General features: G+C 44.7%; 5 protein-coding genes and 1 pseudogene across 6 annotated transcripts in view; 4 read left to right on the forward strand and 2 right to left on the reverse strand.

The window, feature by feature from the left end:
- The first annotated feature begins 10,191 nt into the window (after positions 1-10,191).
- Positions 10,192-132,981, forward strand: DNAH17 (dynein axonemal heavy chain 17). Its single transcript, XM_066612860.1, has 80 exons — positions 10,192-10,536; positions 12,333-12,526; positions 13,548-13,740; positions 13,845-13,944; positions 14,053-14,138; positions 14,789-14,914; positions 15,763-15,918; positions 18,017-18,103; positions 19,338-19,505; positions 19,731-19,847; positions 24,701-24,969; positions 25,122-25,317; positions 26,683-26,829; positions 28,294-28,402; positions 29,612-29,715; positions 29,842-29,982; positions 33,075-33,218; positions 34,222-34,404; positions 35,336-35,590; positions 36,573-36,742; positions 40,952-41,174; positions 41,800-41,916; positions 42,366-42,452; positions 49,098-49,250; positions 50,553-50,801; positions 52,650-52,772; positions 55,170-55,520; positions 55,604-55,692; positions 56,203-56,329; positions 57,496-57,648; positions 59,246-59,371; positions 60,504-60,611; positions 60,961-61,092; positions 61,347-61,507; positions 61,610-61,766; positions 63,866-63,970; positions 64,331-64,488; positions 64,905-65,043; positions 65,514-65,741; positions 66,097-66,234; positions 67,322-67,454; positions 68,684-68,811; positions 68,911-69,059; positions 70,908-71,190; positions 72,712-72,885; positions 75,889-76,096; positions 79,638-79,803; positions 80,507-80,609; positions 80,861-81,008; positions 81,892-81,983; positions 84,525-84,686; positions 85,489-85,653; positions 87,615-87,806; positions 88,664-88,930; positions 90,873-91,034; positions 95,831-96,064; positions 98,359-98,523; positions 99,625-99,720; positions 101,059-101,276; positions 101,936-102,143; positions 102,845-102,960; positions 104,911-105,103; positions 106,222-106,457; positions 107,179-107,301; positions 107,738-107,942; positions 109,045-109,209; positions 109,389-109,529; positions 109,910-110,080; positions 111,739-111,861; positions 113,877-114,070; positions 116,125-116,273; positions 116,939-117,066; positions 118,053-118,280; positions 119,033-119,224; positions 121,286-121,465; positions 126,354-126,536; positions 127,259-127,441; positions 128,948-129,091; positions 131,227-131,452; positions 132,650-132,981. The coding sequence occupies exons 1-80, from the start codon at positions 10,192-10,194 to the stop codon at positions 132,895-132,897; spliced, it is 13,395 nt and encodes a 4,464-aa protein (XP_066468957.1). The 3' UTR covers positions 132,898-132,981.
- PGS1 (phosphatidylglycerophosphate synthase 1) lies at positions 132,741-179,481 on the reverse strand. Its single transcript, XM_066615979.1, has 10 exons — positions 179,193-179,481; positions 163,898-164,087; positions 160,006-160,083; positions 156,677-156,776; positions 153,374-153,563; positions 152,818-152,996; positions 147,945-148,478; positions 141,306-141,454; positions 135,876-136,018; positions 132,741-132,831 (listed from the first exon to the last, which is right to left on the reverse strand). The coding sequence occupies exons 1-9, from the start codon at positions 179,327-179,329 to the stop codon at positions 135,899-135,901; spliced, it is 1,677 nt and encodes a 558-aa protein (XP_066472076.1). The 5' UTR covers positions 179,330-179,481; the 3' UTR covers positions 132,741-132,831; positions 135,876-135,898.
- A 14,124-nt stretch (positions 179,482-193,605) lies between these two features.
- Positions 193,606-196,985, forward strand: SOCS3 (suppressor of cytokine signaling 3). 2 transcript variants are annotated; one of them, XM_066617245.1, is made up of 2 exons: positions 193,606-193,814; positions 195,034-196,985. In XM_066617245.1, exon 2 carries the CDS (start codon positions 195,101-195,103, stop codon positions 195,716-195,718), a length of 618 nt encoding a protein of 205 aa, XP_066473342.1. In that variant the 5' UTR covers positions 193,606-193,814; positions 195,034-195,100; the 3' UTR covers positions 195,719-196,985. The 2 variants fall into 2 exon arrangements, with proteins under 2 accessions (XP_066473342.1, XP_066473341.1); XM_066617244.1 differs by lacking the exon at positions 193,606-193,814 and adding an exon at positions 194,555-194,665.
- A 54,345-nt stretch (positions 196,986-251,330) lies between these two features.
- LOC136643175 (5S ribosomal RNA) lies at positions 251,331-251,450 on the forward strand (annotated as a pseudogene).
- Positions 251,451-274,662: 23,212 nt separating this feature from the next.
- LOC136642031 (uncharacterized) lies at positions 274,663-286,635 on the forward strand. The gene is made up of 7 exons (XM_066618200.1): positions 274,663-275,462; positions 276,119-276,202; positions 277,317-277,405; positions 281,860-282,045; positions 282,451-282,588; positions 282,844-283,036; positions 283,279-286,635. The coding sequence occupies exons 1-7, from the start codon at positions 274,709-274,711 to the stop codon at positions 283,584-283,586; spliced, it is 1,752 nt and encodes a 583-aa protein (XP_066474297.1). The 5' UTR covers positions 274,663-274,708; the 3' UTR covers positions 283,587-286,635.
- TMEM235 (transmembrane protein 235) overlaps positions 285,634-288,358 on the reverse strand; it is a 7,092-nt gene continuing 4,367 nt past the window's right edge. Inside the window, exons 3-4 of the mRNA XM_066612861.1 lie at positions 287,602-287,739; positions 285,634-285,866 (exon numbers count right to left, since the gene is read on the reverse strand). Of these exons, the coding sequence (XP_066468958.1) occupies positions 285,634-285,866; positions 287,602-287,739 (371 nt within the window). The remainder of the gene's footprint in view (positions 285,867-287,601; positions 287,740-288,358) is intronic.

The following is a 288,358-nucleotide window of genomic DNA, read 5'->3' on the forward strand; positions in this document are numbered from 1 at the left end:
AGGGCTTGGGCCAGCCTTGCATGGCAGCTCAATATTTTTCTCATCTGAAGGATATTAAACTTGGAACCTCTCACCGCTCAGAAATGGGAAGCCTGCAATAGTATTATTGTCAAACCTGGAACTACATTGGGTGACGTGCCAACCATGCTAGACTGATGACACTATAACACCCTCATTTCTATGTTGCTTGCTCACTTGGGAAGAGGTGAAATCCTTGCAGGGCAGCAGAACTCCTGCCTCTGCTTGCTTCAGACAATAAGGAAGAAGGATGGACAAGAAGCAGCATAAACCTGAGGCTGGCAATTGTTACTAAAGTTAATCTGTGTTCCGAGAATCATCTCATCACTCACCAGGTTGCTTCACAATGGAAAGCTCTTGATTGGTGAAAAAAAATCAAAAGCTTGGCTGCACATTTTGGTTGCTGCCACCATGAACATCATGTCTCTCATCATGTGAAATGTTCATTTGAACCAACAGTATGTTGAAAATTACACTCTAGTGTTTTGGATTGTGCCTCTTTTCAAGTGCTATCTGAAATAGGGTGGGTTTGCTTCTAGGTATATTGAGCAGAACATTATTTCTGGAGTCTTTTGCTGGATTCTGATGCCCCATTCAGAAGACACATTGGTCTTCAGTGAGCACAGGGAGGTGGGGTGTGGAATCACTACCACCTGCCGGCTGCCTTCCTGGCATCAGCTCATTCAACTGATCCAGATTCCAAATCCATAGATAATGTCCATGCTTATGCTTGGTGCACTTGTTCATCTGACTCTATACTGTAAACAAGAAACGCGTATGAGCCTGTTCCTCTCCCATGCATTCTTTGAGTGCAAATGTGCCTACACTGACATTGTTCTCTGTGGTGCTTGGAACAGGGTGTTTGCCTAGCAATTGTTCAGTGTTTTTTGTTGAAAAGCAGTATATAAATATTCTTAATAAAATTCTTGCACAAGCTCAGGAAATCACCTCTGTGTTCTCGGAAGCCTGTTATTTCTCACTCTTCCCATCAACACTCTCTAATTTCACTACCCCAAACCAAGTGCCAGCACATACTGTAGACGCCATGCCTGTGCTTGGGCTGGCAGTTCTTGAAAGTGTAAATCTTTTCCATTTGCAAATCTGAAACTCATTTGGCTGAAATGTCATCATCCCAAGCCTTTGGTGTGCATCCTCCATTGGGTTATAGCTGCCAGGCTATGCAATGAGCAGCAGGCACTGTGTGGAACCTGAAGCCTTTTGCTGCTTACGAGCATGCCTAGCGTGAGAGAAAATGGAGCTGCCAGACAGCAAGAGTCACCTTCAGACAGGACCTCCTCTTCAGCAAGAGTAGTGTGGCACCAAGACTGTCTGCAGCTAGCAGCAGGCCAAAGCACAGGGTGAGACAACAGACAAGGAAAGAGGAATGCTAGATTGAGGAGGCAGGAGAGCAGGGTGTTTGGGGAAGGTCTGTTTGCTTTCCCCCTTTGGCATTGCTTGCTACTTTAGCGGTGGGTGTCGGGGTTAATTGCGGGGATCACATGACATCTCCTCAGGTCCTCCTGTAATGTGCCACACTTAAAGTTCAACAGAACTTTCCTTGTTTCATGGGCCCTTTTCTCACTGCATATTACTTAGGAAAGTGGAACAGGTGTTACATCTCATTTTATGAGAGGGTAGCCTCTTGGGGCACATATAGGTTGTCTTCCACCTTGACTCTTACTATTCATTGTTATATGTATATGGTATTTCTTGCTTGCCAATCACAACATTGTTATCAAAGGTTGGCCTAGGTCAGTGGTTCTCAAACTTTCAGCACAAGACTCACTTTTGAGAATGAGAATCTATCAGGGCCCACTGAAAGTGATGTCATGACCAGAAGTGACATCATCAAGCAGGGAAATTTTTTAACAAACTTAGGCTGCAATCCTACCCACACTTACCCAGGATTAAGTTCCATTCACTGTCATTGTTAAAAGCATATACATAGTAGCCTGTTAAAAATACAGATGTGTAACATTTCCCCTCACAATAATTCAAGTCTATGCTCCAACCACTGATGCTGAAGTGGATGAAGTTAACCAATTTTATGAAGACTTACAACACCTTCTAGACCTAACACCAAAAAAAGATGTCGTCCTTATTATAGGGGATTGGAATGCTGAAGTAGAAAGTCAGGAGGTAACAGGAATAACAGGCAAATTTGGCCTTGGAGCACAAAATGAAGAGTTTTGTCAAGAAAACATGATGGTCATAGCAAACACCCTTTTCCTACAACCCAAGCGACGACGCTACACATGGACATAACCAGATGGTCTACACTGAAATCAGATTATGTTCTTTGTAGCCAAAGATGGAGAAGCTCTATTCAGTCAGTAAAAACAAGACCTGGAGCTAACTATGGATCAGATCATGAGCTTCTTATTGCAAAAATCAGGCTTAAACTGAAGAAAGTAGGGAACAACATTAGGCCAATATGATCTAAATCATATTCCATATGAATACACAGTGGAGGTGACAAATAGATTTAAAGGTTTAGATTACTCAAAGCTAGGTTTTCCCAGTAGTAATGTACGGCTGTGAGAGCTGGACCATAAGGAGGGCTGAGTGGCAAAGAATGGATGCTTTTGAATTATGGTGTTGGAGAAGACTTTTGAGAGTCCCCTGGACTGCAAGGAGATTGAATCCGTTGATCTTACAGGAACTCAACCCTGACTGTTCATTGGAAGGACAGATGCTGAAGCTGAAGCTGAAATACTTTGGTCATCTCATGAGAAGGGAGGACTCCTTTTGCCTTCAATTTTTCCCAGCATCAGGGTCTTTTCTTTAAAAAAAAGGGTCTTTTCCTTTTCTGGGAAAAATTGAAGGCAAAAGGAGAAGGGGACGGCAGAGGATGAGATGGTTAGATAGTGTCACCAAGGCAATGAACATGAATTTGGACAAACTCCGGAAGTTAGTGGTAGACAGGAGGGCCTGGCGTGCTGTGCTCCAAGGGGTCACGAAGAGTCGGACACAACTTAACGACTGAACAACAATAACAACATTTCCCCAAATGCAGTCACATACCATGGTAGCATCATCTAATATATTAAAAATAACATATTGAAATGAATGGGGACCCACCTGAAAATGGCTTGCGACCCACCTAGTGGGTCCCGACCCACAGTTTGAGAAACACTGGTCTAGGTAGTTGTTTTGTTAAATCTTAGAAAAGGTCACCAGATTGATGATGGTTTGATCCAGGCACATGCATGTTTATAGTTTGCTGTAATGGTTTTACACTGCTTTGATGCTATTCCATTCTTGTACGGTATTTGTAGCCTACTTTCTGCATTTTGAATATAAAAGTTTTTTTAAACACAAATTGAGGCCCTGACATTTATGGGGCTCTGGAAGGGGTTCCCTGAATATAATGCAGAACCCACACACCTTTCCTCTCTTAGCACCCTTTTCTTTGCACTTCTGGGGTATGCAAACTAGGATGTACTCTAACCAAATTGACACACAGTCTGGCAACACTTAAATTGTGAGTGTTGTTCTACTGGTTTGTGGGAAAATTGTCTTTAGGACACTTGGCTTTTTTTCTTTTAAAGCTACCATGAGCACGTGAGAGACAGTTGATAATTCACTGCTTCTTTGCCACAAAATAAATGTGACATCCCAAAACTGTTTGCTTCCTTCCCAGAACTGATACTCAGTGAGTCATAATCAATTCTCAGCAAGGTAGTGGTCATAACCTATGACGACAGCTACTTTAGCTATACAAGAAGCAACATCACTTTCTCCGTCACAGATTTTTCAGGGTGTAAATGGAAGGTTCTAGCAGGATGTGACAGTTGATAACTGATGCCACAAGAACCTGGCTGAAGGCGATGTTCCTTGGCAGTTGAGGAAGCCTGACGCTGTCTGTCTGTCTGACAGTTTTGTCAAGGTGCAATTGTGGTATCCTTAATTGTGTTTAGTTCAGAGGTCTATGTACTGTATTCTTGTTATGCTAGAAAGGTAAACCACTGAATGCTTTTAGTGGTTTCTGAATATCATTCATGCTTTTGAGGGCCAAAGTAGTTGTGACGAAGGAAACAGGGTGACGTGTCCCAGTGTGGAGTGGCTCTTCAGTGTATCCACTGAGGACTCCAGTGTTTTATCCTTTCCTTGTTATTTTCCCAGGCAAAATAACCACTCAAGCTGCTTTTCTATGGTGGTGATGGGAGATAACAGGGTCATCTGTTTCTTCCCTGTGGGGAGAAAAGCAAGAACATGGCCTATATGGAAATAGTCAGGCAGCCTGCCCTCAGTAACCCACACACATGCATGCACACACTACAGTTACCAGGCGTCCTCTAAGACACAAGTAGCATGTGCAAATGGGGGGAATCAATTGTGTCTGCAGGACTAAGTGCAGTTGCTTGTGGCATAGCTCAATGGCAGATCATGAAATGAGGAGGAAGGTAAGATTATAGATATAACAGATAGTTTTTAGGATGGGGAGAAGAATACAGTAATTGGGACGCACACAACTAGACCCTAAAAACCAGCAGTTTATAGGAAAGAAGTGAAAGTCCTTACAAGGAGACGGAGGCACATAATGGCTCAAATAGAGGCGGGTGAGCAGGATGTGTCTCACAGAGAACCGGGGTTGAAGAAATGGAGGTAATGCAGTAGAGAAAGTGAAAGGGCAGGGGGGAAAAGATCAGGGGAAAGAAAAAGGAATGGGAAAGCACCAAGTTTTCAGTGGTGGCGTGGGACTGGGGCTGAGGACTTTGCCATCTGCGGTTTGAACCAGGGCTAGAGGCAAAGAGTGATCTCTTTAGGTGTGAACACTGCTTCATAGTGGAGAAGCTTGCAGTTCCTTTTCAGTACGAATGATAGACCAAGGAGTCCTACATCCCCACACACTCACACAAAAGGGATAGAATCTTAAGAAGGCTGTCCACTTGACTGCACTAGAGAAATAGAAGATAGGGAGGTGTAAGACCAATGGAGTGCCAAAGGCCGCAGTGACTTAGCTGTATCTGCTGGAATGAAGCTGGAATAGACCACAGGGCTGGGTTGCTAAGACACAGCAATTTCCTGGTTCAAAGGTGAAGAAAAAGGCAGAAAAGGGTTTGAAATGCAAACCCAGGTGGGCTAGGCAGTACAACTACGTAATTCTAAGGAGGGAAGCAAAGCAAGATGCTGAGACTGCTTTCCAGGGGTAAGGCTCCTTGAGAGGAGGCCAAGTGGGTACTTCAGCTGCAGCTGGCAGTAGCACTGGAGGGAAGGGTGCAGGGAAGAAGGGAGAAAGATGGCACTCTTCTCTTTCCAGCCTGATATCTGTCCTGGGTGCTGGCACGCAGGACAGTTCTTGGATGATGGACTCATGAGCAGCTGCAGGAGTAGCAACAGGCTTACGGCAACAGGAAGAGTTCCATGACCCAACTTCTTATACCAAAAATTCCCATAAGAAAACATAAAGGCTATTGTGCTCTTCAAGGATTGTTCTTTTGTTTCTTGGAGGCCCATCCCTGGTTGGAGATGGTGGCCTCCATTGCTCTTATGCACAACAGTGCAGCAGAGGACTCCATGATTGCTTAGGAGGCCTGTGCCTCAGTTATGCCTCTTGGTTTACAATGAAGTTGATGATGTTGATACCCCTGCTTTCATGTTCACTAACAACTTTGTTTACATCCAAGTCAGGAAGATCCCAGGGCTTGGCCTTGTTTGCAAAGTTTGGACTTTCCCCTAAAGGCCTGCAGGGCTGATGCTTTCATGCCATTAGGCCAAGTAAATGATGATGAAATTGGCCTGGGTCATACTCCTGGTATGCAGCCCAGCCCCGTGTATCCATTTAAAATAAACACATTGGGCACCATCTCTCTCCCCCCCCCTCCAATTCAGAGTCCTCTGCAACTGCAAAATAAATGTCACACTTACTTTGGCCCTCAAGTAATCATCCCACAAGGAAATGAGACTCAAGGAAAATTATGGGAGAATAAACTGTTGAAATTTAGGTACAACACCACCTCCAGGACTCTGGAGGACAGTGTACTGTCTAGACACCTTAGATCCTTTACCTTGCCTCTATAATACCTGTAGGAGATGTGCCAGATAGTACAACTTCCTTCCTGCCCTTTCTCCCATGTGTGTGTCTCTCTCTCTGACTACCAAAGGAGAAGGATGCAGATTCATAAGCTCTGTCTTAAGGCAGACAGCCATTATGAGCATCCCCTCACCAGGCCCGTAGCCAGGATTCTAGAGATGGGGGGCGACTATTTTTTCAGGGGGGGCAATTATGTTGGGTATCTATACTGGTGTGCAAAATGAAGGGATAAGTGCGGAGAAACATCAAAGACCTGTAACTCCCCCAAATTTCATGAAGAGAAAATATTTGGGGGGGGGGGTGATTGAAACACGCATTCATTATCTGTAAAGCAATGTAACAATAATTTGCATAGAATCAATGCATCTCTGTATGCAATGTAAAATGTATTTGTCTACATAGAAATAACATGCAACATATCCTTTCATTTTACACACCAGCACAATACACAGGTTTGCATTCCTGCAAAAGTAAAACATATCACTGTGATACAGGTAGTATTTGCTTGTATTGAAAGGCTTTCATTAGCTGATGACACATTGCTGATACATTGAAACATACTAAAATAAAATTTATTTACATAAAAGCAAGAGGAAAGATATGCAATACAGTAATGCCATTGGAACATTAGTTTTTTTTACAATATTCATTACTTTTAAAAAGCAAAGTACAGGATATTTGAATTATTGATTCTATCTAGTAGAGCTGAATTCTCCTATCTTTCTGAGAGTTGAATCTCCTTAGAATCAGGAGTGGATCCAGTGTCTGTATGGGGGGGGGGGGGCTTGAGCACTACCTTCAGAGTCCAGGTCAACCAGGTGGATAGATCTGGGCTCCAGGTCTACCAACCGGGTAGACCTGGATTCCTAATTGAACTTATAGGCTCTGTGGCTATTTGGTGGGTGGATAGACCTGGGCTCCCCCCTGGACTTCTACCTGCTGTGTAGACCTGGGCTCTCATCTGGACTTGGAACCCAGGTCTACCTGCTGGGTATACCTGGGTGTTACCAAAAGGGCTGTTTTGTTTAGGGGAATTATTACACTGCCCTTATGGGAACATTAGGATCGTAGGCTGGATAATAAGATGGCGTAATGCAGAGAAATTCCCTTTTACTTAAAGAGGAGACTGAGAGAAAGATAGCTTTCAACAAGATTATGGTTTATTACAAAAGAACAAAGGTAAAAATAATGCACATGGAGAAATGATATTTCTTGGTCCTAATGCTTGAATCCAATGTACCTAGCTTTCACGGTGGTTGCATGTGAAGAGTATTTGGTGCATCTGAGGAAATCAGAAAAAGGAAGGGTTGTAGGGAAGGATTTTAGGGGTCCCTGCTCTGCCAACCCCAGCTGCTAACCAAAGATGGGGAGAGAAGGGGAGAAAAAAGGGGGGAGAAGAAGGGAAAGAGTTCCAGGCACAAGATAGTTACTTGTCCTGTAGAGCAGTTGGAGTGGGGGGGGGGGAGTCCTGTGGAGAGGACCCTCTAACACAACACAGATGTGTTGGGCCTTGGAGAGAGAGAGCATGTGAGAGGAAGCCCTCTCTTATAAGGGGTTGGGAGACAGACTGAGCTGGATGGTAGCTTGGTTGCTAACACAAGGCTGGGTGCTTGGAATATGTATACATTTGAATGGGGATCAGGATGTCAGTTATCCAGTGGGGTCAATGGCTGGCTTCCTAGAAGGGGGAACTTACAAAGACTGAGTGGAAACAATACCAACACAAGGCAGTTCAAGTTTGCATACAGTAATGTAGGAGATGCTTAAACAGTGATTGGATTAAAACACAAGACTTCCTCCCATAATGTGTGACTATGTGTGTGTGTGTGGGGGGGGGTTGTGTAACCATGGGCTTCTGTGTAGGTACAATACAATGAATCCATAACACCAAAATCATTTGCATAAACAGTGATTGGATTAGGCATAATGTGATTTCCTTGCATAATGTGTGACTATGGAGGGTGGTGGTTGCGTAACCAGGAGCTTGTGGCTTGACTAGAGTCCTGGAAATGTGGCCTGTATGCTGGGAGAACAGTTTAGCTTGCATGATATTATAACCAGATATATAGAAAATCACAGCTAAAAGGCAAAAGGGGATTTTCACGTAACATGGGTTATACACGTAACATGTATAAACATTGAGTATATAGCCTCTGTGGCTATTTGCTGGACAGGTAGAGCTGGGCTTCCACTTGGACTTGGAGTCCAGGTCTACCACTTGGACTTGGAGTCCAGGTCCAGGACTACCACTGGACCTGGAGTCCAGGTCTACCTCCCAGTTGAGCTTATAGCCTACATAAGAACATAGGAAGAGTCCTGCTGGATCAGGCCAAAGACCCATCTAGTCCAGCTTCCTGTATCTCACAGTAGCCCATCAAATGCTTCAGGGAGCACAAAAGACAGCAAGACAAAACCTGTGTCCTTGTGCCCTCCCCTGCATCTGGCATTCTGAGGTAGTCTACTTCTAAAATCAGGAGCTTGCACATACCTATCATGACGTGTAACCCATGATGGACTTTTCCTCCAGAAATTTGTCCAATCCCCTCTTAAAGTCATTTAGGTAAAATGCCATCACCACTTCCTATGGCACAAAGTTCCACAGACTAATTAACAGGCTGGGTAAAGAAATATTTTCTTTTATCTGTCCTAACTCTCTCAACACTCAATTTTAGTAGATGTCCCCTGGTTCTGGTGTTATGTGACAGGGAAAAGGGTAACTCTCTCTATCCACTCTATCCACCCCCTGCATAATTTTGTATGTCTCAGTCATGTCCTCCTTTAGGCCTCTGTGGCTATTTGCTGGACTTGGAGCCCAGGTCTACCTGCTTGGGTAGACCTGGGCTCCAAATTGAGTTTATAGCCTCTGTGGCTATTTGTTGGGTGGGTAGACCTGGGCTCCCATTCCAACCAATCTCCTTAGCACCCACCCAGTGGGTGTTTCCCTGACACCCGATTTTGCTCTCCATCCCGGTGGGTGCCCTTCCCTGCTGGCAGGATAGTTGGGGTGGGGGTATGCACCCATGGCTTCCCCTGGATTCGCCCCTACTTAGAATCTTTTCCACACTTAAGATGCACTTAAATGGTGCATCCAAAATCTCAGAGGCCAGACCCATGGTTTCCTCTCCCCCCCCCCACAAGAAAGGCCCTTCCTGGCCGAAACAGCTGAAATGGTGCATCCAAAATCTCCTGCCTGCTCACCCCCAAATGACACCAGACTCAGCAGCAGCCTTTGGGGTCCTGCAAAGTGCTTGCACAGCCGCTCAGCTCACAGGAGGGAAATGGAAGGCACTGAACACATTTCCTCCATGCCTGCCTCTCTGGTGTCCTGTGACTACCAGCAGATTGCTATGGTTGTCCCCTAAGGTGAGTTACTGAGCAACAGCAGCCTGAGCCAATTGGAGGAGGCTGCCTGCAGGGAGGGGCTGAGCTCTCAAGGAACAGGAGCTAAATTGGAGGACATTCAACCACATTTACATGACAAGTGTGGAAAAAATGCCCGGGGGGGGGGCAAACTGCTGGCTCAGGGGGGCAAAGCCCCCCCTGACCTCCCCTAGCTGTGGCCCTGCCCCTCACACACAAAGAGAATAGCTATAGAGGTCTCTGTTCCTTAAGTAGTCAGAGCTCTGGTACTTCAGATGATGTGTATTCTTGAGAAGCTGTGAATAAAGTATTTCTTTTGAAACTTTAACAGCCCCTGATCCTGGTTGTGTTTATTGATAACAGCAAACTCACAGGATGATGGCATTTCTCATAGAAAAAAACATTCTTCTGTGAATTTCTCTGCTAGAAACCCTAGAACCCCCTTTTCCAACATAAATATGCTAAGCAGAGATAACATCACCTCTATGAAAGACAGGACAGTAGAAATATGGACAGAAATCTTTACTTAAAATTTAACCCAAATATTTCACCCCATTCCATAGCATAACTTGAATATATAGTTATAGAATGTGTAAGGAAAGAAGAAGGAAGTATAGCTTGGTTCCCAGACCGGTTGGGCTGGCATTTCTGAAACATTCTGACAAGGCTGTTTTCTTTCCCTTGGCAGGAAAAAGTAAATTATCAGGAGAAATTTTCCAGTTTGTTATCAGCAGTTTTGCCCTTGGAGGAATTAACTACTGTACTAGGGAGTCCAGATGGCAACCTTGGGCGACAAACGCCTGGACTTTATAGAAAATTATTGCACTCTCTCTCTCCGTATCAAGCCTGACAAATGGTCCAAATTCGCAACAAGTGAGGATGTTCTTGCCATGCTCAATGAGTTCTATGAGAAAGCTGATGTGCTGGCCCTGGTGATCACCCTCAATCCCACGGGACAACTAGTTCCTTGCCTTGGATTCCCATCAGCACTGAAGAATAAAGCAGTTTATTTTGTGAAGAAGAAGAATGAAAACATTACCAAAGACAACTTCCTTAATGCACTCCTTGTGGGAGATCTCAGCCCTGCCCCTGTAGAGCAAATGATGGCTGTTGTGGAAGAGGTGGGCTTCCTGTTTTCATTTGCTATTCACTATCACTGGCACTATGATCCTTCCCTTTTCAGAGGCTGGTGTTAATCATGTTTGGCTTGACAAACAACAATATGGAGCAGAGACATATACCTTATATGCTCGTGTATAAGTCAAAAATTATACCCAAAAATTGATCCAGAAAATCTGTGTCAACTTATACACGGGCCAGTACAGTGGGTGAGTGAGGCTTCTCAGAGCAGCTACCTGGTGACGTGGGCATGGGACTGGACTGAGAAGCAGGACACAAGGGGGGTGGGTGGGAAAATAGGAGTAATTTTAATTACCAGTAATTATCCAGAGGCAGCAGCAAAAAAAAAAAGCGCTAGTCATTTTAGCTTCTCAATAGGAAGAGAAGTGAAGGTGCTTATGGGATTTGTAGTTCTGTGTGAGGGTAGCTGCTATGGAAGTGCAGCACTGTACTCCTCACAAAGCCTATGAAGGTCCCACAAGCATCTTCATCTCCCTTCTAGCTTGGAAAAGAAGGTAAAATGGCTCCTTTAAAATTTTTTTCTTTTTGGCTTTTTGTTGATGCCTCAGAACAATTCCTGGTAAGTCATTTTAAAAGAATTTCACACACCCCTCACTTTTACCCCTGACTTATCCAGGAGTCATTGAAAATTCCATGATTTTTGGTTCAAAGGCTGCCCTCGACTTATCGACTTATAGGCAAGTTGATCCGGAGCCAGTTTGCCTGCTGCACGGTTCTTAATTTATCATAAAAGGGCATAAGGAACTGTGATGGTGGGGTGGATCCTTTGTGGAACTGCTGTCCAAAGCCAGTGCAGCACAGGGTTACAGTGCTGCTTTTGGAAGTGAAAATCCCTGCTTAGCTGCAAAATTGACTCGGCAGTGGCCTTGTTCAAGCCGCTACCCCCAAACCTGACCTCTCTGATAGGACAGATGTGAGGTCTGATGTGAGAACTGATGTAAACTTACTTTGATGAAAGAAGAGTAGAATTGAGATGTAATGAAAAATATCAAGGGTAAAACTCTGCCAGCAGGTTCTTGCACATCTTCTTATGACTCAATAGTTATGAAACCATTAACATCAGAAAGATGTCTATGTGACTCTGGAATCTGTTGCCCATTCATTACATTTATCCGTCAAGCTGCATTCATTGGAAACATTAGCTTAGAATTCATTTGTAGGCCTTGTTTTTTTTTCCACGCCAGATCAATGTTACTAGTGCTTCAGAAGTGAGATGCAGTTATTGCTAGGCTTTGCTAACTTTCACAGTGGAAGATTCTTTGTGTGTTTTTTTTAACTGTGACTCAAGCACGGAAGCTTGGTGTGTGCTACATTTGCAAACAAGAACCAGGTTGTATAACAAAGCAGGTTGCTTGACAAAACTAGAATTAGTTTCAACTGTAGGAAAAAAACATTTTGTTGAAATATTATACATATTTTCTGACTATAAAGGCAAAAGCTAGCAATACAGTTCTAACCTCAACTTATGCCTTCTGGATGGGGATAGAATCCCTAAAGTTCATGAATCCAATTAGAATGGATTTACATCTGCAAAGCATTACTATTATGCTAGTAGTATGGAGTATTGGTGTAATGTTGTTATGGTCGCTGCCAGCATAGCAGAACCATAGAAACAAATGGAGTTTGCTGAAAATGGAGTTTCAGTTGTTTCAGAAGTTCCAAAAATAGGCTGAAACTTTCGGGAACAGTTGAGGTTTTAGTCATCCTGTCCTGCTAGAGATACCATGATCTGTCAAAAAGCATCTGTGCCAACATTAAGGCAGTCCTTTCCTCCCAGGTGATCTATTCCTTATTTATGAAGAGTGAAAACCTGGCTGGGTGGCCTCGAGTGGTCGCTGAAGATGTTATACGGCAAGCCCACAAGTTAAAGAATGAGATGTTTGTGATGGGAGGAAAGATCAAAGGGAAAACACTGCTCCCTTTGCCAGAGCACTTGGACACCCCAGAAAGTTCAGCTGATATGTTTGGAAGGTGGGTGCCTCTAATGCCTGCCAATGTCTATGCCCCTTGTGTCTTGTACAAAGCCTGGTGGGATATGCAAGACCCATTCCTGTACCTTTATTTAAAAGATCAGATTACCCTGTGATTAGAGGGCAATTGTTAAAAAGGTTCACACAGTGCATATCTATTTGGTGTGCCTTTATGTATTTTCTCTGAAGGCTTCCACCCTCTTCATCTGCTCATATTACCACAACTCCAATCACCATTTCCTTTCCATCAAACCCTAATCCGAGGGGCTGTACACCTCCTAAAATGCTCTAAGAGTCAGTTGTAAGATTGGCAGTTAAGGAAATGGCAAAAATGTTTATACGATGTAAAAGAGTCAACCTTCTGTTCCTTATGAGACAAATGTAACAGCATTGGCTCTTGGATTATTGTCAACTGCATATTTCCAGATTCTGCACTCTGCTTTCTTCCTGTATACATGGATTTACATATGTACACCCCAATTTACAACATGAACAGCACAATCCTGTGTTTGTTTAGTCACTATGTTTCCCACTTATTTCAGATGGACTTAGGGCCCAATTCTATCCAACTTTCCAGGGCCAATGCAGCCATGCCAACTAGGTGTATGCTGCATCCTACAGGGGGCAAGCAGTCATGGAGGTCTCCTCAAGGAAAGGGAGCATTTGTTCTCTTACCTTGGGGCTGCATTGTGTCTGCATCATCACTGAAAGGTTGGAGAGGACTGGGCCCTTACTCCCTCGCAAGGGGGCATAGGATTGCACTGTTACGACTGAACACATAATCTGTGATAGTGATTTCTGACTGCAGCATTTGTGGGATTCAGTGCAGAAAATTTAAACTTCCTAAACTAAAAGGTTCTTCAATACATCACTGCATACCATAGAGAGGGTCATACTGAAAAGGTTGTACTGAGGAATCCTAGATACCATTTTGTGATCTGCTTCAGGTTCCCTTTATTGTTCTTTTAGCTACTGGATCAGAAACTATGCATTTTATCATGCTTTCCTTTGTGATATTTCAGTCTCTCTGGTGCTGTGGACAGTACATTGTTACATTCCATTGAAACAATCATCATTGACTGGTCTCATCAGATCCGAGATATCTTGAGCAAAGATTCAGCACAGCCTCTCCTGGATGGTTTGCACCCATTACCTAAAGTGGAATTTGAATTCTGGCATAGTCGGCAGGTTAACCTACAGTGTATAAATGAACAGGTAGGGTTAGGCATATTCTAGCGTTTAAGATTCAGCAGTGAATCACTGCATGGCAATGAAAATACATTGCTATGTTTGTGTTTTTGGTGTTCATTGTTTTCTAGCTGTATGCCCCTCAAGTGAAAAAGATTGCTGATATCTTAGAGAGGGCAAAGAGCTGCTACTGGCCAGCACTCAAGAATGTTTTCAAAGATGTGTCTGCAGGTATAGTCAGCAGCTAATTCTTTTGTGTAATAAACATAAATGGCCTTTAGGGATTATTCACATCCCTTCTTAATTCACCTGTCCTGTAACTTTCTTTTTCTGCAACAGGACTGAAAGAAGCCGATGATATTAACCTGTACTTGCAGCCATTGAAAGTTCTTATAGAGGAAATAGAACAAACTGAATACCAGCAGGTATATTACGAAGGAGGAAATAACTAGAACCATGGAAAGCCTTGCCTGTGTACAACAGACTGACAGCCCAATTCTGAACTGCCCGGAGTGCAGGGTTGCTGTGGCGCCAAAAATGGCTGCTGTGGCATCCTGAGTGCAACCGGGCAGCCGCCGCCGGCTCCTCAGGGGAAGGGGACCTTTGTTCCCATTCCCCAGGTATGGAAAGTGGCCCCACAATAGGGCAACTCATTTCTGTGTTAGCTCTAGAGCTGCTGCAGAATCAAAGAGTTTCGTGTTGGGCCGCGTGGAATGTCCCGTTCAAGGAATGTTCCTTTTCCTTGAGGAGACCTCCATGACTGCTTGCCCCCTGTAGGATGCAGCACACACCCCATTGGCATGGCTGCATCAGCCCTGGAAAGTTGGATAGGATTGGGCCCTAAGTTCAGCTCCTCCAGTCCCACCCTCCTCCCGCCCCACTCCCTCCCCGGGCAATGTTCACATGACTTTACTTCTTGTGGGGTTAAACCTTATAGATGCATACATGAATTACTTCCATACATAATTATTCTTAATAATATTAATATAAATATTATAATAATAATACTTTTGTGAAAAGTTTTACTCTTCACCTTTTGTGAAACCTTTACTCTGTATGTTTTATGCCTATGCAGCTGCCTCCAGTAATCAGCAGTGTTATGTACACCGTATGCTTGATCTGGGCCAATTCTGAATACTACAATGTTCCGTCTCGGATAATTGTAATTATACAGGAGATATGTAACCTCTTCATCGAAATGGTACTCTTCTACAAAATTAGGAACCTCATTAGGGAGGGTGGGCTTTGGTATTTGGGTCTTTTTTTCCATTTTATTTTCATCCTGGTGTTCAGAGCCATCAAATATAGTTTCAGCTCCATGCATCTTACAAATGCTGGAAGAGTTAATGGTGAGAAGGAAAAAGAAACAACAGGGCTTAATTCATATAGCAAGTACATCTAGCAGTAGGGTGGGGCTAATGGGTAGTGTCAGCTGTGGGCTGCAGAATTAGATGGACCACCACAGAGACCTTAAGAAGAGGCACACTCACCCAACATCTGTTGAGCAGTCTCCAAGACAACAAGAGAATTGAAAGTGACAGCTGACAAACATGCCCCCAGTCTAGGCATGTTATCAAATTAATATGACTGCTCAAAATTTGCAGTAGGAGTATCCCTGAGACTACATATCCTTCTTCCTTTCTCACAGTGTAGTCCAGACCTACTTGAAGTCACTTGAAAATGTGTCAGTTACCATAATAGACTCAGGATTATTGTCAGCTAGCACCTTTGTTTTAGTGATTGAGGGAGGATAAATGGGCAGCATGTCTGGGTTTACTTCCTGGATATTGTGAAAGATATTGATATAGAGTAAGTGTGTGTGTGTGTGCAGTGTAATAAAATATATAGTGCTACAGTTGTTCTAGATGTAACAAACATGCTGAGACATCTCTTGGCATCTGAGTTTATCATCATGACATAACCACCAGCAAAGATTCATCCATCTGTAAGGCATCTTACACTGCCAAATAGTTTTGATTCCATAGTTTGATTCAGTGTATGCTGTGCATGCGAGAATTGCCTTTTGATCGCATCCTTTTTTCGGTTTAGACCCGTAACTTTCTGAGCCCTGAGGAGGTGCTGAAAGGCTTACAAGGCGAGATTGAAGAAGTGTTGGGAAGTATCAAGCTAGGGATCACTGTTATAGAGAGACTCTACAAGACCTATGATGCTTGCTGCACAGATCTGATGCCTACCTTTTTTAAGGTTGGTCACTGACATTGTCAGATTTTGATTCTAAGAAATATGCTTCTGAGCTTCATACTGCAGCACTTCCTGTGTAATCAGGGACAGCATTAAGACAGCCCCCCTTGAGGAGGGGGCTCAATTCTAGTCTTGTCAAACACAAACAACATATTAAAATGGACACCTAATACCGCACTGCAGGTTTTATAGAGAACAGAAACTATTTTAATTTTCTTCTGAATTCTTTAAAAGTCAGTATGGTTGTATGTTCATACTGTTTATATTTTGAAATTTTTTACTGAACTTGAATTATATATTTATTTATTTTTCACATTTTTATACCACCCTTCCTCCAAAGAGCTCAGGGCGGTCTACACAGCTGCTCCCCTTCCTTTGTCCTCACAACAACCCTGTGAGGTAGGTGAGGCTCAGAAAAAGTGACTGGCCCAAGGTCACTCAGGAAGCTTCATGGCTGAGTGGGGGTTTGAACCTGGATCTTCCAGGTCTGAGTCCACCTCCCAAACCACTACACCACCCTGGCTGTCCACATGATATAATTAATTACATGATATGTTAATTACTTACAAGACAGTGTAAAAATTATTTCTCTGAAAAAAGACAAATACGTACAGTCACTATTTTTCAAAGTTAATCTACACATTTTGTTTGTTTACTTGTAGACATTACATGTATGCAATTTTATATTAAAATGTGGTTGGACTCATATGGTCCATTAACTCACATGCACTTTCTAAGTGCAGATTTTGATTACTTTCCACTCTACCATAGAGATATAAAGTCTGTAAATAAATTTTATTTATGTCTCTAAAATTCTACAGCCAGTGCTTGGCTATGAACCTGGGACCCTGCAAAAGTGTTTCCAGTTGGGTCCTGCAGCTCCTAAGACCAGCCCCATGTGCAATTCATTCCATTTAATGTGGAAGGCTGTTTTAAATGAAGGCATCCAGCATATGGCAATTCAAGATGAAATAGTCCAATTTTCAGAAATGTGTGTGTGTGTGTGTGTGTGTATATATATATACACGTGTGTGTGTATGTGTGTGTATATATATATATATACACGTGTGTGTGTGTGTGTGTGTATATATATATACACACGTGTGTGTGTGTGTGTGTGTGTGCGCGCACACACACACAGAGAAATGTGTATATATATATATATATACAGCCCTTTATGGACCATCCTCCACAGGTTCTCAAAGGCACCACCACATCACATGCAAGTAGAGTTGCCAACCTTTTGTTTGAAAAATAGTGAATGAACCAGTTGAAGAATATACAGCTGGCAAACCTTTGTAACATAGCTCATGCGCAGCTCAATCCTAAATTGCCCGGTGCGCAGGGCTGCCGCGGCACTGAAAATGGCTGGTGGGGTGTCCTAAGTGCACCGGGCAGCCACTGGTGGCTCCTCAGGAGAAGGGGACTTTTGTCCCCTTCCCCCAGGTGACAAAAGTAGCCCTTCAATTAGGCTAGTTGAGAGCTCAGGATCCACTGGTCCCGGTGAAGAGCACAGAGAACACAGCTCCACCAGTCCCACCTTCCTCCCACCCCACTCCCTCCCGTGGTACACCTCCTCCCTACCCTCTCCTCAGCCTCTCCCCACCTCCCCCTGCTTCCACCCACGCCCCCACCTACCTCTCTGCCACCTGGTGGTTCAGGTGACCGCTGAGCAGCAGAGCACTGGGCTAGCTCTGGCGCTGGGCCGGTGCTAAAGGCTTGCAAACATTCTTTATCGCAAGTTTGCAACAGTGCGCACCAGCTGTGAGCCGGCACACACTGTTTAGGGTTGGGCTCTTAATCTGTGTGAATTTGTCATAATAACATTGCTCCTTGTTATTGTTAACAAGGACCTATCCTTGTAGGGTCCTGGCACACTGCTCTCTTCTTTGCTGCTTATGCTGTAATCTGAGTGATCATAGAACTGTTCTAAACCCACTTAAGAATATTTTGGTCAGGGACTGTTCTGCTTTACTGCAAGGGTCTAGGATTTTTCACTGCTCTTCTAGACCTACAATTAAGATGTTTATAAGAAGTTATTCTCTTTAAGCCTGGTATTGCTTACATAGAATTGATCACAACTCTTTCATTTTGTTTGTAGGACAAAGAACCCCAGTACTGGGAATTTCCTTCCACTCTTGTCTTTACTAGAATGAATTCATTTTTTCACAGGATAAAGACAATAGAGGTGAGAATTAAATAGTTAATCTTAAAAAAATTAACTCAAAAAAGCTATAGTGATAAGAGCCTAATCCTATCCCCCACCATCTTCTACCATGCAGGAGTGTTGATGGAGCATGTACTGCATGCAACAGTCGGGCTGGAGCGGGGATTCAGATGGCCAGCCAGTAAAAATATATTTTACTTACTCCCTGATAGGCCACCTAGGACCAAATCCTATCCAACATTCTAGCGCTGATGCAGCCATGCCAATGGGGCACATACTTCATCTTGTGGTGGTAGGGGTAGTCACAGAAGTTACTCTGTGTAAGGGAATGTTTGTTCCCTTACCTCAGGGTTGCATTGTGGCTGCATTGGTGCTCGAAAGTTGGATAGGATTGAGCTCCTAGTCACCCGTGGGTCTTCTTGGACTTATGCCAACTCTTTTGCTGCTGTAAGTCCAAGGAGTGAAAATGGCAGGTTGGGCTGGAAAAATGAGGATAGGATTATGGCGCTTGCTGTTGCCACTGAGATCCAACTTCTCCAGCACCCAAACCACCCCTGTCCTCCCCAGTCCCCGTCCACAATCTGCCCACATCACTTGCTGTGATGTGGGCTGGGTCCATCAGTGGTGGGTACATGGAGCTCCTGGCCATTTGCACCAGCAGCTCTGACATGTACGTCAGCAGTGCACCATTTTCAGCACCACTGTGCCCTTTAGAATGGCAGAACACAAGATCCACTGTCATAAAGGCCCCATATGATTGGACTGCTAGTTGCTTTGACACCAGTGCCATAATTTTTTCTAAGAGCACCCACCAAATATTGACCTTTAGTGACATTTTAGATATAACCAATAGTGAAGTCTGATGTTTAAGTGTGTAGTTCATTGTTCAGAAAGCTAAACACTTGAAAGTGTTGGTAGTAGACAAAATCAATTTTTAGGAACAATGCCATTTTTTAAAATATGTTGAAAGTTCTAAGGGCCCAATCCTATCCAAATTTCCAGCACTGGTGCAGATGCAATGCAGCCCCAAGGCAAGGGAACAAATGTTCCCTTACCTTGTGAAGGCCTCTGTAACAACCCTCCCACCACAGGATGCAGAGCACACCCCTTTGGCATGGCTACACCAGGGCTGGAAGGTGGGTAGGATTGGGCCCTGAGTGTGCTATGATCTTTCTGTTGTTCAGTTTTCCCTATGTTTCTCTCTTATATCAAAATAAGAAGCTCTAAATAGCAGCTATATGTTGTTATTTTAAAGGAACTGTATGTAACTTCAATTGAATTTCTCAAACTGGAGAAGATTGAGTTGGGAGGTGTGAGAGGCAACATCCTTGGAAGGCTGGTGATTCAAATCTATGAGGAGGTTCTTGAACTCGTTAAGGTCTTTGCTGAATGCAAATATGATCCTTTAGATCCAGCAGATGAGGTTAGTTTACTTCATTATGGAACTTTCATTAACATGCAGATGGCTAAATGGTTTGTTTAATATAAACTAGGGAATCCTGGTGTATACTAATCACTAGCAGAACAAATTATTCCCTTCAGGATAAAGTGGCCTAGCTTGTTTTCAGTCTGAGTGTGGTGATTTAATTAACATTTAAATCAACCAGTATTGTTGCACTAATCCATTTTGTATTATTGTTATTAAAAGCAATTTGATGAAGATTTTGCAGAGTTCCAGATCAAAATTCAAGATTTGGATAGGCGCCTGGCCACCATTTTCTATCAAGGATTTGTGGACAGCTCCGGTATGGAATCTGCTATCAAGGTACACATGCCCAAGTGCTTCTATGCTTCTCATTTTATACCCAAGTATATTTAGCTACAGTGGAGTAAGGAATTGTGCTTGTGCTCCAACATGTAATGGCACTTCTTAGCAAGTGTGGAAGACCTGTCCATCCCTTGCCAAGCAATATCTTTTCCCTTACCCCCCCCCCCCCAAAACATATGAGATAAGTGATTGTAGAATAGCATTGGGCCACATTTATTGGTAAGCCAAGCATGAATTAAAACAATCAACATTGAGTCCTGGCTCACATTCCTCCTCCCTTGGTGTGGGAATCTGCAGACTATCAGTTCATAGCCTGAGCTTATCAATGCCAACCACAAGGGGTTAAGGAAGCTGAATTGTACCACCCTCCTCTCCAGTCAGAAAGCATTTGAGGTTGGCATTGCAATCAAAATCCAAGGGATTACCAGCCAGTCTCGCTGAGCCAGGCAGCATCTAGGGATTGGTATTCGTGTGTGTGTCTCCCCCGACCCTGCTTACCTTGCAGTTCACACCCAAAATCCCTATGCTGACTCTCTAACCCACACCATACCTGCCAAATATGATTACCCTGGCTAAAATGAAAGCCAATTAAATACAACAGCCTGGGACAGGCGGAAAAGGCCATTCAGGTGAGTGGCAAAAAATTCTAGTCTCAGACTGCACATTGGCAAGGCAAATGGGGGAAACGACATGAAGCACACTGAAACCTGAAGTGTGCTTTCAACAGCTGCTAAGCCCTGCACCCTTGCACAAATCGCCCGATGGGGTGCAGAGATTGGCTCCCTTGCCTTTCATTATGCCAGAAGCAGGGCACAAACACTCCTGCAGACAAGAAAGGGGTGGGAGCAGCATTCTGAATTGAGGCCAGAAAAGGACTGAACTAATATTCCATGCATTATCAGAGTCAAAATGCATGGCAAATGGGAAGGTTGGATGGTCCTTTTGCCAGTGCCTGTAAGAGCTCCTGTGTGGGGTTGGGTTCATGCTGGTATACTACCATCTGCAGCAGGGTGTGCAGCAGTTGCACACAGTCAGATACAGCTAACATTGTACTATCTCTAGCTGTGCATTTACACTAGTGGAGGGATGTTTAGGCTTGATTCTGCAAACTCAAGGAGAAAGGCATCACAGAAATACAGTAAGGCTGCAATCCTATACATACTTTCTTGTGAGTAAGCCCCATTGAACAAAATGGGACTTACTTTTGAGTAGACATGCATAGGATTGTGCTGTAAATAAATAAATTCCAGCAGCTAGTTCATCCCAAAAGGCTCTGACACATGGTGTTCCATTGTGTGATTCTTTCCCCTGGTGGCAAGGCAGCTGTAAGAAATTGGATAGGGGATAGAGGCTGCATAACACTTTTCCTTTCTGTTGTATGTTTATTCCAAATTGCTTTGCTGTCTAACTGCATTCACACCTCCCCAGCTGCAGGGTAGAAAAGCATGGGGGGGGGGGAAGCACTGGGGATAGAGGAATTAGAAAAGTGAAGTGGCAGATACTGAGCATGTGAAAGGAAAGTGTTAGCATCCTCTCCCCTGCTGCTTTTCCTACTTTTCATTGCAATCTCAGTGCTGCTTTAAAAAATAAAAATAAAAAACACTCCACAAACCACCAACCCATTGGGAGAAAATATTATGCACATGATAATCACATGTACTTTCAGCCTCTGAGTAAGTAAATTTGCTCATGAGGAAATACATTTGCCTTGCCTTTCTGATGACAAATGTGATTCAGATAGTTACTTAATTATACAATAGTCCTTAATTTGAGTGACTAGTCAAGGAACATCTTCCCAGAAACGATCAGCTGAATTTCCAGTTTCAGAGAATGAACAAGCAGAGTGGAACACTTCTGAACATCACAGAGGGGCCTGAAATTTTGCCAGATCGAGCACTCATTCATTGCAGAAGGCACCACAGCACACCACAGATCTTATTAACAACTCAGATCAAAGTCCCTGAGGCCAAGATGCTGGAAGTTGAAGTCTCACCACTTCCTGATAACCATAATTGGGTTTTTAAAAGATTTACCAGAATTTAATGCATATGCCTCATGTTTATGTAAAACTGCTTTCCTGCCAGTCTATTCCCATTCTGCTTTATCAACAGTAATATGAAACAACTAGAGCATGCTTGCTTTTCAGTATCTTTGAATTTTTCCTTTTTCTGATACTGATTTATTATAGACGTTTTAGAGAAAGCTAAATAATAGAGATCCAGAAATTGAGGACACGGTTCCAAGGCATTAAGCCTGTGTGCACAGTCTGAAATAATGAAAATCTGACATGACTGTATTATCTGTCCAAGAGCCCAATCCTATCCAACTTTTCAGCTCTGATGCAGCTGTGCCAACAGGGCATGTGCTGCCTGCTGCAATGGAGGAACAGTTCTCAAGATAAGGGAGCATTTTAGAACAAGATAAGGGGCTACATTGCAACTGCATTGGCACTGGGAAGTTAGATAGGATTGGGCCCCACATGTGTTTATGAAGAGAATAATTGTCTTATCTCCGTAATTTTTGCCATCAGTGGAAGAAAGAATGAACTTGTTGTGGGACATCTAATTAAACATTTGTAGACTGGGCTTTTTTTTTTTTTTAACTGGCAAAAGTAGTTTAAGTGGTTGGGGTGAGTTCCAAGCACTCATCACCAAGCTCTTGAGAAGTAAATGGGAGAAACCTCATCTTAGGTTTAAAATATAATGTAATGGTTATTGTAGGGGATACCTGTTTTGCTTAGGGCTCCAAAACAACTGTTACCCTGCACATGCCCAATCTCATCTGATCTTGGAAGCTAAGCAAGGTCAGGCCTGGTTAGTACTTGGATGGGAGACCGCCTGGGAATACTGGGTGCTGTAGGCTTATACCATAGTCTTTCGAGACTGAAGGTTGCCAACCACCACCTAAAGAGAAAAATTTGCTGAGAGTCACCACAGACTAGAGGGGACAATCAGTGCTGGCACCAGGTTTTTAGAGGCTCTAGGGCAAAGCCCTGCATGGTGCCCCCAAACCCTTACTAGTGGTGGTGGGCAGCAGCTTCTCCTCCCACCAATCAATGGGAACATCCCCACGAGGATCCACAGTTATGCAGGGCCAACCATGCTACCACTACTGCCAATACTGGGAGCCTTGGAAGATTAGTCCCTGGCCAGTGCCTGACCTGGAAGACACCTGATGTCAGCCCCGCAGACAATAACTTTTCAGAGTATTGGAGATGGTGTGGTAAAGTCATTGTTCCCTGTGGTGTGTGCATTCGTCCCACTTGCATCTTTGTTTGTAGCATATACCGGCTTTTGTACTGCTTCAAAAACCAACAAAACCTGGTTGATCAGAGAAGTCAGGGGAATAAAAGAGAGAACTGTGTCCACTCATGATGATTTGGCCACTTTTAATTCTCTTTAAAACTTTGGCTATCTCCAGAGCTATTATTCATTAAGACATATCATTACCGGATAAGGCTCAGATTTGCCAGAACCCTGGGGTGGAGGTGGGGACTATCTAAATGGTCCCTTCCTGGAGTGATCAATTGAAATCCTGAGTACTCTGAAGAAATTTCCAGGTGCTATGGCTGGCAGGCTTGTTGAGGTGGCAGAGCTGAATTGTCTGTGGCAATCAGCGACTTGCTGATAAAGTCACTTGCATCCTTTCTGACTTTGATTTCACATTGAGAGTAAGCCTTGACAACTTCCCTGCGGCACCTGCTGCTCCCATTGCTTTTGGATTGCTTTCACCCTTTTTACCTGAGGATGCGAACAGGTTGTTGGGAGGGTTGTGACAGACCATTTGACCTTCTTGATGCATGCTTGCCCTTCCTGCATAAAGACATCAGGATAGGATTGGCCAGGTTGGTGACTGAGATAATGAATGTTTCATTAAAGGAGGACATAGTATGGACTTTATTGAACCAAGCAGTGATAAGAAGCCCTTGCTGGATCCAGCTGAATTGGAAAATTACCAACCAGTAACTGTTTTGGGCAAGATACTTGAGGAGGTAGTAGTAAGCCAAGTCTAGGCTTTCCTGAATGACTCTGATTATTGTGATCCTGATCAGTCTGGATTCAGATGGGGGTTTAATACTGAAACTGCCTTGCTCACCCTGATGACAGGGTGATGACATAGGCTAGTGGATGACATACACTGGGAACTGGATGGGGGAGCACAGTCTATTGGTTCTGCTAGGACCTCTCAGTGATTTACAATACCATCAGTGGTGTGGTTGTTTCTGATCGGTTTATGTTTTCCTGCTGCACTCTGTCCTGTTTTAAGTAATATTAAGAGATTTTAATAATTTTAGTTGATTATTTTTTATATGATGAAATGTTTTATATGATGAAATGCTTTTTTTTGGTGGTTTTTATGCTGCCTCGGGGCCCTCTCTGGGAGCCAAAAAGTGAAATAAAAATCCCTTAACTAAATACTGTAACCATCTGATGCTAAAGTACAGAAGAAACCTAACCTGTGACTATAAAGTAAAAATAGGTCTACTGTATCAAAGCCACAAGTTGATCAAGTGCTGGCTCCAGGCTGCAGAGCAGCCGATGCACTGACAGCCATCACATACCCCAGCATAGGTCAGCATTAAGGTTTTGGGGTATGAAATGAAATTAACAGCGCTGCTGAAAAAGTTTGTCATACAAAACATTGGGAGAAGAGAAGGGAGTATTGGCTTTGAATATGAATAGGATTCTGCATTTGTTTTTTGGTGCAACAGAGCATTTCCTGGAACTGGTATTCAAATCTAACTGCATTTAGCATAATTCAAACAGTTTTTTAAAACGTGTCTTGAATGTTTTAGTGAGGCATTCTCCACAGGTTTCAATTTTTAAAAACTCTGACTTTTTCTTCTCTAGCAAATACACATGTTTTCATCTCTGCTGGAACGACCGTTGATAAAGGCAGATGCGGCTCCCCACTATGCAGCACTATTAGAGATGTTTAACGTTGAATTGGACAATGCCAAGATTTTGTATGATGCCCAAATAGCTGCCACTAAAACAGGAGGTGGTGTGCCTCCCATTAGCAAAAACATGCCACCTGTTGCCGGGCAGCTGAAGTGGGCTTTGGAACTCCAGGAAAGATTGCAGACTCCAAAGAAAGATGTGCACGCTATTGATCATCCGTAAGTAACCATTTTTCTTGCTCTGTGGAAAATCCATTCCCTGGGGCGATCTTAAAGGGTGGGCAAAGGATGAAACTGTAAAGTGTGGTTGGCAATATGAACTTAAATTCCACCTTCCATCCTACACAGAGATGTTTCTTTCCTCTTTGCAGTATTATGGTCAGTTCAGAAGCCAAGCTGATATTTGCAAAGTATGAGGAGATGATACGTTTACTGAAAGGTTACCGTGAGCAAATCTACGTCGAGTGGATCAGCCACGTTGACAGAGACTGTCAGTTCAACCTGGAACAGCCACTCATCCACAGAGATCCGCAAACTAAACTCATTAGTGTGAACTTTAGCAAAGAGGTTTGTGAATGACAGTTGCGTGGACAACTCCGTTGCAACAGCTGAGCTGGGCACATAAAGTTTATAGCAGGGGTGGCCAACCCTTGACACACATGCCACTAGTGGCACGTGGGCAGTTCCTAATTGGCACACACTAAGTCACCTGTCACTGCCATGCCGGCCAACAGAGCGCTCCACAGCCACTACTGCATGGTGGTTCTTCTGGTGTGAATCTCAGAAAGGGAGCAACAAGGCCTGGGTGGGGCAAAGTTAGCTGAGCAAAGGCTCAGCAGATAATGTGGGCCAGTGAAACCACCTGAGTATGTCTGGAGAGGGCTGAAATAAGGTGGAGTGGCACGTTCAAGATTCTATATATAAAAGGTGGCACATGGTGTGCTGTGCATTGACCACCTCTGGTTTATAGCAAGAATGTTATGATTGAAAAAGTGGAGAAGAGCATTTAGGAGAGCATCTCTGATGACATGACATCCGGAAGCTATAAGTAGTCTGAGAAGGTAGCATTTTCTCACTCCCAATTTTAGCTGCTATTTATGCTAACACAATGCATTTGTTTTGCTCTATATAAAACAAAGAAAGCCGTTTGAAGCTACATGTGCATTGCTACCCACACTCCTTTAAACTCCTAAGCCATTAATAAGCATATCTGCATCAGCTCTTTCCCTCATTTCTGGGAATGGTGGATGCAGTCTGCTCTATGTTCTGGGTGGTGAGCCACATTATGGCTCCATTTCTAGGTTTTGTAATGGAGAAATTAATCCCTCATTAGATACCAACTTTCCTGCAGTGTTCCTCATGGTATTTGGTTATACATCATAAAGATCTTTGCCCCTGCCCTCTAACCGCTTCCAATACCAAGGTAGGGCATTTATGTCCCCTAAGGGAGAACTTGTTGAAAGGTGTCCACCCTGCCAATTCAAATTGCTGATCATGGATAGGCTTACCAGCTTGGGAAGAGTAGTTGCGCTGAGGTAAGCCATAGGTGTGAGGAGATTTCATTTCTTGTGGGTGTACTCCTTTTGTATCTAAGGACTCCAGCCCCTCTTTCTACGGGACTGGGGCAGTTCCATGTTTTCACACCCAGAATTACTGCCATCACATCTACCTTGGCTCTGATATTTCTGTACAGGCTCAGTGAGGAGCTCATGGTTTCCCTCTGAACTGAGCAATTCCAGAGACAGAATACTAGGTAAGTCAAGTCTGATCTAGTATATCCTATGACCCCAACAGTACTCTGGTTGACTCATCACCATGACCAGTGGCATGGACTCCCAAGACTCACACACTTCCTGGATCCAGATGCCACACCCCTCTTTCAAAACTTTTTTCATTTATAAAGAGGCCTTTCTTTCTCACTGATGTATGCAGCTTGTGGCTGTTCTCCGTGAAGTCAAGTACCTGAACTTTCAGCAGCAGAAGGAAATCCCAGAAAGTGCTGGAGGCCTCTTCTCCCAGCATGAAACGTTTCGGAAGTTTGTGGACAACTTAGATCTCATTGTTGGCTGGTACAACAAAGTAAGTGTTAGGTAATAATAATAATAATAATAATAATAATAATAATAATAATAATAATAATAATAATAATAATAATAATAATAATAATAATTAATTGAATAAATTGAAAGAAAACTAATGATGGCTGAGCATGAAACATAGTAGATATAAACATTCTACTGAAGTTCAAAACAATAAACTAGAGTCAAAGCAGTATCTACAATGAACATTTTGCATTAAGCTTGTTCACTTGCTGGGTGGTTGAATGATACTGTGAATTTCTTTTCTAATAGTGGATATTGTATAGATTATGTTAGAATTTCATAAATATTCAAACATTAGGTTGCAATATGTAGATAGCTCTGTGTATGCCAGATCTGTATGTACATCAGGGTTTGTAAAAACCTTAAGCAATTGGGTTTAGCATGAGGAGCTACTGAGGAGAGGCCATAAAAACCCAGTCCTTGATGGACATTCACCCCCTGTAAGCATGTGGATTGTTCACTTCATTGAATTGTAACTGTTGTATTACAAAGTTCGATTTGATTGCAGCCCCAGAAGCTGCCTTTGTGGTTTTCAGGGAATTTCTTCTTAGCCAGCAGCCCTCCGTGTACTATATAGGTCCAGCCTATTTATACACGGATTTGACTCAACACGAATGGCCCCTGCAAATGAGAAGGAATGTGCTGATCCCTGGAGAAGGGGGAAAATGCATCCCTTTAAAATCAGTTTTAAAAACTGAACAGTTCTTTAACAACAGCCTCCTTAATGAGAGAGAGAGAGAGGGCAGCAGGCTAACAGTCCATCAATCCTCTCTCCTACAGACCCCTCCCTTCCCCCAGCAGGTGAAAGAAAGGGATCATTTTGCATTGGTGAAGGGAGGGGCTGAGTGAAGTGCTGATGGATTGTCTTCTTAATGACTCTTATCTTAGAGTCAAAAGGTCAGCAAGGCTGTTTTTCTGTTAATGTGTTTTAATGTTTTTATTTGCGGTTAAATTATGTTTTTAATCTGTTTTTAATATGTTGTAAGCCGCCCTGGGTCCCTTCGGGGAGAAGGGCGGGATATAAATAAAGTTTATTATTATTATTATTATTCTATCAGAGATATACCATTTCTCTATTAACGTCACTATTTGTTGTTCATTCCTTAAGACATGTCCAACTCTTCATGACCTCATGGACCACAGCACACCAGGCCCCCCTATCAACCACTAACTTCCAGAGTTTGTCCAAAAACATCACTGTGCCAGTTTTAAAACTACCTAAAGTCATTCACACATAGCCCTTTAAAGAGATTTGGATTAGCCTTAGATCTGCTGAGTCTAACCCTAGTCCACAGCTATTGAGCCTGGCAGAAATCCCCTTGTGGGGGAGAGGTTGGAAGAGGTTGAGATGAAAAATGGTAATGGTAATCAAGTGTCATCTGTCTGCAACTCCACATATTTAGCAATGCTTGCTAAGATAAGTGTGCAACTTATTTTTTAGATCAAACGGACAATTTTGCAAGTGGAACTTCCACTGGTCAAGGATGAGCTGCAAGAAATTGATGTTGGCTTGCAAAAAGCTGAGACCAACCTGTACTGGAGTAATGAAGGTAAACAATTCTGTATTTGTCAGTCATCAGTTGTGGTCCTCTGTGTGTAGCTCTGTAGTCAAATGCAAAAAGTGCTCAACCCCAGGGTTTGCAGGTTTGAGTTCTCCTAGCCTTTACACTGAATAGCCCTCAACCTGCAGCTCTTAAAGTACGTGTGATGCATTAGGTTGAGTATATAACAACCAGAGGAATTACTAGGTGCATCTTTCCCTGTCTATAACCCAAACTAGATATTATGGGGAAAAGGTTTACACAACCAGTCTCTGCTTGTTGTGATTAGCATGAAACCATCCCTTGCTCTGCTTTGTTAGTCCATGCTGGTAAGGGTTGGGATGTCACAACATATTTCAGCTTCTCCCCAACAACATGCAGTTGATGTGTGGACACTGTCAAACCCACATCTCTCCATAATGCTAGAAGGGAAGGGCACCTCTTTTCTATACAGGCACTCCTACATTCAATTCCAGGCATTTCCAGGTAGGGCAGGGGAAGACCCCTGTCTAAAATCCTGCAGAGCCACTGCCACTCAGTGTGGACAATACTGAGTCTGATGGACCCACGGTCTGGGTCTGTATGAGATGCTGTCCTATATTCCTAATATGTTGGTTTGAACCTCCAGTTCAAAGGAGTGCAGTCCAGAATTTTCAAGCTCAGTCTACTATTCCCCCCCCCCCCCATTCTGTATAGTGACAGAATGTTGATGCCAGCTAGAACACAAACTACATATTTTATTATGTTGCTATCTGACAGCATTGTTAAAGGCTTACCTTTCCTCACATGTGACAGCCATCTGAGGCTGCAGTTTTTCGGAACTGTGGTGCAGGGGTAATTAGCTCTTTGCACCATTTCCATGTCCAATAGTGAACCCCTGGTACAGCTATTTGAAGCTTCAAGTATTGTTGTAGCAAACAGCATTTTAAGTTCTATAGTTGCTTTGGGGTATGCTTTTCAACAGGAAAGTGCTGCAGAGATAAAGGGTTGAATATGCTCTATCCCTGTGCTGTGGCCCCAATCCAAACCATGGCTCCACGTGGCAGTTACACATGAGTACAAGTAAGCCTTTAACAACATAAGTCACATAATAAATATATAGTAATGTGTACGTTTTGGAGAACCTTGAAGGTATATCTCCTTATGAGATGCTGAAGGGAAAGGGAAACCTGTAAAATTTTCTGCTTAATATATATTTTCTCATCACTGCCTGACCAGGTGTTATGGAATATATTCAAGAGATGCGAAATATCGTATATGATTTAGAAACAAGAATTCAGAAAACAAAATTAAACGTGGAGGGCATTGTGCAGCTTATGCAGGTGCGTAAAACTGGACACTGTAAAAACAAATCTTTTCCCAATTTTGCGCCTTTGTAGGTAAAACTCAGGTGAGTTATTTGTTCAGGTTGTTGTAAAAGGGTACCTTAAATCTCATACTTCTTACAGGAATGGTCAGCCAGTCCTATGTTTGAAAGGAAAGACAATAAGGAGACAGCACTCCTTGATCTGGATGGAAAGCAAACAACCACACACAAGCGTTATGCAGCAATCAAAGACGCTGGCCAGAAGATACAAGCAATGGTTGAGGTGAGCAGGGAGGAGAGATGTTGGTAATAGTTTGAACCACTGGCAGTTCTGGGCTGTGTAGTGTTTTGGGCACTACAGTACACTGCACAGCCAACATACAAAGTTTTGTATGTTTCTTTTTCAATACAAATTTTGCATCCTGTTCCTTCTTGTTAAGAGGGATGCTGTAGGCAAGATTTGACCACCAACAAGTTGTGTCTTTATACACAGACTCTACTACGGTTTTCCCTCCATTCTCCCATGCTGCTTCTATTCCTTCTACTCTTCTTTTCTTCTCCCTTATCTCTCAGAGCCCTCTAGGAGCAATCTTATGAGAAACAAATTGAAAAGAGACTCTACAGATATAAGGATACAGCACAAAGTTTTTTCCTCATACTTTTACTCTCCACTGGGTGCCAGTGGCGTCACTAAGGGGGTGCAGGGGGTGCGGGCTGCACCAGGTGACGCTCACTGGAGGGGTGACACACTAAAATCGTGATGGTTAGGAGTAACCCCAACATATTATATACCATTGGATGTGGAATTTTGAGCAGAATGCAATGCAAAGACCCAGAGGGAAATATCCCCTTTCTATCAAAAGTTATGGCCAAAAAACCAGAGAACAAAGAATGCATGGATCCCCATAGAAAGTGAAAGTGAGCCATATTGCACATTTACTCGTGAGTAAGCGAGCTTGCCTTAGTCCAGGGGTGCTCAATAGGTGGATCGCGATCTACCGGTAGATTGCGAGGCAAAATGAGTAGATCGCGGAGTGCCGACCCCCCCTTTCAGGTGCCTCTGGGAGGAAACGCCGGGAGTAAGGCCCATTGTACTCAATGGGGCTTACTCCCAGGTAAGTGTGGCTAGGATTGCAGCCTCACATGCCTAATCCTAGGCATGTCTACTCAGGAGTAAGTCCTGTTATACTCAGTGGGGTTCAAGGTACACCAACATACATTGTACACATAAATGTTATATGTTATGATGGCGCGAACATTGTAAAAAAAACTCTGGTAGATCTCCGGGCCTTGCTGGGTTTCAAAGTAGCTCTCAAGCCAAAAAAGTGTGAGCACCCCTGCCTTAGTCCATCGGAAAGGGCAGGCTGAGAGGAATCCATCGACACCAGAATGGTCCCGATCCAATGATTGCAGCCCCAAAAAACACCTGAGAAGGAAGTCCCTCCCTCCAAGCAGATGAATGTATTGAGCCCTATGGAAAGTGAAACTAGGCCTCATGGTCGCCTTTACTCACGAGTAAGCGAACATGCCTTGGCTGATGTGGAAGATCAGGTGAAGGAGAGTTCAAGGCTACCAGAATGGTCCTGATCCTATGCACCTGGAGCTAAACAAGTGCTCCAGAAGGCAGCCTCCCCCCCCCCCACAAAAAGGATCAAAATGGAGTCTTCAGCTGATAAGGTGAACTTTTTTGAGACTTGCAAAGCCAAGTGGATTCTGACAGTGATCTGGTTTAAACAGAAGTTCTTAAATTGAATTGGGCACTGGGTAGGGCTGAAAACCTTACTGGTTTTGGAGAAGGGGGGTGTTATTGCAGGCAGGCTACAGAGGAAATTCACTTGGTGGAACAGGGCTGGCTTCTGCTTATTTAATTATTTGTTTTACTTTAATTTTTATACTTATTTATTTTAATTTGCCTGATGATATCACTTCCACCATGACATCACTTCTGTTGGGTCTTGGACAGATTGTCATTCTAAAAAGTGGGTCCCAGGGCTAAAAGGTTGAGAACTGCTGCAATAAGGTGTTAGTAAGTTGACACCCGAGGGGGTGTGTGTGATACCACTAGTGACCAAAATCACTAAAATCACAGTTTGGAGGAATAATACCATCATGTTATATATCAATCAATGCGTAATTTCATGCAGAATGTGTTCTGTCTTCGTTCTATCAAAAGATACAGCCGAAAAACCAGTGGGGGCAAAGTGATGGTACATCACCACGCCCACCACCTGGGTGTTGCCCCGTCCACTGCATGGGGGTGACGCGCTGGCATCCTGCACCAGCTGACATGAACCCTAGTGATGCCACTGGGTGACTCTCAGGGTTTCTCTGCATGTTGCATTAGAAGATGTGTCCTTGCCTTGGCTACAGCTTTATGGGGGCCTTAGGGCAAAAACCCTGCAATGTTTTCCAAAAGAGTCCTCCCCCATGCCTTGGAAGGTTCGTGTGCATAATAGTTATCCTGCCATGTTGCTCAGGAACCAGACAGTGGGCAGGCAACAGTCCTCCTTCATCACTGCCTCTGTAGTTAGGAGTGGCAGTGGGGAGTAGGACTTGTATCTGCTTCTCACTGCCTTCTGGCAGCTCCACTAGGCTCTAGGCCCCTGGCTTACTTACCAGGTGATCATGAGGCACAGTGATAGCAGGATTTAAAAAATGATATTGGCAGGAAGAAGAGAATAGGGGCCAAATCCTATCTAATTTTCCAGTGCCAGTGCAGCTGTGCCAACAGGGCATGTGCAGCATCCTGTGTTGGGGGGAGCAATCATGGAGGCCTCCTCCTGGCAAAGGAACTTTTGTTCCCTTTCCTCAAGGCTGCACTGAGGCTGCACCAGCACTGGAAAGTCGGATAGGATTGGGTTCAAGGTCACTGCTGCTACTGCTCCCCACTGCCATAGAGTTTAAAGTAGCACAGGACTCCTGTGAGACGATCACTCAAGAAAAAGTGGAAAATGTTTCACTTTCTTTCTTTAGTAAATATCATGTCTACTGTAATAAAGTGAACAACAAAAACCTGCAACATTTCCTGAGAATCTAGGAATAAATTCAAATTTTAAAACTATTTTTATATAAAACCAATTCAAAACTGTGGGTAGTCCTGATAGAAAACAAAGAACAAAAAAAATTATCTTAGCTTAAAAGTATCTGATCATATCTTTTCACTTCTTGACAATGCTAAGGATAGTTCCTCTTCAGTGAATTCCAGTCAGAAATTCCCATCTCCTTGGTTTTGACATTAATGGTATATTTGGGAGTTGCCCAAACATTTTCTAATTTGACATTCAGCTTTTTATAACCATTAAAGCATTTATCATTGATAGAAGGAAACTGCCTAACCCTGCTGCTCATCATCAGTAATGATTTTTCTGTTTGCAGGAAAATGCAGAGTTGTTCAAGGCTGACAAGACATCGAGACTGTGGTTAAATTATGTAGAATATATAGATGACATGATTTTAGATGGATACTTTAAGTTTATCCGCAAATCACTACAGTTCCTGCTCAACAATATGTCAGCTGATGTACGTTGATGAGGTTTCTGGGTTGTTGTTTTTTCTTTTCTGAAACACAAATACATCAGACAGCATAGTGTGCATGCCAGTGTTCTGTCACTATCTCCCAATTACTTCATTTCAAAAATAAACCAACTCAAAGTTTGTATCCAGAAAACAGACTTTGAAATCCAGAAGAAATTAGGCCAGACACATACGTGTAGACATTTTTTTCTTACTGAGACCAGTTTATTATGTTTCTATAAAGATTATAATTTTTTAACTGAGAATTTGGAGATGCAAGGTAAGGAGGCTTGCAAAGAACACAGTAAAAGACAAGGCGGTAAAATATGCACCCACATACACATACATAGCTGCCTAGCAGCCCAATCCTGGTGGCAGCAGCTCTGCTGGGTGCAACAGTGCAAAAACAGCTACTGCTGTATCCAGCAGCACTACCAAGACTACCAGAGGTCTCCTCGGGGGGAAGGGGACTTTTGTTCCCTTCCCCTGGGGAAAGCCCCATGCCCTGCAGTGCAGCCATTTTGCTGGCATAGATTTGAGAGACTCTGTGCCGGGCCTTCCAGCGTTCAGGATCCAGCAGGGCTGCGTTGCCAGTCCCACACCCCTCCCTCCCCAGTTCCTACCCCTGCCCCACCCTCCCCTCCCCCCTCAGGGCCCTCATTGCCTCCTGGAGCTCTTACATAGCTCTGGGTGGCATCTGGCCGGCACTAGGCCGGCTCTGGTGCTGACTCTGTGCAGGGTGTTGCAGACATGTCTTACGGCCTGTTTGCGACACTCAGCACTGACACTGGCCCTGCTTAGAATTGGGCCGAACTCCCAGAAACATTCTGGTTTCTGAGCATGTTTGATGTGCTTCCACTCAATGCTTGCTTTGTTTTATGTGCTAAAGGCGAAGGCTGTGGTTATATGGAGGAGGGCTGAGGAGAACAAAAATTACTGGAGTGGGAGGAAGAAATACTTTCACAATGAAGCTGAAGACCTACTAATAAAGACTGCTTATGTGTTGCAGCCCAGTGTGGCCCCTCTGTTCGAAGTGCGCATGGAGTTGTATAAAGATGATTTAAGGTACAATCCATCCCTAGAAGTGGGAGGAGACCAAGGATTTTTGGAGGTGGTAGAAAACCTGATGAATGATATCTATGATGCCGCTAAGTTTATACCGCGACTGGCAAAGGGGAAACTTAGCTATAAGGTTAGTTCTACTTTGACCAATGCTGCTTTCTTTTAATGATGGCCATAGAGCATTTCCTATAATGTCTTGGCTTGGTTTACCTTGCTGTACATTTCTCTCAACAGTGAATGTTTCTGAGAGACATTCAGAGAGACATGAGTGCAGAGAAAGAGTCATCCGTGTGAATTTTATAAGGAATTTAAGCATTGCCCATAGGCCTCTGTATCACTATAGGGTCTCTGCTGATCTTACAATTTTTGTTCATAGGAGAGTCCCTGCAAGTATCCCCTGTGATGAAAATAATGTGGAAAAATTTGTGCCTCCAAATTTTATACCCAGACATGCACTCATCCAGATTCTTGCCATCCCTGTGTCTGACTTCCAAGGAAGCCTGGGTAGAAATTCCTTTTATTTTTGTTACAAAAGGGGCTCATAGGGGCACTATTGTGAACTAAATAAAAAAGGATGCAGTTCCCACTACTGCCTAGGAAGCTACTGCCATCCTTACGGCATGCACAAACATCTCCCACACTTGTTACGTTTGAGATCAGGCAAACCTTTTTCCTCTATAGCTCTGGATAGAAATACTAAAATGCCACTTGATCATATAACCTGTGGGTTCTTAGCAGATGACATCCACATATTTCATGTTGTGTTCTAGGCTTGCTTACTGAAAATGTAATAAATTTAAAAGCAAGTATTCAGAGTGCTGCTGTTCTAAGCAAGCCACCTGATTTTCTATAAAAAGCATAATTAAATGTTGCTGGGTGTGATTTTGGCTATGTAGACTTCTAATCTCTTGTCAATGGGCAGAGAAACAAGGACCATTTAATTCAGCATCCTGTTTCCTCTCGTGATCAATCAAATGGCTCTGGGAAGCCCATAAACTGGGTTTACATTGCTTGTAGTGTTTTTTGTTCCCTCCAATACTGATGAGATCTATTGCTTTCAGTCTGACCTAGAAGATATGGGAGACTTGATAGAGATGCGTGAGGAGGTAGCAAACATTGTGATCAATGCCATGAAGCAAGGAGAGGAATATCAAGATTCCTTTGAGAAGTATTCATACCTTTGGATAGATGATCCACATGAATTCATGCAGCGCTTCCTCACCTTTGGACGTGCGCTAACAACTGAAGAGCTGGAGTCTCATGCGGAAGAATACTTGCCTCATGTGGCACCCACACTGGAGCAATTTCAATTACAGGTGGAAGTTGGAATGTGCATACATGTTTGATCCAAATGTTGATGTGTTTCATGCAAGTTTTTGCATGGCTGTACTTTGCAATACAACGTTCTGAATCCATTCTAGCCCCAGAACAACCATATCATCTTTCTTGCAAGTGCATGACATTCCCATTTCCTTCCTGCTTTCACCACCTCTTCTCTTTCCAAATCCATCTTATTTCTTTCTTCACTGATGTGCCAAACTCCATTCAAAAGTCATTTGTACACAGGAGAGTTAAGATGGCTTTTCCTTACATTGATCTATAAATCTGTCATTGACAAGTATGTCCATGTGATGTCTCTTTCGTCTTCTATCACACTTTAACAGCCACACATAGCACAGACAGCATGAGAGTAAGACTCAAAGGAATTTTTTGGTGTCTCACATGAACATGGCTTTAGCTCCTTCACACCTCCATATTCTCCCTCCTCCCCCTGCTTTCCTCCTCTATGTACAGTCTTAACTCTTGGGTTGTGAATTCCTACCCACAGACAAAGCAGATGGTTCCAACTGGAGACCTCAGATGAAGGAAGGGCACAACCATCTGCTGGCAAGAGCTTAATGTTTGTCTTTAACAAGACAAGCAGAATTTCAACTAAGGCAACACAGCATGCATTCAGTTTGACATGCCTCTGGAAAAGGCAGGCATTGTTTTTCCCCTAGTTATTTAAATGGCAAAAGTGATAAGTTAACCATACAAATGGAATTGATTTGTGTTAGTTACTCTTTCCTGCCTTCTTCCTCAAGAGGTCAGTCATCACCGATGGGTCTGTGTGCCTGGTCCAGGGATGTAGGAGACAAATCAGATTGGAGGTTACTATTATGGGAGAAACAGTATCCTTCCTAATCTCCAGTTTCTTAGAAAGTTTCTTGGCTCTTCCTGATGAGATGTTGGTGATGATGTGCATGTTGGAATCCCACATTGCTGGCAGTAACACCTCAATGCCCTATGGACTTTCAGATTGACACTTATGAGAAGCTCTATGAAGAAGTGTCCAAATTTGATAACACCAAAGTGTTCAATGGTTGGCTGCAAAGCGACTGTCGTCCCTTTAAGCAAGCACTCCTGAACACCATCAAGCGCTGGAGTCTGATGTTCAAACAGCACCTCATTGATCATGTCACCACCAGGTAAGAGGGGAAATTGGAAGTTGTCAGGATATTCCAGCACAACATGCAACATTGTCGTCCCCCAGCAAACAACTTATTTTGTGTTGAAAGCATCAAGCATAATTGAAAGAACCATATATCCAGGGCCTTTCTCAGCCATGGGTAGATGACATCTTGTGAGGTGGATAACTCCTCCTCCCACAAGAGTTGAGGAAACAGAGTGTCACTGTAGAGCAGCCATTTTCAACCACTGTGCCGTGGCACACTGGTGTGCCATGAGTGGTCCACAGGTGTGCCACAAGAATTTGGGGGAAGATCATTTATTAGTAGGTGCAATGGGGATGTGAGCCCCCCACTGGCAGCATGGTGTGCCTTGTCAATTGTCAAAAACCTGATGGTGTGCTTTGACAATTTTGATGCCTTGTCAGTGTACCACGAGATGAAAAAGGTTGAAAATCACTGCTATAGAGGGAGGGGCTCTCAGCATCTGCAGACTGATCCAGGGAAGTAGACCTTAGTGATGAGCATACTCACTCCCTTCTTGCTTTCTGCTCTCCCATATTTGGACACACAGCTGAATGGGGAATAGCCCTGATAGATAGAATCCGCTGCCACCAACCGAAGAGATCAGGCTAGCCAGAGGGGGGGCCATCTGGGCAAAACCCCTCTCCCAAGAAAATACTGAATCTCATGTTCCTATCAAAATCACTCTTAGAGTAGTGTCTGCAAAGCAAGGAGATGTGACAATCCACTCTACTTCCTGTACTAGGGACCATGGAGACCCAGGGTTAAGATATAAACAGTTAATTAAAAGTCTAATCAAAAAGGTCAGGCTCCAAATTGCCTCTTCCTGCTCATTTGGTACTTTGTAAGGGTATTACAGCCCAAGTGGGCAGGAAGTGGTGACATGTCTACTCAGAAGTAAGTCCCATTGTGTTCAGTGAGATTTACTCCCAGGGAAGGTTGGATAAGATTGCACCCTTAGCAGGTATGCTCTTTGGCGTCTTGAAGACCCTGCTCTATAGCATCCACCACATTGGATAATAAGCAAAATTCCAAGTGTTTGGGACTCTTCTCCATCTCATATTGTAAATAATGAGGTTTGCTTTGGACCGCCAACTATAGCACCAATACAAACTTTGTTCATTGGGTCATTCCATGTCAAGTGGTCTAGTTTTTGAAAAGTGCCCCACGCGACCATCACGGATTTTAATGAAATTTTGTGTGTAGAGTCCCACATGTCTCAAACGAACTTTTTTAAATTTTTAGGTTCGCCGGTGGAATATTTGTGGAGATATAGCCATTTGTTTGACCCCATACTGCGACTGTGTTCAGTACAATTGTGAGATTTTGACAACTTTGAGCCATATCTCCCTTGCTATTTATTCAAAACAAATGAAACTTAGCTACTTTATACAACTTTTTGCGCTCTATTTAATGAAACTAATAACAATCTTTGTTGAGCGTGTCCAAAGTGGTTAAAATTGCAGCATAGTTGGCCAAAAAAATCAGTGCTCCAAAAAAATCCAAAGTTTAATGTTGAATAGCTCCAGCAATAATTAAGTAATAATTGTGAAATTTAGTGCATAATATCCAAATATAACCTTGTTTTCAAATATGTAATTTCAGCCTCCTAGCTCTTTCCATTAGTTTACAAATTAAGTGTAAAGTTGATGATTTTTGTAAAAAGGCCAAAAATAGGGTATTTTCAACCTGCGCTTACAAAAAAGTACCTTCTAGAAATGCTTTTAAACTAATCTCATTAGAAAGAGCATGTTTCAAACTCCCCAGAAAAATGGGTTTGATTTTCTAATGCAGGCTAACAGTGCCTGAAAAATAGGGACAAATTTGGGAGACATTGCCATAGCAATAGCCTATACTTCAACATGCAATTCTGTTATTTTTCAGGTCGTGCTGAATTTTTTAAACAATTTTTTATCCATATCATTGTAACTATTCCATGGTGGCATCATCACTACCAGTTCAAGCACTTGAACTGGCAACCCCATTGCCATAGGGATCATGCCCAATAGCCGTGCAATACCAGCCATGGGTGGGATTCTTCATCCAGGTTCCCAAGCCTGTAATTTGGTTTCTTTGTCAAGGTTCCAAAGCCTTGTGTGGGTATCCATCTGGCTCCCAAGCCAATGATTGGGCTGCTTATCCTGGATTCCCAAGCCTAAACTGGGTATCTTATATGGTTCCCAAGCCGAAGCCTGCAGTTCAATTTTAACCGCTAACAATCTTTTTTTACATTCTGTTGTGTTTACGAGCCACTTTCTTCAGCACAATTTCTGGAAATTGATATTGCCGGCCAGACAATGTAACTGAAGGAGCAGGGAGCATGCAAATGAGGTATTGCTCTGGAACCCAACAAACGTCTTGCCTTTCTGGCCAATAAAACGAATGAGCAGGACCTTGAGGATGCATACATTTTATCATTGCATCATCTTGTTCAGCTGAGACTTCAACAACATTGCCGATCCACCATTTGTCATCATAAATACAGGTAACATAACAACCAGGAAACAGTTCAGATAATCTCAAACACAGAATGAAATTATCAGAAATTCTGGCGACAAAATTTATTTTGTCATTTGAAACTTTGCTGACACAAACCGAGTTTGAGTCAACTGGTACAAATTGGTAATGCTCTCTCGTACTGGCTGCTGCTTTCTTGCCATCTTTCTTCTTGAAACTTTTTGAAAGTTTGTACCAATTTATGCCTCCATTCTGCGTTTGAGGTTATTTGAACTGTTTCCCGGTTGCTATGTTGCCTGTATATATCAATTTCCAGAACCTGTGTTGAAGAAAGTGGCTCGTAAACGAACCTAAAACTTTACCAAAATTTGTTTGAGACATGTGGGACTCTACACACAAAATTTCATTAAAATCCGTGATGGTCATGCGGGGAGCCCTAGACCACTTGACATGGAATGACCCCATTGTTGTATGGGGATGCAGTATACCCTGGTATAGGGAGAACAGAGTTGCACCATGTTACATCATTTGCCTGCAGAAACAGACAGGCTTCTCAGGGAGAGTGTCTCCCTCTGTTCTGGGACATAAGAACATAAGAACAGCCCCACTGGATCAGGCCATAGGCCCATCTAGTCCAGCTTCCTGTATCTCACAGCGGCCCACCAAATGCCCCAGGGAGCACACCAGATAACAAGAGACCTGCCTCCTGGTGGCCTCCCTTGCATATGGCATTCTGGCATAACCCATTTCTAAAATCAGGGACGCTGGGTGATGATGATAATTAATACGGTACTGTCTGTGTGCATGGTGACAGATTCAACATTCATTTCTAAAGTCAGTTCAATCTTTTGTTAATCTCAGAAATTCATTCACTTATTTCCCTCCCCCACCTTCTCACTCAAAAGAAAAGAATATGTGTGGAGTACTATAGGTGTATCTTTACGTAACAAAAGATTAGAAGGCATTCTGATTTCCTGTTTATAATATTCAGTAAAACTTTGTTGCTAAGGTTTCCCAGGACTCTGGCTTCCCAGTGAACCTTAAGTAGGTGGATCAGATTGTACAGTGCAGGTCTCTCACCCACCTGTGGAAGTTTTAGGACACTTGATGAGGGATGTGTGCAAAAACCACCTCAGCAGCATTTTGTAGCAATGGTCTCTAGCTAATAGTATTTATAAAGCAGCTTTATGATGCACTACATTAACTTGTATCAAGCACTACAATTGAGCTGAAGAATCTTTGGAGCAAAGCATCTTGCTGCAAGGAGTGTAGTATAGAAAGTGAAGTTGTTTCCCTCCAAAAATGATGGGCACTGCTGATATACATTCCAGCTCCTAAAATGCCATTGTCTCATGACTGAGAAAGAAACATTGGACTGACCAACTTACCTCACCCCAGTTGAGACCTGTGCTTCTTGCATAACAGATTTTCCTCCTCAGAATAGTTAGAATCTGGGAGTGACTGCCTCTCTTGTTCTCTCATTTCCTTCCATGCAAGAGTGTTTTATGTTTCATTGTTTAAGTTGTTGTTTTTGCTCAATTTATTCCTCAGCTGTGGGTTTCCCTGAATCTGAGAGGGTGCTTCACTTTCCCCCTCTCCTGTCCAGGAGACTCTAGAAACCCTGTCTCCTGAAGGTGGGCGGGAAGGGCAATTGATCCTACTACATGTCATCTTCTCCCTGACCAAAAACAATCCTCACAGGTAAGTCTCTTTCTGCTCCCCTACTGGAACACATTCTTTCCTTTGCAGCCTTAAGGATCTTAGCACTTTCATGAAAGAAGTCAATGCAGGCTTGACTAAACCAGTGAAAGAAGGTGACTACGATGGCCTTGTGGAAGTAATGGGACACTTGATGAGGGTCAAAGAGAGACAAGTAGCTACTGACCATATGTTTGAGCCACTAAAGCAAACTATTGAATTACTAAAACTGTATGGAGAAGAAATGCCTGAGGAGATCCATATGCAGCTGCATGTAAGTTGTTGAATGCTTTTCATAGAAGATGCTTGGATTCAGTGGCTTTCAGTTTTGCCTTTTTTCAAATTTGCCTTTTTTAAAAACAATGGAACTCAATGACTTCATCTTCCGTAGAATAAATAAAAAATCCAAGCTTTTGTGGTTTTGATAATACCTTCACATTAGTGTAAGAACAGGGGAAATGGAGCAAGGGAAAATAGGGGGAAATTGCTGGTGCAGGTCTGAGAAGATCCTCTGTGGAGCAGGAGGTTTACAAAGGAGAAAGGAAATTTAATTCCCCTTTCCTCTCTGAAGCATACTGTCCACTGGATACAGTGTGTGCTTTTTCAGTGCAGCAGTTCCATTGGGGGGAGGATAGGATTGGGCCATGAGGGAAGTTCAGAAATATACAGATGGAAACACAATCTAACCAAAAACAAATGTGTGCCATTTTGTTATGTTGTTAGTCAACCTTTTAGGGTCAAAGTTGTGAAATGTAAATCAGCTTGTAAAGAAAACAAGAGTCCTTGCCTCCTTAATTGTCTTTCTTTTTTATTGGTGTTCTGTAGCTACCTGTATTCATTTTATCAAACAACCATCTCTCACGTCTTCAGGAACAAAATGCTCCTGTATTTGTTTCTAGGAACTGCCAGAGCAATGGAACAACACCAAAAAGTTATCATTCCAGGTGAAACAGAACGTGGCTCCTCTGCAGGCAAATGAAGTTACAATCATCCGAAGGAAATGCCAACAGTTTGAGGTACCTTTTGGGGTTAAGAATATTCTTCACTCAACCAATGTGCTAAGCTACCCAAAATGAAGCTGAGATACGACACAGGCCAAGTACTGAGGGTGACCCCTTTGCTGGAGTCATTCAAAAATGGACTTCTGATCATCCCCAGTCTGAATATAGCAGCAGCACACTATGGCATATATGGCCAGTTCATGCCAGTGAAAAAGCAAAAAGAGAAAGGGTGGCAGGCAGCTCATGTCGAGAAAAGTATTTACGTGTGTGCCTTTCCATCTGTTCTATATGGTGAACGTTCTAAAGAGTGGGAACCCACAAAGACACTCAGCTACCATTTGCGTGTTGTGGCATCCTGAAAATGGATCTCCATTCTTAGCATATTGAAGTTATGGCCAGCTTGGCCTCCATATGTTGCACATTCTGTTTAACCATGCTACTCTCCTTTCTCTTCTCTCTTTCAGCTCAAGCAGTATGAGTTCAGGGAGAAGTTCCGAGAAAATGCACCTTTCACTTTTGTGGATCCAGACCCATACAAATCCCTGAATAAGGTAATCTGCAAAGAAACAGAAAAATCTATATGAGTAATATCTATGCCTGTCTGAAAGACCATCTGTTGTAGAACAACAAGCATAGCTGAGTGCCATAAATGGGCCAAAGTTCAGCGATAGTGTGCACTCCTTTAATCCCTGCCTTCTCCAGATAGGGCTGGAAAAGACCCTGGTCTGAAATGTTTAGAGAACCACTGCTAGTTAGTATAGACAGTACTGAATGAGATAGGGCCATCCCAGCCATGAGGCCAACTGAAGCAGTTACCCACACACCCGCAATAAAGACACCAGACTTCAGCTTGGATGAAAATGGGCCACTTTATTGAACTTTAACTGCAGCAGGGCAATAACACTGAACATCAATCGTGCGGGGCCATATGGGGGAAATGGTCCTAGCCATCTGCCTCCCCCTGCGTACTCATTGGGCGTACTACCTGGCTCGAGGCCCCAGCCATCAGATGCCAGCTTAGGTCTGTCACCGCCACCCCCCAAAGGGGGGCAAGGCAGCTGGACTTCAGGCTAGTCAGCCGAGCCACACCATCCTGTCAGTCCAGGCAAGGGGTTCGCCTGCCTGCCTCCTGGAGCCGGTCAGGCATCATAGGAGCGGTTCAGACTTACCCCTCACCCTGCTGCCTTGGATAAACACCGAGCCAAGTACCTGCCTACCCAGCCCCGCACGTACCCTGCCACAGGGGAGAGACAGCCTAGTGCTTGTCCTCACCGCTCCCCACAAGGAGAAAATCCCCCAAGCCCTGCTGCAGATCGGCCAAAAGCAAATCATTGCCCGTCGATTAAAGGTACCCCCGTCACTATGAAAGACAGGGCGGGCTGATGGAACCCAACAGCAGGGCGCTGAATCACAGCCCCGCCCTGCCCGACTACGACCCTCCCCAGGTAAGCGTCCACCCGTTTTCTGGTGACATCGATCCTACGGACACACCGTGCCCCGTGCCAAACGGAACGGGGAAGGAAATTGGACCGGAGGATGGCGATCTCCGGAAACCAACTTCTAATCAACGAGAACTCCCTACGGACCTGGAGCCTCAACGACAGTGAAGTCCTCTGGCCCAAGTCGTTCTCCCGAAATGCATTACGATTACCTGGGGCGGGGGGTGTGGAACAATATGGGCATCTGCTCCTAGCGCATGCCCCTTCTGGCAGTCACAGGTGACACTGGCCAGGCCACGCCAGTCCCAACTGGGATCCGAAGCTGCCCGCCAGCACTCTTTTCCTGGCCCCAAAAGACAATTCCATGACCGCAGATTAGGACCCTCACCAGAGTCAACCGGGGCAGACTTGCAACAGATAAGGTAACATAAGCTACTGATTCCACTGTAACGAGATGCCGCTAGGCAACAAAACCAGGGACTCCAACGTGGACCATCCCTCCGGAATTAACACCAAGGCTGGCAATGCCAGTCAACACGCCCCCCCAACCACTGGGGGAGCCCGATAACCTGCGTTCCGGCCCCCACCCAGCAGGCCTCAACGCACATAGTACTTGAACGCCACAGAGCGCCACTGCCCAATCCTCTGAACAGCTTCCGCTCGGAAGCCCAGCCCCACTGCTGCCGATGCGGCTCCAAATCTGAATGAATGCAAGTCGAACTATCTGGCTGCTACACCCAGCCATCACAGGGTGGCGTTGAGCACTGCCCAAAACTGGTACACAGTCAGCGGGGGAGCATCCTGGTGACAGAAGAAAGGCCCCTCTCCGCAGGGCGCCACTCGGCAGTATTCCACCACTGCCCGGTCAAGACAGATGACCTCACAGGCCACTCTTTTCAGATGAACCCACTGGCCCTTACCTCTCTGGTCAGTTGTAGAGTACCTTAACAAGAAAGAAAAGATGGTTAACACCCAACTGACAATCATCCCATCGCAGGGCCCTGCCCCCAGGAGAAGCCTCGGAAACAGACAAGACTTCACTGGGGCGAAAGCCCCGAAAAAACAGCACCAGGCAACAAGCCTTGAAAGCATGGCTTCATATCGCAATGCACAGTGCAGACTGAAATCCACACATAAGCTGCTCGATAGGTCTGGGGTGAATGGTCTCCGGGCATCCCGAACCACCGGGGCATGCCGCCTGACTCCTTCCAGCATCCCCCAGACCCTAAAGGCAGAGGTGCTAACAGCCCACCCCAGGGCCTTGAATTGAAAAGAGAGCACCGCCGAATAGACTGAGATTGAGCGCGCTGAGAGCCCCCTTGTCCTAAGGGCAAGAACAAAGCGCATCAAGTGGTGCATGGCACCGGCCACGCGTCCGCCAGACGCTGCTGCCCGCGAAAGGCCAGGAAATCTTGAACCTTCCTCCTATAACTGACCCTGGTAATGGACGCTAGGGATGCCCAGATCAAATCTTGGGCAGAGCTGAGCCAAGGTTCCACAGCCATAGGGGCATGGGTTCTGGGTCCACATGAGCCACTGGAGCCAGCAGCCAGAAACGCTCCTCCTGAAAATGAGAGAGAACGTCGGCAATGCCGTTCTGCACCCCGGGCCGTGCCTCGCATAAAGAGAGCATTAATCGACAAGCACTGGAGAACAAAAGTTCTCACCCCACGCATAACACTAGGGGACTTGGATGTCTGCTGGTTGATAACCACCACTACTGCCTAGTTATCACACCAGAAACGAAAAACCAAGTTGACCAACTCATGAGCCCATATATGCACGTCCACAAGGATGGGGAAAAGTCCACAAACGTAAGGTCCCTGGCGAACCCTGCACGCACTCAGTCACTTGGCCAGCGCGCAGTGTACCAGCGGTCCCTAACATAAACTCTAAACCCATGACCACCGTCCGCGCCAGACTGCACCTGCAGCTCAGCCTCGACCAGCTTCTGAGTCCTCCAGAAGGAGACGCCATTAAACCGGATGAGGAAGCCACATTGCCACGCCGCCCTGCAGGGCAACCATGACTCAGGTGTGGTGAAAAGGCCCATGCAATCCAGCCAGAGCCTCACCCAGCGCCTTAGAAAGGCGCGGCCCGGTGCCACTACTTGACAGGCAGAGTTCAGGTTACCTACGAACACCTGCAACTCCCTTAGTTTCTTAGCCACCAGAGCCAGTCTGAGCAACTCCTCCAGCTTGTGCAGCTTAGCCTCAGGGAGCCTGCTACACTAATTGACCGTGTCCAACTCAATACCCAGATATGTAAGCTGAGTGGCAGAGCCCTCGTTTATATCCCGTGCTAGGGGAACTCCCAACTGCTCACACTAAGACATAAACTCAAGGGCAGCATCTCGTACGTTCCAATGCCTTCCGGACCCATAAACAAAATTCATCAAGATAATGAGTCGTGGAAAAATATTCCAGTCCTAAACTGGACCGCCTGCTCCAGAAAGGCACTAAACACACAAAATGGGCACACGAGATAGCGCACCCCATGGGCAGCACCCTATCACATAATGGCACCCTTGAAACAAAATTCCCAGTGACAAAAGTCCTCGGGATGGACCGGAAGTAGGCGAAAGGCTGACTCAATGTCTGCCTTGGCCATCAATGCGCCCCTACCACAGGATCACCGCCACCCTATAGTGTGATCTAATGAAGTATACTTAACCGAGCACATAGTGCGCGGAATGCCGTCGTTCACGGAGCTACCCTCCGGGGACAAGGTGATGAATCATCCTAAACTCCCCTGGGGCCTTCTTAAAAACTACCCCCAACGGGGAGACTCTCAGCTTTCGAATAGGAGGGGTCAATAAGGGGCCGATCACCCTACCAGCCTCAACCTCCTTTACTATCTCATTCCTAAAATATGCTCAAAGCCTTTAACAGAACGTAAATTCTCAGACAGCACAGGCCCAACTGGCTTTACTGCCGGAATTCGAAAACCACAGGAAAAAACCTCCACCAAACGAACAGCTGCAACTTTATCAGGGCAACTAGCCCACTATAAACGTGAACTGGGGCAATTTAATCGGTGTTGGCCCCCTTGCTATTGGGGGGGAGAAGGGGGGAAAAGCCCCCCCTTTGGCCCCACCTGGGCTGCTGCCCTGTGTTTGGCCTGGACCTCCCCAGCTTCGGGCAGGAAAACACCGGATGCATTGCCCCACACAGACCACACGCGTGCAGGAAAGTGCAGTTGTTCCTACCACACTTTCCCGAGGCATGGAATGTGAAGCAAGACCACGGGTTATGAACCCATGCGGCACTGTTAGGTGCCTTGCTGGGTTCCGATTTGCTCCTGGCTATAAGGTGCCCACTATCGGAGTGAGCACCCCACGCCAGCCTGGAGGAATGACCAGCTGTGTCCACAATTCCCATTGCAGGATGTGCCAATCCAGTGCCGGATCATACACGGCTCGCAACCTAAAATGGTGGCCATAAGCCAACTAGGTCGAGCCCTCGTAGTCCCCGAACGCCCGGTGTACAAGGTCCAAGTACTTAAGAGGGCAGGAGCCAACCCCATTTGAAACCCTCAGGTGCTCTGCCTGCTCTACCTATCCACCTAAGGAACACCAGAAGCCGTCAGAGATGCCATGATGCCCCCCCTCGATGGAAAAGCAGCCACACCCAACGTCCCTGGCGCCAAGCCGGGGGCGTGGAAGTGGCCCACCACCCGTGGCACCCGGAACCTGGGAGAAACCGCCCCCTGCTCCCTGCTGATAAACCCCTCCAGGCAGATGTTGGGTAGGGGGCCCCCCACGGAGACCAAGGCCACCCTTGCGCCCCTGAGGTGGCAGAAGGCACCACAATGCCTTCCCATTCATGCCATACAGAGCCAATGCTACTGCTAGCATCCATCATCGCCTCATCTGCAGTGCCAGGCGCGGGCTGAGCACCCTTCTGTGCTGCCAGCGTGGAGCCTGTGATCTCCACATCAGGAGCAATGTCCCCCTGCACGGGAGAATCTGAAACGTCCTCACTCCCTTGTCCCCTCGCACGCTTCCCGGAAGACAAGAGTTCCCTGAGATGACTCCTTCGCCCCTCTCAGGTAGACCTGCGAAGCGGCGTAGCTGCACCAGGAACTCCGCCTCCATCGCCTTTACCGGCCCCTCGGAGAGCTTTCTCTTTCTCTCTAGCCTCAGAGCGTGCAAGAAGCGCCCTCAACTCGCCCTAAACCTCCTCATCCTCCAGAGAAGGCATGCAGGGGGAGGGAGGGGGTGCCGGATGCTTGGGGGGGGCATTACCACCCTTATTCTGGCTTTCTCACCCATAGGGAACCTGTAAACAAAGTGTCCCCCCTGCCCAAGTGCTAAATTTCACAGTAGGATACAGGTGCACAAAGCACAAAACAGCAGAGGAGGCCGAAGAAGCCCCCTCCCCGGCGCTCCCACGACACTCTCTCCGCTCCTCTCAGGCACAGGTGGACGCTGTCCGGGCATCCTCCGCGCAGTCCTCCGTGTCCTCCGCGTGGTCCTCTGTGTCCTCCAAGTGGACCTCCGCGCTGTCCTACCCATCCTCCAAACTGTCCTCCGCGCGGTCCTGCCGCCAACCGCCACCGGAGCTGGAGGCTCAGCCGCCTCACTGCCCCCTCAGGCTCGCCCCAAAGCGCCCAGGCACTGCTGGTGCGGGGCTAGAGGCTCCATAGCTGCTAGCTGCCCACAGGGCACTATAGCCTCAATGAAAAGCCTCCACTGCTGCTCCAGCGCCCTAGCCGCTTCTGTCCTGCTCCTTCCCGCCAGAAGCCAGTCACAGGAACCACCACGCCAGCGGGGCAGGGCACTACAGCCTCAACGAAGAGCCCCCGTTGCTGCTCCAGCGCCCTAGCCGCTTCTGCCCTGCTCCTCCCCGCCTTTGAGGCCACTCACGCTCCCTAAGGGAAATGGGGAGAGGCCATGCGCTCGCCCAGCTGCTCCTTCTGTCCTCGTTGCCAGCCGGGAGCAAACTGAGCTCCAGCCATAGCGCGCGCTCCTTGCTGGAGCTCAAGTCCCGCCTCCCCAGCCGCTTCGCCCAATCGCGGCTCAAGCCTCAGCCCTGGAGCACGAGGCGGGGAGGGGGCAATCGGCTGATTGGCGCTAACAGCTGTTACTCAGGGAGAGGGAGCATCCACTACTGTCCACCTGTTTGCCTCTACTGATCCTTCTCCTCCCACTCCCTAGATTGAAAAATGAAGAGGGGGACAAAGCAGATGTGTGGACTGGTGGGCTAGAGTGTTAGGGGAACAGAGACTGGCACACCACCAGGTAAGGTGGCAGCATTTGGCTTGCCAACTCAGTTGCCAGCATATTTTTGGCCAGCTCTAGAGCAAGATGAACCAATGGTCTGATTTGGAATAAGGCAACAAGCATCATGTATCCAAAGCATAATTATATTTTTAAAACCCATTGGGATGTTGTGGCCCAGTGGTTTCCATAAGGAACTGCATATGCACATGGTCACGAATGGAAAGGAGTGCATATACTTCTACCCATGCATGAAGAAGGCTTCAGAGGAGCAGGAGGTTAGTCTGAACTAGAGGAGCTACTGAGTAGTTGGATGCCTGAAAGCACATTACAGCACTCCTTATTTCAGCACTATCCCTCTTATCTGTGTTTTGTATGTTGTGTTATCTGTACAAGTTTTTAAATTCTAGGGACATGCAGAGAATGTAGAAAGGCAGCTGGTCTTCTGTCTGCATCCCCCCTCACTGTAACATCTGTATTCAGATACCCCCCCCCCCAAAATGATTGACTAACATATTTCTGTTTCCTGCTTTCAGCAACAAAAAATGATCACCACTATGGAAAAAGAAATGGAAGCCCTGTCTAAATCTGCAGGCTTGTTTGAGGTATCTGTCCCAGATTACAAACAGCTAAAGGCATGTCATAAGGAAGTGCGCTTGCTCAAAGAGCTCTGGGATATGAATGTCTTGGTAAGTCTTGGCAGGAGGTCTGGTCTAGAGGGTAGAGCCTCCATTTGCCTGAAGATAACATCCACAAGGTCCCCAGTTCGAGGCCACCGGCACCGTGCGACCTTGAAGCAGCTGACAAGCTGAGCCGAGTTATTCCATCTGCTCTGAGCGTGGGTTTCACCAGAATGTGAAACCAGATCAGAAAGAAACATCTGAATGTTGTGGTTCTTGAAAGATAGAACCTTCTTTCAATTGTAAAAATCCCTATGGGGATTTAAATAGCCTGCCTATGTAAACTGCCTTGAATAAAGTCTTGAATAAAGACCAAGAAAGGCAGTATATAAATACCTGTATTATTAGTATTATTATTATTTTTGAACTTCTAATTTTTAGGACAAGTTGAGTGACTATAAGGCATTATTAGGATTCAAGAACTTTGCACCAAAATCATGATTTCTACCACACGAAAACAAGAATGATGGGGTCAGACCCCCAAGTAGGATGTGCTGTGCAAATGAATATCATTCTAGCTACAAAAGCTGCTAGTCTTATATACCGGTTTGTGTCTATTTTAAGGCTGATGCCTCATTACAGTGAATGGATCGCTATGGTTTTGCTTGGAAGTATCACCTGATTAGAGGTTAAATCCAAGATTTGAAACAGAATTAATGTGCGAAGCTCTTATAAAGACATCACTGGACATCTCTGGATGATCCCCTGAATAGGCAAATCACCTGCAATAGCAATGTTTAGTTGCTTCTCTGGAATTGTCATTCTATGTTCACTTTTTATGGACTAGCTGGTCACTGTAATTTGTAGTCAATAGGTTAAAGTCCAGGTTTTTTAGCCTTGTCCTCCTGTGGGATTTTTAACAGCTGTTTGGTGGTGGTTGTGTGTGTATTGTAGTAAAATGCAGTTGCACCCCTGTCTGTCCAGTGCGGACATGCAAAGCACTGCTGAGTTGCAACAATCTGAGTTGGACAAAAACATTTCTGTTTTGTCCACGTCTGTCACCTTTATATCCAAGAGCGCCCTCAAAATGCTGTGGTTATTCCGATCTGTGTGCTCCCCATATTCACCTAATTTTTAAATTATGGTTGTTAGCTGCCTTGAGGATTCCATCTTAGGTAAGTAGGTAGGATATAAATGTATTAAGAAACAAATAAAAACTGCAGCACAGGAGCATGCATTCCATTTAATTGTTTTTTCAAAGCAGTAAAGAGGCTGTTCCCCTTTGCGCTACAAATCCATTTTGAATACTTCAAGATAGTTTCACTATAGACCTACTTCTGACAGAAAAAAACATATGTCTTTCTCATTCAGGTAGAAGAAAGTATTAATGATTGGAAGACCACCAAGTGGAAGGAGATTAATGTTGAGCAGATGGATCTTGATTGCAAGAAGTTTGCTAAGGATGTGAGAGGTCTTGACAAGGAAATGAGACCGTGGGATACTTTTATAGGACTGGATAACACTGTTAAAAATATGATCACTTCCCTCCGAGCTGTGAGTGACCTCCAGAACCCAGCTATCCGAGACAGGCATTGGAAGGAACTCATGCAGGCCACACAGGTATACTATACAGGCTGAGAGTCTACAATTTCCATTATTGAATTTTATTGTAACATCAGATGACCCAAATGTTTTTTGCAGCAGCTTCTGAATAAATAAAATTTTAAAAAAACAACACTTTTAAAATGTAAAACAGCAAAACATTAAAGCTGCAGTTACAAAACACTAGAAAATACATATCAAGCCATTCTATACAAATATTGTTTTCCAGATTTCTTATTCAGCTGGCTCTTTGGATGTTTTTACTACCCCAGAAATATGTACCATAGAAAATGTGCAAAATTAGCAAACACCCTTTGCACTTTTAAGACATTGTCACCAACACAATCCAGCCTGGTTTCACAACATCTATACAGTAGGTTAGCCAGATACCAGTACTGTTTGTTTCCTGGGAATAAAATAAACCTGGGGTAGAACTTTCACTCTGATTGAATGTCAATTTCTCATAGGGTGAAAATTCTGCCTGGGCCTTGTTTTCAATGGAGCTTTTAAAAAGAAAAAACTGCACTCATTGTGACCCTTGGAGGTGCTAAGCATTTTGCCAGTAAATGATTAACCCCAAGAGCTCCTTCAAAATACATAATCAGTGCTTTTAGCACTTCTGATGCTTCAAGTCCACAATTTTTTAAATGTCAGGAAACTAGCAACCAGCCTTTCAAAAATGTAACATCTAAATTTTGAATTAAACACGGAGGCAGTTTGTCTGGGGGGGGGGGGAAGAAAACAAAGCACTGAGCAGCTCTAGCTATTGCATTCCTTTGCAGTGTACTCCTTTCAGATGAAGCTCTGGTCAGTTTCACACCAGTGAAAGTTTTCGCTAGAAGATGGCTGGAAAGGAGATTTGTTGTCTGTCTCAGTATTAACAAGCTATTTCTGCATAAACTGTATGCACCCTTTTTTAGTAAGTGCAAGTACCGTTTGGTAGCTTAAAAATGTTATGTTATCTCCTTTGTGTGTGGGTGGTTGCCAAATTTGTGACAGACAGGGTACATTTTATACTATAATTGTTTTCCATATAAAGGACTTCTCAGAGATAAGCCCTTAAGCCAAACCCTCAATACCTGATCAACACACTGATTAGGTATCTTCACAAAGCTCTTGAGGTTTAAAAATGCACTTTCTCTCTTGAAGTTAATCATTTGCTGGCAGAATAGTTAACACTCACTGAAGGTAACATTGAGAGATTTTTTTTTAAAGTTTCACTGAAAATATAGTCTGGATAGAATCTAGGGTGCCCTCATTCTCTATGGAAAATCATACTGGGGTAGTAAAAACATTGCAAGGACTAGTCAGGTCTATTATTTCAAGATTGCAGTTTGCATTCCCTTTGTGCCACCCCACCCCACTAGGCTGTCCTATGTAGTTTCCTGTAAAAACCATTTTCATTTTTCGAAACTACTTAATATCCAGACTTTTAGATATCCTGCATACGATATCCTGCATTTCTCATATTTGAGAAATAACAGCATGAATGGGCATCTCTAGTTTGTTGAATTCCCATTGACTATTTAGAAATATTTCACTGAACATTTAGGACCCAATCCTACCACCCACAGAAGCAGTAGCTCCAAATGCTTACCACCAGATCCTGTGCTGGATCCAAGCAGGCTGGAGGACTTCTCAGGAGGGCAACTTTACCCCAAGTAAAGCCCCAGCCTGCTCAGTGGGGCTTCTCAAGTCTGCGCCAGCTATTTTGCCCTGTGCTAGAGAGAGAATAGTAGAAATCCTATTGATTTCATTTCTTGAAAATACTTTCCGAGACATTGTTAAAAACAGCCTTCATCATATGCTGGCTTAAGTGGAAAAGAATTCCAATCTAACTCTCTTCAACATTTACTTCTGTACCAGGTGAAATTTTCCATGTCAGAGGAAACAACGCTTGCAGATCTACTACAGCTAAATCTTCACAAATTTGAGGATGAGGTTCGCAGTATTGTAGACAAAGCTGTAAAAGAGTCAGGGATGGAGAAGGTACAATTTGTGTTATGTCATGTCCATCAATTATCTTGCTATTGGGTATAGAGCACTATGAAATGACAACTTCCAGTTTTTGGTGATTCTTACTTACCCGTGCACCCACCAATTGGGTTGAAGGCCACTGTATTAATTATTTATAACAAACACCTGCAATGGAGAAAAATTTAACTAAAAACAACCCTTGCAGGCCATGGTAGTAATTGTCTGCCTCCCCCGATAACCTCCTGATTCAAAGCCTTCATTGGTCATAGACCCAATGGGCTTATTAGTACCAACCCAAGTGGGGTGAGACAGCTGGACAGTGCCAATCTCCCCGGGCCAAGCCTGAGTTGATTTTTTCCTGAACCAGCCAGGAGTGTTGCCAGCCATCCTCATCAGCCCAGACCAGTATCATCTGAGCAGTCCTGGCTTAGGGCCAAGTCCTATCCAATTTTCCAGAGCAGGTGCAGCTTTGCCATACACTGCCTCCTTTGGTGGAAAGGCAGGCACAGATGTCTCCTCAAGGTATGGTAACATTTGTTCCCTTACTTTAGGTCTGCATCATGGTTGCACCAGTGCTGGAAAGCTGGGTAGGATTGGGCCCTTACCCCTTGACCTTGCAGGCCTCAGACTGCACACTATGCCCTGTCTACCCAGACCCACATGCCACCTGCCTAAAGTGATCAGGGTGTGTATGGGGAATAACACAAGCTTAAGAAAGGAAAAGAGTCCCACCACAAAATGCCAGTCTGGGGGAGGCAAAAAAACTCAGCCAAGCGCTAATTAAGCTGGCAGCAAAAAATTCCAACCCAGTTCATAAGGATGCAACCAGCTAGTCTCACTGTACAAAAGAGAGGGACAGGGAAGGGGCTTGAAAAACAGGGATGGACTGAGGGAGCCTTAGAAGACTGTCCAAAAGGCTCCCAGCTGTCCTGCCTCCCTCCAGAGCTGCAGCCAGTTGGCCTCAGCCTGGCGCATCCTGGCAGAGGAGGGTAAGTCCCAGCAATGTGCAATGCGCATCACCACAGTTCTCTAAAAATGGGGAAATGTAGCACAGTTGACCCTCTTATGTGAGGATTACATTCCAAAGTCAGCATGTAAAGCCAACATTGTGAATAATCAAAATTACCTTGAAAATCCCTTACAGCTGAAAAATACCCACTGTCTCTTTAAGAGGCAGACAGGAACTGGGAGTGACTAAGGGAATAACAGCTTCATTATCCAATCTCAGGCGCACTTGAGGGCATGTATTTAGTAAAAAGAATGGTGGGCTGATGCACCTGCACTATTTAACTTGTTTTTTTTCTCTGATTTTTTGATTGTTAGTTTGCCGAGCACATTTAGCTGAATTTGTGCAAGGAGAGTGCATGTAAAATGTGGGTCGTCTATACTGTACTATTCCTGTCTTTGGAAACAGTAACTTTTAGCTGATACCTTTGTTGCCAATAACTTTTCAAATCAAGGATTTTGCCCTCTTCCTGAAATATTGCATGTAGAGACAATTCTGACCATGATGAAAATTTTCTTGCTCCTCCTTTTAGTGAAATAAATTCCCTCCCCTGGAATGAAGGCAGGCCTGGTTCAAGCAGTATCCAAATTCCACCCTTTTTTCTTTTTTGGCTGTCCTCCTCTCATTGCTACTGCCTCTACCTCCTTCTCCACTGTCCCAGTCTCCAAAAGTGGCCAGGTGGGAAAGATCCTCCTCCTCCCCTCCCCCAACTAGTGAAGACTTGGAGAAGAGGAGGTGGAGAGAGGTAGTGATTTTTCTGCACAATTGGAACCAGGATCATAGCAGCTGCCCTGCTGCCTCCTCCTCCAGCTCCACTGCCACGATTTTTGGCAGTGGTTCTGGAGAAGGAGATAGTTTGCCTCTCCCTTCCCTTTCTATATGAAGAAAAAACAAAAAGAGGATGGAAGACCTGCTGGGTGGTGCAGCAGGACAGGCAGTTCGTCAAGAGAGGTGGTGAGAAGGTATGGACATTCCCTTCCATTTTGTTCCCCAATCCACTGCTCTGAGCAGCTGCTTTTACCCTCTTCTTGGGTGTGCCTGCTCTGGAGACAGGCAAACATTGATTAGAGCTTTCTATGCAAAGAAAAGGAATGCAAACCTTGGGCTAGTGTTCATCTGCAGCCTTGTCACATACATAAGTGCCTGCAATAGAACTGCAGCAACACTTACTCTGCATGAACCAACATTACTATCCTCACACAATGACCCATTAGTGATTAGGAGTCTACTCCCTCCATATGTACTAGTCCTGATGGGGCACCCAAATGGCTTCAGAAGAAGATGGTGAACAAAGCAGCAGCCTCAACACTTATAACGTTGCCCAACCTTGGAGATTCACCTGCATTTGCTTGATATGAGTTGTTAAAGTGTTAGCACTGAAAGCGTTTCTATTTTATTTGAAGGTGTTGAAAGCTCTGGATAGCACCTGGTCAACTATGCAGTTTGAACATGAACCCCACCACAGAACTGGAACCATGATGCTTAAGTCTGATGAAGCACTAGTAGAGACCTTGGAGGAAAACCAAGTGCAGCTCCAGACTCTGATGACTTCGAAGTATTTATCACACTTTCTTCAGGAAGTTACTAGCTGGCAGCGGAAATTATCTACTGCTGACTCTGTGATAAGCATCTGGTTTGAAGTCCAGAGAACCTGGAGCCACCTGGAGAGCATTTTCATTGGTTCAGAAGACATCCGCAATCAGCTTCCTGAGGATTCTAAGCGCTTTGATTCCATTGATAAAGATTTTAAGGTAGTCAGGCCTTTCCTTTCTGTATGTTATGCCTGCAGAAATGGTTATAATTAAGTGGCTGATAAATCTGTCTTCTCTTGCAGGAGTTAATGGCGGATGCGGTGAAAACCCCTAATGTGGTTGAGGCAACAAATAAACCAGGTCTCTATGAAAAGCTAGAGGCCTTGCAGAAAAGGTCAGGAAGCTGTCATTTGTAGCCTAATTTTACCAAATACCAGTATAAGATATAGCTGGGCAGACATTTTAGTGGCAGAAGAAGTGAATCAGAGGGTCCAGAATTTCAGTGAAATAGGAAAATATTCTGGTTTTAGTTTATTGAAGTCAGAGGTCTTTCAACTCCAAATTTAGACCTCAAAAAACCATAGGAAAAATCTTCCGTCTTGAGTGACACTGTTCTTCTTACATAGCAGTTATGATACATTCTGAATTCTTTTCTTTTATTTTCATCATTTTTTGCCATTCTCTTTCTCTTCTAATGATTGTAATGTACTATAAGCTCTTTGGGACAGGAGGCTGTCTTGCTGTATAACTTCTTAAAGCATCATGTACATGTACATTGCTGGTACTGAATAAATAATTGCTGACGAATTGATTTATAGGTTTACTAATTTGCACACAATAAATACTGTCCTTAAAGAACAAACGCAGCATTATTCCACTTTCTGTTCTTGCTCTTGCCTATTAGCCTGGCACTCTGTGAAAAGGCTCTGGCTGAATATCTGGAAACAAAGAGACTGGCTTTCCCCAGATTTTACTTTGTATCCTCTGCTGACCTGCTGGATATTTTGTCCAATGGCAATGATCCTGTTGAGGTAGGAAAAGGAACAAATGGATGTTCGTTGACTTTGTTTTTTTATTACCATAATTTTTAAACTTAAAGTTTTATATTTTTCAAAAAAAACCCAACTTGTATATACTGGAGAACTGAGTTGACCTGGTCACTTAATAAGACTGTACACAATCCTTGTGGCCTGATTCTCAGCTATGTGAGGAGGACTGTCGCTCTATGACACTGCAGGTGGGTTGTATGTGGCAGGCCTCAGGCTTAACCTCTGGAACTGATAGTTTAAGAAAAATAGTTCAGGAAGCAAAATTGGGGGGGGGGGAGAACTGGCTTAGACTAGAACCAGAAGAGACAATACTGGGATGGGTCATGGACCACTGGTCTAACTCTGTATAAGCAGCTTCAAATGTCTGCAGAACGGTAAGACTATTTAGAATTGTAGTTCATCTATAATCTGAACACGCTTTAGTTTATTCCCTCTTACTACTGTAGTATGCTGTATGTGGGGCTGCCTTTGAAAGTGGTTTGAAAGCTTCCCTTGGTGCAGAATATCACTGCTAGATTATTAGTGGGGGCCAGTAGATGGAAGCATGTAACATTTATTTCATGCCAACTATATTGACCATTGGTTTGCTTCTGGGCTCATTTCAAAGTACTACTGGATATTTTCTGCTGGATATCAAAGTGCTGGCTTTGGCCTTTAAAACCCTTTACAATCTGGGGCCAAGTTAGCTTAAGGACCACCTACTTCCATACCAACCTTCTTGGCCTTTGATGTCAGCTGTTGAGACCCTGCTTAGGCCACATTTGACAGTGATACATTTGAAAGGTGGAAGAGACACAGGGCCTACTGAGTGACCCTGAGGTTGTAGAACTCACTCCCCCACCTCATGAGATTCCAGGGGCTCCCTTGCTTCTAGTTTTTAAAAATTTGTTAATTTATTTGTTTTCCTTCTGTAAGGCTTTCCCTTTTTAAAATCTGCTTTAGATAAGTAGGTTTTACTGCTAGTTGTTAGTTTTGTGTGTTACTTTTAGTGTTCTTGTGGTATATATTTTTCCCCCAAGATATGCATTTGTATTTTTCTTAATTTTTTTTGTTGTAAGTTGCAACATTTGATTTAGTATTAAAAGCCCATTAGAAGCTCATTAAATAAATATACAGTATACATAGTTTCATGTTTTCACTTCTTAAAGGTGTCCCGTCACTTATCCAAGCTGTTTGATAGCATGGCCAAGCTGAAATTCAAATTAGATGCAAATCAGAAGCCTGTGAAGATTGGCTTGGGCATGTACAGCAAAGAAGATGAGTATGTTGATTTTGACCAGGAGTGTGACTTGTCTGGACAGGTTGGTAGATCTAATTTTAAATTAAGCAGAAGGCATGTCAACTTATTTGCCTGAATTCCGGGAAAAGGTGGCTTGTATTCCCATGCATGTAGTATGCAAAGTGATCTTTAGTTTAAGGACGGGGTGGTTGAGGCATATCACATTAGCATCTGAACAGTTAAGGGTATGTCAGAGTCAGAGATAAGAGTTACCTAAATTTTTTCACGACAAACTGATACTACAAAGAGTATAGTAAGGGATTGCCATTTGTAAGACTTGCGGTAAGAGTGGTCACCAGTAGTTGTGGCTTCTTTAAAAAATGTTGGCTTTCAGGAAGCAATCATCTTTGTTCTCCCTCCCTAAGGTCCTTAGTCAGGGAATGCCCTTTATCAAGTTAAGAGGGCAGGAAGTGAATTTTGATGGCAGAGTGACCTGGAGTCACCCCCATTGCATTGGATCGTACTTCTATGTCCATGCCACAGCCCCAGAAAGAGAAGTCAAACCAGTGAGATTGTATGTACAATTTAAATGGCACAGAGCTGCTGGTAATATTACCTGCTCTGTTTGTCCTCCTCAAGAAGGGCAGGCAAGGCTATCCCCACACAGAATCTCTACGTGTAGGTGTTTGAATTAGGCAGCACAAAGATATGCTGGCAAGCAACATAAAACTTGGCAGGAGGGAGAGTTCCTGGGTCAGGGAGGCACTTCTCACTACCCCCACCAACTCCAGACAGCAGGATCCAGTGCAACTCTCCTGTCGAGCTAGGAATCAAGGGCTGTCGTGGGAAAGGAATTTCTGCTTCCTTCCCTTTAGTTTTTGTTTCAGCCTGGGTAGATATGAGCTCCAGCTGCTGTAAGGGGGTAACCCACTGATAAATCAGGTGGGACAGTGTCAAGCGTATCTCCCTAACAGGGCCTAGGAGAGGGAGATAAAGGGGGTAAATTTTACCCGGGCCCAGGATCAAAAGGGTGGTCCGGGAGCCAAAGGAGGGGGCCCAGAAATTTCCTGGGATCTTATGTTTTCCTTTCTACTCAAACGTTGCCCACATGGGATGCTAGGGACACTACCACAACTGGGGGTGCTTGGGACACTACTGATGCCACATGGGTGGGTAGACCTGGGCTCCAAAGACTTTTCTAGCTGTCTCTACCCTCCCCCATCCTTTTTTGCCCCTCCCTGCCCCATTCTGCTCACCTGTCATCACCTTCCCCCCCCCCGCTCTGTTTCAACCCCCCCCCCTTCTGCAAAGGGGCCCAAAAGAACCTTTGTACTCCCTGATAAATTCCCCTCAGAGGTCCTGCTCCCTAACCTCACAGATCACACCTCCCACCGGGTGCATCAAGTGTGCTTTGCCAGTCCACACATCAGAAACTCCCATTGTGTTGCAGATCAGGGCAATAACCACCAATCACATCTTTAAGAAGCACAGGAGACTGCCCATATTAAATAGGCTAGCTAGTAGCAAGGAGTTTGGATGTTGCATAAAAATTTGGCAAATTCAGGGTAGCAATTCCAAAGGAAAGGGCAGATGTGGAAGCAACCTAGGTATGGGGAGGAAGGCATTGAACAAAAAAATGCCACAACCTGTAACATTAACTTGGAAAGTTTTGTGCCTAGGTGGAGGTTTGGTTAAATCGTGTGTTGGAGAGAATGCAGAGTACCTTGCGCAAAGAAATTTCAGAAGCTGTTGTAACTTATGAGGAAAAGCCAAGAGAACAGTGGCTATTTGATTACCCAGCACAGGTAAGCAAAAGTCTAGAGACAAAAATCATCTTATTGATTCATTTGTAAATATGTTCTTATCTCACCTTTCCCCCCCACTGGTGTGGGTAACCAAAACAATTAACAAAAGTCATATCATAAAATGTCATTAAAACAATTTTAAAAATCAATACATATAACAAAGTTATCAGTCCACATAAAACCATAATGGGAGAGCAAAAAAAAAGCAGCAAATTTAAGCAGCAATGAAAATCATAATCAAAACTGAAGTGGACACAAATGGAGAGCAGCAATGCATAATAAAACCAAATAATAAACAATCAGTGATAATAAAATGCAATGAAGGCAACAGTAAAAACAACAAACAGTAAAACATCAAAACACTCAATCAGTAAGCAGCAGCAAGGCCAGTGCCCCAGACTCCACCCAAATCATAATGAAAACGCCAAACAAAACAAAAGTGTTTTCATTCCCCACTGGAATACTTCAAGGGTGGGAGCGCTTCTTAGGTTGTACAGGCGGGCGTTCCATAACTGTGGTGCCGCTGCTGAGAAGGCCCTGATTCTTGCTGCTTCCCCCCTGATCTCTGTTGGGAGTGGCACATGCAAAAGGGTTCCCTCAGAAGATCTCAGGGATGGGCTGGACTATAAGGGAGAAAGCAGTCCTTCTTTGATCCTGAGCAGTACAGGGCTATAAAGAACAGTGGAATCTAGGGAGGGCTTCTTCAGGAGGGTGTGCACCATAACAGGCAACCCTCCCTCCTTGAATGATGTATTAACCACCCTCCCACCACTCCAGACAGATCTTAGTAGGCAAGCAAACTGTCTCGCACCCCAAAGGATCCTGTCCCAATTCTCAGGTTGTACAAGCTGAAGAGAATCCAAAACGGGACCAGCAGATTCCTGGAAAGCATCATTATGTGCTGACAGGGCAGTGGTATTATTTATCTAGCACATGAGGCACAAAGGAAAGAGGAAAGAACAGGCACAAGTGTCAGATCCAATAAGGGGGAGAAACAGGGCCACTCGATGTAGAATTGAGCCTGTCAAGGCTTGTTGTACCACTATGTGACTACCCATTTGAGGTGAAGTTGAAAAGCAGTTTTGGCATCTCAAAAAGGCTTCAGCATTTCCTAATCTGACTGTTGTTGCAGATGGCTTTGACATGTACCCAGATCTGGTGGACGACAGAGGTTGGCATTGCCTTTTCACGACTGGAGGAAGGCTATGAAAATGCAATTAAAGATTACAATAAAAAACAGGTGCACAATAAACCCATCTAGTTTTTCCTATCCATCGGCAAAGCGTTCTTTATTAAGTTGACCTCTGTTCTGCACAGTGGCAAAGTCTTCATCTGAGCAGTGCAGAATCTCTGTTGGTGGAGGAGGGCATCCCAAGAGGTACATATGCAACTGAGAAGACTTGAGAAGTCCATTGGGAAGAGACCCCCTCCCAGTTCCTGTCTTATCTGCTCTTGAGAGCAGGTCATGGCTAAGCCTACCTTGGCTCTATACTGTGACTTCATCTGTCTTCATTTCCGTTAAAAGCAAGTCTGTGGCTTTCATGGTTGGAGAAGTCAGAAAACATTTCTCTGTCTCTTTCTTTTGCTAGATTAACCAACTGAACACATTAATTACACTACTCATTGGAAGCTTAACCCCAGGCGACAGAATGAAAATCATGACAATCTGTACCATTGATGTGCATGCCAGAGATGTTGTCGCCAAAATGATTGTAGCAAAGGTATACGGTCTTTCTGATTGTTTTTGCTGGTTGACCCTGTTAAGCAAACGCTGTCTTAGTCTCAAGGTGATTTCAAACTACAACACACCATTCATTCAGTGCAACTGAGGTAGTGTCAAACACAAGGGGTAACATTCTCCCATGCCAATAGGAGCCCCCTACATCCACCTATGTCTAAGAGAAGGATGGGCAGGAATAACTACAGTGAATTTATTCTGCAGTGTGGTATAAACTGTTTTGCATTTGGATGGCAGGTGGAAAGCTCCCAGGCCTTTACGTGGCAGTCTCAGCTTAGACATCGCTGGGATGATGAAAAGAGACATTGCTATGCCAATATCTGTGATGCTCAGCTCCAGTATTCCTATGAGTATCTTGGCAACACACCACGGCTGGTGATCACACCACTCACTGACCGGTAAGAGCTACACAGCCTTGATGACCTTCAGCCTGCTCTGTAAAGGGAAAGGGCAGTTCTTAGGGAAGATAATGACAATGTGCCAAACTCTGTGTTTTGCAGATGCTATATCACCCTGACCCAGTCTCTCCACCTGATCATGGGAGGAGCCCCTGCAGGCCCTGCTGGCACAGGGAAGACAGAAACTACCAAAGACCTGGGCAGGGCAGTAGGCATCATGGTATATGTCTTCAACTGCTCTGAGCAAATGGACTATAAGGTAGCCCACCAGCAAAAGTGATGACAGATCAGACCTGAGCCTGTGGTACTGCCAACAGGGCACTTTCTTTCAGTCACACTTTCCCAGGAGCATGCTGGGAAAGCAGTTGGAGAATGAAAACTCAACTGGCTCTAAAAATGTGTGAAGATGCTGTTACTCACCCTCAGCAGAAGTAGTCCATTTTGCCTGGCTACTCTTGACCTTGCCTGGTTTTGTCTAAGGCAGGTGCAGGCTTCAAATGTATGAAGAAAGGACTGACTGGGTACATTGCCTAGCAGTTGCTAAAATACATACTACTCCTTCTCTCTACTGCCCTGGAGTTTACTGAGAGTAGGGGAAGTTGGGAGTTCACTCTATGCCACTGTCCAAGGCTAGAGAGCCCAGACAGAAAGGGGTCGCCTTGGAAAATTTCCTCTCTCAGGTAACTGGCTTGCCTGACAAGAGCAGCTTAGAACAGATAGATGCCATCCCAGTGTTTTTTCCTGAGGGATTTTAGCAGAAAACAAGAGTCACGTGAGACATTTCAGAGGAGGAGCTTTCATCACAGAACCTATACAAATATAGCGAAGGAGGCACGTCTAGGCTAGCATTCCAGCATATTTTCAGTAGCCGGTATCAACAGAATGAGCAATTACACGACAAATCCCAGTGAAGGGCACCCCAGTCTCACAGTTTAGTGCATTTTCCATTCTAATGGAATCCTGTTGTAGTGCAGCATTTTTGCCTTTCCCAGCTACCCAGACAATGTGCTGTGACTATTTCTGCTGAGGCTGCAAATACAGAATCTAGTCATCCAGTCACCATTCTAATTTGCACTTCTCTTGAATGTTTTTTCTGTTTATCTTTTGTTCTCTCTGTTAGAAAAGCAGCTCCATTTAACAAGAATGCTTGTCATATCTTATACATTATCGTATTGATATTCCCCTGGCCTCTCTTGTTGCCTTTGAGGTCTGGGCATGTTTTGCATCTTCCCTGGGAATTTTTGCCCATATAAAAACATGCCTCATTTCAGCCCACTTCATATAATGGATCTACCTTGAGACAGTGTGTTAGGAATTCAGGGTTCACAAATCAATTGTTACAGTGGTAATGTGAATGCAGAATGAGGGGAGTATTTACAAGAGACATCTGATCAATAGGAAGGGGGATTTAATTCTTCTGACTGCTGAATCTCCCATGCAAACCCTCCAACCAGTATGTTTTTCAAATGCACACACAAAGAAAGTTTAGCCTTAGCTAGGGGAAAATAATGGTCAAAAATAACCTAGAGGAGGCATGGGTTGTGCCAGGGTTAAGCCAAATCAGGCATGGGTCAGGGGCCCACACTTATTGGAGAATTCATCTAGCCAAGGCAACCCCTGAACCTTCAGCAGAAGTGCCATCAAGGGCAGTTGGGGCTGCCTGTGCCCCCTTTGTCCCAGAGCCTGTGACAGACTGGCACCAGTACTAGGAAGAGAGATAGGCAGGGGGACTGCAGGGGGACAAAGATAGGCAGGGAAAGTATCACCTCTTGCTTGCCAGTTCTCCCCTGAAAAATGCCCTTTACCCCCTTCATTAATATTAGAAGGTAAACAAAAGTTTGGGAACCCTGGACAGATGTTATAACATGTAGTTCTATCCTTGAGAACAGGCCACTCTACTTCTCTGCTTTTCGTGATTCATGTGAAAAGTGTTGGGAAGGGAAAACGTGAGCATGAGGTAATTAGCCTTACATTTATTATACAGGTACTCTGGTGTTCCGGTGGTTGAAGTACTGAAATGGATATCTGTAATGGTCAAACAGGGAATCTTATTCTAATCTAGGACTTTATAGTCCCATCCTAGGTACTATACCCTTAAACGCCCAGCCCACAGCTCTTTTTTCTTTTTCTTTTTTTAAATTTGGCTGCCCTAGGTATTATAACACAAACAAAATTCTAGAAAATAAGTGGCTCATTGTTTTCTTTTTCCAATCAGCTCTTATGAGATGTCTTTTTGTGACTTAAGTGACAAAAAAATCCATCACTTAATTATTATTAATTGATAGCATTAATTGATAAAATATTAACTGAAGAAATAAGATGCTTTTACGCGTTAACTTCTGCTTTTTCTCTCTCTAGTCCTGTGGAAATATCTACAAAGGGCTGGCCCAGACAGGTGCCTGGGGGTGTTTTGATGAGTTCAATCGAATTTCAGTGGAAGTCTTGTCAGTAATTGCTGTACAGGTAACAATTCTTCATACATGCTCAGATATTTCATGTAAATAGAGGTTTCATAATGCTTCCCACTCTATTATTTCAATGCCAGTCACTTGTCTCTGGGATTAATACAGTCCTTTGATAATAATAGTTCCAGCTCCAGAGCAGGAGTCCAACTGTGGTGCCAGGATCTCTCCTGATCCCAGCTCTGATATTTACTTCTGCCTCTGCTTCAAAATAAAGGTACTGTGGTCATGCAGAGAGAGGGCCAGATTCATTCTGCCTTCTTCTCTAATATCCTATGTTAACGTCCTTTTAAGTGCTATACTTCATATCTTACTGCAGATCTCCTGAATAAGTCTTAGGACTTTTCTGCTCATTGTTTAGGTTAAATGTGTTCAAGATGCAATTCGAGCCAAAAAGAAGACATTCAACTTCCTCGGAGAGGTGATATCTCTTATACCAACTGTTGGAATGTTTATTACTATGAATCCTGGGTACGCAGGTCGTACTGAGCTGCCTGAAAATTTGAAAGCTTTATTCAGGTACTAATATACAGGCACTATTCAGGGAAAACAGATTATCAGGATAATCTCTGAGCTTCTGTATGGGGAAAGAATCAATATATAGGTTTGATTCAGAAGGAAGATGGCTGTAAGAGGAAAGGGGCAAGTATAGAAATCATAATATATATGAGTACAGGCTATATTCATAGTTTGCAAAACTGGATTTAGCTTGGCAGCTCTCAGGACAGATCATGCATCATGTAAAACAGTGAAAACAAGACATGACCAATTATCCATGGAAAGTGAATTCATTTTGAGTTTGTGAATGTGAACATTTGAAACAACCTGTAATTGCATGCAAATTTGCAATGGATATTTACTGCATCCTAACACAAAAGTTTACTGTTTTTGCTGCAGTGCAATCATTCCAGATATTAATTGCTGTTCTCTTTTAGGCCTTGTGCAATGGTGGTTCCTGACTTTGAGCTTATCTGTGAAATCATGCTTGTTGCAGAAGGTTTCATTGAGGCCAGGCTTCTAGCTAGGAAGTTTATTACACTCTATACACTGTGTAAAGAGCTGCTGTCAAAGCAGGTAATTAAACATTGTTCCCCAGATCAGTTTGTCACAGAATATTTTAGACTAGACCAATGACGAGTTTGTCAGAATATATTGGCAGAGGTTTTTGAAAGCCATTTAATGTAGTTGTCTGAAATCTATCCCAAGGTGCCATGCTGTGTTCTCATGCCAACCTTCTTGCTAGTATGGGAACTCTTGAAATGTACAGATATGGGTGGTTGGAATGAAAAGCCCCTAATGACTTCAGCTTCCTTGTACCATTCAATTCAGTTCCTCAGTGCAAAGGCAGTACTAAGCCTTATAGCTTATGGAAGGCTACTAGGATGTCATTAATGCCATTGACAACAGAGTAGATCTGTGCTAATGTTTCCACGTCTCAGGAATATAAACATTCTTGGTTTGGAGATTTCTTGGCGTGCCTCTTATTTCTTGCTTTAAATCATGTATTCACTTGCAATGCTAAAGTAATGTCACCTGTCTGACAGGATCACTATGATTGGGGGTTGAGGGCTATCAAGTCTGTTCTGGTGGTGGCTGGTTCCCTGAAAAGAGGAGACCCTGGCCGGGCTGAAGATCAGGTCCTGATGAGGGCGCTGCGAGACTTTAACATCCCCAAGATTGTGACAGATGACTTACCTGTGTTCATGGGACTGATTGGAGACCTCTTCCCAGCATTGGATGTACCTAGGAAACGTGATCTGAACTTTGAAAAGGTGAAACTACTGCTGTTGGTTGAAGCAATTAACTATACTAGAGGGCAAAATATTGTTCCTTAGCAGAATGATTTGAACTTTGAATGCCTTTGAAAAAATGCCTCCATTTTTTTCTTACTTCAGTGGGGAAATCGTGGTATGGGGTACTCTGGATAAAGAGCTCTGATGAAAAAACTTCTGACCTCTTTGATGGATAGTTCGTGGCAGTAGTCTCTTCACCTATTGCAGAACATGGCTCCAGTACCTTGATGGCTATGAGACTCACAGACATGCTTATTTCCTAACTAGAACTGTACCCCCTTTCACATAATAGCAGATGTACTTGTTGAGTTTAACATATTTCATGTCTTCCCAGATTATCAAACAGTCCATTCTTGATCTCAAACTGCAGCCTGAAGAGAGTTTTGTGTTGAAGGTGGTACAGCTGGAAGAGTTGCTCCAAGTCCGGCACTCTGTGTTTGTGATTGGAAATGCAGGCAGTGGCAAGTCCCAGGTGGGAACTTTGCACCCAGCAGTTCCAGCTCCATAGCTAGAGACTACATTCCAAATGCTAACATTTTCATCATGAAATTTGTTTTGCTTAGAGATGTTTCCCCCAAATTTGCAGCCCATACTGATTGTCTCCGGAAGTATATTTGGCTGCAAAATGTATGCATTATCAGTAGAGTAGTTGAATAAGGGTTTGAACAGGTGGTTGACTCTAATCGGACAGTCTTTTTAGCAAAACAGATTGGAAGCAGCGCTTCTTCTAAAGTGGTTCCACTGTTCTTTCCATGAATTAATCAACACTTTCCTTACCCTCAAATTACCTATCAGGAGTTACTTTTCCACATACCAGTCCCATTGACCACATTTCTTAGATTATAGCTTTTGATGGCTTAGCATAGATGGGTAAGCTGACAGAATGGCTGATGTACAGGGATGGAGACTTGAGTGCTGCGACTCGCTCCCAAATCAGACTTAAATCCCGTCAATCAATGACTTGGACTTGACTTGGGACTGAGAGGCAGTGACTCAGGACTTGACTTGGGACTTGAAGCCATTTTCACGTCCGAGTCCCTATATGTGTGTGTATTCTTGTTTACTTTTTTTTCTGTTGTTTCTGTGTTCCATGTATGACCTCCTGGGAAATCTGGAAGCAAAGTGCCTGACCACCTTGCCTGGGTAATTGTGCTGCAGCCAGTGGCTCCCAACTACCTGTGGCGCTTTGATCACAGCCAATCAGCCATGGGGTGGGGGTGTTTACAACTCTCCACCTGACTGCCTTTTTTCTTTAAATTTGGCTCAGAGACTTGGGACTCAAGAGACTCGGATTTGATTTGAATTTGGACAAGAGACTTGATTATTGGCCATGGTTTCCTATTAGGGCTACAATCCTATACAGTGTATAGGCCACAAATTTTTTGCAAGAATTCTACAACTCACCTGGCTCATTTCCGCAGGTCCCAGAGAACCACGGCTCATAGTTTGGGAACCACTCAACTAGAAGGATGTACCAGTAGACTGCAATATTTATGTTACCTGAGGCAACATATGGGTAAAAACAGTTTCATTCCGGTCATTATCTTTTTTCCTGGCAGGTACTAAAATCCTTGAATAAAACTTACAAAAACATGAAAAGAAAGCCTGTAGCCATCGATCTTGACCCTAAAGCTGTAACCTGCGATGAATTATTTGGAATCATTAATCCAGCTACCAGGGAGTGGAAAGATGGTAGGAAACAATGCCACAGGTTTGAAGTACTGTACATTTGAATAAAAAGAGCAACGTTTGCCCTCCAATATTCTGTCCACAAACAGCAGTGATTTAAAAGCTCAGATAACAACAGAGCCCATATATATATAAAAGAAAGTAGCACAACAGTATGATCAAAATTCTATTCCATTATGAAGTGTCAACCAATAAATAATCAGTTTTTAGATTTCAATGTTGTGACTTTTTTGCAATACCAAAATTTTATCATACTTGAAATTTTGATTTTTGAAAAATTATTATTTAGATTTCTGAGGCTTAAAAGTACCCTTTGCATGTCTTTATTGCCGATTGCTTTTAATCTCTGCCTGCCAGAAAAGTAAAAAGCTGATTCCTAAATCCTTTTAACTTTAACATAAGACAGCTGGCAAGCAAAAAGGCACGGTACATGAGAGTTATTGGCCCCTGTTAGCTCAGATTTCTTCTAGTCATTCCAAGGAAGGAGGTGTGTGTTTTCTTAAGGTTAACTCCTACCCAGAAAGACTTTATGTTCCTCTAGATTGATCTCAGCCTGCCTCTCTCCCCATCTAGTGTTACCATTGTGTGAGACAGTCCCAGTAGTTCACACCTTAGCACAGTTGCAGACCTACCATTGTATTTTGTGGGGCAACCGCCCTGGGTGTGAAGCTGCAGGACCCAGTGGAAGCCTCTCTGAGGCTTCCGACAGGGTCAGAAACTGTGCTTCCGGTTTTCTGTTCCCTGACAGTTCATAGTGTCAGGGAACCTCAGAAAGGCTTCCCTGACGCGGCCTTGGTCAAATGAGGCTCCGTGAGCCTCAGGTGAGTGGGGGGTGGATTTGCGCATAGGGGGGCGGGCAGCAACAGCCCACAGGGGGTTGTGCCATCATGAACCTTTGCCTCAGGGTGTGGCGTTGGGGAGGTCTGCCATTGCCTTAGCATGATAAAATTCTAGCAGTTCTGTACAGAATGCCTCCTCTCTGCCATCAAGTGACTTTAGGTGATAGAGTACATGCTTTGCCTACAAAAATCCCATGTTCAGTCCCTGACATACCCAGTTAAAAGGTTCAGGTAGCAGAGCGTGAGACAGATTTCCACCAATGGCTATGAGCAGCTATTTCCACTTGGATTATTGGACTAGATGTGCCCCGGGCTTACAAAACTTCATATATCAACCATTTAGTTGAACTGAAGCAGACAATGAAATCCAATGTAACTCTTTTTTCTGGGTAGGCTTGTTTTCCACAATCATGCGTGATCTAGCAAATATAACTCATCGTGGCCCCAAATGGATTGTTCTGGATGGAGATATAGACCCAATGTGGATTGAGTCTTTGAATACTGTGATGGATGACAACAAGGTCAGTGCAGCAAGCCAGAGGTGTTCTTTCACTACAGTTGCCACCCACTTCTTCTCCTAGAGGAGGAAATTGCATCATGCTTGTTTCTCTCCCTCTTAGGTCCTCACCTTAGCAAGCAATGAGCGAATCCCGCTAAATCCTACCATGAGGCTTGTGTTTGAGATCAGTCACTTAAGAACAGCAACACCTGCCACGGTATCAAGAGCAGGAATCTTGTACATCAACCCTGCTGATCTTGGCTGGAATCCGTGAGTTCTAGAATTTGTTCTGTTGTCTGGAATATATCCCTTTAAGTATATATCTTTTACTACCTGGATGAGCAGTCTATTCCTGCACAGGAAGGGCTGTTGCCTTTCCTTCTGGTATGACAAGAGGTGCTTGAAAATGGTGCTATTTACCTTACTCAGAAGTAAGCCCACTGTGTTCAGTAGGACTTGGCCTGTAAACCTGTCTTACCAGAAACAAACACCTCTAGCTATGACTAGAGAGGGCAGGTGCACGCAGCCCTCCACAAGCGCCCTGGATCCTGCGGAGCTCAGTGCCGCAGATCCTCCTCCTGCCCGCCCCCTGGCACCCTCGCCCGCCCGCCGCTCCTGCTTGCCCCTCAGCACACCTTCTCCCCGCTCCCGCCAGCCTCCCCCCTCCCCGGAAAGCCTACCCCATGCCCCCGCCCACACCCCTGTCTCCAATTCCGCAGCCCAGGAGACTGCCAAGCCGCAAAACCTGGGCCACTGCTCGGCGCTGGGCTAGCACTGGCGAGAGCCCGGCGGTGATCCCCACAAACATGCCTTACAGCACATTTGCGACTGTGGCCGGCAGCATGGAGCCGTGCCACCAACCACAGGATTCAGCTCCCAGTCTGTAAATGTGTGACCTGGTGGGTGAATGGATGCAGGGCTGCTGTTGTTGTGCCTGTTCCTGACACTCAATCAAGGGAAACCCTTCTAATCAAAATGCAGATAGACAGGGATTGTTGCCTAAAGCAGTGCTGCTCAAAGTGTAATCCACAAATTGGCTGCTGGTCCACAATCCAGTGTGCAGTGTGTCTCCTATGGCTCCCTTTTTCCAGCTTCTCAGAGTCTCCTGAGGCTTACTGTGTGACTTGGACCTGCATCAAGCCTCATAAGAGGCTCTGAAAAGCTGGGAGGAAAGACCAGGTATGCTAGTATAAAAAATATGTAGTGCCAGTCCACTGCAAATCGGAAAAAGAATTGCTGGTCTGCAACAGCAGACTCTTTGAGAAGCACTGGCCTAAGGGGTTGATCAAAAGGCTTAATGGCAACAAGCTAAACTGAAGATGTTCATCTCACAATCAATACATAAATACAGTTCCACAATGCAGTTGTGACAGGGGGTGTCAGGAAGACAGCACATTGGAATGGGATTACATCATTGGAAGTGTTGTGTGCAAAATGCATATACAAGCAGGGGGTTATATAGTGACATTTAATCAATGGAAATCAATGGAATGCAGATGTTTTGATACTGAGTTGCAGGCAGGATGCAGAGATTACAAGCATGAGCTACTGAAAGGCTGCATTTAGTGGGGTGATGCAAAATGCAAATGCAAAACAGGTGTGCTGAAAGGTGACATTGGAAGGAGGAGGTTGCATAATGGGATTATCTTCTCATCCCAGGCTGTGTGACTTGAGATGGCAGAGTTCTTGGGCTTGACCAAGAAAGGAAAGCAGTTCCTATGTTCACATTGTTCATTTGGTCCGTAACACAATAGTCCATGATGCATGCAGGATAGTCACTGGTTGGCCTGAAGAGGCAGTATTGGCATGAGTGGTGCTGCCTGGTATCAAGGCATATACTGTCTGTGTCTACACATGTGGACTTAGTAGAAATGAAAGAAAAGAAAATAATTAAAGAAAAATCACTTTTGGGAATAGGCAATAGGAGATGCTCTTCCCTAACAGCTAAATTAAAAAATGGCTCTAAAACTGTGGAAGGGCTCTAAAAATGTTGTAGGGAACACAGCAGGCAGAGATAAGGAAGCTTGCTTAACAGATACACGTAACTGTCCCTCAAAAGAGTCCTGCACATGTTTCATGAAACAAGTACTAAATAAGTAAGTTTATATCATTATCTAGAGTGGTGAGCAGCTGGATTGAACGTCGGGAAGTGCAATCGGAAAAAGCCAATTTGATGATCCTGTTTGACAAGTACTTGCCTACGTGTTTGGATAAGCTAAAGTTTGGTTTCAAGAAGATAACTCCCGTACCAGAAGTGACAGTAGTGCAAACAATCCTGTATCTACTGGAGTGCCTCCTGACCCCAACCAACACTCCTCCTGACTCTTCCAAAGAGCTGTATGAGCTCTATTTTGTATTTGCTTGTTTTTGGGCATTCGGAGGCGCAATGTTCCAAGACCAGGTACGTTCAGACAGCTTAAATTATCCTTTAATTTATCTTATTTTATCTAGTCTTATCCTGTCAGCGTGTCATTGGAACACGCATTCTGGTTGCACAATGTGCTTTACAGACACATCAAAACACAATGCATCATACAGCTCAGCCTGGCTGCCACCACAAATGGTGAGCAGTGTCAGCCAGGCAACTGGCCACCCCAGGAGCCCTGGTGCCAGTAAGTTGGTACTGGGGGTAGGTGGTGAGCAGTGGGCAGGTAAAACAGATGGAGAGGGGGAGGAACAGGATGGGGACTGGGAAGGGTGTAGTTATCAGTGGCAGCAGTCCTGCCAATATCCTATCCTCCTTCCTGGCCTTGTTCCACCTACCTGGGTCCACTCAGACTTATGCCAGCAAAATTGCTGGTGTAGGTCCAAGTAGACCCTTTGGGGCAGCAAAGACTTGCCCCAGGGTAAGGGGACAAATGTTTCCTTACCTTGAGGAGGCCACTGGGACTCAAAACTCTCCTGCAAGATGAAGCATGCACCCCACTGGTATGGCTGCATCGGCCCTGGGGAAGTTACACTGGATTGGGCTGCTGCATTTTGAGGTGTCATGCATAATATCAGAGCACCTCCCAACTGTGCAGTAAGCAAGACTATGTACACAGAAAATGTTTCTATAGGCCATATTCTAATCTCTATCACATGCCTGATGCAAAAGATCCTTTCCACAATATTCCATCTGAGGGCCAAATTAAGTAAGAACATAAGAGCAGCCCCACTGGACCAGGCCATAGGCCCATCTAGTCCAGCTTCCTGTATCTCACAGCAGCCCACCAAATGCCCCAGGGAGCACACCAGATAACAAGAGACCTGCATCCTGGTGCCCTCCCTTGCATCTGACATAGCCCAATTCTAAAATCAGGAGGTTGCACATACACATCATGGCTTGTAACCCGTAATGGATTTTTCCTCCAGAAACTTGTCCAATCCCCTTTTAAAGGCATCCAGGCCAGATGCCGTTACCACATCCTGTGGCAAGGAGTTCCACAGACCAACTACATGCTGAGTAAACAAAATATTTTCTTTTGTCTGCCCTAACTCTCCCAACACTCAATTTTAGTGGATGTCCCCTGGTTCTTGTGTTATGTGAGAGTGTAAAGAGCATCTCTCTATCCACTTTATCCTTCCCATGGTCTTATACAAAGACATGTATTATGTTAAGCATATCATTGGCCCTTTCAGACTTGTTTTTTTGTTTCCTAACTAAGAGCCATGGGGGGGGGGGGAGCAGACACAGATATCAGGACTGAGAGTGTGGTATGTGGGGAGAAGGAATTAAATCCCCACAGTTTCTGCTTAGGAAAAAAAAACAACAATGAGTCATGTACAGCTTTGCCCCCAGGGGAGGAGCAATCTCTATCTGTGCAGTTTTTGTATTATTTCTTTGGATGTCTTCTAATATCCCCTGTGATCATTAATACTTTTAAGATCTGGTTTCTCTAAGTCAATATGGTATATGAATATGCCTTTTTTTTCCTCTCAGCTTGTGGATTATCGTGTGGAGTTCAGCAAATGGTGGGTGAATGAATTTAAAACCATCAAGTTTCCTTCTCAGGGGACTATTTTTGATTATTATATTGACCCCGAGACTAAGAAATTCATGCCTTGGACTGATAAAGTGCCACCATTTGAGTTGGACCCAGATGTCCCATTGCAGGTAATTGCCAGAAGTCTTTTTTCCTGTGTTCTTGCTTATCATTGTTTTCTCCACAGTACTGGATTCAACCCAGTACACAGGCCCCTTTGCTGTCTTTGCTCATATCTAAAGGTATTTACTATTGTTAATGTAACAAAATGTAACAGAAAACTGTAAAAATACATTATTGCCACAAGAATTTGGGGGAAGATCATTTATTAGTAGGGTCAATGGGGATGTGAGCCCCCCACTGGCAGCATGGTGTGCCTTGTCAATTGCCAAAAACCTGATGGTGTGCCATGACAATTTTGATGCCTTAACAGTGTGCCATGAGATGAAAAAGGTTGAAAATCGCTGCTCTAAGGTGTTGCAAATTCAGGCTCTCCACTTCGACATGACCTCTCTTGCAAGCTCAAGTCTTCCTGCACAACAGTTTAACAGCCCAATCCTAACCTGTGCTGAAACAGGCAGACTGGCTGGCCTGTGCTGTATCCAACACAGGGTTGGAGGTGGACCTGGAGACTTCTGTCACCTTACTCCGAGTAATGCCCCAGCCACCTCAATGGGGCTACTTGGATTTGCACCAGCTACACAGCAGCACAGATCCGAGCAGCCTGTTGTAGGGCTGGGCTGCTTGGGTATGGGGTTAGGATCCGGTCCCACCCCCCTCCCAGGCCCAGCCCACTGGCCGCCTGCCCTCCCCCACCCTCCCCAAACCTCATGTTGGTGGTTTGCCACCAGAACAAACTTACAGGTGTAAACTAATTATCCACAGATTTTTCACCCAGGTTTTATCTCGACTTGATGAGAAGGGCCTTTTAAATTAAAGGGGGAAAAGTCATTTAACAATAGCCTTTTAATTTAATGCTAGACAGGGCAGCCAGCTGACAATCCATCAATCATTCTCTCTCCAGGTACTTAGAACAGTTTCACTCCTAGGCAAGTGACTCCTCCCTTCCCCCCAGCATGTGAAAGAATGCTAAATGGCAGTGATTATAACCTTCATTCTTTCCCCTGCACTTCCACTCCTGGTGAAGGGAGGGATTAGCTGCCTAAGTGAAGCCTTTCTAAGTACCTGGAGAGAACCTGATTAAAAAGGTCAGCAAGGCTGTTTTTCAATCACTGAATAAAGGAACACTGCTTTTTAAGTAGATTTGCTTTACTGTGATTTTGGCCATCCACATGAGTCCTGGGAATGAAACTCTTGTGAATAATGAGACTCAACCTATACCTATGTCGGGGCTGAATCTGGCACCAGGAGGCTGACGTACATAGTTGCGCCGGCCTCCCCAACAACTGAGGTGGTGTGAATGTGGTGTGAATTTATGGCATGTTCGCAACTCCTGGAAGCCAGCACAAGGGACTTGTGCCGGCTAAAGTACAATTTAGGATTGCACTCTAAGCCCAGCAACCAGGCCACCTAGACAGTGGCATTTTTGACAGACACACACCCATTTTTGGCCTCCTTCCCTAGAAAGCTTGTCCTACCAGAGGCCTAAGCGTGGGTGCAGCCCAATCCTTGCCTTACCTTTTGTCCCTCAGGAAGGATGTACCTTCACTCAGCTAAGCCCATAAAACTCCTGGCTGCACACCCAAGATATGTCCCAGATATTATTATCCACCCAAGAATGTTTTTGCATTCTTTGTCCAAAGACATAACTTCTTGGGCTCTGGGAGCAGAACTGTGGACATTTTCTTCTCCCCAAAAGCATCCACGCTGTCCCTCTACTAGAGACTTCCAGTCTGTCCATTTTTGTTTTTCCCTTTTGAAGAGCCTCTTGTCTTAGTAGCACCCTCACCTCTGAAGGAGCTACTTTTCCTTGCCCACCAAAGAGCACATTTGTCAGAATGCCAGATGCAAGGGAGGGCACCAGGATGAGGTCTCTTGTTATCTGGTGTGCTCCCTGGGGCATTTGGTGGGCCGCTGTGAGATACAGGAAGCTGGACTAGATGGGCCTATGGCCTGATCCAGTGGGGCTGTTCTTATGTTCACATTTTTGGCTGCATTTTTCATTTTCCCCTGAGATTTGAAACCATGCAGCCTGGCAGGACAGTTGTGACGTCATTACATCACATTACATTACATTACATGACGTCGTCATGTCCCACCCTACCGTCAGTCTAAGGATAGGTCATTTTTCTTCTTCTCAGTCCCTCTAACCCTCATAAGAACTCCCAATCCATTCTGAAACCCCCGCCCATCACCCCAATTTTAAACATCCTGTTAATTTTCTGTTCCTCTCCCATTGGGTCTACTCTGACCGAGGAAACTCAGCCCAGCTGGCAGCCCAATTTTTCATCCCAGGGAAAGGACACCCACAGGGACCTGATCCAGATTAGGACTATGTGGGGAGCAAAGTGTTACTGCTCCCTTCCCTCAAGTCACAGTCCTGATCTTGACCAAGGGCCTCCCATGATTACTATTTGTTGTTTAAAAGCAAACACATTTACCCTAATCATGGGCTTAGCATAACATATGTTTGGCCTTCATTGTGATCTACAGGTTACAAATGGTAAAGAATTAGAGCCCAATCCTATCCAATTTTCCAGTGCCAGTGCTGCTGTGTCAATGGGGTATGTACTGCTTCCTGTGTTGGGGGTGCAGTCACAGAGGCCTCCTCAAGGTATGGGAACATTTGTTACCTTACCCTGGGGCTGCATTGCGGTTGCACGGATGCTGGGAAGTTGGATAGGATTGGGCCCTCACCCATTCCTTAAGCATCCTCTCTCAGTGCTGCATTTAATCTCCCTTGTTAAAAATGCATTTCTTATGTCTAATGTGAACTGGTGCAATTTGAATTTATATATTTTGTATTTTTGATGTTGATTAACAGATTTGGGAATGCTTGATTTGTATGATCTTCACAACTGTCCTGCAGAGGTGCTCTTCAAAGGAATATTCTTTGAATAAGTATTTTCTTGGAGCAGACCTTTAGTCTCTCTTTTTCTTAGAATCTGTTGCTTGGGGTTTATGTTGTTCAGAATTTTAAACCAGCTTGTTTCATGTGAGAGTTTGTATTGCAGGCCTCAATGGTCCACACAACAGAAACCATCCGGATTCGCTATTTCATGGATCTGCTTATGGAAAAGAAATGGCCTGTGATGCTAGTTGGGAATGCAGGCACTGGGAAGTCTGTGTTGATGGTGGATAAGCTGGATACCCTAAACATGGACGATTTCATAGTGCAATCTGTTCCCTTTAATTTCTACACAACCTCAGCAATGCTGCAGGGTAAGGGAATTGCATGAAGGAAGCCATTCTTTGTGCATCTTGGAGTCCTGGGACTTTATACACAATCAGTTCATAGTAAAGCAGATGTGCCCGTGCTCCAAGTTCATTGCATCCTGGGATCCAGAAGAAGGTTTTGAGACTATTTCAGATCCCCTGCACTCAACATGTTATGTATTTTTTATTGAGAAAATGTAATTCTCTCTCCAGTCAGCTGGGCCATTGTGATTCAGAAGGCTGTCTGAAATACGGGGGGGGGGGGGGCCATATCCATGGGTCCCATATCTGTGGATTTAGTTATCAGCGGATCGGGTTCACACCCCCACCATGTGCCCCCTCTGGAGATGAGGGGAGCTTCCTCAGGCTTTCCAATACCTTATAAGGCATTAAAAACATCACTTCTGGTTTCATAGAGAAACCAGAAGCTGCTTTTTTTAGCTATAAGGCTCAGTCTGAGCCCAGCAGAGGCCACAGACAGATGTCTGCGGTCACTGTTGGGTTCAGAGGCAAGGAAAGTGGTGCTCTCTTCAGCTCCAGAGGTTGGGGTGGCTTGTGTTCATCGGAATCCATAGTTTCAGATAACCACAGGGAATTCCGGAACCCCCACGGATACAGGGGCATGCCTGTAGAACTTTGTGCTTATCACAAGCACCTATAAGTTAGTATCCATAACATTATTGAAGTTAATGAACAATACAACTTGACTTTTCCCCTCCCCCATTTTGTTCACATCATGATGTGACTCTAATGCCTTCACTCCCTACCCTCACTTAGCCTAGATGTGTTGTGTGGAAAGGACTGTTGTCTTGAGGCAAAGTAAATGCTCATGGAGGGGGCAGGACTATGCTGCAATGTCCTGATTGTTCAGACAAACCTGTGTGCATGCAATAAACAGTCTAGGAAAGCACGTATAATGGAGGCAAGCCCTGTCACACTTATTACAGTCTGCCCCCCCCCCCACCACATTCACTCACTTCAGATGTGTTCTGTGAAAAGTGCTTTTAATGAATCTGGTTGTGGAAGTGAAACTGTCAATAGGCTTTTCCACACTTTACCTTGTTCCAGTTCATGCAGTCTTGCCTGTGTGCTGATGCATGCATTGTTTCAGTCTTTGAAAAAAGCAGCGGAGTCACACAGGGGCGGATCCACAGTTTGTGTTCTGGGGGGCCATGAGCACTAGCTTAACCCCAGAGCCCGGATCAGCCAAGCAGATAGACCTGGGCTCCTGCCTGTACTTGGAGCCCTGATCTATCTGCTAGGTAGACCAGGGCTCCCAGTTGAACCTGTGGCCTCCATGGCTGAGATTTGCTGTGAGGGTAGACCTGGGCTCCCAGTTTGAATGCTACATTGGATGCCCCACCCAAAGGGTGCTCCCTTTTCATCCGACTTTGCTCCCCATTCCAGAAGGTGCCCTTAAATTTACATACAAGTTAAAAGTGTTTGGGTTCATAGAGTTGGACATACCATTTATCATCATTATAATATGAAATTCGTAATGCTCAGAATGGCACATTTGCATAAGATATTTTTCAGGGACTATAATCAGTGCATCCAATCCTGCAAGCCAGTCAAAAAAACCACCTTTTTTTCTGGGGTTCAGCTCCCTATATTTCTAGTTTTGCATTTGACATCAACACAGATCTCTCCTCTGTGAATATGCCCAGAAAATGACCCTGCTCTCATATCATATTTAAATCAGACTCAAAACAAAGGTGCAGCTAATCAGTTACAAACACTTTCGAACAGGATCATTTAGTCAGATTTCTGCTTCTTCAACAGTCCCATACCACACTTAATGTGGAAAGTCTGCTTTGGAAACTTAATGTGGAAAGCCACATGTCTCCTATACCATTAACAGGAACATTCTACAACAGCAGCTGTTCTTTTTGCACCAAGGACCAGCAAATCTAATTAAGGGCCCCATCCTATCCAACTTTACAGCACCAGTAATGCTGTGATGCAGCCCCAAGATAAAGGAACACATGTTCCCATACCTTGAGGAGGCCTCAGTGACTGCTTCCCTGCTGTAGGATGCAGTGCATGCCTCATTAATACAGTTGCACCAGTGCTGGAAAATTGGATAGGATTGGGCCCCTGGTTCAAGGTAGGAAAGGCTGGAATTCTCTCATCATGTAAAAGAAACAGAGGAGCACTTCAAGAGCTGCCCTCCTTTCTCCTCTTCCCCCCCCTTGCAGGTAAATGTGGATAGCATTGCAGTCTAAGAGAACCCAATCCTTGGCATGTCTACCCTACCCTGCAGTTTCATCATGAAACATCCTTTATTTTCCCCCCATCCACCCCCTTTTTGGAGGATGCTTAACATCCAATGTGAGAGTGAACTGAAAAGAAATGTTTGCTCGTGCTTTCACTTTTTAGTTGATTCTACTATGTTTAAGTGTGTGTGTGTGTGTGTGTGTGTGTGTCGTAACAGCTCCAGCTGGCTAATTGCAGTTCTTGCCAGTGGGGGGGGGGGGTGTGGCAGACTGTTGTCTTTAGAGACACCCAACTCTATGCTTGTCTACTCAGAAGTAAGTCCCATTATAGTCTATGGGACTTGCTCCCAGGAAATTATGCACAGGACTGCAGCCTGAAACAGAAGGAGCTGAAAAGCACAATCGGCAGGCGGAGCGCAGAGAGGCACAGGAGGTGCACTCTGCCTGCCCTCCCAGAACAACCAGGTGCAGGTCTGCAGACAGGGCCTCTGAGAGGAATTTTATTGGGGGGTACAAAGTTTCCTTTGCAAAGTGGGGGTTGAAACAGAGTGGGGGAGGGTGGTGATGGGCAAGCAAAATAGGGGCAGGGAGGGGGAAGCGGGGTGAGAGGACGGTAGAGAAAACTGGAAAAGTCTTTGGAGCCCAGGTCTGCCTACCCAAGCGACATCAGTAGCATTCCAGCATCCCCAGTCATGCTAATCCCCAGCATTCCATATGTCCAACAAGTCTGAGAAGACAGGAAAATGTCAGATCCCAGGAAATTTCTGGGGGCCCTACTTTGGCTCCTGGGCCACCCCCCTTTTGACCCTGGGCCCAGGTACAAATTACCCCCTTTACCCCCCTCTCCTAGGCCCTGTCTGCCGAGGTGCAGTTGGTCGGCGTGTCTGCTCAGCCCTGCTGGGGCTGGAGCAGCAACAGCAGCAAGAGAGGGCCAGGCACGGCAGCCCCGTGGAGAGGGCAGTAGGGGAATGCAGGCGGCTCTCAGAAAAAGCTGCCCAGAAGCGCTGGGCTGCCCAAGAGAAAGGAAACCTGGATCCCCGTTTTCCCTCTGCCACTGCCCTTCCCCACTTGTGTGACAGCTTTGGGGGGACTGAGCATCTGTGGCCCCTGGCCTGGATCCGCCTATGGGTCACCATCATGTCTGCTGTCCTTTCCCAAACCCTGAACAAGGCCACTTTAAGGCACAGTGAAGTAGACCATCCATCCATCCCACGCAGTCTACACATCATGTTGTTGGTTTTGAATCGGTTCTTGTAGAGCTATCTGTGAAATGAATGGGAAACATTTTGCCTCAATGACGTCTGTTTCTCAGTGCTGTTCTACTTGTACAGCTATTCTGGAGAAGCCCCTAGAGAAGAAGTCTGGAAGGAATTTTGGTCCCCCTGGAACCAAGAAGCTAATTTACTTCATTGATGATATGAACATGCCAGAGGTAGATAAATATGGCACTGTGGCTCCTCATACGTTGATCCGGCAACACATGGACCATGGACATTGGTATGCATATAACTGATCTGCAATTACTGGTTCGCATGCATGTTTGAATTACACAGTTGGACATTGGTGATGGTGGATGGACCCTAGAGACTCTTCTGCATGGTGTCGCTGCACTCCAAGCAGAGCCATCACTAGGGTTTGAGCGTCACCCCCCTGATGGACCTCCTCCTGTACCAGGCCATACAGAATAAATTACAATATTTTACACACAGCTTAAATGCAGTGGCATCACTGGTGTTGGTGTAACCCCCATTAATTGAAGCTCAGCTCTGGCGCTAGGGCAAAATAGGATTTGGCCCATAGTCTCTGTGAAGAACAAATGCATGAGGGTTCACGGGGATCACACCACCCCATCAGTGATGCAGACAAACTAGCCCCACCTTCTGCACATTTGGGAAGCAAATGCTGGACACAGGTAGAGTTTCACCCTGGGATGAGATCTTGTTTTTGCTCCAAGATGGTAATTATAGGGAGACACTTTCCTTGTGCTGGACTTGTGTCCAGCATTTGTCTGTGCTCACAAACACTGAATGTGTGGAGAGCAGGGGTGCACTTCATTCCTGGGGACTGGGGCCAAGTCACACAGTCCCAAGGGCCCCTTGAATGTTTTCCTCCATAGAAAGCAAACATCTGAAGTGGGGTAATTTCTACAATAATTCTGTCTCAGAATCGTTCTGTCTTTTTGCTTCTACTTTTCCACTAGGTATGACAGAACCAAGCTGACATTAAAGGATATTCATAACTGCCAGTACGTTGCCTGTATGAACCCAACTTCTGGATCCTTCACCATTGACTCCAGACTCCAGGTAGGCATTGGAGCTGAGTGTTACTGAAGGAGGGAGGAGGGTCTGCCATTTCTCATTTCAGTCAAAACATCGCCCTCATTCCTGCAGTGTTTGCTTCTTTGAATTTGGATACCTCTTCCCCTGGTTGGAAGCAGAAGACACGAGTTTGCCTGGCCCTTTTTGGTTTGCTTTGAGATTTAAAATGATTTCCTTATGTTAAGAAGATGGTTCTGTCACCACAAAATGATCCTTGTAAATGGTTTCTCTTGTAGCGACACTTCTGTGTGTTCGCTGTGAGTTTCCCAGGACAAGATGCCCTTATGTCCATCTACAGCACCATCCTAGGTCAGCACTTGGCCCTCCGAAATGTCCCAATGGTGGTCCAGAAGATCCATTCACAGCTAGTTTCAGCAGCTCTGGGTAAGCATGACCAAAAATGGCTAAGTATACTCTAGAAGGAGTGTTACTTTTTCTCCTATCTGTATATTTATAATTTGCATGATGGTCAGATTCAGTAGTTTTTTTCCAGAAGAAACTTTTAGGAATACTGCATTTTCCCAGTACTCAAATATAATTTTGCTGAAGAAACTATAATCCTTTCCTCAGCTAACTGAGGGCCCAATCCTATCCAATTTTCCAGCCACAGTGCGGCTGTGCCAATGGGGTGTGCACTGCATTCTGTGGTGAGGAGGCAGTCACAGAGGCCTCCTCAAGGTATGGGAACATTTCTTCCCTTACGTTGGGGCTGCCCTGTGGCTGCACCAGTGCTGGAAGGTTGGGTAGGATTGCGCCCTGAGCCACAGTGATTTGGAGCACCCTCTGGAATGCGATTATGGCAGTTGTCACAGCCATGCTTGGAGGAGAGGAGAGGGGTTTTTTACCTCATGATTCCTTGGAAATCAAAAGCATAGCAATTCATTGGGCCTATGCTCCCACCATGTTTGTGGTGAAAACAGACTTTTCTGAGGCATATATACTCAGTGCAGAGAAAAAAACAACCTTTATAATGTAATATGAACATAAAATATACATAGTTCTCAAAACCATAAATTGTATAAGAAACAATATGGCAGCAACAAAAGCCCCACGTTTTGCCTTGTTAAATTTTGCCTCTAAATTGAAAATAGAGGATAGTTTGTAGCCACATTAATTAATTAAATACATTTCTGATTAATAAATTTGTTTTGACGTAGATAAAAATTAACTTCTGATTTCTTGCTACTTGTGAATGCAGAATTTAAAATCCATTTTCCCCCAAGCACCCTCTTTTGATTTATAAATGCTGTATTTCTCCATTCTACAGCCTTGCATCAGAAAATTACATCAACCTTTCTTCCAACGGCCATAAAATTTCATTATGTTTTCAATCTGCGAGACCTCTCCAACATTTTCCAGGTACAATGTTGATTTCTCTGTACTGGCACTCTCCGACTTATGTAGGGGTTTCATTCAAGACAATCTTACATAAGTCGATTTTTACATGAGAAGGAGTCCCTGTTCTAGTTCACACAGTCACAGAGCAAAGAGGGAAGTGAGAGACATAGAGAGACATATTGCAGCTGCGGATGCAGCTGCTGCCACGGCAAGTCCCAGACTTACGTAAGTGCAGCCAGCAAAAGCATCAGTGGCAGATGGGAGGGGTATGTGCCACCTCCCTACAGTCCTCTGTGGATAGAGCTCGCCTCCTACCTGCCCCGTCCTCCACACAGACTCTTAGACTAAGAAGGAAATGTGGAGCACTCTGGGAATGCCAAGGCTTACATACGTTGAGGACCTGCAACAGTTCATTTTAGCTTTACTTCAGTGTGAGTTTCTCTCCCTGTCCCTTTGAATGAGACAGAAATCCAGGCAAAATGCAGACCAGTTACTGGCTAGACTAGATTATTGGGGCTGTTATTTAGAATACACCTGCCGAGCACAACCAGTCTAGGAAACAGAAGCCAAGAGACAACATCCATTCCAACAAAATCCATACAGCTTCCTTTTTGAAGGAGAAGGTAATGGAGCTTGGTCTGAGAACTAACAGTCTAGGTTAGCCAAGCTGATATCAAACTGAAGTTGAAGTCATGCAGAAAGGTTTGAGAGAAATTGAAACTGCTCCTATGTAAGAATGAGTGTCACATGCTTGGCTCATATCCTGCCTCACCAACATCCTGTCGGACCAATCTTAGCATTGCTCCTATGTGCTAATTTGCTTAGAAAATTTAAAGAACAGCCCATAGGTAGTTATTGCCTCCTGTCCACTTCGCTGATTACAGAAAGAGAGTAACTCTTTAACCAAAGAGTTAAAGTACCCTCTTTAATCCATGAGGGTATTTTCTCCTGCCATGACTCCGTCTTCTTTTACCTCCACAGCTGCTTCCCCAGAGCTTCTGACTAACCCTGTTCATATTGTGTTTTCCCTTCCTGACTTCTTCTTCATGTTTTCTCCAGTTTTGAGAGCACTCCCTGCACTGCCACAGCCTCATCCTTCCTCCCATGATTCAGCATGACTATGCTTTTTATTGTCAGACTTCATAAATTCCTAATGACATCTCCTGAGGCATTCTGTTCTGGCAGAAGAAGTTGCCATCTGTTAACATCCGCGCAACTGCAATATGCACAAGGGCCCTGGGGAATAGCTGGCTTTCCTAAGCACGTATATATTCCATATTTTCCTCCTTTGATAGGTTTTTCAGTGAAGCAATTGTTTTCGTCTGGTCATTGCTCATTAGCAAAATGATTTTAGGCCTTCAATCTACAGCGATGGGTTTGAATACCTCAGTTGGGTTGTTAAAGCACTATGGGGGGACCAAATCGTTGGCAATTGGTATTGGGGATAATGCAGCACAAAATTCTAAGGGGAAGGTCCACTTGTGGTTCAGTTCTTGGTACTACAGAAAAGAGAGGCATATTTGTGGATCCCTTTGATAAAACATTGCTGAACCACTCATCTAGGATGTAGGCGGTGGCATTTCTCCTTACAGTGTGTATTTGGTGGACAGCAAAATTGGCATAACACAAAGAACTGGATGGTCTGCCCTAAAATGCAGGCATTCTAAGGATGAATGTGCAGGACCAGCATGGAGCTACATCACACAATCACCCCTGGCCCCAATTGTGTAGTAAGTGTTCACAAATGGTAAGGTTTCTGCATTGAGCACTGCCAAACAAGACCTATTTCCAATGGCATTCATGTGGAAGCTGCAGATGAACGTTTGAACTAACCCTTAGGAACCAGATAATAGAGGAGCAAATTGCTATGGGTCAATTCTGATGTGTTCATGTGCAGTCTGTGAATGGGGCAGGGAGAAATTCATATATGTGCATGCACGTTCATGCATACTCAGGCACACAGAGACTATTCTTCCCTCTCCTCCCATACTTCCATGGTGCCAGCAAAGACAGCTCCATCAACATCAGCACAAAATCAAAGGGTAGTAAAACTGTTACTAAAGCAACCATGATTCATGATCTGTCATGTGCACAACCTGCCAACATGATTAGATGGAGAACTCATTCAGGAGATATGTCAGCAGTAGCAATGGCCGCAAGCGGCAGACTGCAAGATGCCTTCTCACGTCCCTAGATAAGCTTTTGATTCCCATATATTGGTTTTATCCTGATATAGCACATATAGGTCTGTGTTGATTTTTACTCAATTGTGAGGACAGGTCCAACTCCCAACTTCTCCATATTTAGCTGAGTTTATGAATGAATAAACACCTGTGGACAAAACTTTGACTTGGATCATGAATGTTGGACCATCTTCTTCTGGATGTGTTCAGAAGAAGATACAGCAAGGACAATGCAGATAAGCAAAATGAGTCTTGACACTTGGCAGTCAATTCTATATGCAGTCAATTCTTTTGAAATGTAATGGGTGGGCTCCACTTTTCCATGCCACAAAAGGCATGGCTCTCTACAAGTTAATGCTGATGCTCCTGTCTTTGACAGGGACTGCTGTTCTCCACACACGAATGCCTCAAAGTGCCGGTAGACCTGGTTCGACTGTGGCTGCACGAAGCGGAGAGAGTTTATTGTGACAAACTTGTGGAGGAAAAAGATCAAGAAAGCTTTGGCCGGGTCATGATGGCTTCTTGCAAAAAGTTCTTTGAAGTGAGTTTCTCTCTTTTTCCATTCAAGGGTGGACTTGCACTCTGCTGGGATATCTCTGGGCTTTTCTATATTAGTAACAGAAGAGGGCTAATTACCCATGGGCAGGAGGAAACTTACAAAAATTCACAGGCATCTCATTACACTAGACCATTACACTAGACCCCGCCCCTGGGGCCACTTGCGGCCCTCGAAGCCTCTCAATGCGGCCTTCAGGGAGCTCCCAGTCTCCAATGAGCCTCTGGCCCTCCAGTGATTTGTTGGAGCCCACACTGGCCCGATGCAACTGCTCTCATTGTGAGGGCGACTGTTTGACCTCTCGATGAGCTGTGGGATGAGGGCTCCCTCCACTGCTTGCTGTTTCACATCTGTGATGCAGTAGCGGCAGCAAAGGAAAGGCCAGCCTTGCTTTGTGCAAGGCCTTTTATAGGCCTTGAGCTATTGCAAGACCTTCATTCATTAATATGTTCATCTTTAATATATTCATTTATGTAAACGTATGTAAATTTATTCAAATTTGAAATGTAAATTAATTCTTTTTTTTCCCCTGGCCCCCCCCCCCTGACACAGTTAGAGAGACAATGTGGCCCTCCTGCAAAAACTTTGGACACCCCTGCACTAGAAATCCCTACAATGGAATGAGTTACCATTATTTCTAAAGCCTTATGATTGGGTAGATCAAAGAACCTGGTTCTCATCTGCTAAACTCCTACCAAACTCCTGAAACACATCTAACCCCCAAATTTGCCACAGTTAAAATGAAGGTGAGAGATAATTTATGAACATATGTTTTTGCTTTCTGCAGGAATTTGGTGACAATGTTGTCTTTGCAAAACCCAATATTTATTGCCACTTTGCTCAGGGCATTGGAGACCCAAAATATCTACCTGTTCCTAACTGGCAGGTTTTGAATAAGTTGCTTGCGGAAGCCCTGGATAGCTACAATGAGGTCAATGCCGTGATGAATTTGGTAAGTGACACGGGAATTGATGGCTGGACTGAGGATGCTCCTGGTTCTTCCAAGCGTGGTCTCAGTTCTTTTCACTTCTTTACTGACCATATACCTGTGACTGTGCCCTTCTTTTAAAAGTATGTCTTAATGCCTTAGAGCACAATCCTGAGCTCAGTACTCTGGCTTTCCGCCAGAGCGCACTGTTGCAAACATGCCATATGGCACGTCTGCGAGGCTTACCGCTGGGCTAGCGCCCGTGCTAGCCCAGCACTGGGCTAGCGCTGGGCAGATGCCCATCCTCCGCTGCTTGGTGGTCTCATGGACCGCCAAGCCATGGCATGGTAAGTGGGGAGGGGGGCGGGGAGGAGGCATTCTGGGGAGGGGGGAGGCAGGCGGAGAGAGGTCGGGGAGGAGGTGTGACAGGGAGGTGGGAGATGGAGAAAGGACAGGCGGGAAGCGTGCCGGGGGGAGGGAGGGAGGTGGGTCCCATGGAACTCTGCTCCACCGTATCCAAGACGTTTGTGTGAGGTTCGGCACCCTTTACCTTACCTTTTGGTTGGCTGTAAAGTGAGTAGCCGCATTGCAGGGCTGCTTCCTTTACCTGGGAAGAAGGGAACGAAAGTCCCTTTCTCCTGAGGCACCGCCCGTGGCAGGCTGAGGCATGCTGGATGCAGCAGGAGCCGTTCTCGGCGCCGCTGCAGCCACACGCCCTGGGCAGCTCAGAATTGGGCTGTTACTTTCTACAAATTCTTTGTCTCTTGTCCTTCCCATGCAGTACATTTATCCCACATTTATCCTACTGTTGGTAGACTCTGTTCTCTGAAGTAAGACTTTTTTTGTGCATGAAATGCTGCTAACTATGTGCACCAATAGTTGTGCTATCCCAACAGATGTGGCTAACTTTTGAGCATGGAGGGGAAGTTGCTGTGCAAAGTTTTAATAGGTGAAATGGAAAGAGAATCAGGAGTCCTTGATAACATCAGAATGTCCAGAGTTTTGCAAAAGTGCCAATAGGCAAAGAGTAGAAAGGAAAGTATCCAGGTGGAGTTAGTGAATAGGTAAATGTGTGCATAATTAGGTTAAAAATATTAAAAGGTGAGTGTGTGCATAATTTAAAAAAATTAAAGCTCCTAAAGCTACAGAGAGGGCAGGGTAGCACAATGGCCAAGATAAAGGGAACTGTGAAACATTTTGTTCAAAACAACTACAGGAGCATCATGTAAAGGTCAGTGCCTGTTTTTGTGAAGTAACTACATAATGGTGATAAAAACTAGAGCACAAAATCAGGGTAGAACATAGGTGGGCCAAACAAGATTCTTTACTAATAAATTCAAGCTAAAAATTAGTTAGTACTGTATGGCTACATCTGTTTTCATTAATAGTCCAATCCTATTGGGCTCCCCTGCTGGACAAATGCGCATTCTGCCATTGCTGGCTGCTGAAAATCAGCCATAAAGCATGTTCTGGCAGTGCGCAAAGTAGTAGCCTTCCCATGCATGTTTGCCGGATCTCTGGCCACCTGTTGGAGAAGATAAGCCAGGTGGGAGATGTGGGAGGGCAGAATGGGGGTGGAGAGGGGAGGAACGAGGTTGGGAGGCTGCAGGAGGGGGTGGATCCGGCAGCAGTGGAACACACTGGAATCTTTCCCATTTAGCAGAAGCCTCCTCACCTCCTTTCCCTTCTCAGACTTGTGGCAGTAAAATCACTGGCCCAGGTCCAAAGGGACCCATTGTGGAGCAGGAGGGTTAAGTGGGGGTAAGGGGATTAAAATCCCCTTTCCCTTCCAAAGTCTCCCAAGCCCCCCCCCCCCCCCACTGGATACAGCACATGCCTTTTGGGCACAGCTGCACCAGCAAGGGAAGGGATAGGATTCAGCTGTAAATCTTACAAGAACTTTCAGTCAAAGAGCTCTTGGTCATAAGTTCTTCTAAGATTTATTGTGGTTTACGCTATTAACAAGCCTTCTTTGCCTGTCGCAGGTGCTGTTTGAGGATGCTGTGGCTCACGTCTGCAGGATCAATCGGATCTTAGAGTCTCCCAGGGGGAACGCTTTACTCGTTGGGGTAGGAGGCAGTGGCAAACAGAGCTTGTCTCGACTGGCAGCCTATATCAGCTCCTTGGATGTATTTCAGATCACACTGAAGAAAGGCTATGGAATTCCAGATCTCAAGGTGTGAAGATTTCTTTAGAAATATCCCAGCAAATGGCTGGAACACAGAAAGAAATCAAAAACCAATGCTAAATGCCTATACACTGCTGCCCTGCATCACGTCATGCAATATACCAAAAGACAACCCTCTCAGTTCCATCCCTGGGATTCTTATGCAATTCTGAAAAAGTAATTTTAAAGGTTTTATTGAATTGAATTTTGCCCATTGGAAGCAATAGGAAATGATTAAAGACCAAATCAAAATTGAAACAAGACAACCATCCAAATTGGACATAAACTGAAGCAAATTTTTGAAACAAGCCAATGAAACTAAGCAGACTACCAAACAAAATTTAAATTTAAACAAAACAAAATTTTAAAAAATTTAATTTACTTATTTGCAAATCTTAGTTGTGAAGGTTGGCAGCAGGAATGATTCCCCAAAGCTCTTTTAGTGGTACAGTATTGAAAACTATATTCTGACCCTGAGCAGCAAACAGAGGGAGTCTCCTGGGGGTTGTGCATGACCGCTTGGGAAGTGCAAGAGTGGCCCCTACTGGTCACTAGGGGAACACACTGATTTGTGTGTCTCACCTTCAGTTTTGTTGGCAGACATCATCATTTGGGAAGACATTTGTACTTGTAGCTACAAAGTTGCTATCTTCGGCTTAAAGACACAAGTGCAACTTTGAAAATGGCATGTATTCCTGAAAGTCCTAATTCCTTCCTCTTGGGCGGCTCTTTCTTCTTTCACAATATGAAGTTTGCCTCTTTCCTCTATTAATTCAAGATATGTTTAAAGAATGAATTGGCATCCGCAATGCTCCAAAGAAAAACTTAATGTGTGAGAAGCTGACAAGTATCTGTTCTGTTGTTTAGGCTGACCTGGCTTCCCAGTATATCAAAGCAGCTGTGAAGAACACCCCCACTGTGTTTCTCATGACCGACTCCCAAGTTGCTGAAGAGCAGTTTTTGGTATTAATCAATGACCTTTTGGCATCTGGTGAGATCCCAGGGCTGTTCCAGGATGATGAAGTGGAAAATATTATTGGCTCTATGAGACCTCAGGTGAAATCCCTTGGCGTTCAAGATACTCGGGAAAACTGCTGGAAGTACTTCATTGAAAAAGTCCGGAGGCAACTGAAGGTATGGTGTTGAGTTTTCTATCCCATTTCTGCAGCTTGTCTGGAGCTGGTGGTGTGGAGATGGTTCTCCAAACATCTTTGCAAACAGAACACGTTACATGGTGGCTGTATACACTGTGACTGTCCTGTTGGTAGTGAAAAGGCTCAGTCTTCCTTTGAAGACTGTCTGGAAACTGTGACTAGTTCAAAAGGCCGCTGGAAGCAGTAATGGGGAACACGTCTTACTGGTGCATGAAGAGCTGCCGTGGCTCCTGGTACTTTCCTGGTCACGGTTCAAAGTGCTTGCAGTTGGCTTTGCTAGCCTAAGTACTTAGGCTTTGAAGCCTGAGTAGGACTGGGGCACCTGAAGTAACCTTACTTCCTCATCAACCCACCAATGCACTATGGTCATCTATAGAGGCCCTCCTCCAGGTGTGCCCACCACCTGAAGAAAAGAGTGACTTCTTAGTTGTGGCACCTCTGTTATAGAATTTGCTCCATAGAGGGTCTTCTTATGCTGTTGTTCTTTCAGCACCAGGCAAAAGCCCCAATCCTATCCCCTGCCAGCCATACTATTGCAGCCACACCAAAAAGGCACAGGTTGCATCCAGCGGGGGCAGGACACCCTGATGGAGAATGAGAGGAAAGGATAAAACATTTATACTTACCTCCTGCTAAGCCCTGGGGCAGTCTATGGGTCTACTCAAATATATGCCACCACTTTTGGTGACATATATCCATGGAGAGGAAAGGGCAGAGAGGATTGTAAGAGAGGGGATAGGATTCAGAGTGCACCATTGCTGCCAAATCCACCCTCTCCCACCTCTTCCCCACCCTGGTTCTTCCCTCCTCCCTGCCCAGTTTCACCCCAGTTTCACTTACTGGGTCTGGTGAGCTGCAGTGATGCCACCTCTTACAGCAGCACTCGCAGATTGGCTGCTGATGGATTCAATCACTGCTCTAGGCAGGTGTTGATCACACTGCTTGGACTTACTTTGCCTCTGTAGTGTTTTTAGTTTGCATTGTCTTGGCTGTGAGCAACCTGCATCAAACATTTGTTCAGAAAAGCAGCTGATAAATTTTAAATATATTTTAAAATAAATAAATAATGCTTGAGGTTACATTTTTCAGGAGTGCCTGTTCCTAAGTTCTTCCATTTGACAAGCAGAGCAAGGCTTTTCATATAGACCATCCCAGGTTCAATCCAAGGCATCTCCAGACAGGACTGGGGAGGACCCATCTGGAAACCCAGACTGCCACTGCCATTCAGTGTAGACAAGTCTATGTTAGGTGGGCAGCAGTCTAAATCACTACCAGGTCTATATTCCTATATACAGTTAGTGTTTGAACCAAAAACCTGAACCAGAACTGAATCCAATTTTATGGGAGGAGCTATAGCTCAGTGGTAAAGCATCTGTTTTGCATACTGGAGGTCCCAGTTTCAATCCCCAGCATCTCCAGGAAGGGCTGGAGGTCTGAAACCGTGAAGAACCACAACCAATCTGTGTGGACAAACCTGAGATAGATGGATCAATGGCGTTGCTCAGTATAAACGACTTCATCTGTTCCTTCTGCTCTTTGTGGCTTGAGGGACTCTGAGTTTGTCTGTCCTTGACAGGCAAAAACTGTCTTGTAAAAGGTGATGTTGAGGACGATGGCATAGAAAGGGGCAGTGCCATCCCTAGACTCGCTGAAATCTCAACACCACTAGGAGACCATGACACACCAACAGCAGAAGTTGACCCACAAACAGGATTGCATCCCTTTAAAATTTGTAACAAAAAGAGGGTGGATAGGATAGCATTCTGTCTTGCACAGTTGTTAAAGAAGGAATTCTAGTCATTTTCATACTAAGCAGTATTTGAATATGGATCACAGTCTGCCTCGTATCCTGATCCTCTTTTTCGAAGCACTCCCACCCAAAAATTTGGTTTGCTCTGTGAGCGATGCTTTTCTGCCTGCAGGTGATCCTGTGCTTCTCTCCTGTGGGGTCTACCTTACGTGTGCGGGCAAGAAAGTTTCCTGCTGTCGTGAACTGCACTGCTATAGACTGGTTTCATGAATGGCCTGAAGATGCCCTGGTGTCTGTAAGTGCAAGGTTCCTAGAGGAAACTGAGGGAATTGAGGTGAGTTGGAACCTACAGCAGTATCATTTGTAGCAATACCAATGCAGTGGGCTGAATCAAATCACTAGACGAAGGATATCAACTAGCATCACTTGGTACTGAATACAGCAACTCTGCCAAAGTTCTGATACTCTGGGAAGTGTTCCAGGACTGATGTACTGTAGTAATATTTATCTCCTCACTGCACCTCAACACAAGCCCAACCACACATACAGAAATTCATGTGGTAACTGGCATTTTCCACAGAATAAGCACATGTTAGGAAGGGGGTAGGCTTTATCATTCCCTGCTGGAATTATGTCATCCTGCTTTCTGATTGGATGAATTCTGGAAGTTTGATCCATACCTTTTCACATTCTTGAGTTTCAGAAGGAAGTGAGACGCTAATGAAAAGTCAGTGACAAAGACTCTTCGAAAAGCTTATCTAGCAAGAGTACGGGGGGGAGGAGTTCCCCCTCCATGAGACACACCAAGAATTCCTTCAAGATCAAGCAAAAGCTTTCAGAAAGAGTTAGAGCACACATGAAATAGCTATTTCATGACAGGCCCTATGGGAAAATATTTCTGGATTGGGAGGGGTAAGAAGCCCTACCTCTTATAGGGCTGACGTGCCTGAAAAGCCCCTTCCCTCTCCTGGCTCTATTTTTCCCATTCCTGTTCCCCTGTGCCTGGCCTTTTAACACCAGGAAGTTCTTCAATGAGTGGGTACTCTGCAGAACGGCGGAAAGACTGCCATGCCAGCGACCTGCACTGGGGACTGTGCACTGGGGGAACTTGCAGTCCACCAGCACAATGAGTGGATAGGATTGGACCATCAGTGACACAGGCAGTTTCGCTCTTAGTGCTGATGAGAAGTCAACTAGTTCTGACCAGTAGTTTCAAGTGTGCTATATGACTATGGTCAGTTTGCCAGTTCAGCTATACCCAGTCAAAAACCAAATAAAATGGTTTTACAACGTCACTGTTTTAGTTTTAGCTTTTTTCAGTCAAGGCAGATAAGGGTAGTGATCTCCCAAAGGGCAGGGTAACATCTTCTGGTCAAGTGTGAAATGTTGTCTTGCTTGCTTAATTTTTACAGGAACACCACTTAAGTATCAGGCAGGGAATTGCATCAAGTTAGATAAAGAATGCACATTTATTTGATGAAGATCTGTATTTGAAAATACAGCACAGGAAATAGTGACTCTGAGTTGGTGGCATGACTTCTGCCAAGAGGATAGGAAGCCTTTGAAGTAGATCTAGTCAAGAAATAGGAGATGCCCTGAGTTCAAGGGACATTCCCTTCCCTATGGATGGGAAAATAATATTTTGAAATGTATTCAGTATTTCTTCCTCACTTTTCCACAATAAAGATGAAGTTTAAGGCAGTTTGCTTGAGATTTCCAGTCTCCTGCAGGATTTTGGATAACAGCAAAATGGTGTTTGGTAAAAATAATTGTACATCTGCTGAATACTGTTGCCACTGACACAGCCCAATCCTATCCGCACTTTCCTGGGAGTAAGCCCCATTGACTCTAATTGGACTTACTTCTGAGTAGACATGTAGAGGCCTGTAAATCTCTTCCATTTCACAGTCCAGGTGTTTTGCCCAATATCTGTTTGAAAAAGTAAAGGGAATCTGTAAGAAGCCCAGCTTTGAAGGTCTACCTGGAGAGCTTTGACTGCAAGGACAGAAATCACTGCCTCTTAGTGATGGCAGTTTGACATGTGTGCAAATGAAAAGCAGCTGTGCACATCTGACACCCTCTGAGTCCCATTTGGCTTGTTGAGACAGATTAACATCAGTGTCCCCTTGGGACTAGTTAACATGTATATTCACCAGCAGAGCCTTTATCTCTTTGCTTCCGCCGCTGGACTCTAGAGAGCCAAGCACATGTGCTCCCCCCACTGAGCACATTAAACATTAATTGACTCTGTATGCATCCCAGCAACACTTGGGATGCATATTTAAACAAAGGAAATGGGGGCATGAAGTAACCTCAGAATCTTTGAATAGCATTCATTTTCCTACGACAACATTTTCACTGTTGAATTGGCTGTTAAATACGCACTCTGAGGAAACAACAACCGGGTTCCCTGATTTTTGATCTTGCATGCCCCAGTCACTGCAGCAGTTAAGCTAGTGTGCTGCATGGGAATGGAAACAAACAGGTCTTCAATCTTCAAAGCAGTCAGATTTACACAAATGTAGAATTTGACTTAAATATTTGATTTGCTTGTTTTATGAACTCTCAACTAATTCCAGGTAGGGCGCAATCCAAAGTGCACCTTATGCCGGCCGAAGTCCCTTGGGCCAGCATAAGAGGGCCACAAACATGCTGTAAAGCACGTTTGCACCTCCTTGCGGGGAAGATGCGCCGACACGCGGAGGCTGACATAAGCCTCTGCGCCGGCTTCCTCACAGCCACTTGTGTTGGCGCGCCCGTGCCAACACAAGCGGCAAAGGTAGGTGTGGGGAGGAGGAGGGAGAGGGGCGTTCCTGGGCAGGGGGAGGGCGGGTGATGGGCTGCCCCGGGGGCAGGCGTGCAGGGAGCCAGAGGCAGGACTGGGATCTGGCAGTTATGCCAGATCCCAACCCCCTGTCCCTGCAGAGAACAGAGCAGCTTCAAGCTGCTCCACTCTCCTCGGACTTGCTGTACCTCCAGAGGTGGCGCAGGTCTGAGGAGACCCATTGGGGCCAGCAGCCCTTACCCAGGGTAAGGGGAAGAGTTTCCCCTTGCCTCTGGCTGAGCCACTGCTGGCCACAAACCTGCCTTGGATGCAGTGCAAGCCTCCTGGCTTGCCTGCTCCAGCGCAAGTTTGGATTGTGCTCCAAGTTGAATAATTCATCCACACAATTAGTTTTATTTGCTTTTCACATTTTTATACTGCCCTTCCATGAAGGAACTCAGGATGATGTACATAGTCCCTCCCTTTTTGCTATCATAACAACCCTGTGAGGTACGTGAGGCCGAGAGATAGAGACTGGCCCAAGGTCACCCAGGAAGCTTCATAGCTGAGCAGGGATTTGAACCTGGCTCTTTCTGGTCTAAGTCCAACTCCAGAACCCCTACACCATCCTGGCTCTCTTCGGCAATGCAGTCTTTCTGCAGCAGTGAAATTTAAAAAAAAAAATGGATTTGGCCTCTCATAATTCATTTATCATATTTCATTTTTTTACATTTTAACATATCCATAATGGGGGTGCATCTGGCAGTCGATGGTGGCCACGTGGAAATCGCAATGTAGTTGTCATTGCCCATGCATGTGTGAACTTGGTCATAGGTGGTCACACTGTCATCACTACATATTAAGAAAAATCAGATTCAAAATACAAAGACATTTTAGGAAAACTTTAACCAATTTACAATTTTTCACTTGTGTTTTCCTTTTTACGTATGCACAAGAGTGATATATGATAAAAATTATGTCTAAGTAAGTATAAAAGAGTTATTTCAATAAGTATAAAATAAAAATTCTAAGTAATAAGAAAGCATTGTGTCATAGTTCAACTGGCAGTATTTTTATCTTTCTTGGTGGTACATAAAATGTGTCTTACAATCGATGGTGTCATAGATTCAGTGAAATACAGTAGCAGATATACATTTCAAAAATGGTTGGAAAAGAAATTGACTGAAACCCTATGTGCACTTGCCTCAGACTAATATCCACTGAACCTGGTGGGACTTTTCTGAGTAAACATGCATAAAACTGTGCAGTCAGTAAAATAAATTGATTCAAAAGAAACTCTTTTTCCCCCCTGCTGCTGTTTTTGCAGTCCCCAGCTGCATCCAATAACCAAGTCTGACCCTCTCAAGTTGCAAATATTGGCTTTGATTTTCAGAACTGATTGTGCTGAAGTTACTTGTGTGGAAATAAAAACATTCAACGAACCGTCTTCTTTCCACAGATGTGTGAAACCCATATGCTTCTGCACCCATATGTGTGAAACCGATATACTTCTGATCATAGTCAATGAATTAAGAAATAATTGAATCAGGAAAAGCTTTACCTGTTTTGTAAACTGCTTTTAGGTGACTTGTTTTAAAAAAAACAATTTATTTAGAAATAAACATTTTTGCCCTATTCTAATTTCAGGGGATTAGTAATTCAGCCAGCAGTGGACCTCCCCAGCCCTGCGCTCGGGGCTAAGGTCTGCGATGGGGTCCCCCACAGGCTGTTGCCACCCTCCTCACTGAAAAAGCCCCCCCCCGAGGCTCACGGAGCCTCACACAACCTCCAACTACGTCAGAAAAATCTCTGTGTGATTCCCTGACGCTTTAAACTGTGCTTCCAGGAAACTGGAAGCACTGTTTCTGCCCCTGTTGGGAGCCTCAGAGAGGCTTCCACGGGGTCCTAGTGGCCGGCTTTTGCCCCATCTCGTCTATGGAAGGTCCGCTGCTGAATTCAGCTAACCAAGTTAAGACATCAGTAGATACAACACGAAGCCACAAAACAAAATGAGAAAATTGCAACCAGCATCGCAAATTAAAAATCAATAGTTTTCACAGTCCTAATAGCTGCTAAGGAGGGGAACCTCCCTTGGAACATATGCAGAGAGATCACCTAAAATAACTAAGGAGGATACTAGGGAAAAGAATGATGTTTGTACTGGGGAAAAGAATGATGAATAATTGGGGTGGTAGTCGAGAGAATATGCACACACAGAATAGCCTGAACATAAAAATAATAAAAACAAATGCCTAGGTCAATTAGACTTGCTTGTTAATTGTATTTGATTGAAAAGTCATTGCATCTCTGATAATCATCCATTGTCTTCTATGAGCCTAACTGAGACTTCATGATCTGTCTTGCAGCCTGAAGTTAAGATCTCCATCAGTCTGTTTATGTCCTACGTCCACAAAACCGCCAATGAAATGTCCAAGGTTTACCTGGCCACTGAGAGGCGCTATAATTATACAACCCCAAAGACCTTCCTTGAACAGATCAAACTTTATCAAAACTTGCTTGCTAAGAAAAGAATGGAGCTCATTGCCAAAATTGAGAGATTGGAGAATGGTTTAATGAAACTCCAGAGTACAGCTTCCCAGGTACGTAAATGAAAGGACATCCTTTGTGTTAAACTGGAGTCCTGGGCTCATGGCTTGAGGCCTGTAGTTGGTGGCCCACCCAGAATGACCATCTGTGCCTTGTTTTAGAGACTGTGCCAGTCTTTAGAGGCTGGTTATTTTAAACAAATGAGGGCCAGCTATCAAGTGTATTACATGCTTGTGAAGAATGGGCTCCCCTTGCTCCCTTCTTTGTCCCCATTGATCTCCCCTAAGGAAAGCCTCAGCATAAGGTTCCCTCAGAAGGAGGCTTCCTTGCTTTGAAATCAGTGCCATTGTAGAAAGATTGCATGACCAAGCAGACCAGTCATTGTCTGAATTCCTTGTCGGCTTTGTCTGGGTCCAGCAAGAACAAAAGCGCATAGCCTATTCGCTCTGCTGGGATTGGCATTGCACCAGTCGATTGGGCATCCAACCCCAATGGGTTTGACTGAGTCGAAGGGCAGGTAGGGATGCCCAGATGGTCGTAAATGATCCAATCAGGCAAAGCAGTGACATTATCAATTTTAAGTTTCTTAAAATCAAGCACAGGGATGCTTGGATGCCTTCTGGCTTGGCTCCCTCAGAGATTGCACCTATGCGTGGCCAAGCTCTCACCTGCCCCCTGGAGACCAGAGGTACTGGTCTCTTCAATCTGGCTTTGAAGTAAATAGCAGAGAGGGACCTGAGTGACATAGACATATGATTAGGTATTATTTTTGCTTCTAAGTTGACTTATAATTGCCTTTTTGATTATTTGTTATCGGGGTGTTTTTGTTTAGTTGGTTGGCTGGTTGGTTTATTTTTTGTTTTGGTTAAGATCTATACCTGTCAGCACCTGAGCCATTTCTGAAGCCTATTACTTTTACTCTTTCTTCCTTGTGCTATCCAATCCACACATACTCCACATATTTAATGAACTCTTCTTATGTTTCAAGTTGTTGTCTGCCTGTGATTGTTTGAATTTAGGCCCCTACCCTAGTCCTCCTAGACCATGGAGCAATCTGGGGAAAGAAAGGAAAAACTGGCATCAGGTTCCCTCTAATCACCATAATGATATTCAGGGGGCCACCTGTCCACAGATCCCATATTCACCATTTCATTTATCTGCGGATTGGGTCCATGGCCCGATCCCCTCTGGAGGTTCTTCTGAGCCCGGCAGAGGCTGCATGCTTCTGCATGCAGCCCCTGGTGGACTCAGAATGACGATTAGAGTAAAATCAATGCTGCGTTCCCCTTTCCTCCGGGGGGGGGGTGTTTCTTCATATCTGCAGATTCAGCTATCCATGGGGGGGGGTTCCAGAACAGAACCCCCATGAATATAGGGGCATGCCAGTAGTATTGTGATCATTGAGGATTGTGAATGATGCAAAGGTTCTATATTTTCTAGGTCAGGAGCCTCGGGCCTGATATGAAGGCCTCTTTTTATGAGGCTAATGTTACAAGCAGATACTAAAGATACTCCCTGCCTCAAGGAGTTCATTTAATCTCACATGTCTAGAAGTCTTTGAGGACCAAACTGCATGTGGTTTTGCATGGATCTGTGGTTAGAACTTCCAATGTCTTGTTCATTAAAATCAGCCATGATGGTGCCAAATTTGTAGTGAGGCGGTGGTACCAGGAAAAGGGATAGCTTTCCTCCCTGTAATATTTTCCCAACTTAATTTAAAACATCTCCCCCCTTGAAGCTACTATTCATTTCTGAACAGGGGTGGGGTGAGGACAGGAATGAAGCAACACAGCCCTAGTCTGATAGATGCCCACCATGCACAATTTGTTTGCCTGCCTTGGCAAAGTTGGATAGAAGGATCTCTGTAACAGGAGCCCTCAGACTTGGTCAGAAGATGTCCTGATCATACCTTTTTCTGTGTGTTGTTTTTCTTTTTATTCCTTCCTGGATGCCTCCTAGAACTGCTCTTAATTTTAAAGAACTATTTCCTGGTTTCACTAGGGTTCAACAAATTTTCACCCACAAAATTTGAGGTAAAAGAAAAGGTTGTTGTGGGTGAAATGTTTTAAAAAACTGTCCTGCCATAGCTTATCACTTCACACACAGCTTGCCAACTTCTGTGCTTCTTCACCCCAGTCTGCTGCTTTGTGGTACATACTTTTCTCTGAAGTGATCCCAACCAATTGGGGATCATGGCAGTAGCAAGTTGACATCTTATTACACAGCCAGTCATATTTGCCTACAAGATAATACCAAATCAGCAAGAGCAGAATGTTTTTCAAAAACACGTCACTTCTGTTTTAGCTCAAGAGCCTTAAGAGTTTGATTTTCTGGTTGTGCTTCATAGGTTGATGACCTGAAAGCCAAACTTGCTGTTCAAGAGCTGGAACTCAAAATTAAAAATGAAGATGCTGATAAACTGATCCAAGTGGTAGGGGTTGAAACAGATAAAGTGAGCAGGGAGAAAGCAATTGCTGATGAAGAGGAGTTGAAAGTGCAGGTCATTAACACGGTAGGTAGCGTTTTGCTTATGATGATCAGCTGCTGACTGCATGTGATATAGATGAGGAAAGGGTAAAAAGCTAATTTGGCCAAGGACAAAGACTCTTGTGAACAAGCCACGTTTATTTCTGAGAAATATTATGCATCTGTAACACACCAAGGAACTGCATAGCATGTTTTATTTTCTGGAAGCTTTTCATTAACCAGATAGAGAAGGATTCTACTTTCCTATCATTTATTAATACACGTGTTGCACTTGCAATTTTTGGTGGAGTCAATCTGGCCAGAAAGCCATTCCATAAAACTGTAGGTTTGAAGCCCCATCCTAGCATCCAGTCTTCTATGGAATCCTCCTAGTAAAAAAACTGAAACAACATTTCACACAAATTAGCTGTGTAGCACAGGCGGATTCCTTAGCCAATTCCTCTAGCCATCTGCACTACTTATTACTAGACATTTCAGTCCAAGAAGAATTCTTACCTTTGTAAGATGTTGCATAGCATGAAAAAGGAAATGGAGGTGCTTTACAAGAAGCTTGAAAAATTGTCTGGCACCATTGACAAAATTGCCACTGTGCATCCCATCTTACTAAAAATTTTGCAACTTTCCCTTGGACTACAATTGCACGAAACATTTCTTGCAGACCAGTGCCTTTCCAAAAGCCATTTCATTCGGATATGTAGCAAAGCAGTGCAAGTTGCAATGGAATGCTGCTGTAGTTCATGACACACAAACATGGGCAACTACAGTGAAGGGAGTTGGCCTTGATCTCTTTGGAGCCATTATTTGGTGCTTGGGCAGTGGCTGCCTTTCTCTTGTTGGCACATTCCCCCCACCTTAATCCATCAGGCAACAGTACAATTTCCAACAGTACAACCTCTCTATTCTGCTGCGAGCTTCCTATAGCCAGTCTTCTGAAATGGTTCACTTAGGGCATTTTCCTAAGTAACACTTTAATTGGTTTTTGTAGTCATTTTCAGTGTCACTTTTGAAAACAGCAATGAGTGGAAAAGAAATTGTGAGGGGATGTGGATCATAACGTTTTAAAAGTTGAGGTGAAACATGACAGTTTGTTCAATATTCCTATTTTCTTGAACTTCTTGCACATCAGAATGTCACAGAAAAGCAAAGGGCTTGTGAAACTGACCTGGCCAAAGCTGAACCAGCTCTGCTTGCTGCTCAGGAAGCCTTGGATACTCTCAATAAGGTAAAATCCGTGAACTGCTCAAATGCACACATGACTCATTTTGGTTTTAAGCAAGGTTGGCTGGTGTAAAGTGGAATTATCATCGTGTCCAGGCTCCTACTCACCCAGTCAATGAAGCAGCTGGAAAGACGTGGGTGAGGCCCTGCTCTCTGCAGGAGACATTGCCACACCAGAGCTGGTGCGAAATGGCTCGGGGTCAGATGCTACAGCATAAAGCATGCTGGGGCACTGCTCAGCCTGAGCATTGGTGTCAGAAGTGGCTGACAGGCCCAGCACTGTTGAGAGGCAACCACCTCAGCCCCACCCTCAAAGCAGAGATGGCCAGGCTTGCCTGGAACAGGGAATACCCTGCCCCTGACAATGCCGGGGAGGTGGGAACGGGGACAAGGAAAGGGACAGTGACAAGGGGCTAGGCCCCATTAAGCCTGCAAGATGCCCAGAGGGGCCAGCCTGGGAAAATATAGGTGGAGCTACAGGGACAATGAGAAGAACAGACATCCCTGAGGTTCCTGAGGGCTGTGAGGTGACTGGAGATAACACTGCTGCCCCTCCAGTCCAAAGACTGGAAAACAAGCCCAGGAGGATGACCTGCAAACTCTTTGCCTGTGCAGGTCTTAGGCCTTCCACCTACCCCCCTTTGCTGATCCTACCCAGGTGATACCCCAAATCCTCACCTGGCTTGCCTGGACACCCCCAAACAGTGAGAAACAGTGGGTGACACCAGTTCCCTGGACCTGGGTCCAGGGAGGGGCCTGAGTGCTCAGAGTGGACACAGAGTAAATGCAGTTCTTGAGATGCTTGATTCTCCTATTAGTTTCTATCTCCATATATTGAATTTGCAGGCATTCTCACATTTGGAGTCTGCCATTGAATTCTTATTGAAAATATCTGTAGTTTAAAATAGTAAGTGCTCAAATCAAAGGACCTTTCTGTTGGCTTGCAGCTGATGTGGATTCCAAACACTCCAGGCTGTTTCCAATCCAAGTCTCTGGAATTCAAAACACTGAGAGGGCAGCGAGGAGCAGGAGTTGTAGAATTGCTTCCCAAATGCTCTGTGCCTCTAATATAACTCCTACTCTAGGGATTCTCCTAGGCTGGTATTTCCACAGCCCTGACAGTTGCATACTCTGCCAAAACATCCCAGGGCTGGGTACGGCAACATCAGCAGCCGGAATTAAGCCACTTTGTATACTGAGCTTGGTTGGGGCTTCTTTAATTCTTCTATTTTTTTGGTCAATGCACTACCATTTCTTGAATGCAAAATGTATGATATTGTGACAAGGCGCCCCAACTAACACTTTGGAAAAATGACTGTTGTCTTCTCGGCTGCATTTCCAGAACAACCTGACAGAACTGAAGTCTTTCGGCTCTCCTCCAGAAGCTGTGGTTAATGTGACAGCAGCTGTAATGATCCTGACAGCTCCAGGTGGCAAAATACCAAAGGACAGAAGCTGGAAGGCAGCGAAAGGCATGATGGGCAAAGTGGACGGTTTCCTGGATTCCCTGAAGAAATATGACAAAGAGCACATTCCAGAACCCTGCCTGAAAGCTTTCAGGTAAAGAAAATCAAAAGATATCCTTTCGGTCCTTGCCACCGAAAGGAATCACTGTCTCAACCTGCTGGAGGGAAACCACCCATTATTGTTTCCTTTGCTAGGTTATCCTGTCCAAATTGAGTGAGGGGGTCTGTGCACCTCACCAGCATCCAAGGATAACTCTCTCTACTCCTCAATGGAGAAGGGTGGTTTGAGCCAGGTTGATCCTCCAACTCATCCACAGGCTGGACCAGGTCCTAGAAGATGCATGTAGGATTTAAATCAGAGTGATTTTGTCTTGCAAATGTAAGACAAAGGCTTCCAAGGAAAGATGAGGCAGGCCAGACACAGGAATGTTGGTCTTCCCCCACAGGGATGCAGGCAGGGCTGTGGGATGTGAGGGCCTACTTTTTGCTTACTGTGGGAGGGAAGGCATAGGAAAGACTTCGGAAAAACTCTGGTTGTGGCACATAGGATTTATGGAGCGTGTTGGGAATTGGGAAGTGTCGTCCAGCATGTTCCAGCTTGCCCCCAGCCCTTGCCCTCAGCTCTTTCCAAGTAAACTTGGGAAAGGTGGGAGGACTGGCAAGGGAGAGGTGGTAAGTCATCTTGGCGCCGCTGTAGACCTGAAAGGTGCTTTTACTTCTCTCATTGCATTGTTTTGTATCTTCTCTCTGCAGACCTTTTCAGATGGATCCGACATTTGATCCAGAGTTTATCCTTTCTAAGTCCACAGCTGCGGCTGGTCTCTGTTCTTGGTGCCTCAATATCGTCCGTTTCTATGAAGTCTACTGTAATGTGGCACCCAAGCGGCAGGCCTTGGAAGAGGCTAATGCTGAACTGGCAGAAGCACAGGCGAAGCTCACATTGATCAAAAACAAAATTGCTGTAAGTGCCCCACAAACCTGCTTTAGGAAAGTGCCAGAACCACAGGCACTGCATCCCGGAAACAAATACCACCAGTCAAATTAACTGATATTCGCCACTGGCACTGTGTGAGGACATTCGTGTAGTTAGATGGGACTTAGGGAATGACAGTGGTGCATAAATGACATTACCAGATGTCTGTGCTAATTGAGGGCTAGCATATTAGTTAAGGGCCCAATCCTATACAATTTTTCCAGTGCCAGTACAGCCAAAGGGGCATGCACTGCATCGTGTGGTGGAGAGAACATTTGTTCCCTTACCCGGGGCTGCATTGCAGCTACACCGGTGTTGAAAAGTTAGATAGGATTGCACCCGAAGTCTGTAAGTTGTGAACCAGGAAGTCCCCAGTTCAAATCTCACCTCAGTTATGAAATCACCAGATGGCCTTAGTTTTTTAAACTTGTTTTGCAGTGTGGCTGTTTTTAATTATTGATATTTACTGCTTTGAGAGTTTCATTGGAATTAGAAAGGTGGGATAAATATTTCTTGATAACTAATAAGAGCACCTGAGTCACAGATTGTTGGTTCAGTATATGCATAGTTTTTGAATGCAATTCATTAAGCACTGCCCCACTGAAATAAGTGGGGTGATACATCCTTTGAACCTCTATAGCAGGCCTCAAAGTATTCATAAAAATAATTGAAAACCTGTTGTCTTAAAGGATCTCAACGCCAACTTAGCTAATTTGACTGCTGAGTTTGAAAAGGCCACAGCTGAGAAAATCAAGTGCCAACAAGAGGCTGATGCAACCAATAGAGTCATTTCATTGGCCAACAGGTACCATCAAATACTCTCTGGAGCTGATTGGAACTAAGAGGCTATTTCACTGTGGGCAAGAAAAAGTGTTGTGCGGGAGATCTAGGATTGATTCTTTGTTTCTTAACTGAAATGTAGCTGTAAGGGGTGGTCAATTTGCTGGGACCACTGGAAGTGGAGGGAGGTGATGGAGTGCACACATACCATTTTACAAATCAAAATCGTCCCCAGCATGTTAAAATTGCTGGTTCCCTCATAGAGAAAAACTATATGGCCACTTGTGGTGTCTGTTTTTCCCCACAAGAGCAAATAGTAGTTTGTGTGTGTCATTTTGATTGAAGAAAATGATTTAGGAGGGGGAAGGTTAACCATCTCTTTACCTGTACTGCAGCCCCTCACCAATGCATTCCAGTCAATCCAGACAACATCTTTGGGAGACCAGCCACAGATCTCCTGCAAAATATTGTTTGGCCCTATGAGCACCAATATTCCATGCTTCCATATCTTCCAAACCTTCTAAGAAGCAGAACAGGATCCTAGGCTGCTAGAAAGACCAGAACTGGCACATGCCAGTATGTCTGACCTTCACCATTGATCCCAATAGCAATAGCAAGCAAATGGCATGGTCTTTAAAATGCTCCACCAAATACTTTGAGAATCTTATTGTCAGTCTAGTCCTAGCAGAGAGTTATGCCACTGGAACGTGCGTGCATTCTGGTAGCACAATGCATTTTCTGCCTGCTGCAATCATGGCATCCCAGAGAGTGTGGCCTGGCTGGAGCCATAAGTTGCAAGTGGTTCCATGAAGCAGAGGGCACTGGATCCCCACCACCCAAGGTAGTGGAATGGGGCAGGCGTAGGCAGAATAGGGTGGGGTGGAGTGGAGAGTGGATTGGGCCTAGAAAGGGGACAGATTTGGTGGCAGTGATGCCTACCAAATCCTAATCCCCTTTATGGACCAAACCCACCTAGAGGAGGGCTCTGGAGGCCAGAAAACCCCCCTCCCCACCGGATGCAGCAGATGCCGCATTGGAACCATTGCATCATTGTGCAGGGAGTAAGGTAGGATTGGATTGTGTGACGTTTTCTGAATTTAAGCCAAGGGAGGGAAAGATAACATTTTTTGACAGAATCCTAAGTATCTAACTACTTGTTACTTTTATAAATTGCTCTTCTAGAAATAGAGTCATAAAGAAGTTGATAGAAGTACTATAGCTTATTCAAAATAGTGCAAGCCAGAAGGCACTTAAAAGAACCTCAGACATACTGAGATGTTTCATATCATATTGTTTTTAACTCTTGTAATTCTGAGGAGATCACTGTAATTTCTAGACATTTTGTGTCAACAGTACAAGGGTTTTTGGTCATCCCAGCTGGCTGGAAAACCAGTTGGTTAAAGGAAATTTGTTGTGTTTCCCAACATGCTGTGAACCATTTCCTGAAAATGAAACGCTACATAAGAGGGACTGCGTCAAAGATGAATAGTTTATGTAGAGCAACTGCAGTTAGAATTTGGAGGAAGGCTATTAGTTCAAAGGCAAGCAGTGCTGCTTGCTTTCTGCTATCTTCATTTTTTTTTTTAATTCTCTGGAGTTCAGGATCTTAACTGACCATCATCGTCAAAATATCCTAAAAACTGACACTTCCAGTCTGGCATCAGAAATTGCACACACAAAAAGGTGCAACACATTTGTCAGTAACAGCCAGGTATCTATCCAAAAGGCATGCCAGGAATGTGAATGTCATGTTGGTTGTGTCTTTGCTGCAGACCACCCCCCCCAGTCCATCATACATTTTAAAACTTGTTCTCAGCATATGGAAGCTGTCCACCCTTATCTTGAGCAGTATGCATTCCAGGGCAGAGAGTTCATCTGCTTCTGGGAATGCACAGGCCTAGCACCACGAGAAAGCTGGCCAGAGTCCCAGGCTGTGCTAACCAAAGGCTTATCTCCTTTTGAAATGTCTCTGAAGGCTGGTCGGTGGATTAGCATCAGAAAATGTGCGTTGGGCAGAGTCTGTGGAAAATTTCCGTGAACAGGAAAAGACTCTGTGCGGGGATGTGCTGCTGATTACTGCATTTGTCTCCTATGTTGGCTACTTTACCAAAAAATATAGGACTGAGTTGCTGGACAAGTTGTGGACGCCTTACTTAAATTCTCTAAAGGTAAATCTTTTCAACACAAACTTGCACTAGGACACTAGGACTTAACATTAAAATGGTTAAGACTGCAATTCGATGCACACTTTCCTGTGAGTAAGCCCCTGTGAACACAGTGTGACTTATTTCTGAGTAGACATGCCTAGGCTTGCACTGCAAAGTTTTGACCTTTGACTGGGAAAACCCAGTTCCTTGCTCAGCCGTGAAGCTTCCTTGGTGTTCTTGGACCAGTCACTGGTCCTACCTCACAGGGATGGTTGTGAGAATAAGGGAGGGCAGGGTAGTGGAGGGAGGGCAGTATATAAATGCAGTAAATAATAGCTCTGATACTTGGGTACTCATATTTATTCTGGCAAACCCTACTTACATTTACTTGGAATTAGGATTCTGATCTCAGACGCTCCAGGCTATAAGAGAACTCTTTCTGGACTATTGCCAGGCTTGCATCAAAAACCAAGTACACCAAGCACAACCTTAACCCTTGGCATTTGCCAGAAATATCTATGATCCATTGATTCAAAGCACACAGAGTTAGCTAGCTGAGCTCAGTTCAATACCCCTCAGCTCAATACCCACACAGCGCTTATCTGAGCACCATATGAGAGCAGTGCTGTAGACCCCTATTGCAGGCCTTCTTTTTGACAGCCCATGACCTCCTGTCGTAAAGATACTCTTATTGATTAATCTGCTGCTGACTCCCCACAATGAATTCTACTGGGTGTATTTGTTTCTAATTAAGATCCCTGGAAAATTCCAGTCCTGGTTTTCTTCACTCACCCAACAAGCATCTAGCTGAGCCATCTCCTCCCCAGCTAGACAGCTCAGTTTTTATAACTATGCAATCAATATATAGAGCTATTGGAAGACCCTTAAATATTGAAGACAGGACCTCTGTACTTCCAAGCCAAGGAGTGCATTTTCAACCAATGTCTTGAGTCTAGCAGCCCCAGGGCATTATGGGTACAAGACATTTCCCTTCTGATCATCCTGGCTAATGGTTCTTCTTGACCATTCATTATGACTTTTGTTCTGTTATTTGCTTGCACTATACCCATGGCTCTTTGTGAGGCTGTCTCTGGAACAGCAGGTGAATAGACTGGTGAGAGACCCATTTTTTGTTGCAGGTACCAATTCCCATCACTCCTGGACTGGATCCCTTGAGTCTCCTAACAGATGATGCAGATGTAGCAACTTGGAACAACCAGGGGCTCCCCAGCGACCGCATGTCCACAGAAAATGCCACTATACTGTGCAATACAGAGCGTTGGCCACTGATTGTTGATGCCCAGCTTCAAGGAATCAAGTGGATAAAGAATAAACATGGATCAGACTTGAAAGCCATCCGGCTAGGGCAGAAAAAGTTGAGCCATTGCTCTTCTATTCTGATTCTTATTTTATTTCAAGTACTGCTCCCCTGGTCCTCAGCTGACAAGGCTCCCAGAATGACTTGAATAGAATTGATTAAGGGCCCAATCCTATCCAATTTTCCCATGCCGGTGCTGCTGTGCCTAAGGGTTATGCACTGCTTCCTGTGTTGGGGAGGCAGTCTTGGAGGCCTCCTCAAGGTATGGGAACATTTGTTCCCTTACCTTAAGGCTGCATTGCAGCTGCCCTGGTGCTGGAAAGTTGGATAGGATTGGGCCCTAAGCCATTTCTGCCCAACGTTGCATATATGCAACAGGGATCAAATGTGTACACCTGTGGGCTGGGCAGAAATGGGTTAACATCCAGAAAAAGAGTTGCCTTCAGATCCCAGAGTGAGGGTCACAGGGTATCATAGGCATTCAGCTCCATAATAATCCTTAAATGTACTGGGGCACCTTCATAACCCTAGCTTGTATATTGGGACCAGTGGAATTAAGCTTTGGAATTAAGAGACCATTCCGGGTCTCTCCAACATTAACAAACAGTAAGAAACTTAGCCCTGAGTGGACTCTCCTAAGGCCCACATTCTCTGTAGGCAGCAGCATTTTGAATGTGTGCACATTATGTATGACCCTTCGTATGCTGTAGAAATGTTTCATGTTCTAAAACACCACATGACATGCTTAAGGGTTTCTTTTTTCCTTCTGATCCTGCAGCTATCTAGATATTATTGAGCGTGCCGTCTCTGATGGCGACACACTGCTCATTGAAAACATTGGGGAGACAGTGGAGCCTGTGCTGGACCCTCTGCTAGGTCGAAACACTATCAAGAAAGGGAAGTAAGTTTGCTTTTGTTGCTGTTTCATAGAGGTTAAAGTGAGAATAGTCCCTGCTCTCCCCACCCCATTTTAATTGACACCATGGTGGGGCAAAGAGTTAATTCCTCCCCTATACTATCATCCCACAATTAGTTGTATTTAAAAAACAAAACAAAAAAACAAAAAAACAGAGAGCTACAATGACATTTTTATGATGTGTACTTTGGCCCTACTTACCAGTTCATTGCAAGAGGATATCATGTATGACTTGACTGCTCTGTTACATTTAATGGAGCATCTCTTCCAGAGGCAAAGTATCAGGATATTCAGCTGCTTAACACTAAAAATAATGTACTGATGGTACCATATTGGCTATTAATAACCATGTCCTCAGGCAGATGAATTCTTGTGACGGCTTGTTCGGTATATCAGCATTTCTCAAATCTCTCATCCTCAGGTTCATTAAGATAGGAGACAAGGAAGTGGAATACCATCCCAATTTCCGCCTCATTCTCCACACTAAATACTTCAATCCTCATTATAAACCAGAGATGCAGGCCCAGTGCACACTGATCAACTTCCTGGTCACCAGGGATGGACTGGAGGACCAGCTTTTAGCTGCTGTAGTGGCTAAGGAGAGACCTGACTTAGAGGAACTGAAGGTATTGCTGGTGGCATGGGCTGCTTCAGGTTGCGAGAACTTCAGGGTAGCCAGACTTTCTCAGTGACTCCAACCAAAATCTAATGGTCTAAGGCAGAGGTGGCCAAACTTGTTTATGGTAAGAGTCACATATGATAAACTTCAGGTGTTTGAAAGCCACAATCATAGAACCATAGAGTTGGAAGGAGCCTAATAGGTCATCTAGTCCAACCCCCTGCTTTAGGCAAGAAATCTTCTTAGAGAATCTCTAACAGGTGCTTGTCGAGCCTCTAGTTCTAGTGAGGGAGAGCCTACCACCACTCTCGGCAATCTGTTCCGCTGCCGAATTGCCCTGACCATCAGGAATTTTTTCCTGATGTCTAATCAAAATCTCCTCTCTTGCAGTTTGTACCCATGGGTTCTAGTTCTGCTTTCAGAGAGAGTTGAGAATAAATTATTTCCTTCTTCCATATGACAGCCCTTTAGGTATTTGAAGAGAGCTATCATATCCCCTCTCAGCCTTCTCTTCTCCAGGCTGAACATGCCAAGTTCTCCTCATAGGGAAGGGAACATGCCAAGTTCCCTTCCTCATAGGGCTTGTCCTCCAGAGCCCTGATCATCCTCATCACTCTCCTCTGAACATGCTCCAGTTTGGCCAATTTGACAATATTTTAAAAGCATTAAAATTATTACATATATTTGCTCACCATCAACGTTAAACTTATGTTTTAATCCAGTGGACTCTCAATTTATACCTGATAGAAAACTATAAAGCTTGAAAATTTCTTATTTGCCTTTTATTTTAACTGTGATGCAAAAAGGAGCTCCACCAACACATTTTATGTCAAAGAGCAACACGTGGCTCGCGAGCTGTGGTTTAACTGAAGCTCCCTCCCATTCGGCTCTGGGAGCTCCTTGCATTTTCGGTTCTTCCGAAACTATATTCTCAAGAATATTTTTGAGCCACAGGACAACAGATGAGCTCAGAGGGCTCCCCTTTTATGAACTTGCCTCATTTTGGGGGTAGGTACTTGCAGCTCCCTTATGAAGATTGCACACCTTTGGAGGAAGGAGAAATGAGATTCATCAAGAAGTACCAAATCTTCCTCTCTTTTTTTCATTAGGCCACTCTCACAAAGCAACAGAATGAATTTAAGATCATCCTGAAGGAGCTGGAGGACTCCTTACTTGCTAGACTCTCTGCTGCATCAGGGAACTTCCTGGGAGACACTGCTTTGGTGGAAAACCTGGAGACAACCAAGCGCACAGCCAATGAGATAGAAGTAAAGGTTAGTGATCCGCCCAGCATCTTCCTTGTGGCTGCAGCACACAGAGGTCCAGCTGAGGTCTTTGGTAAGAGTGCATGTGAACTACCACCGTAGGAATAGAGCAAGAGTTGCAGAAGGACCTTGTGGTCTTCCAGAGCGCTAACAGAGGACTCATTGAGTATTGCTTTCTTCTCTTTTAGGTGAAAGAGGCTAAAATCACTGAAGTGCAAATTAATGAAGCTAGAGAAAATTACAGGCCAGCTGCAGAAAGGGCATCCTTGTTGTATTTTATACTGAATGACCTCAACAAAATCAACCCCATCTATCAGTTCTCCCTAAAGGTAACTAACAATGGAACACACCATTTACATGGATCATTGTTTGAATTCACATAGGAGAGTGACGGTTCACCTGTTACCACAGAATCTAAGCCACTCACTTCCTTTCATGTGATTAATCTTGCAGTCTGTTTGCATGGCAGGGATAACCACCTGCCCATGATAGTGGAGAATAGCTAAGGGCCAGGAGGAAACAACATATGGCAAGTTCACACTGGAAGCTCTTGCCAAAGGGACTAGATTCTTGGTGGTAATGACACACTAGAGCCCAAATGCTGGCCCATCTGTTCAATGAAGGCACCTGCTCTGATTCTCTGTGACTTAATGAATCACTAAGTAGTGCAACAGCCTTGAACTCTTTTGATCTGTACTTCTCTGACCAGGCATTCAATGTTGTCTTTGAGAAAGCCATCCAGCGGACTGCTCCAGCAGATGATGTGAAAACCAGGGTGATCAACCTCACGGATGAAATCACATATTCAGTCTACATGTACACAGCTCGGGGACTTTTTGAGAGAGACAAGCTCATTTTTCTAGCCCAAGTTGCCTTTCAGGTAAGGCTGACCATGGCTGAGAAAGTGACTGCGTACATATTTTTGTTTTCATGCCTAACGTCCCAAACCTACTTAACCAACCATGTGGTGATGCAGCAGCGTCAATGTGGCACCACAAAATTCACCTGCAGGAGAGTTTTGGCCTCAGGAGGCCTCCTTGGGGCAATGGAACTTTTGTTTCCTTCCCCTAGGGCAGTGGTTTTCAAACTCTCATGGAGAGTTTGAGTCACTGTAAGTGCTTGCAGGGGCCGGGAGGGAGGCAGCGGGGGTGGGTGGAAGGCAGCGGCACGATCCCCAGGATCACGCCACTCATGGGGCTGCAGGGGCTTGGGTTCACTTGCCCAAGCCTCCTGCAGCCTCCCCGGAGTTTGGGGAGCCCAGTGCGACCTTTGGTAGGGCTCCCTGCAGCAGTGAAAGTGAAAGTGGAGCGATTGCGCCCAACCTCCGCTAAAGCGGAAGTGGAGGGCTATCACTCCGCTTTTACTTTCACTGCTGCAGGAAGCCCTGCCAAAGGTCACACCAGGCTCCCCATACTCCCCGTGCTCCTAAGCCCCTGCAGCCCCCTGAGTGGCATGATCCTGGGGATTGCGCCGCTGCCTCCTCCCTGCCTCCAGGCTGCCCCCGCCCCATAAGGGGACAGAGGCCAGGGCCCACAGTTTGAAAAGCCCTGCCCTAGGGTAAGCCCCTGCTGGCCCAGTGGGTCAACTCAGACCAGCACCACCCATGAAGGTAGATCTCCAGAAAGGGAATTATGATTTGGCTGCCGCCAGACCCTACCCTATCATGGACCTAATCCACTTATCCCATCCCATCACTTCCCTGTTCCACCCAACCGCGCCCCATTCCATCATCTTGCTGCCCTGCCCTGTTTCCCTCACCATCCTACCTGTGTTGACAGGCCTTCTCTGGTCAGCGTGCACAAGGAGGCACAAGTGTTCTGACACTGCGCAACTCTGCGTGCTGCCGAATTGCTTTTTGCAACTGCCATAAGGAGTTTACACTGGAGGAACACTTGTTCCGCCAGCAGGGCAGCCTGATAGCATTGAGTCAATCAGCATCTTTTGTCCTGCATAGCAATCAGCATATCATTGTGTGGACAATGGGTTATTTATAGAGCAAGCATAACTGGTTACTGACTCCCATTTCAGTACCTTGCCAAGGATGGTAACACTCAATAGGAGGTCAAGGATCAGCCAGTAGAGGCAGCAGAAGCTGGAAAGGGATATTGAAAAATAAATTGCAGGCAAACTGCCAGAAAAAAAATTGAAAGGAAGTAGGAAAGATTTGTGAGAGATAACTCCTTATAAATGAAGAAGCAACAGGCATACTGCCAGGAAAGGTTAACATGCCCCTCTGCAAAGTGGTCTTTTCTAGACTAGCACCTGCTGTGGCCGTTTAGTGGCCATCATCAGTCATCAGAACTTTGGTTCCACTAGACAGGGTGCTATATGTGGCTCTATAAGACTCCAGACCCAGACTTCCTGGGTTTGGGACTCATGTCCTGGCCTTTGGGCTTCCCTTTTTCCGTCATTGGTAAACAAGGAAGAGAACTTTTGGTGATAAATGCATTCAGGGCTGGTATTGCAGCACTTGTTCCCCTGTTTCTCAAGCCAGTGAAGTGCACAGCCCTTATTTCATGCCCTCTGATTTCACCCTAGGTCTTGTTGGTGAAGAAAGAAGTGAACCCAGTGGAGCTGGACTTTCTCCTGCGCTTTCCCTTTAAAGCCGGCTTAACATCTCCAGTAGAATTCTTACTAAGTCAGGGATGGGGCGGAATTAAGGTGTGTTTGAAAAGTCTGTTTTTACCCTAATACACTTTTTAACTGCTTACAGGGAACTGCTAGAAAGCTGGAGGATCCTTAGCATGGGAACTTGAGCATGGGCAAGTTTAGCTACACTCACACCATTTAAAGAAGAGTCATATCAGTAATTTGAAATTGTGGAAGTACCATCAAGAAACTTTATTCTCATTTTTGGAGTGGTGTGTGTGTGCGTGCACTAAGTCTGCATATAGCCAGGTATTGCAAGAACCTTACTGTGGAACAGGCCCTGCTCCTATTCTCAGCCTGTAACTCACTATGGCGTCTTGTATATCTTGACAGTATATCATGTGTAAGTGCAGAGAGAGAGATCATTGTCCACGATAATCTGCAGGCAAATTGCAATTTTATCTCCCATAAGGAAGTGAGGTAAAGTTGAGAGGCAGAGCCATTGCATCTGCCTTTTCACCCTAAATTAGCCCTCTAAAGTTTATCGATTCCCTGGGTTGCCTTGGCAATTGTTGTTGTGTTCTTCCTGCAGTTGCTCAGCAGCCATAAAACCTCTCTCCTATGAAAGAGATAACTAGCTGTGGATGTGCTGTGGCAGGTCACACAATGCAAATATTTATAAAGCCTCCCCTCCAAAGCAGGCAGTTTTCACCACCAACTACATATTTCGCAGCATTCTTCAGACCTGCTGTCTTATCGTATATTTGGAAACCATTCATTTATCTTGGTACATTCCTTTAATATTAGTTCGAGAGCGGGACTCTTCCAGACACAGCAAAAACAAGCCTCAGTAATGCCAAGCAGTGTCACCCATTGCAAGAGTATACCTTGCTTTCCACTGATTTCCTAAACAACACAGTACTTGGTTCAGGGCTAACTTAGTAAATAGAAACAGTCAAGTGTGAAGGGTCTTAATCATTCCAGTGCCTATGGGCTCTCAGCCTTAAAATTGCTATTGTTCATGCTGTTTTAGCTGAAATCAAGTTAAGGCATTTGGATCATATCTCCCACTTGTTCCTGTGGTGCAAGGGTTATATTTTTATACAAATGCCTTTGATATTGTGTCTTCATTCACCCTGTTGGTCTTTCTGTTGCCTTCAGTGATAATATGTAATAAACAACCAGCATCCACAGGGCCATGAGCATTTCAAGGAAGCAGCCAGTATCCTGACAGTTCAGGAATGTATTTGTGGAATCCTGGAGAAGCAGGCTTACTGGGATGAGCTGCAAGGCCTTGTGGCTGAACAGAGGATGCTGCCTTCTCCTTAATTAGGGGAAGTAGCCCCATGCACTGGTTAGAAAGGGACTGGGTGACTGAACATTAGAATCTGCCTTCAGGTACACAGTGGAGAAGTGCCATTATTTAGACCTGCCGGTGAAACAGGCTTGGGCAAGAAGAATCAGCACAATATTTTTATTTACTTGCAAATATATATATCGCCCTTCCCCAGGTAAAAACACCTGGTGCTGCGAACAGTTTACCACATGAATATATATGCATAATAAAATCTCACCACCAACAGTCATGCAAAATTAAGTCTTCAAGTCATATCTGGAACTGTCCAGGGAGGGGGGATGATCATACTTTACCCTGGAGGGAATTTCAAATTTGGGGAACCATCAGTGAAAAGGCCCTTCCTCGCACCACTGTCCCCCTTGCTTCAGTCAAAGGGGCACTCAAAGACCGGAGCTCCAAGGGGACAAGCTGGTCTACATGGGAGGTGAGTATTGAGATACTCAGGATCTAGGCCACTAAAGATCTTAAAGTTTAAAACCAGCACCTTGAATTGGACCCAGAAATGAACCAGCAGTCAGTATAGCTCCAGAGCAATGGTCCAACAGAGTCAAATTGTTGAGCTCCCATGACCACATTGCCTACTGCATTCTGTACCAACTGTAGTTTCCGAATTGTTTTCAAGGGCAGCCCTGCATACAGCTTGTTGCAATAGTCTACCTGCAATCTAACCAAGGCATGAACCACCGTGGCTCGGCTAAATGGTATGTCCTCTGTTGCTATACTTTTTCAGGTCCTGTCTGACATGGATGAGTTCAAAAACTTGGACAGTGATATTGAAGGTTCTGCTAAGCGGTGGAAAAAATTTGTAGAGTCTGAGACCCCTGAGAAGGAAGTATTTCCCAAGGAGTGGAAGAACAAGACAGCCTTGCAGAAGCTGTGTATGATGCGATGCATGAGGCCAGACCGCATGACCTATGCAGTCAAGTATGCAGTGTACTTTTACTGTAGCTCAGAGAGAAAGAAAGACTAGGGCTCCAACACTCAGGGATAATCACTTGCGGGTGCAGGGGGTGTGGGCTGCACCTTTATTTAATTATTTTATTTTAATTTAATTATTTATAATTATTTATTTTAATTTGCTTGATGATGTCACTTCTGGCCATGACATCACTTCCAATGGGTCCTGGACAGATTATCATTCTAAAAAGGGGGTCCCAGTGCTAAAAGTTTGAGAACTGCTGCAATAAGATGTTAGTAAGTTGACACGGGGGTGTGTGTGTGTGTGACTCTACAAGTTTTCAAAATCACTAGAATCAGAATTTGGAGGAATAAGACCATCATGTTATATATCAATCAATGCATACTTTCATGCAGAATGCAATGAAACAAACCACATTGAAATATCTGTGTTACAACAAAAGGTACAGCCAAAAAACTGGTGGGGGTGGGACGATGGTACATCACCATGCCCACCTGAGGTGTTGCCCCGCCCACTACATGGGGGGACGCACAGGCCTCCTGCACCGGGTGACGCGAATGCTAGTGACGCCACTGGAGATAATTTCACCTTATTGCAGCTGGTACATCTTGACACAGAAGAAAAGTACTGTGAGATACTAAGTGAAAAGAGATCAGGCTAATGACCATTCATCTTCATAACTTATCAGAGATGTTTGTGTCCGGTGAGTAAGATAAGATTACAGCCCAAGTCTTAATGAACACAATGAGCTTACTTCTGAGTAAAATAAATAACACCATGTTCAAACATCTCTACCTATTATCTTTTTGCTAAACCTCTCCACCTAGTTGTTTAATAGCAACCTACAAAATGCAGAATTATATCAGTCCAGGCCCACTTAAAAGACAAATAAACAAGCTTTTTACATACTTTTGCATACTAAACATAGGCTCTTGGAGGGCTTCTGTTTTCATGGAAGAACTACACCCCAGTTGTGGAGCTACCATCTCCAGAAAGTTAGGCCTGCTGAGTGACATGAAGTTGTTGGTGGGGGTGGGAAGAGATCAGCTCTTCTACACACTTAGAGCACAATCCTAACCCACTTTCCAGCACTGGCATAGCTGTGCCAGTGGGGCATGTGCTATATCCTGCAGATGGGGGACAGTCACAGAGGCCTCCTCAAGGTAGGGCAATGTTTGTTCCCTTACCTCGGAGTTGCATTGCCCCTATGTCAGTGCTGGAAAGTAGGTTAGGATTGCGCCCATACTAGTGTTTCACTAGTTAATTCACAACAATTCTTCCATCTTTATTTTGCAGAGCTACAAAACTTAAAAGCTGGTTATTTGATAATGCCAGTAAAGATAATAGACATCTTAGGGGGGCTCTTTTGAACTGACTGTGGGTACTTACACCATCTCCATCAGAATCACACCTCTCAACAAAAATCTGGGTAATTTTAGCTAATCATTGTTTTCTGCTGCAGATTAATAGCACAAATGAAAGCTTAGGCTGTTTCCTGGGTCCCAAGGAACTTTAGATCTGCTGCTGCGTTAGCAAAAGAACATAAGCAAATAACACAATTCCCTTAGGACCATGTAAGACTAAATACTTCCAGAAAGCTAGCGGTGTATGCACTTTATTGCTACCAGTGGATTCCATCAAGTCTTTACTCTCTCCAGTGAATTAACTGTGGAATGAATTTGTTATTATCAGCTCACAGTACGGAATGAGCCAGTCTCCTTGAAGCTCTTATTTTCAGTTAGTGGGCAAATGGGTTAATTCTTCCAGGGATTCCCTTTGTCAACATGAAACTCTTGCAATTCACCATGTTCTCTCAAACTAGATCATAAAACAATTTTTTTTTAAAGTCTTGTTCAATTTGTCTGAGAGCTCCTTCTTCACACCTTGGAGACTCACTTTCCTATTGTAGCAGTCTCAGGTATATCTACTCAAAGCCAAGCAAGGGCTGATGATAAAAAAAATATACATCCTACTGAGAATTACGGTAGTTGCAACAGTGCAGGTCTTTGGGTTAAAATGCTCGCCAGATCCATTTCAATGCCCCATATGGTTTTCTCAGAAACTTTGTAGAAGAGAAGATGGGGAGTAAATTTGTTGAAGGCCGAAGTGTTGAATTCTCCAAGTCGTATGAAGAAAGCAGTCAATCTACACCAATATTCTTTATCCTCTCTCCTGGAGTTGATCCTCTGAAGGATGTTGAAGCACTGGGTAAGACTCTCGCTTACCCTTTCCTACAGCCGGGTCCCGACTATCCATGCTATTGTAATCGCTAGGTGAAACTAATGCTTAAAGTTGTACACACAGCTGCCTTTGAAGGCTGTTCAGAAACTACAGTTAGTGCAAAATGAAGCTGCAACTAACTGGGACCTGGCAATGGGAACATATTTGTCCAGTGCTTAAAGAGCTCCATTAGCTCCCAATCATAATTAGCACAATTCAACTGCTAGTGCTAACTGTTAAAGCCCTACATGGCTTTGGAGCTGGCCACCTGACATCATACCTGTTTTCATGCCAATCTGTCCTTTCACAGCACTTACCATCAGAGGTCCTTCTCTGGGTTCCCCTTCAATCTGGCTGGCTGCAGGAGAAAGGGCCTCCTCAGTTGTGGCACCCACTAAGACAAACACTTGCCCCTGTGAAGTCTGCCTGGTGCTGGGCTTGTAACATCAGACAGTGTTTCATATCTTCTATTGCTGCTTTTACTTTGCAGTTTTAATGTATGTTTTTATTACGGTAATGTTTTAATTTTTTTCATAGATTAGTTGATTTTTTTAAATTGCTGTAAGCTGCCTTTATTTGCACTGAAAATCATTTTAAACAATAAGAAGACAATGAAAGAGAATGCAGCATTTTAATTCAAATAACTCTCATAGGTCAAAAGCTTGGCTTCACCATAGACAATGGGAAAATTCACAATGTGTCACTAGGACAAGGACAAGAGGTTGTGGCTGAACATGCTCTAGACGTGGCTGCAGAAGGAGGACATTGGGTCATTCTTCAGGTATTACAATATTGTTAGGTTTTTAGTTTTGTCTAGTACAGTGTGTTACCACAAGCAGTACTCCGCTAAGGAGTGTTTGGACAGGTGGTGCTTGGACGAGTAGACCAGTGGTTTCCAAACTGTGGGTTTAGAAATTTTTGAATCATTAAAAAAAGCTTTGAAAGCACTCTTCTGCCTGGTTTGCAGAAGAAAATTGTTAACTGGAATGCTATTCTGTGATATAAGGTAATCTCCATACCCCCAAATTTAAATGTCACATTTTCCCATTTTCTTATGTAATTGGCATGCCATAGAATATATCCAGGTGTTTTTTTAATCTAGTGGGTTGCGATAGATTATCATTTTAAAAAGTAGGTCCCAATGCTAAAAAGTTTTGGAAGCACTGGTGTAGGCTGTTTACATGAGAGTGAAGTGCTGTTGCTGGGAAAATATGGCCCTGCTGTGATGCCTCCAGAAGCGGAGATGGCTGGAGTGGTAATAAGGTGCAGTTGTATGCCAACTTGAGGACACCCCCCCTCCCCCACAAATGAGTCAAGGAAGAATAGCAGGTTTAGAGTGGAGGAGGGACCAGGTGACCGCTTCTCCCTCACTGCAGGAACAACTGTGTACTAAGGGCCCAATCCTATCCAACTTTCCAGCACCGGTGCAGCTGCAATGCAGCCCCAAGATAAGGGAACAAATGTTTCCATACCTTAAGGAGGCATCTGTGACTGCCTTCCCACCAGAGGATGCAATACACGCCCCTTTGGCACAGCTGCACTGGCACTAGAAAATTGGATAGGGTTGGGCTCTCAGTCATCCATTCTTGCACACAACATCTGACCCTGGAGATAAGTAGTACTCCTCAGAGGGAGAAACAGGCCCTTGTCTATTGTGCTACCCTGCATCCACAGTGCCCTTGCATTCAGGATTTGAAGAATTCTTTAGCACACTAATTGCTTCAGTAATTCCTGGACATGTGTGACCCCTCTGTATGTACCCTGCAGAACATACATCTAGTAGCCAAGTGGCTCGGCACATTGGATAAGAAAGTTGAACGGTATAGCACTGGCAGCCATGATGATTATCGAGTATTTATGAGCGCTGAGCCTGCTCCCTCCCCAGATTCTCACATTATCCCTCAAGGACTTTTGGAAAATGCCATTAAAATCACCAACGAGCCTCCAACGGGCATGTATGCCAACTTACACAAAGCTCTGGATCTCTTCACACAGGTAAGCAGCCTCTGCTAGTCAGTCTTTTAGAACTCATGTCCTGTCACAAGCGTAACAGGTGTCCTCCATCTCCTTGGAGACGCCAACAATGCCTTGGCTAAAAATGGTTAAGCCCTTGCCTCCATTCTGAATTTTCTACCTTGTGTTTGTGCCCAAGTTATGTGCTATTTATCTGCCTTGAGACTGGATAGGCAAAGTGAGTGAGGGCCAGTGACTAGATCCATCCTACAGGAGCCTCCAGTCCAGCTCCCTTGCTGCTTCCCATCCATGGATCACATGAGCAAAGTGTGCGATGGGCTGGTCAGTTTGAAGGTATTACTAAAACAGCAGGAATTGGAGACACTAGAAAAAGGTCTCTGTGGCCAGGACCTAGGGCCCTAAGATGGCTGCTTGCATCCACAGGAAACTATGCCAGAATCTGCTGGACCTTCCAGGCCTACCTCTTTCTTGTTTGGGGCAGCTGCTGGCTTCTGCAACAACCAGATATTTTCTACCAAGATCATTACAGATGCCTAATTTTGTGAAAATATTTAGATCTGTAGCATCCACAGGGCCATGAGCATTTCAGTGAGAATACTAGCTGTTTACAGCAGTATTTTACTGTGTGATAAATATTTAGTTACCATTTGAAGTTGTTGTATGCAAGCCTCCAGGCTGCTTCTGGATCACTATTCTAAGTCACTATTTTTCCCGCCATTAAACAAATATATTCTGCCTAGAGTAAGAATGCAGCCTGATTTTGTTCTCTTTAGGACACCCTGGAAATGTGCACCAAAGAAATCGAATTCAAGTGCATTCTCTTTGCCCTTTGCTATTTCCATGCTGTGGTGGCAGAAAGGCGGAAATTTGGAGCTCAAGGCTGGAACAGGTCTTATCCATTTAACAATGGAGATCTCACAATTTCTATCAATGTGCTGTATAATTACCTGGAAGCTAATGTGAAGGTAAGGTTTTGCTGACACAGTGATTTACTTAGTAAAGCAATAACTACTGTAGTAACTTACTTAGTAAAGCAGTAACTACTGTATAAGATTTTCAAACTGTGGGTTGCAATTTGGTTTTTGATGGGTTGCAAAACAGACAAGCTGATAGCTGACAAGGAAAATGTATTGAACCCAATGAAAACAAAGGAGTAAACTGTGTTTACTTGCAAGTAGTTGACCATGCCTGAGTCTACGTTGAAGGGCAGACTAAGGGGAACGCAACACACCAAAATTGTCCTGATCTGATGAACACCGGCCCCAACAAATTCTCAAGAAGGAAGTCACTGCCTCCGAGTTGACAAAGAAAACGTATTGAGCCCTATGAAAAGAAAAACTGAGCCATATGTGCATTCACTCATGAGTAGGTGAACACATCTCAGCTCTTATTGAAGGCCCAGCAAAGGGAAATGTAAGGCCACTAGAATGGTCCCAATCTGATGAATGGGGAGCTGAATAAAATCTCCAGAAGGCAGCCACACACACACACACCCAATAAAAAGAACAAAAACAGAGCCTTGAGCAGCTGGTAAAGTGAAACTTTTTTTAAGTCATGTAAAGCTAGGTGGGCTCCAACAGAGCAGGGGTCTCCAAACTTTTTGGCCAGAGGGCCGCATCAAATGGCGTGGTGTGGAGGGCCGGAAAAAAAATTTAAATATAAAATTTAAATAAATAAATAAGAGATGGTACTTAGATGAGTGAATAAATGAATGAATGGGCTCATTCATTCAACCTCTCTGGCCCTCCGAACACCCTCCAGACACAATCAGAGCACGGTTCTGGTCATGTTAAGTTGAGTGGGCCAGAGGCTTTCAGGGGAGAAGAGGTTGGCTGTGGGCCAGAAAAAGGCTTGCTGTGGGTCGCATCTGGTTTGGAGACCCCTGCAATAGAGTGTCAATTTTAAAAGCGGGTCCCAGTGTTTAAGTATGGAGACCACTGGTATAGGCAATAAATGTTTGCTTGCTTTCCAAACACCCAACCCTTCTCATCTTGTATTCAAAAAGGAGGCAACTAGACTCCGGCATAAGCTTGGCAGGGACTTGTAACAGATAAGCACTGAACCCAGCAGAATTAGTCCCAGGAAGGAGAGGACATTTCCATTTTTGGTACAGTAGGGGCTCTGCACCTAGAACAGGGGTGTCCAAACTTTTTGGCAGGAGGGCCACATCATCTCTCTGACACTGTTGGGGGCTAGGAAGAAAAGAATTACTCTACATTTCAAATTTGAACAAAGTTAATAAATGAATACATTAGAGATGGAACTTATATGAATGAATGAAGGTCTTGCAATAGCTCAAGGACTATAACAAGCCTTGCACAAAACAAGGCTGGCCTTTCCTTCACTGCCACTGCTGCATCACAAACATGAAACAGCAAGCAGTGGAGGGAGCCCTCATCCCACAGCTCACATGAGAGGTTGAACAGTCACCCTCATGCTGAGAGCAATTGCATCAGGTCAGCGCAGGCTCCAGCGAGTCTCTGGAGGGCCAGAGGCTTATTGGAGACTGGGAGCTTCCTGCGGGCCTGATTGAGGTCCCCAAGGGCCGCAAATGGCTCCTGGGCCAGGGTTTGGACAACCCGATCTAGAACAACAAAACTGCATCTTTTCTCTTGGGTCTGTCATTGTACAAGGCATGCAAGACCCCCTGCATTTGGAAACCCAAGATCTTTTCCCTACTACGGTATAGCACACATTGTTCTGAGTCAACAGAGTGAAAATCTGATTGGTTCACTTCTCAGCTTTCATAGGTTGTAGTGTTTCCACAGGCTCTCCGCCTAGTGGCCACTCTTCAAACTGAGTGGCCACATTTGTTTGAAGCAGTAGTGTTTTCAAGGTTTGTCGCTGCACTCATGAGTAATTTTCAGTAAAAAGCGTTGCTGAAATTACTCTGTTTTCTGAATTATGTAGTTTTCTTTCTGACACAGCCAGAGTGATTGTGCTCATGCAACCAGCTACTAGCCTCAAGTACTAGAACTGTGTTCTCTTTGTTCGTTTCGTTACATTGAGCTGGCATTTCTTCCTAGGTTCCCTGGGATGACCTACGCTACCTCTTTGGTGAGATTATGTATGGGGGACACATCACTGATGACTGGGACCGCAGACTGTGCCGGACTTACCTGGGCGAATACATCCGTATGGAGATGTTGGAGGGAGAAATGTTCCTGGCACCAGGATTCCTAATACCACCAAACTCCGATTATAAGGTAAGAAAATAGGAGGAAGAGTGGTCAAACAGTGTGCTGGGCCAACCATCACTCCACCTGCAAAGTGAAGGACCACAGCCCTTACCTAAGGTTCTTGCTGCATGAGAAATTGAGGTCAGGTGTGAAGAATATCCAAGTACCTTTCCCACCTTTTCACCCTTAATCTGTGAGTTTTGAGCCTTCCACATAAGTTTGGAACATACGGTTGCAAAACTCATTTTTTTATATCCACGCGTTTTGAGTCCACCGAGCTGGTGACAGCACCCTAACAATAACAGTCAGCAGAGCCTTCCTTTGCCATAGCTCACCCTCACCTTGTTTTTACCTTTAAAGGGCAGCTGTCACTTGCTCTTGCTTGTGGCATGTAGGAGAGACAGCAGCAAAAGCAGCTTTTGCTTGAGTTTTTGCTCTGCTTGGGATTGGGGAAAGCCAACAGCACTTTGATTCTCCTCCTGCTGGAGGGGGGTGTGCCATTCATTTATAGTACCCTATGTCTGCCCATGCAGAAGTAAGCCCCAAGATGTTCAATAGCGCTTGCTTCCAACGAAGTGGGTATAAGATTGCAAACCCGAGTTGTGGGGAAGGGGGCTCGCAACTTGTCTTGGAAACGACCCTTTTCCACTTGCATCAGTCTCCTGCCTGCAAACATCTGGATTAAACACATGGCCTCCTTCCATCGACAAGACTTCTTTCTTTCCTCCCCCCCCCCAGTTTCCTTCACAGAGGTCATCTTCATAAATGTGATTCAAGACAGGTGTAGGTGAGGGTGTGTGTTGCTCATGCTCTTGGGGATTCAAAGCAGTAGCTTGTGGTTGAGGCAGGGATTTCAGAGGCACTGGGCTCCTTTGCTGCAATGTACAAAGCATTAACACTTCATAGAATAATATGACTCAGTCTGACCCCCCCCAACAAAAAAAAGGGACTACGAGCTCCTTCCCCCCCAGCATCAAAAGGAGGGGCAGAGAAAGTTACCTCTGCCACAATCCTATCTGTGTCTATTCAGAAATAAGTCTCATTGTGGTCAGTAGACTGCCCCTGCCCCATTTGGCCTTAGCTACCCCTCTCCATGTGTGTGCATGTGTGCTACCACCTTGTCTCACTCCCTCTGTTCTGAAAGAAATGGATGGACGCTTCCTTGCCCCCTTCCTTTCCCAAGATTCCAACCAATTCACAGAGCAGGAGAGGCGCAACACGTTTTTCTCCAAAAGCAAGAGCAGAGGCGTCACTGCGGTTCACGTCACCTGGAACAGGAGACTAGAGCATCACCCCCATGATGGACCTCCTTCCGTGCAGTGGGCAAGACAACACCCCAGGTGGTAGGTGTGGTGATACACCATCACCCCACCTGCCTTTTGGTTGTACCTTTTGATAGAACACAGATATTTCACCGGGGTTTGTTTTATTGCACGGCATGAAATTACACATCAATTGATATATGATGGTATTCTTCCTACAGTTACTTTAGTCACTAGTGGTGTGTCCCCCAAGGGTGTCATCTTACTAACACCTTATTGCAGCGGTTCTCAAACTTTTAGCACCAGGACCTACGTTTTAGAATGACAATCCGTCGAGGAACCACCGGCAGTGATGTCATGGCCAGAAGTGACATCATCAAGCAAATTGAAATAATTATAATTAAATTAAAGTAAAACAATTAAATAAGGCAGTGTTTCTCAAACTGTGGGTCAGGACCCACTAGGTGTGTCGCGGGCCCATTTGAGGTGGGTCCCCATTCATTTCAATATTTTAGTTTTAATATATTAGACTTGTGGTTACCATGGGATGTGACTGCATTTGGGTAAATATTACAGACCTGTATGCATGGGAAGGAAATTATGCATGGGAAGGATAAAGTGGATAGAGAGATGCTCTTTACACTCTCACACAACACCAGAACCAGGGGACATCCACTCAAATTGAGTGTTGGGAGGCTTAGGACAGACAAAAGAAAATATTTCTTTACTCAGCGTGTGGTTGGTCTGTGGAACTCCTTGCCACAGGATGTGGTGACGGCATCTGGCCTGGATGCCTTTAAAAGGGGATTGGACAAGTTTCTGGAGGAAAAATCCATTACAGGTTACAAGCCATGATGTGTATGCGCAACCTCCTGATTTTAGAAATGGGTTATGTCAGAATGCCAGATGCAAGGGAGAGTACCAGGATGAGATCTCTTGTTATCTGGTGTGCTCCCTGGGGCATCTGGTGGGCCGCTGTGAGATACAGGAAGCTGAACTAGATGGGCCTATAGTCTGATCCAGTGGGGCTGTTCTTAGGTACTTTTAACAAGCTACTATGCATATACTTTTAAAAATGATAGTAAATGGGATTTACTCCTGGGTAAGTGTGAGTAGGATTGCAGCCTAGGATTGCTAAAAATTTTCCTGCTTGATGATGTCACTTACAGTCATGTCATCACTTCCAGTGGGTCCTGACAGATTTTCATCTAAAAAGTGGGTCCTGGTGCTAAATGTGTGAGAACCACTGAAATAAGGGGAAGCAAGCCCTGATCCACTAAGTGAGTTTTCATTGTAACCTGCCTGCAATACCCACGCAAAACCAGCCCTACCCAGTGTCCAGTTCAAGTTAAGTTCTTTATTTAAACCGGATCACTGTTAGGACCCACCCAGCTTTACGAGTCTAAAGAAGAAGAAAAAATTCACCTTACCAGCTGAAGCCTCTGTTTTATTCTTTTTATGGGGAGGGGCCTGCCTTCTGGAGCATTTGTTGAGCGCCACTGTCATCAGATCAGGACCATTCTGGTGGCCTTGCATTCCTCTTTGCCTGACCTGACCATGCACTCCATGTATTTTTGTTTTCTGGTATTTTGGCCATAACTTTTGATAGAATTGAGATATTTCACTCCATTTTTTTCATTGCATTCTGCTGTAAATTCCGCATCAAATGGTATAAAACATGATTGTATTATTCCTACAAACCACGATTTTAGTGATTTTGGTCATCAGTGCATGTGTCACCCCGTGTGGCCCGCACTGCCCTAGCAACGACACTGGGCAGGAAAAGGCGCTTTCTGACACAAGCCTATGCATGCCTACTCCAAAAACTAACAGCACCAAAAACTACCGCAGACATTCACCTATAAGTCAACCCTACAGGTAAGCCGAGGGCAGGTTTTGAGCCAATGATCATGGAATTTTCTATGACCCTCAGATAAGTCGGGGGTTAAACTTATGGGGGTGTCTGACTATAGTTTTGTCTGATTTTACTCAAGACCAGATCCTGAAAAATAACCTACCACTAATTGTTACCTAAGAACTTTACTCTCTAATTTATTAAGAGCATAGTAAAAGATCATAAGATACATTTTTATTCTTTTTTAAATTCTGGTACTCGCCACCTTTTTTTAAATACTATCAGAGTAAGTGCACTGTAAACTACATACCAGTAAAACAGTGGTTCCCAAGCTGGTATTCACGTACTCCCAGGGACACTCAACAGGACCTTTAGGGGTACTTGAAAAAGAATAGAATAATGGCAGAAAAAGGTAGGTCATGCTCCAGAATGCTTTGCAAGGCATTCCTGCCTTGCAAGGACCAGCAAGGCAGGAAGGGAGGTAGCTAGCTGGTTGTGAAAGCCCCACCAATAGCTAGTTTTTGGTCATCAATTCATCTATGAACCAGTGATTGAAAACCAGCACAGTAAAAAAGCTGAAACATAATATGGAAAGTGATCAATCACCCAGAATTTCTCAGCACACTTGTGGTGCAAAATAGTGCAAAGGCAGTTCTTCAAACAGATGAAAAGAGAAAATATGGGATGAATACATGAAGTCTGGGCTTTCATATGGAGGAGATGAAGGCTTGTATTATTAATTACAAACATTTTGCTAATATGAAGGGTACAATTTATGGAAATGGGCTGCCAAGGGATATGCAAGTGAAAAAGGTTGGAAACCACCATGAATCAAATCCACCTTTAAGATGTCTGGCTCTGCATACAACATACAACCCATAACACATAACTGAGAGTGTGCAATTCAATTTACAGCAGAGAGATGTGATATTTGCAACCCTTTTTACTCAGAAGTAGACCCACTGCTTTCCATGGGTGTTATTCTTAAGTAATGGTGCACTGAATTGTAGCCTGGGAAGGAGGATCCCACCCTAGTGTTTCAAAAAACAGACCTGCTTTGCAAGCATTTGCAAGCAGAACCAGGCTGCAGCAGAAGGAAGGAGAATAAAAGGTTAACTTTGGCTGGAATGTCCCAGGAAAACCACTATAGCAACTAATGCGGTACCTGCCTGAGCTTTGTTGAGCTGAGCAGAGAAAGGAAACTGTTCAGAGTTGAAAGGCTCTGCCCTCTGATTGACCCGGAGATAAGGCAAAGTGAGAATTGGAGCTTGATTACTTGGCAAAAATTTTACATACTATACTGAGTATCTAGGGTAACAGTATGTGAACCCTGCTGTCATTGCCAAGAGCAGGATGTTTACCTCAAAAGGCCAAACCCTCAGGGAGGTGGGGGACTCCCTCCTCTTTTGGCTAGCAAACAGATACAGGATGTCTGCCAAAGGAGGGAGGGACTACTGTGGCTTTTGCCATGAATTGCAGTAAAGGCATGGCCTCGATTCCCACGTGGGCTAAAACTCACATATATTGTCCCATGGAATAGCTGCACACTTTGCTTGTGTCTTAGTATGAAGGAAAAATATTTCAAAACAAACACAAACATTATTTCAGGTGTCCATAAAAAAAATGTTGCATTTGTGGGTTAGATAAACAATCACAAAGAGGACAATGATGGTTATGACTGCACAGTTAACCAAAAGTCAGTGTGAAAGTAAAACTGAAAGAGATGGACTGGATTACATGGCTAGTGGAGTTGCTGAGCTCCTAACATTTACAGTTGTGTATAATGCCTGTCTTGAAGGGCTATCATGAATACATTGATGAGAACCTCCCACCTGAGTCTCCTTACCTGTATGGGCTCCATCCTAATGCAGAGATTGGCTTCCTCACTGTCACCTCTGAGAAACTTTTCCGTACCGTGTTGGAAATGCAGCCCAAAGAGTCAGACACTGGAGGAGGGACTGGTGTGTCTCGAGAAGAAAAGGTACGAAAATATTTCAACCTGTTTCTTTCGGCAATGGAGTTCTAGCACCTCTGTTACTGTTCATGGCCTTAAAATTGTTTTTTTCTTTTAATTTTCCCTAACAGCAGGTCTGGAAGAACTAAAGTTCTATTCCTCCCACTGTAAGACTCTCAAGTTGTATTGGATTTTCTGTAGTGAGATTCACATAGCTCTCAAGTGAGCTGTTTAGGGGAAGAATGTTGTGGCAATGACAGCCCTTGCCCCCTCAGCTGGCATTATCTGCTGTGCTCCCAGCCTGATGTAAGGGGCAGCTGTTTTTAGGGGGGCTTTTGGCCCACAATGGAGGTTGCAACAGCCAAAACAGTAATGGACATTGGCAAGGGAAGAAGGCAACTCCCTGCCATTAGGAAACTTAACTGTCATCAAGCCAGCACAGCCCTCAAGAGTAGACCACCATGTGAAGGGAAGGAACCTGTTGGTTGTTCTAGGGTTGGAGACATTTTGCTGAAATGCAAAACAATTTCATTCAAGTAGGTTAATTTGCTGCAGGCTTGAAGACCTAAATGGTGGAAAGGTGGGATACAAATCTTTTAGATATAATATTTAGGGTCAAATAAATCTGGAATGCCCTATTCCGAAGTCTGCCTACCCAGTGGAGCAGATAGTAACCTATAGCGATTGGTGGAATATTTTGAAGTCTTGATATGCTTAGTGAGGTGTCCGTGTGGTCTTTGGCATAATAGGTGAAAGCTGTGCTAGATGAGATCATGGATCGGCTTCCAGAGCCCTTCAACATGGTAGAAATCATGGCCAAGGCAGCCGAGAAGACCCCATATGTGGTGGTTGCCTTCCAGGAATGTGAGCGCATGAACATCCTTACCAGTGAAATGAGGCGTTCGCTCAAAGAATTAAACTTGGGGTTGAAGGTAGGCGCGTATTTTATGCTGTGGCTAGTACTATACCAGAACAGATTTTTATCTGTTTCACTTAGCATACTGATGCTATGAACTGGCATAAGAACAGTAAGTGGAACATACCGTTTCAGTAACAGGAAATGCCAGATCATCATCTCTTTGAGTTTCATCACCTCCCCTGCCTTTTCCAACAGTTACTCTGTCTGGTACACAATGGCACTCTTTTTTTTCCAGGCAGAATACTGCCCATTCAGCGGTGCTCTTATACACAAGCACATCTAGTTCGTGGCTCAGGTACCTTTTCTCACTGGCAAGTAGCTGACTTCAGTGCAGAAAATGTTCATTGCCCAAGAGTTTTTCCGGACAGCCAATCAATGCATGCCTCAACCATATTTACCTTAGCACAGCACTCCTCCACAGTGCTATAGCCAGCTTGCATAACGGTTGGGAGGTGGGGAGAACCTGGTTTCTCCCCTTAAGTAAACCACCTACCCCACCAACTCCAGTGGCTGTACACTTCCCTTCTGCTCCCTTTCTATAAGAAAGATATGGCAACATAGCAAAGCTACCTCCTGGAGCAAATCTGCTTCCAGAAGCTCCTCCTAATAAATCAGGGCAGCTGGAAAAACAAGAAAGCCACATACAAAAATTGTGTGGACTCTCATCCTGAGCCAATAAAGCAGGAGGCTGTTCATCCAGCAAAGAACTAAACAGTTTTAAAGGTAAAAAACAGAATATACATTGATAATCATATTGCAATCATGCAACCACCTGCCATTAGCAATGACAGCAGGAGCTGCATGAATGGATTTGTTTTCTCAACAATAGGGTACTGGGAAATGAAGGCTGCCACAACAGCAGGCAGTGCCTTGAGAGGAAATGCCTGGAACCTCTGCAAGAAGTGAGGAACAACAATGGATTTCCTACACAACATACAAACTGAAAAGGACCTGGAAAGCATTCAGATGTCAAAACGTTAGATCAGGGGTGTCCAAAGTTTTTGGCAGGAGGGCCACATCATCTCTCTGACATTGTGTTGGGGGCCGGGGGGGAAAAGAATTAATTTACATTTAAAATTTGAATACGTTTACATAAATGAATATATTGAAGATGGAACTTATATGAATGAATGAAGGTCTTGCAATAGCTCAAGGCCTTTGCACAAAGCATCACAGATGTGAAACAGCAAGCAGTGGAGGAAGCCCTCATCCCACAGCTCACGCGAGAGGTCAAATAGTTGCCCTCACGCCCTCACGTTGTGTCATGCCAGTGCGGGCTCCAACAAATCTCTGGAGGGCCAGAGGCTCATTGGAGACTGGGGGCTCCCTGAGGGCCGCATTGAGAGGTCTCGAGGGCTGCATGCAGCCCCAGGGCCAGGGTTTGGGCACCCCTGTGTTAGATCAACAGGGACAACATTGACATAAGATTACACTGACAATTATTTAAGTGGGCAGTTTAGCCTCAAGAGGTTATTATAATGGCAGAATCTAATTAAAAGCTTTGAATGTTTTCCCAAAGGGAGAGTTGACAATCACAACAGACATGGAAGAGCTATCAAATGCCCTTTTCTACGACAACGTGCCCGACTCCTGGACAAACCGCGCCTATCCATCCTTGTTTGGCTTAGCAGCGTGGTATGCTGACCTGCTGCTTCGGATCAGGGTGAGGGAGATGTTGCCTTGGTGAAAGTGTTCTGAGAAGGGCAAGATCTCTGCCTTCCTGGCTTTTGGCTACTGGGCTTTAAGGAGAATTCCATGCTAATCTCAGTTATATCTTTTCCTTAACTAACCCTCTCATGGCTGATTTTTTCTTGTATGTGCTTTTCCCAATTTTAGCTCCTTGGACAAGTTTCATGAAGCATTAACACTACAATGGGCCCTCCTTATCCATGGGTTCTGCATCCGCTGATTTGACTAACTGCAGGTGCTGACCCCATGGCTAGAGGGCCTCAGAAGATCTCTGGACACTACCAGAAGTGCCTTTCAGAAGGCTCTGGCAGACCCTCTGAAAGGCCTGGTTTTTCTGGCAGAGGCCCTCCGCAGTTGTAATTATCCATGCAATTTGGTATCCGCAGGAGGACCTGGAATGATTCCCCTAAGGATACTGAGGGCCTGTTGTACTACTTTACAAACTATTCATGTACCACTACATATTACAAAGCTAAATATGACCTGACTGTCTCATGAAGCTTGCAGGCTTTAAAAAAAAAAGAAAGACTTGTAACCCACATACTAATTCCAATGTTACATAAAGAAAAACTTCATAATGTGGGCCAGTTTCTGTTCCAGGATCAAAAAATGAGAGTTGGCTGAACAGGGATTCCAGTGGCCAAGGAGGATACCTTGTTCAGTTTATAAAGCTCCCTGTTTTCCTCCAGGTTTCTGCAACATCTCTTGATGCCTCAGTGTCCCAACTCAGCCTTCCTTGTCCTTTACCACTATAGTAGGTTGTTTTAAAAAAATTCACATCTGTCACATTTTCAAAAATAAGCAAATATACATCAACATGCAATCACTGTTTCAGCAGCAGAATGAGGTTTGCAGAATTGTAGACCTAGCATATGGCAATGGTAAAAAACAGAACAGTCATACCTCCGGAAATGCAGGATTGAACCCAAAGTTCCTGTTGTATGAACAAAAAGTGCTTTGCCTCATGCAGAGGAAATAAATGATTTTTCTGCCTGCAGCTTTCCCAAGTAGCTCAACAGATGGGAAGCTCTAGTCTAGAATACCCTTGTGGGGGAAGGGATGTTGGCAACCCCACTGAAGTATCACTCAGACAAGAACTTTTAGATCCAAGCCACAAGGTGCAAGGAGCTACCTACACTTAGGGCTTTGTCTGTACTTTGTTGCTGCTGTTATTAAAAGGAAGATTCAGTGAAGAGACTTTAAAAGGCAGGGAAGAGCCATGGAGATGCCTCTTTTCTGTGTACACTGGTATTCTTCAATATCAAAGCACAGATACCCACAACAAACTGTTCAAACTTCTAGACATCAATTCCAGCACACTGGTATATGGGAATTCCTATCCCAGCCACACAGAAGTTTCATTTAAGGTGGTGAATTGGGATTGTTCCAGAGCCAGATCAGCCATTACGCAAAGTGAAGCAGCTGCTTAGAGCTACAGGGGGCACTCAACAGGTACCCCACCACCCAACCATTTACCAGCTTCTTTACAATGTGCTCCAACCCTCCTCTTGCTTTGTGTGGGCAGGAGGATGATCAGGGCAGCAGCATCCTGCTTCCTCCTCCAGCATCACTGTCAAATATTTGTGGTGGCAGTGCTGGAGAAAGCAGCAGCAGAGGCCACAAGAGTCTATTCTAATAATACCCCTTCCCAGAAGTTCTTAAAACAGAATTGCTTCTTCCCCTCTGCCTGGCCCAGCTGTAACCGCTGCCCCTCCCGTGCCTACTTGTCCCTGCCCCACCACTTATTCAGAGCAGGGTACAAGGCAGTGGGGCATTCCAGGGTTGCATCACTGCACTGTCCTTTTCTCTCTGGGCCCATCTAGCATGCCCACCTTTAAAACAGGCTGAGTGAGCATATGGTTGATGCCAGCCTTTTTTTAAAGAAATCGTTGAGCAAACAAAGAGGAGGCTTGGGAAGGGAGAAAGAAAGGGAAGGGTAGAAAGTTAACTATCCAGGCCAGCCTGGATAGAGCTTCCCAGTACAAATTGCAAGTCTCCTTCAGCACATAAGGGAATATTTAATTGCTATTTAAGCAGGGGATCGCTCAGCATGCTTCTATTGCTCAGCATGCTTCTATTGTTATCTGCTATTGCCATTTCCCTTTTCAGGAGTTGGAGGCCTGGACAACAGATTTTGCCCTACCTACAACTGTGTGGCTAGCAGGTTTCTTCAACCCTCAGTCTTTCCTCACAGCCATTATGCAGTCCATGGCTAGGAAAAATGAATGGCCCCTTGACAGAATGTGCCTTTCTGTGGAAGTTACCAAGAAAAACCGTGAGGATATGACAGCTCCCCCTCGAGAGGGCTCTTATGTGCATGGGCTTTTCATGGAAGGTAAGGATAATCTAGCATGTTATTACAGAAAAAGATGCCAAGGTCAGAATCCAGGTCAGAAGTAGGAGGCCAGTTCTGTTTTGTCCTATTCTGTGTGGACAAGAAGCAAGTCCTTCCCTCTCATATTATTTCTGTGTGGGAGAATGCGGTAGTGAGTAGAAAGTTTACTCCTTAGCTTGTTTTGTGAGATTTTTGTTCCTGAACTCCTGTTTCTCTCTCCAACTATCTGCCGGAGGTATCCCACCTCAGGAACATTGGGGCATCGCTCTGTAATCTATTTGTTCCCCAAACTTCTCAGCTGCATCCCACCCACTAAGATGGTGAAAAGAGATGTTTCTTTACTTATAGGGTGGTCTGTCAACACTTGAACTGTAAAGTACATAAGCAAAGAGGAAAGGTACAAGAATACATTTTCCTTAGGTCCTTCAGAATGTTCTCCCTGCAAGAGACTTTTTAAAAATATGTGATTTTCTTTTAGCCATCTTGGTTAGTTCTGTTGTAGGCATTCACACCTCAACACAAATTGGCAAGATTTCCCAAGCACTTTCAGGTTCAATTAATTCTATATCTGTATTTTCAAAGTAAGGTGATTGATTGGAAAGAAATAGCTAGACATACATTGGGTAGCTGCCTTTTTATTTCATATCATCATTAGCGTGTCAGCAGGGGGCAGCACATGCCCGTTTTCCTTAGCATTGTTGGGAATTATTAGCAACACAACTAATTTCAACAGTCAAGTAATTCTCATGTAAGTGTATCTAAGGCTTGGAATGTAATGTTGAAGAGAAACATTTGTATTCCAGTAGCTACTTTTAGAGGGGGCTAAGGAATTCTGAATGCTCTTAGTTGAGAGTAGATGGGCTTAAGTTCATGTTGTCTATAAGGCTAAATCAGGAAACTTGAGGAAGGATGAGTATGCCATTTTCTATGGTAAAGGGACACTAAACACAACCTTGCAACAGGTGAAAGCAAGGGCAGAGTTTAAATCCAGTTTTTAAGAGCTCATTCATAACAATGCAAATGCATTACAAAAATTGAGAGAGCAGCAAAGATACATCCAAGTCAAGGCGTTTAGCCTTTAGCCATGCTGCTAGAGATAGCAGGTTGTTGGTGCAGAGCTTCCCTAGCACTTGCAGCAAACCAAACCTCTCAGATGAAGCAACTAGCCACTGTCTTGACAGCTCTGTTCTGCTGTAGGTGCACGTTGGGATATTCAGACCGGTGTCATCAGTGATGCACGCCTGAAGGAGCTGACCCCCTCGATGCCAGTCATCTTCATCAAAGCCATTCCTGTGGACCGCATGGATACCAAAAACATGTACGAGTGTCCAGTGTACAAGACCCGAATGCGAGGCCCCACCTACGTCTGGACCTTCAACCTAAAGACAAAAGAGAAGCCAGCTAAGTGGATTCTTGCTGGAGTTGCTTTGCTCTTACAAGTTTAATGCCCCAGTTGAGAGCAGAGCCTGCCCACTCCCATCATGTCATCCCCTAGGTCCAGAAATCGGGCCAGGAAAGTTCTTTGCAAATTGCCAATAAAAGTAATTCCTTGAAAGTGTGCCTGATGTGATAAGCTGCTACTCAGGTGGGTATACACAGTACTGTTACCATAACTTATGAGAGCCAGCTGCCAGTGACAGGAAACATATCCAGTCAGTGCTGGCTCAGCACCAGCCCACAGGGAAGAACAAAAAGGTTTGTGTGCAATCATTTGCAAGGGCTAGCTGGATTCCTTTCCCACTTCAAATTCATAACTTAGTGTTCAGCTGGTTTGTTTGTGCTACAGTAGCATTCAGCACTGGTGCCAGAGTGTAATCCAGGGGGTGCATCCTAGTCCAACATTCCTGAGTCTCCTCTGCACTATTAGAAGCGATTTGATGGATCACTGTATGTGGGCAAGCCAGAGAGGACTTTTGTTGCATTGCAGCCAGGAGGCCTCTTGGGGAGAAGAGGCATGAAAGTACCTGGAGTTTAAACACAGTCATCCACAATGACTGCCAGGAGCAGCTTTCTAGTCTTCACTCTTGTGGGGAAAAAAATACACAGTGCCTGAAGGACAAAAAACCAAGGAATACACTAGTTACAATGTCCTGGGTCTCCCCATAACTCCTACCTGCTACCTCTCCTTTCCCTCCAGCCCTACCATCTCTCCTGTTCTAGCTTTCTAGTGCCTTTATCTTTCCTGAAATATTTCAAGTACTGCAGAAAAACTAGCTGCACTAAATGGAAATTCACAAAAGTTACAAGCATTCAAATGTGCATAATTGCAGAGTGGAGTCACAAGCTATTTGTATTTGGCCATGACTATATTTGAGAAAAAGATCAGAAAGCTCATTCATTCCTAGGAACATAACCAGAGGCACAAAGAGGCCTTATGACTAGAGCCATTATCTATACCAGGGGTCTCCAAACATTTTGGCCAGAGGGCCTCATCAAATATCTGGTGTGGTGTGGAGGGCCGGAAAAAAATTTAAATATAAAATTTAAATAAATAAATGGAACTTAGATGAGTGAATAAATGAATGAATGGGCTCCTTCATTCAACCTCTCTGGCCCTCAGAATACCCTCCAGACACAATCAGAGCACAATTGTGATCATGTTCAGTTGAGTGGACCAGAGGCTTTCAAGGGACAAGAGGTTGGCTGCGGGCCAGAAAGAGGCTTGCTACGGGCCACATCTGGCCACCCCCTGTGGTATAGAGCTCTATACCACAGCTCTATGGGACTCCAGACAAAAGTGCAGAATGCAGCTTGCATTAAAGTATGCAGAATTGCAAAACCACCTCCAAAATCACATGGGCAATGCCTACTGAAGACTCAGAAGCCAGAGGAGTTGCTGAGTAACATTCAGGTGAGGTAGAGCTTCCTCTCCGTTCCCCATGACTAGTAAAACCAGAATAAGTTTGCATAATGTATGGACTGTAGAACTTAACTTTTCCTTTAGCACTCAACCTTCCTTGAAGCCACACAGAGGATAAGACTCCTCTCTCATTGTTTGTTTGAAGCAAATAATGGAGAGATTACCCCCTTCATGACAGCAACTGCCCAGGTACTCCTGTGGCTGACCAATATGAACATACTGGAACTGAACAGCAGGAGTAACAGGAAACCTACTCACTCACATGAGGCCCTACTAGTCCAACTGATGCTGTTTCAAGCAAACCTTCAATCACTCTCTCACTTGAGCGGCAAACCCTGGTTCATCACTTCAGAGGGAACCTTTTCAAGAAGTAGTACAAATTAGACAATGTTTTTCCTCTCCCAAGATTTAAATCCTGTAGGCATGGTTTCAGAATGGGAAGGGGGAAAACATGCTCCTGTATATTTCCAACCATCAGCATATGGTTGGCAACCTTCAGTCTCGAAAGACTATGGTATAAGCCTACAGCACCCGGTATTCCCAGGCGGTCTCCAGTAATACTGGCTGAAAACCTCCAAGGTTTTTTCCTCGTGTTAATTTTTTGCTTTCTCTGTTTTTGTTTCGCTTTATGAATTTTACTTTTTGGACAGGTACTCTCGATGTTCTGCCTCTGCATCTCCAAGAAATCCAGTGAGCTACCAGTAACTACACATAGGTGTCCAGTCAATTCAGAAAAAGAGACTGTGATGGTGATGACAAACAGCTGCTAAAGCCCAGAGTCCTTTTCCATACTAACACAGGCAGGGAAGAGAGGAGTAAATAAATTTTACAGATGCTCTTCTAAATACAGAAGATAATTGCAAACACAGGCTTAGTCTGCTCATAGCAAAAATGCAGAGAATTCATGGCCCCAGCAGACACCCCTTTAACTAAAAATCAAGCAAGAAACAAGAGTCTTGCTATAATAATTCACTGAAGTAAAATGCCTTTCATAGACACTTTGTTTTGAATTCTTGAAAGTAAACCATTTCAGCCTGCTCCCTGCTAGAGCCACTTCAGATACCTGGGTATAAATAATGCAATATACATATATCTCATATCAGTTTAGAATGGTAATGGGTATTTAAGTTACCCCATTCTCAGTAAAAAGCATAGAAATGGCTGGTGGGTCTTTTCACACCTGGTGCTCCCCCCCCCCATCGCCACTTAAATGAGAAGCATATTTATTTTCTACGTAGAAAATATAGTAAGTGCTACAAATGTCCGTGCTCAGAAATACCTCCCAAAAGTCAGCTGTGCTCAAGTCCATAGGGGAACCCAGTTACGTCAAAAGGCAAGTTTTCACCTTTTCCCAACAGAACTTCAGCTGAGGCTGACATGAAACAAATCCAGTTTCACAGCAGCATAATCTAATTATAAGCCTTTCAGCACAGGGCTTTATGCTATACATGAAAAGCATTGTTTGGGAAAGAAAAACAATTAAGTAATTAATTCTTATTTCCTGTTGATTTAAATAATTGACAAGGGGAAGAGGATGCAAAGATGCAACAGACACACACTCACATAAAGAACCAGCCTCTCCTTTCTCAGAAGAAGTTCTTGATCAGATGTGTCACCATCTTTACCCACAACTTGACATATCGACTGGGCTGCTCAAAGGTCGAGGCAGACACGGTACCAGAACACCGATAAAGCTGCTCCTGCTCCTACAGATAAAAGTAAAAACTACTTCAGGAATTTGAGCATTTGCTCTCGTCATGGCCAGCCAAGTATGACCTTTATACAGCATCAACCATGAGAACTCAAGATTCACCAGCTAAAGGAATTTCACACTTCCATCTGCCTCAAAGTCCAAGGTCTGATCAGGATTCTAGATATTCCCCACCATTACATATCCCCCTCTGGTAGGGCAGCCTACCAGAGCTTTCCAAAGTTTGACATCTCAACTGCCAGCTGAGCCAAACCCAAGTAATTGCACACTCAGAGCCCAGCCTACATGTATACAAACAGACCAAGGAGGAAAGCACTGAAAGATACAGCCGTACAGTTATTTTTTTCCTGTAACACAGCCAAACCAAGCTATAATTATCCGAAAGGAAGCCTGACTTTAATCTCTAGAGATCAGACTACTCCCTTCTCTTCAGAAAGAGCTCCTAGGTTGCATTTTAAAATGAATGTGCCACCAAGATTTCAGTGCAGTTCCCAGAAATGCTAAGTTCCTTTCAAAGTACAAGCAATACAGCCAGAAAGGAAAGTGAGGGCTTCCCTTGCACTGGCTCCACCACAAAGCATTTGAAAGCAACACTGACATCAAAGAGGACACTTTCTCATCTGAACTAGCAAGATGGGTATCTGCATATTCAGAACCCTGACAAAAATACAGGGACTCTTGCCTGGCTACAAGCCAGGCACACCAAGTCTGGTATGGTTCAATCCTCTCCCCCTTCCTTCTGTAGCAGGAGCCACTCGTGTTATAACTTCCCTGAATTCAGGTGAGTGAATCTAGTGCATAAGGTTTCAATTTGCGTTCAAATTCATAATACTCTACTTCCTGTAAGCTAGTTAAACTCTAATGGGAGCAAGACCTATAGCATATTTTATTTACTGTGAGCCTCAGTTCTACTGTCCTTGTGAACACGAACCTTCTGTGCTGCCCCTGCTCATTTATGTGTTTGGTCTTCCACTGACTCATGTTGTCCCTCTCCTCCATCCAGAGCTTTGCCACTAAGGTCAGTCATCTTGCTCATCACACCAGCCACATCACACTCCCCTTCTTAGCTGGCTTCCTTTATGCTCCTAGATTCAGCACAAGTTCCTTGCTCTTCCCTTCAAAACCCTTGTCCCTCCCTACCTCTCATATCCTGCTTGTCGCCTTCACTCTTCTGGCTCCACCACTCTCAAAAGTTTGCTGTTCCCTTTGTCTTTTCTCTCCTGCGGGCCTGTATGCTTGGAAGTGCCTCCCGGAACACACAGGAAATACTTCCTCACTTGATTGCCTTCAAGCCCCTTCCAAAACCCACCTGTTCCAGGACGCCTTTGGCACCATGCCTTCGTCCACATTCACTACTGTAACTAAACTCAAGTACACGTAACTGAGACAATCACTTTCCCCTGTTGACTCCTGCCTAAAAAAGGTAGGGGCCATGTCTTTTCACTCTATGTAGAGTGACATGCATATGGATGGAAAAAGAGCATTTTGCTAGGTACTGGACAAGAGTCATGACATGATACCTGTCTTAAAAGCCTTACAAGCTACTGGGGGTAAGGGGAGTCCCATAGAGAAAGAACTTTATTTTTCTCAAATGCGACTATTCAAGCAGCAGCTTGAAGAACATCTGCATCTCCATCCACCAGAAAGACAGAAAAAGTATTTTAATTTAGTTACAGACATTGAATTAGATTAGGTGGTCATAAGGTGTCCCAATGATATCCCTTTCAATAAATCATCTAAGGTATAAGGCAGTATCAGTTTGCAGTGCAGCAAGAAGGGATCTTATAGCAGGTATGGCTTGTGCACATGTAGGTGGCTCAATTAGGTCTTCTATACTTAGTGGTTCTAATTTGTCTTGCATCACGCAGCTGGACTTTTGTAACCTTCTAAAGATCATGATATATAAAATGAAATCAATACACCAAGTGAAACAAGCCAATTTCTCCCCCCAAGTCCTTTGGCAGATATTTATGGGATAGGGGCTTCTTTCGCCTCATACAAGGCTTTGGAAGACACAAAGCAGTGACACAAGCCACTTGCACTCTTTACCCTCCCTCCCCCAACCTGTAGAAACACTCAGAGCCCTTGCATGATGGGAAAGAAACCCCGGCCCCTCTGCCAACTTCCTCTGCACATCGGAAAGGACTCTGGTGAAGGGGCAGGTTGTTTGCAGGAGAGGATTGATGCAGGTGTGGTGCTTGTACTGCTTCTGCCTTCTGCAAAACCAGCACAACACAAGACCAACTTCTCCCTTGAGTCTTCTGGCTTGTGCAGAGGGCATGGAAGAAGGCAGGCGGGCCAAGGGTGACCCCTACATAGTAGCTGACTTGTTAAGACAAAATTTTGGATCCTTCCCTTTCAGCTTGAATTCCTACATTGCCCATGCACGCTGGCAATGACTCAAACAATGTTCCCACCAAGTTTTACACATCACTTTCAATTGAACTTTTGGTTCCCATTTCCAGTACCTCAGATGTGAACGTAAACTTAACCTTAAGAACATAAAAAAAAGCCCCGCTGAATCAGGCCAAAGGCCCATCTAGTCCAGCTTCCTGTTTCTCACAGTGTCCCACCAGATGCCTCAGTGAGCATACAAGACAACAAGAGACCTGTATTCTGGTGCCCTCCCTTGCATCTGGCATTCTGAGGTAGCCTGCTTCCTGAAATCAGGAGGTTGCACATACACATCATGGCTTGTAACCCATGATAGACTTTTTTTTTCCAGAAATTTGTCCACTCCCCTTTAAAGGCATTAAGGTCAGATGCCATCACCACATGCTGTGATAAGGAGTTCAACAGACTAATTACATGCTGGGTAAAGAAATATTTTCCTTTGTCTGTTCTAACTCTCCCAATTTTAGTGGATGTCCCCTGGCTCTGGGGTTGCGTGAGAGGGAAAAGAACATCCCTCTTTCAGAAGGCATTTGACACGGTCCCTCACCAAAGGCTACTGAAAAAACTCCACAGTCAGGGAATTAGAGGACAGGTCCTCTCGTGGATTGAGAACTGGTTGGAGGCCAGGAAGCAGAGAGTGGGTGTCAATGGGCAATTTTCACAATGGAGAGAGGTGAAAAGCAGTGTGCCCCAAGGATCTGTCCTGGGACCGGTGCTTTTCAACCTCTTCATAAATGACCTGGAGACAGGGTTGAGCAGTGAAGTGGCTAAGTTTGCAGACGACACCAAACTTTTCCGAGTGGTAAAGACCAGAAGTGATTGTGAGGAGCTCCAGAAGGATCTCTCCAGACTGGCAGAATGGGCAGCAAAATGGCAGATGCGCTTCAATGTCAGTAAGTGTAAAGTCATGCACATTGGGGCAAAAAATCAAAACTTCACATATAGGCTGATGGGTTCTGAGCTGTCTGTGACAGATCAGGAGAGAGATCTTGGGGTGGTGGTGGACAGGTCGATGAAAGTGTCGACCCAATGTGCGGCGGCAGTGAAGAAGGCCAATTCTATGCTTGGGATCATTAGGAAGGGTATTGAGAACAAAACGGCTAATATTATAATGCCGTTGTACAAATCGATGGTAAGGCCACACCTGGAGTATTGTGTCCAGTTCTGGTCGCCGCATCTCAAAAAAGACATAGTGGAAATGGAAAAGGTGCAAAAGAGAGCGACTAAGCTGATTACGGGGCTGGGGCACCTTCCTTATGAGGAAAGGCTACGGCGTTTGGGCCTCTTCAGCCTAGAAAAGAGACGCTTGAGGGGGGACATGATTGAGACATACAAAATTATGCAGGGGATGGACAGAGTGGATAGGGAGATGCTCTTTACACTCTCACATAATACCAGAACCAGGGGACATCCACTAAAATTGAGTGTTGGGCGGGTTAGGACAGACAAAAGAAAATATTTCTTTACTCAGCGCGTGGTCAGTCTGTGGAACTCCTTGCCACAGGATGTGGTGCTGGCGTCTAGCCTAGACGCCTTTAAAAGGGGATTGGATGAGTTTCTGGAGGAAAAATCCATTATGGGGTACAAGCCATGATGTGTATGCGCAACCTCCTGATTTTAGGAATGGGTTAAGTCAGAATGCCAGATGTAGGGGAGAGCACCAGGACGAGGTCTCTTGTTATCTGGTGTGCTCCCTGGGGCATTTGGTGGGCCGCTGTGAGATACAGGAAGCTGGACTAGATGGGCCTATGGCCTGATCCAGTGGGGCTGTTCTTATGTTCTTATGTTCTTATCCCTCTATTCACTCTATCCATCCCCTGAATAATTTTGTATGTCTCAATCATTTCCCCCCCCCAGGCGTCTTTTTTCTAGACTGAAGAGCCCCAAACACTGTAGCCTTTCCTCATAAGCGAAGTGCCCCAGCCCAGGAATCAATTGTAAGCCAATTGTAACATCCAGTAAGAAACCGGGGGGGGGGGGGGGTCATTTGCATGACTCTTTCTCAAAACACACATGCATTCCAGATCAAATTCAATCTAGTGTAAGCAATCCCAATGAAATTTGGATCACAAAAATAATGGAAAAAATACCTGCACAAATCCAATTGTTTTACTGCCACATTTATCTAGACCCGGAAAGGGCAATTCAAAAACTAGGCTAAGCAAGTGACTGGAAGTGGGAATCAAGGTCATGCAAACAAAAAGACAGATACTTCATGCGGCCTAATACCACTTGTAGTCTACAGGAACATTTACACGGAAATGCTACAACCCCAGAGCAATAATAATTTTATGAACCTTAAGAATCCAAAGTCTAAATTAAAGCTCACAAAGGAACACATGAAAAGGGAAAACAGACATTTGCATGTAGGGAAAGATAACAGACTACAGTCCTCCCCAAAGATTTGTAGGGGGGAAAGTGCTAGAAGGAAGCCAGGAATTCTACATCTTATTACAAAATGTATCAGGATGTGGGTTATCTAAACACTGAAAGCTACTGGAAACAGTTACAGAGATTACTCTTGGGAAGTCAAAGGATAACTAGACTTCATATGTTATTCCTTAGATGGGGACAACTACCACCAGGCCCAAGCAGACAAGAAATAAAAATGCTTCCGGGCCAAAGAAGCTTTATGTTCAGTTTTTCCCATGTTCTCTTCCTCCTCCAGGACCAGTCTATTCTTGTTACTCCAGATCTGTTGTAGTTCACAACAGCTGCCAGAGGTAACTCATCATCATCACTGGTATCTCAAGTCGCAGCTCATGCAAGCCCCTTTGAATTACTGCCTGTTTTAATGCAAATACCTCCCCTAGTTCAGCCCCTCAACCCCCTCAGCCCCTCAACCCTAATCACAACACCCACAAGATCCCCACCCATTTGCCACACACCTGATGGAACTGCTCCTGCAATGCTTTGTTTTCTGTCACAATTGCAACCTGTGCTTCCAGGTCTCGATGAACCGACCTGTATCCAAAATTAGGAGAGCCAATCAGAGTCAAGCAGGGTCGACTGCTTCCTGCCAGGTACAACCAGAGGCCTGCAGGAAAACATGGAGAAAGGAAATGTGACAGACAAAGGAAGTGACCATGGTAGCCACCAAGAGTCTCAAACAATAGTTTGTGTTTGAAAAGGAAAACAAACACGCACACACACAAACAACTTGTTCGATTTACTGGCAGTGTAAATGGGTCAGGTCACTACATAAGGAGCCCGGAAATATGTATGATACTGCAAGGGAAGTATCCAACTCGTAGGCTACGGCACAGGGTTAACTCTGACCTCTTTAATAATATGCAGCATAATGTTTTTACACTATGGGATAATTCATTTCATGCTCTTTGTGTGCATGGGGACCTCATACACAGGTTCCCAAAGTTACACTAAATGCATACTTAGCAGTAAAGTAGCTCAGCTGAACTTACTCAAGCTCCCAAACTCATTCTAAGCAAAGAGATTAGTATCTATCCATAGAACATGTCATTCTAGAGCAGGGCTGCTCGAACCCAGACCCAGGAGTCACCCAGTGAGCAGACCTTTCCATTCCGCCCAGGCTCCGCATGTAGTCCTCCACTACTGGGGGGCCAGGGATGCTCTGGGTAGTCATATCTGCCTGAATGTCTTGTTGCACAGCCTTCTGGGTCACCAGGCAGCAGATACAACTGCCCAGAGTGTCCCAGTCCCCAAATCGTGGAGTACTACATGGGGTGCCCAGATGGAACAGAAAGATGTGGTCCGAACACTTTTCTGTTGCACAGCAGTGGGGAGTTTGGCCACCACAGCTCTAGAGAGCCATTTGCCCCACTTAGATGAGAGCAACCAATGCGCTGGGGGGGGGGGCTACAGAACCTATACCTGTATGCCAAAGAACAGCTCTCTTCCTCTCAAATCTGTGAGCACACGTATTCATTTGGAGTAAAACAAAACTGCCCTAACTACTAGAGGTAACGGCAGCTGCCTGCCAAGTCAGCCTCAGCTCAACATCTGGAGTAGAAACCACTCCAGTGGATATGACCTCAGACCCTGGCAACACTGAATTAGTTCTGCATGTTACTTTCTTCAGAGCAAGTGGAAGCACACATACCTGCTGATTACTCCCTACAAGGAAAACAAACAAGGCACCACTAGCTCAAAGGAAATTCTGCATTGCTATTGAATGGTTCACTTACTACCACAACTATTTCAATGGGATGAACTGTCATTGAAGTGTTTGAAACGAGTGTGGCTGCATGTTTCAAACTGTTGCTGTGCCAAGTCTAGTGAATGTACTCTTCATGCTTCCAAGACTCCGGTTACCCCCAGAAAGTAATGCAAAATTGCCCCCATTACACAGTCTAGTAAATGATCAGTGTATAGCTGCCACCTGTTGCCATCTTCACAAAAAGCAAACAGTACATACATATGTACATGCGCGCACACACACACAAAACAGGGTTTCCTCCACCAAGGAAGATATATTCACTGGGGCAGACTGCATTCGGAATACAATGCTTGCTCAGTTTCAAGGATCATTACCGGAAAGGCATCGTGAAGAAGAAGAAAGGAATTGCAAGCTAATGAAGATGCATAAGATAAACCATGATAACAGACCTAGCATTACCATGAACATTAGATTGCATGGGCATGGTGCACTTATAGGATGCCACCAGTGCACCTGAAGACAAAAACAACAGAGCAATTCTCCTGCTCATTTACATTCTTAATAACACTGATACTGTGTTAAGTGCATACTAAACACAGTTAACACAGTTAACACTTATGTTAACACATAAGTTAACATTATATTGACATCATTATTAGTAATCCTGAGGATTAAAAGAACAAGAGGCCAATACTCAAGCTTATACAACTGTCTGAAGTTTTTGGTTGCCCATTCCTGGCCCAGTGGGTATCCAACTTGGGATATTTGTGTGCCACATGGGAAAGAATTATTGGCTCTGTGAGGGACAGTCCCTTCCTGCTACCTACCAGCTAGCAGAGTATGCAAATAGGTCAGACTATGGCCAAAGACTGCATGACTGGCTTCTTTAGAGAAAAGGCTTGCCTCTGCTTCACAAGGGCCTTGTCCCCCAGCAATGACTACCAAGCACATCATGCCACAGCAGAAGTGTTGTGGCTCTAAAACTGGCTTATCCTCCAAGACAGAAAGCTTTCCAATTGAAACAGAGCTTGGGTGTTCCTCAAACAAACCAAGACAGAGTGGCAGATTCCTTGCCTGTTCCTAGATGCTGGCCTTTGCCCTGACAGTCACCTCTGTCCTTCTTTGTTCTATCTGTCCACTCAAGAGTAGAGCACACTTTTTTGCCATCTTTCTCCTCCTCTTCCATTCCCACAAAAGAGTACAGTCTTCCAACACTCATCAAGAACCATAGGCCTTTCTAAATGACTGGGTCTTAGTGATTTACTTCTCATTAGTGGGGTAAAGTCTAAAGTTAGTCCAGGTGCCAGTTCTCAGTTAGGACCTGCCACAACAATTCCTATCAAGTGAGAACATAAAATAGAACCTCAGGATCAATCAACTGTAGCATGCAAGCAACTGACAGCAGGTGAGATCAAAGTGCACTACAACCAAATGTGACCAGAGAGCCAAATCCAGAGGACCAATTGCCAGGGTGCCTAGTGAATATCACTTCTGTACAGTTTCTATTCAATTTGCTACTACAGTGCTAAACTTACATATATGGCTGAAACTTACCTAGTTTCAGCTTAGATACTTGCTGCTGTTCTTTGGCAATCTGTGTATATGAATGAATTGCTGTGAATGATGGCCTTGATTTCTCAATTCACTATGCCCATGTTTCAACTTGTACAACAGTGCCTATTTTGCATCCCTCTGCCAGGGCAAACAAACCCTTTATTCATGATCAGCAGCTTCACAAAAATCACTGCTTTTACGTGTTTTTAATAAGGAGAATCACCCACAATTTCCTTGACATACTCAGTAGAGGGACTTGCATTCAAACCCACACATTATTCTTGTAGCCCTAAGCATTCCCCCTCTCCAATTTTTAAAAAGGCAGAAGTGTCCAGTTGCTCAAGTGATGCCTACTCAGACAGCAGGTCAATCTGCTGAAAGCAGAATGGAGGTGGAGAAATGCCTGCAGGCACATGACTCAGGGGACAACCACATCTCCTGTTATGGCCATGGCTCTTCGACTATAATAGTGTGAATTTGCTCACACCATGAATCACCTTTCCAGAAGGGGAAATCTAAAGAACTTCTCAATTTTTATTCAGTTGAAATAAAGCCACTTTATCTGGGCCTCAAGCAATACCTGCCTCGAACATAGCTGCATAACTGCTTTTTCCCCTCTAACAACATACTCGCCCTTCTTGCAAAGATGCCTGTAACTCCAGATCAAGCTACTTCATGCCTGCTTACAACTCTGTCCTCACTCCGAACAGCTCCATGAATTTCTAGACAGAAATTCTCAGACATTCCTCCTCACCCACGAGGTTGAGAAAGCAATGCTACTAAACTAGCAATTTGCTAGTTCAACACCACTTGTTGGGAAAACTCCAGAATTCTCCACAGCACCAACCATTTAGAATGACAACATTACTTGAGCTGGCACACAGTGATAGGAAGCTGTTCCCTGTGCAAGAGCTCAGGTTACTACCAGCACTGAGAAGCCAAAACATGGAAGGTACTGAAGGTACAATTCCTGCTACATTCATTGCAACAGCACCTTTCACTTGACAAAGTGCCTTGAAACTGACATTTGCTCTCATTTAGTGTGGTTCAGGCACAGACACTTAACCCATTTTTGCCCAGCCCACAGGTATACACATTTGGTCCCTGTTGCATATACGCAATGTTGGACAGAAATGGCTTAAACACAATTCTGGAATGATGGCAAAATATCAGATTCTCAAATGCTGAGCTGTAGTCTACTTTTATTGGGTGGACAGAGGCTGAAACAGCCTACAAAGGCCCCAGCACTAGGGAGATACCCCTGCTGCATCTAGGTCTTCTACCATACAGCAGAATTCATATGGTACAGGCCAAGAGATTCTAGTCTTGCACCCTGGCTCCATCCCCATCTGAAAGAGTTGCTGCTGACAGGAAAGTTCTTCGATGAGTGCAATGTAAGTCACGCTCTTTTGTTATCTGTGTGGCCCCATCACTGGCTGTTTCTCATGGCTGTGGTTAAGCGCCAATGCGTAAAGACATGAGCATGTTTTCTTAAGGAAGAAGGGCTTAGTCAGCAGCTTTCCCCACTCCTCCAAGCCTCTTCCCAGCAACTCTGCAGGAAGGAGGCAGGGAAGATAGCATTCCCATAATCATTAACAGCACAAACTTTAGACAAACAAAAGCAGAGATCCCTGGAGAAGTGGAGCCCATTAGGATGTGACCTTTGGGGCATGCTCAAGGGAACCGAGGCCTGCTTGGTTTGCTCTAATCCAGTTTCTACTGCAAGGCACAGACAAGCTCCTCAGTGCAACAGAAAGCTGACTGTGGGAATTTCAAAATGTTCTCCAGAGCAGAATTTGTCTACTTGCAGGCTAGAAGTCCAAGGAGAGGATAGTGTGATTAATTCCACTGTCTTACAAGGCTTCAGCCACTTAATAAGAAATTAGAGCCACGGGGGGGTTGAGACCAGAGCAGCAAAAGGGAGCCTAATGTGGAATCACAGGTTCCACACATGCTTGATAGGGTTGTAGTTTAGGTTCAGTGGTCTGCCATGACACAAGGGTAGAGATTAAAAATACCTCCCTATAGGATACCATGTGTTCTCTAGGAGTTAGTCTGCATGATAAGTCAAGATAGGGCTGGGTGAAAAATTTGTTGCTGGAGCACCTAGAAATTGGATTCTGGTATCTCAAAGTCTGAAGGAAGTGCATCAGCTCTTTAGCAAGGACTACAAAATTCACCACCACGTGTATTCCTCTAATTGTTTGCACAATCCATGATTCCATGTTTCCACATAAATTCTGAACATGTCAGGCACATATGACTCATTTCTCTCCACCCCCCTCCATATCCTCCACACCAACCTCATCTCTATGATGTGCCTCATTCGATCTTCTTGCTTGCTCCACTTCACCTTCCCACAAAGGAAGGGACAGACTGAAGCATTCAATAAGGATGCAGCAGTGAGAGAAGGGACTTGTTCTGTCGCATACCCGAGCTCAGCAACCCTCCTCACTCTCATTCCCCAGAGTAAAGGGGCCAATTAGGTCACCGAACAAAAGAAAAGCTTCCTCCTCTCCCTCTATGTGCTTGGGTTGCCATCTTTTCTCTCTATGCTTTCTGAAGCAGCTTGGAGGGAAAGAGCTGGCAACTTGAGAAGAAAGCAACAGCTCACATCACAGATATCATTTGTCAACTCCCAAGTTACACTACAATTGGCCTTCAATACCGTTTTCTCTTTTCCCAACTGCTACATCACTGCAATAGGAAAGGAAGAAACAGCATCAGATCAAATTACTTCTCCAGCCTCACCTTTCCCAAATCTAGCATCAGATACTTGCCACCTCTTCCTTTCTCTTCTAACATAGTGATTAGAGCTGGAGCACTAGTCTTGCTCATATTTAGGTGGTGTATTGTTTTCCTAACTTGGGCCCCAATGCTAACTAAATTCCACCCACCACCACAGATGCATGCGTGCCAAGAAGGCATACACTGCATCCTACAATGGGGAGGTTTAGCAGACATCTCCTCAAGGTTAGGAAACCTTTGTTCCATTACCCTGGTGAAAGCCTCTGCTTTTCCTATGGGCCTCCTCAGTTCTTCCCCATCTATTTTGCCAAGAGGGAGAGGCAAAGGATACGGCTGCATGCGAGTGACACTAATCCTACCTCCTATCCCCCACCCAGAAACTCCCCCCATCTCCCCCACTACCCGCTCCCACCATTGCCTTACCTGGTGTTACTTGGCGGACAGTGTCTTTGCTGCCAGTCACTGCACTGGTGGCCTTGTTGCACTCACTGGCAGCATCAGTGAGTGTAACAAGGTCATGTGATGCACAGATCCTGGTGATTGTGTTGGAATGTGCATTCCACTGGCAGAAGCTGTCAGTTATAAAGCTCACTGGCAGATTATTTATAGCTAGACTGAAGACTTATTCAAAACTACCCAGACAAACTCTACTCATTATATGCTACAATAGTTTTGCAGCCACAGATCAGTTCAGAAGTCCATTACCCAAATTCACTGTTCATGTCGCAGCTATCACACCACCTCTGTGAGTTAACTCTCACAGACGGGGGACTCCCAACAATCTCTGGCAGGGCATCTTGAAAAAATCTATCAGATGAAGACTACTGCCTATTTCAAGCCTTTTTTGATGCTTCCCAAAATCATCCAAGATGGAAGTGTTGGAGTAACATTTTGTTTCTGGGTTAGGAATTTGGCATGAAATTGCACTAGGACAGATTCTTCACACTAAGCAGATTCAAATTTGAACAGAATACAGTGCATCAGCTCAGGGTTCAGATAAAATATTCTGCCACCTCAACGAACAGCCCAAATGACAGTTCTTTGGATATCCTGCCTGCATTCAGTGCCTCCCACAAAGACATCTCACCTTTGGCATGGAATGTCCATCCACTTCTAAAATATTCCTGCAGCATGATTCTCCCTTGCTGTCCCAGATAACACACCTCACTGAAGAACTGCTGCTCAATATAAACATAGGCAGCAGGGATCGCACCTGCCACCCCTTTGGCCCCAAAGAACCCATTCACCTCTGGTGAGGCTAGAAGGATCTGGTACTTCGCCTTGGTGCCTAGAATCAGGTCCATATAGGCTTGTGTGAGGTTGAAGTAGCCTGTGGTGAGATATATGCTGGCACCTCGCTCTGCTTCCATCAGGATGGTCTCTGTGACAATCTCATCTATCCGAATCCCAAAAGGTTTCATCTGTATCAAGGGATAAATCCATGTATCTGGTTCAGGTCGTTGGTCACCAACTGCCTTTGCATCTCTGGACAATGGAATTTCTCCTTCCATCTGGTTACCATGAAGAGTCTGTGTGTGCAGCAGCTCTTGACGGTTCCTTGTTGAGTTGATCACTTCCATGACTCTTCTATTTGCTGCTTCACAATAGGCCATCTTATCTCCTGAGGGTATGAATGAGACCAAATGAACATTATACAGTATAACTTCTATATAATTGAGGAAAACCACAAAGAGAACAAAAGGAATACCAATATGACTCCTTAAACCCAAGGGTCGCAAAAGCTAGATCATGACAAGATACAGGAAGAACACACCCACATCCCAAAAGAAGCCTGCATCCAGCAACTCTGAACATATCAGTTCTTCCATATGAAGACTGGGCGACAGAAACAATTGGAGGCATTCCTTCTAGCCTAAAGAATGTACCATGGAGTTTGCCAACTGCAGAAAACTGAAATTTCTTAAGCAATATGGGACAGTCTTAAGATGGTGATTCGGAAAGTTCCTTGCAAGCTAAGGCTGCAATCCTGTACACACTTATTTATGAGTAAGAACTCCTGAAGTTCATGAAATCTACTTCTGACTAGATGTATACACAGTTGTACTGCAAGTGAATTGTTGCCCAGTGAAAATGATCAATTTGAAAGTTTACTTTGTGATGATATACTAGGTTTAATCTCTAGTATTGCTAGTAAAAAGTCTATTAGGCTTTTCTTTCCTTTCATTCTCTGCCTTATAGAGACATGTGGCCCAATTAGCATTGACAGCAGTATAACCGCTTGGTTTGGGTTACTCAGTGTAAGAGACGCTCCAGATGCATCTGTCATTTAACCCGTATGTGAATGAAACAGAAAGGAGGCCTACTAGAAAGTCATCACACTCTTTAAAAATGGGGGGGGGGGGAGAAGATTCACATGCGAGTCCAGGGGTGGGCAAACCCCGGCCTGTGGGGCGCCCACATCCACCCTAGGGGTGCCCCCCCCAGGCAAACTGGCCTGCTGGAGAATCGCCGTGCCTACTCCGGCCTGACACACCAGCTCCAGGCACGGTCGCCTCTCTGCAGCCTTGAGCGTTGCATTTGCAAAGCTCCACAGACAAAGGAAAAAACACCAGCCTTGCGTTTGTGCAAGGCCTTTTATAAGGTTGAGATAACGCAAGGCTTGCAGGTCTTGAACTCACGTGAGACCTTGCAAGTCTTGCATGAGTTCAACCTCAGAAAAGGCCTCATGCACATGCAAGACTGGCCTGTCCATATTGCTTGAATGTGAAAGCACATGCAACAGTGAAAGGTTTGGGAGAGCCTGTCGCTGCCTCAAGGTCCCATGTATTGGGGTAAATGGGAGAGCACAAGCAGCCCAGATAAGCTCCCCAGTGAGGCTGCCACCACCTCCTCTGCAGCCTGGGTGAGCTTTCCTGGTGACGCCACCTCCTCCTCTCCCCCTCCATAGCTGCCTCGCAACCTCCCTGCAGCCCCTGCATAATCCCTAGATGCGCCTTGTCACCTCCGCATCCTTGATGAGTTTCTGCCTAGATGAAATACTCATTTTTGGGATTTTTTCCCTGGTCTGTATTAATAATTTGGTGGCTTTGGGACTGCTTTGCAGGATCATTTCTTCCACCCCCCTTCCCTCCAGTATTTGTAAGTGCTTCTGGACTGCTTTACCCAGATGCTGTTTTCCCCCATGTGCATCACTGCCTTTTCCCATCATTATTTTCACAACCCTACCCATTCCTGGCTTGGTTAATTTCTGTTTCAATAAACTTATAAGTGCCTGGTACCTCCCATTGTGTTCCTTGGTGATGCCATTTCATTCATCAGATGTATCTGCTTTTACTTTTTTTATTCTGCTCTCTCAGGTGTGTGTGGCTTTCGGCAGCATGGCTTCTTCCCGAGTCTCCCTTTTCTGTTTGGGAAATATTGGAAATCTCTGGTGTTTTCCCATTTCATCCCTCAGTTATATCTGATTTTTAAAAAATTTTCTATGTTTTTCCTTGCCTCTAATACAGTTATGTCTCAATCTCTGCTTTAAGTTTGGGGGAGGGGAGAGAGAGTGTGCCCATCAGATCCATGGGCTAGGTTTGCTGTCTCTGGTGAAATCAAATTCCTAGGCGTTCCATGTTTTTCCTTGCCTATGATAGTTATATCTCAATCTGTGCTTTATGTTGGAAGTGCGTGCGCAGGCGTTTATACCCCACCCACTTCATTTTTCTGGTTTGTCATGTCTGGCGAAAACACATTCATGATTGTCTCAAACGCATTAGTTCATGTCTTCATGTGTTTCTACTTTTCCCCGGGTGTAATTTTAAACCCCCTCCCCACTGCCTCGGAATAACTTATGTCTCCATGAGTTTCTGACTTGGTCTGTATGTTTTCACTGTGCCAGAGGTGTGTGGCAAACAGTTCATTGTTCTCATGTGATTCTACATACCTATATTATAGCTCTCATGTGTGTTATAAATAAGCTCAGTAAAATTCATTCATTCATATGTTCCAGCTCGAATGTATTCATTTATGTAAATTTATTCAAATTTGAAATGTAAATTAATTCTTTTTTCCCTGGCTCCCAACACGGTGACAGAGAGATGATGTGGCCCTCCTGCCAAAATGTTTGCCCACCCCTATGCTAGTCAAAGGGAATTTGCCAGCTAAAACCAAACTTGCTCTCATGATTTAGCGTGCCCAGGCAGAAGAGGAAGTCTCCTCTCACCTATTCCCAACGCATCAGCTCTTGTGAAACTCTCACCTGGCACCAGTCATCTCAGCAACCCTGTTTCCAGTAAGATGCCTCAGTTGCTGGCAGTACCTGGAAAACAGCCCCCAGGGGATGGTGACAGCCCAGCGTTTCACACTTATATTAAATGAGCTTAGCTTTCTTCAGGCTGTAGCAGAGGGAGAGCATTTCCCTGACAAGTGTGTCATACAAGACACATTCTCACCAACAACATCCAGCACACGTGTATTCAATCACAAACTTTCCAGGAAGTAGCATGATACTGGGAGTGATGCATTTCTTGAAAAATTCTCTTCCGCCACCCCTGCTTCCTGCTTTTCCAGGAAAACAGGTTTGCAAAATATGGAATGCACAGTCAGAATGTTTCCTTCTAACTACACAAGCCAGAGAATACACCCAACACCATGAAGAAAGCACTAGGACTGCAAAGACTTCCCAGATCAATGCCATTTTCCTCTTGTCATGCTACCATCAAGTGTCACAGATATGAAGATGTGTTAAGACTCCCAAGTACCACTCTAAGAGCTAAGAAGATAATCCCAACTCCCAGTGGCTGAGTTAAATTACAGCACAATCCTATCTCGTGCTGGAACAATCCTTCTTCACTGCTGCCGCACATTGGGTCGACACTTTCATCGACCTGTCCACCACCACCCCAAGATCTCTCTCCTGATCTGTCACAGACAGCTCAGAACCCATCAGCCTATATCTAAAGTTTTGATTTTTTGCCCCAATGTGCATGACTTTACACTTACTGACATTGAAGCGCATCTGCCATTTTGCTGCCCATTCTGCCAGTCTGGAGAGATCCTTCTGGAGCTCCTCACAATCACTTCTGGTCTTTACCACTCGGAAAAGTTTGGTGTCATCTGCAAACTTAGTCACTTCACTGCTCAACCCTGTCTCCAGGTCATTTATGAAGAGGTTGAAAAGCACCGGTCCCAGGACAGATCCTTGGGGCACACCGCTTTTCACCTCTCTCCATTGTGAAAATTGCCCATTGACACCCACTCTCTGCTTCCTGGCCTCCAACCAGTTCTCAATCCAGGAGAGGACCTGTCCTCTAATTCCCTGACTGTGGAGTTTTTTCAGTAGCCTTTGGTGAGGGACCGTGTCAAACGCCTTCTGAAAGTCCAGATATATAATGTCCACGGGTTCTCCCGCATCCACATGCCTGTTGACCTTTTCAAAGAATTGATGTAAGGGACTTGCACTGGCCTAAAACAAGGTTAGGATTGCGCCCTTAGTTCCATAACCAAGTTACATTCCCACCTGACCATACCAACAAAAGGCACGCACATTTAGGGGCTAAGCTCAGCAACCTACCTGAAAGAAGCCATAACTGAATGGAAGAGCACACGTGCTGCACACAAACCATACAGGCTCAAACCTGCACCATCTCAAGTTCAAGGGTCTCCATACTGTCTATTCTGATGGTCAGCACCTCTTCAAAGGGTCTTTCCCAGTGCTGCTATGAGAGATCCCCACCCCTTACTGGAGAATGAAGCAAACTTTTATGCAAGACACACTGGACTACATCCCAACTTCATCACCTTTCTTTCTACAGAGATAGCATTCCTTTTCCCTTTGGAAATACTAGAGCTTGCTTGTTCCTCAGAGTTGGAAACTTGATACTCAGAGATGCACAAGGGGAAAGAAACCTAGGCTAGGAACAGCTGAGCTCTACTTGGACTCAAAGGGCTGAGTTGGTATGTCGTACCAACTAAAATATGCCTATATCAAATTGGATGGTTGATGGTCCTCCTACCTTGGTAAGGATGCACCATCCCCTCCATCACCTTGACTGTATCATCTGGTTGTAACTGCAGGGACACATCCCCAACAGCATCTACTAGCTCAGTGAAAAAGTCTGCGATCTCAGGAGAGTCTTGCAGGAATACATAGCGGTCCTGACGATTGGTGAAATAGGAGTCACTCAAGTTGGCTCTGAAGGAGAAAAGGGCAATAAAAATGCCAACAGAAAAAGCAAACACAAGTCAAAAGTCATTTGTTTCAGCAAAACACAAACACATAACAAAATGTTTACAGGAAATTCATCAATGTCTGTATGCAGAGACTGCCTCTCCCACCCACTTTCCCAATCCTGCTTGGCAAGACAATCAAAATTCACAAGGCATTCCCTCAGAAACAGCAGCCATGATCCAATTGTGATACTGTGAAAAGGAAAGCTACACCAAAATTATGCAACACGTCCAAAGCAAACATCAAGGTTTGTAGTATGCTCCAGCTTTCCCTCTGCTTTACTCAAGATTAGACAATTCCCCCCAGAGATCCCCATTATTTCCTCACAACAAGGGACTCACCCGCTCAAGATCACATTATCATCAAAGAGATAGACCTTGATATGCTGCAGCCCAATGGTTTCATTGAAGCGCTCAGGAATTAGAAGTCTGAGGAGACCACGTAGGTTAGGGGTATGGAAGAGAGAGACACGGACCTGTTCTGGAAACCTCCTCAGGAGTGGAAGAAGCATGGTCCTGGAGTTCTTCCGGCCTGGGATACAGAAGAAAATGAATGTTTAGCTATAAATGTGTGCACCACTTAACGACGGGGATACATTCTCCAATCCCGTTGTTATGATATTGGGTCATTAAGTGAACATTCAGTCCAATCTATTGCCTTTGTTGTGTCAACAGACACTCTCTGCCAGACACAGGCTACTGGAGACAGACTGCCTCTTCTTTGCATTAAACAGACACTCTGTTGTGTAAACAGACACTCTGCTGCAGGCTATGGGAGATGTGGTTGCCTCATTTAAAGCATCTTTACTGTGCTTGAACCCCATCATACAGACGGACCCCATCATGGTCCATCGTTAAGCGAACAGTTGTTAAGCAGCACACACCTGCATTTCTGCTCCAATTTGTCAATTTGAGTTTCAGTGAGCTGCTTTTTCAAACCATGTTTTATAGCACTTAATTTTTAGAACCCCCCAAACAGGCAAGCGATTGCCTGTGAGGACTGACAGGTAGTAACCCTCCTCCAGCTGCGGTAAAATTAGCTCACAGCAGCACAAAAACCTGAACTTCTATCACTACTGCCAATTGTGGCAAAGTGAAACTCAAGAAGGAAACAGAAGCCAGAGATCCCAAGATGTACTCTTTAGTTCTAGTACAGAAGTTAATAGCGGGATAATTGCCTACATTTAATAGATGAAAGATATGGCTATGATTTGAGTGGCTATTCAAATAAATACAGGTTAGATGTGTAAAAAAAAAAAAACCCCAGAAAGTGAAGCGGCTGCTTTTTTCCTGCAAGGTTTAGCAACAGGTGTAGTCAAAATATTTCAATTAGAAGCTAGTAGCTGAAAGTGCAAGAGGAAGTTGTATGCCTATGAAAGTTTGCAAATTCCCAGAAAATGCTCCCACATGTAGTCCAGATAGGAATGGCAAGTCCTACTGAAATCAATGGGGTTATTTGCAATTATATTTGCATAGTAACTTCCAAGGTTAAAAGGTTCAAACTCGAGATAATTATCAAGCATACATTTCATACTGATTACTAAAAATATTTATATACTGCTCTTCAATTAAAAAGAAACTTCAAAGTAGCTTAACCAGCAAGAGATAAAGGATCAATACACTGGCTCACTGAGTTACAAATGTCTGAGTCAACGGATGTCCATGCTGTCACATATTTCAAGTTTGTTACATTTCAATTTATGTACAGACCTCCGGAACTGAACCAGTACCAACATAAGGGACAGTGCAATCTCTGCTACTCAGACTAAATTAATTGCATCAACCCTTCAAATACAACGCATTCTGGAAGTCAATGTTTTAGCCTCATGTAGAACTGGGACGAATGAGAGGGTGTGTTCTATCAGAGAGACAGTGGGCCCTCCTTATCAGTGGATGCCGAGCCTGCGGCTGGAGGCCTCAGAAGTCCACCCAGATGCAACCAGAAGTCACTTTCTGTTCATGCCGGTGACTTCTGGCTGCATCCGGGAAGCTTCCGAGGAGGCCGCACACAACTTCTGGAGGGCCAGGTACAGCACCCAGGTAAGTTATTATGGTGCACCCGTCCCCCTCCTTCACTGATTTAATCATCCCAGATTTTTATATCCATGGAATGGATCACCCACGGATCCAGAGCCCCACTGTACTGATGTTTCCAAACCCAAGCTCTTGGACACATTCATGAAAGTTTCACAAGGTGCAATAAATTGAAATCAAATGCTTTGGGGCTGCATTCACACCTGTCCTTCATGCAGACAACCAGTTTGCTAAGAATTGATTCATACATAATTTGAGAAGAGCTGTTCTCCCTGTTTGATTTTGCAAAGATTGCACTTATTTTTGTTGTGAATTCCACAACAGCATTTCTCATATTTTGCTTCTAAGGCACCAGACACATACAGCACAACTGAGTATAAACGCCAAAGTTGTCATCGCTACATCACCACCAATTACTTCCAGGCAAGCAGCCACCAACTTGGTTGATTTTTTGGTGCGCTCCACTATTAGAGCACAGTGAAAAAGCAGCCAAGTCAGCAGCTGCTTATAGGCTACAGTTGCAATCTCACTTCCTGCCACCCCCCTCATGCCTTTGTCACAGAGGTGGCGGAAAGCAAGATTTCACTCACCACCACCACCACCACCTCTAAGCAGCTGCTGCTGCTTAGAGGTGGTGGCCGGTGCAATTTAGCTTCCAGCCACCCTCCTCCTTCCAAACCAAAGGAGAAGGCACTAGGGAGCAGCAGGAAGTGAGATCATGCTCACTGCAGCCACCTAAGTAGTGGCTGTGTCCTGCCGTTTAGAGGTAGCAGTAGCTGCCTCTTCTAAGTGTTTGAAAAATCACTTAGAGGTAGAGGCTGCAGTCGCCATCTTGGATGGCCTCCTTGCTTTTGCAGCCTCCTTGGCGTGGCACCCGGAGTGGGTGCCCCTCCAGCTCTGCCCAGGTTATGCCTTTGACAGCATGTGCCATTTCCAGCAATACACACATATGTTTATCCTTAGGGTTTCCCTCCTCACAGAAGATACACTCGAAGATATAAAACAAAAACCAGTCTGGAAGAACAAGTTTTAACATTCGTCCCAGACATTCATGAAGATAAAGCTGGCCAAGATATTTGCATTTCAAAGGTATGTCCACAATACTACACATTATTCTTGCAGAAGATAAAGTAATCAGTAACGGCACATCTAGCTCATACCGAAAAGATGCTACTGAGTCAGACGTATTGTCTAGCCTGACTGGCAGCTGCTCTCGGACAGAGCTCTTTCCTAGCCCTGTCTTAACATACCAAAGATTGAATTGGGAGATGTCTGCATGCACACATATGCCCTACATCTGAGCTATGCCCTTGATTCCTAAACTTTGATGACAATCCCAAATCCGATGCTCTTTCACCATAGAAATTACACTATGCAAGTTTACTCAAATCTGGTGCGTGCAAGATATCTCGAGGAAGATTTGCAAACCACCATATGCATACAGCTTCCATCTGTAGTATGCACAATTTGATTATGAATCCAAAACAAAGATCCAAATTCTCTTAATTTGGAATGCTTATAAAACAGTGCATCTGAGCAAAGATATCCAACCTGCCTAATTGGCCCAGAACAACCACATGGGAGTTATAACTAAATACTATACATGCTTACCCCGAGATCCTCTTGTGAAGTCTAACAGAATGGACACTCTAAGGCTAGAAGGTTCACTTCCTTGCAAAGAGCCCTCCAAAGTTGTTTCAATGCAATCCACCTGAAGACAACAGACATGAAAGCACAAGATAAAATTCCTCCAGAGCATGACATGCACTTTGAAGCCAAATGTGTATACTAGTATATGCAAAAGTACGAGATCTACAGGGAACCCTGATTTCTGAACATATAATCTACTTTAAGCCTTCATATCTATTGCCAGATATCAAAGTGCAAGAGGGAATAAATGATTCCCATGTAATGTAGGATGCAGTTGTATTCTTCTATCAAACATATGTTAACATTGCATACATTTTTATTTAATTTCAACATTTATACCACCCTTTAGATCATTTGCAGTGAGTACAAATTAACTTGCAGTACAACCCTGTACAGATCTAGTCAGAAGTAGGTTTCATGGACATCAGGAGTTCTTACTCACAAATAGGTGTGTACAGCAGTGTTTCTCAAACTGTGGGTCGGGACTCACTAGGTGGGTCACAAGCCAATTTCAGATGGATCCCCATTCATTTCAATATTTTATTTTTAATATATTATACTTGATGCTACTAAGGTATGTGACTGAATTTAGGGAAATGTTACAGACCTGTACTTTTAACAGACTACTACATATATGCTTTTAACAATGATAGTAAATGGGACATATTCCTGGGTAAGTGTGGGTAGGATTGCAGCCTAGGATTGTCAAAAATTTTCCTGCTTGATGATGTCACTTCCAGACATGACAACACTTCTGGTGGGTCCTGACAGATTCTCATTCTAAAAAGTGGATCCTGGTGGTAAATGTGTGAGAACCACTGGTGTATAGGATTGCAACCTTAGCTTGCAAGGAATTTTCTGAATAACCTTTCTGAGACTGCCCAATATTGCAGAAGAGATTTCAATTTCTGCAGTTGAGAAGCTCCTTGGTACAAGTCCAGCCTATTTATACACGGATCTTTTATACACGGATTTGACTCAACACGAATGGCCCCTGCAAATGAGAAAGAATGTGCTGATCCCTGGAGAAGGGGAAAAATTAATCCCTTTAAAATCAGTTTTAAAAACTGAACAGTCCTTTAACAATAGCCTCCTTAGTGAGAGGGGGGGCAGCAGGCTAACAATCCAACAATCCTTCTCTCTCCTGCAGACCCCTCCCTTCCCCCAGCACGTGAAAAAAAGGTGATCATTTTGCATTGGTGAAGGGAGGAGCTGAGAGGTGCCCTGATGGATTGTCTTCTTAATGACTCTTATCTTAGAGTCAAAAGGTCAGCAAGGCTGTTTTTCAATCACTGGAGCAAAGAAACTTTGTTTTTTTAATTGATTTGCTATAGTGCGTTTTTTTTAATCCACGTGAGTGCTTGGAATGGAACCCACTTGAGACTTGGAATGAACCAAGTCTCAACCTGTATATCCTTCAGGCTGGAAGGAATTCCTCCAGTTCTTTCTGTGGCCCACACTTCATATGGAAGAAATTGTATAGAAGGTTCAGAGTTGCCAGTGTTGCTGACACAAGATTCTTTTGGGATGGGTGTGTTCTCCAAAGGTCAACCAGGGTGACGAAAGAACCACTGACAGAAAAATCCCCCAAAGATACAGAATCAGAAAGCCTGCAGTGCTGTGCTTTTAAGTGGATCTGTGTTCCACTCTGAAAAACACTAGACTGCCACTGATCTAGACCTAACCAGATGGTGAGCTGTTCCCATCAAGAGAACCATTTCAATCTTCCCCTGAGATTACCTCAGAACCAGATTTTGAGTACACATTTTGCCAGTTCTGAAGGACTCTGACTGGCTCTTGGTCCATTTCCAAGCAAACTTCAAAGTGCTGATAGTGATGTTTAGCATCTTACCTGGTTTGGGACCTGGGTATCTGAAGGAAAGCCTGCTACCACATCAACTTGCTTGTGCCCTGAGAAAGTCCTTAGGAGGAGTTCTAAGTGCCCCCCCCATCAAAAGTGAGGCAAGTGGTGATCAAAGAGAGGATCTTTTTGTCAGGCCCCTTATATAGAACTCATCCCACCACCACCACCACCACCACGACAGGCTCCCAGCATCCATGCTGCTACCTTTTCTGTACCATATAAAAAGATGTTTTCTCCTAAGCCTTCAAAGGATTTAACTTTTTGCTGCCAATTTTAAAATTGCTATTCTTTTCCTTAATAAAACCATCGCCTTTTAACATTTATAATATCACTGAGAAATTTTTTTGAGTTAGAAAAGCAATATAGAAGCTCCTAAATTTTAAAAAAAGTTTCTAAAGGTTGATTGAATTCTTATAAACCAGCATGGGCTTGCACACTGACACCTACTGAGCCTAGACTGCTGCTGCAACAAGAAATGGGGTGCAGGGAGGAATAACTGGGAAGAGATTAACATCCCCTATCTTGTTCAATGAGGTCTCAATGAAACATGTCAGGTTTGCAAACAAAGATTAAGGTAGTCGCAAACTGAAAAGATAGAAATTTATAGTGCAATCCTGTGCATATCTATTCAGAAGTCAGTTCCATTGTATTCCATCGGCTTACTCACAGGAAAGTGTGTACAGGATTACAGCCTGTACTTTATTAGTCAAAATGCTAATAAAGTATCTACAGATGTTTTATTAGTCAAAAGAAAAAGCCAATAGAAAAGTCAACACATAGAAAGAATTGCTCCCTTTGTAAAGAAAGAAGCTAAACAGAAGGTAAACAGCTGTGCATATAGACTTCTGTAGAGCATATATACTGCATTCAATACTAACTTGTGTCTCCACAAAGCATTCTGGCTATCTCCCAAAGAAAATGCTTGAGTGCTGCAAACTTGACCATGAGAAGTCAATTCAAGAACACTGTCAATTTAACTCCTAGCACATTAGTTTTGTGCATCTATGCTTTATAATCTGCCTTGTCTTGATTTTTCCGAGTTGCCAAAGCCACCATAAAAGACTCCCAGCACAAGGACAGAAGAATAGGGAGGCTGACCCCATAAAAAGAGGGCTTAAAACAGACTAGTCACCATCTCCAACAAGAACTATGCCTATGACAGCTTCTTAACCAGCTCCTTACACTGGCTCCCTACGTTATGGATGTCCAACCCACAGATGGCCGTGTTGGTGCTTTTATACAGGTGCAGTATGTCCTTCGTGCTGCTTTTGCACAGGCACAATAATGCTTGGCCACCAAGATATGTTTTGAAAGACATACATTGCAGCTTCTGGAAAGATCTCCAGAACAGAGCCAGTACACTAAGTTCTCAACATGCGTATTTCTCAAATACTTGCAGTCCCTCCCTCCCAGTTTCAACACTTACTAGCTCTTGTTCCAGCGGTCCTGTTCCAAGGTAGAGTGAAGCCAGAACTACTCGCTTCTTGGCCATCTTTATCTGTCCCTAAGCGAAACAGAAATGTTTTAATACTCATGATGGACTCACAGTCTTCCCAAGGAACCCAATCAACTATGCAATAAATAAAATGAGAAGAAACGGAAATTAAACCTACCTGGAAACTATTAACTATAACTATAACTAAGACACCCTGCCTACAGTTGGCTTAGGATAACTAGGGTTACCCAGCTGTGAGAAACAGACATCTTATACATGCTCTAAACATCACTTCAATCAATTAGAGGTGCAGAGAAAAACAGGCCCAGTTAATGAGATGGGAGTTTAAATGAAAAGGAGTTCAGCCTGCTCTTGATGGGGTAGCACTCCCTTCAAAACAGCAGGTGAGTGGCTTGGGAATGCTCCTGGATTCAGTCCTGCTCCTAAGAAGGCAGCAGCCATGGCCAAAAACACTTTTGCCCAGCTTCAATGGTGCACCAAAGACCTTCCTCAGACACACAGAATTGGTTACAGTTACCCATGCTTTGGGCATATCTTGACTATAAAATTGCCATTCACTCTTTGTGGGGCTCCCTTTGAAAAGTTTGCAGAAACTACAACTTGTGCAGAATGCTGATGGATGCTTAAGGAGCATATTATTTTCATTTTCATGAACAACAATGGTTTCCCATTTGTTTCTGGGTCCAGTTCAAGATGCAGGTTGACAACTTTAACTGATATTTGCCCAAGATGCACAAAAGCAACATTAATATATAACTATAAAAAGTGCAGAAGCATTGTTTTGATCTGATTTTTTTTTAAAACTGTGGATAGCAGAGGGATGAAACTTGTTTCCTGAATTTTTTTTCAGATTTTTAGAGTCACCCCATTTTGAGCACCAGGGGGACAAAGTTGACTGAGGGCCACTGCAACACTGCCACTTTGAGCATTTGGTCCCATCCCCTCCACCCAAAATCAAAAATCCATGTCTGGTATGTTGGTCAGGGACTAGGCTTTGTAATTCACTTTGACTGGAACCTTTCAGCTATAGGTAAATGCCTGTGAATCAGCTGTAGAACATAATGTTGCTTTTATGCAACTGTGATACAGGGTTCAGGTCTATTCAGTCTGTGTTTTTGCATGCTTTGCTTCATCTTGTTCTTTTGGTTTCTGTTGGTAGTAAGAAGTGAATTACTTTGTGAGCTGATCATGGGAGAGACTCAGTGAAACACAGGTAAAGTTTCAGACATTATCTTCAGTCCTTTGGTGCTTTATAGCTCCATTCACACCTGATGGAAAGATAGGATACTTATTCAACTGCCTCAGGCAAAATTCCTTGGCCAGGAAAGTTGAAATGACTCTGACAGACTGAATCTCTCTCTCAGTGAAACAAGGACAGAGAGTTTCAATGAAGTTATTTTAGCTTTAGTTATGATTCTAATCATTCCAGCACCCTAAAATGCACCCCCAGCATCACCACCTTGGACAAAAGTGGACAGATGCTGGTGCTGATGCAGGTTGATGCTGATGCTGAAAAGTGGACTGATGCTGATGAAAGGTAATGAGGTTGTAATTATTGCCCCCCCCCCACGTTTTTACAAAAGAGATGTTTCCAGCTATTTACAAGGTACACAAAGGTCTTTAGCTATCCATCCTGTAAGGATCCCCAGGCAGCTTAGCAAGCCCTTAGGCCAGCTCCATGGGAAAGATAGGGGTTTCTTGTTGTATTTTACTGATGATTTCTATTACCAGGTATGAAGGTGGTAATATATAGGTCAATGAGGTACCTCTCTGCTCAGGCTGCAAGGCAGGCCTTTCAAGCTTGCAGCAGCTAACTCCCTGTAAAAATTGGGTTTTTTCTTCCAGCTTATTTACAGGGTACTCAAAGATCATTAGCTACCCTTCCTGTAAGTTTTCCTCATGAGGTTTTGCAAGCCTTGCAGCAACCAGCTCTTTCAGAAAAATGGGTTTTTTCCCCCAAGCTGTTTACAGGGTATTCAAAGGTCAAGGAGGAACCCTCTGCTACCAAGCTCTGCAAGACTTAGCAACAGCTGGAGCTGTGTGCTCAGTGAAGGGAAAAGAGTTGTTTTTATTGAGATTTTTCAAGGGATGCTGCTTGGGTGAGGCCTGCTTCTGAGTATGATCTTTATAAACATCTCAAAATCAGCACCTTGGACAGAAAGTCATGGTGCTGATGCTGTGGAATGAAGAAGCTGAGGCATCCCAACTGCTGAGATATCTTAGGCCAAATCCCTTGGATATGATTCTGTGTACCTCAGAGGTACAAGGAAACTGTTTTCCTGAAGTTTAACAGGTATTTGGTATCTCTCTACATCAGCACCTCGGACAGAACAGCACGGGGCTGAGGGATGGTACAGGGTGCCGAAAGTGAGCTATGCAACTGTTCAAGTGCCCCAGGTCAAATCCCTTGCCCTGCACAGCTGACAGGACTCTGAAAAACTGAATGCACCTCAGTGAAACAGGACTGCGTCCAGACAAGACCACATCCCTAAGCAAAAGGGAAAAGGGACAGGTGAAAGACAGGCACCTATCTGGCTGACTCGGGTGTGAGTGAGAAGTCTGTTGTTCCCTTTCCTTGAGGATGGGGTTGAGGGGTAAGAGATGGAGAAGAGAGACAGGTAACTTGTTGGGTGAGCTACTGGATCTGTGTCTTTTCTTTTTTAGGCCTGTTGCAATCCTATAGACTTTCCAGGAAGTAAACCCTATTACCCAATGGGACCTACTTCTTGGTAGATACACATAGAAGTGTGCTATGAATCCTCTTTTGTGCAACTGTAATGTTCCAAAGTTAGTCAAAGCAACATTCTGTGACAGCTGTAATGCAAAGCAATGGCCTTTCTGAACTCTGTTGCACAAAAGCAACATTTGGTTTCAGGTATATGAAAACACCTGAAATTTCTTCTGGAGAAATATGTCTTCTTTGAGGTCCATTGACAAGGATTTTTTTAAAAAAACCAAAGATTTTACATTTTTTCTATCCCTGGTCCTCAATAAAGCCTACACGCAATTTGGGCCCTGAATACTTTGAAGACCACTTTCTGACATATGAAATCTACCCATCCATTATGATACTTAAGGGAGGCTAACAAAGAAGGAATCTGTTTTGTTTATATATAAATTAGGAATTCCCTCTTTCAGGAGGAGAAAGGAGCTCTCTGAATGGGATCATCTCTTCTGCAAGAGATAACAGCTATCAACATTTCAACCAATTAGCAGGGAAGCCTCTCAAACCAGATGCACTTCATCAAAGTAGAGGAAGTATGCAGGAGGGTTCAGACAAATACACCCTTCAGAACAATGGAAGACTGACTTATCAGAACTTAAGGCAGTGCAAATGGAGTAGGAGTCTGAAATGTAACTTTATTCCTGTAAGAAGTAACCTAATTCAGGAGTGGGATGTTTCCAGGCTAAGAGACAGAGGCATCATCTCAGAAGGCAGACTCTTCAGACACTGCCCCAAAGAGATAAAGAGGCGAAGTGTGTGGGCAGAGGCAGAAGATTTTACTATCCCTTCTTTTCACTAGGATGGAGTGAGTAGTGTGATGGATTTTTGGCCATTAGAGAAAGAGGAACTATGCCACCATGTGTTTTCAAAGCAGTTTCATATGCTCATAGGGATGTGTGCTAGAAGGAAACCATACCAATTAATTCATGATAAGGAATGCAATGCAAGATTATCTTGTTTCTTAAGCTCCAGAACACCATTTCACAACACTGCAGCAGCAGAAATGCACATTTTTAAAATCCAGATGACATTTTCAATTTTATGAGATAAAAACGGTGACACACACAAAGAAAACACAACATTTTGAAATCTATTCACAACTGCCACTCCTAAATTCACCCACGCTAAAGCTATCACCTTCATAAGTTCGTAGAATTCAGTCGGGGACGAAAGCACCTTGACATGAGAGCTGGCGATTCCAAATTCCGGGACCACGTTCCTAATCCACTGAAATCTATGGGACCCCTCGGGACAGAGACAACAAGGTGAGGCTGTTAGCTGAGGGACAGTAGGAGAAAGCAGCGGGGCCAGCAGCAGCCATGATGACCTAAGTGGAGGAAAAGTGGGTAAGTTGCTTGCATTAATATCTTCTCTTTCCAACTGCCTCAGGCTGAGCAATAGGATACAGACAAGGATGCTGTATTACACATCTGCCTTTCACCTTCATTAGTTATATTGAATCACTTCTGCAAGAAAGGAAACAGCCATACTGTACACAAGGAAAGGAAGGCAGGTCTGACATATGTGTTAGTGGCTTTCCTAGGGAGCTAATGTGGAGAGGTTCCATGACTAGTAGGAAAGCTGATCCACATTATGGAACGCAAATAGACAGCTGTAAGGAAACAGACAATCCTCTCAGATGACAGCTTTCAGTATCTCTGCAGACCTCAGTTGTTGATTGATCATTTGATGGGCTTCTTTCAAGTGGTAACATCCACTGTATTCCAGTTTCTTTACAACAAAGATGTCATTTCATAGTGACCTAGTGCCTTCTCCAGAACATATTCCTAAATGGCCACATACAGCATATCATAACATTTGGTTGAAATAGGTCCACTACAACACCACCAGCTCCACACACTACATCACATCTAAGAGCAAATCTGAAAAGAATTGTTGTATGCCACTACCCAATTTCAAGGACCATAGTATTTTTGCAATCTTAGCACATGCTGATATTTAGGGAAAGAATCAAAAACAAAAAAAAGTAAAATAAGCTGAAAGGAAATAATTTCAGCCAAAGTCATTGTTATACCGGCGTACTTGTACATATGCAAGGCATTTCTTCACAGAGGTGCCACCCTCTCAATAGATGGATCTGCTGCTTGTAAGCTAGCTAACTGCTCAATGGTTGTGATCTGTCCTGACACACACCACTACACAGCTGTCTCAGGCATGACCTTTACCAGAATTTATGAGGAACTCTTGGTTATGAGGAACTCTTGGTCCAAAGCTCAAATGACCACAGATTCCAGGAAGATGATTTCACTTATTTGCCTCATGATAAAATGTTGAGTCTTCACAAGGTTTGCATGCATCCTTGCACAAAAAAAACCCAGACAGTGTGCCACTGCATTTCCCAGAAAGCCCACCGGTTTGTCACCACCTATTCATCACAATGGAGATCTGACTCAGCATGCGCAAGAATTCCTAGCAATATTGTTTTTCAACGGTTCATGGGGACTGGGCACTGCTGTGGCAATAGACTTACAGTAACTTGGAAATAAAAGTTTCCATTCACTTTAAACCAAAAGGAGAACTTGCAGAAGTACTTCACTGGTGCTATCTCTCAACCGGCAACTAAAAGCAGCAGAATGGCATGATACCAGAGTGGTTGGGCCAATATTGTTTTGTTATCTATAGAGCCTGTATTAAGTTCCAAAAGCATCCCAACAGTTTTTAAAGTATTCATTTAAGGATAACAGCACAGTACAGTACACGTTTTCTAACATACATTTGGTACATCTGAAAACCTCACTCCCACATCTTCTTCATTTCACCAAATCACATCTGTATCTACTTGCAGGGTCTTGTTTCTGCAAATGTGTATTTATACCTTTTCTCTTCACTTTCCTTCTTATGTTTTGCAATTTTTAGTTGCAAGCCTGAGGAGCTAGATCAGGAATGGGCAAACATTTTGGCAAGAGGGACACATCAACTCTCTGACACTGTGTTGGGGGCCGGGGGGGAAGGATTGATTTAATAATAAATAAATAATAACTTTATTTATATCCCGCCCTTCTCCCCAAAGGAACCCAAGGTGGCTTACAATATGTTAAAAGCAGATTAAAACATAATTTAACAAACAGATAAAAACATATTAACACATTGACAGGCAGGGCTTTTTTTGTAATAGAACGCACCGGAACGGCGTTCCGGCACCTTTTTTCCCACTGAGGGAGGGAGGGAGACAAACTTTTGACCTGGTGCTCCTTTTTTTTTTTTTTTTTTTTGCATTGCGGCTAGGGAGAGATTTGAACCTCTGACCTCATGCTTCACAGCCCAGCACTCTCTCCATTGGGCTATAGGAAAGCCTGTGGTCAAAGTGCTCAGAACAAATATATAAGGTCTTGAGCCCAGCTGGTGGCCATCAGCACCTCAAGTATTAGTTCCAAACAGTTTGAGTTTAAGAGCTCCTATGGCTCAATTGCTAAAGTGCTGGGCTGTGGAGCCAGAGGCTAGGGGTTCAAATCCCTATGAGGAATAAATTTTTTTCTTTTTTTAGGTGGGGAGGTGCTCCATGGCTGCAAAATATAAAGGTTGGTTGCCAGTTGCCAAAAGGGGGGCCAGTTGAGGCTGCAAAACTTCTCAAAGTTCAGTCCCAGGCAGGCTTTTTTGGGGCTTTTTTTTTTTTAAGTTCCAGGACTTAACCCACAGGCTCCAGCAGGGGGCTCACTCCAGGAGCTACAGCAGCAGTTACCAGCCGGGGCAGTTGTTCTGAACCTTCCTCCCTGAAGAGTCCTGTAGGAGATACATGCACACACATAATCATCAAAGACTATTGGGGGGATCCTGTATTTGGAGCCCTCCCTATCACAGCACAAGAGACTGAGAGCCTGAAAGGTCCAAGGCAGACACTCCCAAGGGATGGTGGGGGCAGACCTGATCCCTGCAAGGTCTTTCGCACCCCTTTAGGTTTCACTCCAGCTGTGGCAGGAGTGCTTTTGCTATCAGGGAGCTCAGGCGGGATGGACGTGTGTGTGTGTGTGTGTGTGTGTGTGTGGGTGTGTGTGTGTGTGTGTGTGTGTGTGTGTGTAGTTATTGACTATGTCTCGTATCTTATTACTTATTTCTCCGATAAAAAATGGTTTAAAAATAAATAAATGAATAAATGAATGAATGATTAACAGGTTGTGAGTTCCTGCACCCCTCCCTTTTTTTTTTTAACAAAAAAAGCACTGTTGACAGGTATCATAAAAACAGTAGTCAGATAAAAAGTCAGGTAAAAAGAGCATAGAGCAGCAGAGCATAAAGGAATCAGGCATGTAAAAACATACTAAAAGATGTAGAAAAGATGTACATACATTTACATAAATGAATACATAGAGACGGAATTTGTATGAGTGAATTTTACTGAGTCTATTTATAATACACATTAGAACTGTAATACAGGCATGTAGAACCACATGAGAACTATGAACTGTTTGTTACACACCTCTTGCACAGCAAAAACATACAGACCAAGCCAGAAACACATAGAGACATAAGTTGTTCAGAGGTAAGGGAGGGGGGAGGTTAAAATAATGCCCAGGAAAAAGCAGAACACACATGGCCTTGCTCTAATTCGGCCCACAGCTCGCTTCTGGTGGCAGTTATGGGCCAGCACAGGCTCCAACAGTCTCCAATGGGGCCAAGCGCTGCAAATGGCTCACGGACAGGGATTTGCCCACCCCTGGGCTAGATAGTCTTTCGAGACTGAAGGTTGCCAATACCAATACAATACAATACAGGGCTAGACAGTGCCTATCACCAGCACCATACTAAGATTGATGTGAATCACTTTTGGGAGATATTTCACAAAAATTAAAAATACAAATAAGTCTTTGTAACACTATCAGTGTATGTTTTCTCTCAGTGACTCAGAAAAGGGGCTTCCCATTTTCTTCCAGAAAGTGGGAGGAATTGCTCTAAAGCGCTTTGGAAGAATTAAGAATCAGGTCATCTTGATGCTCACATCAAATAACTTCTCTCTCCGAAAACACACATCAGTCTTCTCAACCACACACTTAATTCAGTGACATGCATGGCAGGAAAAACACACAGTACCCAGAATCATTAACTGCTTTATATCAGGGACTGCACAGTTAAGACTGCCTTAATGTTTGCGTTTTGCCAACAAGCTCTATTGTCCAATATAAGAAACTGACACCAATTCCTCTACAGATTTAAAGCCACAATCCAGTCAACTCCTTTTCACATACATAAGGGAGCATATCCATAACAGAGCTTCAGTTTTCTTTCCACAGATCAGACTGCCACCTCACAATCAGCTTTTTAAAGTTTTCGCAACTTTTAAGAGCTACTTGCAGTGTGGAATGGGAACATGTTACTCCTATTCCGAAAAGGCAAATAGAACCCTGAAGTGCACAATCTCCACAGTTGTCTGGATCAAGGGTGCCCAAATCCTGGCCTGGGGGTTACTTGTGCCTCTTGAGGACTTCCAAACTGGCCTGCAGGGAGCCCCCAGTCTCCAATGAGCCTCGGGCCCTCCAGAGACTTGCTGGAGCCCACGTTAGCCTGACACAACTGCTCTCGGCGTGATGGCCGACTGTTTGACCTCTTGCAGGAGCTATGGGATGAGGGCTTCCTCCACTGCTTGCTGTTTCACGTCTGTGATACAGCAGTGGCAAAGGAAAGGCCGGCCTTGCTTTGTGCAAGGCCTTTCATAGGCCTTGAGCTATTGCAAGTCCTTCATTCAGTCATATAAGTTCCATCTCTAATATATTCATTTGTGTAAATTTATTCAAATTTGTAATGTAAATTCATTCTTTTTTTCCTGGCCCCCAACACACTTTCAGAGAGATGATGTGGCCCTTCTGCCAAAAAGTCTGGACACCCCTGGTCTGGATCACTGTCAACATGCTATACAGGTGACACCTATTTATCCACGTTAGTTCTGTTCCATGACTCGGCGCGATTAACAAAAAACACATTGTGCTGAGTCCATAGAGTTAGAGTTCATAGAGCAAATAAGTTGCAGCCTGACAATTCCAGTTGGAAGGAAACTAAGGCAGCTGTTGTCAATTCCCTCCCCTCCATACTCAGCCCTCCTGTTGCCAGTTGTCCTGCTTCTTTCACAGTTGGAATTGCTTGGGAAGCCTGTGTGTTCCAGGTGGCCTCCCAACAGCACTGCAGGTTCTTCTCCTCCACTGCTGCCCCTCCTGCAACCCTCCCAACAACATGGAAACTTCTCTGCCCCGGAGCATTCTGGGACTTGTAGTCCAGCTCTCTGCTCACCATCACCTGTCTCTCCAAGGCTTCCCAAGAGCCTGCATCATCTTGGGGGAGGGAATTCGGCAAACACTCCCTGGGTTTTTTAAAGCAATCCCCTCTCCTCCCTCTCGCCAGCTGTCCCACTTCTTTCACAAGTGGGATGCTGAGCTTTTCAGCCCTATGCGTTTCTACTCAGAAGTAACTCCCAGGAAAGTGGGAAAGTAAGGAAAGTAAGTTTCCTTACTCCCAGGAAAGTGTGGAGAGGATTGGGCTGTAAATAGCATGCTTTGCTTGGCGGGAAGGCTTTGTGATAGCCTGCACCATCTGGGGGGGGGGAATTCCTGGGTTGTCCCTCATTATCCACTGAGGTTCCGTTCTGGAACCCCTAGTGGACAAAAAAAAATCAACTTCCAGGTTTCTTACCCCTCCGTTGCTCCTAATGGAATAAGATTGTGCCTTGACATCTGTAGGGGTTTGATTCTGGGACTTCCTGCTGATACCATAAAATGTGTTAAATAAAAGCAGTTAAAAAAATTAAAAAGTACAATTATGGTTTAAAAACAGCTTTTCTTACTGCTGTAGAGAGGCAGCCAGCAATTAGAAATGCCTGGCTCACCTGAAGAATGGAATGATCACTTGCTTGACTGTCTCTCTACAACAGCAACAAAAAAAAGCAGGTTTTTAAACTGTGATTTTCAAGGGATAGATTTTTCCCCTTCTCCAGGGATCAGCACATTCCTTCTCATTTGAGTGGCCATTAGTGTTGAGTCAAATTCGTGTACAACAAGGTTGGACCTGTATTTATCTATCATGGCTATCAGAACCAACCCTGAAGGTAAGTTGCATTAAAAATAAATATATATCTCATATCATTAAGCTGGTGGCTTAAACCAGGCAAGGAAGGACTCTTCAGTGATAAATGAATGCAGTGTCAAAATTACAAAGAAGGGAAAATTAACTGAATAGGGTCTCACTCGCTTTTCCAAACTTGAAGTTTCTTCTATTTAAAGATCTGGGGGTTTTGGAAGTTCTATTTTAGGAAGTGTCATTTTGACTAATATCGTAATCAAGTCAGCACAAGCACCATAATTCTTATTAAACCTCAGAGGTGAAGAGGGACTACAGGATCTGTCTCATGGCACTCATCACCCACACACAAGCCACAGCATAGTGACTTCTGCCAACAGCTCTTAATTCACTGGAACGCCTGAGTGTATATTACTGTATTTCTGCTTAGGTTGTGACTGAATCTGGGAAACTAGTTTTATTGTTAACGCATTGATGCAACGAGTAATAAAGATTTGAGGCAACTTCCTTAAACTACTGAGACATTTAAAGGGCTGGGTGTGAACATGTGACCTCAAGACTCTTGCTTTCCCTTGTTTTAACTGACTCATGCTTACTGGATGCTACAAACATTTTGAGCAGTCACCTTTCTGACTGCTATCCATCTCTTATAGAAACATGGAGGACAGATCAGATCAAAGAGTAATCTGCTTCCAAAGCAAATATGCCACCACCCACTAAAAAAGTTGTTGCATATCAACAAAATCCAAACAATACTGCAATACACAAAAACCTGGAGCAAAAACACCAAGACAGCCCCCATTCCCTTAACACAATGGTTCCCAACCTTTAGGAACCCAGAGACGACTGAAACAAAAATTGGAATTGGTGTGGACCAGATGCTACCAGGGCCTCCAAGGGTAATTTTATCAGGGCTACAATGTTTCTTTTGGACCCCTTCCCAAAGGGGGAGGAGTAGGGCTGAAGCAAAGTCAGGGAGGCTGGTGCCAGGCTTGGGCAGAACAGGGGTGGGAAGGGGTAAAAACAGGGCAGGGGGAGAGTTGCAGCAGCAGGAAGAGTCTTTGGAGCCCTAGTCTACGCTGTACTGCCGAGGTCTACCCATCCACATCAGCAGCTAGATATAGTAATACAGAAAACCAAATGCATTCCTAAATCTCAAAAAAAATTTAAATACAGAAAACCATTGCAGAAAATTAGATCATTGCATTTAGGTTCACACGGGAATGGTAAGTGTCCTGCGTGTACCAAAACGTACTTTACCTGCAGCAGCTGTAGTTCCATAGCTGTGTCCCTGATACACTCTTTCATGGTAAGTGGATTCACAAACCAAAGAGCTACTGTTGCAGGCCAGTTTTCTCCCAGATTTGACACTGTGTTAAAGAGGGTCACAGATGCATTCCTTGGCCAGTACATATGGTTTGCGACAATCACAGCTGCTGTGCACCGCAAGTGGACAGCAAGTCTGGGTGAGACAGAAAAATATAGGATCCCAGGAAATTTCTGAGGGCCCTCCTTTGGCTTCAGGCCCCCTTTTTGACCCTTGCCCCAGGGACAAATTGCCCCTGTACCCCCTATCATGTGCCCTGCAAGAAACCCCCAACCTTTCACACACAAAATACAATTAAATATGTAATAATTAGAGATTTATTATTTATAGTGAAGATCTGGGTTGCTGCTTTTGTGGCTGGCTGAGGGCAGTTCATTCTCCATCCTCTCTGGTGGTCCATGGGGGAGCACACTGGAAGTGATCAAGGCAGTCTTTTTTCCCCCCTGATACTTTGCAGACCACTTCTCAGGATCTCACAGACCACCTGTGGTCCCTAGACAACAACTAAGGTTGGGAACCAGTGCCTTAACACAAATATGACCTCATATGGGTATTTGTCCAGATTTTTCTCTATTCACCCCCTGAAAAGGCTGTATCAAAAGTTGCCATGTGTTCCAAGTTTACAATAAGCTTTCTATAATAAACAAAATGTAGTACAGTACTCTAAGCCAGTTTAATGTCATGATAGTTCTATATCCTTGTGTCCAGGGGATGACCTAAAATTCTGTGATGGAAATACAAACTTCTGTTTGGAGCCAATTTTGCAGATTTGCATAAATTACTTAATTTGAATATTTAGCTACTGTAAAATGAGCTATATGTTAGCTATCATGGCAGAAGGCAAGTTTTATACTGTACATTTGGTTGCATGCTATAAAACTGAAGGGTGGAGTAGAGGGCACTGTATGGGGTTGAGATTCCTCTCACATGCATACACCAAACCATTTCCTTGTGGTTGTACGGGGAAAACATGAAAAGACAAACCATATACAAAATAAAACTAAATCTCTTGCTCCCATGAAAGCCACCAAAAGTGTTATTAGAAATACTGATTCTCCAGTAGTGCCATTCAGATTTCTAGGCCTCCTGGGTCTTGTTCTTCAGACCACATTTAATCCAACCAACCACTTTTCCAGCAATTGATTCTTTATGGAAATTGGCAACAAAATTATGACTTGGGAGTCATCCAATAGTTTGGGAAAGGTGCCAAGAGAGGAAGTTTTTGAACATAGAATTCATTGTTTATTGTCTCTTTAAAAGATGTACTCTAAAGAAAGGTTTGTTTTGAATACAGTAAATTTGACTGTACACAGATGAGCTGGCATGAAGGGAACAATCAGAACATCTGTTAAGAAAACAAAGAAATGATGCAAACTCAATATATTTCCTGTAATAATAGCAGCAAATAGTTTTTCCCCAGATAATGCAACATTCACCATCACCAAATACAATTCAGAAGCTTTCCTCCCTATTTTGCAACATGTAAGAACAAAACTTGTCCCTTGAGTGTATTTTATCCAGTACAAAACGCTCTGCATACATTATCTTCTATCATCTCAACAGCCCAACAAGTCACTATTCCAAACCTGCAACTTAAACGGAGAGACAGCAGCTTGTCTAAGACTATCAAGTTCACAGTTGAATCAGCATTAGAACCAAACTTTCCCCAACTCCAGAATCTAACCATCAAGCCTCTGGACCACAAGGCTGACTAAAAAAAATTTGACTGACTCAAGATTAGATAGCTAATAATAATACAGGTTCAAAACTTAGTGACTACTACGCATTCAGACTTGGGGAAGCACTAGTGAATTTATGAAGCTGAAGAAAACACATTTTGACAATTTACTTCCACAGTGAACAAGCCCACACACATTGATTGGCAAGTGAAAAGACTAACAAATGCTCTAACAATTCAATGGATTACAAAAAACCATCAACATCTGCAAGAAGTGGCTTTTCCTAGCATCTGCCCAACATCACATGATCAGTACACTGAGGACCAGTCTACTAGAGGCTACTAGTCACAATGGCTCTGTGCTACTTCCAAATTCAGGGACAATATGCCGCTGAATACCAGCTGCAAGGGGGCAATGGAAAGAGAGAAGTATGCTATTCTGCTTTTGGGTTTCCAGAGGCAGCTGGTGGGCTACATCCTGTGGGAAACAGGATGCTGGATTAGACAGACCTTTGGCCTGCTCCAGCAGGGCTTTCTTATGTTGTTACAAATAACTGTGTTTGTCTGAGGTTCAAACTGATTTTATAGCTTCAAACAAACTACCTTGATTCAGGGAAACCAAGGATGTGCCCTCCACCACATAGTGGTGCTGCACAACTTTGCTCATTTAGGATCAGCAAGATCAACATCAGACATTAGGCTCTCTATACAAAATGTTTAACATGTTTTAATAAATTACAAACAAGTTCTCAGACTTCAAATAGATAAAAACATGTAGTTGTGTTATAGGAATGACAGCATACAAGTATAAAATAGGTACTGAGGTTCAAGTTCTTCACAGCAGTTATCAACACCCGTTTTCCATATTATAAGCCTCATGTAAATCTCTTCATTTTCACATAGTAATGCTATATATGCAAGAGTTTTCCTTGAGTGATTTTTGCTACAGAGGTTTAAGTCAGTCACAGATCTCTACCTGGCCCTCAATATCTCAGTCTGACACTATTTGTGATATACATAGTATTTGTTAGCTTATGCAATGCTAGTCTTACAGACTAAGAAAATGTCAGAGAGGCTCACCAATTCCTACTGCAGTGAGACTGTCACTTGTCAATTTCCTATATAGCTATGAACTACAGAATAGCTATATCAAAGGGACACTGCAGTTGTTGCACTTACCAAGCCTCAGGACAACACTGCAGAACAAACAGTCTCAAAAGATAATAACAGATTCTGATGGATGGAAAGTACAGTACATGCAGACCAAAGCGATAATCCACAGTAAAAGGAGGGAACAGAATCCATGGGGAAAATGACTGGAGCAAAAACAAATAAATGCACAACCACATGAAGAGAGACTGTGTGGAGTACATACACATGAGTCATCAAGTATAATGCAGGTGAATGTGTGCTTACTCTCACTGCAAAAACAATTAAACAATATTAATAGTGTCACTGAAGTGTCTTAAAATCTTCAGGTAGACAGGGACTAGGGTCCCAGAAACAGCTGTTTGAGAGATGGACATCAGTTTGCCCTTAGGCCAGTTTATCAGACACACAATGGGTGAGGCAGAAGAAATGCTGAACTGCTTTCTGGGATCAGTAATAGTCTGAATGGCTGCCAATAAAATAAAGTTTAGTGTTGACAAGATGGAAACACGGTGGTTTAGCCGCAGAAAGGTGATATTTAGCCTGTTCTGGATAGGCTGCACTGTTCCCATTCAGGTGAGTGAGTACTTATAGATCCACCTTTGTTACTGAGAGCCTAATCAGCCCATGGTTCCCATTGCAACCTCTTCTGGACAGAGATGGGTTGACCATTTGTGAAGTTAGAAAGTCAGGCACAGTCTTAACAATCAGTACCTACTTCTATCCCATCTTACTTTGAAACTAAGTATAAACTTGGACAGCAGTTCTTGCTGATACCACCCAAGACCAAAGAAAACCAATTAGTAAGAGGCTGTCTTGGAGAAACCTCCTTCCCAAAAGAAGGGAAAGTCTTAAAATTCTTGGCGCTTTCTTAAAAGCTCAACTATAGCAAAGGCTGGTGGCCTAACTATGACAGGACAGAGTGAACAGAAACCAAGCAGTTTGAACAGTAACAATAAAAAAAACTTTCAGTAAAAGGATAAAAATGAGAAAAGGCATAAAATAAAAGACAAAAGGCAGCTGAAGTATGGACAGTTAAGGTGGAATATGTTGGGGAAAAGACAAAGATTAAAAAACAGGCTGAAAATAAAACAAACCACTCGAGCTAATATACCCATGCTAGTTCAGGTTTGATCTTTGCACACATGTCCAGTTGGGCGCGTGTGACTTCCATCAAAAGCATCAGAGGTTCTTGATGTCTGATCAGGGCAAATGCACAAAGATGTTGTGTGGTGGGACTGAATATTTGGGGAAGGTTTGTGACATCTGAGGTTTTAACTATCCCACTCTTGAAAATCAGGTGTGTTTCATGATTCAATCACCTGCCTCAAAGCCAAGGCCTTTATGAGTCCAAAAAAGGTCAACAACAATGGCAACTGCTTCTGAATGACTCAGCAGTTCCTGGAAGATGCTGAACACTACAGAAGCATCAAGGTGATGATGTTTGTACCCTGGTTTCCCCATCCTGCTGTTCAGATGCTTCACTCACCTGCTTACTTTCAGTTTACCGTTGAGCTTGTAAAGCTGGCTCCCTTGCAAATTAGCTCCAAATTTATACACCTTGGTTAGCTCCCTTCAATTCCTTTTTGTGGCCAATTGTACTAAGAGGGCCTTATTTAAAGGAAAAGGATTCAAACTGGAGACGATTCAAAAGACATACAAATTATTACAGAAAACTGAATTTTGCCGATTGTAAACAGAGATTCTAGGAGTCCTAGATTAGTCAAAGGATAAAAACCAAGAACCTTCAAAAATTTTAAAAAAAATCAACTCTGAGAATTGTCAGAGGAAGAAACCACTGCTTTCATGATAATCTCATTTCTTCCTTTCCACAGAGCCCCAAGATACACATGACAGTTCACTGTCACAGCAGACAGGAAGCAGGAGGTCAATTGGATCTTATGAGCAGATATTTTTCTTGTCATTGCTACTTATTCACAGTTTTAACAACATGCCCACTAAAATTAATTTGACCAGGAGAGCACAATGCATAAATGAAGCAATAAGATAAAAAAACGAACATGTTCAGGATTCTTCAAGTATACATGTTGAATATTTTCAGAACAGTCATAGATTCTTCAAGTATACATGTTGAGTATTTTCAGAACAATCATAGACTCATAAGATGGACCATGTTTCTCATACACGTAATTCATAGTGCATGAAAATGTAACCCAGCATAAGCCAATAGCCCACTTCAGACAGTCTCAGTATAAACTAACACATGGAAGTGGGGGAGGAAAAGAATCATAACAGTGCAAGGTTTCACTCACAACCCATGTGCATTCATTATATGTTTACACTTAGCTATTGCTACTCCAAAGATATCCCTTTGCAATTTAAAATTTACAAATAAAAATCATACAAGACAAACAAAATTAAAGCTATATAAACAAAACCAGAGCAAATAAAAAAGAACAAGCAGTGAGAAAAAAAGTCAAATTACATGTTAGCATTAATTTTCAACCAAGCATAAAAGGGTTTTTTCCCTTGCTCAATTTGTGTTGGTTTTCACTGTTAATCCAAAACTTCTAAAAGTCCATCCATTTCCGTCACATTCATTATTTTCTATTAATTCATTTTTCATTAATATTTTAGAATCCTTCCATTAACATATAAGATCCTCACTACAATTAAAATTGTAATAACTAAATATACATCATTTTCTTTATCTATATCTAAAATAGTATAAAATTTGTTGCTCTAGTAAATTTTTTTTATTATGCTTCCAAATCTGTTCCCATTGATCTATTGTGATATTATGGCCTATATTTTACGCCCATTTTAGCATGCATTGTTTTACTGTTTCTTCTTACATCTCAAAATCCAACAGTCCATCTTATAATGCATATATTAATTTTGTTCTCAATCTTTCTTTAACATAAATAGCAACACTTTTTTTCATCTCAAGCCACAAAAACTTCTAATTTTTTATTCACCAACAATGCCCTATTCATTTAGTCATCACGTTTCTTTTTACTGGTCTTCCTCTCTTTTTGCCTTTTTCTTGTTGCTATTGGTGAGCGCCTCTTACTCGCTCCTCTAGGTTCTTCCCTCTCTGATTCATCTGCTGTTCCTAAATCATCTGATTTCTTTGCATCCAGCTCCATTTCTGGTCTATATTCTTCTAATTCTTTTCTTCTTGATTTCTCTTCCTCCTTTTCTTCCTTTCTTATCTCATCTTTCATCACTGTACTCAAGAAGTTTGCTGCTTTAATTGTTGAATTTATGTTATATCTCTGTGTCTGATACTGAAAAAAAATACCTTCCAGAGAAAGCCATCTGTATGGTATTTGCTTTTCTCTTAAAAATTTTGTCAGGTTTTCATATTCTTTTCTCTTCTTCCTCACTGTCCATGGAACATGTCTCAAAATGTTGATTTTATTATCATCCACTGTCCATTCCTTTTCCTGTGAGGCCTTCAATAATTTAACTCTGTAAAAGGTTCTGATGAATTTCACATGGATTTCTCTTGGTAATTCATGTTTTCTCAGATAAGAAGTGCTCACTCTTCTCACTGAGTCCAATTCTTTAGATATCTCCTCCATCGAGGATTGATACATGGAGTGTATCAATCCATTCTGATATTAATCTGACAATCCGTCACGATGTATCTTCTCCTTTCTCCTCAGGTATATTTTGTATCCTCACCACTCCAGCTGCACTATCCATCTGAATTTCCATTAACATTGTCTCCGCATCATGCTGATTTTCTTCTATCTCCAATATTTTAGCTTGATCTTTTCTTATCTTTTGTCCCAGTCTCTCAATCTTTTGTTTATTTTCTTCTGATATAATTTTCACCTCCATCAGCTGTCCAGTAAGATTATCTAATCATTTAGTTAAAGCATCCACACTAGCTTGAGTTTGTACAGACTGGTTTGTTAGTTGCTGTACCATTACCAACTGCTTTTCTGTGTTGTCTTGCACAGTCTGTTTCCAATCTTTCCCTTCTGGTTCCTCTTGTACTGATTTTCCAAGTCCCGTCTCCGGGACAGGCAAATAGTGCCTGTGACTAGCGCGAACCCCTTTAAAATGGCCAGTGGAAGCTTCTGCTGATCATTTTAAAGGGGTCTGTGCTGGTTGCAGATGCCATTCTGAAGGTCCCTGCAGTCTCTGCAAGGTCTCTGCAGTATTCAGAGATATTTTGGCACTTCCTGCTGCACTCTTCTGATTTTCTGTGGTTCACTGCTGGATTCTTCTGAAGGTACCCCTTCCACCCCAAGGTACTGCCTGTACCTAACATTTAGGATCAATGGTCTGTTATCCAAGAATTCACTATCCATTAATGTTTTCAGGAACCTAACTCTAGTGGATAACGAGAACTTACTATATATCAGGGCTTTTCAAACTGGGGTGTCGCGACACCCCAGCCTGCAGGCCCTGGCCCCTGCCCCCTTAAGGGGTGGGGGCAGCCTGGAGGCAAAGAGGAGGCAATCCCCAGGATCCTGCCGCTCAGGGGGGCTGCAGGGGCTTGGGTACACGTACCCAAACCCCTGCAGCCTCCTGGGGCTGCAGGGAGCCCAGTGCAACCTGCAGCAGGGCTACCCGCAGCAGTGAAAGTAGATGCGGAGCAATTGTTCCCCACCTCCACTACACATAGCACTCAGAAAAAGAACCAAGTATGTAATCAGGCTTAGGACCCAATCCTGTCCAACTTTACAGCATCCATGCAGCTGTGTCACCAGAGTGTGTACTGCATTCTGGGACGAGGGTGCTGCCAACAGAGGTCTCCTCAAGGTAAGGAAACATTTGTCCTCTTACCTCAGGGCTGCACTGGTGCTGGAAAGTTGGATAGCATTCGGCCCTTAGCTACTTCCTTACAACCCAGCACTATCCACACTCTCCTGGGAGGACTCTAATGGGACTGACTTCTGAGGAGACATGCCTAGGATGGGGCTCTGGGGCTGCAGTCCCAGCCACACCTTCCTGGGAGGAAGCCCCATTGACTAGGATGGGGCTTGCTTCTGAGTAGACATGCATAGGCTTGAGCTCAAAGAGCCCAACCTATGCATGTCTACTCAGAGACAAGGCCCATTGCAGTCTCCCAGGTAAGCGAGGGCAGGACTGCAGCCGGACCCAGCTGCTCCTCCTGGACCAGAGACGGGGAGGTGACCCACTGCGCGCTGGCTGTGGGGAAGAGGAGGCGAGGCGAGGCGGAGGGCCCTTCCACTGCAGCTGCCCCTGACCCGGCGCCGCGCACTGCCAAGCGCTTCACGGCGGCCCAGCCAGCGCCGCCTCTCCGCCCGTCCACTCACCGGCGTGCACGACGTTCGCGACCCCGCGACAGACGGTCCGAGAGGCGGCCAAAGAGCGCAGCCAAGGCGGGCCTCCCTCGGGGAAGATAGTCCAGTAGCCTGCGCCATAGCACTGGAGCTTCAGCCGCCGCCGCCATAGAAACCACACCGCTTCCGCTTCCGGGCAACGCGACAGTGCCGGCTATTCCGCTTCCGCTTCTCGCCCGCAACCACAGAGCTTGGAACCATAGACGTACACAAACCTCCAGACAGACGCATCGCAAGGGCACTTCCGAGTTCTCTTCGGAGAAGCCATGCTGCAGTGTTCCCTGGGGAGGGAGGGAGCTATGCCTCCTGCAAAAGCAGAGAAAGGCGGGAGTTTCAGGTTGCACGTGCGGAATGGGACTGGACTCTTGCAACCACTCTTGGGTGGACTGAGGCTGAGAAGACAGTGTACCACAGCCCTGCAATGAGGCAGGCAAAAGGAAATGTTTCTTGACCCAGCATGTCATTTAGTCTGTGGAACTCCCTGCCACAGGATGTGGTGGTGGCATCTGGCCTGGATGCCTTTAAAAGGGGGACTGGACACATTTCTGGAGGGAAAGTCCATCACAGGCTACAAGCCATGATGGGTATATGCAACCTCCTGATTTTAGAAGGAGGCTATCTCAGATTGCCAGATGCAGGGGAGTCACCAGGATGCTGGTCCCTTGTGTGCTCCCTGAGGCATCTGGCGGGCCACTGTGAGATACAGGAAGTTGGACTAGATGGGCCTTTGGCCTGATCCAGCGGGTCTCCTCTTAGGTTCTTACGATCATTGCAGGTTAGATGTGGGACTGAGGCTGGTTTAGATTTGCAACCCCAATGTCCATACAAAAGGAGCAATTGTCCTGCCCACCTTATGCCTGTCCCCACGTATAAATCCTGTGCTCAGTTTCATGCAGAAATGTTGTGCTGTGCTGACTCTCATGCTGCACTTTTAAATACTGAAAAACTCATTCAGACATGACATGAGGCCTGAGGTAGAAAGAGCTGCAATATTTTGGAGACGTGAGAGAGCTCAGAAGACTACGGTATCGAGCTCTGAATGGTGGTTCTGGAACAGAGTATCCTCTCCAGTGTGCAAAGCCTGGGATATGGAGGATATATATGGAGGATAGACTTGTTTCCCATGTAGCAAAGGAAGGCTGCAATCCTAACCAACTCTCCAGCACTGATATAAGGGCAATTCAACTCCGAGGTAAGGGAACAAACATTCCCTAATCCCTTTCTTTGAGGAGGCCTCCATGAGTGCCACCCAACTGCAGGATGCAGCACATGCCACACTGGCACAGCTATGCTAGTGCTGGACAGTTGGTTAGGATTGTACCCTAAGGCCTGTAGAAGAAAAGTAATAGAAGTGTTCTCAATGAATGTAAATACCCAACTCATGTTTCAGATTACGTTTTAACTATTTCACAACAGACTGATTTCTCCTTTCTATGGGCAGCTCCAGAGGAGAAAATGTCTTTATAAACTGACCCTGTATGTTTGTAATGATTTTGCCAGTCAATGGAACACCACAACGATTTCACAATTCAATAGTTGGATCCTATGTGTACTTCTTTGGAAGTTGTTAACGTAGTTGGGGTCTGGGCCTCTATTGGAGCTTGCCACTGGATATCTAGAACCTACAAAGATAGTGATGCCTCTTCACCTTTTCTAGCATTTATAATCTATACATGCACTCTGAAGAGTCTCTAAATTTTTACAGCCCAATCCTGTGTATGATTACAGTTTACTCAAAAGTAAATTTCACGTAGTTCAATGAGGCTTGTTCCCAAGTAATTGGGTGCAAGATTATAGATGTATGGAGTCTCATGTATATTTCACTGTAAGGAAGCACAGATCTTGCAGCTTTTCAATGCTAGAAAATGCAAGCTAGAAGGTCAGCGTAATAAGATATTAGCTGTGGTAGAGTCTATAAAACAGCAGTGCACCTTGTAGAAACAATGCAAGGAAACTGAGCTTCAGCCACATCATTTTTCCCAGCACAATGTATTCAATGGGGGTCAAATCTAAGCAGGGAATGTGGGCAATTGCATTGAAACAATACATATTTTTGCAAACTAGAAATGACAAATTAATGAGCAAACCTGTGTTATCAATAGCCTTAATCCTATATTTCATTCTGAATAACTTCTCCTGTTGTTCAGTGGTGCTTACGTCTTAAGTAAATGAGCTCAGGATTGCAGGCTTTGTAAAGGTTTATGTTTGCAAGATGGAATGACTGCACTAAACCCCAAATAAAAACACATTGAAATATTTCTGTACTTCATGACAGCTTGAATTTCCATTTATCATAAGAGTTCAGTGGTTATTTAAGGAACCCCAGCTGTCTTCCCAGCACAAAGAATTAGAAAACCTTTTACTTTCGGCAGGAGAGAGAGTTTCACCCACAGTGCTTGGCAACTATCAGGTTCTTTGCAATCCACTAATCTCCTAAATCAGTTCTCAAACAAATAAGAAGAGTGCTGGGATTTCTTAGAGTACGAGTACATTTTTTTCCCACCAAAAGCAGATTTTGCTTCTGTCTTCACAGTGAGCTTTGGAACTTGTTGCTATATTGTCTGTACCTACCATCTGATCCAAGAAAGGCAGGAAATCCTGACTTAGGGTTGTAATGAACAGAATGTCTGTGATCCACCCCTAAGGCAAAAACCATCAAAAATAATTGTCCAAAAGATATGCCATTCCCAGATGTTCTTCACTTCTCAGAAGATCTCTCCGGTATATGCCCATGGGCATCTGAGCAAAACCAATGGCATTCCTTTTAAAGATCACAGCACAGTTGGGCTTCTCCCTGTAGTTTTCTATTGTGGCTTTTGCATCTGGCAGCTGGACACTAAACTATAGGGAGTGGGGCACTTTCCATAAAGGCCTCCTGAAGGTTGTAGTTAAGAAAACAGAAATTGTGCAAGGAGCTTCCAGTGTTTTCAGTCATTAAACTTCTGTCTCCAAGATAGTCCCATGAAATCAGCTGTGCTACAGACTGCAATGTTATGCATGCTTACTTGGCAGTAAGGCCCACTAAAGTCGGCGGAACTTATTTCAGAGTGAATGTGTTTAGGATCACCGTACTGGTGATCATGCCTGTGGTTCTCAAATTATTTATTAAACTAATAAAACTACTCTGGGTCAACTTTTCAAGACAGAATCTCGTTCTCGTATAGGACTGCAAAGGGACATGTTCAGTCATTTGGTTTAATAAGTAACTTAACCAAAAAGTTTCTTCAGATAGAAAGATGGTAAATAAGTGGATCTCTCTTATTTTCAGATGAAGCCAGAGGTTCATTGAAGAGGAAGCAAAGGTTAATAACCTATTCCCCCACAATGTATGCTACGGACCTGTTCCCTTATAGCAGGGGTCTCTAAACTTTTTGGCCAAAGGGCCACATAAAACATCTGGCACAGTGTCGAGGGTTGGAAAAAATTAAATATAAAATTTAAATAAATACATTAGAGATGGATCTTAGATGAATGAATATATGGGCCCAAATGTCCAGGATTTCTCCAAACATCAACAAAGCCCAAAGCGCAAACTTAAACGGACCCCCATTCCCCTACACCACAAGCACAACTCTGGTAGTGTTTGGTCTACTGTGCCAGAGGCTCTCAAGGAATCAGAGGCTGGCTGCAGGCTGGATAGAGGCTGGCCGCAGGCCGCATCTGACCCCCGGGCCGGGGTTTGGAGACCCCTGCCTGATAGAATCTATTGACAGTGAAGTCATGTCAGGCTCTTTCTTTCTCTGCATTGTCCAGATCAAATGGAATGGAGTGTGAGGTTCAGTGATTTCTACTTCAGAGGACATCACTGCATCTCATTAAAATAGATCTTCTGGTTTTAAAAATTGTGACAAGATTGTAAGATGGGAGGGGGGTAAAAGTCATTGCAAAGTATGAGAGTTAAGACACCAAGCAACTATGATTGTATATCAGTTCAGTAGATCCCCCTGATTAGTTCCCTAAGGCCACAGCAAATCCTTTACATGCATCTAATGTAGGGGTGACCAAACCCTGGCCCTGGAGCCACTTGTGGCCCTCAAGGCCTCTCAATACGGCCCTCAGGGAACCCCCAGTCTCCAATGAGCCTGTGGCCCTCTGGAGATTTGTTGGAGCCTGCACTGGCCCGATGCAACTGCTCTCATTGTGAGGGCGACTGTTTGACCTCTTGCATGAGCTGTGGGATGAGGGCTTCCACCGCTGCTTGTTGTTTCACATCTGTGATGCAGTAGCAGCAGCAAAGGAAAGGCCAGCCTTGCTTTGTGCAAAGCTTTTTATAGGCCTTGAGCTATTGCAAGACCTTTATTCATTCATACAAGTTCATCTTTAATATATTCATTTATGTAAACTTATGCAAATTTTAAATGTAAATTAATTTTCCCCCCCCGCCCCCAGTGTCAGAGAGATGATGTGGCCCTCCTGCCAAAAACTTTGGACACCCCTGATCTAATGTGTTGCAGTTGATCCCTCTTGTGCCACAAACCATAGATGCTGCATCCATTCACATGCAAGTTGCTGCCTGCAAGTTCACTTTCTCTCATAGAGATATAAGGGGCCTCTAATATCTTGGCAAAGTGAGTAGCCAACAATGTGACAATGATAGAGTTTTGCATTCACAAACAATTTGTTCCACTCTCTAGCTGGGAAGGTGATCTGCACTGGTACAGTACAGTAACTGCATTTGTTTGATAACAGTCTTCTCTTCCTTGGAACTCTCTGTTCTCTTTGAACAGGTTTTTACCATATCTCTCCCATGTGACATTTCCTGGAACAAAAGGACCTAAACAAGAAACACCCAGCGCTTCAAACTGTATTCCTCCATTTTGCAAATGAGGAACTAGCCTTTTAGATTTTTTTTTAAAGAAGCATACAGTAATTCTATCTCAGCTGCAGAGTCCCTCAGCCTAGCTTATGACTTTAGGAAAAGAGCAGAAATGGGAGTCTTTTGCTGGGCTGAATGAAGAACCAGCACTCGTGGAGTTTCCCTGTTTTAACAGTAAATTGGGAATTGTCTGAACTCCTTTTGTGTGATGTGGATCCTACCCAACAGGGGCTGACTCAACTGTGGATTGTGAGGAGCTGACTGTGTGCATTTTTTGTAAACAAATTGGTTTCCAATCGCCCACAAGCCTGGCTGAGTTTCTAGAACAGTTCCTTGATCCTACCATAAAGCTACCAGCTTTGTTTGCTTCTTGCCTCTTATTTTTGACTTGGAAATGAGAGTGGATGTGTGGCTCTTGGGTATCCAAAAAGGGCAACTGAGCAGATGGTGGCAGGGCTGGTTGCCAGAAGCTGCTTGAAAGTTTTTTCTTCATTTGCCACTCTTTGCCAGCAGGCACTGGGAAAGGAAATCAAGTCCAAACACAGAAGCTTCATTACCCATACCCAATATCTGACCGAATTCACAGGTTTAGAAAATTTACCCAGAGCAAGTACCAGAGATGGGAACGTGAGTCAGTGACTTGGGCTCGAGTTGCAAAAATGTGCATTTTGGGGTGACTTGTTGACTTATGAGTCGTGTACATCGAAGACTCTGAAAAACATTCGAGTCAGGGACCCCCTGACTTGGTACCCATCCCCACGTGTGCAGACTCGAGTCTCCCTGTGTCTGGGTGTGCTTGCTTACTGTTTTCACGAAATGAAAAACCTTGTGAGGCCAGCATTCAGACCGGGCAAGCATCAGGGAGTTCCTGCCAAGAGGCAGGGAAGGGTTAATGTTCTTCTTGCAATGAATAGGAGGGGGGAGGCAAGAGCAGGCTTTCCCCCTTCTCTGATAGGAAGGAAGAAAGGAACAGATGCTCATTGGACATAGGAGGAGAAGCCCAAGGGGGTTCTAGCCTTACAGTAGCCTAGAGAAGCCCAGGGAGGGAGAGGGAGGCGATTTGTAGTGATCACGCTTGTCAACCGCATGGCATGACTGCTGTAAACTCCATTGTTAAGTGAGAGGAGGGAGCCTCATTGAATGATTAGCTAAAGTGGGACTACTTCTGAGCAGAGCTGCAAAGGATCGGGTCGTCCTGGTAAGCTTCGCAGATGCTGCGTATGACCGTCCTCCCTCTTGCCGCTTCTGTCCTCACTCTCACCCCCTCCCGCCCTCTTTACAGATGGGACAGGGCAGCAGAGGAGTCCTGTAGAGTTGCAAAGGGGTGACTCGGTGACTCGGAAAGTGCCTCCTTTATGACTCTTTTTCAAGTCAAGTCGTGGGGGGTGGTGACTCTAGACTCCACTCGAGTCAAGCCCCACTGGATTTTCCCACCCCTGGCAAGTACTCTGCAATAACCCTAGTGTATAACTTGCAGTTTCTCAGCAATGGGTCCAAGTGTATGATTCAGCATGTAAACAAACTCAACTTGCAAGCCCAGCTCAGTCCCTCCCTTCATTGCACCTATGGCATCCAGTCCAAAAGAATACATATCCTGTCAGAACCAATCCAAGAGGATATCTGAGGCAGCATGCCAAATGCTGCCCCCCCTTACCTGATGTCCCATCCTCTGCTCCTCCTACTTTCCAATGTTCTGACTCAGAGGTGTCCAAACATTTTGGCAGGAGGGCCACATCATCTCTCTGACACTCTGCTGGGGGCCGGGAATAAAAAAGAATTAATTTACATTTAAAATTTGAATAAATTTACATAAATGAATATATTAGAGATGGAACTTACTTGAATGAATGAAGGTCTTGTAATAGCTCAAGGCCTATAAAAGGCCTGGCACAAAGGCCTTTCCTTTGCTGCCACTGCTGCAACACAGACGTGAAACAGCAAGCAGAGGAGGGAGCCCTCATCCCACAGCTCCTGTGAGAGGTTGAACAGTCATCCTTATGCTGAGAGCAATTGTGTCGGGCCAGCACGGGCTCCAGCAGGTCTCCAGAGGGCCAGTGGTTCACTGGAGACTGGAGGCTCCCAGAGGGCATGATTGGGAGCCCCCAGGGGCCACAAGTGGCCCCCGGGCCGGGGTTTGGACACCCCTGTTCTAACTCATCACTCTCCTTCCCTCCCCATTTCATCTTTCTCTCTGTCCTATCCTTTTTCTAATCCAGAGAATGGAAGGAGAAGGAAGAGCAGTAGACAGAAGTAGGTGGACAAAGAGGAGTGCCACCCTCCCGACAAATCTGCTGCCTGAAGTGACCTCATGAATGAACCAGACCTGTATCTCGTTTAAAGACCCTTACTCCTTATGTACACTCACACACAATCATACTAACTCTGAGCTCTTTCCGGTTCTCTGCTGTCCGACAGCTACATGCGATTCTAGCCATGGCCGGGGATAACATACAATAGTGTATTTGAGGAAGTAAAGTGTGGCTTACCAAATTCCCTGCTACAATAGATGTAGCTCTCAGGTGCCATGATTTGCTACTAACATGACAGTTGTTCTAGATTAGAACATTATTTACCAAGCCCTCTCCAGAACTGCCCATTTACACAGAAGGCATCTAAGCTAGACATAAATTCAGCATTTTCAAAAAGCTTCCATTTCTTTCTTGAGAGTTGCAGCTGTAGGCAGGCAGTAGTGGCAGTCACTTTCTAAAACAGAATGTTAGGCACATGGTGACCTTGTGGGTCCTGACCTGGGGCTCCAAGACACCCAATGCTGACCATCCAGGCATTCTTCCATTGCCACCACCCCTGGCTTCCAGGACCTCACACTCTGCAATGTCTTGAGGGAAAGAGACACTTCCTTCTGGGTTCTGAATCCAAGTCCAGTACCCTGAGACTCCAGCAGAACATAGGGAAGGACTGAAATACAGCAAACGCTTGATTTAATGGACTAAGCAGGAAAGTGGAGTCTGTGAATGCCAAAAGCCTGTGAACTCCAGACATGCCTTCCCCCCATCAGTCTATTAAACACCTACTTTAGAAAGTCGCTTTGCTCTGCTTTCCACCAGGGTACTCTTGGAATGGAGGAACATTTCCATGGTGGAGAGCACAGCAGCAGCCCCTAAGGTAGGTAAGTGCCAGAAAGGGCTTGGGGCAGGAACACCTACCTTTCAGAGCACCCTCAGCCCTTGATCAGGGCACTTTACGAATGGATAAATTTCTCAAGCTGCCTTAGGAAGTATGTCTTCACTTCTAGAACAGGGAGAGCTTCCTGCCAACGGAAAAGGAAAAACAAAGTAGTCAAGGACAAGCTCCTAGCCATTTCACTCCAACTTTCCACCTTGAATGGCTAGGAGCATATACACTTTGGGGCTGCGTCCACCCTCCCTTCCCACTTCAGTTGACCATTTGGGAGGGAATTTCAAGCCACATTGCCCTTCCTGAACTTTATAAACTTACAACAAATGGTTTTGGAAGGAAAACTGTAGATTGAATTCTGACTTCATACAATCAGAACAGGAAATTGTTTTTAACCTCTGCTCATGACAGGTACCTTCAAAAACTTCCATTTCGAGTGTTCTTGGTGTGATGTCCTGTAACATGCCAGTTTAAAACTATTTTTATTTTGATGTATTTATTTTTCACATTTTTATACCATACTTCCTCCAAGGAACTCAGGGTGGTGTACATGGTTCCTTCCCTCCTTTTGTCCTCACAACAACCAGGTGAGATAGATGAGGCCAATAGTGACTGGCCTAATGTCACCCAGGAATTCATGGCTGAGCCCATGTATGTAACAGTTGTAACTGTTGGCCAATGAATGCTGCAAACATCTTCGTACTAAGTATAGCATTAGTTAAGTCTTCCACAAACTGTTTCAACATCAGAAAGCTGGGTATGAACAGTTCTGCAATAGGGAGCAATAAGTTTATATAAGTGAAAATAGGAGTTTTCCCTCTTTGCTTTGTCACTGGTGCCATTTCCCCCCAGCTTTTCTGGGTAGTATGAAACAGCTCTCCAAGGTTCACTGGGGTTAGGAAGAAAAGAAGGGGAATTCCAGGGCTAGCTGGTTTTGAAAGAAACTTGTCATGAGGAGCAGGGAGATGGATAGGTAGTGGTGTGATATACAGAGCAGTTATATACTAGCCTAACTTTAGCTGCTTAATCCAGCATTAAGCTGTGAAAACACCCCAAGATACAATAAAATCAGTGGAACTTGCAAATAAAAAAGCTTCAAATAGAAGTAAAAAAATTAAAGGGCAGAATGATCTACTAGTGCAATTCTGCTAGCAAAACAGATACAGCAGTCCAATGTTCACCAGCATCTTTTCATAGTTGCACTGGTATTGCAGAGGCAGCAGGAGCATATCTAAGGATATGCCAGTGTAAGGGGTCTTCTGCCAAATCCTGTATTATTCAGACTGGCACATTGGGGAACATCTCATTGGGGAAGATCTCATTCTGAATTGGGCTATGGGAGGAGTGTTCCTGTAGGAGCTGTAAGAAGTGGTGGATCCTGACAATATAGGGGGACATGAGTGACCAACTGTATTACCTGCTTTAGGTTTAGCCATAACAAAACTGCTGTTAGTCCTGCTGGGGAAAATACTACTTCCTTTTTCACACTTGTGTGTGTTTTTTTTTCCTCTCTAGTGGAACTGACACTGTATATACAATGCTACGCTGGCTTCATTCTGATTATACATGCCTGGAATTGGGCTGTCTAAAAGTTTGGCTCTGGAAGCTATCTGGATGGGAAGACAAACCACCTGGGGACAGCAGGTAAGTACCTGGATTCTTTGGAGAAACAGCAGAGCACAAGTATAATAAAGTAAGGCTACAATCCTGTGCACACCTGTTACCAGACATTTAACACATGCACATGGGGGAAGCCCATTGTGAGCACAAGGATCAAGTGCAGTGGCCAATGGCACAATTCAGTAGAGTGGTATGAAAAGAAGAGGGAGGCAAGGTTAAAGGTAGAACAACAGATAACTTTTATTGTAGGTATAATGATATAACAACAGGGAGGAGAATCAAAAATAAAATGCACCACAATTACACACAAAAGAGGAAAAAATAGAAGCACTAAGTATGTACCTGTACTCAGTTTGACTGCACACACAACACAAAAGATAGCATGGGATTTGTGGGCCATCAAAGTTGCCAAAGGTCAGCCGTCCATATCTGCTGAGGTGGTCTGGTATTGCAGAGATAGCAGGCGCCAAGAAACAGCAATCTTCTGTTGCAGAGGCAGAGAGAAAGGCAAATATGATCTGAGAACCAAACCCAGGTAAAGGCAGTTAGGCTTGGGGGGTTCAGGGGAGAGGCAAGACAAGGAAACTTTCCCAAGGGGGAAGGAGGTCTCAAAAGGCAATTCAGCAAGTGTTGGAGTGGCGGCTTGTAAAAGGAAGGTGGCTCAGCAGGCACTGGAGCTTTGGCTTGCAGCAGCACTCAGGAGAGAAGAGAAAAGGAAGAAGAGGGGAAGACTGGAAAGAAAGAGAGCAGTCTGATACCTGGACTTGCTTTTCAGAAAACATGATATTGCTGCACAGACTCTCAAGAAGAAAACAGGATAGCCAGGGCTCAGGCCCAGAACAAAGTTTGCCAGTGTCCAAAAGTGTCACTGAACATATGCAGAGTTCTGTCCTACCACTACTGGGTAGGTACGAACGCTCCCACTCATCTGGGATTAAGAGGCGAAGCTTTCTGTTAGGCTTGAACCCTGCTGGCTTCATTTCCTTAAAAAAAGAAATTCATAGCCAGAGTTCAGGCAGAGCAGGGCCTCTCTTCCTGTTCCTTGCTCGGCAACACCTGGCTTAACACTCACATGTTCCTGTACTCTGCTGCTACTCCAGGGAAGGGCTCTGGGCAGCATCTTATTGTTTGCATTTCAGAGCAGCTGCTGCTGCAGCAGCTTCACTTCCCAGAACTGCTTGCTTGTGTTTATTCCTGGCTGGCTATGGCAGCTGCTCTGGGGCAAGAGAAACTCTTTCCTTCTCCCTCTCCTCCCTCTCTCATTCTCTCCATATCAGAGTCACAAGCACAGGCATGGCTTGTTCTCAAGCTCAGATCTCATAAATCTGCTACCATCTCTCCACTGGCAAGAAGAAACCAGGTGAGAAAGTGACAGCAGGGACTGCAAAATTCCAGACCTGGCAAGAAGACCTGACCAGGACTCATACAGGTCAATCCATACCAGCCAGCACATGGAGGGAGGGAGAGAAAGAGAGAGCAAGCAAGCATGTGCCATCTTATTCCTTCTTCCCTGCATAAGAAGAAACAGAGGTGGCCATTATGGGCGTTTCCTGAGCATAATACGTGCACGAGTGTGTGTGTGTGCATACCGCACGTACACTCATGCAGGTACGTGTACACACACACACAGGTGTCTATTATTAGCATTATACTTAAGCCATCACTAAATGGCATAATATTCCATCCTCATAGAATGGATGATATGACATGGTAGCCGTACTGCAAAAAGTGACAGAACTTAAAAGAACATTTCAACATGGCTTTTGCACAATGGAGAAACGTGCAGCCATCAGATCAATTTTACGTATAAGCAAGTACGGAAATGGTGACAGGTCATTGAAGGTAAATCTTGTTTAAAGCTTCGTCTCATGAATAAATGTGTGGTGGCCTCTGAGGCATGGCATTCTCTGAGGAAGAGGCTTGTGATTATGCCCTCCAGTGGGAGAAGGGATAGCCTCGTGGCTTATTCTTCAACGTGCAAGAGATGGATGTTCCAGAGGTGCAATGGCATGTTGAGAAAGCACACAGTCTCTAAGGAATGAGATCATAAATAAATGAAAATCAGAGATTTTTGGAGAAAGGCTGTGCTGTTCTTCACTGAGTGAGGATGCCACTGAAACTATCCCATAGGTGGCCATGATACGTGCAATCCCCAAAAGCACTTGCAGTAGCATAAGGATCACATTTTTAACAGCAGATTGAATGCTACAAAAATATAAAGAAGGGCTACCTTGAAAATGACATCCAGATCAAATCTCATACAGCAAATAAGGTACAGCTGCACTTTTTGGTGGGGGGCTATTAAGATCCTTTAAAAAGGCTCTAAGGGCTGCTTCAGCTTTCCATGGCATTCATGTTTGCTTCAGCTACACCACTGTTCCTCCAGTGTTTCCTGCAGTAAATATATAAATATATACAGTATATACCGGTAAGCACCAGTGCAGAGCAGGTGCAGCATAGCTGCTAAGAAACTCCAGCACAAATCAGGAAATCCCCAGTCTGCTATTAACTTCCTAGGTGGCCACTTCCCCTCAGCCTCAGTCTCTCACCTATCCCATCTGCAATATGGAGATAACACAGGATTTGGGCAAGGATTATAACAATACATGTGAAGGGCTTTGAAAAACAGTATACAAATGCTAAGTTGATTCAACAGGGTTTCCTGGGGCATGTTTCCAAGTATTAGGGGTACATGAAGCTGTTCACACTTTAGTGTTTCTTGTAGGGAAAACTAGGCTAGTGGCAGCAAACACAATTGCTTGTTTAGTGTTACACAGTAACACTAATTGCTAAATAGTACACACAATTGCTTAACAAGTGTTAAACAGTTCTTACACAACTACTGCACAAAAGACTTTTGCCTTCCCCCAGTCCATACCCTGCCCTGCTGCTCCAGCCCACACATGATATTTCTTACACAGTGGAGAAACTCCAGCAAAGGAAGCCAGTAATTTTACTAAGAAGGCTTCCTCAAACTCCTGTTTGTCTTGCTACACCAACTCCTCCTTCCCTGAAGAGCTGCTGCTGCTGCATGTCCATTCATTGGTTAATACAGTAACCTGACCTGTTTCCTCCCAAAGCCCTCAGGCACTGAATCAAGCCTAGGAAGGGGGAGAGGTTCTCGCCCTTCTTGTTCCCAAATGTTTCAGCCTGGGTTTGTCTTTCTTCCCTGCAGCTCTTCTGGGAAGGGCAAATGAGGATAGGATGGAATGCAGCCCTTGGGAAAAAAAATCTCAGAGCTCTGTGGACAATTAAACCTCAAATCTTAACATGGTCCAGGGACACCCTGCCAAGCACTACAAAATGCTAAATGTGGGAGGTGGGACAGAGGCAGGGCCACCTTCTCCAGGGCAAATGCTTAGGCTTGCATTTCCTCTTGATCTGGAGTCTGGGAAATGCCTTCTGAGTGACAGCCACACAAGGAACTACCTAAGGAGAGAGGATTCCCCTGTATGCTTTAGCTCCTTGTCCAAATACATTTCTCTGTACTGTATATCTGAGGTTGCTTTGCAAATACATGGGTGAGTTAGCAAGAGGGAAAGTTTATTCCAGTTATACTGCTGAAGATGTTAGGGGTAAATGGAAAACATCAAAGGATACAATTGCAGCTGCTTGTTGTAGTAAAAGAACTGATCAATTTGCTGTTTTCAAATTAATCTTCTGCCATTTCTATCCAGAGACATATAATGCTGTTTAATTCTAAAGCTAATTCTCCCATTTGCTACAGACCTTGTGTGAGGCTCAGCATTGTCATTCAACACCAACTACCAACAGCTCTCCACCAAGGATTAGCCAAAGGCTTTTCCCAGCCATACCTACAGAATGAAACTGGGACCTTCCACACACAAAGCAGATGCTCTCCCTCTCTGAGCTGCACCCAGGGTCATATTATAATTAGGCTGATTAGGCTGAAGTTTAGGGGCCGCACAGGGACTAGGGACCCATCAATTTACCCGCTATGATGTTGGGGCACAAGACCCAAGCTGTGCCCTATAGCTCAAAGCAGACGGCCCTGGCCACAGGGAGCCAAGCTTCGGCAATGCACTCATGAGGACCTGTTCAGCCTGCAGCACCAGAAATGGTCAGCAGGCCGGGGCCAAGTGGCAGTGCCCTGCCCTGCTTCCGTGGGAGGGTGGAGTTGACATCACAGGATGAGTGTGTTCAGTGCGCGCTGGGGCCGAGTGGAGCCTGTGCACTAGGCAGCCCAGCTCCCAGAGGCAGGTGGCACAACCTCATCAGCTGACCAGGAGTCTCTGCAGCGCCAGACCCATGAGCTGCCTGCTGGCACACCCCTTCCTCCCTGGCTGACCAGGGCTTCCTGCAGCCCTGTTGAATTGCTTTCCTGAAACGTTTGGGGGTGGGGGAATAAAACACCTGAGAGCCTAGGGGCCCAGCCATGCTGCACCCCTGGCCTACTGATAGTGTCAAGCATTAACTTGGAACATGCTGCTGCTGGTATTAGAACTTTTAGCCATGCAAATATGGAAAATTTACATTTAATTTAGGCACACAGAGATGGGCACATTATTTGCAGCTCTTCCTTCAAGAAACCTGTGGAGACTCACAGCCCCAGGTCCAAACGAAACCAAACAACCCCAGGAGGAACAGCTCTTTTTTGTGTGCCATTCCCAGGAGCAGCTGGTTTGCAGAACACAAATGCCCCCAAAAGGATCTATGACTGGATGACTGCGTCACTGCCAGCAAGGTTCGGTCTCTTGCTGCAAATCGTGTCAGCGTAGTGACCTGACAAGCCCTTGCTTTGCATAAGGCAGGCGCTGCGAACGTCACTGCTCCGTCCCGGCCACGGCAGGAAGGGCGCCCTCTAGAGCCCACTGCCAGGCCCCTCCGCTTCTCTGCTTTCCCTGGGTTTCGCGGAATATGAAAGAGGAACCCGGGGAGGGGGAGGGGGGCTGCAGGAGTTTGGAAAACTGGGCACGATGTGTAAATGACGGGTGTTTTCTAAGAAAGTCAAAGCAGTGACTGGAAGGCCTGCAAAGCCCGCTGTGGTCGCAGCAAAATCAGGAGTGAGTAAGAGCCAGGATCCCTTTTTGTTCTTGGGGAGGGGAGGGGAGGGGGCGGTGCAGTGAGTCTTGAACGGTACTCCAGGTCCCTTCCACAGGGGGAACCCTCCTGTTCCGCAGGGAGGCTGCGTGATTCTTCCGCCCGGGGCGCTTCTCCCTCCCCATGGCAGCCTCTTCAGGTGGCGCGCGGCGTGGGTGCCACCATCCCCATCCCATGCTGGGGGGCCACGTCTCTCTGGTGCCATCTGTCAGCGGGGAGGGTCTCCCGCTGGCGAAGTGGAGAGCGGCTGCTCCTGCCCCCAGGACTGGGGGCCTCTGCCTGCCCTCCCTTGGCGCAGATGCGTGGTGCTGGGCTGTGCGCGCCCCTTGCAAACCTTGCGCCCCTCGTGCGTCCACGCCTCCTTCCCCCGGCGCCCGCAGACTCCCCCCGTTGCCCAAGGGCGGCTCAGGGGAGACGTGACTCCAAGGCCTCCTCCTCCTCCTCCCTCCAGTTCCTTAAAGCAAGCGGTGGGCTGAAAAGCGGCCAGGACGGGGGGGAGGGGAGGGGAGGCCGCCTCGCTGCCCGGAATGGGCTGGCCGCTGCCTGGCTGGCTGGCTGGCTGCCTGGGGCGCGCTCGCCCTCCCGGCCGGGGCGGGGCGGGAGCGTTACAAGAAGAAGCCCAGTTCCAGGAACCTGAAGGCGGGGCACTCGGATGCTTTATAAAAGCCACCGGCAGGGGCTCTGGCGCTCTGCTATTAGGACAAGTCGGGCGCGCCAGGGTGCACAGTCTTCGGCGCAGCCTCCCTACCAGCCGCGCGTTCCCCGCAGCAGCAGCGGCCGCCTCGGTTCTCCTCGCCTCCTCCCGCTTCCCCAGGTAACCAACCACCGCCGGCTCTGCTCTGCTCCAAGGTGGCAGAGCTCGCTGGCCAGCTCCCCGGCTCCTGAAAGCCCTTGACAGGATCGGGCGCCGTGCCCTCCAGGAGCGCATGGAGCGCAGCGCGGGGGAGAAGGCACAGCGAGCCGGAGGAGCCCGGGGCACCGCGGGGCGCCCCTGAAAGGGCATAGCGGGAGGGGGCACCCCCTGGCTTGGCGCCTGGTGACCATTGGGGAGTACCTTGGCGCCGGTTTCCAAAGAGGTGCTTCCCCGTGTGCTTGGGGAAGATGCCGTGGGATGGGCCCTGCAGAGCTGGAAGAGAGATGCCCTTTGTCTAACACCTTCTCCTCCTCCTCTCGGTTTTCTAGGTCCAATTCCAGCAGCCGCTGCACCCCGCAGCAGCCCAGATTGCTTGGAAAGCTGGCTCCCTGCGCCATGGTCACCCACAGCAAGTTTCCCAGCGCCGGGATGAGCCACCCGCTGGACACCAGCCTGCGCCTCAAGACATTCAGCTCCAAGAGCGAATACCAGCTGGTGGTGAACGCTGTGCGCAAGCTGCAGGAGAGCGGCTTCTACTGGAGCACCGTCACGGGTGGGCAAGCCAACCTGCTGCTGAGCGCCGAGCCCACTGGTACCTTCCTCATCCGAGACAGCTCCGACCAGCGCCACTTCTTCACCCTCAGTGTCAAGACGGAGTCTGGCACCAAAAACCTGCGCATCCGGTGCGAAGGGGGCAGCTTCTCGCTCCAGAGCGACCCCCACAGCAGCCAGCCAGTGCCTCGCTTTGACTGTGTCCTGAAGCTCGTCCATCACTACATGCCTATTCCTGAGCAACACCCAGGGGATGCATCGCACCCCAAACGTGCCTACTACATCTACTCAGGTGGAGAGAAGATCCCTTTGGTCCTGAGCCGCCCTCTCTCCTCCAGTGTGTCCACCCTGCAGCATTTGTGCCGCAAGACAGTCAATGGACACTTGGATTCATATGAAAAAATGACCCACCTACCAGGTCCCATCAAAGAGTTCCTGGACCAGTATGATGCACCTGTCTAATTTGAGTGGCACAGCGCACAATACAAGCACAAAAGCAGGAGAGGGGCAAACCACGAAGGAGTTTACAGGGCAATGCCAAACCTTTATGTGGCATTTGGAATAAGAGAGAGGATGAGGTCTGGCACCTGGAGGAGCAGCACGGAGACCATCTCACTGGTGTCTATGCTTGACCAGGGGTGTTTTGTGCAAGAGACTGATGCTGCTGGACAATGGAACAGGCTGCTGCTCCTTCTTGATACAGTTGTCCTTCCTTGCTCCAGCCCAGTAAGGACTGTGTCTGTTTGGGCTTTTGCTGGGTGTAATAGAATGGTTTGCAAACTTCTCTAACCTATGGACCATTTACAAAGAGCTCCTTGCTCCGCACTGGCCCAGATCACCTCAAATAACCTCTGACCAAAACCATTCTACAGACAATGGAATAAATGCACTGGAATCCAGCTAGTGCCTGAAGATTGATTTTCCTCAGTTTTAAGGGGAAGTCTTTTTTAAAAAAATTATTATTAACCTTTACCTCTCTTAACCTCCTGGAGGGGCATAATCTTATTTTCATCCCAAACCTCTTCCTCTGTGGATGCTGCCACACATCTCTTCATGAGACTAAGCCTTTAAAATAAGAAAAAAAAAAATCCACATCCTCGTATCCCATGGACTGGGTTACTACACATCAGATGGGGGAATTGCAATTCACTCTCTGGGTCCTTATTCAAGCAAAGTTAGATGTCCTCCTGAGAAGTCACATCACTGCTTTTAGGAACACCACAATGGATGACAAAGGGTCTAGCTGCTGTTCCACCTTGCCTTCTCTTCCTGGACTGATAATCTCTTGCCTTCATTCTTGAGTTTTCAGCTCCTCAAAGAATGGTCTCTCATCTACAACAGAGGTGTGGATTTATTTGGGCCCTAATCGCACTGAATAACTGAAACATACAGGAATGTAGCAACAACAGAAATACCTAGAACTCTTTATCTTTTAACTGTAACCAAAATTTTGTGTGTTCATTTTATTTTTTTCCATTATCAGGGTTTTAGAAGGGCAGATGAGGTATTGTTTTTACAGGAAGAAATGTTTACAGACCTGCCTAAAATCATTCTGTCTTTTATAAAGATTCCATCCTTCAGCCTTGCAGGCTGTTAGACATGCTTGAAGATTCAACCAAAAAAATCAAAACATGGAAGAAAACTTTGCACATCTATTTATATTTATATTCAAAGATTTTGAAAAAAAAATCATTAATTTATAATAAAGGGCACTATTTTTTAAATGAAATGCTTGACTCTTCTCTTCTCTCCCTTGTCCCTTCTGACATCATATTAATAGCAGGGGGGGGGGGAAATGCAGAGGAAATACCTGTGCTGCAGTTCTTCTGCTTAGCTTACACTGAGTTCAGCTGTGATTTAAGCAGCGACACATCTTGATCAGGTGTAGTGTTCTACATGTTGGTGATGCCAGCAGTGTCCCAAGTGCTATCCAACAAGCTAGTGGCTCATCAGCACAGTATTTGCATTCTTGGCACTGAGATTCTTATCTGTGCCACAAAAAAACAAACAATATACAACTTGGAGATGGTTCACTTTTTTTTCTTCTTCTGAATGGGAGAAGTCATCCCTGCTGTTGGTGCACTGTAGTTTTAAAGTGCCCAACTGGCTGCACAAATGCTGGAGCTACATGTGGTAGCAGCAGACCCTTGTCTTCAAATACACAGGACTACAAAATTGAGCATCAGAAAAGTTTTTCCCAAACTTTATGGTGGTTTGATATGAATTTGGGGTGCTGGTTCCAAAAATGGCATCTGTTTTGCCCTATCACATCTAGTTTTGGAGATACGGCATAGCCTCTTTAGTGAATGGTTCAAGCAGCTTCCTCATGAGGAAGCCATGGTGTAGGCTTCCTCATGAGGAAGCTGCTTGAACCATTCACTAAAGAGGCTATGCCGTATCTCTAAAACTAGACTTGATAGGGCAAAACGGATGCCATTTTTGGAATCAGCACCTCAAATATACCCAGGAATTAGTGTAAGGTTTAAGGAAGCAAAATGTATGTTGGCCTGTGATATAGTATGTTGTAGTAAAGGGGTGGGGTATGATGATGGTTTCTAGTGGTGTGGCAGGAGGCAGGCTGGGAGTGCTTAACTTTCACATGAGGCTATGTCCCCCACCAGCAGCAACCCCTCCCCCTGCACAGCCCCTTTTCTCCCAGCTGGGGTCCTGCTGGAAAATGAATCCAGCTGGGGAAACATGTTGCAGGGGGCAAAGCTGTGAGAAGAGCTCAGCATTCCCTCCTCTCTTGCCTGATGTTCAATCTTAAAACTAGGCATCACCTACCCCTTCAGAAATATGTACACAAGAAAATTACATTCTTTCTGGGTACATGTACAGTAGAGCTTTGCATTATGGGTGAAATGGGTCTAGCCCCATTTCCCAGTAGTTTATGGCTACACCATTGGGAAGGTAAGCTAAGAGAGCTTGTTTAGCATAGCAAACTATTCAAGGGCAATGGAAAGTTGGTGGAGAACGTGCTGGCTGCATGTCAGCTTCCTCACTGTGTTTGTAGAAAGGTGCTGCCTCATCACTTTGGCATTTGTTAAAGAGATGAGAATGAAAGAGATGACTTTTGAGGGGCCCATTTAGAAGGGTCCCTCCTGGTCATCCCCCCATTATTTCTTCAGATGCAAATAGATACGCAATGTAGTGGGGATTGTGTGAATGCACAGCCATCCTTTTTAATGCAGACCTTTCTCTGTAGTGGTACAATCTTCCATAGAAACTCTTTCCAGCTTATTTTGTCTGGAATTGAGGCACCCATGGTTTCAGGGGCAACCTCTACTTGGCAATCTCTACCTCCTCCACATTATCCCCTAACCCCACCATCTCCTCTGCTTTCTAATTATTTTTTTTCTTCATCTCCATTATTTTATAAATGTCATTTTTCCAGTCTTATTCTGAACCTTTGTGACAGGATTTTGTCAGCCTGCATTTTTATCACAATTTTTTTTCTTTTTAACTTGTGTGGTTGTGCATTCAACACAGGTACACAGCATGTCTTTTTTCCTTGTGCCCCCATCATTTATCTGAATAGCCACTGGTGTGCAGGGAGTACATGAAAGCATAAAGATCCTGCACCTTATTGTCTACTGTGTGTCTCAAACAAAGGGCAATTTGCCAATGCAAAAAACTTTCTACCCCCATCACTTTAACTATGCTCCATGTATAATCCTCTAAACATTTAGAAAACAATGCATGGGCAATATCCCTGCTCAGAACATCCACCATCCTTTAAGTTTGCTGATATTTTGATTGATTGTTGATTTTTAAAAAGCACAATGCTGGGAATAAATGGGCATGAGCATACATCCTGTGATAATTCTACTAGAACACTGGAAGCTAAGAAGAGCTGTCCTAGCATTTAGACACTCATAATTAATCCGTTTCCTAATAAAACAGGCTTCTGAGCATGTAAAACATGCTTCTTTGGGTGGGGGAGAACCACAGTGTTCCAGCATTTGACCCAATAGTATGGATGAAAGAAACCGATGGTGTGGACATAGTGGGGGGTGGGGGGAACTAAATGTTTAGCATAGGCTATAAAATCAGTCTGGGGGAGAAATTACACCAACTTCTCAAAATACGTATCTCCACTCTATTTCAGCCTGATGTGAATTCTGTAACACTTGGCCTTGGCAAAACGAGTGGAATCATCCCCTTTGTTTCTAGAATGCCTCCTGTGTGCCTTTAAATATTGAATGAAAGGCAGAAATTCACCAAATAAAGATTTTCCCAGCACAGCTTCTCTGTGCCAGTGATGAATTGTGATATTGATCATTTGAATTGTGTATTTTAACAGGCAGATGTTAAAAGTAGAGGAGACTTGTCAGGGGAAAGAAATGAAGGTAGTCCTAGGAGGAAAAGACCCCGTGCCAGAGAAGCAATGTGCTGTTGCAAGGAAATACATACAATCTTTCTTCCCTGTACGTAGAGAGTTCTAATGTGTGCCTGTGCTTCACCCAAGAAACTGAAGCGGAAAGGAAAGCTGCCTGCGCAAGCTCATAGCCCTGCCCCTGTCCAGCCTCTCTGGCCTATTGTCCCATCCTGCCAGGAAGCACTGATTCCCAGTCAGAGCTATGCCAAGAATGTCCAGGCAGAGTAAAGCTGGTGGCGTTGCGCCAGGCCCTGCCGAGGCACATCCCCAGCGTCAGTGCCATATGATCCAGGCTGGCACACTCCCTCTCCTCCCTTGCTGGGATCTGGGTTTCCATGGCAACGGGATTAAAGGCTGGAATATCACTGTTTATTCTTTGGTCTGTGCCAGGAAATGAGAGGCCTTCTCCCTCCCTTACTCCAGCTGCCTTCCAGGGAGTAGTATTCATGGAAACTTTGGGTAGGGGGCCTGCCTGTTCCATGGAAATGAACTGATGGATTGGAGAGAGCAAATAAAGCAACCATTCTGGGGAAAGAAGTGGGGTGTCCTTGACTTGCAGGCCCAACTGAGGACACACAGCCTGGACAGCATTGCACATGAGAGAGCCAGTACAGGTACTGACATCTCCCAAGGAATAGGGCACACTGCTTATACTGTTCGCCTGCCAAACAAAACAAGCCTGCAATACCCTCTCAACCAACAGGGTTTCCCAAAGGATACTCACAGAAACTGTAAGGTAATTGAAGAGGGCAGAATCACCCACTCCAGAGTTCCAGAATCCTTGATTTGTATAGAGTAGTGTTTCTCAAACTGTGGGTCGGGACCCACCATGTGCCAATTTCAGGTGGGTCCCATTCATTTCAATATTTTATTTTTACTGTATTAGACTTGACGCTACCATGGTATGTGACTGCATTTGGGGAAATGTGACAGATCTATACTTTTAACAGGCTACTATATATATGCTTTTAACAATGATAGTAAATGGGACTTACTACTGAGTAAGCATGTGTAGGATTGCAACCTAGGATTGTTAAAAATGGTCCTGCTTGATGACGTCACTTCCGGTGGGTCCTGACAGATTCTCATTCTAAAAAGTGGGTCCCAGTGCTAAATGTTTGAGAACCACTGAGAGAAATCTCTGCCCTCCCTCCCCACACACACCTCCAATCTCATAGCAGCTGCAGCTGTGAGCCAACATGGGACTTCCCAATGAAGGGCCAGGGAGGCTTGGGTTCCAATTCCACTGGTCCACAAAACTCACTCTAACCATGGGCTAATCATGCCCTCTTAACCTGCCTCACAGGGTTGTTGTGGGAATAAAATGGGGGTGGGGTGGGAGAGAGAACCACATATGCCTCCTTGAGCCCCTTGGAGGGAAGGCAGGATAAATGTGTAGTTAATAATTGTCTGGGCCCCCTGATTAGTTGACCAACCCCCAGCTGTTTCCCCTCCTGTTTGCTTCAGGACACCATACTGCTGCAATCAGTCGCTGATTCGAAAAGTCCGGGAAGGTCTGTGAATGCCTGTCATTTCTTGGAACCTCCTTCAGTCAGCAGTGACTTGCAGGACCAGCAACAAAACTTAAGCAGAAGTTTCACAAGCCTCACACTTTCCCCAGAAGTGTCTCCAGTTCTGCATTACACATTACTCAGGGAACTAAGTGAATGTGTCAGAAAGTCACAGTTCCTTTCTTTGCCTCTCTAGAATTGGGACTGGTTGAATTTAAGTCACCACTGTGACAATTTACTGGATAGTACAGAAGACTTGTTTGGTGGAGCAGAGTAATTAAACTGTGGCCATAGTTCAACCAGCAGGAAATACCCTGTCCCAACAGGAAAGCATCTCCACCAAATGCAGGATGCACAGCCCTTATCTAGTGCTTTGCAAATTTAACCAGTTCCTGTCACCCAAGGTTCTGAGAACAGAGAAAACAAAACAGAAAGTTGCCAGAAGCATGATCAAAGTGGTCCAGAATGGCTCACCGCAAGCATGCCTGATATTGCAGATGCAATAAACTTGGAGAAAGTTGGCAAAAAGTCAGAGCACCTATAACCACACATCTCCTGCTCATTGGCCATGATGTTTTACATGAAAATATTCCACGTGTGGGATCAGTTTTGGCAAAAGTCCCAGTTTCAGTAGCAACTGGCTGGCATCAGAGGCTTTTCTTTTTGTGACATACATTTAATTGTACAAGTCGTATAAAACTTCCTCTAATAGCGTAAGTATATTACAAGGATGAAAAACAGTTGTTTCTGACATAATTATACTCATTTGATAGTGTGGTGGCCAAGTAGAAGCTTGTCACTTTCTCACTAGAGCTTTGATTAGCATGTCAACCTACAACAAATGGCAACAACTCCAGTTGATTTACAGTGCAATCCTATGCATGTCTGCTCAGAAGAAAACCCCATGGTGTTTAATGGAACTTACTCCCAGGAAAGTGTGCATAGCCTTAATAATAAGTGTATGGATTGCAGTCTAAATATCAATTAACTAAAGAAAGGAGTCCTAATGAATGTAGGCTGCCTCTGGAATGCATCAAAAACCAGAGATTTTAGATGCAAAATACAGAGTAGTGATCCAGATCTAGGATCTACTTTTAATGACACTTGAAACAAGGGAGCCAATTTATTTCCTAATTTTAACTTCCTTCCTTTTTACTTCTCCCTTAATCTGTGTGATCTGTGTGATCTTCTGCAGCCCTCAGTTTACACCCTTCCTAACCATATCAGAGAGGTACGCCTAAATATAATCTGTGGCATTGCAAGAGACACTGCTATGTACATCTGGGGCTGTGGTGCAGCTCACATTTCTTAAAAGAAATTAGTAGCACTTCTTGTGCAACTCATCTCAGATAGGTTCACAACCAGCTAGTTAGACAAATTATGTAAGAGATCACATTTCTGTAGTATTGACTATAATATTAAAAGAGAGACTTGAGGAATACTTGTCCCTCCTTTGACTTCAGCTGGTTTAGCCAGAGGCCTGCACAGGTGTAAAGCTGAAGATAATCATGGGCAGCTGTAGTCTCATTATTCTTTCTCTACATGTACACTTGCAAAATAAGCATCCTTTTAAAAATTACACTCTTCTGTACACTCTTCTTCAGCTCACACTAACCTTGAAAACACTGCCCTGAGCTTACCATTAAAATCAGGGAACAGATAGAAAAACAATGTAAAACACAGAGCACTGGATTAGTACAGGGGGAGGGAAAGCAGTGCCACAGAATTAGACTTAGGGCACAATCCTATCCCCTTATGTCAGTACTTTCCAGCACCGGCATAGTGGTGCCAGTGGGATGTGTGCTGCAACCTGCAGTTGGGTGTCACTCACAGAGGCCTCCTCAAAGTAAGGGAATGTTTGTTCCCTAACCTCAGAGCTGCATTGCCCTTATGTCAGTGCTGGAAAGTACTGACATAAGTGGTTAGGATTGCACCCTTACAGCCTAATCTTCCTTCACCCCACAGAGCAATTCAGTGGCACCGAAATGGCCTCCACTACATCCTATGCAGGAAAAGAGGCTGCTGGAGGTCTCTCTGAGTCCCCTTCTCCCAAAGTAAGCCCCTGCACCCACAATGGGGCTACTTGAACTTGCAACTGCAAAATAGCTGGTGTAAGTCCAAGTAGCCCCATGGTGGGGAATCGGGCTCAGGAAGAGGGATAATATACGGTGAAGGTATCTGCCACCATTCCTGCCCACTCCCAGGACCACCCCACCTTTCCCCTGCCCAGTTACACCCTGTCCTGTTTCATTTCGCCCTCCCTGAAGGCCTGCAGAAACCTGACCTTCTTTGGTGGGCACGGGCCTTCAATTGGCACGAGCAGGCCGGTGCAGGCCTTTCTGCTGGCGCCATGAAACTCCACACTGCCACAACTTACAGCACATTTGTAACAGTGCATGCATTTGTCCCACCAGCGCAAGGCCAGATAGGATAAAGCCATTAATAAGAAATGTATTCCAACTACCACTTCTGACTGACTAGGGATTTCAGCTCAATGTCTGATCAGTTTATCCATCACCAGGGTCAGCCTATCCATGAGGCTAACTGAAGTGGTTGCCTCAAGCAGAAGATTGGTGTGGTCGCCCATCTCTGGGTTTAAATAGGAACAGCTTAAATAAAGATTCTTCACCCACAGGATCTGACCACGTGAAGCGTTATGTGAATCTGTTTTCTCTCAGATTTTGGGATGCAGTTAAAGAGGCAAGGAAAGAAATGTAAGAACCAAACAAAAATATTTGAAACAGAAGAAATTTACCCCCAGGAGAAAATCTCTTGCATCTCAGTCATTTCTCAATGCAGCTGTCTGAAATTTAGCCATATTGTACAAGTCAACACCTAGGTGCTCCAAACCAAATTTTAGAAAGTTTGGACTAATTGTTTCCATTTTATTAGCTTTTAGGATGTTCCAGGCTTATAATGGTGGAATGCTGTTGATTTGCCCACCTTAACTATACAGACACTCCCATGCTTTGCATAACAGGCCCTGATTTTCTGGAGCAAACAATTCCTTGCCACTGCTGCTAACATCAACCCCTCCCTGGGACATTCTTACTGCAATGCTTGTCCATCACAAACACTTTGGAAATCTGCAGGCAGGAAACCCAGAAATATTCAACCTCTTGATAAGGAACTGGTGAAATCAAATCCCAAAGAAGCAATCTTTCCTGAGAATGGGTGGGATGAAACACCATAGCAAGAGCTTGGATTCATGGAAAAGGCAACTGAAATCCTTGTGGGGGCAGCAGCTGACACTTGGACTGACCTCCCACTTCGCTTGTTACTGGAAATGCATCTTTTTCTTGCTGCTGGGAGAGCAAAATGCCATGACCTTCCAAAAATGAAAGGTTCACAAGAGTGTACAGTATTTGTATCCCCTACCATGTGACAATGCATAGTGCTCAGAAGAATATAATTGCGATGGTGTTTGGTGGTGAAGTCTGAGGGGAAGAAGAGTAGAGACATACCATGATAAATCCACTTGAGTTGGTTTTATCTTAGACTGATGGGGGAAGAGAATGGGACAAACTGCCTGATTCCCTGAGACACTGACTTGGTCCGGCAAATTCATCTCTATCTGAATAAAAATGCATTAGCAAATTAGCTGACTAGTGTGCACATTAGTGCTTCTGTCTGCAAAGTGAATTTATGTGATAGGTATGGTGGGCACTGTGGCCTTTGCTTGATAGTAGAGATGTCCACACTGACCATATACATATCAAAGGGCTGTGATTTCCTTGAAGTATTTGGAATATACTTTGACCATTGTTCAATACACTTATACTCACATTTGCCCTTAATCCTTGCAGCCATCTATCATGGTCTCTTTGGCAATGATCATTTGACTTGGCAAAGACATTTACTTAAGGTATGTCCACAGTGACCAGTTTTCACATATTTCCACATATCTGCCTTTTATACCACTGCCTTTTGTGCTACCAGGATGTTTCCACAACACAATTTATACAGTCTCTACTTCTGATATTTTTAAACAGGAAAGCAGATAGTTCACGTGGTAGAACCAACCTCAGCATCATGTAAGATGGTCAGCAAAAGGTTGTTGTTTGGAACAATATTTTGTTATTACCTCTACTATTTTGGATGTTGTACAGAGGTGGCATATCATTTCAGAACTCAGCCCAGCCCAGCCCAGCCCAGCCCAGCTCAATTATTGCTGTGTCCTCCAATGTTTATACTGTATTTTAAATAAACAAGTGCCAATATTTTAAATCATCATATTTTGCACATGCCCACTTATTTAGCCATTTCCATGACAAATCTTTTTTTTTTACCATTTATTCTTTACTCCTGATTTTGCATGCAATTGCTAATTTAGCAGTCACCACTAACAAAGCCCTCCTTCCTTTTAACATTTTTTAACAATTTTGTACATCTCTGCATATTAGCCATTTTTTCCCACCCTTTATTAGTGAAGAGAAAAATATTTAGCCGTTTATAACTGAAGCAAGCAAACATATAACAGCACACACATCTTGCACAATTGCATACATGCATACATACACGTACACCACTAAGTCCACCCAGAAGTGAAAACAAAGAAACACCTTCAAGTTACTACAGGAGGAAGAAGTACATACAAGCTATTGAGGAACAACAACACTGAAACAATGCACAAAGAAACTATTAAGGTCTATGAACGTTGTACAACAGTACAGACAGAGTCAGTGGCATAGCTAAGGGGAGGCAGGAGGTAGCAGTTACATCAAGTTTTAGGGGGGCAACAAGCTGAGCTTGACACTAGTGATCAAAATTGTGAAAATCTTGGTATGTATGGATAATGCCATCATGTTATATATCATTGGAAAGGTAATTTAATGCAGAATGTAATGAAACACACTGCATTGGAATATCTGTATTCTATCAAAAGTTATGGCCAATTAAGCAGAAAATGAAAGCACAATTGCCTTATGGAACAAAAAGTGGATTTCTTTAACTCAAAACTGACCTATGAGACTGATTGTTCTGAGAGCCAGTGACATATTATCATGTTATTGACATGTTATCATGATACAGCATGAAACCAATAAGGTGTTAATTTGAGACAGCTCTCATTTCCATGTATTATAATACAGTTACCACTGCTAACTGGGTAAAAGGTACTTTTTCAAGCGGTGCCCCTCTTATATTCAGCAAAGGGAGAATAACCATCTCTCTTCACCCCAGCACAATGTCTCAAACCTATCAGGGGCACACTTTTTCTTTATTTACTTAATTAATTTAATTTTGCCTGGGGGGGGCTACAAATCTTCTTTGACCCCAGGTAGCAGATAGATGCCTTAGCTATGCCACTGACTGGGGGGGAAGCAGCAGAGCAATTAGGTGGAAAGCTGCTGGGGGGAGGAGGTGGGTTCCTCCCAATTTTCACTTTTTAAAAAGCCCAGGTGTGACATCACTTCCAGTTGTGACATTACTTCCGGGGCAACATTTTGAACTTGGCACCAGGCTACCGGATCATTAGCTATGCCACTGGACAGAGTGTAAACTTGGTAGAACCACACAACAAAGTGCCAACCTGTGTGTTCCTTAAGAAGAAAATAGGGCTTTGTGCTTTTGCAGACCTGTGTGTTCCTTGAATAAGAAATAGGGCTTTGTGCTTTTGCAGACCGTGGAAACCTGTTACAAAAAATCCTGTACATTGTTCCAATGGCAACAGCTGCAGAGAATTCAGTGTCAGTGGCGTAGCTACATTTTTGGAGTCCTGAACTGTTATGGGGGCCTCTTCACAACCAGCAACGAGGTCTGAGTAACTACTATCTTCTTCTACATTACATTACATTAGCCACAACAGAACAGCCAAATTACCACAACACTCCACCTTTACAACATCTGTGCTACTGATTCAAACTTTGGGATTGTTGAAATATATACAACAAAAAATTAATCAGTTGGAGTTGTGTGACTATGATATGATATTAATAATATTATTTTTAAAAACACTTCTCATACAATAGACCCAAAAATTTTAAGCAATGTAGACTAATGTAGCTTTTGGGGCCCTTCTGGGAATGGGGGCCCTGAAGCTAAAGCTCCATCAGTTTCATAATAGACCCGCCCCATTCAGTGTACCTCACTTCAGCTAATGGCAACACCACATACACAAGGGTTGTATGTGGCAAGGGTTGCATGTATTCAAATAAAGTTACAGCCCAATCCTATGGGCCTTTTACATCAGGAGGCTGGCATCCTGCTTGCATAGAAAACTCTGTGACATTGCAAAGTCTGTGCCACTGCTGGACCATTTGAGGCAGCTGCCACAAGGCAGCAGCAGTGGTGGGTCCACTCTGACATAGGGACAGGTCTGAGGCATAGGCCTGAATGGCACCAAGGCAGGTATAGGGGGCAGTTCATGGGCAGGGAGGAACATGGCAGAGGGAGTAACTGTGTGGGGAGATGGAGGAACCAGGAGGCATGTCAAGACAAAAGAAATTGAAGTGGCTGCAACAACTTTCCCTAAACCCTATCACTCATTTTCCAACCTGACACAACCCCCTGGCTCTCTTCGGACCTGTGCCAGCAGAATGGCTGGGGCAGGTCCAAGGAGACCTATTGATGATTGGCCAACCCTACCAGGAGGAAAGTAGAAAATATTTTTACTTACCTCCTGCAGACTGTCCAATTGTGCCCCCCACCATAGCATGCATCATGTGGTTGTTGGCATGGCTGCCTGTTATGGCATGGTGGGGGATAGGATTGGTTCATGACTAAGCACCATTGAAATTAAGTTAGTCACGACTAGTTTAAATCCTATTAATTTTAGTGGGATTGAGTCCTGATTAGCGTTTTTGGGATGTTAATTCACCTCTCTGTTACTTCACCTTGAGCACTTCCTGCCATCACAATCGTGAACCAAAACTACAATCCTTACTTGAAATTCATGCAGAATGAGAAGAACTGTAATTCACAGCATTATCCCACTGACAGAAACCCTTGTTATTATGACATCATTATACAGGTTTATTGTTTCCCAGTCAAGGCGCTGGATACTTCCCAGCTGCACACAATATTCCTGCTCTTGGCTGCATACCCCTGCTTAGTCTGGGCTGAGTCAGGAATCACCCACAGAATAGTCAGGGGAAGGAGGAGCATAAGGCTTCCCATTATTCAATGACTGCTCAGCCTTGCGCCTGACTTTCTTTGTTCACTCATCACTTCCCAGCGAAGTTCAGGAAGGGACTGAACCACAGCTGGGCATTTACAGTAAATCTCCCTGCTCCCTCCTTATCCTCTCCATCACATTCTTTGTCCATGTAGTGACCCTTCAGGACAACTTGAAACAGCTATCCGCAATATGTGGCCATACAGTTTGCCAAACTAGAGACATGGGCAGAACCAAGGAGAGGTTAGCAACCACCCTGCTTAAGAAGTGCCCTGCTTGATTGGACCAAAGGTCTGTATAATTCAGCATTCTGGTTCCCAGTGTTCAGCCAGATGTTCCCAGAAAGCACATGACCCATGCACCTTGGGCCAGTCACCAACTCTCAGCCTCACCTACCTCAGGGTTGTTGTGAGGACCCTGTGAGAGTTGTGAGAGTTGGGCCAGTCACCAACTCTCAGCCTCACCTACCTCAGGGTTGTTGTGAGGTGGGAAGGAATTATGTACACTACCCTGAGTTCCTTGGAGGATGGGTGTATAAAAATGTGAAAAAATAAATAAATAGAGCAATTGCCTTTGTTAATGGCATATGTAGTGCATCCACCACCTACTACTACTGCTGCTGCTGTTGTTATCACTACAGGTATTGCCTAAATGGTTTTGTGCATGAGGCAGTGGTATATGTTGCATATGAAGCATGTTATAATTTTGTCATCCGACAGTAACTAGCAAGAATTCAACAGCAGTAGAAAGAAGTCCCATGATTCCAGCAGAGTCTAGGATTAGCCATGAAGTTCACAAAGGGATCAGATGATATCTCTCTGTTTAACCTACTTCACAGGATCATTGAGAGGAAAATATGGGGAAAAAATACTCATCATCAAGAACTCCTTAGAGGAAAGGTATGGAACAATGCCATTAATTCCCTGGCATCAAAAACAAGCAGCAGGAATTTTATTTTCACCACTTTTTCACCACTATTTTATTGGAGCAGCAGGAATGTTATTTTCACCACTGTGGTATCTTTTGTATTACGGTCCAATGCAACATCTGCATGACAACACTAAATCTCTGCTGAAACCAGTTTAGCAGTCACAGCTCTCCCCAAAGAATCCTGGGCTTTGCAATACTTTGAACATATCACACTGGAAGTTGCATTCTTGGTCCATTTATCTCAGTATTATAAATACTGACAGGCAACGGCTTTCCCTGGTTTCAGACAGGAATCTTTCTCTGTCCTACTAGGGACCTGATCTGGAATCAGCATGCAAAACAGATGTTCTTCGGCTGAACTACTGCCCATTCCCTTACCATTTTCAGTCATGAGGTTTTAGGTTTTTTTTAAGTTTTCCATTGAGGCAGCAAAAGGGGGAGGGTGAGATAGTCCAAAGCATTAGACAAACATCTCAGTCTTACATACACTCAGAAGGCAATCCTACCATCACTTACATGGGAGAGTAAGAGTAACGTCTGAGTGATCTACCTAGGATTGTGCTCTCGGTAAATTAAATAGCAAAATAAAATAAATATGCATTTGAAGAGAATGTATTGTGATTATATTTTAATGACTCAGACTAACTACAGCAGTGTTATCAATAGATACCCATTTTGTGAATCACAGGGATTTGCATCTGAGGCATGAATACATAGCACACGATTTCATTGTTTATAATAGTCACTCGCTGTATAGAAACAATGAGCTGGCCAGATATAATTTCTCCTGGGGAATAATCATATGTGTGGTGGGGAAGAAGGAAGCCCTGCACTTTTGCTGAGAGTTGGAGCCCCTGCTTGCAGAGTCTTTTCAAAGCCTTGCCGTTCTCAGGATTCTTAGTCTGGAATCTGTGATTGTAAAAATGCAGGTTTGAATGGGTTAAATGTGTGTAGTGTATTGATTCATATGACCAGCCTTTCAGGGAAGTGGAAGCTCTTAAGAGAAGTGTGACTACATACCACTGCAATGGGAGTAGCGGGGGGGGGGGAAGGGATTCTAGTGCGTATTTTGGGAGGTAGAGTTGGCAGGCTTCAAGTGTTGTGTATGTATCCATAGAAACATGTTTTCTGTTTCTCCATCTCCAGTAAGGCCTACGGTAAACTTGTAAAAGGAGCCGGGCAGCTGCGCATTCCTCACTTGTTCCATTAGCAAAACTCCTCTCTAAGCCCAGACCTTTCCTTCCAGCCAAAGCAACCAAGACCCATGAGGTCATCAGATTCTTCTCTTTCTCCCTCCCTGCTGCTTCCCAGAGGCTGTGAATGAAATCAAAGCTGATCTGCCAGACCTCAGACAATCCTCACTGAATTCTTTGTTTACAGGTCTAGAATCAGGCAAGAAGCATGAATCTAACTGTAGGAACTGCTATAGTCCCTAATATCCTCAGTTAGCCCATGGCACAGAGGACATTCACAAATGTTTAATGATGGGAAGCTTGGAAAACACTGATGTGGGGAAAACAAAGTCAATTCAGGTAACTTGGGACAACAGAGGTTATAATGACTGAGCAGGGTTTCCCAATTTTTTATATCTGGGGTATTCTTTTTTTCTGAATTAAATGTAAAGGAAAACTTCATTGTATACTCAAAAAGATTTTAACAGATATATAGATACAGCAGCTTGTTCAGCTCAGTGGTGTAGCTGGAGGGGGGCAAAGCCCAAAGTTATGCAGGGAGCCTCCCCTTCGGAGCCCTTCCGGGTGGTGGGTGCAAAACAGAGGCGTCCCCCCCATCATAACACTTCTAGCTATGAGGCTGCTGGATCCAGGGCTCATGAGAAGGGATAAAGGGGGTAATTTGAACCTTGGGGGTGCTACCACGCCCACGCAGGAGTCCTTGGTGGGGACTTGCTGGTGGGTGCAGGGAGCCTCCAAAGCGAAGGCTCCCTGCACAACTTAGTGCTTTGCCCCCCTAGCTACGCCACTGGATCAGCTCCCAGAACAACAGGCAAGCCTCTTCCTTGCAACTTAGGACAGCTCACCTATGGTAATAATATTTCCTGTGAGTTTTCCTACCTTCCTTTGCACAGTTAATCAGGGTTTAAGGATGCTTTCTGAGTAATGGTAATGCTTCTGGAATTCCTCTCTGCCTGTCAGTTACGGCTGAGCTGTCTCACGAAAACTCCAATGCATCCTTATTCCCCACTCATCATATATTGGTAGATGGGGGGATTGATATGGCTTAGGGACTCCCATTCCAAGAGGCAGAGAATGGGAGATGTATTCAACATAGCACTTACATTTTTAAGGAATCGGTCAGTACCACTTGCAGCACACTAGTGTGCCCTGTTCCTGGTTTGGATATCACTGCTGCAACAGAGGCTCTATTATCCCAGTGTGGAGCAAAGACTTGAAGTTCCTTCCCGCTCTTTCATATTTATTTTGTGACCTGGAGCAAGTCACACGTTGGCCTCTATTGCAGCCACAGTTTACCATCTGAAAAAAGGGTGTAATGCCCATACACTTGAACAGTGATGAGCTGGAAATATTGTCAGTATTAAGGAAAATGGAAAGTACTTGAATGAATCATGGCAATCAAAGTAATTAATACAAAAACTAGTGTCAGATCAACATCCTAATGCAGTGCTGCGCTGCGGACACTGATTAAGTTCAGCACTGTTTAAATGCAATCTTGTAGACTTGATGGTAGGAAAATTATTCCCATATGATCAATGTTATAAAAATGATGGAATTAATTCCAGGAGTTCAGAGTAAGGAATCAAGGGCATTATTATATTACAGATTTAAATCAATCCAAAGTCTTTTTCATTGTCATGGCTCGCATCCAAGGAGCCTGGGAACTGTAGTTCTGTCAAAGGACTAGGAATCTCTGATGACGATTGCTTGCATATTGGTATCCAGTGCAGGGTTTGTGGCAGGAAATTCCCTTTCTGAGGTTTCATTTACACTTATCCCTCAGTAAAGAACTTCCCAGGGCATTTTAAAATTATTGTAGGGATTGTTTGTAACAGTTTAAAATACTCTGCGGAGTATTTTATTATGTGACATATATCTTAGCGCACTTTTCTCAAAAACCCTGCAATATAGGATGTCTGCAGTTGCCAGATCTCAGCTTTTCAGTCTGAGACTCATGTTAAGGAGAGCAGTGTTTGGCTTTTCAGATGAGCAGCCCAATCACCAGTTATTCACCATCTCTGCCAACTCTCCCTCTCTTTGTCCATTCAAAACTAAGTTTTGAATTCTTTTCCTTCTCCTAATTAGCCACAGTGAAGATCAGGAAGCAGATTTTTTTTTTTAGTCAATTAGTAGTTGGCAAACATGACATCACAGGTTCCAGCTGGAGGGCAGGAGGTGGGGAAAGGTGGATCCTGGTGGCAGCAACCTGCACCAGGCTCCTATCCCTTCCTTTTGAACCTGTGCTGCTCCTTTTCGCTCCTCAGACTTATGCCAGCTATATAACTGGTGTAGGTCCAAGGAGACCCAAAAGCCACAAGGAGGCTTGTGGAGAAGTAGGGGAACAATACTTTTCCTTAAGGCTCCCAGACATCCTGATCACACACTCCCACCATTGGATTTAGCATGCACTCTTTTGGTGTGACTGCACCACTGCCGATGGGGGGGACAGGACTGGGCAGCAAGTTACACTGAACTCAGTGGGGCTTACTTCTGAATAGACACACATAGGTTGTAGATATAGTAGTATAAATAGTTATGATGTTATTTTGTTACATATTTGGGTTACATATTTGTTACATACCTTGGGTGCTGTTTAAACCCTTTTCTATAATAAAAATTATTATTAAAATTATTATTAAAAAATTTTATTATTAAATAAAATAAATATTAAATTATTAAAAAATGCTGATTGTTATGATTACCACCACAACTTTAATTCTAGTTATGTGTAAAACACACACACACACCAGTAGCATTCCATTCTTTTCTGAACACATGACATTCACAGCCCACTTTTCTTTTTTCTAGCACTTCTTTTTGATTGGGAGGTGTTCCAGGGAGGAAAGGAATTTTTCCTTTCTTTCTCTTCCTCTTGTTTATGTTCAGTTCTTTTAGGCTGGCTTTCCTTCCAGACAGTTCATACAGTTGTGTTCATGCTCAGTCCCAGAATACCTGGTCAACAGGCATATGATTGTGTCCTTCTTCCATGCACACACATGGATGCTGCATCTGGGAGTGAGGCTGCTACAGCTGAGCAGGCAGCCTGAGCCTCAGCCTGAGTGCGCATGGCAGAAAGGTCTGAAGGCAGCTGGATCTGGTCCTCCTGGACCATACTTTGCCCACCTCTGATTTAAAACATCAACAATACCAGAAACAAAAGCTCACAAGAACTAGTTCTCATTAAGTAACAATTCTGTATAGCACCTGTTTTCATTTCAGAAAATATACTGCCTTCATTCCTTGTAATATTGATTACTATAAGAAAATAAGCTAATTTATAGCATCAGCTGCACAATTTCATTTGGTTTAGTTACATTCAAGTACACAATAAAGTACTGCAATCTTTCTAATAATACAGTGTGTTTTCATTTGTCCTTTCTGCATATACAGTTCTCAAACATAGTGTTTTACCCTTTAAGCCAAGGTATGCCAGGCCTTTCTGATATATTCCTTCACTTATGATTTTATCTCTTGTTTTTGTCTCCATGCTGTCTGTACCAAAGTAGCTCCTGCAGGGGAAGGTGCAGTGGCTCCTTGTGTAGTGTGTGTGTGGTGTCATGGGACATCTCTCCAAGGAGAGGGGAGGTTGCTGGTGGCTGTTGTTGTGTTACTCATTTCTGGGGACAGGTGGGGGGGGGGTGTCCACTGGTGGCTGTTCATTGGATCTGCACCTGCTGCTGCCTTCATACTGGTGCAAGTCCACGTGGACCTGGGTTGGGGGATCAAGGCTGGGGATGGGTTAGGATTTGGTGGATGCACCTCCGCCAAATCCACCCCAGTCCTGATCGACCCTTCTCCCTGCCTCCATCGCTATCCCATTCAACCCACCCCTCCCTCCCTCCAGCCCCCTGCACCAGTGGGCATCTTGCAGTTGCTGCCAGGTGGCATACACTGCCGTGTCACCATTTGCAACAGCAAGAAAATGCCTAGCACCACTGGATCCCTTGTTCCGGTGGCACTAGGCACCTTTAAGATTAGGCCATGGTGGTGGCATTTGGTGGTATTGGGCCATGCTGGTATCCAGTGGTATTTGCTACATGTTGTATTTTTTACAGCTGATACACATGTCTTATTACAAACTGCTTTTGACATTACCTTCAATTTCAAAAGCACTTTGCTCTCCTGGGCGACGCTGTGTTTGAGGAAAACAATTCTAACGCTCTCATGGGTTCACAGAACCGATTTCACAGCTGCTTGGATCTTGGCTGTTGCCTGGAAAGACCAGGGGGCTCTTCTGTGCTTTCTGTCAGCAATGAGGCAAACTCCTATTGAAGGAAATTCCCATCAGATGTCTTATCTGGGTGCTGCATTTCTCCTAGTGGCAAGAGAGGGAGAAAATGTCATTGTATTTGCATAATTTGCAAACAGAAAAGGGAACTAGCAGCTGGGAAATGCAAGACAGGGACAGCAGTAGAACAAAGCATGTGCTTCCCTGTTTGAGCAGACGTCAAGCAGCTTCAACAGGACAGCGGGCATGATATGATCATGTCACTGAGGAAGTCACAGCCAACTCTCACTCTTCTTCTAGCTTCACAAACTTTTTCCCGACAGGACTGGTATTTCAGGGAAATGTTCCAGTTAGGATTCCCCAAGCACCCACACACAGAAACTGGTTCAGGGAAGGGAACAAGAAGCAGCTCACAAAATTAAAACAGAAAAATGAAGAAAAAAACCCACCAGAGATTCCCCAGAAGTTCCAGTTCCTGAAAATGCCCCTGCATCTCTCTCTCTCTCATAGTCCACTTGCAGCTTCAAGCAAGCAACTCCTTATGATGGGAGAGTCAGAGGACAAGGAGTTAGGATACCAAACGGAATTAAAAACATTTAAAGAAAAAAGATTAATAATATTGAGCATCGAACAATAATTTTCTGAGCGTTCAGGGAGGCTCAACGGTTCAAAGCATATCACATCCATTATTTGAATAATCCCTGCAACAAAGTGTTTGACAGCTCATTATTACGTATTATAGCAGAACTGAGGTGGCTGCTCACGTTGAGAAAAAAAGTAAAATAAAACTAAGCCTGACCATATTTCAACTTTTCATATACAGGTGTCTCCTGCTCATTTGACAGGTGAGGGAGCAGAGCAGTGGTAAAAAGTGAAAATGGTTGAAAAGCGGAACTGGATCTTTTTTTAGTTTACAATGTTGCTTCCAATGGTTTTTCAGCTGGTAAATTGCAAATGCCTTTTTATCTTTCAAATTCCCGCTGTCACACAAAGCTTTCTGTAAATGGACTCTCAATGCCTTTGGGAATGTGTATAGACCCAGAGCTAAAGCTGGCTGCTGCGCTCTCTCTCTCTCTCTCTCTCTCTCTCTCTCTCTCTCACACACACACACACACACACACACACACACACACACACACACACACACACACACGAATCACCATGTCATATGTAAATCAACATGGGGAGGGCAATTTTAGCCCTTAGAACAGTAGAGAGAGGTCCAAAGAGAGCGAGCGGAGCATGCATTGAACAAATGACTTCCGGGTATAATTGAAATGCATTGAAAGAGTGGATCATCGAAAAACAAACCATCAAAAAGCAGGGGGGTAGCTATAGAAAGCAGGTGGGGGTGTCTAATTTTAACATCAAAAGGGGCATACAAATGAAGGGGATTGAACATTCCTTATCTTCACTTCTCACATTCCCCTACTTCAGGCATTTCCCCCCCCCAGGCCACCTGACACCAGGTATAAGAATGAGGGACAGGAGAAGCACCTGAACCAACAAAGCACAAGAAGCTAAGATGAGGAAAATTTCCATTCCTTTCACCTGCCACTTTTGATATTGAACTTAGATACACAGCCCACCTAATGTGGGAATGCAGCAGGCACACAAACAAGCATGGCTTCCTCCATTTAGTTTGTCTTATTTGACCAATAGTGGTTTGCTTAAGGTCACCAGTGAGTTTACAGCAGAAGCGTACAGTCATTTGAACCAAGGACTTCATGATTTATAGCTCAGTCTGCTAGTTGGTACACTATGAGTTCATTAGCTCTCACTAATGTGCTCTTGAGTTGTTTTTCTATCGTCCTACATGAAAAAAAACACCGCTGTTTTGTATTCATCTAGTTAAATATTACTTTAAAACTAAAAGTTACATGGAAGCTGTTTCCAAAACACATAGAACCAAAAATCCAAAATACAAGCTTAGACAAAACAAATACTTCTTTCAAATCTTACCAGGTACCAAATCTTCTTTCAAATCTTACCAAATACTTCTTTCAAATCCTTACCTCCAAGCACCCCTAACTTTCACAAGAGGATAATACATTAGCCTTAGATATTATATTAAACATGGATGCTGTATCCAGAGACAGTACCCACAAAAAGCACACCAGAAAGTCCTCTCTCTGTGCTGATTCACTCCTGAGCCCCCGTGCACCCACCCACCCACACATACGGTGTCCAGCATCCCTAAGGACTGGAAGGATCTCTCCCAAGGTACAGCTGTAAGCATGATGAGCAGAGCTGGGGCTTCCCAGGTACAGCATCCATGTTTTAAATAATGTTTGATAAGGGTCCAGAATAAAGTTTCTGAATCCCAGCCTTCCCTGAAAGACTACTGCCTTTTCCTTTAGATTTCTTCACAGTTTTCTCCATACATCTTCCACCTCATCATAACAGAAAAGGCTGAGAGTGGTTTGGGATGTAGCTAGAATGGAAAGGGAGATGGCATCATCAATCAGATGGTATTTTCTGATTCTCCTTTGACTCATCATCAGGAACCACAGGGTAGCTTTCCAAGTCCATGGCTACAGCGGGGAACAGAGTTTGCACAGGCGCAGACATGTGAACTCCTCTTCTGATGCCTGACCTCATATTCCCTTTCAAGCTTCCTACGCAACACTGAGCTAGAGGCACTACATAGCCCAGATATTTTTGCAAGCAAAAGAAGGATGCCATTCTGCTGGAAGGCTTTAAGCAACTCCTGCAGAAGTTTCCAGAACCTCCTCCCTTTGGCTACCTGGAAGAAGGGCATCTGGTTTTGTGGCCACTGAAAATGCAGGCAGCTGAGTAAACAATAGATTGGAATGATATTCCTGCCAGTCAGAACCGCCTACCTCAGTCCAGGATGCTACAAAAAGAGGCTAAAGCAGGGGTGTCAAACTCGTTTCAGACAGAGGGCCGAATAGCATTCATGATGCCTGCTAAGGGCCAGAAGTGATGTCATTAGGCAGGAAGTGATGTCATTAAACAGGTCTTAACCACAAATATGCACTTTTTCTCACTTAGGAACTAATTACCTGCAAATGACAGAAGAGAAAATAAGCAAATCTTGATCATATTTCAAGATATGGGAGAGCCCAATTTTCATGTGGGCTGCCCTTTCAGCAGTAACTCCTTAGCACTGCTCAGTAGTGAAGAGCCTGAGGGCCAGATAAAAAGCTTCCACGGGCCACATCCAGCCCCCAGGCCTTATGTTTGACACCCCTGGGCTAAAGCATTCAGACAACCCAAAGCCATGGAAGAGGGTAGGATCCACCAACCTGCTCTGACCTTGTGACTCCTTTCTGTCTCCATGCAGAACTACTGCTTTCTCAACTGACCAAAACAGATGTTTGCAATGGGGAAGGTTCGAACCAGCTCTCGGCTACTCGGGATGAAAATTCACTTGATTGCCATGGAAACCAAGGCAATCAAGTGAATTTTCATCCCGAGTAGCAGCCTCTGGAAACTGAGTGGAAAAAAAGAAAAAAAAACTCACACACGCTTGAAGATACAAAACAACTTGACATTTTGGATGAACACTTTAAATAAAGGTTTGTTCCTATGGCAACAGGAGCTACAGGCATGTCTCCCCCCCCCTCCCCGCTTCCTCTCCAAATTGGGGACACCGCCAAGGAGGGAGAGGAAGTAATAACAACTGCTCAGTTCCCTGGCAAGGAATGCGGCCACTCACACAGGCTGCAGTGCCAAAACATCTATGCTTGGCCGAGAATCTTGGGCCTAGTAAACCTGAGGGGATGCCAAGCGGACACTAGGTTGAAAAGTAGAGGCTTATGTATTGATAGAGGCAATGTTATCACAGGACAGACACAGAGGCACCCTGTAGGACGAGTCCTCCTTTCAAGGAAAAATGAACTAGCCAAAGGCATTCAGGCCGGCCACCAGAGACAGACCCTATTTTTTTGTATCTATCCCATGTAAAACACTACCCCTGATTTGCCTTTTGAGAAATGCCTTTTCTAAAAGTTGTGATGTATGCATTTCCTGCATTTCTAATCGGAAGAATCTTCGCTCTTAGGCAAATCCATATTCGGTGGTGCCTTGCAAGACGAAATTAATTCGTTCTGTGAGTTGTTTTGTATTGCGAAAATTTCGTCTTGCGAAGCGCGGTTTCCCATAGGAATGCATTGAAATTTAATTAATGCATTCCTATGGGCAAAAAAAGTCAGAACAAAGTCAAATTTGGTTTACAAAGTGTTTATTAAGTGCTGTTTAAAGGCATACCATATTTTTCGCTCCATGTATAGTGAACAGCAGTCAACTGTGGCATTAAGAACCATTATCACTGTCATTAACAAATGGAGAGTCTTAAAGGTTTGTGTACTCTAGTTTTCTGGAAACCCCAAGAACTCATCATCGCTAGAGTCAGAGTTTATGAAGCTCATTTGCTCACAATCACTGACATCACTTTCTTCGCTGTCTTCCTCCCCCTTCCTTAGGGTGAATGTGAGCATAAACTGGCATGAAACATTAAAAAAAAAATTGTCTTGCAAAGCACGGTCATTAAAATTCGTCTTGCGAGTCACCAAAAAATCGCAAAAAGCTTTCGTCTTGCGAGTTTTTCGTTGTGCGAGGCATTCGTCTTGCGAGGCACCACTGTAAACACATGCATGTGGATGCAAAAAAGGCCACACTCTGCTTCCCTAATATCTCCACCACACTTAGTTTCCAAAGCAGGTGTCCGGTGTCAAAGAACCAGGCAGTGGACGGTGACAATCCTCCTCCTTCACTGCTGCTATAGTTATGGTAGCAGCATGAAGGAGGGATCACGTTGGCTGCTGCCACTGACTGCCCTCTGCCTCCTGATAAGCCTTCCCCCTGGGCCCTGGGCAGGGAGCAGTGGCTGCAGGCTTTGTAAAATAGCATTGGGGGAAGGTGGTTTGCTGCTGCTGCTGCTGCTGCTGCTGCTCCCCCACAGACACCCATCAGGATTCCCATGGGCTCTGGCTTACCAGACAATGGTGGGAAAACAGCAGGTTCTTGTTGCCTCTGGGGTTCGCCAGTCAGAGCTATGGGGCCTGGCATGTGCCCCATCAGATCCCACCTGTGGAGCTTCCCCCCCCCCCCCCGCCTCTAGCAGTCTGCCTGCAGCACACCAAGGCTACACGTCCCTGGCTTCATGACTTCATTTCCATTCACACAGAGTTGTAATCACACAACGCATCCATTGCCTGATTTTACTGACGATCATGGAATGTGCCTTCATTGTGACAGGACTGGACCTTCTTTGAAATGTAGAGGGGGTAAAATCACAGTAGGAATAAGCGCTTTGAACTAGCCCCACTCCAGATAGAATACTGGTTCCTGAAGAATCCTCATATACAGTAGATCTGAAAAGCTGCCTGGGAAGGGACTTTCTGTTCTGTGGCATCCACCCTGTGGAACCTCCTTCCATGAAAGGTGAGATTGGCCTGTTCCCTGTCAGGATTTTAGTGACAGTTGAAAACTTTCTTGTTTTGGCAGACCAGAGGGAGTCATTGTATTCTTTCATTCGTTGTTGGCAACCTTCAGTCTCGAAAGACTATGGTATTGCGCTCTGAAAGGTGATTCTGGAACAGCGTCTAGTGTGGCTGAAAAGGCCAATCCGGGAGTGACAATCCCTTCAACACCGGGAGCAAGTGCAGTCTGTCCCTGGCCTGTCTCCCTGGCTATGGGCCTTCCTTCTTTGCCTCTTTGCCTCAGACTGTTGGCCAAGTGTCTCTTCAAACTGGGAAAGGCCATGCTGCACAGCCTGCCTCCAAGCGGGCCGCTCAGAGGCCAGGGTTTCCCACTTGTTGAGGTCCGCTCCTAAGGCCATTATATTCATTATATCCATAGCTCATTATATTCAATGAGCTATGCCTGCTCTGCTGGGTTATGTTTTTTGCTGCCTGTTGTTTTAATGTATTTTTCAATGCAGTCTTATGCATGTCTACTCAGAAGTAAGCCCCACTGAGTTCAGTGGAACTTGCTCTCAGGGAAGCGTGTCTAGGATTGCAGCCTTTATTTTGTTAAGATTGGGGTTTTAAAGCTTTGTCGTAAGCCATTTTGGATGCATTTTGAGGGGTAAAGCAGGGTATGGTTTTTTTTTTTTTATAAAATCAAAATATGGCATAGAATCAAAGTAGTAGTACAGGATAATCATGGTACATGAGTTGCCATCAGTGGCGTGGGGGAGCAAGGGGCAGTCTGCGCTGTGTACCAACCAAAAGAAGGTGCTAAAGGAATGCCAGTGTTGCTCCCAACCCAACCATGCCAGCCTCACATGCTGCAGCAGGAGGCTTGGTTGTCCCCAAAGAGTGGAAAGCCAGCAGTGCTCGCTGCAGCCAGAGCTCATGCCTACCCGCTCCTGGCATGCCACAGCTGGCTTCTCCTTCCTCCAGCAGTGAAAGCTGAGCAACCCTGAAGTGAAATGATGACGTAATGACCATGTCAACGCCAAACATCTGGGTCGCTGAGTTCCACACTAGGTGATGCTACCCCCAGGAACACCACTGGTTACCACCTTCATAGATGGCACTGTATCTCCAAACCACCATTTTGGCCCAGATAGCATAGTCCCTTGCGTTCCTGTAAGGCAGGCATCAGGGTGACGTGGGTTAAAAACAAATCTTCTTGTCAGGACAGAAAATTCGTTTTTGGTTATTCATGGGGTCAAGAGGCTGCAGCAAAGCTGGGTTCTTATAAACCCAGCTTGTTCTGCTGAGAGAACTAGTAAGATGTTTTCTGTTTCACTACAGCCTGGTACCCAGTATCCATGAAAAACTCTCTCAGAATAGCTATTACAAAGACAGACTCAGACAACTTTTTTGAAGACTTATTTTTCTGTCTACACACACTTTTTCTCCCTGTTTGGACTGAATATGCACATGGCAAATGATACTAGCCTTCCTTGGCTTGAGCAATAGTTGCCAGCAGGGCCATGGTGATTTGTGTAGATTTTCCTGCATGCACTATCACATGCATACATTTGAAATTTGAATTCACTGCAGGCTGATGAAGCATGCACACAAACTGGGATACCACATGCACTTTCAGTCTGTGGGGGAGGGGAGTCGACATCTCAGCAAGGTGGCAGTGAATATCAGGCCAAAATTAACCTGACTCCATGTACAGTGGCATCAGAAATCAAAGGAAAAAGGTGATACGACCGAATGAAACAGCCTCCAAATCATGAAGACTGCTGCTAGAAACGGCCTCCCCCGACAGAAAGCTCAGCATTACAAGAGCCCCCCTTACCAACTACAACCTGGTAGTGTTTCCCAGACTCCACAAACCAGTTCTGCTCTCTCAGGAATGTGGTATCCCTTCCCCCACTCCTTTGGGGCTCTTGGATTCTCCAAATTGGCTACTTTCCAAAACAAGTTTGCTCTGATTCCATTCAGGTTGAGCAAGACACAGTGCCTCCCTCCTTCTTATCTGCCTATAGGGCAACATGGAGCCAGCAACAGGGGTGGAGTAGAAGCTGTGGCAGCACTTACACCATCATTTTGTGTGGCCTGCTTCCCGTCAGTCTGTACACATCCATAACACACCCCAGTTTTATAACCTGCATGTGCATACCCATCATAAATATACACACCCATAAATTCAGTACATTGTGGTGATTCAGTTTACACAGTTCTCAGATTACTACTTTGAAATGAAAGAACTAGATTCCATCTGTATTCTTAGGGGGCCCTTAGTTCACGCTTATCCAAAGTGGTAGAGAAATAAAGTAAAAAGAAAGGCAATTTTTATTACTTCACACTTCTAGTTCCCTATTGTATTATTGCATACACAGCATTTTTAAATAGGGCTTCACACTGTTTTGTTCCAACAATGTCCTAAGATATTACTCTCAGTTTATACCCAGACAAAGTTAGTCAGAACTAAGCACCACTGAAATTTATGAGACAAATTAGTCACAACTCACTTAAGTTTGGCTTACTTCAATGGAACTTACAGTGCAACAGTGGCAGTTCTGGCCCCTGTACCAGATGGCAAAATGCCCCTCACTGAGGAAAATGCCTCCCCCCCCCCCCCGGTCATGTCCGGGAGCCTTCTGAGGCCTCTGGAGGGCCTTTAAACATCACTTCCAGTTTTTGGCCAAATTTGTGACAGGGACAAGGCTCACCAGAACTCAGCTCTGACGGCAGTTTTCAAAGCCAGGGCTCAATTCAAGAACACATGATGTCTAAACAAATGAAATTCCTCTTGAGCAAGTGCTGAGTGCAGTTTCCTCACAGCTGAGTACTTGCAGAGAACTCATAAATAAAGATTTGAGGAAAGGCTTCCAGTTCAGAGGGGGAGTTTGTAGAAAGACTTAAACACTAGCATCTTTTTCCTAGAAATTAAGCACCATTGATAACTCTCTGGTGACAGGCACTGCAGGCAAACCTAGTTTAGTTTGCACATAAAGCACATGTAATATATAATGACACATTATATCTGTGTAAAATGGGGGGGTCCTGTTTTTGTATCCTTGTCCGATGTCTTTTTTTTTTAAATTGTCTTTTATTTATTTGAATTGAATATAAGCAGCCTTGGGTGCGTCCTGATTGTAGGGTGAGAAGTGGTATAAAAATACTTAAAATAAATATAAAACAGATAATAGTAAGAGAACAGGCAGACACACACTAAACATACATGCAAACACACCCTGCCTTTTATACCCATGCCTTTGTTTTTGAATACTGGAAGCCCTGCTGAAAATTGTGACTAATTTGTTCTTCAAACAAGGTTTGTGTAACCCTCTCCAGGAGAGAATGGTGGGGTAAGTGGTGGTGGGGGGGGGAATACTGAATCACAGGCATAGGCCAGCAAATGATATTGGACAGAGAGAGGAAAAGACAACAGATGCCTGCCAGGGGCATGATTGTGGCACATTGCACTGGAGCCTGTGGTGAGTGCTGGATGCGTCATGGGAAAGACTGTTCAGCAGAGAAGGGCCCAGGCTGAGTTTTCTGTCCCAGCTCACTGGTATTGACAAGAACCAGGGGAACTTCCATGTCCCATAGCCTGTCACTGTGGACTCTTGTAATTAGTTGTCCCAAGTCCAGAGCTGATGGGCTATGGTAGAGGGCAACACTTGAGCAAAGAACAGCAAGGAGCTCATATTACTGTTGAATGAAGTTTACTGTAGAACCCCCATCCAACACTGTTCCTAGAGTGGTGCTGGTACTCTCATCGTTCCTGATCCAGAATCCCAAGACACCAACCTCTCTGGTCGTTCTTCCACTGCCACCAGACCTTAACTTACTAGGGCTCTGCTCTCCACGAGGCCTTGAGGGAGTAGGGACACTTCCATTATGTGTTCTCAACCTGAGGCCAGCTCAACCAGTAGCATTCCCAAAGGGGGGCATAGTGCTGAGTTTTGCAGGGTGCCTCAAGGTGCCATGTAAGCTGCCCCTCCCCCTTTCCATCAGAACCATTCCCAACGGCAAGAGCAATGTGGGGGAGACCCCAGAATGGAAGTGTCCTGACTCCCTCAAGGCCTTGAGGCACCTTGCAAAACTTAGAGCTATGGCCCTCCTCTGGGAACGCCACTGAGCTCACCATCTGGCAACCTGTTGCTCCACCAGAATGTACGGCAGGAATGCAAGCAGATCAATGCAGCATTCCAAACAAAACTGGGTTTATTGACAAGGACAAGTTTGATAGTGATATTCTTCTTAATTACTTCAACAATGCAATTCAGTGGCAATACAGCTATGCACACAGAATGACTGGGAATTAGCTCTTATATTACTGTATATCCTTTAGGGCTGCTTAATTCCTCCCCCCCCCTTCTGTTACTTTTTTGGAGGGAATTTTAAATAAAACTGCTTTTCCTGCTCTTTTTACACCCAAGGGTTTTGGAAGGACATTGATAGCCTGTACCACCATATTGTATGGCCTGATGGGCCCGTAGGACAACTTAGAAAAGCATGACAATAAACCTGTTAAACATCTTTTAAAACGGTCATAAGCTTCAGTAGGATTGCAAAAGTACTGTACAGTACAACTACTAATTAAAATTAAATAGTAATTACATCTGTCTTAAAACTACAAACAAAATAGCAGCAAAAAAGTAACTGCTAGCATAGTTGAAATAGTTGATTGATTGATTGATTGATTGATTGATTGATTGATTGATTACACAAGTACTGTATACACCATTTTTGCTATCCCAATAGGAAAACCCAAGGTGGCTTACAACATCATAATGAAAACCATAAAATAACATCAATCCAGAACAACAGAAAAACATAGCAATACACTGAGCAGCAAAATTATAGTTAAAAACCAACAGAATCTTCAAAACTGGAGGATAAAACCATCCACTGAAGGGCTGATGGAATTTTAAAAAGCCTTCACTCCTCTTTACAGGCAGCCCTATATAGAGTGAATTTTAATAGTCAAGTGTCAATATCACCAGGACATGGGTAATCATATCCAGATTCAATCCAAGAAATGTTGCAGTTGGTGCACCAGCCCAAGCCAGCTAAAAGTGCTCAAGGCCACAGTCATCACCTCTGTTTCCAAGTTCAGAGCTGTCCGACAACTCCAAATTGAGAACTTGATCCTTAAAGGGCTGTACAATTCCATCCAGAACAAGATGACAATCCAATTTATGGGTTGCAGATCTCCTTCTTAAAATCACTTCCGATTTAATTTCAGCTTGTTAGCTGTCATTCAGTCCGTCTCCAGGCATTGATTCAGAGCTTCCACAGACTTCTTGGCTAGAGATGGAAAGAGAGAGCTTGGTGTCATCCACGCATAGACAACACCCAATATAATAAGGCCTTATAAGGCCTCCAGAGGGCCTTAAAACAGAAGTCTCCAAACTTTTTGGCCCCAGGGCTGCATTTATATATCTTAACATAAAGTCAAGGACCAGATGCAGTGGCAGACCTGTCGTCATCATCATCATCATCAACATCATTATTATTATTATTATTATACCACTTTTCAACAAAAGTTCACAAAGCAAACTATAGAGAAAAATCAAATAACTAATGGCTCCCTGTTCCAATAGGGCTCACAATCTAAAAAGAATCAAAAGAACACCAGCAGGCAGCCACTAGAAAAGACACTGCTGGGATCAGGAGGGCCAGTTACTCTCCCCCTGCTAAATAAAAGAGGAGCACTCACTTGAAAAAGTGCCTCTTACTCAGCAGGGAGTAAATCAAAAAGGGCAATTAAATCAAAGGGGCGAATGCCCCAGGCATGGAGCCGTCGAGGACGCTCCCCCGAAGCGTCCTGGAATCGTGCAAGGCTCCGTGCGCTCCAGGTAAATGTGGGGGGACAGACAAATTTGCACATGGGGGTGGCGGCATCCCGCGGGGGGTGCCATCACAGACCTTTGCCCAAGAGTGCAGGGCAGGGGAGGTCCACCAGTGATGGGCTGGGTTTTGGAGATCCCTGCCTTAAAACATCACTTCTGGTTTTCAGCTTTAAAGGGGGGTGGCACCTCCAGGCATGTCCCTGGGGTGCCACTGTGACCAGTGACCGCCACAGACTGTAAAGCAGGTTGGAACAGTCCTCTTGATCATAGAAAAATTTGTTCTTCTTCACATCCACTTGGCCACTCCCCCTCTGGCAGTTCTTGTAAATCGGGGTTGAGATGCAGGTAGGTGTTAGCATACACAGGAAAATCTTGTCCACATCCTCAGGCTGAACAAGCTGAAAATCCCAAAAACTGATCAAGCACTTGCAGAGGGACTACTGACAGGAGCAATTACACTGATATTCAAGTCATTGTAGATGCAAGCAATTGTATCCACAAAGTGTCTTGCAAATTAGTCAGAGTATACTACCAGGGAACCTACCTCTTCATGCCAAGAGCCCAGATGCAATAAGCTCCAAACCATGCTGTAAAGCTCTGCTGACCAGCCCTGTGCAAATGTAATGGTGCCAGAGAAGTAAACTTTTGTCATTGGCATCAACCCCATGGAGTAGTTCCTAAAAAGGGATCTCATCTGTGTTAAATCAGACATAGTGTGAGTCTTCTGCCACTGTTGTTCTAGCTGTCTACCCTGCCACTTCCATTATCCCACACAATCAAAATGGTCCCATTTGCTGAGTAGAACAATGGTTCCCAAACTTTTTAGCACCAGGACCCACTTTTTAAAATGAGACTCTATTGGGACCTTTATGAGGCTTAAAAGAAAGGAGATCTAGAAAGAAACAACATTTAATTTTTATTTATAAGTAATAACCACGAAAGAGACCCTCAAACTTTTGTCTCCCTATATTTACACATGCTTGCAAACTGCAGGAGTTCAGGTTCTTGCAGGGAAATTAGCAGCTATCTTGCAAACTGCAGGAGGTCCATAGCAGCTACAATACGTGATTTTTTAATAGCCTTAGGGCTTGAGGCAATTAGTTTTCTGATCTTTCCATCACCCTTTGGAGACCCATCAAAATCAGGTTGTGACCCACCAGTGAGTCCTGACCCACAGTTTGGGAACCACTGGAGTAGAAGAATGAATTTTTCAGTAACAAAATACTGTGACATGAATGGCAAGTTTAAAAAAAAAACAGCAGTGATCCACAAAAGGGCAGCAGCATTCATTTAAAACAATGTGAAAAAATTTTTTGGAAGGTGTTACAAGCATCAAGAGCTCCTTGGCAGAGCAAAGAATCTAGTGCACTCACTATAGACCACAGTGCAAAGCACTTGTTAACAACTCAAGGATCACTTGTAGTGCTCAGAAAATGTAGGACCTTTGCAACATAAGGACTACCCTGAGGAAAGGGTCTGGGCAACCTCCTCTCCCACTACCAAAGAGGAGCAGCTTTGAATTATGCAAAAAACAACCCCAAAATGCTGGAAAAGACCTTTGTATCTTCCCGTACACACCCTTTCCAGTACAGTGAGCGCATCAGGGAGCCCATGGCCATGAAACAGGGATGTCTTGTTCTGGCTGGGATCAGGCCCCCATTGATTTGCTGTTATTGAAACAAGAGTGGATGTTGCTGTCGGGAACTCAGAAGCCTGGTTTCCCTCAGGCGTTTCCTGGAATAGACCTTGTACATGTGGCCTTTGGGTCTTGGAGGCTATACACAAACACTTATGCCTTAGATCTGAATTAATTCACAAAAATGCATATACCCTGAGGGAGAGGGTGAGACAGGAGGGTGAGACAGTGACAAAATGCCTTCAGGCATTTTCTTTGGAAGGGTGAGTTATGTTTGTCATGGTAATGGCACAGGAATTCGTACAGAAAAACTAGCGGCCATTCTATCTCAAAGCATGAGCTTCTCTTGTGACATCTCTGGGCCATCACAGCATGACCTTATGGTCTCTGATTTCTGGCACACTTATTCTGATCTCCTCATAGACACACTCCAGCTACTGCATCTGTTTTCTCACCTTTCGTGCCACGTGATGCTATATTTGTGTACCTAATATTAGAGCAGTATGTTTGTTCTCAGAAATGTTCACTGTCACAAGTTCAAGCAGCTGGCCACTATTACAATCTTCAGCCATGCTCACATCCTTACATGCACCATTGGGGGGTGGGTTAAGGGAGGACTATCCTCTTGAGATTGCTCTACTTTCCTTCCCCAACCCACCTAGCAGCCAGCAGCCTCTTCTCCTGCCTCGGGATCCCCCAGATACCCCTGCATCATCACAGGGGCCTCTAAAGAAATTCAGTTGCAGGAGAGGAGGGTGGGAGAAGACAGCAACTGCACAAGTTGCTCTGCGGAGTGACTCACACTGGTTGGACCCCCAGAGGTACTTGGCTAGTGCCCAATCTGGTCAGCCTTCTGATGCAGCCTCTGTTACCCATACTTCATTCCCATATGGGTCAGGATCCTTCACTGTGCATGTAAAATATGCTTCCTCTCTTTGATCCAGGCACAGGCAAACTGTTGATAAAGCTTGTGGCTGGCCTTAGGCAAAGAGGGCAAAGAGACACCTTTTAAGGTTGGATGGCTTTCTTCTATGTAGCAACTGTCTCTACTCATCCCACACAGTATCACTTCCCATTGGCTGTTGTTTGTGTTGCTTTTTAGATTGTGAGCCCCTCTGGGACAGAGAACCATCTGAATATTCCCTCTGCTATGAAACCATTTTGAATTTTTTTTTGGGGGGGTGGGTTGGGAAAAGTAGTAAGATAGATAGATAGATAGATAGATAGATAGATAGATAGATAGATAGATAGATAGATAGATAACACTAATTACTGTAGCAAATTACTAATTATCCAGTTTATTATTACATTTTACCATCACAAGGTGTGGAGGATTTGGATTTTTTGCCTCAGGCACCAAAACATTTTGCATCTTGCACCATCTCAGTTTATATGTTTTCCTTTCACTCCCTGGATTGGAAAAGGAAGAGGGGGACAGGGAGAAAGAAGAAAAGTGGAGGGGAGGGGAGTGCTGAGCTACAGCACTGCACTGTTAAGAGGAGCAGGGGTAGGTATATCATTGCATGGAGAGGCAGCATTTGGCATGCAACCTCAGGTGTCAGGAGGTCTTTGGCCATCCCTGCCCCTCCCAGACCAGCTGCTGCTCTCACAGTTGAGAGATAATTGCAAATAATGCTCAAGACACATGCAAAGCTAACTTTCCCTGTTATGGTCTATGTGCCTGAGCAGGTCCAGACTGCTCACAGCACAACAGTATTCATAGGAAAGGTCAAGTTCCCCTCTCCCTGGGGATGAATGTCTTCCAGTTCCAGGAACCACACCCCTGGCTGGGCCCCAAAGACATAGCCATTAGCCATCTTCTGCCATCTGGTTCCTGCATGCCTGAGAGGATAATGAATGACGATCACTAGCCACAGCCCCATCCTCCCTGCTTGTGCGTTTTTCCTGGAGGTGGTAAAGTCATAGCTTCCAGCTTTGGATGTGGGTGTGTGAATCATCCTCTTGCAGGAATCCTGTTCACAAGCTTTTCTGGAAGAGAAGCACTGAAGAATTGATTCAATGCATTGAATTGTTTATTGCATTGGAATTGCTTATTGACATGTTTTGATGTTGTATGGATTTGGATGATTGTTATACTGATTGTAATGCCATTTTTCTGTTATTCTGTTTGGATGCTCCATTATCGCTCTGAGCTGCTTTGCATTCAGCTTGCTTGAGGACAAGTGGAATACAAATATTAAACCAAAATAATTATGAAATGGCCCAGTTCTTGGAACTGAGTTGCCAGCTTTTGAAATTAAAGATTCTTGCACCTGATCAGAGACCAGGTCAGAAAATGCTTTGTTCATCTAAGACAGGGGTCTTCAAACCCTGGCCCGGGGGCCAGATGCGGCCCGACACAAGCCTCTATCCGGCCCGCATCCAGCCTCTTGTCCCCTGAAAGCCTCTGGCCCACTCAACTGCACATGACCAAGCTGTGCTCTGGTTGTGTCTGGAGGGTGTTCTGAGGGCCAGAGAGGTTGAATGAATGAGTCCATTAATTCATTTTTTCACTAATCTAAGTTCCATCTCTAATTTATTTAAATTTTATATTTAAATTTTTTTCCAGCCCTCAACACCACACCAGATATTTGATGCAGCCCTCTGGCCAAAAAGTTTGGAGACCCCTGATCTAAGGTGTGCAGCTATTGAATGTATTCCTAAATCCTCTATCATGAAGCCAGATGATTCACCCCTGATATCACCTAAATAGAGATTAAGGGCCTAATCCTATCCAATTTTTGAGCACTGATGTAACTGTGCCAATAGGGTGTACACTGCATCCTGAGGTGGTGGGGCAGTCACAGACGCCTCTTCAAGGTAAGGAAACATGTTCCCTTACCTCAGGGCTTCACTGCATCTGTATTGTACTAGGAAGTTGGATAGGATTGGGCCCTAAAACAACACAAACTACTTCTGTATCTCAAGCAGAAAACAGGAATAACAAATAATTATGAGGTACAGAGCATATAACTTCAGAATGTCCAGCTTCTGGCTAGATTTAAATATGTATAGCACACATATATGCACCCTATTACTATGGAATTTAAAATGTAGATTAGAAGACATTCTAGAAAACATTTTCTCACTTTGCAAGTGGGAACCACTGAAGCTGAAAGTACTTATACAGTGAATCCATGGCGGGGAACTCAAACATATACAGAGCAGATATTATGCACAGTTGATAATTCAGGAAGGTGAGCCATGCTGTTTAGTACAATCAGGGCATATATATGAATTGGACTGGGGTGACCAAACTTGCTTAATGTAAGAGCCACATACAATAAACTTCAGATGTTTGAGAGCTGCAATATTTAGGAAGCATTTTAATTCTTAAATAAATGTTCTCACTATGATCATTAAACATCTGTTTTAATCCACTGAACTCTCAGTTTATATACCTGGTAAATAATTATAAAGCTTGAACATTTTTTATTTACCTTTTATACTAATTGTGATAAAAAAAGGAGCTCAGCCAACATATTTCTAAGAGCCACACATTATATGTCAAAGAGCCGCATGTGGCTGGTGAGCTGCAGTTCGGCCACCCCTGCATTAGACGATCACGGAATTAAATACCTAGAAATTGACCCATTTTACAGATGAGGAATACTGAAACTAAAAGATGACTTGCCTAAGCAAGCGAGTGAGACCACAGCAGAGCACTCAAGGAAAACCAGCAAAAAGCAGACAACACAGAGATACAGACAAGCAGGGAAGCATACAGAGAGCAGGGCACAGAGAGCCTGGAGCAGTGTGTGCAAGATATACAGGATCTCTCTGTCTCCCTCTCACCCACATAAAAAGGCAAAGGCAATGGGAAGATAGCCTGTTAATGTAAAGGAACAGTTCTGGAATAAGTATGAAGCCCTGTTCTGACAATACACCCAGGATGAGTGAACACAGGGATGATGACTGGGATTGTGGCCACGCTGCACAATTCAACAGACTGGGTAAGCAGACCCTATGTAAGTAGGCTCTGTACATTGGGTTAACCATCCAAATGACCTGAAATCTTCAGGATTCCGCATTGATCTCCAGGTTACCACTGAAAATCCTGAAGACTGGGCTGGGCTTTCTTGGCTTTACAACATTTTGTCATGTTGGGAGGAAAAATCTCCATAAATGGCTTCAGTCACGGAGTTGGCAACCCTATTTTACATGTGTAGGCTCTGGGCATGATTGACATGGAACTGAACAAATTCAGGGTTCCCAATTATGGGGCGCTTACTACTCTTACTAGTTACTCTCTTAATATTTCTACATGCATAAGATCTGTTCACAGAGTTGCTCGAATGCGTGTAGGTTGGAGTGAAGCCAGCAAGTGCAATCTCAGCTTTCCTAGATGCTAACTGTGGATATATTGTCTGAATAGCACTATATTAAACTATGAGCATGTGAAAAGAGCCTTTTATTCACTTCTAACCAATTGTTGTCAAATGATCAGAAAAATCCCCCACCAGGAGAGCTCTTGTACTTTATCTGGAGAAATCAACAGTTGAAATGTTTCATGGTATGCAAAAATAAACAGGGCCACTGGGCCAGGTTTCTGGGTTACAGGGTGTCATTTGCCAACTGCTCTCAGTGGGCCCCTTCCTGTTTGGGTGGGACCCAAGAGACTCACTCCACCACCACCTCATGGGCACAGAAGCAACTTCAGGGATTAAGAGTGGGCTCTTCTTGAAGCTGCTCAATGGTGACAGCCCTGATGCTAGTTTTAGAGGTAAATATCACCACCTACCTGCTAATGCCTACAGACCCTCCCCATCAGCTGCTAGCTGGGCATTGTTTTCTTGTACTGGTATCACAGTAGCCTAACTTTTTTTTTTTCCCCTGTCCACTGGCCTGGATGACTTGTTAGAAATTTCTGGTTAGAGAAAGGAACCTGGCTGAGACTCTGGGGTTTCTCAGGAACTGTTGGGGAACTCTGTGTTCCGTATGTGAGGCTAGGAGTCATAATTAAAGTACTTACCATAAACCTGGCAGTAAGCAATAAAGCACAATGAGCCCATTTCCTTCTGCAAATTTACATATTTCTCATGCGGTTTACCGGAGCTGCTTGTTTTCTGCTGCAGAAAGCTTTGCACCTTTATCTGTATCTCCTGCTTCTGTTTGAGGCTTTCCTGATGCAGGCTCTACACATAACAGATGCACGGCAGGCAGAAAGCCTCCTGCATTCAGGCAAAAGCTGCACCTGTTGAATTTATGCCAATCATACTGGAGATAGCAGAAAAGGGAAAAGGGGGCAACACTCCTCTTCTCCTTCCTTTCTTGCTAGCCCCTTTGGTACTCTTTCCTGGCAAGAGTCCCTCAATAGTTCTTAGTCCCTCAATGGTAGCTCCAGCATTGGGGAGTGGGGGCTTGAGGTAAAAGCCCTGCAACGGCTGGGTGATGTTGGGGAGTGGCAGCAGCAGGATTTGTAAATGGCACCAGGGAAAGAAAAGGACAACCTGCTGCTGTGTCCCACTGCCTCCTGGTAAACCAGCCAGGGGCTCAGAGCCCAGTTTTTCTACCAGGAGGCAATGGGCAGCAGACAACAGCTGCGGGCTGCCACCTCTCTTTCTCTGGTGCTATTTAGCTCATGTACAGTGCAGTGTTGGGAGAACAATCTGGGAACTGTGAAATGGCACAGGGGGAAGAAAATGGTTGCCACTGCTTCCCTATAATTGTCTGGTAAGCAGCCCCATTGGCTCTGGTTGACTAAGCTGTGGTGCAGAGCGGCTGCAGCAAAGGACTCTCACTGCCTTGGGAATTGGCCAAGAACGGGTGGGTCTGAGTCCTTGCATGGTCAGGGGGCTCCAGCACATGCTCCAACAGGCCCACCAGGTGTGGAGTCACCCCTGCAGTCCCTCCACTCTTGCTGTTCACTGTCTATGATTCACAATCATTTCAAAGCTGTGCTTTCCCGTTTCTTCCCTCCTACATAACTATCTTCATATTATGTGAATACCCTTAAAAATCCTTTCTTGACGTAAGTGCCATGCGCCCATCCACCTCCCTCACTCCCTCCACCACATGCTAGAACTAACACAGCCGTTCAAAAATGACCCAGATAGCATTGGTGTCCTGTTGCTCTGCAGGATCTCAGGAAAATGACACAAAGAAGGAGACCCTTTCTGCTTGCTTTGGCTGCTCTGACTCAGTCTCCTGGAACCATCACAGCAGGAGTCAGTGTTGCTTCCAAAGGAAACACTGATTACTTCAGCAAACTCACAGTGGGACAGCTCGGAAAGAGGGAAGCCTAACCCCAACCCCTCCAAAGGCTGCATCAGCCAATGGAACATGTGACTACACCCAAAGGTGACACCCACAAGGGGAGCAAACACCCCCCCCAACATGTAGCTTCCTCCCTTCCCCTTGCTGGATCCCAGTGGTTACTTGAAAGGTAGGCACCTTTTCACATAGTTGGGATGCTTTCCTTTACTATCCCTATTCAGTCAGTATGTAAGGAGCAACTTCCCATGGGCCATTTCTCAGAGACAGCATTGGGGTGATGAGGAGGATCATCATTCGAGCGCTGTGGGGTACATAGAAGGGAAAGGGGAAGAGGAAGTTCACTCTTTCCTGTGTGGAGATCAGATATGGGGGGGTGCAAGTACAGAGGTGGCACTGCAGAGATGGCAGAAAGGTGACATTCAAGTACATCACTTGGGGGTCTACAAACGTATTGGTTATTATTGCTGTTATTCTTATTGCACCACCATGTGCATGGTGCTCATAAATCTCAGATGGGTCTTTCCTGTGAGATGCACACCTGTAAGGCTGACTGCATCTGTGCATTAGTTTTGGCTGAGAAAAAACCTTGGGTATCACTTTCAGTTCTTGTTTTGCAAAGACTTCCTCCTTTGCAAGAAATGCCCCTGCTCTTCCTTTCTGTTGGGTATGGAAACAGAGAACAGCCCCAGTCAGGTACATGGAGGGTTCTCACTGACCATAATATTCCAAGATTACTGGCTTTGGAAAGTTCCGGGATACCTGCCCATCCTAACAGGTAAAAAGTACCCCCCCCCCCAAAAGAGCAGTAATTGGCAAGGTGTTTTTTGTTCTAAATGAACTTGACCAATACTTTGGTCACTTTGAGTTTTTTGTTTGGTTTTTGTTTCTGGTAAACACAGTTTTAGTTAATAGGCAAATCTATTTGGATATATTTAAATAAATCACCACATGCAAATTTTTGCTGGAAGAAATGCCAATCCAGCTTTGTCAATTGTCCCATCTTCTTGAGCACAATAAGCCATTCCAGCTATTTATTTATACAGGTATTTATATACCGCCTTTCTTGGTCGTCAGATTTCTTCTCAGACTTTAATCCAAGGCAGTTTACATAGGAAGGCTGTTCTAAACCCCTAATCATGGCAGACCTTCCCTTTCCAACATGCCCTAATCTGCTAGAGCTGAAGCTCTAATTTCTAGTATTTTAGGAGCCAATCCTAGCCAATTTTCCAGTACTGGTGCTGCTATGCCAATGGGGTATGCGCCGCATCCTGTGTTGGGGTGGCAGTCTCAGAGGCCTCCTCAAGGTATGGGAACATTTGTTCCCTTACCTTGAGGCTGCATTGCAGCTGCACCCGTGCTGGAAAGTTGGATAGAATTGGGCCCTCAGTCAGCACAAGTGCTTGGATTATCCAACTGGTGGTTATTCCCAGCTCTAGAATCAGGTACAGGGAAGATGCATCTATAGAAGTTGACTGGCACTCTCTCCATCATTCCTCTGTTTTCAAGAGGTCCTCTTGTCCCTGGAAAAACGTAAGAGCATAAAAAGAGCCCCACTGCATCGGGCCAAAAGCCCATCTAGTGCAGCTTCCTGTATCTCACAGTGGCCCACCAGATGCCTCAGGGAAGCCCCATAGCCCTTTCTCTCACTGAGCCTAGTCATTGATGTTTGGGGCTTGATTCTACCACTATGGCATAATCTCTCCCCCACAGGGCATTTATAATTGCCATCCAGCAGGCAAATTCTTTTACTTGTTTCAGGCTTGGCATTGTATTCTTCAACAACAGTTCATTATTTTTATGGTCTGATCTCCTGCTTTCCATCCATTCTGTGCTGTGGTGCTGTTTTACTCAGACTCTTCAAAGGGCAAGTCCTATGACAAAACAAAAGTAAGAGGGAAAAATATTTGTGTTTCAATTATCAGCAACTGTTACCCTGCACATGCCTGATCTTGGCTGCTAAGCAGAAACAGGCCTGGTTAGTACTTGGATGGGAGACCGACCGCCTGGGAATACCAGGTGCTATAGAGTTATACCATAGTCTTTCGAGACTGAAGGTTGCCAACCATTTATCCATATATAAGGAAGTGAGCCAAAATCTGTCTGAATTTGGTCAGTACAAGCCTGTTGCCTTTTTCAGTTATTTCACTCTCCTTTCAAGGAATTCAGGGCAGCAAACAAGTTTTTCTCTCTCTCTCCATTTTATTCTGACACCAACCTTGTGAGATAGGTTAGTTTAAGAGATGGTGACTAGCCCAGTGAGGTTCATGCTGGGTGTAAATCTGAACCAACATCTCCCCAGTCCTAGTCCAACCAACACTCTAACCACTACACCACACTGACACAGACTATAGCACTGGTTCTTAACCTTCTTTGGGTTATGGACCCCATCAAGAATCTGATGTAAGCTCTGATGTAACCTGCCTAGAAAAATACACATAAACAAATGCACACGTTTTTTGTACCCCGCCCCCTTTTTTTTGCACCCAGTTCATAGATTCCCTGAAGCCTATCCCTGATTCCCAGGTTAAGAACCCTTGCTATATTAAGAATGTACAACACAGCATCAAGATTGCATGGGAATACACAAATTTCCAGGAACAAATGTAGTGAATTGGAATGGCTCCATCTCTAATGACAGTAAAATCTACTCATGAGTAAACACCCCAGTCTGGTGCTTTAAGCAGCTCAGCACTCAGGAGCAGATTCAGTACCCTGCAAAGAAATGAGCTCCCCTCTAGCAAGGAACGTGCTGTCCCTTAATCTAGACACTAAGCAGAGCAGTAAGTAATCAGACGCTTCATCCAAGCTGCAGCACACACTGCACCAGTTTTTCCCAGAATAAAGTATATCCAATCCAAGGCCAAAAAAAAAAAAGTTTCTGAAATACCCCAAGAATGCCTCGAATTGAAGGGCTTTGCAAGCATCAGCCTGTTTGATTCTTAAAGAAAAAGATATTGTGCACTCCCATGCTGGTGATACTTATCCAAAAAACCCAGCAGGATTAGCATGGATTGCACCACTCTCATCACTGACTATTGCACCAACTCATAAATGTTTCTAGTTAGACCTGGTTTCAGCGACTCTCACTCTTGATATGCCCAGGCTAGACTGAGGCAATGTTCTTTGTACAGGGCTACTTGCAGACAGTTCAGGAGCTACAATTAGTGCAGAATGCAGTTCCCAGAATATTGGTGGAGCCAGATGAATGGCCTGTATTACATCTGTACAAACCACACTGGTCATTTGCTTTTGGGCTCAGTTAAAAGAGTTGGCTATAATGTCTAAAGCCCTAAAGCAGCATTTCTCAAACTGTGGGTTGAGATCCACTAGGTGGATCACAAGCCAACATCAAATGAGTCCCCATTCATTTCAGTGTGCATTTATTTTTAATATACTAGTCTTGATGCTACCATGGTATGTGACTGCATTTGGGGAGATGTTACAGAGCTGTATTTTTAATAGGCTACTACATAAATGCTTTTAACAATGATTGTCAATGGGGCTTATTCCCAGGTAAGGGTGGATAGCACTGCAGCCATGCAGTGGGTCATGAAAAGTTTCTGAAATGTTAAAAAAAAAAAAAAAAGCTCCCTTGCCCAGTTTGCAGAAGAAAACTGCAGTGGAAGGCAATTTTGATAGCGAGACCACCCTCAAGACTGGAATGCTAACCTGTGGTATGAAATAATCTTCATATCCCAAACTAAAATGTCACATTTTCCTATTTAGTGATTGGCATGCCATAGAACAGTGTTTCCCTTTTTCCCCATGTTTTTATTTTATCAGATACAAATACAAAAAAATTAAAAAAATAAAGGTATTACAAATTGTGTGGCAAGTGCAGAAATCTCAAACTACATTTCTTTGTTCTACTACAAAATTAGACAAGAAATTACCAGTTGTCAAACCTTAAACAATCTACACTTGTTAAAAATACATTTTCAACACAAAAAGAAAAATGAGAACATACAAGTTAAATCCCCTATCTACTCATCAAATTCATAGATTATTTAACACATTATCTCGAATTCTTTATTCTACTACAAAATCATACAAAAAATTAATTATCAAATCTCAAACAGTCTAGACTTATTAAAAAAGTACATTTTCCACACAATAAGAAAAATGAGAAAAACATGAAAATTAACTCCACTCGTTGCACAGAAGGTCCACGAATAGTTTCCAATTGTCCATAAAAGTTTTTACTGAAATGTCTTTAATAAAAATTATAAGTTTATCCATTATCCATCAGAACCTTTTCCTCCTGACGTTGGTCCTGTTGTACATCTTCTAATCTTCCCTCTTGTCCTTCTAAGTCCTCCTGTTCTTCTTTAAATTTTTGCATAAAGTCTCTTGCCTTTTGAACTGTATCCAGCCGATAGGTCCTTTGTTGTCTGTAAACCTGGTCAATTTCTGAGCCAATGATTTGTTCATCTGTTACTAAATACTGAGCTAGGACCTGTACCATTCGCTGTCTCAAATCTTCTTCATCTTCTCAGAAATTCTCTGGTATGGCTCTTAATCTCAATATTTTTTCTTTCTTTGCTTGTTCCATCAGAGATATCATATCCAACATTTTCTCTTGTTCTGAGCTCAAAACTTCCATTCTATAATCAATGATATTGACTCTGCTGTAGAACAGTGTTTCTCAAACTGTGGGTCGGAACCCACTAGGTGGGTTGCTAGCCAATTTCAGGTGGATCCCCATTCATTTCAACATTTTAATTTTAATGTATTAGACTTGCTGCTACCATGGTATGTGCATCTGGGGAAATGTTACAGCTCTGTACTTTTAACAGGCATTTATAGATATGCTTTTAACAATGATAGTCAATGGGACTTACTCCTGGATAAGTGTGGAGAGGATTGCAGCCTAGGATTGTAAAAAATTTTCCTGCTTGATGATGTCACTTCCAGTCACCAGATCACTTCCAGTGGGTCCTGACAGATTCTCATTCTAAAAAAGTGGGTCCCAGTGATAAACATCTGAGAACCACTGCTATAGATCATGTGCTCTAGGAGGCTTTCCTGCTACACACAGGGGGTTGGACTAAAAGACCTTTTAGATCCCTTCCAACTCTACGTTTCTATGATTTTATATATGATTTTATATATAATTTTATATATGAATTTTATATATGAATTTTATATATGGTGTGCTCCCTGGGGCATTTGGTGGGCCGCTGTGAGATACAGGAAGCTGGACTAGATGGGCCTATGGCCTGATCCAGTGGGGCTGTTCTTATGTTCTTAACCATGTCTCAGCCTTTTGTCTGGCCTGGAAGTCTCTAACACACATCTTGCTCTCCAGTTCAGCCTTCTGGGTACCCTGGAATGACTGTAAAGTTTTGGGTGAACAGTCTTTGAACTCCTTGTCTAGGGAGAATCTTGCAAATGTCCACACACACACACACACACACACACACACACACACACACACACACACACACAAAATCTACAAACTTGATTATTATCAACTAACAATTAATTAATGATGATTAATAAATATATTGTTTCTACAGCACATTTTTATCTAATAAAACTATGTGGGTCATAATAGATTGTTGTTTTAAAAAGTGGGTCCAGGTGCTAAAATGTTTGGGAAGCACTGGTACATCAGGGATTCTGCATTCACATATCAGTTTGGGGTCATTTCTACAGAAATATGCTTCACTAGGCAACAGTAAGAAATCCCCACCTGTTTCCCTTCCAGACCTTTGCCAATCTGCTTCTAAGAAGGGAATGATCTCATTCCCCACACACAGAGAGTCAGTGGGGAAAACAAATCTGAGCATGATGGAAACTAACCAGATAGCATTTGACAGCCCATATTTTCACTTTCAATGAAAAAGAGGATACAAGTGGAAATGAAGGAGGGCTGTGAGGACACAGGTCATAAAGTTGTTAATTAGAAGTTTTTATGGTTGATAAACATAATCAGGCCCAAATCCTAACCAACTTTCCAACACTGACACAGCTGTGCCAATAGGGCATGTACGGCATCCTACAGTTGGGTGGCAGTCACGGAGGCCTCCTCAAGGTAAGGGAATGTTTGTTCCCTTACCTCACAGCTGCATTGCCCTTATGTCAGTGCTGGAAAGTTGATTAGGATTGCGCGCTCAGGCTGAAATCCTAACTTCACTTTCCTGATAGTAAATTCCATTGAACACAATAGGACTTACTTCTGAGTAGACCAGCTTAGGATTGTGCCCTTGGTGTGATAAATGCCTTTCTCCCATCTATGAAGGGTTGAGGGTCAGGGGAGGGAAGAGGAAGGTGAGGTGAAGTGTACTGTAATAACACGAAACAAGAGCCTGAACCTGAAACAAGAGCTTCCAGTCTGTTTTGTTTCTTATGCACACAGACACATTTCTCAGGGATGAGGCCAAAGGCAGCAAATGGATGATCAGCACAAATGTGCACACTCAGTCACTGACCAAAATATTCTTCACAGCTTCATGAGAACTAGCATGGCGTCATGGCTAAAGACCAAATCTGTGAAGAGCCCTGTTAGGGGAAATGTCAGATATTGGACTGTGCCTCCTTTTCCCCCCAGTGAGACTATTAGCAGTTTACAAAGGAGCTAATTCAATAGGCGGGGGTGGGGGAAACAGTGCCAGGCAAATACCTTCCCCCGATAATCTGGCAACATTGCCATGGGGCAACTAGATGACAAAAGCAGCCTAGGAAAGCAGGCTGAGTCTGCCTGGTAATTTTCTCTGATGCTAGTCAAGTGAAGCAGCTTGGAACCAAGGCCTGAACCCAATGGCAGTAATGTATGTTGCATTTCTACAAAGAGGTAATTAATATCAATATACTTGCCTCTGATTTATGGGGTCTGTGCCACACCTCTGCTCCACTGAACTCATTATTGTAAACTGAATCCTGATGGACATCCTGGCTATTTGCCTCCTTTTCAAGTCCACGCAGTACTGAACGTGGAAAGCTCTTGCTGAGAAGCACTGGAAACCAGGATTTCACCTAAAAGATGCGGACATGTGCAGGGCTTGTTCCTACAAAAATCCTGGGCATGCCAACTCAGCCTTTTCTACTGGTGTGCAGGGCCTCCCTAGTGGGATCTTCCTGCAGAAAAAACAAAGCCCCCTTTATGCCAGGACCTCCCTAGCAAGTCTCCCTAATAGGGAGAGATGTATTTCATTTCCAGCCTTGGCGTGATCTAGCAGTGCAAGATCTAACCATTTCAATACCATCCTTAACATCTGAAGGAAAAAAAAAAACATCTAAGCAGCCAGGACAGCATCAGATTTTCTGGGTCAGCAGAGGTTCTGCTTGGGAAGGAGAACAGGCACTAAAGGGGTGTATTTTTTGCCTGTATGATTTCCCTGCAGGGCCTTTCCTAGAAGTACTTGGAGCTGCCAGGAGAAAAGGTGGGAACTAGATACATTTGCACCAAGTATTTTGAACAGCTAGAGACACCCAACAATAAAGTTTTAAGAGTTGAGACAAGACTCTCACCAGTTACCAATTCTATACTGTAACTACAAATGGGAGGTTGAAAAGAGGAGAACCTATGATCTCTTCCATCCAAACCCAAAAGGAGTAATTGTGTAATCCCTATGCTGTACACATGGTTAAGCCTGAGTAAAATATTCTGCTCCAATGCCGGAGCCTTCCTACTGGCACCAGCACATGGAGGAATGCCCCTGGAGCAGGTGAGACCAGCATAGGTGTAGGAGAAGAGAAGGTGGAGAGTGGGGAGGGGGTGAAATGGGGTGGGGTGGGCAGATAGGGCCAAGGAGGGGGCTAGATCCACAGCACCAGTGTGCATACAATATTGCTGGTGTAGTTAACCCATAGTTAATCCAAGTTAACCCATAGCAGCTGCTGGGGCTTACACCGGGGTAAGGGGACAAATGTCATCCAGAATTCCCCACCATGATGCAGTGTAGCCCACGCTGGCACCACTGCATTGGCATGGGGGAATTTAGTAATGATTGGGCTGTAAGGGTGGGTTGAGAACTGGAATGGAAACAGAGGAGCTTCTTGTGGGATTGAGTGGGAAGAGAGCAAAACAGAACAGCTTTACATCTGGAAATTTACTCCCCTTTTATTTAGATTTATGCCAATCAGAACAGGTAATGGTTTTCTTTTTCTGTGTAGCATTTCTGGGAGGTACACTGTTATGATCATTTACAACTGCAAATCTAGTGCAAAGATACCCACTACCATTCATATATGATGCCTGGCTCAAGTCTGACATATTATCCACCAGACCATGCTGAATCTGTAAATCACTGAATAGAAGCCACTTGTTCTACCTAGAGATAATAGTAAACCTTTTACGTCAGAACCTCCCTAACTAGTCCTAGACTGTTAGGTTCTGTACCAGTTGAGAACCTACTACTGTGTATTAAATCAATGCAGCTTAAATTAAACTCTCATCTCCACCTAGTGGCCAATTCTATGTACAGTATTCAAACAGGTTTCATCAAACTTTGCAGGGACAAGTCCTTCCATGTCATGAAAAGAACACTGTGAGCCTCCACAAATATAATCTTTAAAAGAATCAATGACTATACAAGTAGCAGCATTCACTTTTTATCTGAGCCTAGGACAAAATACTGTAAAAGGGAGGGAAGCAGGGAGCTGTGTAGACTCAAAGACTGCCACCTTTTTTATTTACTTGCCCTACTCCTTCATTTTTGAAAGCAGCAGCCTGACATGCAAAAATCACTGTTAGATTGCTGTACATTTGCTACAGAGCCTAGACCAGCCATTTTCAACCACTGTGCCATGGCACACTGGTGTGCTGCGAATGGTCCCCAGGTGTGCCGTGGGAATTTGGGAGAGGATCATTATCAATAGGATCATTGGGGGATGTGAGCTTCCGTTGACACCACAGTGTGCCTTGTCATCTGTCAAAAAGCTGATGGTGTGCCTTGACCATTTTAGTGCCTTGCCAGTGTGCCGCGAGATGAAGAAGTTTGAAAATCACTGGCCTAGACACTCATGAGGGGATCAGTTTGAGTGGCAAAATTCACCTCCAGCTCATGCTCTAAAGAGTAGAATTGCAGATGTTGGCCATTTCTGAATCACAAACCATGCAAACTACATTACATAAAAAATACTGTTTCTGAGCAAGAAAGTAAAAATGCAATGATACCTTCTAAACAGTGGAATCAGGTTAACATGCAAGCCGCCTAGCCCAGCACTACATATGCACCAGCATTGTGCCAGAAAAAGAAACCTCCCTGAGAAAATAACTCAGTCTAGTGGCATGAGCAAGGCAGCATGGTGACAGTGACATTGCAGGATAAGTTGCTGTAAGCCTATTCCCAGTTCAGCCAAACCCCAACCAACAACACCTTTGTCTTTTCTTTTCTACATTATGTTTCAATTCATGTTCACCCATCCAATCCTTTACAGCTGCTAAACAACATGGCTGACAGTTCAGGATAATTGCTGCCTTTGCAGGAGCTGTTTAGACTAAGGGCCCAATCCTATCCAATTTTCCAGTGCCGGTGCAACCATGCCAATGAGACATGTGCTGCATCTTGTGGTGGGGAGGCAGTCACAGAGGGCTCCTCAAGGCAAGGGAACATTTGTTCCCTTAGCTCGGGGGTGCAATGTGGCTGTATCGATGCTGAAAAGTTGGATCGGAATGGACCCTAAGAGGTCAAGCTGGCTATCATCACCAACATTCTGGTGCCCTCACAATACAAACCTCTGGGCACCATCACTCAGAGAGGCTTCCTATAGATGTTGCTGGATATTTGTCAATGTCAGACAGAATTCCCATAGCAAGCTGGATATTTGGAACAGACAATGTATTATATATGACCCATTTATCCCACCCTTCTTGTGAGTTTAGGACAACATATAAACTTCTCTCTTGTTTGTCTTTATAACAGTCCTGAGGCTAAACCCTGAGGCTGAACTGCACTGCATGTAATGCAGTTTGTACAAGACAGGCATTATCACATACTGTGGACTTTATTTGTCACACGCTTGTCCGAAAAGTTTATCTCTGCTAAATGAGAGATTTGATGGGTGCTTCTATGAAGGAACAGCAATTGCACTTTTAATTTTATAATTCTGGAATACTGAATTCTAGACTGCCAGATTTACACCCACTTGTTTCATTGGGTGCAGTTGTGAATGTAGTGTTGATATGTGCATGGTGGGGGAGAAGTCAGCAATAAAAGCCACTCCTCCTTCCTTCTAGGGCTGTCCCATCCTGGTTTCAAGAAGATGAAGATATGATAATGGGAGTGAGCTTTACCTCCGCCCCCCAACAGAAACTGAATGGAAGCATATAACTAAACTGGAAACTACATACTGTAATGTCACACTCTGATTGTAAGTCCTCAACAAGTGAGGGGGTGTGTATATGCATGAGGTCACATGTGACAGAAACCTGTGGGTTCGAGGGTTCTATGGTTACTAAATACAGTCACTGTGGTAAGCCAAAGCCCACGCCATGAGGGTTTCCTCTGCTGGCTAAGGTGTAAGAGATCTCAGTTCTGCTTCTGCAACTGGGCCCTGAAGGAGCGAGACAAGAGGTTTCTGACTTCCTGGATATCACCATCTACCGGGAACATCTGGCCACCATGCCATGGTGTCAGGGTATTTTTCTAAGTGGAAAATGTCTGAGTGGATTGTGAATAATGGTACACCTGTGCCTGGGAGACAAGAGGTTTTGCTGTTGAGATAATCTTGTTTCTTTGGCATATTCCAAGCAACAGCCCATAAATCAGCACCAACCATGTAGCCTCCAGGGATACCTAGGGCCATCTGATATCAGGCAACAGAACACACAACCCAGAATCACAACATTTTGGCTTTATGTCACTGTTGATCTCACCTTTTCCTGAACCTCACCAGACATGCTATGCAAAAAGGTGGCGGCAAAAAGAATGATGGGAGAGGGAATGTGCTCAAAATAGGACTCAAATGCAGTTAGGTTGGATTTGGGACATTTTGTATTTTAAAAAAAATCCCCTGCACTTATTTGCCATTCCTGGAATCCAGGAGCTTGGCATGATCCCTGCAGACCCATTTCCAGGAAAAGCCTGCTCCCCCTCCTCTTTACTAGATGCTGGCTGTTAGGATTGGCCTCCCGGGATCAACTCATGGTGACTTGCCTTGGGGATGATGTAGATTTAATACAGCAGGCCTGCCAGCTGCTCTCCTGCCTCTTTTTGCTTTCAGAGCCTTCACGTCTGGCCTAGACCTAGTCTACTGGTGGATTACTTTGTATTCAAAGGGATTTCTTTTTTCCTCTCTGCCAACTCCCTCCCTCTCTCTTTAGCATCACTGGACCAGCACACTGCTGGTACTGAATGAAAGTTAAAACATGGGGATGGTTGGAGGACCTTAGGACGCATACTCATGCCCTGGGTCCAATGAACATAAGGCAGCCTTCCTTGCATGTTTTTTTCTCAGGGGTTCAGACTACTAACTCAGCTGCTCCATTTTCAAAGCAATTACCAGCAAGGGGCTTTGTAGGCTGTGCTCCCTACCCATTAACACCAGGTTGATTTATAGGAAACCGATGGCTGGGCCTGTCAGAGCTCATTAATGGCTGGCAAAAGAGCAAGACAAACAGCCTGACCTGCAAGAAAGGAAATCCTTATCTGGGTCCTCGTAGAGATGTACAGCCCTTCTGCTTGCATTCCAGCCTGGAGGTTTAGCAGCACTCTAGGCCTTGGGACAGAGGGGCAGCTGTTTAGGACAGGGGCCTTCAAACCCTGGCCCAGGGGCCAGATGCGGCCTGCAACAAGCCTCTATCCAGCTCGCAGCAAGCCTCTGGTCCCCTGAAAGTCTCTGGCCCACTCAACCAAATGTGACCAGAGCTGTGCTCCAGTTGCATCTGGAGGGTGTTCTGAGGGCCAGGAAGGCCATGATCCCTCCCCTCAGAATGCCTTCTAAAGACCTAAACATCACTTCCTGGTTTTCCTAAAAAAGTGACATTTTCGGGCATCCGAAGGCCTTAGGCTTTCAAATGTATTTATTTAAATTTTATATTTAAAATTTATTTTTCCAGCCCTCAACACCATGCCAGATACTTGATGTGGCCCTCTGGCCTAAAAGTTTAGAGACCCCTGGTTTAGGAGATGAGGCATTCAAATGAGACAGGCAGGTGATCTGAGAACTACTTGAGTTTGAGTCTTTCAACAGGGTTGGTTATTATGGAAGAGCAGACAATTAAAGCCGGATCGTTCTCATAGAAGGTTATTTTATCATGATCGCTAGAAGAGGATATATAGATGTTGAGGTCCTGATTTCCTTCCTACCTACCTTCCTATGGGCTACCAAGAACAAATGAGTCAAGAATATCTGCAGGACTGAAGGAGATTTCAATGTTTGAAATGTGCGTGTTGATAATCCACCAGTATGGAAAAAAGAGATACAGCTTTGAATTCTGGCTGGTTTTTCCCCAACACTCCAAGAGAAACTGGAGCAACACCTATATTTCTTCAACAATACAGTACTAAATTAAACTGTCTGGAGGTTGTGATGTCACTACCACACAGAGCAACTCGAGGTCTTTGTTATCCAGCCAGATCAAAGCCCTGAGAAAAACCTTGTGTGCATGCTGTAATGCCCCTTGAGAAACTCTCACATTCATTTCCCAGAATATCAGCCTTCATCAATCAAACTCTGGAGAAATGACAAGACCAACCACTGGTAACTAAGATTCACCTGACCCCAGCATCCATCAGATGAAGATCATTGTTGCACTGCACAATGGGGAGGGAAGCACAGGACTTTCCTGGCAAAGCTACTGACCAGGAGAAAACTGCAATTTTCTGTGAATGTCAGGGAAAGAAATGAGCAAGAAAGACACACAGAAAAAGCTACTGATATCATGACTAGAAAAATGGTTACTCAAGCCCGACACTAGACTTTTCATGATAGTAACTGATACTATCAGGTGTTAGGAAAAGTTACAGGACAGTTATGGGAAAACCATCATCATCAGAAAATAGTTCCTATGAGCCTCTAAGACTTGGCTTAACAAGAGCCTGAAATCGTTCAGTACCCCCAACTAACTACTATTGACAGCCACTTTGTAATATTCTTTGTTTATAATACATCCATCACATAATTTTTAAAACTCATGTTTGTGGCATCAGAAAGCCAGGCAATGCCTTCTTAAAGAGGTCCCGGGACTTAGATTTTCCATGAATATAAGAATCTCCAGTTTTTCTCCTTAGTTGCTATGTAGGAGCTAGAGCAGTAATTCCCAAATGGAGTGCAAGAGCACATCAATGTGCTGTGAGATATCTGTTAGTGTGCCTGTAACGGATTTGGGACACCCCAACTCCGTCTGCACTTACCTTGCAAGCGTCTGAGTTCTATTGAGTCATTCCACCCCCACCCTGAGCACACATCACTCCATGTCAGAGTAAATACTTTATTAATGACTGAGGTTAGTACAACAGAAGTTACCACCCACATTGTGGTGGGCTGCTCAAAGGCAACTAAGGAAATGTCAGTACACTCATTGCTACACTGAAAACAAGAAAGCTAGCTAGGTCTACACTACTTACATGCCTGTGTACAGGTTGCACTGTTACCATCTTGATTTTCAGAGTGACAGAGCCTCCCCTTGGCCTATGCTAACCCCCGAGGGACCCAGAGCAAAGACTCAGTTCAATTTTATAGAAAGATCCACCAGTCATAATTCCTCAGTTCTGCTGAGTCATGCTCAGCCTGCTCAGAATGTTGGACCAATCAGAACTCTTGCACCTCTCTTTTGCACTTGTGTGTTATATCCTGGTGCTGGTACTCTCACCCTTGTTCCCAAGGCCATCTGGCCTTCTGAAGTTTTTCTAACTCTCCATTTCAAAGTTAACTCTCACTTCTCTTCCTGTTAGTTAACATTTCTAACACTCCATCACTCTGCATAGCTGTGTAGTCCCACTTCAAAAGACATTCACTCCCTTTCCCATGTCTTTTACAACCCATTGGTATTTTAAGTACGTATCCCTCAGTTAGATTGTCATATCATATCCCATCACCTTTCTATAACGCTAGAGACTCTTATAATCCAATGCCCTCTAAAATATCTTTTCACCCCCTTCACAGAGCCATGAGAAATACATTAATAAATTAAAGGCTCGAAGCACTCACCCACAGAAGAAGTTACCAGTTATGCATCTGCACTATTCACTGATCTTACTTTGCTCCCTTTCTATTAACTTTTCTTGGAAGTGGGTAATTCAGTCCCTTTCTATACCCTGGACATGACCAGTGTATTCAATCACATAGGGATGCAGCAGAATTACGCATGCTCAGAGGATGTCATCTGTTGCATCCCTTAAAAAGTCACTGCAAGCTGGGCTTGCTTCCTTTTGGTTAGGAGACACATTCAGAACTGGGACTCATTCAGAAACATAGGCTTACTTTTAGAGTGGATAAGAATGAGAGTGCATCCAGAAAAGAGGTGGATCTCAAGTGATTAGAAGTTTTGAAAACCAAGGGAGTTAGAGAGACAAGATGTTGCCCTTCAGATTAGTCTGTTTTATAGTAACGTCTGTTTTATAGTAACGGGGTTTGTTGATTCTGGATTTGTTTATGTCAAGAAGTTTATGTCACCTGATTTACAACATCATATAAAACTGAAGAACTGGAAGGGCCATGAAGATCATATAAACCAAGTGCCTCAGACACACAAGCAGAAAACTGATTGGAGGTAAGCAAATCATACCTAAAATGACAAATTAGAAACTTGATAGGCAAAATAATTAGGCCAAAGCATTGTTTTGCATCCAAAAGTATTCTGTACTTACTGTTGTGTGTTACTTCTGTTGCACATTACTATATTTTTCAGCAGTACTATTTTATGGTAGAATGCTTCATGGCAACACTTCTGAATTCAAGCAGTTTTCAAGAAGCTTTACTACACTTGGATTCAGTTAATATACATTGATATCAGAGAAACATTGCTGCTGCCTCATCATCTAAGGACTCAAAAATGAGCTAGGTCAGTGTTTACCTGCACAGCCCCCAAAGAAATACACCAGACTGTGCTTGGGAATGAACTGGGCCACTTTATTAAGATTTGATACAGCAGGGCAAAAGGGAGAAGAAGATTAACTTTTACCCCCTCCCCCCCAGTGTGCAGGGTCCTAAGTTGGGGGAAATGGACCTAGCCATCTACCTCCCCTGAGGGCTCTAGGGCAAACCATCCAACTTGGGGAAGTTGTTAGTCCATAGCCTGAGGCATCCTGTCATTATTGCCCCAGAGGCTCAAGGCAGCTGGACTGCCAGCCTGGCAGGACAAACCTTGCCAGGCATCGCCCATCTAGTCAAAGGGGCTTGCCAGCCTGCCTCATCGAGCCGGTCAGGCATCATATGAGCGGTAAAGGCTTACATCTTGACTTGCTGCCTTAAATGGACACTGAGCTGAACCTACCTACCCAGACCCCACATGCTTCACACCAAAGTGACCAATGCATTAACCGGAACTGGGAAAATGAACCATCCCCAACCAACTCCAGTCTGGGGTAGACAAAAAAAAAAAAAGAACTATGATCCAATCAGGATGGCAAGCAAAAAATTCTTACCCAGCCCTAAATCAATGACCAGCTAGTCTCAGATTGTCCAATAGATAGGGAGGGCAGGGTTGCTGCAGCTCCCAAACTGAGCTGAGTCGAGCAAAGCACTCTCTACCCAGGCTCAGTTCCTGCCTCTCCTTGTGGAATGGCCAATAGGAGCTGTCCACCACAGCTTGGCTGCAGGAGGCAGGGCAGGGCAATCTTCCATTAGCACTTTTGGCTCCAAGGGTCCTTTCTCAAACTTTGTCCCCTGCTGTACCACTTTGCATGGTCCATCTATTTGAAGTGCCACCAGAAGTAACTGGTGATAACGTCATCACCAGTTACTTCTGAATTGGGAGGCCAGATGTGATGCCACAAACACTAGTAAGAAGGTCTGGGTGGATGGGAGGGCTTTTTCAAGTGTAAGGAAGGCGCGTGCTTGAGCTCTGCCTGCCAAGCCAAGCCTCCTACTGCTGCTTGTCATGTTGCGTTGCTAGTCTTGCTGCCAGGCGGTGGGGGACTGGGGGTCTTGTGTGTACCATCAGACACCACCTCAAGTACCACCGGTGGTATAAGTGCCACGGATTGTGAAACACTGAGCTTGGTCCAAAGCACCATCCAAGTGGTTTGGTTATTATTGAGTACACCAGTCTAAGTTTTTGACTTGAATTTTCAGTAACTTTTGCAGCAAATATGCTGGTCCCCCAAGTTATGGGTATTTAAGATACGGATGGCTGTATTGGCATTTTTATGCAGACACAGTCCTTCCATTGTGGTGTTTCAGGGCAGGCACAATAGTGCTGGACCAGCAAGAGCTGGCTGTTTCAACCTATATACATTCCAACTTCCAGACACATCTCCAGAATGGAACCAGTATGTAGATTAGGGACTTAGTGCAGCTCTATCATTAATAGTTCATAGTGAAGCACTGAAGTGTCTCATATTGTTTTCACTGTTTGTTTGCATAATGTATATTTTCTGTTTTGTGGCCAATACATAAGGAGGAATAAGCCATTGTCCTGCCTCAGAGGCATTGCACTATCTCACTCCCATTCCACTTGTACAGCCCTGAGCAGTTTACATGACAGAGGTCTCTCCCCCCCCCCCACACACACACACAAACACAAACACAAGGTAATTTATTCCATCATCTCAGGAAAAGCCATTTACTGTCAATAACAGCTTTAATTAATTCTCCTCAAAGGCCTCTCAATTATTCATCCAGGGCCACAGAGAAAACAATTAAAGCGCTTTATATCTCTGGGCCATTTCTGGCTGTAGGTGGAAGGGGAAGGGAGGGACTTTGCACAGCAGATCTTCAACATAAACAAGATGGTAAACCAGGGAATGGAAGAGACCCAGTTTGAAGAATTTCTTTTCACAGCAAATACATTCGACTTGTAATCATAACAGTCTATAAGGGGTCCCAGAGCAAATTTCTTGTCTTGGTTCCACCCTTATGTTCTTAAGATGTTTCCTTTCTCCTAAACAGTGCTAGGGCTGTCACTATTTATCTTGGGTATTAGCCGAGCAGCCTGGCCTGCTTCATTCATCCTAGCTTCATTCACATACCCTACAGTGGCAATAATGTACTTTTGACCCAATCCTAGGGTGGCCAGCCTACAACAGAAAATGTGTTCCGTTGCCAGAGACTGTCACAAAGCAGCTATAAAGCACACTCAGGCAGTACAATGAGTAGCATGCTGCCAGGGCACTGGTGTGAAGGCCGGAATCCTGTACAAGTGGATCCCCAGTTGACTGCCAATCAAGTTAAGATGGCAGGAAGGCGGGAAAGGGTGTAATGGGGTAAAGCAGGGCTCCCCTGATCTCAGCCTCCTCCTGCCCTGGTTCCTCCCCCACCCCATTCCACCCACTCCCCACCTCGAAGGTACTCACCGCCAGCCTGTGCTGCAGGAGCACTGTCCATTCATCTATGCAATGCTGATGTTCAGTGCTGGCTGGTGCTAGCCCAGTGCTGGCAACTCCTCCTCACAGGGTGTTGTGGACATGCCTTATGGCACATTTGTGACACCTAGTGCTGGTGCTAGAGCTCCGTGCTGGCACTGAGAGCCCATAGGAATGGACTCTGAGAAGGCTTAGCTAAGGCTGCCTTGTTCTCTCTCTCAGAGTGCAGCAACTGTTACCCTGCACATGCCTGATCCCATCTGATCTCACAAGCTAAGCAGGGTCAGGCCTGGTTAGTACTTGGATGGGAAACCACCTGGGAATACCGGGTGCTGTAGGCTTATACCATAGTCTTTCAAGACTGAAGGTTGCCACCCATTCTATCTCAGAACAAGCGTGTAGCTTTAAAAGTTGTACAGAAGGGGGTAGCAATGGATTACCAGCTGAATTTTATAAATGTTTTGAAGAGGAGTTGATGTTACCATTTAAAAAATTAATAGAAGAAATACAGCAAAAGGATGAAATTCCTGATACTTGGAAGGAAGCAATTATTACAGTTATACATAAAGAAGGGCTTGACCAAGAAGAGATTCAAAATTATAGACCAATTTCACTACTTAATGTGGATTATAAAATTTTTGCAACAATATTAGCTTCAAGATTAAAAAGAGTTTTGATAAACATTATTCATCAAGACCAAGCAGGGTTCTTACCAAGAAGACAAATTAGAAATAATATGAGAAAGATATTGAACTTTTTAGAATATTATGAAATGCACCCTGATAAGCAAATGGCGGTGTTTTTTGTTGTTTAATAGATTTTCAAAAAGCATTTGATAATGTGAACTGGAATCTGATGTTTTTACAATTTGAAATGATGGATGTAGGAACTCCGTTTATTGCTATGATTAAAGCTATATATAAGAATCAAACTGCTAGAATTAGAATAAATGGAGAGCTTTCAGAGGAGATAAAAATTGCAAAAGGAATGAGACAGGGATGTCCACTTTCTCCATTATTATTTTCTATGCCTAATAAAGGTTTATTCATTCATTCATTATTTATAGTGATTATGGAAATACTTTTGAATCAGGTGAGAAAGACAGAAGAGATTAAAGGATTAAATATAAGAGGAAGAATCTAAAATCCAGGCATTTGCAGATGACCTTATGGCGATTATAGAAGAACCATTAGAATCTGCCAAAAATTTGTTAGATGTGTTGCAAGAATATACTGAAGTGACAGGACTGAAAATAAATGTCAACAAAACAAAAATCTTAACAAAGAATATGCAAATAAAGAAAATACAGGAATTGGTGGTATTGACAAATTTCAAAGAAGAAGAAAAAATTTAAATATTTAGGGATTCAATTAATGAAGAAAACAAGCACATTAGTGAAAGATAATTATTTGAAATTGATTGAAGAAATAAAGAGATTTAACAAAATGGAAAGAATTGTAACTTTCGTTGATGGGAAGAGTTGCTGCAGTGAAAATGAATGTTTTTCCTAAAATAAACTCTCTTTTCCAAACAATCCCTGTAATTTTGAAGCAAGATATATTTAAAGAAACTAATCAAATTATCTCGAAATTCATCTGGCAGGGAAAGAAACCAAAAATTAAAGTGAAGGCCTTGCAAGTTGTGAAACTAAGAGGAGGCATGGGGGCTTCCTGATTGGTTTTTATATTATAAGGCCGCAGCGTTACTATGGATTAAAGAGTGGATTATATCAGAAGATCAAAGAATACTTAAACTGGAGGGACATGATCTTGAATGGGGATGGCATGCATTTGTTTGGCATGGAAAAGCAAACAAATTTAAGCGATTCAATAATCATAGATTAAGGAAATCTTTATTATGGATCTGGGCTAAAATACAAAGACAGACGTATACCATAATCCCCTGATGGGTGGCGCCGCTAGAAGCATGTACCCAGCCGAATTTACTAGAGACAACAAAAATGCTTAGATATGAAAGTTTATTGAAGAAAGATGGGCAATTAAAGACAAAAGAAGAACTGTTAAGACAGGGTGTGGAGATGGACTGGTGGACTCGCTTGCAACTTGATCCAAAATTTGGGAAAGATAAACAAGAGGGATTCTATTCAGAACAGACACCATTTGATAAAATACTCTTAGAAACAAAAGAAAAATATATCAAAAGAATGTATAAGTTCCTATTGAATTTTGAGATGCATGAAGAAACAATAAAAGAATGTATGATAAAATGGGTGCAAAATATAGGCCGTAATATTACATTAGAACAATGGGAACAGATTTGGAAATATAATATAGAATTTACTAGAGCAACAAATTTTAAAGAAAATGTATATAAAATGTTTTATAGATGGTACATGACACCAGTAAAACTGGTAAAAATGAATCAGAACATATCAAAAAATTGTTGGAAGTGTAAATGTGAAGAAGGGACATTTTATCATATGTGGTGGACATGTAAAAAAATGCAAGCATATTAGAAAATGGTAAGGAATCTAATACAAGAGATTTTGTTGTATTATTGTATTTGAAAAGATTATTGTATTTGAAAAGAGCGGATTTACAATACCGCTGAAACCAGAGTTATTTTTGCTTAATATCACCTTAGATATTATAAAGAAAATGATATGTATTTAGTTATGATATTAACTGCTGCAAGGATTTTATATGCTAGATACTGGAAATATATTAAAATTTCAACGAAAGATGAATTAATAGAGAAAATAATGAATGTGGTGGAAATGGATAAGCTTAGAGATTTTTGATCAACAGCGTAAACTGACACAGATAGAGCAACGGAGACCATTTTATGCTTGGTTGAAAGTGAAGTTGTAGATATATAAGAAAGGGCATTTAGATGAATATATTGTATACATGATATATTATACAGGATATGATATGATAGATAAATGATATTAAGACGTTAAACTAGAAGAGGAACAAGATTAGAAGATATGTATTGATTGATTGATTAGATATATTGATATATGATTGCCTGCACCCTTCAACGGTATGTTTTTGTGTGTGTTGTGTATTGAGTTTGTGTTTGTTTATATTTGTTTTTATTTTGGAAAATTAAAAAACTAATTTAAAAAAAAGTTGTACAGAAGGGGACACCTGAGCTGGTACCACATTTTCTATTGCCACAGCACTATCCTGGGAGAAGCAAGCCCAGGCAAAACTCTCTCTTTCCCGAGTAGTGAAAAGCAGAGCCATGCTGCTGTGGCCAGTATAGGGCCTATTTACAGTACATTCTTAATAAATTCAATTTATCCAAGCTTTGGTTTTTCAAAGTATGTGCTTAGTTGTACCATCTCTGATGATTGCAAAGCAGAAGGCCACAACCTGTGAGTTTGGAAGAGTGGGCTGGCAATGGAAACTGATCTGAGAGACTTGGAGACTAACCCAGGATTGGCGTCAGAAAGAGCTGAGGAAGTGGCTGTTCTCTCATAGAACAAAACCACAAGTATGCTCAGGTACAAATCAATGATGCTCCTGCTTCATAGTTGAAACACCCACAAGGTGATTAAAAATCTCTTTCCTCTCCCCCAGCCTGCCAAGGGTTAAGCAAGCAACAAACCTCCTCCCTCCCCCCCATCTCTCCCATCCACTGTGCAGCCAGGGGGGCGGGGATGTCGGGAAGTCCAGGTTTCTGCAGGGGTTTTACTGGAAAAGTTGTTGTGGCAGGTGGGAGGGGGTCACCATGGTGACGCCAATGGCAGTAACAGGTTAGCAGGGTGGCAGGCTATCAAGGATCAGTTTCATCAAAAACATGAGGATAAAAACAGGCAGGCCGGGTGCCCTGCAAGAAGGCAGCAGCACTGTTTAATTAAAGATCCCTTGTTAAATTGAGAGGTGCTGCCTATGTAGCCTGAGCCAGCCTGCTTTGAAGTTGCAGTCTCTAACCTGAAAGCCCCTCTCCTAATTTATGGTGTTTCGGGGCTGGTGTTATTAATGAGGAAGGAGGGGGTGCAGCCTATATGCCCAGAGGCATTCTTTCCCCCTTCCAGAGATGAGCCCCTCTTTTAAAAGTATATTTGGGGGGTTGGTACAAATAAAGCCCTGAACAGAAGGCAAAAGGCAGAGGCAGAATAATTGGTGTGAAGCATTAGGCAACCCTAGTAAGAATGGGTATCAGTGAAAAGCAGGGAGTCATACTGCATTTATTCAAGATACATCCCATTTTCCCCTCCATTTCACATATCAAAAAAGAAATCCCCCCCCCCCCCCGTATTTTCACAGTGCTGGAATTATGTCTGCCCAATGAAGTCTCTCAGGGTTGACCCCAGAGAGCATCAGAGGATGCTTTCTTCTATAAAAGGCTAGCCTGGCAGCTTTTCTTGTCCAACTGTAGCTGTCTGACACAGACTTGTTTTCTATTGTAATTCCATTTCTGGAATCTCTGAGCTGCCCAGCATTGGTTGTACAGCTCTTTGGCTCAACCACAGGGAAGATTTAAAAAGCTCTTATTCTCATGTTGAACCAGATCTGGGCAGAGGTGAGCTGCATCAATGCAATTTCAAACTCTGGAAGGAAGAGAACTTGACCTGCTTATGAGGTTACATATACTTCAGTCCATTGGGAACATGCAAATCAATACAGATATCTCTTCCTGGCATGGCTAGACAGAAACCTTCTTGGAGTTTTGGAGGTCCCCAAATCCTAAGCACTCTGGGTGTCTCCCAGCTCTTGTCCCTGTGTTTATACAGGTACTCCTCTCCACAGCATATGCAGACTCTCCTTTGTTATACTTAGGATCACCCTGCCAACCTGTCAAAACTACTTACATTAAGGGTCAGCTATTAAAAGCCCCTGAGCTGAATCTAACCACCTTAAGGATACACCCATTAGTTTACACCCAGAGGCGTATGTATGATAGGGAGCCAGAAGTGTAGGTATGATAGGGAGGAAGTTACAGCTGTGACAACAGTAGTCACCATGTGACTTCATTGTAGGAGCATAGCATTGATTCACCACCCCAAACTGTCTTATCAAAATAACCTTCTGGCAAGACTGGTTGCTGACTATACAGTACATTTTAAAAATATTAGCTTTCAATCTGTAAAGTGCTTCGTGATTCTATTCAACCTCAAAGCAGCCTCTCATCCCCATTAATATGCTGAGAGTCTTCCCTATCCGTCAACAGCTGGATCATAATGAGAAACCCATCTTGAATTTTATCTCCAGGAAGCAAGTTATGAACTTATAAAGGCCCCTTTACAAGCTATGCTTCTTCTACTGGGAAGGCTAACATATAGATCCACACATGATATTTTCACAAATGATAAATTGCATATGAGCTTTGCACTTTTCTCCTAGGCATTTCATAACATGGGAAATGACCCTTTTCCAGACAAGCATTTTGGAGGGAGAAGTTCTTGAATGACAGATTCATTTAGAGGAGATTTTAAAAATTAAAATAGTTACCTATCCCAAGCTTTGTTGGTGGCACAATAGGGGCATCACTAGGGTTCACGTCACCGGGTGCGGGATGCCAGCATGTCACCCCCCCCCATGCAGTGGGTGGGGCAACACCCCAGGTGGTGGGTGTGGGTATGTACCATCACTCCGCCCCCATTGGTTTTTTTGGCTGTACCTTTTGATAGAACAAAGATAGAACACATCCTGCATGAAATTATGCATTGATTTGATATACAACATGATGGCATTATTCCTCCAAACTGTGATTTTGGTCATAGTGGTGTCACACACACATACACACACACACCCAGGATGTCAACTTACTAATACCTTATTGCAGCAACTTTCAAACTTTTAGCACTTGGACCCACTTTTTAGAATGACAATCTGTCCAAGACCTATCAGAAGTGATGTCATGGTGGAAGTGGCATCATCAGGCAAATTAAAATAAAGTATAAATAATTAAAGTAAAACAAATAACTAAGTAAGCAGAAACCAGCCTTGGTCCACTGTCACCTGGACCCATCCCTGGTGGCCAGGAGTTCCTTAGGTGCAGGGGGTCTCCTTAAGGGTAGGGTCCTCCTTGGGAGTAAGCCCCAAGTACTATCAGGACTGGGGTCCCAGGCAGAACACCTACCTGGGAGTAGGGCCAAGTACCAGCTGGGAGCAGCAAACAGTCCAGTGGCCAGAAAGGGTGGGGACCGACAAACCTAGGGCTGGCTTCATAAGGAGACTGGGAGGTAAAGAGGGAGGAGGCTCCTCTCCAGAGGGGAGTAAGGCCAAGGGGAGAGTCCCTCCTGCACAAGGGGGGAGATCAAACCCCCCAGAGGGACTGGGCTTGCTTCAGCCCTGGAGGGAGGAGACCAGAGAGGAGAACTCCCTGACCTTGAACTCACCTGGGTCCTGAGGGCAACTCCAGGTGAGCCAGAGTCACCAAGGCCAGGACCCGCCGCCGACTATACTCAAGGGTGGCCAGCTGATCAGAAGTCAAGCACAAAGGTACCAAAGGTCCCCCCAAGGCCAGTCAGTCTGACCCCAACCAAGAGTGCTGCAGCCCTTGCTAGCCCCAACCCCTGGCCAAGAGACAACAGCCAGAGAGGAAGGGTTGGTGCATGAGTCCATAGGACAACAGCAGCACAAGTCTGCATAATGTACAGTGGTCTGTGAAGTAACAGGCCCCATGAATGTAAAACAGCTGACACTAGTAAACCTACTGTGTAGATCAACTGTATTTGCTTCCCATCCTTTATTCTACCACCAACCCACCTTCAGCACCTGAGTAAGCCCCCTCGATCGGTAGCAACCCCAGGGGCAGGGCCTCCTCCCACCACAGACTTACATCCACCAAGTGAATTTCCTCCATAGCTTGCTGTCTTGCCACAGCTCCTCCCCCCTGGGCCTTGTGCCAGCTTAAGGCTGATTAGTTTCCCTTGTTAAACTCACAAGTGCAGCAAACAAAAGTCAGAGTCAATTCCCTGTCCGTCCTCAAGCTTTTCTGCTACCCACACCAAACTCTCCCTTCATCAGGTGCTTTTATGCCTGAGGGCCCTATTGCCTTCAAGTGGCTGCACAATCCCTGGAAGCCCAGGCCTTCCCCTTAAAGGGGCCACTGCTGATACCGCATCTACCTCCTCACCAGATCTTCCGCAATTCCAATACACTTGCCTGCAATAACACCCCCCTCCAAAATCAGTAAGCTTTTCAGCCCTACCCAGTGCCCAATTCAATTTAAGAACTTCTGTTTAAACCAGATCACTGTCAGGATCCACCTGACTTTGCAAGTCTCCAAAAAGTTCACCTGATCAGCTGAAGACTCTGTTTTGTTCCTTTTTAGGGGGGGGGGAGCCTTTTAGTGGGCTGCCTTCCGGAGCATTTGTTGAGCTCCAGTTCCACCTTTGTTTCTGGCTTTGTAAAGTCACTCAGAGAGGTAAGGAACTTATGTCACATCTAGGACTAAAATGAAAAATTCAAGATGCCTCTGAGGGAACATTTTGTGTTCTCACTGAGAACCTGTGACACTCATCGCCAAAGCCCTTGCTAAGAATGTAGAAGAAAGTGTTCTCATACAAGCCGACTGCTGTATATCCTGCCCCACAGCAATGCTCTTATTGAGAAACACAGTATATAAAATATCTATTTTTGTCTTTCCGACCTTTCTTGCCACACTTGTCAGGGTCTTATGCACACTCCTATAGCCAGCATGGCAACTACCTATTGCTCCATGAGTAGTAACCTTGTCATGTGACTGGAAAAGGTTTGCATGAAATGCAAGTGAGTCAGTCACTGGAATGATAGAACAAGAGGTGTTTAGATGACATGGCAGAAGGTCAACCTAGGTGGAGCTTAAACATTGTAAACCCCAAGCTCTGGGTGGGATGTGAGACAGAGATGTGAGCTGAGGGTGCTTTACCTCCATCATGGTGGTGGGTTGTGCATGAATTAAACTCCACCAATTTTAACAAGAGTAAAGGAGAATAAACAGGAATGCAGGTTCTGAGGCTTGATCTACCGATGTAGCAGTATGAGATGAGAAGGAACTGGTAGATTCCCAAAGTGATGGAATGGACACTACTGCTTCAGACTGTAAGTGTACATGGGTGTGTCACATTAGAATAAAACTAGTACTGCAGGAAGAGAGAGAAAATAGGGAAGAACTTTCTTGAAGATGTTCTATTTGCAAGGACATTTTCATATGAGGAAGAATATTAATCATGCTATCCCCCACCCACAGACAAAGATGGTGGCAAAGGAAAAAAAAGCTTTCCCAGCATCAGTGACAGAGACAAAAAATTATCTTGACCTTGTTAGCTTTGGAAGAGCAGAAATGGAAGAAGATCAAAGAAACCAACACAAAGTCCTCCCCCCACTTCCTCTCCATACAGGGAAGAGAAGAGATGTTGAAATGTGGGAGGAAAGCCATTCTCAAACATTTACAACTTTATAGGGAAAAAATGAAGAATAAAAATTGACTTCAGATTGAATGCCCCTGTTCTAAGGGGGACACCAAAAAATGCAGAAATATTGATGTGTAATTTAGATAAGTTACACTGTCAGAATTGGTTGTAAGCACAAACTAGTACAAACCAAGCACTCAGAGACAGAAGTTAACAAAGGGAATTAAAAGCCACAAAAGGACACTTATCCATCCTCTGATTTTTCAAAACAGGCAAAGGATTGTGGGGAAGGGGGCTACATTTCTTACACCATTGTAAGAAATGGGCTTTGGCCCATGTCGTATTATTATTGCACTCAAAATACTGTAAATGATGTTTGGAGTATTATCATTGCACTCAAAGTACCAATGAAGGGGTGGAGTGTAGCCTCAAGGAACCTCAGGGCCTACATACCTGCCATGGTTGCCAACTCTGACTGAAGCTCTTCCTGAAGATTTATTTTCCAGCCTCATGTCATGTTGGAAGTTCCTGGAGACGCTGTGAAAATCTCCAAGCTTTCAGGAATCATGGGGAGATTGATGCTGACTCCTAAAGACTCCAGGCCAATTCTGGTGTATAGGCAATTTAATACCTGGTCTGTGAGTAACAGATTCAAAGACTCAAGCCCAAGACCTGAATACAGGCGGTCTTGGGTCTAGGGGGTGCAGGCCGCACAAGGTGATGCAGGGGGGGGTCCATTGGTAAAATTGCGGGTTGTTTTTTTTTAGGAATAATACCATCATGCTATATACCGTTGGATGTGTAATTTACAGTAGAATGCAATGAAAAAGACTGGAGTGAAATAACTCCTTTCTATCAAAATTTATGGCCAAAAAACCGGAAAACAAAAAAATGCATGGAGCCCTATGGAAAGTGAAACTGAGCTGTATCGCGCGTTTACTCAAGAGTAGGTGAACGTGCCTTAGTCTGTCAGAAAGGGCAGGCTGAGAGGAATCCAACGACACCAGAATGGTCTTGATCCAATGAATGCAGCCCCCAAAAACACCTGAGAAGGAAGTCTCTCCCTCCAAGCAGACGAATGTATTGAGCCCTATGGAAAGCGAAACTCACGAGTAAACAAACATACCTTGGGTGGTGGTCAGGCCAGGCTAAAGGGAATGTGAAGCCACCAGAATGGTCTTGATCTGATGGAACTGGAGCTCAACAAATGCTGCAGAAGGCAGCCTCCCCCCCCCCCCAAAAAAGGATCAAAACAGATGCTTCAGCTGATCAGATGAACCTTTTGGAGATTTGCAAAGTCAGGTGGATCCTGATAGTGATCTGGTTTAAACAGAAGTTCTTAAATTGAACTGTGCACTAGGTCGGGCTGAAAACCTTACTGGTTTCAGAGGGGGGTATTGCAGGCAGGCTACAGAGAAAATTCATTTGGTGAACCAGGGTTGGCTTCCCCTTATTTATTTGTTTTACTTTAATTTCTCTTGGGGGGTGACACCACTAGTGACCAAAATCACAGTTTGTAGGAATAATACCATCATGTTTATATACATAATATTATAATATTATATAATGTTATATATCAATCAATGTGTAATTTCATGCAGAATGCAATGGAACAAACCACATTGAAATATCTGTGTTCTGTCAAGAGGTATAAGCCAAAAACCAACAGGGTTGGGGTGATGGTATATCACCATGCCCACCATCCAGGGCGTTGCCCCACCCACTGCATGGGAGGAGGTTCATCTTGGGGGTGACGTGCTGGCCTCCCGTACCCAGTGACGTGAACCCTAGTAACGCCACTGAAGTAGTTGGAGGCTTCATCAAAGTGTCTGATATAGTTTTAATTTGAATTATACTTTACGGATCTTGATGGATGCCTGTTTGGCGTCTCCCCCCCTCTCTGGGAATCTGTTCTGTGAATACATTGGATCAAGTTATGGACATCCAAGCAATGGGTGGCTGCATCAGGGCTTTCATGGTGTTGTGGTGCTTTTGCACAGGGGCAACAGCACTAGGCCAACAAGAGCCAGCTCTTTCAACCAATGTATGTTCTGATTTCTGGACAGGCCTCCGGAATGGAACCAATACATACATTGGGGACCCAGAGTACTGTTTTAGTTATTGGGAAAGCCAAGAGGAGCATATAACCAAGAGCTTGTTCTCCTGTAGATTCCATGCTTCCCTGTCTCCCATCCTGCAGGAAAGAGATTATTCCCCAGTTGCCAGCCTCCTTCAGCAAGACAGGAGAGAGCCTCAGCTGTTTTCGGAGCTCTGCTTTATTGATTTAGTGTTCTTCTGTGTGATAAACGCATCCCGGAGAACCCATGAGCCTGCTGTGCCCCCATTGCATGAGAGGGTGTAAGGCCTTCCTCCACATCAATAATTCAAGCGAGACACAAGATTCACATTGGAGTTTCCAGGCCTCAGTTCCAGGAACTGCCTTTGTTTCACATGCAGAGCTGTGATGTTGCATTTGATTGTACCTAGGCAGAAGAGAACAGTTTTCCCTCCATGTATCCTCCTGTAAGCTTTCTTGTCCAGCTCTAAATGACTAGGAGGGAAGTCCATGCTGAAGTAAAGATTTGTAGTTTTTTGAAGTAAAGTTTTTTACTTCTCATTGGCCTTCTGGTGACCCTTCTCCCATAGCATGCACTGCATGCTATGGAATGGCAGGGGATAGGATTGGGTTGTTAGTTATTTATATGGCACCATCAATGTACATGGTGCTTTACTCAGAATGAGAGAACAAGTCCCTGCCCTGAGGGACTTCTGATCTAGAGAGACACCAGGAAAACTACAGGGGAAGAGGAAGGAAGTGAAGACAGGTAAGCAGGGGAAGAATATGCAATTGTTCCACCTAGTCTAGTTTCCTGTTTCCGACAATGATCAGCAAGGTGCTTCTCACTTCTGGGAAGCTCAGAGGGCAGCAACCCACTCCAGTTGTTTGTCCCATCCCCAGCAACTGGTATTCAGATATATAGAGGTTCCAGTTTGCGAACAGTCACAAAGTGTGTAAATTCAGATTGCCTAACAATAAGATAACCTTTCAAAACCTAAGCAAGAAAGTGCTTCCTCTTATCCTCCAGACTGGAAAAGTCCACAAAAGAATTGTGGCATGCTTGAACAACAAATGGAATGTCAATGAACCGAGGAGAGAAACTGTGCTGTAAGCAATTATGTTGCCGATACACAACTAGTGCTACGCCATGGGAGCAATGCCAATTCACACCTTATCCTCAGTAGATATGTGGGAAATGAATTGCATGTTTCCCAGCATAAAATATTGCACTTTGCTCAGAAAATGTGATTTCTTCATGAGGACCTGGATCTTCCTGGAGTTCAAAGCAGAAAGCTTGACTGACAGTTCCAAAAAAAAAATCCTTCCCTCCCAGAATTCTAGATGTGAGGTGGTGGTGCTTGTCCTCCTGGTCCTAGGCTTAGGCCCCAATCCTATCTATCCAACTCTCCAGAGCGAATGCAGTAGTGCCAATGGGGTGTGCGCAGTGCCAGATTAACCTAGTAGCAAAAGTATCATATGCTATGGGGCCCTGAGTTTTTAAGGGCCCCACACTAGCTAACTCTGGTGAAATCAGCATCTCATGATCTGGCAACCCTGTTGCTTACTTGTTGGGGAAGCTGCATGCTGTATGGTTTGTAATGATTACTGATGTCATTAAGAACATGATAACGAATAAATAATTTTATCCAAATTTAACTTTATTGTGGGCACAATCTTATTGTGCATCAGCACTGGCAAAGCGCCCACTCCATTGGCCCTGGCTGTTGCAAATGTACTGGAAAGCATGTTGCAACAGCAGAAGAGTTCAAGGTGCCAGAGAGAAGGCCTGTGCCAGCCTGCCAGCACCCACGGAAGACCAGTGTGCACCGGAGCAGGTAAGCAAGTAAGGGTGCAATCCAAATTGCGCCTTGGGCCAGCGCAAGTCCAGCCTCTGCGCTGACTTGACAGGGGAGGCTTGCATTTGCCGAGCTTAGCCAATATAAGAGTCGGGGGGGCGGGGAGGAGGTAAGAGGGAGGCGTTCTGGGGCAGGGGGGCACGGGTGGAGTGCGGTCCCTGGGGCGGGTGGGAAGCGGGAGACAGGGTTGGGACCCAGCAGATATGCCAAATCCTAGCCCCTGTTCCTGAGTGGTGTGGAGCAGCTGCAAGCTGCTCCACTCTCCTCTGACTTATGCCACTTATGGCACAAGTGCAAGGAGACCCATTGGGGCTGTGGTGGCTTACCCAGGGATAAGGGGAAGAGTTTCCCCTTATCTCCAGCTGAGCCACTTTGGGGCCTTATCTTGCACTGGATACAGTGCAGGCCTCCTGGCCTGCCTGTTCCATCGCAAGAAAGGATTGCACTGCACATAATTTATGTTTTACTATTTATGTGTATATTTTAAATGTAAGGCCCCTTTATAACATATGCTCCAGGCCCTGCACTAGCTTAATTCAGCCCTGGCATGCACTGCAACCTGTAGGGGGTTAGTCATAGTGGCCTCCACAAGGTAAGGGAATGTTTGTTTCCTTACCTCCAGGCTGCATTGCAGCTGCATCAATTCTGAAAAAGTTGGGCCCTTTGAATCGACACATGCAGTGGAAGACACTGGTGGAACACGGGAGGGGGGTAAAATGGACTTGACACAGGTGGGGGGCACAATTTATGAATGAAATTCATCTTTGCTTCCCATCACTTTTAAAAAAGCTTCTCTGAGTATAGAACACTAGCATGAGGAAGAAAAGTGGTCTTCCAGCCCTTTGCCGGATGTGTCAGTTTTCTGCTTGCTGGGAAAGTTTTTTTTAAAATCTAGGAGAACATTCAGAAATGTGGCCCCTTGTCAGCATTCTGGAGTGGTGTAATCAGGGCCAGCCCATCCACAAGGCTTCAGGCAGCAGACTGGGGGGGGGCACTTCCACTCCTCCACTGCTCCTCCCGCTCCCTGAATTAGAAAAGGAAGAGGAGGGACAAACGGTAGCATGGAGGAAAAGAGAGCTGTGGCTAAAGTGTTGGAGAAGTAGAAGCTGGCACATCACCAAGTAAGGAGGACTGCATTTGGTACACTGCCTCTTGCTCAAGGAGGCCTTGGGCAGGCCAGTGCACATGAACTGCAAACATCCTCCCCCTGCCTCAGAGCAGCAACTGGGGCTACGAAGGGACAAGATCTCCATCTGAGCCCTGCCCTGTATGCCCAAGCTGATTCTCAGGCAGTGCCACCTTCTACCAGGCCCCAACATTCTTTCTGGCAATCCTGGACAGCTTCTCCACCTCCCCACCCCACTTTCTCCTTCTGCTGCTTCCAGTCCTGTTTTTTCCAGCAACTGTTGCCCTGCCCATGCCCGAACTCGTCTGATTTCAGAAGCTAAGCAGGGTCAGGCCTGCCGGGTACTGTAGGCTTATACCATAGTCTTTCGAGACTGAAGGTTGCCAACCAGCAGCTTTTCCAACATCCCCTCACTCCTCTGTCAGGGCCAGTGCCACTCACTCAACTGGCATTAATTTTGCCCAGCCCATCCTTTAGTCCTTCCTGACCAATGTTTACTGGCTGATAAAGTGACTGGGAAAAGAGAGGGGTGTGTGTGTGTGTGTGTGTGTGAGAGAGAGAGAGAGAGAGAGAGAGAGAGAATAGGTCTGTGGAACTGCACTGACTATACTCCCAAGCTTGGGCCCAGTAACGGGAAGCGGCTACTCTCAATGACAGTAAATCAGATCGGCAAGATTAGAGGCCTCTCACTGCCTAATCATGAGCCACTTGGGCAGGAGGACATGTTACTGGAACCGGGAGGAAATAAGAGCAATAAATAAAGCATGACTGTTAACATCTGGCCCTTGCTATGGGGTGAGAAGTAGCTGGAGGATGGGTTGTTTATGGTTTATTTACTCATTTTATAGGGCTCCGTGGTACAGGGAGCAAGAGGGCAGGAGCAGCAAAGGCCGCTTCCCTGTGCCAAAATGTGTGTTTAAAAGGCACTTGGGCCTGGATATACATATATGATTGTGTGTGAATAATTATCCTCAAGTTTTGTGAGCTCCTGTGTACCTACAGACAAGTCTCGGCAGGACAGGTAACAGGGTAGGTTGGTCACTTCCCAGCAGCACAAAAAGCAAATTATTATCCCTTTGCATTGTGTTGATCTTGTCATGATTCCAGATGCCCTATACATCTCCAGAACAAAGCATCTTGCATCAACCACAAAGAGGAGGAGGTTTATGGAACACTCATAAAACACGTTTATGCAGCTGTGCCGGGAGCTGGGGTCAGCTCTGTCATGAAGGCCTGTCGCTGTGAGTGAGATGGGGCCAATTTTCCCAGCAGCAGAGTTCACATCTCTGACTTCCTTCCTGGTAGTGGCTAGAGGAACATCATCATTGTCATACTTCTAGTTATAGATTGTCTTTCAGAGCAAGGACCTATTTCCTAAAAGTGGATGGGGGAGGCAGAAGCAGAGTCATCAATGCTTCCCAGTGGCGATAAGGATGGCTTCTTTTCATCACTACTATGGAGCACAACTTCCTATTGGAGTTTGCAAGGTTGCCAGTATGTCCTACAAAAATCTGAGCAGTTGCTTCATGCACTGGTTGTCAAAAGCACAGTGATGTTCCTATCAATAGGCGATAGTGCAAGATGCAATACTGACAGCATGACAGATGTCAGACATGCACCTCCTTCAAAGGGGCTGTTTCCAGTGGCATTTCGGGCACGGGAGACATTCTGTGCAAATTGTTTAATGAACTAGTTTGCATTATGAATGCTATTTGCATATAATTGAGATAGTTAAATTTGATTGTTTTCCAGTTGGGTAGGTTACTGGAAGCTGTAGCAATGCCGAGCTGGATGCTAGGGTTTGGTCAACTACATTCCTGAGAAAAGCAGATCAAAACCAATAATATGCTTAGCTAACTGCCTGACTCTCTACCCCAAACAACAGCATTTTAGGGCTTTCCCAAACAATTAAAAAAACCACCGCGTTTCACGGCTTTCCCAGTCAATTAAATAAAACAATTTAGCCCTACACTCACACTATCCCAAGTTCAGCAAGACGTAGCAAAATATCCCATTTCAATGACATGAATGTGGAGGGGAGGAGGATAATCTTATAGGGAAGACAGGCTCACTCTGGGAGATAATCATACTTGGGTTCATTGCCTTAAAAAAAATCAGAATCGATAAATGTGGCACAGGGAAGAAAAAAAGAAAATTAACTATTTTAGAAATACAGTTGCCATTTATTCATTTTGTTGACGCGGATTCCAAGAACAGACAAAACCCACCAGCTACTAAACCACATATGAAAGCTTTCTCCTGAAAATATGAAACTCTTTAGCATGTCAGTGATTTCTTAATAAACACGTTTTATTCAGACCAAGTTTTTCAGCTTTTTTTCTCTTCTAGTGAGAACTGTATCGTTAATATTTTTATTTATATTTTGGTGTACAGTGTTGGAAATATTTATAATAGCTAACGGATTTAATGCATTTCTGTGTTACGCTGCAATACTTTGGTGTCAGTATCAATATGGCAAATAATGTAAGTTTTGATATAATGATTTCTAGTACTGCAATTTTGTATTTGGAGAAATATGTTATTTTATTTAAATAATAATAATTCTAAACCAACAGTGTACAGTCTTTCCTTCCACAGGTCCCCTGAGGAGGGAGCTCTCTACGGCTCAACAAAATTCAGTTGCCCTGTTCCTCCACACTCAGTGCACACACATACAATGCCACAGGCTGTTACAACAAATACGAGGTCATTGGTGGATGCCTCCCATACCCCCTGCTGGAACTCCCACCCCACTTTGTCAAGTTATGTAATCTGCAGAGCCAGTTCCATACCATGTTGGCATCCTTTAGTCTTGGAAGACTATGGTATCGCGCTCTGAATGGTGGCTCTGGAACAGTGACCTCTCCAGTACGCGAAGCCTGGGTAAAGTAGGTATGGAGGATAGGCTGTTACCCATGCAGCAAATCCCCCCTCTCCACGTCACTGAAATGGTCCAATGGAAAGGCAGAAGCCAATACGGTTGGTTCCAGCGGCGTCGCAGGAGTTGCCAGAACGTGACTGTGTTAAGCCATGAACTGCCTCAGGGACTCCGGCTCCTGATTTTGCTTCAAGGTTGACTGAGCTTTTGTAAACTCACCTGGGAAGGCCAGCCCCCTTTCAATCAGGAAGGGAGGAGGGAGGAGGAGCCAGCCAGGAGTATAAAGCTAGGCGGGCCATCGCATGAGGCTCTCTGCAGACGCGTGTGGCCTCTGGGAACCCAGTGCCTCGGGAACTAAGTGCCAGGTAAGGCACAAGAGTTTAGCATCTGGGCGAGTTCAGCAGCAGGGTGAGGAGGCCAGGGCCCCAGACACTGCCCTTCCTCTTCCCTTGAGAAGAGGGCTGCTATCCAATGTACGGTTTTTAAAAGGACCCCTAAATAAAACAACAACAACAACAACAAAAAAGCTATGCAGTCAGACAGCCAGCAGCAGGGTGGGGGCTATCCAGTGTTCTGCATTGAGTGCCACATGTATGATTATATGCCTCTGGGGCATAAGTCATGGGTGTGTCCTCGGTGCAAGGAGCTCCAGGGTCTCAGGGAACGTGTCCGCTCCCTTGAAGCCTTGGTGGCCGACCTGGAGAAGCACAGGCAGCCAGAGGAGGTCCGTGGGGAGACTTCCGGGGACGATCAGGCTTCGTCCCAACCTCAGGCGTGCAGCTCCTCGGCTGCCCGGGTGGGAAGTCTTGGGACTGGAGGACGTCATCCTGGAGAGGAGGGAAACAATCCCCTAGGGGGGACCCCTTTTCCAGGGGATAGGCCCGTATCCGAACGCACTCGGGATACTCCTCGGCGGGAGGGGGGTCGGGGGCTTCTTGTAGTGGGGGATTCAATTATTAGAAACATAGAGAGGGGGGTTTGCGACTGATGTGAGGACCGCATGGTGACTTGCCTGCCTGGTGCGAAGGTTGCGGACATCACTTCTCGTCTAGACAGGCTAGTAGACAGTGCTGGGGGAGAGGTAGCGGCTGTGGTGCATGTCGGCACCAACGACATGGGCAAGTGTAGCTGGGAGGTCCTGGAGGCCAAATTTAGGCTTTTAGGCAGGAAGCTGAAAGCCAGGACCTCAAAGGTAGCGTTCTCTGAAGTGCTACCTATTCCACGCGCAGGGCCAGCTAGGCAGGCGGAGATCAGGGGTCTCAATGCGTGGATGAGACGGTGGTGTAGGGAGGAGGGGTTTAGATTCGTTAGGCACTGGGGAACGTTTTGGGACAAGCGGGGCCTGTACAAGAGGGACGGGCTCCATTTGAACCAGAATGGAACCAGACTGCTGGCGCATAACATTAAAAAGGTGGCAGAGCAGCTTTTAAACTGATCCCTGGGGGAAGGCCGACAGGAGCCGAGGGGCATCCGGTTCGGGACTCCTCATCCCTATGGGATGAGGATGGGGAGGTTAGAGAACAACAAGACAAAGGCAGGGTAGGAGAAGAACTTGGGAAAGGTAGGGTGATGGGATGTGATAGACGGTTTGGCACAATGAGAGGATGCGGGGACAAAGGAGCGAATAAGCAGCCCATCCTGGGGCATTCCGTGTATAAATGCTTTTATGCGAATGCCCGAAGTCTACGAGCAAAGGTGGGAGAACTGGAATGTCTGGTGACAAGGGAAAATATTGACATAGTGGGCATAACGGAAACCTGGTGGAATGCGGAGAATCAGTGGGATACCGCAATCCCGGGCTATAAACTCTACAGGAGGGACAGGCAGGGGCGTGTTGGAGGTGGGGTGGCCCTTTATGTTAAGGAAGGGATAGAATCCAGCAAAGTAGAGATTGAAGGTGGGTCCGACTCCACCGTAGAATCTCTGTGGATTAAATTACCAGGCTTGTGCAGCGATGTAATACTGGGGGTGTGCTATCGTCCTCCAGACCAGAAATCGGATGGGGACCTTGAAATGAGGAAACAGATCAGGGAGGTGACAAGGAGGGACAGGGTTGTAATCATGGGGGACTTCAATTATCCTCATATTGACTGGGTCAATTTGTGTTCTGGTCACGATAAGGAAACCGGATTTCTTGACGTGCTAAATGACTGTGGCTTAGAGCAGCTAGTCACGGAGCCCACCAGAGGACAGGTGACTGGATTTAATTTTGTGCGGTACGCAGGACCTGGTTAGAGATGTAAACGTTACTGAGCCATTGGGGAACAGTGATCATGCTGCGATCTGTTTTGACGTGCACGTTGGGGGAAGAATACCAGGCAAATCTCTAACAAAAACCCTTGACTTCCGACGGGCGGACTTCCCTCAAATGAGGAGGCTGGTTAGAAGGAGGTTGAAAGGGAGGGTAAAAAGAGTCCAATCTCTCCAGAGTGCATGGAGGCTGCTTAAAACAACAGTAATAGAGGCCCAACAGAGGTGTATACCGCAAAGAAAGAAGGGTTCCACTAAATCCAGGAGGGTGCCCGCATGGCTAACCAGCCAAGTTAGAGAGGCTGTGAAGGGCAAGGAAGCTTCCTTCCGTAAATGGAAGTCTTGCCCTAATGAGGAGAATAAAAAGGAACATAAACTGTGGCAAAAGAAATGTAAGAAGGTGATATGGGAGGCCAAGCGAGACTATGAGGAACGCATGGCCAACAACATTAAGGGGAACAATAAAAGCTTCTTCAAATATGTTAGAAGCAGGAAACCCACCAGAGAAGCGGTTGGCCCTCTGGATGGTGAGGGAGGGAAAGGGGAGATAAAAGGAGACTTAGAGATGGCAGAGAAATTAAATGAGTTCTTTGCATCTGTCTTCACGGCAGAAGACCTCGGGCAGATACCGCTGCCCGAACGGCCCCTCCTAACCGAGGAGTTAAGTCAAATAGAGGTTAAAAGAGAAGATGTTTCAGACCTCATTGATAAATTAAAGATCAATAAGTCACCGGGCCCTGATGGCATCCACCCAAGGGTTATTAAGGAATTAAAGAATGAAGTTGCAGATCTCTTGACTAAGGTATGCAACTTGTCCCTCAAAACAGCAACGGTGCCAGAAGATTGGAGGATAGCAAATGTCACGCCTATTTTTAAAAAGGGAAAGAGGAGGGACCCGGGAAACTATAGGCCGGTCAGCCTAACATCCATACCGGGTAAGATGGTGGAATGCCTCATCAAAGATAGGATCTCAAAACACATAGACGAACAGGCCTTGCTGAGGGAGAGTCAGCATGGCTTCTGTAAGGGTAAGTCTTGCCTCACCAACCTTATAGAATTCTTTGATAAGGTCAACAGGCATGTGGATGCGGGAGAACCCGTGGACATTATATATCTGGACTTTCAGAAGGCGTTTGACACGGTCCCTCACCAAAGGCTACTGAAAAAACTCCACAGTCAGGGAATTAGAGGACAGGTCCTCTCGTGGATTGAGAACTGGTTGGAGGCCAGGAAGCAGAGAGTGGGTGTCAATGGGCAATTTTCACAGTGGAGAGAGGTGAAAAGCGGTGTGCCCCAAGGATCTGTCCTGGGACCGGTGCTTTTCAACCTCTTCATAAATGACCTGGAGACAGGGTTGAGCAGTGAAGTGGCTAAGTTTGCAGACGACACCAAACTTTTCCGAGTGGTAAAGACCAGAAGTGATTGTGAGGAGCTCCAGAAGGATCTCTCCAGACTGGCAGAATGGGCAGCAAAATGGCAGATGCGCTTCAATGTCAGTAAGTGTAAAGTCATGCACATTGGGGCAAAAAATCAAAACTTTAGATATAGGCTGATGGGTTCTGAGCTGTCTGTGACAGATCAGGAGAGAGATCTTGGGGTGGTGGTGGACAGGTCGATGAAAGTGTCGACCCAATGTGCGGCGGCAGTGAAGAAGGCCAATTCTATGCTTGGGATCATTAGGAAGGGTATTGAGAACAAAATGGCTAGTATTATAATGCCGTTGTACAAATCTATGGTAAGGCCACACCTGGAGTATTGTGTCCAGTTCTGGTCGCCGCATCTCAAAAAAGACATAGTGGAAATGGAAAAGGTGCAAAAGAGAGCGACTAAGATGATTACGGGGCTGGGGCACCTTCCTTATGAGGAAAGGCTACGGCGTTTGGGCCTCTTCAGCCTAGAAAAGAGACGCTTGAGGGGGGACATGATTGAGACATACAAAATTATGCAGGGGATGGACAGAGTGGATAGGGAGATGCTCTTTACACTCTCACATAATACCAGAACCAGGGGACATCCACTAAAATTGAGTGTTGGGCGGGTTAGGACAGACAAAAGAAAATATTTCTTTACTCAGCGCGTGGTCAGTCTATGGAACTCCTTGCCACAGGATGTGGTGCTGGCATCTAGCCTAGACGCCTTTAAAAGGGGATTGGACGAGTTTCTGGAGGAAAAATCCATTATGGGGTACAAGCCATGATGTGTATGCGCAACCTCCTGATTTTAGGAATGGGTTATGTCAGAATGCCAGATGCAAGGGAGGGCACCAGGATGAGGTCTCTTGTTATCTGGTGTGCTCCCTGGGGCATTTGGTGGGCCGCTGTGAGATACAGGAAGCTGGATTAGATGGGCCTATGGCCTGATCCAGTGGGGCTGTTCTTATGTTCTTATGTTCTTATGACTCCTGAAGCCTTTTCCTTAACTGGATGTAGCCACAAGGCAGTGGAGGTTTGGGATCAGAGTTTTCCTTCTCTCAGGTGAGCTGCCTTCCCAGGCTAACGAGCCCCATCTACCCAGTGGCTGTTTAGTCGCCTCTTAGGACAAGTACAGCCAAACCGAGGGCCTATTCTTATCCCCAGCCCCCAGGGGAGTTCCGTAGCCACAGAAGAATTGGGGGCGGCAGCTTATCCCTTTTGGGATTTTCCAACCTCCCTCTCTGAATTTTCAGCTCTCATTATAAAAAGGCTTTAGAGAAGTCCTTTCATTTGTGAAGCTTTAAGAAGAAGAGCACAAGCATTATTCCAGCCATTTGCTCACTAAGTAGGAACTCTGGTCCAGTCCTGCCTTCCAATCATGTACTGGTTAATGAGTACAAAGGCACCAACATGTCGTTGACAAACAATAGTCCCATAAGTTATAACACTACACTGTTTTATTAATGCATGACACAATAAAATAATTGTAAACATCTTAAGCTACCTGTATTTATATCAGGCCTGCAATGCTTCCCTGTCCTTTGCCCCCCCCCTCCAACCATAACACCTCTAGCTATGGGCATGCTCACTCCAGGGTCCATGAGAAGAGATAAAGGGGGTAATTTGAACCTGAGCCCAGGATCAAAAGGGGGACCCAGGAGCCAAATGAGGGGACCCAGAAATCTGCTGGGATTTTACATTTTCCAATCTCACCAGGACTTGTTTCCCACACAGGATGCTGGGGGTGCTATCATGGGCATGCAGTGGTGGATGCTGCCACAAGCCATATGTGCTAGAGGAATGCATACATGACAGTTCTTAACACAGTGTCAAATCTGGGAGGAAGCTGACCTGCTACAATAGCTCTTTGGCTTGTGGACCTGCTAACCATGAAGGAGTGGATAGGGGCTCAGGGTCACAGCTGCGGGACTACACCCACTGCATACGGGACATTTTCCATTCTAGTGTGAGCCTAAAAACCATGATGCTAATTTCCTGCACTGCTTTTCTATATTTAAAAGATTTTAGAAACTAAAAAGTGTGTTTGCTTTTCTGTATTACTGTATTTAGCTGCTGACACCATGCATGTGGGTGGGTAAACCTGGTAGACATAGGCTCCAAAGACTTTTTTGGCTGTCACCACCCTCCACTGCCCTGTTTTGTCCCCTGCCCACCCCCAGTGCTACTCTCCTCTCATTCTGTTTTTTTCCTTTGGGAAGGTACCTTAAGAAATTTTGTACTCCTTGATCAAATTCCTAGCCCTAGCTCACTGGTTCCCAACTGTGAGACTCTGAGAAGTGGTCTGTGAGGTCTTAGAAAAAAAGATTGCCTTCAATCACTTCCAGCGTCTCACCAAGTGAGCTCTCCTCCACTGACCTCCAGGGAGGGTGGAGAACAAACTGCCTGTAGCTGGCAATGAAGCGTCAACTGTGGCTGTAGATGGTCTGTTCTCTGCCCTCTCTGATGATCCATGGGGGAACGCTGGCTTGGAGACACTCCCCCGTGGACCACCAGAGAGGACGGAGAATGGACCACTCACAGCTGCAGCCAGCAACAAAAGCAGCAACCGACAAATCTTCTCTATAAATAATGACTCTAAGAAAACTTCTATAATTATTGCAAATGTAATTGTACTTTTTGTGTGCAGGGGCCTGGGGGGGTTGCATGTGATCCAGGACCATTCCAATTTTTGCCCCAGTGGTCCGTGGGCCCCTAAAAGTTGGGAGGAGCCACTGCCCTAGCTGGATCATAACTTCAGCAAGCGGGCTGGGAAGGTTGGAGATCGTGAGGCTGTAAATGTTTCCTGCCTGGCCACGAGTCGGTTTAAAAAGGGCACGTTTAAAGCTGCCTTTCTGTCATCCACACGGAGGGGGGGACAAATAACTCTTTAAGTGGCACGTGGGAAAACCTGCAGATGTTCTCGCCAGTGTGAAGTGCTGTTGTCAACAGCAATAAAACAAACCAGAGAGAGAGAGAGAGCGAGAGAGAGAGCTGGTCGTCCCACCTCTGGGGAAGCCCTGCAGGAGTGAATGAATGAATGAATGAAAAAGGTGGCAAAATGATGCAAAGAGGACGCTGTGGATCGATTGCTACCCTTCCCCAATACGGGACATGATCCCAGCCAGACGCACCATCCTAAAGCAGCCCGCCAATCAGTGGCGTAGCTAGAGTGGGGGGGCAAAGCCCGAAGTTGTGCAGGGAGCCTCCCCTTCGGAGCCCTTCCGGGCGATGGGTGCAAAACGGAGGCATCCCCCCCATCATAACACTTCTAGCTATGAGGCTGCTGGATCCAGGGCCCATGAGAAGGGATAAAGGGGGAAATTTGAACCTTGGGGGTGCTACCACGCCCACGCAGGAGTCCTTGGTGGGGACTTGCTGGTGGGTGCAGGCTCCCTGCACAACTTAGCGCTTTGCCCCCCTCTAGCTACGCCACTGCAGCCGATGCTTTGGGGATGAAGCGCTGGGCATGCAACTCCTCTCTTGGCCCCCTTCCTCCAGCCCACCGGCGCCCGCATCCCCGGGCTCGCAAGCTCCAGCTCTTCCTAGGAGGGAAGAAGAGCCGAGCCTAGCGAAGCCTACAATCCCCGAAATGCCGTGAGCTCTGCTGAGCCTCGTAGCATGCCGGGATGCTTCTGGGAGAGCCCGAGCTCTTTGGACTCTGGCCGCTCGGGGAAGGGCGCTGGAGCGGAGCCGGGAGCAGCGCGGCGATGTTGGCGGTGCCAGCACTGCGGCGGAGGGGCAGCGGGGCTGCTTCTGCCTGCAAGGCCCTGATCTACTCCTGTGGTTGGCCTCACGGTGCTACGCCCGCTGCCAGCCGAAGGCGATCTACTGGGGCTCTCGGCAAGGCTGCTTGCCCTGCGTTCAGTGGCTCCACCCAGCCCGCGCACTGGTGCAGGCGCCTAGGGGCGATTCTGTCGCAGTCTGCACGCCAGCAGCGCGCGGGCATCGCCTTGGAACCCTCGGGGTGTAATTACTGCTGCCAGGAATGTAAAGCTGGCTGCATCCAGCTCATGCCTTGGTATCCGTGCCAGAGACTTTGTCCTTGCCTGCTCCAGCCTCAGTACTGGCACCAGAGTGTTGCTGGCACACTTTTGAGCCATGCCAGGCATAAAAACTGGTGCCAGGCCTTAAACAATAGCTTAGCACAGTGCCAGTGGCTGCGGCTTCGTGTCCGTCCCAGGCAGCCTTGCTTGCCGGGAATACAGTCAAGGAGTTACAGCCATTCTGTTGCTGGCCAGCGCTGTGCCTTTCGAATTTGGGAGCTCAAGCAACTCACCTCCTTTGCCCCAGCTACCAGGGTTGGCATTTGCACTTACCAAACTAGTGTCCCTGCAGGGATTGAGCACCATGTAGTGGATCTGCGCAGTGACACAGTGACTCAACCCAGCCTTCCAATGAGGCAAGCTATGGCTCAGGCCAAAGTGGGTGATGATGACTATGGAGAGGACCCCACAGTTAATGGTGAGTCTGAAGAAAGGGGCATCCCCAGGTGTGTAGAGCGCATATTCTGCAGGCACTAGCAGTGCTCTGCCTAATACCACGGGAGCAAGGGTGCTCAGTCTGATAATTCAGACTGTGATGCTGTGTGCAGCTGACATGTCCTTGGAGGCACATGCAAAAGCAACCTGTCAAAAACAGTGGCAAACTGAGCACCTTTGGGTGCTGATACCTGTGCACAGAAGACAATGCACTGAGGGCACATTTCGAAGGAGAGAGAGGGAAGAGTCGGCTCTGTGATTTCTTGTGATTATAAAGGACCCATGCTGATTGGTGGGTGTTGCTATGGAGAATTCCTCCAAACTGTCCGGTGGTGATCTTACCACTAGATGTCTCCAGACATGCTGCAGTGACAAAGGTTTGGAGTCTGTCCTAGGAACAAAAGCCAATGTATTGTTTCTTTGTTTATCCTATTATTTTAAATACAGAAAGGCGTGAAAGAAACCAATTGCTAAAAACAGTCATGTAGTGCTTTTCGTCGGAGGCCTCTAAACGCTGGAATAGGAGACTATATAACTAGTCTGTTGATTCTGTGAATGGGCCCTTATCTGTGATCTTTCCATCCCTGTGCATGTCTGAAGTCCTAGGTTTCCTCCACTTGTACTTCTTGTCCCTTGCAGAACTACAGAGTGTAGTGGCTGACCTCCTTGGAAAGGAAGCGGCTTTGTTTGTCCCCACTGCCACCATGGCTAACCTCATTGCTGGTGAGTCTTATAGGAAACAGTCAGAGGAGTTGTGCTGTAGCAGAGAGAGAGATTAATATGTTTGGTGACGGGCATCACGCAATCCCTGGGTTTATTACACAGGCCAACACACATTTTGCTTCCTTAAACGTTACACCAATGCCTGGGTATATTTGGGGTGCCGATTCAAAAAATGGCATCCGTTTTGCCCTATCACGTCTAGTTTTGGAGACACAGCATAGCCTCTTTAGTGAATGGTTCAAGCAGCTTCCTCATGAGGAAGCCTACAACACGGCTTCCTCATGAGGAAGCTGCTTGAACCATTCACTAATGAGGCCCTACTATATCTCCAAAACTAGACGTGATCGGGCAAAATGGATGCCAGTTTTGGAATTGGCACGCCAAATTCATATCAAAGCACCATAAAGTTTAGGAACAACTTTTCTGACCCCCAGTTTTGTAGGCCTATGTTGTTATTCAGTACTTATGTAGCAACCTCAGTGGACATGTTTTTTTGTGCTTGTTCAAGTAATAGGTTAATGTCAGTCTCTGTCCCAGAGATTTATTTATTTATTTATTTAGCGTAAGGCATATAATACATGGACTTATATATCAATTAGACTAGATCAAATGTCAGTGTCCAGTTCATCCAGCCATTCAAGGACAGAATTACCTTCATTGAAAAAGTCAGACCATGGGCCAGTATATGCTCTCAGTTTGCAGCCAGATACAATGTGGTATATGGTTTGGCGAGAGAACCTGCAATCACACTGTGGGGTAGATATGAGCCCCCATTTAAACATTGAGTCCTGACTAACACCATGTAGGGAACGGATCCTGTTCAAAGTTTTCCAGTGCTGGCGAGGTCCAATGCTGGTCCCAGAGAGTTTACACTTAACTCTTGAATCACCTGGACAAGAAATTTAACTCTAGGATAAGAACCCTATCTGTTGCTTCTAGATGAGATTGGAGAGAATGGAACAAACATTTCTTTCACCATAGCTAAGCAGCAGCAGCCATTCATTTGTTAAAATCCCTATAGGTTCATATCCATTCCTCCTGCTCTCTGACTCCTTTGCCTCCCCACTCCTACCATAACCTTTCACATTCTTACAGTCGATTTCTCTTACTACAGTCATGTGTCATTGCCGCAGACGAGGGACGCAGCTCTTGCTTGGGAGGAAGTCTCATATCCATGTTTTTGAACATGGTGGGGTTGCACAGGTAAGTGGCACCAGATGCAGTCCTAGCTGTCTCCATTACTTGATTCTTTCTTCTCCTAGTGGTGGTCTTGTTGCAACTTCAATGGATTGTACCTGACCTGTCAGGTTCAACACCATTGCTGGTGGGCATTTTCATACAAAACACTAAGAAGCATGTTTGAACTTCACTCTAGGTTTTGGTATCAGAAATTAGAAATGCTGTGTAAAAGATCACTTAGATTAGAAGAACAACTGAATGTCTGCAGATTTTACCTTTATTTTTACATTTTACATACATTTTACATTCATGTTTAAGAGCCAATTTAGTCATCACATGAGAGAACTGTAGCAGTCCTTTGGACAGCAGATGGAATATGTGCAAGAGGTTTGCCATCTGTGCCTCTATTTCTGCCCAGGGTTTAGGTCTGAGATTTCCCACCCCTGTCCAAGAAACAACTGGATCAATTGGTCTACTGGAATGACTAAAAGGATTCCAAAACCTAGTCCAGCAATCATGATACTGCAACTGTTGTGGGAGCAGTATCAATGGAGAAAAATTATTTCCAAGATGCATCTGGAAAAACTATTGGATGAGGACCAAGAGTGGCAAGTGGGGGGATGGGGTAAAAAGGCATATTTTCCAGTAGTGAGAGCTTAAGATGCCTGCAGCTGCCTGCAGGTGCCTGCAGCTGCCAGAACAAATGCTGTCACAGTGTCACAAAGGGACCTAGTTTTCCAAATTTAAAGGCGAAACTAGATGTGACTTGGGAGTTCCAGAATTGTAACTCCTAACACCTCTTTCCAAAAAATACCAGAGTGGGTTATCTGGATCAGGGCTGAAACAGGAGGAAGGAGATTCTAATCCTTTGCCCTACACATCAAGCCAGATCACCCCTCTGAGAGTGCTGTTAGCCATGGAGGATGATGCTTTGAGGCACAAGTTATGCCAGTAGTATTTCTTCTCTGCTGCTGGTAGGAGGTTGGGATATGTTTTAAGACAGGGAATCAGTGCAGGGCCAAAGTGTTAGACCTCTGTCCCTCATATTGTGGCCCTGATCCAAACTGTCCTGTCCCCCCAGTGCTGATGCCAAGTTGCTGGGGGTCCAAGGCAAAGCCCTGAACTAGACCCTCCATGATGCCTTCTGCCTAGTCCCTGATAGTTCTTCGGGCATTGACATTCGTTCTAAGGATTCAGGAATTGGCTCAGGCACATGATGGCTCTGATAATTGTGGACCTTTGGCTAGTGTCTGATATGGCCCTGATCTGGGGGTTCTAGTCACAAAACTGCCTCACATTTTTTTTAGGATGGTAGTTGGAAGTGAGGAAAGCCTGGTGATGTGCTTCCTCCTAGTGGCCATTAGTATAAAATGAATTTTCTTCACCTTGGATAAGGAGAAAAAAATTCATTTAATACTAATATTACTTGGATATTATCCCTTGGACTCCACCCAGAGTAACAGGTAATAGCAAAACCACCAAGAGTCCCGTGGCACTTTAAAGATCAACTAGCTGTCACAGACTCCTCCCTGCCACAGCACAGGTAGAAAGAAGAAAATTAACACTGGGGAGTCACTGGCTGGGAAAAGCAAGATGCTTCTTGCTGTTTTGAATTAACCTCATACCTACCTACCTTCTACTCCAACAACACAATTCTATGCAAGTGCATTTAGAAATAAACCCCACTGGCTTACTCCCAGGAAAGTAGGATTGCAGTTTAAGATTCTTACAAGACTAGGGCTGCAATCCTATAAACACTTACATGGGGGTAGGTCCCAATGTACTTCATGAAATGAACTTACTTTTGTGTAGTCAAGCATAGGCTTCCGCTGTTAACCTCTTGCCCTGTTTTCAGTTTTTCTCTGTGTGCCTGCATACTGAGGACAACACTTCGCATATCTGATGAAGTAACCCTATTTCATACAAATGTATCTTACAGTCGTTAGTCTTTAATGTAGTACAAGATTCTTTTTTTTTCCCCCTCTATGGATTGGAACATTTAAACCCAAGACTTCACACTTCTTGCTCCTGTGCTTGAACTCAGAATAGGACTGCAGATCTGAAAAATGGAGCATCTTTGTGGTGAAGGGTTCAGGATAGTTCCAGTTAACTACAGAACCAAGAAGGGAATTGTATTCTCCTTTTCTCCAAATTTGCTGTCCCTTGTGCCTGGAAGTACCTTTCAGAATGCTTGCATGAAGCCACATCCCTGACTTCTTCCTAACCCCTCCTCAAAAGCTTCCTTTTCTGTGAAGCCTTTGGCACAACCCCATGCCCTACTGCAACTAAACTTCAGGATATAGAACTACACAAATCACATATTCTCCCCCCTTTTTACTGCCTCCATTTCTCTAATGCTTGATAACAACCATTAATGTTTATATCGTTCTTTCTGAGGCCATAAAGCATTTCACATGTATTCTCTTGGTGATATCCTTACAACATTCCTGTAAGGTATATAAGTATCATTGTCTCCATGTTGCAGCTGAAGCTGAAAGGCAGCAGCTTGCCTAAGGCCACCTAGTAATAATTCATGGCAGAGGCAAGATTTAAGATTGCAAATCACAAGATTGGTGATTTTTATCTTTGCTATATTTTGCAACACTTGCATCACTATGATGCCAACATTCAGCTGATCCAATCAAGGCATTTCCTTCTGCCAGAAAGCATTGAGAGGAGAACACTATTTGAAGTCCTTGCATGAATTCAACTATTTACAGAAAGCTCTCTTGTGGCTTATCCACAAGTTGTCCTGTTTTGTTCTTCCCTGTGCTTAGCACTGATTATATATATTATTAACTGTAATGGAACTTACTTCTGAGTAGTAAGTGCATAGGATTGGACTCTTAGGGCCCAATCCTATCCAAATTCTCAGTGCCAATGCAGCCATCCCAATGTGGTGCACACTGCATTCTGCTGTGGAGGGGCAGTCATGGAGGCCTTCTCAGTCATGGAGGCAATCATACTGGCAACAGACTTGGTGCTTCTGTCCCCTCATCCTTTGTGCATGTGCATCTACGCGTGTGTGCAAGGGGGGAGAGAAGAAGAACACACACTCTTTGGGAATATCTTCATAAGGGGAACATCTGGAGATTACCCCCAGGCCTTCTAAACATATGGTTTCCCTTAATCAATCCAGTAAGGCCTCTGAGTAACAGACCACTTGATGGCTCTTGCCTGAGTGGGAACCAGCTTTCCACACCCCCACCAATCCCCATTTCAGAGTGATTGGTCTAGTCTAGAGAATATTAATTAAATGTACCTACTAATGCAGCAGCAAGCTCACCTACCACAAGTGAATGAAGTGTTTTAAAGCCTGTTGCAGGGCTCATTCCATGCTTGTAGCCACTGTTCCAAGCTGCACTGAATACCTAAGTCATGATCACTTGCTGAAATACTTAGGCTCCAGTCCTATCCACACTTATCTGGGAATAAGCCCCATTGACTAGAATGGGACTTACTTCTGAGTAAACATGCAGAGGATTGGCTCTTAGCCTCTTTCTCAGTTCTTTTTCTTTCTTCTTCTCTGCTCTGTACCCCAATACCATATCAAACCCTGGTTCTCTATTTTGTAGTCCCTCTGGGTAATCTCCCTCATTTCCCTAGATGCTAACTTCTCCCTGTAAACACCCTATTTTTCTCCCTCCTCTATTTTGCATCTTTCCAAGAATGCCTCCCTTTTCTCTACTGCATAGCAGCCACCACCATTTAGGGCTGGGCAAGGCATTGACTCTTTCCCACTCGCCCCTTCTCTTTATTCTATATTAGTGTTCCATTTCCCCCCCTCCCCGCAGTAAACTGTATTGTTATACCACTGTCTCTCTCATCCTTATTAAATAAAGTCATTAAAGTGTTTCATGAGCCATTGCATTCTGTAGGTCCTTGCACATGCTACAAATCCCATGTGCACTTGTAACACGTATTTCAGAGCACACCTAATAACAGTATAGCACACCCCTGAATGGCAAACAATTACCTATAAAATGTTTCTCTAGAGCATTCCACTTAAATAGATTCCTGAGCTCCAGCAGTCCAAAAGATTTATTGCCAGCACTCACTTCCTTCTCTTATGAGTTCTCACCATAATTCACCCACCCTTTTCACTGTCCAAAGGTGTAAAATAACACATACTGTGTCCATCAGTCCTAGTCCACTTGTTCACTGGCTGTCATAGAGATCTGCAGTGCTACAAGTTTGAAGATAATGTTTCTTGACCTATCAGTTTGTTATTTCAAAGGTTCTATTGTATGAATAAATGTATTCATTAGCACTGCCACCAGGGTGGTCACATAGCTGTTCATGACTCTGTACTGTAAACACATTCTCATTTTCTACAGATGGGCAGCACATCTGTGTACCACATCTTACCTTTGATAAGAACAGTGTCATTTTACTTTTCCATTAGAGCAAAGAACTAACCTCATACAGACCACATTCTTACCAACACTGCCTCCCCCACCCTTTTGTTTCTTGAACAGGTGGCTGGAATCCATTCAGAGACATTTCAGGACCTGCCAGATGGGACTATGAGTCTTGATGAACTAAAGCATAAGATCCAGGAGAGCCACAAAAGTCAATACCACCCCCAACCTCAGCTCATCTGCCTGGAGAACACGCATTGCTCAGCAGGGGGACGAGTGCTACCCCTTAAATACCTGCAGGAGGCAAGTGTCATAAACCACCCACCCTCAGCCCTATTTGACTGCCCTGAACTATAGAAATTAATTAATTTCCTATCTGGAAGGGTACCTTTTTGGCTCCTGTTGTACATATGGAAAAGAAGAACCAACTCAGGCTCCTTTGATTGGGCTCAGCAAGCAGTCTCCTGTCTGGAAAGTGTTTGGCTCCTCTCATTGGAGCCAGCTACCGAGCTGAAACCTAAGATTGCCCTTTCACTTTTTTCCCCAAAGCCTGAGCCATCTCTCACTAATCTAACAAGGGGTGGTCACCTAGGTCAATGGACCAAGATAGTTTCCCGAAATGCCCATGACAGAGGCCAGGAGCCCTGGACAACCCTCCTGTTTACGACAAATCTTGAAGGTGCTAACTGAGCTTCCTCCTCTACCCAGGTGCATCAACTAGCACAGCAATATGGGTTGCAGATACACATGGATGGTGCCAGGCTGCTTAACGCTGCTGTGTCACTGGGGGTGCTGCCTTCTCTTATCTCTCAGCACTGTGATTCTATCACCCTTTGTCTCTCTAAGGTGAGGAGTTGCTGCTCGGACTATGAAAACGGTGGGGTTGGAGGAAGACTACAAACATAGGCATCATTGCCTTTGGCATTTTCTTGGTATGCAGCAGAACTGAGTGCTTTGCCGGGCTACACATAGTGTAGCCAGAAGGTAGCAAAGTGGATGCAAAAGTGCTTTGAGAGACTATGCAGCAAGGTCCCTGAGAAGAAATAATGGCTTTACCACAGAAGTGTGGCTCTGATTTCTTTTTTCTTTTTTGTTCCACAGGGTGTTGGTGCACCAGTTGGGGCACTGCTGGCTGGATCCAGAGAACTCATAGCTGAGGCCTGGTGTGCACGAAAGCTCCTTGGAGGTGGGATGCGTCAAGCAGGAGTTCTGGCAGCAGCTGCTCTTATTGGACTGAGCCACATGGAAGAAACGCTGCAAAGAGATCACAACAATGCCAGATGCTTTGCCCAAGGTGCCTGTACTGTGGGGGGGGGGATGACATGGGTGCCTAAGTATTCCAGGGCTAGAGGGTGAATTTCTCTCTCCGATGCTGGGTTGGGATCCAGTTTCTGTGGAGGACTAGGTCTGCCCTGCTCTCTGGTGAGAATTCTTCTCCATTCCCCACCCCACTTTTTCTGTGGTCAAGCATTACTGTGGAGGGAGCTCATTCTGACAACTCCCCAGCTTTCCAACATCAACTATCTTCCCTTGCAGGTGTCTGTGACCTTGGCTCTCCCCTCTGCTTCATAAATCCAGCCCTGGTGGAGACCAATATCGTCATGATGGCAGTGTCAGCACCCTGGCTGTCTCCTGCAAAGTTGTGTGAGCTCATGGAGACTGTGAGCACAGAGGAGGTTGCTGCTACAGGCCAGGCCATTATCGTCCGGCTTTTCCCATGGGATGAGCATTGCCTGCGTGCTGTCTGGCACTGTGGTGTCTCTGCTCATGAAACACAGATGGCTGAAAATAAGTTACGTTTTATACTGGACAAGTGTGAGCAGGAACATGCTGGCATGCTCTGAAGCCAGAACAGAGGCCAGAAGTAAGTTCGTGCTTGGCACACTGATGTAGAATAAACCAAAACATGCTCCAGAGCTAAAAATGCAAGTCTGTGACTGAGTCTGTGACTGAGGTGTATTGTAATTGTGGAAGACCTGGCAAGGAGGTAGATGTGGTGTCAGCAGTGGCCCCTTTAAGGGTAAGGCCTGGGGATCTAGCAGAGTGTGCTGCTCAGCGGCAGCCACTTGAAGGCAATAGGGCCCTCAGGGATATAAGAGCACCTGAGGCAGGAATGGTTTGTGGGTTGTAGAAGGAGTGCAGGTTGGAGACCAGACCAGCTTGGCTTATTGACTTTGGACTCTGCCCTGGATACTCTGACTTACTTTGTGACTAATGGACTGCTGGAGACACTGGAGTTTGGTGTGTGGCTGCTGTGCACAAGACCTGCTGAGGACCAAGGGTCTGCTGTAGTGGCGGGAGGCTGCTGGCAGGAGAGAGGACCTCTGCAGGTTGAACAGGCGAGCTACCCTGAAGATGGGGTCCAGCAGGAGTGCAGGACAGAACCAGGGTCATTTGTTGGGGGAAAGAAGGGGAGCTAATTTGCTTAAAGTGGGCATAATTCTCCAGGCAGAGCTTGGTTTGGGATTTGGCAGAACACCTGGCTAAAGCCAAGAACCGCACCCCTTAGGGACATTGGATTAGCAGTTTAAAATATTAGCCTGGTCTTTAACAGGCTTTCCATGCACCAACTTTAGCTCTATTCTCCTTCCTTCCCAGTTTAAAACTGTTGCTCACTTCCTGGCAGTCACTCAGCTGAATCTCCTCACAATTCAAGATCTGGTATCTTTCCCATACTTTGCCCTTGGGCTGAAATCTTCAAGGGCTAAGGTGGAAATCTTCCCAATCTGTATCCTTCACAGTGCTATGTCACAATCTATTGTCCTTTATGGACACTACCTACTTACGCATGTTTCTATCTTCTGAGTTTTAATACAGCAGAGTCAGCTAGCCAAAACCCTGAAATAAGGCTTATCGGTTTCCAGGAATGGCCTCTAGAAGCTTATAGGCTCTCCTTACAGGCCCCAGCTCATCTCCTCTGTGCTTTACACAAAGACCTTTCCATGGGAGGAGCATTGTGACTTGTTATCAATATGGGGTTCTATATATAACATGCTGCCTAATGTAATTGACGCTGGACTTTATTTCTCAAGAGTGGTTTTGCCCTAAAGCCTTTTGTGAACCCATATCACAGTTGTATTATGGCTGGAGGAATCCAATTTCTACAGCACAGATGGGACCTGTACTCTTTGTGCCTTTCACTATGTGAGAGCTTTCAAAGCTGGCATTGTTGTACTACTTTTTGAAGGGCAGGAGACATAATTGGTCTTGTGCTGGCTTTCTTCCCATTTGTGCACTTGTAATGTATGTACTACCTACAGTGAAGTGGCACAAAGCTGACTGCTGCTTCAGCATCTGTGTAAATTCTGGAAGAATAACTGGGCTAAGTCTGTCATGCAGACACTCCAGCTTTCACTGAGCTTGGTGTTCTTCATTTGCCAAAAAGTTAGACCCCTGCTCGTTCTTGACTGGAGAAAATTGGCATAACAGCATGTCTTATTGGAGCCCTTTATTTAAAGAGTTACCAGATGCATCAAAGACAGACAGAAAGCCATGCTTTAAGAAGGAGCATTCACTGCACAGATCAAGAAACAGGATCAAGCAACCTTGGCTGCCACAGTTCTTGGGGCAGATAAAGGGCATTTGCTACTTTCTCCCTCTACTCTGTCCACTTACTAGCAGCTGAGTAAAGAACCCAGGCACTATCCTTCCTAGTTCTCCATGGCAACAAGAAGCAAAAGTGGCAACTAGCCAGCCTTGTCAACAAGGTGCCTCTGTCTCTCTCTCTCCCCTCAACCTAGCACATTCCACTTTTGGGCCACAATTCTGGTTCTGTATCTCACAACCTGTGTGTGTTTTGTGGCTACAGCTGTGTCAGTACTTCCCATCAAAAAAGTTGAGAGTGGGACAGGATTATGTCATAGATGTGGCATGCTGCATCCCATCCCAGTATCAGATGACTACTGAACATTCGTCTGGCTTCAGATTGAGCCCCCAAGCAGCTAGGAGAAGCAGGAGGCCAGACAAGACCTCAGTGCCAAATGAGAGCCAGGCAAGGGCCAGGGACCAGCCAAAGGTAATGTGGACATGCTTGAAGCGCTGTTGGTCGAACATACGCACTGTCTCAGCATACGCTGCCCTGGAATAGCAGATGTAGATGCTGATCCCCGATAGTGTCAGGAGTGCTAGGTGGGAAGAAAAAGACAGGGGGGTTATCAAAGTAGCAGGTTGGATGGCAGACGCCCTCTCTGAGTGGCAGGGAAGTTCCATTCCACTAATCATCATCATAATTGAATGTAATCTCCCTGGTCAGAGGTTGGATATCTCCAATTACCAGGTAATGGGGACCAAAACAGGGCTATCATGCCCTGCTTGTGAGTTTCCAGAGGCTTCTGAATGATCAATGGTCAGACACAGAACTAGATGGATATTTGTGCTGTTCTATCATAGGCCATTCCATTTTTCAGCCTGCTATAAGTCCCTCTGAAAGCATTTCATCAGTTCTCTGCCCCTCCTGCACATGGCAGAGAATGCAGCCCAGCAGGTTAGCTTGGCTTGACCACTTTAAAAAAAGAAAGAAAGAAACCTGGGACTCTGTCTGGTCCCTAGTGAATCCCACAGCTGCCTGGCTGTGCTTCAAAACCAGTATCAGCTTCAGAAGGAACAAATATTTCTATTTCCTATAGTCACCATGAGAAAAACATATTGAAAACTGCTATATCAGTTTGTTGTAGTTCTGGATGGATAACCTGTAGCTAGGGCTCTTGTTAGCCCAAATTAAATGGTTACAAGGACAACTCACCCCCATTGATGCCAATAAGATCCTTGCTTGACTCCTATGCCTTAAACAAAGCACAGTGTGGAAATCGGAAAATGCACGGCCAGCAAAAAGTGACAGACTTGCTTGTCTTAATGTGGGATGCTGTGAAAACTAGGACAACTTCAGAACAATAAAAACACTCAAACAGTAAACGTTCTGCAACCTGTTGCTTTCATAATCTGCCAAGTAAAAGTCAGACTATAAGAAAGGAGAAAATTGCCTTGTCCCAAGTCAAACATTTCATCCATTTAGCTCAGCATTATCCACAGTATCTGGCAGGATCCCTAAGGGTTTGTTTTCAGCCCTGGGGGGGGGGGGCATCAAGGACTGAACCTGGGACCTCCTGCCTATATGGCATAGCACTAACATTGAGCCACAACCCTTTCCCAAAGTTGCTGCAGATCATGGTCAGTCACTAGTTTTGCTAAAGGACAGCTTTAGTCAAGGGAGTAGAGTTTCTAAGTCCCATTCCCACCTCCAAACTGGCCTGCTCTCTTGTCTCACTGTCATCAGACATGGAAGTGGAGGTGATTATAGTGAGTCTACTGTGAATCAGGAAACAAATTCATGTGTTAGTGCCCCAGGATTAAAAATAAAACACTGTCAGAAATTGGGCCTGCAGTCTTGACCTGAAACACAGCAGGCAGAGATTGTATATGTTACCATCCCGACTCTGTCCCACAGAGGGAACACAAAAGCCAAGAAAGCCTCCTTACACTAAAATAGCACACCCTGATCCCTATACATGCTCCCAGTCACATGTCTTCATGAAGCTGAGGTGCAAAGAGACCTGTTCTTGCTGTCTGGGAAACAAAAATGGGATTAGGGGAAGGACAGGTCAGGAATTGGGTATATGAGAGAAAATGTCATTTCCATGGCAACAATGACCTGGCCATAGCCACTAATTGGCACAAATAGCCATATTTGTTATGCTGTGGCCAGCTGGCAACTGCAGCCATAGCTGAGCACTAACATATGTTCTGTCAATTACTCTTCAAGAGCAGAACATGAGCAAGCATCCAGTAGCATTTTGCCACTGGGGCAAACTGAAGAAGGGTAATCCAGCTCCTCCAGGCACCTCTGGCCACAGTTTCACTTACCATCCAGCAGAAAATAGCAGCCTGTGAACAGCAGAAGTTGGAAGCTTTGGACCAAAGATGCAATGATTCCACAGATCCAGCCAAAGACCACCAAGACAAGGCTGAGTGGCAGCAGAACCACAAAGGCTCGTTGCATGCCTGGATGAGAAACAGAAGAGTGGGGGTGGATATCAACTGGTGGAAGCAGAATCCTGGCTGTGTCTTGGGAGTTAGATTAGATATCCTTCAGGATAGAATCAGAGTTGGAAGGGACCTTCAAGGCCATCTAGTCCAACCCCTTGCTGGAAGCAGGAGAAAAATTTCAGGTTTCCCAATGTAGAAGGTCCTGTGACACTTTCTCTTGCCACTTCAACTACCCAAATATAGAAATTAGACAGTCCTAGGATAGATGGACCTGAACATCCAACTCAGTAAATGGCAGCTTTGTACATTCATATGTCATACAGCAACCCAGTAGCGTAGCTAGGGGGGTGCAAGGGGTAGCAGATGCACCGGGATACAGGGTGGCTGAGGGGGCAACAACTTGTAGGCAACAGCACCTGTGCGCAACAATTGGGCTGCTGCTGGCAGCCCTGCCAGTTCCAGCACTCCAGAGGGAAGAGGGGCAACAGTCACGGCGAGGGGCAAAACTGCATGTTGCCCCTCCCTGCAGCTGAGATGGAAGGTAGCACGTCGCTTCAGGCAGAACTCAAGAACCACAGCAGGCACAAGAAGCTGGCTGTCTCCCCCTCCCACAGCTGAGATGCTGGCGGCAGGC

Source organism: Tiliqua scincoides, chromosome 2 (assembly GCF_035046505.1).
Source record: "Tiliqua scincoides isolate rTilSci1 chromosome 2, rTilSci1.hap2, whole genome shotgun sequence".
Lineage (NCBI taxonomy): Eukaryota > Metazoa > Chordata > Lepidosauria > Squamata > Scincidae > Tiliqua > Tiliqua scincoides.

Bases quoted from the DNA above. Each gene is read 5' to 3' on its own strand.
- DNAH17 (XM_066612860.1), top strand. From the start codon at position 10,192: ATGGCAACCTTGGGCGACAAACGCCTGGACTTTATAGAAAATTATTGC. The intron at 81,984-84,524 runs GTACAATGTTGA...TGTCTTTGACAG, and splicing joins ACCTCTCCAACATTTTCCAG to GGACTGCTGTTCTCCACACA. The intron at 84,687-85,488 runs GTGAGTTTCTCT...TGCTTTCTGCAG, and splicing joins CTTGCAAAAAGTTCTTTGAA to GAATTTGGTGACAATGTTGT.
- PGS1 (XM_066615979.1), bottom strand. From the start codon at position 179,329: ATGGCGGCGGCGGCTGAAGCTCCAGTGCTATGGCGCAGGCTACTGGAC. The intron at 141,455-147,944 runs GTGAGATGTCTT...GTTTTCCTGCAG, and splicing joins ATGGACATTCCATGCCAAAG to GCCTCTGGTTGTACCTGGCA. The intron at 136,019-141,305 runs GTGTGTGGCAAA...TTTTATCTGTAG, and splicing joins TGCAGGAGCAGTTCCATCAG to GAGCAGGAGCAGCTTTATCG.
- SOCS3 (XM_066617245.1), top strand. From the start codon at position 195,101: ATGGTCACCCACAGCAAGTTTCCCAGCGCCGGGATGAGCCACCCGCTG.
- LOC136642031 (XM_066618200.1), top strand. From the start codon at position 274,709: ATGTTGGCGGTGCCAGCACTGCGGCGGAGGGGCAGCGGGGCTGCTTCT. The intron at 282,589-282,843 runs GTGAGGAGTTGC...TTTGTTCCACAG, and splicing joins TCACCCTTTGTCTCTCTAAG to GGTGTTGGTGCACCAGTTGG. The intron at 283,037-283,278 runs GTGCCTGTACTG...CTTCCCTTGCAG, and splicing joins TGCCAGATGCTTTGCCCAAG to GTGTCTGTGACCTTGGCTCT.